Raw genomic sequence first — 252,400 nt, forward strand, 5'->3', positions numbered from 1 at the left:
CCCTGAAGAACTACTGCCTGCCAGTGCACTGCAGACACAGCTAAGTTGGCTCTGGGTAAAACCCAGTGAACCTTCACCAACAAGCTCAGTTCACCATTTGTGACCGAAGTACTGGCCATCTTACTGCTCGTAAAAACTCTATGAGCACCGAACCCTGTATCACTGGAGGAACTAAACAGCAAATGTTACCAGCTTCATCCCCTAAATGTATTTGTTGTGCTTTAAGATCTCATTCCTTCAACCACTAGCCCAATACAGCAGCCCCACATAGTGGCATAGAAGAAGTCATGCTAATGATGATGATGATGATGATGATGATGATGATGATGATGTATTATTTATACCCTACCCATCTGGCTGGGCTTCCCCAGCCACTCTGGGCGGCTTCCAACAAAATATTAAAATACAGTAATGCATCAAACATTAAAAGCTTCCCTAAACAGGGCTGCCTTCAGATGTCTTCTAAAAGTCTGATAGTTGTTGTTCTCTTTGACATTTGGTGGGAGGGTGTTCCACAGGTTTGGTGCCACTACCGAGAAGGCCCTCTGCCTGGTTCCCTGTAGCTTGGTACCGGGATGTTATTCCACTGCAAGAGTTGCGGCTGCTACAATCACGTTCAAGGGATCAACTGTGTTCTCCAACCTAATTGGTTGTCTCTTAACCAGGACTCGTAAGTCTGGCTTCATCCATATGGTTAAAGTATTTCCATACTGCCCACAGCCATGTGAGAGAGCACTATGGAGCTACGTGTGTGTGTAGGGGAAGGAGAGGCTCAAACACTTGTTGTGAGAGCAAATAACTGTTACAGATGTTGCCAGGCTACAACTCTCATCATCTCTAACCATTTATCATACTGGCTGGGGCTGATGGGAGATGGAAGTCTAACAATATCTGGAGGGGCACACATTGCCCAGCTCTGTATTAATATAATATAGTCGTACTTTGGAAGTTGAACAGAATCTGTTCCGGAAGTCCATTCAACTTCAATGTTTGAAAACCAAATTGCGGCTTCTGATTGGCTGCAGGAAGTTCCTGCAGCTAATCAGAAGCTGCGGAAGCCCCGTCAGACATTCGGCTTCCAAAAATAGTTCACAAACCAGAACAGTCATTTCCAGGTTTGCGACGTTCAGGAGCCGATTTGTTTGCAAACCAAGGTACGGCTGTACAGAGTTTGGTCAACGTTGCTGGATGACCTTTGATACCAGTTGGGTTTTTTAAGTTGCCCACCCCTGGGTTAAAAGGAAATCAATAGTTTGCTTAAAAACAAAACAAAAAACCAGTCAATCATGGCTTGGAAGTTCAACTTGTGTTTAAAAGTCACTTGATATTTCATTCCATTACTTACAGGAGAATGGTCTGGTGACCATGCAATAAAGATCCACTCATATCCTTGGGCATTTTGAGAATCTAATCTATAAAGAATATAACATGGCTGCTTTTCTTCAAGGAGTGGGAGAACAAAGGAATCATAATCGGCTTCCCAGGATCCAACAGCTTGTCTTGCTGATCCCACAGTCAGCTGTTCTGTGAAGATAGAGTTGGTACATGGCAGGCAAAAACTGATACTGTACTTTGTTTTGAAATCTGCTGAATGTACACTAAGTCAATGCTTAAGTACAAGAGGGTAAAGAAGTAGTACAAAGAGTAATTCACTCGATTAACAGAATGGTAGGAAGCCAGAAGTTTAATCTTTTCATAAAAAATTACTCTGGAATGTTAGGTGTCTAAAGACAGAAGGCCAAGATTGTATATTTCTCTAATACATATGAATATTCATCATTTTTTTAAAAAGGGATATTTGAAATGCAATTTTGCATTTAGAAATTGAGAACTGATACAAGGGATTGAAGAAGAAATCGAGCATTTATCCTTGGAGATATATTATAAAACTTTTAAAAATAATTACAATAATCATAATCATGGAAGCACTTTAAATTCTGAACCAGGGTTACCCATCAAAGAAACAAACTTCAGATTGACAGCTGAGGAAAACACAGGCCTATAAGGTCTCAATAATATTTTAAATTGCATTTTAACCTGTATTTTAAATTGGTTGTTTTTTTTCCTATTATGTTTTTACTGTAATCTTACTGGTGTTAGCTGCCGTGAGCCCGGCTCTGGCCGGGGAGGGTGGGGTATAAATGAAATTTCTTCTTATTATTATTAATATGGCTATAGATTATTTATTATGTGGTATTGACCTGAGCAGTTCTGCAGAATTTCAGGTAGGGCTCTTTCCCAGCCTTGGACCTAGAGATATTGGGGGGGCAGGCCTGAACCTGAGATCTTATTCATGCAGAGCAGATGACTACCACTAAGCTACAGACCCTCCTCTTTCAGGTAAGAGGAGTAAGTGGTCCTTAATTAAGGTGGTCCTTAATTTCAGTGGATCTACTCTGAGTAGAACTTGCACTGGATACAACCCAAAGCAACCAGTATACCGGGAGATATTGGTCAATGCTGGTTTTCCTTGACTCTGATGGGAAGATCCTACTAGAGAACAATGAATCTTACGTGAACCATTGTAAAAAAGTACTCTAAGCCTGAAGTCCGATGCTCGCTTACTTTGGAGTAAGCCGTACTGAACGCAGGGGGAATTGCTTCCGAGTAGACATGTATTGGTTTACACTGTTAATTATGTTTATGATTTTATTTAACCACAAAATTAATATTAAGGTGGCGAACATTTAAGCAAATCTTATTGACAAGCAGCCCTTGGTTCAAGAAATGGTATATTCAAGATGGGAAGCGATGCTTCTTTGTAAATGAAACTTTGTAAATGAAAACCAAAGGTTAAGAAAGCAACCACTTACCATTTTCAATAACTATTTTCAAAAACCTGTATTGTCCGTTTCTGGCTCTAGCAAAGGTTTCTTGGACTTCGCCGCTAGCTGCAAAAATATAAAAGGAAAGAAGATTGACCCCATTCACTTTGTACAAAATGGTACAATAGAGCACAGCTGAACATTACGAAATGTTAAAGTAAGGGCTTCAGCTATATTACTCTTTTTTTGGCAAACGTTTGAAAGGAAATGCTCTCAGCTGTTCTATGTACCTTTACAGGCATCAGCAGAAGAGTGGGTTATCATAAATATTGACTTTTTTCTCGAGATATGGAGATCTCTTAGATATGGAGATCTCTTAGGAGATCTCTTGAAGTGTAAAGTGGTATACAAGTCAAAGAAATGTGGACTTCATTAGGTGTACATCAAGATAGTGGTTCAGGCAAGGAATTGTGCCACCTAAATTCGCTTTGGTGTTACTAAATTTCTTTTGCTGCCATGCAACAAAGTTACATTGTTTCATATGATGTTACTCTCAGCCTAAAGCTTTAACCACAATATCTGATGTGTTTGGATTTTTTTTTGGCCTATTTTTTGTGTGCGTATTGGCTGTGGACACTGGTAAATCTACAATCCACAGAAGATTGGTGACAGGTGAATGCTTTCTATCAAACAGACAAATCAACAAAGGTCACAAGGGGACCTGCACAAATATGAGCAATTTTTACCGATATCCCCAGGATGGTTTTGTGACAGAGATCCCTGCAAGTAAACTAACTTTCCTGATGAAAAGCTCCATGTAATTAAAAGGTTGCATTTATTTTTAACACCAAGTGGTTTAACCAATAAAATATATTGTTCATTTTTAAAAATAAGCATCCTTTTGATCAACAAACTAAGCGGTATCTGCCTTAAAGTGTTCATCTGAACTTCAAACAATGCAACATTATACTTACAGTACAATCCTTTGCATGCTTACTCAGAAGTAAACCCCACTATCTACTATTCTCTAGTGTGCTGTGGATTGTGTCTAGGTAAGCAAGCACAGAATTGCAGCTGACAAACCCTATCTTAACCATGTCTATTCAGAAGTAAATTCCCAGGTAAATAGGGTTAGGATTACAGTCTCAATTACTGATGCCACAACCCATCACTTCAAATTTCCTAGGGATATATATATATATATATATATATATATATATATAGTGCCTTTAACTGCCCAGCTATGACAATCAATAGATGAGTCATGCATAGCAACGTAAAAACATTTTCCTACAGGAACTAACATACAAAAAGAGTCACGTGAATGTTACTGAGATACAACCACTGTAAATTGATCTTTTGCCTCCTTAGGCTAAGGAAAGCAAAAGCACTGAATTGTGTCAGCTCCACAAAGCCACTTTGAGCATGGATAAGTCCTCCCCTTTTGAATGTTTTGAGGGAAATTCTAAGAAGCGAAGGAATTTTTCAGAAGACCCATTAAAAACCATGCCTAATCCTAATCACGCAGCCCAAATGACACATCTTAATCTGAACACCGATACACAATAGCCTTTCAAAAGATGCAACTAGTCTCTTTTGCACGTTTATACGGCAGTAATTTTCCCTGGCACTACTTAATTTTCCTATCTAAAAAAGGAGCAATTTAACTGGCAAAGCTTCTCTCCACGCTGCAGCAAGACAATACCCAGCAATTAATAACCAGCAGTTGCTGAATTTTTCTGCCTGTGCATCCAAACTCCACCTCACCCAGCTATGCTTTGATCTCACCACACCACCTGGGAACTCCCTGATCCTGTTAGGAATTACGGGATTTCAAGGGGATTTGCAACAGGCTCCTCTTAGGGGGAAGTTAAGTCCCACAGTGGGTTTTCCTTCCAGTTTGACGCATGCATATACTGTACGCTGGACCAGGCTGTGATATATTCCTATACTGTATATGGTATTCTGGAGCGCAAAGCAAGCAGGAGAGAGTTGAAGAACTTTGCAGCACCGTCGCTCCTCGCTTTGCAGCGCAGGCTCTTGCAACGCCAGTCGCCAAGTCTGCGTGCAGGTGCAGGTCGAAGGAGGCCGGCGGCAGCCTGCTCCGCCCCTCGGGCTTTAACGGGAAGAGGACATCTGCTCACGTCGCCCGCGCGCCCTCGCCCCAGCATCGCCCCGGGGGCAACCGAGCACGTTGCACTGGGCAAAAACTCCGCTTTGCAGGATGGCTTGTGTGTGTGTGTGTGTGTTTTGACTTGTGATTTTTTAGCTCAAGAGGCCGCCTTAGATTCGGATCAAACTATCAGACTCAGTCGCCCGGACCTTGGACTTGAGTCCGCAGCAAACAAGCAATTAGAAAAAACTAAGGTGCACCAGGGATGCCAACTTAAATCTGATAAATTGGGTGGGCTGCGTAATACATCACAAGACGCGGCGTATTTGAATGGCAATGCCCATCCACTTATGGGGGAGGGCAGTCCCTTCAAATATTTTATGGGGGCGGGCAAAGCAACACCGGCCCCAGGAGTTGCTCCCATGCGGTATCTTAAAAGAGGGAGCGTGTGCATGCACAAGCCGGGGCTCAAATTTGACCGTCTGAAATCCACACCCACTGACTTGGACCCTCTTCCCCTAGTGGGTGGGTGGAGGGTGAATCACGGCTGTGGCTCAGTCTGTAGTCTAAGGGTCGCGGGTTCGAATCCCACGTTGGGTAGGAATCCCGCAGTGCTGGGGGTTGGGCTAGATGACCCTCGGGACCTCTTGCCGCACTACAATTCTGGAGACGGTGAAAGGCACTCTGCGCGCGCTCAGAGGCTGAGCCGCCGCCGCCCTTCCCCTTTCGGAACCGGCTTTAGGATGCCATGAAGTTGAGGGTGGAAAGGGAGAACCGGCTCCTTCCAAGTTACTTTTGCATTCAGAGGCCGGAAGTTTGGCCCGATCTCCGTGCAGGGCAGAGAGAGGGGGGGGAGGCGGGGAGCCATTCATTGGGAAGGATCCAGCGCCAAGGGAGGGGCGCCGGGGGAAGCCGCGGGTGCTGCTGCCCGAGAAGGGGGTCGGTACCTTGGATGCCGGTCTGGTGGGACATGACGCCGAGCAGCCGCCGCCGGGAACCGCCGCCTCTCGGGCCGGGGGCAAAGGCAGGAGGCGGCGCCGGGGAAAGAGAGCCAGCAGACCGGCCCGGGACGCGCACGTGACGCGCCGCCGCCACTCAGCGCCCAGCTCGCCTGGGCCCCGACGGAGGCTCCTTCCGGCGAGGCGGCAGCGCCGGGACTCGGGCTGGAGGCGCCGGGGAAGCGGTGGAGTCGCCGCCGCCATGTGCTCTTCCTGCGCCCCGGAGCGGCTGGAAAGGAGCCCCATCCATGGAAACCGGCAGCCCCCGGTCCCTGTGCAAGTTGCACCGCCAGCTGACGTATAGAAACCCACGTCGGATGTCTAGATTTTGGCGGATTTCCCTAAAAGTAGCTCGAAAACTTTAGATTTTGCATTAAAAAGCTCCACAACTTTGCCCCCGCCCCATTCACTTTTTGAATTATGGCAACCCTAGCTCCTCCAACTTTTCTCCGATGAAAATAGGCACGTTCTTTTCCATCACCAGTTCTTTTCCATAATAATCATCACCAGTGGGGGTTTTGTTGTTTGAAATAGGTGGAGAAACTCACCACGAAGTTTGTTTGTTGCGGACCAGTCACAGTGCCGCCATCTCCCCCCCCCCAACTAAATGTAAAATGTGATTAATAAACTCAAGCAGACAATCATCACCATCATTTTATTTGTATGCCGCCTTTCCACAGTTAAAAACCATGCTCAAGGCGGCTTACAACATGACAAGATTACAAAAATCATAATAAATAAACCACATCAAAAAAAATACACAACCAAATGGAAAACAATTTCCACATTAAAACTAAGAATACAGCATTAATATCACAGTTTAAAACGACATAGGTAAAAAATAACAGCAATTTGAAAAAACAAAAAAGGAGCCCTCTCTGCCCAGCAGCAAAGGCAGCAGTCCTTTATGGAGCCTGTCAGGCCCCACCCTGGGCCAGGTGGTGAGTGGCAGGACTGCGGCCCTCAGGCGCTGGCAGGGGAGTCCTGGGTTAGGAATGACCACGACTTTAATGATTACAGATATAGGTGATTTTTTGGGCTCAAGCATTGGGTGTATATCCATGCCAGCCCCCCATGACAAAAAACTTATTATTATTTTAAAAAGAGTTCCTGCTACAACAACAACAAACAACAACAACTAATAATAATAAGAATAAATTATAATTTTACTCTGTCCATCTGACTGGGTTGCCTCAGCCACTCTGGGCAGCTTTCAACATATATACAACATAATAAAATATTACACATTCAGAAACTGCCCTACACAGGGCTGCCTTCAGGTGTCTTCTAATAGTTGCATAGTTACTGATCTCCTTGGTTCAGGCATCGCATAACTCCATATCCTCCAACATTTCTCTGATGAAAATGGACGTCCTAAGGAAAAGTGGGACATTCCAGGATCAAATCAGAACTGAGATGCCTTCTGTAAGTCCAGGATTGTCCCTGGAAAATAGGGACACTTGGAGGGTCTGCTTTTGTACAGGAGGCTAGTTTCTCCACAGCAGTGGTACTCAAGCTTTTTTCTCTGGCCCACACTGTAAAAATAACAATTTCCTCGTGCCACACTGAATTTTTTTATTGGTGAGAAATGCATTGGAAAACAAAAAGAAACAACTCCAAGCAGTGCTTGATTTATAACATAGAACAAGATAACTTTATAATATGATCACGGGGCAACCAGAAAGTGTAAAACAATGCAACTACATAAGAACTTGAATGATTCCCAAAATATAATAATAAACAAGCCTCTTACATATGTACCTTAAGTATGTACTGTATATACAAACTCAGTGAGAGTCGTGAGCTTGCTTTTGATGGATCCAGCCAGCAGCCCATCTAGTCTAGCATCCTGCTTTTGCAGTGGCCAGGCAGAAGATTCCAACTAAAGGACTAAACAGAGTACTATAGGACCACACTTGGCTGAGATTCCCCACCGTTGCTCTACAGATTTACCCAGAAGTAAGCCCTGTTGAACTCAATGGGACTTACCCCCTGGTAAGTGTTTGGTATAGGATTGCAGGGGCTTTTTGTTTTTGCCAGTCCACAATCGTTTTAAGTCACTTACTAGGAGTAAGACATATTTATTTCAACGTGATTCAAAATGCTCTTCTACTGGCTTTTCTGTGTTGCTGTTTCTCATGTCAAATTTGTGTTCTTTTATTCATTTGCATGCAGAACGGCCTGTTTGCCTTGTGGCGCATTGTTGGCTGGTTGCATTGGAAATGAGCAGGCAAATGAACTCCTGAGCATGTGGGTGAGGACATTAGGTCCTGCTCAGCCTCCCAGGACACTTTGTAACTGACCTGAAGGTGGCCATCCATTGAACAAAACTTTACAGGAAGATTGCAATGCGAATCCACTGAATTCCAATGCATCACGAGGTTCAGTACTTCCCCTTGTAACTTGAATTGGCAGAATCCAGCTTTATCATACCCCCAGAGCAATCCAATTCTACCTTGTGTTGTGAGTGTGTGGAATTAGATTGAGGTGTCCCTCTGCCCAGCTGTGCTAGCTAAACTGGCTTCTTCCTGGCACAGAGCATCCTCTTCTGACTTCTGAAGGGATGCCCACTGGCAACAGCTGGCAGAAGACCCTGAAACAGGATATTTTGGAGGCAGGGAGTGGCTAAGCTGATCCAGAATCTGATCTGGGTCCAGCCATGGTGCATTGTAAAGCCTCACTGGTCCTACCAGTCAGTGGCCAAGACATTATCTCCTACATGTTCAGCTTACCAGTGTCAGAATGGGTGTGAACAGTCACTGTTAATAAAGCAATAATCTGTGCCTGTACTTCTTTGCATTACCTTTCCTTCTGACCTTATTGTATGCAATCCCCACCCCAAACCATATATATATTCACCTGCAGTTCAGGATCACACCTCAAGCACCGGATGAAGTGCCCACGAAAGCTGTGCTATAAGAAACAGATTTGTCTTTAAGGTACCAGGCTACTCTTTGTTGATTTTGCTGCAAGAGGCTAACACAGCTACCTCTCTGGAAATTAAAGCTCACCATTAAAACATCTCCATTTCTATTTGGTGCCTAGGAGCCATCAAGCTACAAAGTGGATAAAGGTAGTTTCACAGAAAAGATGCCCCACTACTAAGAAAGCTGTTTAGTCACCTGTCTCACCCGTAAAGTTACGGAGAGGTGTGCAGAGGCAGAATAATAATTTAGTAACTAGGCTGGTTGATGTAAGAGCAGGTGGCATTTCACCTCATCAGAGTTTGTTTTGAGGTGATGGTTTGGAAAATCCACTGCACTACCTATTTCCTGATGGAACTCCACAATGCTGCCCTGTTGAAAATGGAAAATCAGGGCCTAAGACATGTTCTGACTTGTCCATTGATTTCAAGAAGTCTATTCTGTGTATGACTTGGATGCCATCCCACAGTCCTTCAGGAGGACTACTCAGCTGTGACAGTGTTTGCTCATCTGTTCAAGTGCCAGCAGAATCAACTTTGTTGCCCGAGGCAAAGGGAAGCAGTAGTATTCCAGCTGTCTTAGGCTTGTAAAGGTTGAGTATCACATCTTTATTAACCTTATTTTCATGATTATAGGGGTCAGCCCAACAGTTTTGCTCTTTCAACTCTGGATCCTGGAAGCACGCACTTAATCCATAAAACCACATATTTATTACAGTGACTGAGATTCCTAGCCAAAACCTCATGTATACAAAGGTTTTGCCCCATAGAAGAGAGCAGCGGCTGACTAAATGTCTCAGAAGGAGTACTATATCCCATGTGGAAGCACATTAAAGGACCGGCCTCTGGTAATCAGCTCCTGCCTAATCTCTAGAAGGATCTACAATGGGGGGGGTGCCCAATGACAACTTCAGGTAATGGTCAGGCTTATGTGGAGATGCCTAGGTTCAGGTGTGCAGGACCTAAGCTGCTTACAGGGTTTTATAGGTCAACACAACCATGAAATTGTATCCAGAAACCAGTGAGGACAGTTAAGCCCCCTTATAAAATGCTCAATATAATTAGTCCTAGCTAATAATAATAATAATAATAATAATAATAATAATAATAATAATAATTTATAACCTGCCCATCTGGCTGGGTTTCCCCAGCCACTCTGGGTGGCTTCCATCAAAAGATTAAAATACAATAATTCATCAAATATTAAAAACTTCCCTGAACAGGCCTGCCTTCAGATGTCTTCTAAAAATCAGATTGTTGTTTATTTATTTGACATCTCATGGGAGGTCATTCCGCAGGGCGGGTGCCACTACTGAGAAGGCCCTCTGCCTGGTTCCCTGTAACTTCACTTCTCACAATGAGGGAACCACCAGAAGGCCCTTGGAGCTGGACCTCAGTGTCTGGGTCGAACAATGGGAGTGGAGATGCTGCTTCAGGTATACTGGGCAAGGAAGTCTTGCTGCTGTATTTTGAACAAGATGAAGACTTTTCAGAGACAGGCTAACGTCACAGTAACAAGGCATGGATCACTGTAGCACCGGCATCTTTTGCCAGGAGAGGACTAACCGGAGTTGGTGAAAGGTGTTTCTGGTCACAGATGCTGTTTTGCCATCACTTTCCAGGCCGTGTCTAACAGCACTCCCAAGTTGTGAAGCTGATCTTTGAGGCAGGGGATGGGGAACCCAATCGGGTTGGCTGGAACCTGGGTTCCCCTGTCTAAAGGGCACCACCCACTTGTCAATCATTATGATGCTCCATTGGGAACTCTGCAGTTCAGCCAATCCCAGTAGGCTTGCTCTTGTTGCTGGTGAGCTGAATGTTGGTGACCACAAGCCTCCCTTGCCCAGGGAGAATTGTGTGAGCACTTTAAGGCTCACAGTTGTTCACGGGCAGCTGCATCCCCACCTGCCCCACACCTGAGATATGATGTCAAGTGGTGAGGCAGGTGGTCATGATTTAGGGGATACAACCTCACAGGCAAATTGGACCATGACAGGACAAATTAAACTTCTGGGTCAGATGCTTAAGGGATGCTTAAGGGGCTACAGCAGCTGAATACCAACTTCTCTGTAAGCTGGCATTGGCGTCTTTATATTGTTTGGCCTGAGTTATTAGCCCAGTCTAGCTCATTACTGACTCAAGACACCTGTCAAGGGCATCGACCTGCAAATTTGGATTAGATGAAAAGGAGAAGGCTGGGTGTCCTCAGCATGCTGATGGTATATTTTCTGGATCTCTTATTAGTTGGGCTTTGGTGAGGATAAATAAAATGTCAAAGGTAACCTGTCATCACTTTTAAGGTGATCTAAATGTGATGTTTTTATTTCCATGTTGTCTTTGTCCAATGGAGTCCATTGGGGTTGGAGGAGACTCTTGAGAGTCCCATGGACTGCAAGAAGATCAAACCTATCCATTCTTAAGGAAATCAGCCCTAAGTGCTCACTGGAAGGACAGATCGTGAAGCTGAGGCTCCAGTACTTTGGCCACCTCATGAGAAGAGAAGACTCCCTGGAAAAGACCCTGATGTTGGGAAGGATGGAGGGCACAAGGAGAAGGGGACGACAGAGGATGAGATGGTTGGACAGTGTTCTCAAAGCTACCAGCATGAGTTTGACCAAACTGCGGGAGGCAGTGGAAGACAGGAGTGCTCTGGTCCATGGGGTCACAACGAGTCGGACATGACTAAACAACAAATGTGATGTTTACCTGTATTTGTCAGGCTTCAGGGAATCCGATCCGTCCACGGTGGCAGCCAAGAAGCAGATAAACAAGAAGAATGCTCACCAAGTAATTTATTCAATATTCACAGAGAGAGAAGAAGGAATGCAGTTGCTCCGAGTAAAGTCCCACCCCCTCCATCTCTTCTAGTCACCCCTGCACCAGCTACTCTGAGCTTTCTGCCTCTGAGCTCTCTGTTCTACTACTCTCAATGCTCGCCTGGTCCTGGGAGGTGGGGGGATGGTGGAGGTGGTCAGGAATGCTTTCCAAAGATACTGAGTCTGTCAGCTCTCTCTCCCCTGGTACTTCTTTCTGCTGTTCCTCTCCCAATATTCCCTAGCTTCTCCTCTCTGCAGCCTCTGAACTATGACCTTCTGCAAACCACTGTTCTAAATCTATACTGTCCTCCTGTTCTAGGGAAGGTTCAGGCGACAGGGGGTGGGGCAGCAGTTCTCACCATTCCTCCTCAGTCCAGCCTCTGACAGTATTTCACATTAAAAAACCCAACACAGATTTTTAATAGATTTTAATGCAAGGAGATATATATATATATATATATATATATATATATATATATATATATATATAACCTTGGCTAGCATTGACTGATAAAGTGGGTTACTTTGCTACTCCAGAAAACTGTGGCTTGTGAAGTGAATACATATCACGGACTTTTCCTTTCTGAATAGAACACGATGTCCTAAAGCTATTGTGCAGCAATTCGCTTTTCTCTTCTCTGTCCTGTAAATGACACCATAGTGGTACAGTTGAATTGACAAATTTAGAAGCTGGCGATAAAGCCAGGATGCAGGAATGAATAGAAGACTCTGCTCATGGTGTTAAATTACAACGTTGTTCAAGGCTGGGCGGAGAGCTGGTGCAGAATTCAGCAGCCAGGTTTCTCACCTGAGTTTGAGCATATAACACCAATCCTGACCCAACTGCACTGACTGCCAATTAGTATCTGGGCCCAATTCAGTGTGGAAAGTCTAAGCTATAGTTTATTCTAGAACTGAAAACAAAATTCTGAGCTCAGTGTACGCCTTTTGCAACAGCCTCTATTCCGTGGAGATCAGAGTTCTAGTAAGAGCCGGCCCTACTGTTGGGACAGATTGAGGCAGCTTTCTCTGATGGCAGATGCTGGAGCTACGGGGAGCAGCAGCAAGGTGAGATGAGGACACACTGTCATGTGCCACACAGTCTGCCTTGCATTCTTTAATAAGCTGTCCTGCTGCCTTTATGTACTGGAAGATGCTGCCTCATCAGCCATGTTAAATTAAGTAGGATATTGATTTGACAGTCCATTCATCTTCTGTACATGGAATGGGAAAGTGTGCCATTTTGTCCTTTACCATAGGCAGCAAAATATCTTCTGCCAGCCCTGTTTCTTGTGAAAATCATCAATCCCGGAAGTCCTGTCATAGCCAAGGTAGTTGATGCCTGCCTATAGTTGTTATACAGTAGTACCTCAGGTTAAGTACTTAATTCATTCTGGAGGTCCGTTCTTAACCTGAAACTGTTCTTAACCTGAAACACCACTTTAGCTAATGGGGCCTCCTGCTGCTGCGCCGCCGCTAAGCGATTTCTGTTCTCATCCTGAAGCAAAGTTCTTAACCCGAGGTACTATTTCTGGGTTAGTGAAGTCTGTAACCTGAAGCGTATGTAACCTGAAGCGTATGTAACCTGAGGTACCACTGTATATGTAAACCTTTTACCAGAGTATTGTCAGATTAGAAGAAACTGTTCTTTCTGGTAGAGATTTGGTATTTTGCTTAGCAAGCAATAACTTGGGTCTCCATTGGAGTCCTCAAAAACTTTCTTTTTTAATAATAAGAAAGAGCATGATTTCAGTGAAGCTTCCTAAAGCCCCAATCCTAACCCTATTTACTCAGAAGTCCTACTGAATTCAATTAGACTTAGTTCTACGAAAGTAGGTAGGGTTGCAGTAAAAGTTGCATAAATAGAAATTGAGATGGTTCGGCTGGCACACATAGCAAGAAGCATAGCCACTGAAAACAAGCAAACATAAAATATGTACCTCAAAGGGCAGATGCATTTTGTAGTGCCAGAGAACTCTTTTCCTTGAAGGCAAAGTCACGAAACCAATTACTGTGTCTTTATGGGACAAGCATAAGGAACCATTTCCATTATACAAACAAGGCAAGCATTGTATTGTATGGTACATCATAAACAAATGTGTGATGCGTGAATTTGTCCTAGTGGTGTGTCTCACAGGCTTGTTGCAAAGGCCATCCATTCCAAGATAAGAAATGCAAATCAGTTTGCATCTTCAAAAGTCAATACAAAGAACCAACAGGAAAAAGAGTTACTAGAGATGTTGCCAAAATTTCAGATTATATGCTTCGCTACATGAACTTATCCACCTTTATTACAAATTAGGAACATAGGAAGCAGTTAGTTGGTACGTATATTTATTTTGGTCAAGAACCAGTAGAGAAGGTAGGAAGAAAACAGAATGCATAAAACACAATATAATAAACACATTAAATATGAAATTTAAAACAATGTAGAACATAAAACAGTAAGAAACATGAAATGATATGCTTAAATGATGAAAAGCGGTGCAAGGTAATATTTTAAATAATTTTTTAAATGATTAATAAAATTTTTAATAATTTTAAAATTAAGGCAAGATCCTGAGCCAACTGCTCGAGGCCGAGGTCCCTTCCCCCCCACAAAAAATATTTTAGGGGGGCAGGCTCACCCAAAGTGTATGTACAGTGGCGCTGCCATTGAAATAGTGTGTGTGTGTGTGTGTTGCATATTGTGATCGATTTTGCCAGGCAGGGCTTATCTGGGCAATATTTTATTCAAGTTGGAACCCTTGTCAACTGAGAGGAGGAGGAAGCTGGTACTGTTGCAGACCCTCAGCTCAGATGCTCACTCTGAGGAGTTCCACTGCTACAGCTGTCCTACCCTGCAGGGTCTATGCTACCAGGAACCTTCCACGTGGGAAGAGCTGGAGGAGATGCCAGACGCATCTCTGGGCTTCTGGGTGACTTACAGCCAGCTCCGGCGTGCGACAAGAGGGAGGCGGGCGACCTTGGGAGGGGAGCAGAGCAGCCTCTCTCCTCCTCCGGCCGGGCCTCTCGTGCGCCCTCGTTCCCTCAGCGCGCCCAGCTCTCCAAATCCGAGATGCCCCCGGCGGATGCGCGCTAGTTTCTTCCAGCGAGGCCTGGAAAGGGAAGGCGAGAAGGAGAGGAGGGAGAGAGGCGAGGGAGCCTGGATTGCAGCCGCAGCCGGCCTTGTCGCAGGGAGCGAGCAGCGAGGGACGGATCCGGCGTCCGCGGGCTCCTCCTGGCCAAGCGATCCCTTGGAGACGTCCTCCGGGAAAGCCCGCTAAGGGCAGCGGCCCGAGGGGCGGCCCCAGGGCGTGGGCTGCCGGCGGGCTGCGCTCCCCCGCGTCCGCCCGCGGGATATTTATAGCCGGCCGAGGAGGCGACTGTCTCTCGTGGCGCCGGAGCCGCGCAGGGAAGGAGAAAGGCCGGTCCTGGAGGGCAGCGTGCCTGCGCAGGACGCGGTGAGTCAAGTGCGCGCTGCCTCCGCGGGCGCCCGCCCTTTCCCCACCCTCCCACTCCGCGATCGCGCGTCTTAAAAGGGAGGGGGGGAGCCGCGGCTCGGCCCTGCCCGGAGCGGCATTGGGCTCAGACGGGAGCCCCACACTTTCCCACGCGAGAGGGGCCGGGGTTTAAGACTGCGAGGGAGCCCGGGGCGAAAACGTTTGGGGTTATGTAGCCGTGGGAAAGGCACTCTGCACGTGCTCGCTCGGAGGGTCCGGCGCTGAAGATCGGACCTCAACCTTAGTGGTGGCTTTTTATTATTCTTTGGGGGGTGGGTTATCGTCAAGAAGGTGATACCACAGAAGGTAATTTTCGCTGGTATATTTTTATCTCATCTCTTGTGTGAAAATGGTGTTTGTGTGTGTGTGGAGTGGGGTGGTGGTGGTGTTGATGCACACTTTCTAAAAATATGCGTTTGGTAGGGGAGCGGACATCCCCCTCAACCCTGTGACTGGAAATAGTATTCCTGGAATAAATTCAAAAGAAACCTACGTTTCGGTGCTTGCGTGTTGATAAGTCCCTCGCCATTGGCTTTGAACCTCCACTTTCCAATGCAGCCCGCCCCCTACATCTGGGGTTGCTTGCTTCCGTGTTCCTATAGCCCCTTAGCAGGTTTGTTTTTACAGCCCCATCGTTGAGAGGCTTCTCTGCCTCGCGCAATGTTTCTTTTCCAAAATGCATCCCTAGCCCTGAAAACACTTACCCCTAATCCCAGATGCCTGTGATTGACGAGTCCTCTGTTATTAGCCTTGCATGACCCAGAACCGAGAACAGGCTTGGGGGCAAGTTCTTGTTGGAATCAAGCTCTCTTTTTCCTTTACCCTTTTAAAGTGAGAATAGGTATATGGTTAATGTAAGGCTCAGACTTGTATCATGTCCATTAGCTTTGCCTCCTCTTCTGTTTAACGTGCCTTTTCTACTGTGTCCTATTGTAAAACCCTGTCGTATAAACCTGGCTTAATGCTGACTAGGAAACACAGTTGGTTTGCATTTGCTTATTTTTGTAGTGTTGTAGGAATAGAGATGATGTCTCATAGTGGCAAACGACATGGCTCCCAGTTCAAATCTAACAATACTTGACATCTGATCTTCCTTTCAGTCCCTCGTTTGAAACATGGGGATATCATTGTCCTACTTTACAGTCCGGCTGTATGTATTGCTAGTATAAGGTATATGAAATCAACTATATGAGGGACAATGTGTGCTATATATCAGGGGCGGCTAATATATGGCCTTCTGGGTATTGCTGGATGGGCATCAGTCAGCATGCCCAATGGTTAGGGATGATGGGAGCAGTAATCCAACATCTGTAGAGATGAAATTCTCCCACTGCTGGGCTGCATAGTTATCTTTCTCCTCACTAGTGCTTTGATATCTAAAACCCCACCAAAGTATATTTTTGTTTAAAAGTTCTTTTAGAGATCAAAATGATGGTTTTAAAATTATGGCTTTCTTGTTTTGATCTTAGTCCCATGAGTCTACTTCCCTTGCTCATATACACACTGAATAAATTCATTTATTGCCCTGACAGTAACTTTTTCACAACATCTAGGTAACTTTCTGAATTATTTAGATAAGATTTGGTTATATAGTTGCCTGAAACATCACCAATTGCTCATGTTAAAAACCACTAGTGTTGTTTAAATGATGGCAAATACTGGATCCAGTGATTTATAAAGAGCTCTGTTTGCTTTCACACTTGTCACCAAACAAATGTTGCAATTATCTCTGGCATTTCTTAAATCTTGCTTTTCTAGTTCCTGTGACTTTGACACAATTGCTTTGTTGCCAGTTACATTCTTTAAGAAAGATCTATGGATCTATTTACTGGAACACCGTTCTGGAAAAACACACAATAGATGCTTTGTTATCTTTATCAATGCAAAATGAAGCTGCAGAATGAACTGGCTGTGTGTTTTTTGATGGAACAAACAATATGCTCAGTTTTAAATTCCTTTACTGAAGTTCAGATTTCGCAGACCTTTATTTTTAAATCAGAATCCTAAAGAACAGTACAGTGGAATGCATGTCTGTGGAATGTATTCTTTGCAGTCAGTTTAGGTTTGGATACAATAAATTGATTAGTACACTTCAGCATTGAAGTGTATGAAAGCCTCCATAGTTTAGCTGCAGAGATTGTCCTCTTGCTAACATTGAGCCACAGTTTCTGTTAAGCAATCTGTCAGACCATTGATTCTGTCAACTGTCTACTACAGAGAGAAGGGCTCTCTGGATATTGTTTGATTCCAGTTCTCATCAGGCAATGGGGGTGAAGGAAGTAGTCGTCCACTAACATCTAATGGGCCGTGACTTTGGCTTTCCAAGCCTGGCAGATGTCTTTTCCAGCCCTGCCACCTAAGATCCATTAACTGGAGATTCCAGGTAATTTACCTGTTCCTTTATTCATGCTTGGAGCCACAGCACTGCTGTTTCCCTTATTCAGTGTTTTGTACTTGAGAGACACTTCTTCTCTGGTAATAGTGCATATAGATCCATACAACTTATGATACTTGTATGTATGTATATATATATATATATATATATATATATATATATATATATATATATTCATCTCACTTGTTTTTTGTATTTTATTTGAATTGTGAATGTAAATTGTAAATGGCCTGTGTGCCCATTTATAACCCAGAGGAGCTATTGTGGGCCCCACAACCACTCAGCTACCGAGCACACACAGAAGAACCTAAAATGAGCCTGCAGGATCAGGCCAATGGCCTATTTAATCCAGCTTCTTGTTCTCACAGTGGCCACCCTGATACCCCGGGGGAAAATTTGCAAGCCGGATTTGAGCCGAAGAGCACTTTTGCCCTCCTGCAGTTTCTAGCAACTGGTTTTCAGACGCATTACTGCCTCTAGCCATGGAGGAAGAGCATAGCACACCAAGACCTTTGATATTGGCAACAGCAGAATGATTCTTTCAAGCCACATTTCAGTGGCTGGGGAGGGACAGAGAGACCCTGGGAATTCCAAGAAAGACCTCTGCAGGCACATGTGTGCTCACTGATGCTGCCCTGGCGGACTCCCCCCCCCCCCCCCAAGCTGTCTGACGTGATGCATGAACAATACTAGACGGGGCGAACAGAAAGTATATGTTGCTGCATGTGTAGCTGTCGTGCATGGTGCTCAGTGTATATCTTTATTATTTAAAAAACCACGCCACTCTAAAGCGGAACTCAAGGCAGCTAACAACCTGATAAGAAATGTAGGGATTGTCAAAGTTAAAGCAATGCACAGCACAGTTCTATACCTGCCCAAGGGGGCAAACTAACAGGGGGTAGGGCTGGATTGGGTAGTGGCATCCCTCCATCCATCCCTGCTGGTCTTTACTTGCAAAGTGAAACCATTGAGCCTCCTGGGCTTGCTGATTGGAAGCTTGGCGGTTCGAGTCCCCCCGATGGGGTGAGCTCCTGTTGCTCTGTCCCAGCTCCTGCCAACCCAGCAGTTTGAAAGCATGCCAATGCAAGTAGATAAATAGGTACCATTGCGGCAGGAAGGTAAATGGCATTTCCGTGCACTCTGGTTTCTGTCACGGTTTTCCGTTGCTCCAGTAGTGGTTTAGTCATGCTGGTCATATGACCCGGAAAGCTGTCTATGCCAGTTTCCTCTGCCTGAAAGTGAGATGAGTGCCGCAACCCCATAGTCGCCTTTGATTGGACTTAACAGTCTAGGGCTCCTTTACCTTTACCTTGCAGACTTCCACAATTCTGGGGTGTTCCAGGGTGTTCTGCTGTTCCAAACAGTTGCCCAGTGGCCCCATAGTTACAAGGAGGTCCCAGCTTCCTCTGTCTTAATGGGCCACTTCTATGTAGACAGTGCTTTCTGAGTGGCAAAAGTCAGACTTCATACACACACACGCATGACACATTCCGTTAAGCTTTCTTGAAAACCGAGCTTGCCCCTATCTTTTAATTTGGGATGGAGCTGCTGCTCTGCCTTTGCATTTTCTTTTATGAGTTGCTTTTTGATGGTTTTATGGTCTGTTATTATTTTATGGTAAGCTGTTATGAGGGCCCTTGTGGCTTAAAAGCCACCTATAAATTTAAATGTGTGCCTTTTCTAAGGAGGAAAAGCCTCCTTGGCATAAGGGATATCCTTTATCCCAATTCAAGCATTATACCCATGAGTAAATAAAAGAAAGGAGAAGGGGGAGCTGGAAGCTTGCGCAGCTCACAGAGGCTGTGTACACACATAACATCTGAAACGCACTGGAGCGGTTTGTACCCAGGGTTTTGCATTGGTACACACCATCATGCGATGACATCATTTAAAACAGCAGCTACGCTTTCAAACTAGTGCACAGCAATGTTCTCTATTCCCTTGTAACTAGTGCTATTTTTCTAGAAAAAGAGGTACCAGAGCACCTCCCTCCTTCTCTTAGAACGGCAGTGGTGCCCACCTAAGATGTGCCGGAAAGTACCTGAGAGGTGCTGGAACTCAGTTCTGATGAGTTCCAGCTGAAAAACAGCCCTACCTGTAAGCCTTGGGTCAGTGTTCAGGGTTGGATTCAGTGCCGTGAATATTCTTCTTATATTACCGGTACTTTCTGGCTCAAACCCCCATCCAGGAAAGCTGAGACTCCAGTTTGGATGTCTGAGGAGCAGCCTTCCCACAACACGCCCCCTACTCCTAAGCTACGTGCAAGCAGTGTTATTTCTTCAGCTAAGAACAATGGATCAAGAAGAGGTTAACAAAAGAGGGAGAAGTACACAAATGGGTGGGAACCTCCATGTACTCAGCTGCAGATTTCGCCCCACCCTGTCAACTTGTGGAGGGCATGTGGGACAGTGATTTGGGGAGTGGAGGAAGAACTAGCACTCTGATTCCCATGATCACCACTCAGATATTTCTTGTAATTTATTCTTAACATCATCTTTTAAAATCTTAACCAACAATTTGGTTTTATTCTTGTTGATTTTGAGATCCACCACTTCTCCAAATTTATTTATTTCATTGAGTCCCCTTGGGATCGATTCTATTGGATCTTCTTCTGATATCATCACATCATCTCAAAATACCTTTAGTTTGCATGCTCTTTGTCCCACTTTTATCCCTTTAATTTGTTGGTTACCGGTAGTTCTTATTCTTTGCGCCAATACTTCTAAAACTAGTATGAACAATAAGAGTGATAGCTGGCAGACTTGTCTTGTTCCCTTGGTTATTTTACAATTTTCCGTCAATAAATTATTCACCATCAGTTTTGTTGATTGATCTGTATATATCACTTTCACTCCCCTTATAAAAGTGTCCCCACATCTCATAGACTCCATTACTTTAAGCATAAAATTCCAGGAGACGTTATCAAATGCTATCTCAGCGTCCAAAAACATCATAAATTCTGTTCATTTGTGAGTATAACCCTTAATAGGGATGTCCAGAATGGTTCTATCTGGAGTATTCTTAATATTGTCCCCTTGGCTCCTTCCATTCATTTAAAGTGAATGTTACTAAGGAATGCAGATGCCAACAGTCTTAAGGTCTACTTCAGTTGAGTCATTCATTTACTGGCATACTGTGCAGCTATTAAGAGAAGTCCAAGGTGATTTGCAGGAAAACCTGTTCTTAGATTATAGTGAGATGCTTGCTTCTAGGTAAGTCTGCAACATGCAATTGAGGATAGTTTTTTAAACCACTCAATTACAGGGATTAGTCAGGAGATATAGACAGACAGACAGATATATAGATAGGTTGGATCTTGTCACCTTCAACTTGCACACCTTTGAATCCAACCTATTATTTTTAATACAAGTAACTATAAATCCTGTTGATGATCAGTGCTCCATCTATGACACATGCATCGATTAAAACATGGGTGGGGACCCTATGGTCACCATTTTACACATTAGTATGGTTGGATGTGTTTCCAAGTTTCCTTCTGTCTGTCTGCACCAGTGGATGGAAAGGGGCCATGGATGACTTCATATATGTCCTATGTTTTTAAATTGAATCAAAGCTGTTTTAGGGGAAACACAGCATTTCTCAAGAAACTACAGGATAGGTGTGGGTTGTGGCTAACACTGTGTGTTAACAGCTTCACAAGCCTGTGGTGGGAGCACACTGGATGCGAAGCACACAGGAGGTTGTGCACGGCTGAGGTGTTGCAGGTCTTCATCAGGCCAAGCAAGTATGGCCAGAGGTTAAGGATGATGAGCGTTGTAGCTTGGGAGGGCCACAGGTTCTTCACCGCTGATCTAAAACCAAAGGAAGTCTGCTGTTTGCTTCAGACCCATTGTTTTTAGCCATATGCAAATTTAATTGACAAATGCATCAGTTAATTAAAATATTCATGATTTATCAGTTCACTGTATTCAATTACGCTCACTTCCAGCCTAAATAAACACCCTGGAGTAAGTTATGTGATCTCAGCAGGACTTAGTTCTGAGTAGACATGCAAGATGTCTTGACTTGGGTGAAAATCCTGCTTCTGTGTGCTTGTTGGAACTATTCTATTAGTTGAATATTGAAGCATTTGCATGCATGAGGCTTACATTGCCTTGGAGCCTCTCCCACCCTATTTATGTAAACATGGGCCCCAAATCCAGAGTAGGCTAGTTGTGTTTAAGTTCCATTGAAATCAATAGAACTGGTTAGTTGTGATTCATTTTACAACCCATTGATTCCAGAGGAACTATAGTCCGGCTGACTTTCTTTGGACTTCCACCGTTAATCTAGAAAAGAAATGAAAGAGCTAGAATAACAGAATTGTGGAGTTGGAAGGTATCTTCAAGTCCAGCCCCCTGCAATGAAATGAGAATGAACATTCTGGCTTTTGTGGGTTTCATATCCATCTTCCCTATCAATTGAAGCAAAAGCTGCTCTTTGCCTAAATCAGTGTTTCCCAAACTTGGGTCTGTTTTTGGACTACAGATCCCATCATCCCTGATCACTGGTCCTGCTAGCTAGGGATGATGGGAAACAGCTGGAGACCCAAGTTTGGGAAGCTGCTGGCCTAAGTGAATGAAAGTGCCTTTCGTTAAGGGTTTCCATTCACTCTTGTCAGCATTCGCCAGCTGCTCAGTGTGCCCCCATTGGAGTTGGTAAACAGGGTCACACAAACAGGCAGCCAGTTCTGGAGCCCGTTTAAAGAGGATAGAAGCTGGGGTGGCAGGGGGAAGTGATGTATAGTGGGAAGGGTCATAGCTTTGTGGTAGAGCATCTGTTTTGCATGTGGAAGATCTCGGGTTCAATCTCTGGTATTTCCAGGTAGGCCTGGAAAAGACTTCCTGTCTGAAACCTTGCATGGTCACTGCCAGCCAGTGTTGAACAAATTGGCCTAGATGGGCCAATAGTCTGACTTCTAATGTTCTGTTATAGCCCTTGTAAGACTATAACATAGTGCAACATCCAGTAACACAATAGAACAAATGCCTTCTTTGCGTTTTGCATACAGGGGCTGAAAGGTCTGAGGATGGCCAAAGACTTCCGCTACTACTTCCAGCATCCGTGGTCCCGCTTGATAGTGGCCTACCTGGTGATCTTCTGTAACTTCTTGATATTTGCCGAGGATCCAGTCTCTCACAGCCAAACAGAAGCAAATGTCATTGTCGTGGGGAACTGCTTTTCTTTTGTAGCAAACAAATACCCCGAGGGAGGAGGCTGGAGGTTTTTAAAAGTGTTCCTGTGGCTGCTTGCCATCCTTATCGGACTGATAGCTGGCAAGTTCTTCTTCCATCAACGCTTGTTTGGTAAGTTCCATGATGTGCTAAAAGCCTTTGTTTTCTCTCTCCCTCTCTGTGAGATGTTCCCGTTTCACACCTTTCAGGTTGAAAAGGCAGCAAGGCAAAGTGAAAGATGATGGCTGAATAGGATGTGTTGCGCAGCAGTGATGAGTCAGTCAGATCATCAATCTTGATGACTATAAGCAAAATAATCTTTCAAAGAGTGAAGGCACATCTGTTTGGTCTAATGAAGAGGGCATTAACTTTTCTCGCCAAAGACATGCTTCAGGACACTTTCCTCACTGTCTTGACGTATTTGTGAAACACAGCCTGGATATTATGATAAGAGCATGGCTTTGTTTAATGTGCTTTTTTGCATTTGTTGTAAGCATGCATTCAGTACCCGGGAGCCTTTGTTGTCCATTCCGTCCAATCCATGGAGTTGTGATCTGAGCTAGATTTTCCAGATAGGACTGACTCTTTGCAGTGAGATCATTCTTATGAGGATGACCTAAGAGTTGGGATAGCTCCACTGGTAGAGCATGAGACTCTTAACCTCAGGGTTGTGGGTTGGAGCCCCACATTGGGCGAAAAGGGGGTTGGACTAGTTGACCCTCATGGTCCCTTCCAACTCTACAATTCTATGATTTTACAATTCTATGACTTGTTCTCAGGAATAAAATCTAAGCCCGTGTTACACAAAAACCATTATGTTATTCCAATAAGCATTAATTAAAACATTAAAAGATGAAGACTCAGGGGAGATGGCTAATGGAACCACGAGTGTGATTAGCAATAATAATAATAATAATAATAATAATAATAATAATAATAATAATAATTTATTTGTACCCCACCCATCTGGCTGGGCTTCCCCAGCCACTCTGGGCGGCTTCCAACAAAATATTAAAATACAGTAATGCACCAAACATTAAAAGCTTCCCTAAACAGGGCTGCCTTCAGATGTCTTCTAAAAGTCTGGTAGTTGACATCTGGTGGGAGGGCGTTCCACAGGGCTGGTGCCACTACCGAGAAAGCCCTCTGCCTGGTTCCTTGTAGGTTTCAACCAGATTGCATTTGCTTCATGTAGATGTCTGGACAAAATGTCCCTGGAAAAAGTTGAAACCACCCCGCTTCCTCTCACCATCAGGAAAGCTCTGCTTTGAGATCAGGAAGCTTGCCTGGCAGTCTGGGAAGGCCCAGGTTCAAATCTCTCACCTTCACTCAAATATAAAGCCCACTGTCTGACTTTGGTCTGGTCACCCTGTCTCAACCTACCTTAAATATTTGAATTGTTGTGAGAATAAAAAGGGGGGATGGCATGGGACTGTATATGGTGCCTTGATCTCCTTGGGGGTATCTGTCAGATGGGCACCCCATCGGATTATTTACTGTGTGGCACCAACACATATGATCACCTTAGCAAGTGGCGATGCATAACATCCTATCTCTTGGTGACAAAGACTTATCACTCACTTCTCCTTTTAATATGTGATTAGGCATTGGTGTGTGGCAAAATTTTGTTCATCACTTGAGAGACTGGCTTATGGCAGACTTTGCCAATCTGGTACCCCCCAAATGTTTTAGATGAGCATTGCTGTGGCTGATGGGAGTTGTAGTCCAAAACATCTGGAGAGTATCAGGTTGTTCAAGGCTGGCTTATGGAGTAGTTAGTTATATGCAGAACATCATAAGGTGCCCTTGACAAGTGATAATCTCTTTCAGTCCACAAATGTGGCTAAGTCAGAGACTGTCAACATCTGACATTCCCGTTGTGTGACACAGGGTGTTTTCAAGTTCATCTGATTCCCCATCACCCCAGATATCCAACACACATGTGTATCCTTTGCGAAATCAGTGGGAGCAGTCCCTGAATTGGCTTCCAGGTTCTCTGTACAGTGGTACCTTGGGTTACATACGCTTCAGGTTACATACGCTTCAGGTTACAGCCTCCGCTAACCCAGAAATAGTACCTCGGGTTAAGAACTTTGCTTCAGGATGAGAACAGAATTCGTGATTTGGCGGCGCAGCGGCAGCAGGAGGCCCCATTAGCTAAAGTGGTGCTTCAGGTTAAGAACAGTTTCAGGTTAAGAACAGACCTCTGGAACGAATTAAGTACTTAACCCGAGGTACCACTGTATATACATTGGTGAAAGAGGGTTTCGGCCATGCTAACTCTCGTAATCTTTACCAAACAAACATGGGTCAGATCCTGTTTTAAATATTTTAAAGGTAAGGAGCACAGAAATACCTCTCAGATTACACGTGTATCTGACCTATTCCTAGGCAAAGCTGAAGTCAGATCTGGTTCAGGTGGTGAATCAGTCTATATTTATATTCTGCTCAGTCTGATTTCCCAGACCCCACGGCTATTCGGTTTCATTGTTGACATCAAGAGGGAGATGTCACCTGATGCAACTGGTGGTTGCACAGAGGGAAGCGCATTCCACAGGGCAGGGGCAACAGCAGAAAATGCCCATTTCTGGGCCAGATTTGGGGTGCTGGTAGGGGAAAGAGAGGGAGGGGAAGTTCAGTTTTGTAAGTGGAAGTTTTGTGCAAATGGGAGAAGGGTGTTGGATAGAACTCCTCATTCTGCCTGTGGGACTTAAGCTGTATTTGCATATATTACTCCCTTGTTACCCTCCCCTTGTCTTACCCATTGTGCAAATTAGATTGGAATTTCCTTGGGGGTGGAGACCTATCTTTCTTTGCTTATATTATTTTGTAAAGTGACACATACCCACTTGAAATATCTAGTAATAGGTTTTTTGATATTTTGTTGGGTGGCATATTGTAATTATAATTATTATGGAATATGGAAAATAAATATTATATTTATTTACTTTTCCATAGCTCTCTTTACAATTGAAACAAAACATCTATAATTTCAGATTTTCTATTGCTCAGTCTTCTGGTTCATGGGGATTCTCTAGTGCCAGAAATTTATGAGAGAGAGAGCCACAGCCTTGCAAATGCTGACTTAACACCATTTTTGCTGAAGCACTATCAAATCCCTGGGAAGATGTAAACATGCGTAAAGGTGGAAAAAAGCTTAAGTAAGCTTTTCCTCACCTTTGCTGACTAATTTGCCTTAATGTACTACTGTGTGTGTATGTGTGTGTGTGTGTGTGTGTGTGTAGAGACACACCTGAGCCAAAAAAGATTTCTGTTGCACTTTTTAATATATTAAAAACTACTAATATCCCATCAGTAAATAGAATGTTTTTAGATTCAGAAGGTGACCAAGCTAACCAGAATCACAATGAAACATAATTTGGCCTCTGGAATGGGGGGCGGGGGAAGCTTTGGGTCAAAGAGGCAGCTAGTGAGCAGCAGACTTTTAAGACTTGAAAGTAAACAGCTTTTGTATAAGGCTTTTAGTAGAAAAGGAACTGGTGGGATTTGACACAGGAACTGGTGGGATTTGCATTCGCTTATTTTCCCACCTGTTTATGAAATTGTGCCATTGTCTGCACTGAGGCAAGGCAGGTCTAAAATGCTGCGCACATTTTTGCAAGCAGTTTCCCCTGATGCAATGCATGTTAGTGTGTTATTTTCACTAAGGTGGAATCTACACGTATATAAAAAAAAGCTGTGAAAATGCTTAATTTTAAAATACATATATATATTGAATTTGTCATTAGCCCACCATCGCCATCTAGTGTCACATTTGTATAATGCACGTAAAACATTTATATTTGCAGCTGTATAAAGGTAAAGGGACCCCTGACCATTAGGTCCAGTCGTGGCCGACTCTGGGGTTGCGGCACTCATCTCGCTTTATTGGCCGAGGGAGCCTGCGTACAGCTTCTGAGTCATGTGGCCAGTATGACTAAGCCGCTTCTGGTGAACCAGAGCAGCGCACGGAAACACCGTTTACCTTTCTGCCAGAGTGCTACCTATTTATTTACTTGCACTTTGATGTGCTTTCAAACTGCTAGGTTGGCAGGAGCAGGGACCGAGCAACCCTGTCGCGGGGATTCGAACCGTCAACCTTCTGATCGGCAAGTCCTAGGCTCTGTGGTTTAACCCACAGTGCCACCCGCTGTGCAGTTGTATAGCTGAGTCCTAATATCTTCCTTTTTATGCACACTTGGCCCTAACATATGCATTTTTGAATGAACTTGGAGAAGTGTATTATGAAACTTGGAGAAGTGTGAATTTCAAAGGAGGGCTGTGTTTTGTTTCTCACGATACTTTGAAAAGTGCAAATTCAGTAAGTTCGCTTTTAACTGTTTACTGAATTGAGCTTCTCCCCCATCGCTATCTGAGGGCACCACATTGGCCAGCCCTGCTCTGGTGTTATAAAGGCTGCCAGTTTGCAATAAAGCCTTGATCACGTTGATCAGATGCTGAAAAAGGAGAAGGAGACACAAACAGTGTATGCAAGATTGCAACCGTATACAAAAAGTATACAAATGCAGAGCTATTACAGATATTCTATCTGAGAGTAGAGGTCAAGGTATTGGAATCAAAATTGGAAGTTGCTCAAGAATCGATTCTAACCATAAACAATCAGGGCCTAGGAAAACTCTCCAGTACGACTTCCATCCAGCAACATCTTAAAAAGAGTCATTGAAAAAGGATGCACATATTTAAGTCTTCTCTTTTTCTTTGCCACATTGCCAGGGGGAGAGTCAGATGTGTTCAGCAGTGCCTTGAAAGCAAAATTAAAAATTAAAAATGTAACTTTGAGGAGAGTGACCCCTTTGTTTTAAGAGAAAATACAGAACATTGGGAGAGATGTCCTTTTCTTCATGAACGCCATGAAGTGAGTTATGTATGAACTCACTTTACATTTGATACTTTTTTTAAAAGAAAAAGCAACAGATGGATACATCAGGTTTTCATGTTCTATAAATCACCTTGAACATAAAATGTATCTGTCAATTTTGGTTTTCTCATTTCCCCCCAGCCTTAAGGTCAGTTCACCACATTTGTGCATTAGTTAAAAAATAAAATAAAATAAGGTTCCCATGAAAATTAATCAACATTTTAGCATGCTTTTCTCCTGAATTTCACTTTTTTCTTATCTGGCTTCCCAATTGCTTTTTTTATTTTATAAATGGGTATTATGCCTGCAACTAAATTGTGTCACCCCCAGGTGAAATGTGGCGTTTATTTGAAAAGCATTATGAGACTGCATAATAAGAGCTTGGGAAATAAATGTCAGAGAATATTGAATGTAATAGATGCCTTGCTAGGTAGGCAGAGGGCAATTAAGCCAAGACAGCAAAGCTCTGGACACTGACAGTACTTTCTTGCAGCTGACCGCAGAGCAGATCGAAGCAGGATGAACTGATGCCCCCAACACTGTTGAAAGCAACCCCTTTTTCTGTTTCCCTCCCCTCCACCCCCAAGAAACAACTAGGCATAAAAAGCAATGGAGCCAATTGATGGGTGTTTTCAAGGCTTGTTTCTGCATGGGGACAAGAAATGCTTTTTTTCAAATCTAATTACTCTCTCTGTGTGAGATATATAGATAGATAGAGAAATAAAGTGTGTGTGTGTGTGTCTGTGTGTGTTAGATGTGAAAATAAATGTGTATGAATTCATGTGTCTGTATATTTATTTGCATGTGTGTGTGTGTGTGTGTGTGTGTGTATGTATAAGAGAGACTGTCTAGGGAAGTTTTTTTTATGTTTAATGCTCTATTATGTTTTTATATGTATTGGAAGCCACCCAGAGTGGTGGGTACAGATTGGCAGGGTACAAATAATAAAATTGTTGTTGTTGCTGCTGCTATCAGCACAATTTTTCTAGAAAAAGAGATGCTGGAACTTACTATGAATGGATCCCTTGTTCTCTTGGCAATGGCGCCCACCTGAGAGGTGCCGGAACTAAGTTCCAGCAAGTTCTGGCTGGAAAAAAAGCCCTGACTGTTGTTGTTGTTGTTGTTGTTGTTGTTGTTGTTGTTGTTGTTATTACACAAGCCCCCCTTTTTTTGCATTTGCCCTGTCTACCACTGAGTCTCAGACTGGAATAAAATCCCCACCTCTGTCTGGAGTAAAACTGGTCCAGAATTTAATGTCAGTGAAAAACTTGTGGTTTTAGCTTGTAGTCCTATACAAACCTACCTACCCAAGAGTAAGCCCATTGAATACAATGGAACTTGGTACCAAGAAACCATGTATAGGATTTCTCTGCTGTTGTGCCTTCAATAGTTCAAAATTAGTAGCCAGTTATATTGTTCCTTTTGGCTCTCAACTGTTTGGAAACTCAACTGTTTCCTAATAATAGCAATCATTTCTGAAGAATGCATGTGACTGAAGGCTTTAAATAGTGGCCTAATCATAAATACCTGAATTGACAATCAGCGGCTGCATGTGGATTCAGGCTCATCAGTTTCCAGCTGTGGTTTATAGCCAGTTTATTGAAAGTTGCCTTGTAAATAAAACTTGGCACCATGGACCACTAATGATGCAAATGTAGGCATCTAAAAATAGAGAAGTAAGCAGCCCTTCCATAAACTCCTTTGATGCTTTCCCATTTTTGTTAACAACAGAATAATGTAGATGTGCTGGTATTTCCTTTCCTGAATCCAGGATTTTTAGGGCAGGTCCATATTGCATATTTTGCCAACTGGGAAAGATTTCTGTGTCTTCCATTCACATGGAGATGGGCAGCTCAGTTAAACATTTTGAACTGTCTTACAAGAGAAAAAGCCCTCCCACAAAATTAAATCTTGACTCCAACCGTCCCATTGATAGCAGTGCGGTAGAAATGACAACTCATAAAATCTGGCTTAGCACTTGCAGACAGCCAGTCAGAATTGCAACCAAAATAGATTCTTAGTACCAAACCTGGAGAAGCCCCCCCCCATTGCACTTCAAGCTTCAGGGCCCCCAAAATGTAGGTCCACCACTGGCTGAAGGGATGGGTTTAGCTGGGTCCGTTCTAGAAAGCTCCTATGGTACCAAATGCTTGAACAGGATTCCTATGAAAACTGAATCCTTGTAGACCTCTTCGATTCCATCAGCTTCCTCTCTTCCAGGTTCACATTTATTATTATTATTATTTATTATCATCATCATTATCATCATTATTTTATTATTTATACCCCACCCATCTGGCTGGGCTCCCAACAGAATTAAAAGCACAAGAAAACATTGAACATTAAAAACTTCCCTAATTCTAAAAGTCAGTTGTCTATTTCCTTGACATCTGATGGGAGGGCGTTCCACAGGGTGGGTGCCACCACCAAGAAGGCCCTCTGCCTGGTAAATAAGGATGTGTGTGTGTGTGTGTGTGGAGGGGGTGTCAAATGTCATGTTACATGGGAAATCCATAATTAGATCACCTGGTGACATTTTCTTCGTCTTCCACAAGCAGCAGAGCTGATTTAAATTAGGGCTGCAATACGGGGGAGGAAGCAGTCTAATAATTTCTCCTCTTTCCAGGGCCCTGATCTAAATCAAGTGGATAGCTTCGTTGGTTAGAGTTTGGACACTTCTGTCCATGACTTGAGTCCAAATTGTCCCTTGCAAGCATTGCTGCTAACACTGCTTCTGTTACTTTGGGAAAAACTCAAGTTGCAGATTGATGGAACTTAATTGGATCCTTAAAGAAGGCAGTAACAGGACTGCCCACCAGAGGTCACTGAATACACAGTGTGAATCCAATGCAGCCCTCACTTGAGGGGTTTTGTTTTTCTAACTCGGAAATAATCTCTGAATGTTGAAATAATAAATGTCTGAAAAACAGTCCCTAGGTGGGCCTTGAGTTTCTTGCATCTCCTAAAGAGTTGGAATTGAATTTCATGGAGAAAAAATAGAGGAAAAGGAGTCTTTTCACCTAAATGTGAAAATGGTCAGGACTTCAATTGTGGATCATATTGTAAAAGGTTGCAGTCATCTGTGGGAGTAAGGCCCATTATTTCTGAGACAATATGTGGCTGGATTGTACTATAAGATTGTTGAGAGCTACAGTTCCCTGAGTCACTTAGATTTATGTTTCTTATACTCTGCTCTTTATCCTGCCTTCTCATGGTGGGTTACATGCAACTTAAAATAGTGAGGAAGTCACATGGTGCATCTCAGCACTAAGCCTGCAGTTAGAGCATCAGACACGGGTGGTGCGGTGGTTTAAACCACTGAGCCTCTTAGGCTTGCCGATTGGAAATTCAATGGTTCGAATCCCCGCAATGGAATGAGCTCCTGTTGCTCTGTCCCAGCTCCTGCCAACCTAGCAGTTTGAAAGCACACCAGTGCATGTAGATAAATAGGTACCACTGCGGTGGGAAGGTAAACGGCGTTTCCGTGCACTCTGGTTTCCGTTACGGTGTTCCGTTGCACCAGAAGCGGTTTAGTCATCCCTGGCCACACGACCCAGAAAGCTGTCTGTGGACAAACGCCGGCTCCCTCAGCCTGAAAGCGAGATGAGTGCTGCAACCCCATAGTCGCCTTTGACTGGACTTAACCGTCCAGGGATCCTTTACCCCCCCCCCCACTTTTAGAGCATCAGACAGCAAGCAAAACCAACAGCAAAACTGTACCGGGAGTGATATTCTGAATTCATTTCCCACCTGTAAATGCCTGTGCAAAAAGATGCACCATGGCCTCCTGGTGAAATGCGTACAGTGATGAGGCCAGACGCACCTTGAAGTGTTCCACAAGCGGGTGGTGGGCACCACAGAAAAGACCATCTCCTGCACTGCAGCCCCTCGAACCTTGCAGAGCAATGGATCTTCCAAAAGGGCCTCCCTTGCAGCTCGTAACAGCCAGCCATAACAGTCAGATATTTAATAATAATAATAATTTATTTATGCCCCACCCATCTGGCTGAGTTTCCCCAGCCACTCTGGGCGGCTTCCAATCAAGTGTTAAAAACAATACAGCATTAAATATTAAAAACTTCCCTAAACAGTGCTGCCTTCAGTTGTCTTTTAAAAGTAAAATAGTTGTTTATTGCCTTGACATCTGCTGGGAGCGTGTTCCACAGGGCAGGCGCCACTACCGAGAAGGCCCTCTGCCTGGTTCCCTGTAACCTCACTTCTTGCAGCAAGGGAACCGCCAGAAGGCCCTCGGCGCTGGACCTCGGTGTCTGGGCTGGATGATGGGAGTGGAGATGCTCCTTCAGGTATACTGGGCTGAGGCCGTTTATGGCTTTAAAGGTCAGCACCAACACTTTGAATTGTGCTCGGAAACGTACTAGGGAGCCAATGAAGATCTTTCAGGACCGGTGTTATATGGTCTTGGCGGCCACTCCCAGTCACCAGTCTAGCTGCCGCATTCTGGATTAATTGCAGTTTCCGGGTCACCTTCAAAGGTAGCCCCACGTAGAGCGCATTGCAGTAGTCCAAGCGGAAGATAACTAGAGCATGCACCACTCTGGGACTCAAGCCATTAAGGGTTCTATGTGTCAGTGTGCATGCCGTATCTACCATGCATAACCTAAATCTTTTTGTTTAAGCTCTTTCTCCTCCACAATACATCGGGACCTTCAGCCTTCCTCTCCTCTGAAATTAAAATGGCATTCCTTGCTAATGGTCAGTCTATGTGCAGTCCTATGACAACATTCTCTGTTTTGCTTCCTGAGATTTGCTGTGGTGCTGCCAGAGATTCCTTTCACTTCCCATATTCCGCCCACCCCGTGTTTCTGTGCCATCCTTTTTTCTTGTGCAGAAAGCCATAAGGATCAGGCATGTGTTAAAACTGCACTACACATCTAGTTTGGGTTGTTGGCAGTTGTCAAATTAAAAGGAAACAGCTTGGCTACCCTTTGATGCAAAAGAGGATTTGTGACATTCTGTTTAGATATTTTGCAAGCTCTCAGCTGTTGCTTAATTTTTTAACAGAATGAGGGGGGCGGGGAACAGAATGTGAAAATATTTTTGTAATACATCTATGAAACAAGGATGCCCCAAATCTGGTTGCGAACCTGTTTTTAAGTGGAGTAGAAATTGCAATGTTTTGGAATAGCATTGGTATTATAACTCCTGTTATGAGTGCTTGGCTGATGACAGATTTGGGTCCCATAAAGACATCTCAGTGCTTCACTTTCATGTTCAGATTGCAGGAGAAGAAAGTGAAGAAATAATGTTCCCTTTGCAAACACTTGGGATTTCCCTCCCCACAAAATCACTTAAGGAGAATGAATCATTTCGGCCTCTTTCCATGAATTCAAAGGAAGGAGAAGCATCAGGATTAGGAAGAAGTCACAGTTTCAGAGGCATAGTTTCTGCTATACCTGCAGAAGGTCCCATGTTCAGTCTATCTGAAATCTACAGGTACATCTGGGAAGAACTTCCTGTCTGAAACCCTGGAGAGTTTCTGCCAGATTTCTCTCCCCAGACACAAGAAATCTTTCTGGACAGATCTGTGCCCACAACATGTAGTTAAAAGTGTCAGACTAGGGCAAGAGTATTGCGTGTCAAGGTCCCCAGGGCCACCCCAAATAACTCACACATCACACAGAAATTTTGTTTAAAGTTTTTGGCATAATTTTGGCCAAAACTTTATTAAAATACAAAATATGTGAGTGGTTGCTTAGGCATTGGTTGCGACTATCTGCCCCCCATTGGGGGACAGACTGACATTCCGCAAGCCTGCGAAAGTCAGAAAAGGGGAATACATCTGGGGGTAGCGACGGAGCAGGGAACCTGCCCTCAGCCCTCCCTGAATGCAACCAGGGGCTCTTGCGTGGCCCTAGCCCCTTGACAGGGTTCGGACGAAAGCAATGGTGAGCCCCTGTATTCCTTTAATGGAATCCCTTGCTGCAGCAGCATTAGAGGGGCAGGCACAGCCAATCCATGACCCTCAACCAACCAAACCATAAACCAATGCCTAACCGCAACCTTACAAGTTGTGACGATTTGCTACACAGTAGGCAAAAAACAAATGGCCCCAGCCAATCAGCCAGATGGACAAAATTCCTAGCAGGCCCCTGCCCCAAAAGCAGATGACCCCATGACAGGCATAGCAAGGTCAAAGCGAACAACCCTAATTAAAGGGAGGTGGGACGGGCAATCCGATGCACGGGGCCAAAAGAGGAAGCTCTATGCCTCATGCAGGGAGTTTTAACATTTCTGGCCGTCAATGAACAAATGGCAGCATTCATTTCTTCCCAACAACAAGGGAAGCCCAATCACAACAGTGGCCAAAGATCAATTAGCCTGCCCCACAACTTTGGAGTGTCCTGTCGGCCCCCACCGCGACACGTGCTCTCCATGAAGGAGAACACGCTTTGTTAGCCCAGAAATGGAAGCAAGAAGAAATTCCGATGAAAGAAGAATGGCAGACGAAATTAATGGACTATGCAGAATTGGACAAAATGACAGGAAGGATTTGAAACCTGCAGGACCAGAGATTTACAGAAGATTGGAAGAAGTATATGAATTATTTGAAGAGCAACTGTAATTAACAAATTACGCTAGTAGACTACAAGAAGTTTTGTAAGGAGAACTATACAAAGTGTTACAAAGTAGAAAAAGATAGAGCTATTGGTTATCAGTTTGAAATGTAATAGGGAAAATAAGAAATGCATACTAAGAGATTAGATTGGAAAATTTTCAGACAGGACGGATGGAAGTCAAAAAAAATTGAATAAAATGTAAAAGTATGTTTAATGACTGTTGAAAATGATATGTTAAAAAACTAATAAAAAATTATATATATATAAATAAAGTGTCAGACTAGAATCTGGAAGAACTGGGTTCAAATTCCCACTCAGTCATAAAGCTCATTGGCTGCCTTTGTGCATGGGGCCTCTCAGCTTCACCAACCTCACAGGGTTGTTGTGGAGATTGAGTGAGGAGGAGCAGATCCTTGGAGAAAAATGTAGGATATAAATAAAACAAATAACATCAACTGAGGGAGAGATACTTGGTTCCGTAGTCATTACAGTGGTACCTCAGGTTACATACGCTTCAGGTTACATACGCTTCAGGTTACAGACTCTGCTAACCCAGAAATAGTACCTCGGGTTAAGAGCTTTGCTTCAGGATGAGAACAAAAATCGTGTTCTGGCAGCGCGTCAGCAGCAGGAGGCCCCATTAGCTAAAGTGGTGCTTCAGGTTAAGAACAGTTTCAGGTTAAGAACAGACCTCCGGAACGAATTAAGTACTTAACCTGAGGTACCTGAGGTATTATTTTAAGGTGACTGTTAGCATAAAGACACCGTATTCCATATAATGTTTAGATTTTTCTTTTCTTTTCTTTAAAAAATGTGGTTGATTACTGGGTTTTGCAAAGTTCAGGCTGTAATAAAAACGTTCTAAAACAAATGCTGGCAAAAAGTTATTGAAATGATTCAGTTGCCTCGCACACCCAAAATGAAGCGCTGTGGAATTAATGTCCACCTCTTTGACTTCCTCTGAAAAATGCTAATAGACTCTGGATTAAAATGGTTGATTTGATTGAAAGGTTTATGTTGCCTATATAAACTATTCCAGTTGCTTTCCCTAAACTAAACTGGCAGCACATTCATTCGGAAGTAAATCCCGTTGGGTTGCATTCAGCGCTTTGCGAGCTGCGTCCCTTCTTCCCATGCAGCAGGAGTTCCCTTTCCTTGCTGCTCCCCATATGTGTAGGATTGCTCTACAAATCAATTTAATGCATGGTATGTGGGTCTCCTTGGGACGCGGGTGGAGCTGTGGGTAAAACCTCAGCGCCTAGGACTTGCTGATCGCATGGTCGGCAGTTCGAATCCCCGCGGCGGGGTGAGCTCCCATCGTTCGGTCCCAGCTCCTGCCCAACTAGCAGTTCGAAAGCACCCCTAAGTGCAAGTAGATAAATAGGTACCGCTTTATAGCGGGAAGGTAAACGGCGTTCCGTGTGCTGCTCTGGTGCCGCTTCGCCAGAGCAGCTTCGTCACGCTGGCCACGTGACCCGGAAGTGTCTCCGGACAGCGCTGGCCCCCGGCATCTAGAGTGAGATGAGCGCACAACCCTAGAGTCTGGCAAGACTGGCCCGTACGGGCAGGGTACCTATGTGGGTCTCCTTGGCATCCCTCCGAAAAAGAACTCGGTATTAGTTAATTAGAGCATTTTAGCTAATAGTGAGATCCAGAAACATTTAACTAATGCCTGCCAACTTTGTAAGACAATCCTGGCGATCTCTACGGTTGCCATATTCTGCAAAGTCATGCGAATAATGGCAGGACCTGTGCAACACATCCCTTATTTGGAGACTGTGTTGACACTGCCTCTCGACTACATCCGCTAATTGTTCTTTTCTTGCAGGGAAAAGGGAACGAGCTCATTTCACACTATTTGGATGTGTCAAATCAAACAGAAATGAGTAATATTATAATGAAGCACTTAAAAGCCCCCTGTTTGCAGATTAAAATATGGCTAGGTAAATATGAACAGATGTCGGGTGCCTTTGGTTTGCAGGGAAACAAGTTAATCAGGGTGACATCAGAAATAGTTGTGTGCCGCTGAGTAAATGTACATTTTTAACTCCTCCAAATATTGTCTGTGGGGTTGCGAGAGAGGCCACAGTTTGCCCGTTATCTTTGGATATCATCCTGTCTGACCATGTAGCTGCTCACTCAAGTGCCACATGTTAGCTGGGAAATCATTAGGCTTTTGTTTGTGGATGAATGAGTCTTCACTATTGTTAGGGTTTTGATCATATATATATATATATATATATATATATATATATATATATATATATATATATATATAAAAATAGAGAGAGAGAGGGGGAGTGTTTTTAACTATTTTATGTATAAATCACTATGAGACAGTGGGTAAGAAGATGATTAATTGTAATATTATTAATAATGAATAATAGTAATTCTTCTGAAACAGGCATGGACATTGTTGATGTAAACGAAGGTAGCCATTTGAGGGCCACATAGCAGTGATCAGGAAGATCTGTTTATATCTATCTATCATCTATCATCTATCATCTATCTATCATCTATCTCTCTATCTCTCTATCTCTCTATCTCTCTATCATCTATCATCTATCTATCTATCTATCTCTATCTATCTATCATCTATCTATCTATCTATCTATCTATCTATCTATCATCTATCTATCTATCTATCTATCTATCTATCTATCTATCATCATCTATCTATCTATCTATCTCTCTATCTCTCTATCTCTCTATCTCTCTATCATCTATCTATCTATCTATCTATCTATCATCTATCTATCCATCTATCTATCATCTATCTATCTCTATCTATCTATCTATCTATCTATCTATCTATCTATCATCTATCTATCTATCATCTATCTATCTATCTATCTATCTATCTATCTATCTATCATCATCTATCTATCTATCTATCATCTATCTATCTATCTATCTATCTATCTATCATCTATCTATCTATCTATCTATCATCTATCTATCTCTATCTATCTATCATCTATCTATCTATCTATCTATCTATCTATCTATCTATCTATCATCTATCTATCTATCTATCTATCATCTATCTATCTATCATCTATCTATCTATCTATCATCTATCTATCTATCTATCTATCTATCTATCTATCTATCTATCTATCATCTATCTATCTATCTATCTATCTATCTATCTAATCTCTATCTATCATCTATCTATCTATATCTATCTATCTATCTATCTATCTATCTATCTATCTATATCATATATCTATCATCTATCTATCATCTATTTGGTGTTTTGTGCCCCCCCCTTTTCTTGGGTACAGAGTGGCTTCACATAACGAATCATTAAAACAAACATCTGAAATAAACATGACCAAGCAAGTTGCTTATTTTTCAAATTTTAATTTATTAAACGAAGGTAGCCATTTGTGGGCCACAAAGCAGTGATCAGGAAGATCTATCTATCTATCTATCTATCTATCTATCTATCATCATGTATTTGGTGTTTTGTGCCCCCCCCTTTCTTGGGTACAGAGTGGCTTCACATAACAAATCATTAAAACAAACATCTGAAATAAACATGACCATAAAACCACTATATTACACACAGACACACAGACACACAGACACACACACACACACACACAGCACAGAAGTTAAAATAGCTAAAGGGGGAAACTGATGAGAACTGATATTTATATATGTCAACTGTGGGGGTGGACCAGAATCCTCTGGGAAGGAGTTCCATACTTGGGGACACCACTGGGAATGCCCTGTCTCATGTCAACCACCATCTTCTGATGGTGATGGGATCAGGGTACCTCCTATTGATGGTAACAAACTGGGTTGGCTGGTAATGGGGAAAAATCTCCACCAGGCAGGTCCCAAGTAGGGATAAGGGAGAAATTTGATTCAGTCAAGGTGAACCTACAGAACCATGCTTTCTGAAACAAAGCATAAACAGAGCCGCCCTTCACTATTTACACTTCTTGCAATTCTTCGGCTGCGTACTGAATACAAAAATGCATATACAAGGGTAAATATGGGCATATAAATACACTCATTAGTGAAAATAACATACAGAAATGCATTATTTTGGGGAAAATTACTTTGCAAAAATGTGCACATTACACAAAAATGCATATACTAAAATACTGACACATTTTCATGAACACTTTTAATAAAATCTTTTGCAAATGGATGCAGAAATATGGAGAACTGAACTTAAGATTAGGACAATGAGAAACCAAAATGGGCATATTTATATGCTAATAGCATGCTGACAGCTGACTTTTTTTTGACTTGGAGAGTCCTAAGTATCTGTGGTGCACAACCATATTGTAATAACACTGACTGCTCACTAGCTCTTAAAGTCTGATGCCTTTTGTAAAGATCTGTGATATCTCTTCTCTTTAAATTATCCATTCTCTTTCATTTAAGATGTCAAAGCCATCTCAAGTCAAAGTCACCAAAGCAAGGTTTTTCTGTAGTTAGCTTGGTCCCCCCCAGAAAATACATGTTAAAAACACCTCTCTTTGCTGAGTAAGTATCTAAAAATAGTCTAAACAACAGTGGCTGTGTTTGCACAGTAGAGTGAATATGGTTCTAGAAAAGCAGTGACCTTTTTGTTATTTCTTTTTTTTTAAAGTGAACCATGGAGTAGCTATGTAAATCCTGTGTTAGCTAAACTGTAAAAATATAAAGCCATTTTATCAACAAGATCACTAGCTATTTATGAAAGTAATTACTGATCTGAAATGTGTGACTCATTAGCAAAGGCTGGGATCTAAAGAGCCACATGGGGGACTTTTGCACATGCAGTGAAGCTCAAGCTTGCTTTCTGAAAATGGTGGCATATACTACCTTTTAAAGGTTGCTTTGAAGCCCAGAAGAACTTTGGTATATTCTCTGATGCTCCTCAAGGAACTGGCTCAAAATGCACAAAAGCACCCACCTAGTTAAATCAACGAAATCAGCTTCAGAGAAATACCGGTCCAGCTTCATAAGTCAAGATATGAACAAGACTTATGCAGTTGCTTCGCTCTTCCCTTCACAAGAGTCAAGGAGTCTCAAGTTAAGCATAGCTCCCTGCTGTGTCAGGTTGATGTCCTCCAGGGAACTGGCTGATGTCCTCCAAACAAGTGAGCATATGAAACCATGGTTGGTTTCATATCCAGGCTTCTTTATAAGTTGCTCGCCATAGTTTCCTGGTTTAGACATAACAAGAAACCATACTAACCGTGATTTTGCTTGCTTACATGAGGGAAACAGCCAAGTGGCTGTGTTGTGGTGGAGATGAGGTTCATTAATCTCTTGGCTTATTTAGCTGAGATACTGTTGTCCAAGCATGGCCAGTGTATCCAAAATAAAGACATTCTGTGTGCATGTGAGAAATCTGAGGAACACTGGAAGTTGAGACAGACCATTGGTCCTTCTAGCTCTCCAGAGTTTCAGGCAGGAGTCTTCCCAGCCCTGCCTGGAGATACCAGGGGTTGAACTTTGGAACTTCTTCATGCCAAGCAAATGTTCTCACACTGAATTGTGGCTGTGAATCATTTGCAAGTGATGACTTCCCTTTCCCAGTTTCCCCATTGACTGAGATACAAAATACTTTGGGCACACAAAGCTACACATGAGCAGGGAAAAGAAAGCAATAACTGCATGAATGAAACAGCTCCTCCCACCAAACATGGAAATAAATAGGGTAGTGGATGGACTTGGTGGGAAGCTCCTGAATACTCATAAAACGCACTGGATTAAGAATATTCTGTCGTCTTTAGTATGAACCTGTCTGCTCACTCTAGAGCTCTAGAACTCTAGAACTCACCAAGCAGAGTTCTGCTTCTGGTTTCTAAGCTATTTAAGCCTAGCTGGCAGTTGGATAGAGCGTAACATCCAGTCTATCCAAATGTTTTCTGAAGAAGAATTATCAGGCTAGCTCCCCACTGGCTTTTATAGGATCTGTAAAGATTTGATGGTTCTATAGGGCATTTGAAGCTGGTTAGGAGATCTTGGGTTTGATCTGTTTCTTCCTGGTGCTTCTAATGAGTTTTTTTAGTTACCTACTTCTAATTTTTTTAATGACATTTTTATTGTGGAGTTGGTAGCGACAGTGTGTTTATATTGCGAACCATCTTAAGAGGCCCTTAAATTGTGGAATTTAAAGTTTTAACATTTAGTGGCAACATACAAAATAATAAATTATTATTTGGCGGCGGATGGGGATATAAACACATTACATATAAGATCCGTATGTATTCCTTAGCAGCCTGTACAATATTCCATTGTACAACATGGAGTCCACTGTGCTGGGGACACCTATGCTAAAATTTACCTTGATGCTACTTGTATTCCTGGAGTGTTGTCATGACCAATGATTTTTAGCAAATAAAGTAGACTGACTAACTGATATCCTAGGAATGGAACAGAATGGACTGATTCGGACTCATTTGGGGTAAAACAAGAATCTTCATCCATTTTTGTATTTTAATTGCCCATTGCTCTTTCTTTGTAGGTGAGCTAAATTCATGGCTGTGCTAAATTCTATCAGGGATTTTATGTTTGCGGCACTGTACCATAAAACAGGAATTTAATTTACCTGCTTACCAGCTGTTGAATATAGGGACAGATGGAGCCCTAGAAACATTGCACTAGCCGCATGGGAGTTGCTTTCATCTGCACGGCTGGGATAACATTTGGCCAGGAGCCAATCATGCAGGTCTTTCCCAAACGGCTCCCAGCAGAGTGCCAGGTCCATGTTTGGAGCCTATGGGATCTGCCCTTGTCTGCGCAATCGGGACATTTAACCATTCATCAAGGCCAGTGAATCCCAAACTTGCCCCCCCCCGGACCACTAGAAAATTGCTGTGGCCCTAACAGACCCCTTAATGATTTCTCTGCTACTTGTTGTAGCAATTGTTTTGCACTGTGCTAAACACTGTATGATTTTTTTTGGTATTTTAATTTCTTATTTTTTATTACCATTTGAATCCCACAGACCTCTATAAAATTCAAAGTGGAAATGTTATTCAAAGACATGCCATGAATGATGCTCAGATCACAGTTTGGTTGCCTAGCCTTCTGGAAGGCAATCAGGGCAGAGGGGATACCACACGACTTAGGTAATGCTTAAGAAGCCCCAATGGAGAAAACTTCCTGCACATAAGCAATGGTTAAATCTGGAAATACCAGGCTGTGGTTTTTAAGACTTGAAGGGCTATCATTCCCTTTCAATATGGAATGGTAAATGTGAACTGATTATATTACTGAGATCTGTTTCATTACTGAACATCTGTCACACATCCTTCTCTGATGATATGGTAGAGTTCGGTGAGATTCCATTGTATGGCCTGGTCCAAGATCAATCCAGTCAAAGTGGTTGGAATGGAACTTTTCTGCAGTGTGTGAGCAGCGTAGAACCCTTAGTCCAGTTCACTTAAGACATAGCCCTTTCCGGACATTAAAATTTGGGAAAAATAAACACACGAGGAGGCAGGGGAGAGGAATCCACTTGCCCCAAGCCTTTCAGGTTGTGAAGGAAGCAGCAATCTCCTTCTGAAGAGTCACACTACGTTCTAGAACCCTGGTTTTCCAGGGTTCCAAAATGTGTGTGTAACCTCCATGAGTACAGAAGGTTCCCAGCTTCAGATATTACCATCTATGAGCTGGAAGGGCAATGGGAATGAAGCTGGAGGAAGCTGGAGCCAGTATGCTCATCCCCACCACCTGTCCTTATGGGTTTACTTTAACGGTAATGCTCAAAGAAAGACTCAATGACCTTGAAAAGCTTGCTGATACGCCAGCAGAGCTTGATTCAACAAAAGGTACCACTTGTCTCAAAACTATTATCAGAGCAGAAGTTGAAAATGACGAACCATCTAACCTATCAAAGTGCAGCTGCAGCATCCTCAATTTTATGTGATCGACAGCAATGACATCTGTGTTTAGGAGAACACTGCATGGTTTTGAACTTATCTTGGAATTTCTTGCTTGCAAGCACGAAAATGATGGGGTTTAGGGAGCTGCTCAAAACACAGATGACTTCGGTGAACTTATAAATGACAACTATCAGGTGTATATTGTCAGAGTTGAGCTGGTAATTCATTCTGTAAATTATCACTGCCGTCATTGTGGCATGATAGGGAATGAAGGCCACCGCAAAAACAACCATTGCAGCTAAAACCAATATCAAGGACTTTCCAATTCGGTGTCTTCCCTGTTGGCGGTTTTTCATTTTCTGTAATGCTTTCACAGTCAACGTGTAGCATGTAAAGATGACTATGACTGGAATAAGGAATCCAAAGAGAACTCTGAAAATGGTAAAAGGCACCGCAAAGTGCAGAGGGTCTCCCACTTTATCCAGGCAAGCTGCAGATTCCCTTTTCCTCTGGACCATGAATGTGTAGTAAAAATCAGGAATGGACTCTATGAAAATGAGGACCCATATGGCGATGGTGCAATACGTAGCTCTGCTTTTATCCCACCACTTTAAGGAACGAATTGGGTGGACGGCACCTAGAAATCGGTCAAAGCTGATCAGTGTGAGAAAATAGATGCTTCCGTAGACGTTAATGTTGAAGAACGTTCGTTTAACCTGGCAGAATATCTGGGTAGAATATGCTGTGTGATTAAGCAGAAGGTAGTAGGCTGAAAAGGGAATCAGGAAAATCCAGGTGAAGTCGCACAGTGCCAAATTGAATAAAAATACAGTACTACTGGTCCACGATTTCACAGTGTATATATAATAGAGCAGCGTGAACGTGTTCCCAAGAAATCCTATTAGCACAACTAAGAAGCAAAGTATAAACACAAAGTAGCAGTACCATTCCAGCCTGCTAAAGCTGCTGCAGAAGGTAATGCAAGTAGTATTTGACATCCTTCCATGGATTTTACCTGAAAGCAAAAGAAAAAGTCAAGGTGTTGCTTCAAAACACTTAAAAGGATCTCGGTGAGCATACGGGACTTTGGTGGTAAATAAATTCTCTGTGGCCCACTCAGTTGGTACTGGCTCAGACCAAATGATAGTATGGTACAATAAAATTGGAAAGTGGGCATTTCTGCACAGCAGAAGATTCATGCACATTTTGTGCAGTGTCTGTGTAGCCAGTGTGGTGTAGTGGTTAAGAGCAGTGGACTCTTAATCTGGTGAATTGGGTTCGCTTCCCCACTCCTCCACATGCAGCTGCTGGGTGACCTTGGGCTAGTCACACTTCTTTGAAGTCTCTCAGCCCCACTTACCTCACAGGGTGTTTGTTGTGGGGGAGGAAGGGAAAGGAGATTGTTAGTCACTTTGAGATTCCTTAGGTAAAGGTAAAGGGACCCCTGACCATTAGGTCCAGTCGTGACCGACTCTGGGGTTGCGGCGCTCATCTCACTTTATTGGCTGAGGGAGCCGGCGTACAGCTTCCAGGTTATGTGGCCAGCATGACTAAGCCGCTTCTGGCGAACCAGAGCAGTGCACGGAAACGCCATTTACCTTCCTACTGGAGCGGTACCTATTTATCTGCTTGCACTTTGATGTGCTTTCGAACTGCTAGGTTGGCAGGAGCAGGGACCGAGCAACGGGAGCTCACCCTGTCACGGGGATTCGAACCGCCAACCTTCTGATCGGCAAGCCCTAGGCTCTGTGGTTTAAGGTAGTGATAAAGCGGGATATCAGATCCAAACTCTTCTGTATGACATTGCCTTCATCCAAATGCCATCCCCATATTGTTATCCTATGTAATTTGGATTTACTGTTTCAGTGGGAAAATATGGCAAATAAGGATGCTTCTTGATGGCCCTTTCCCTTCCCTTATTTGCCATATTTTTTTTGCATGCAGAAGGTCCCAGGTTATCCCTGGCATTGGAGAGACCACAGCCTGAGACAGCTGCTGCCAGCTAGTGGGGTTACTCTGAGATAGATAGACCTTTGGTCTAACTTGATATAAGACAGCTTCCTAGCCTTGCCATGACTTTTGTTTAGCCAAATGGTACCTTGGTTCTCAAACTTAATCCGTTCCGGGAGTCCGTCCGACTCCTGAAACTGCTCAAAAATCAAGACGCGGCTTCTGATTGGCTGCAGGAGCTTCTTGCACTCAAGCGGAAGCCACATTGGATGTTCAGCTTCCGAAAAGCATTCGCAAACCGGAACACTTACTTCTGGGTTTGCAGAATTTAGGAGCCGATTTGTTCAACAACTAAGCCGCTCGAGAACCAAGATACCACTGTATATAAAGCTTTCTTCTCATGGTGAATAGCAAGTCCATTTGGGGATTGTGGGGGTGGATTCTGATCAGGACTGTGGTGGTGGGGTTCCAAAGGGTTAAACCCCCTCATCGTGGTCCCAATCCATCTCCCCTTCCCCTGCTCCATCCTATATATCAACAAAGCAAGGCCCCACGATGAGAATAATGCCACATTTAATTTGTCACTGAGTCTCTCCAGGCAATGTTTGCAAATCGCCTGTTCCATAAAACCCTAGTTTTCTGTACCTAAGACTGCTATTTTATGTGTTCTTAGACTGCTCATTTCCACAATCCTGCTGTTCCTGTTTGGAGGATACCTTGCGTTCCAGCAGGGCAATGCAACTCATTTTGTAGTTATAAGTATCTATTGGTAATTGCTTCTCACTGCTTAATCTCTGGACTGCTATAAAGACTCCCGTAATTACAAGCACAAAATGATAAGGAGACATTATCCAGGCTAAGATGATAATATTTAATTACTTCCTGCTAAACAAAGGTACTATGAAGGCAACAATCCCATAATGTGCGTTAATGCTGCTTTCTGTGTCTAAAATTACCAAATGAAACCAAATGAGGACCAAGTGAAACATGAGAATGTATGGGGCGGGTATATTAGCTTCATTATGTGTTTAAGCATGTGTGAGTGGGTCATGGATCTATGTGCTGTTGACAGATGTGAAGACTGCCCATTATTTATTTTTCTAATCAATTTATATTCCACCATTCCTTTGGCATCAATGACAAAACTCCCCCGCCCCAAGCATCCTACAAACAATTAAATTGTCTCAGTCCAGAGTTGGCACAGCTATTAGGCAGGATGAGGCCATCACCCCCGCTGGGTGCCCCACCACTGTGAGAGAAGCAGTGCTGATTTTGTGTGTTGCTGGAATCACAAGCCTGCAAGAGCTCGTGTGATTTCTTGCACGATCTCACCTGAAATCAGCATTGATGCCAGCACATTGAAAATGCATGCACTACGGTAAAGTGTGTAAACAATGCATATATCAGTGACTATAGCATACACCAGTGTGTTACATTAGGGAAAAGTGCTTTGCAAATGTGTGCATGAACAAAAATTTATTGTGGAATGCTGATGAATTTTCATGTAGACTTAAAAAAAAAATCCACAAATTGATGTGGATGTAGACAGTTGGAAAAATGAGAGACTGAGAGAAACTGAAACTGTCACATTCACCCATTCCTAGTCATGTATATCCTATATTATGGGATACAATGCAAACAATGGTTCATAATTATAGCCTTTCACGCTTTGCAGCATTAGGCGTTACTAAAAACAGAAACAGATATTGGTCTTTAATGGAACAGTAGCTAATATGACATCCAGTACTGAAAATTAATGCTTTACCTTTTGGTTATTAATTGTGAGGCAAATTCCTCTTTTATGCTCAATTAACACTCCAGTAAAGTGTAATGAGCTATGCCAATAGAAATTTAACGTTTCATTTTAATTCTTAATGCAGTCAAGGTAAAATGAATTGTCAAGATCTGTATTTATTAGAATTAAAGGAGAACTGCTTGAAAATCATTTCAGAATAAGAATTCGTGGAAAATATAATATTCAGCTGCAGGCTCTGTATTCCATGGTTATGTATAACTTAAAACTCAGGTTAGTTCCTACATTTCTTTCTTGAGACAGACAGATGCCAAGAACAACACTAAATGCTGTATCCCATTCAAACAAATACTTGAAAATAGGTCTTTTACTATTTTCTTACCTGCTTTAAAAATGGTTGCATTCTCCATTGTGCAGGGCTGGGAGTTCCAAGTCATCTCGGAATTTCCCCATTAATCTCCAGTTTTGTCAGAATCCCATTAACGTCTATGTTCTCATCTGTGTTCGTTAATAATCCACATATTGTGGATAATGAAAATGGAAACATACGGGCCACTTCTTTCAGCCTCTAGACTCCTCCCCTTCGCAGAGAAAGGCTAAGTCACACTTTTCTGCTTGCCCACACTTTTACAATGATACCACATATTATCTCGGGAAAACAATTTGCCGCCTGTGTTTTCACTGCTTATCACAAAAATACGCCGCATAAAATCCAAACGATCAGGTTTTGTTTTGTGTAGATGCTTTTAAGGAATCCTAGGAAACCAATCCAAAGTACACAACAGCAGCTAGCTAGCTAGCTACCTTTGTGGGTCTTTGTGCTCACAGCACTAGCACCTCCGTTTGCCATTGTGGTGCACTGATTAGTGTGTCAGACTGGGGCCTCAGGGAGCAGGGTTCAAATCTCCACTAAGCCATACAACTCACTGGGTGACCTTGAGCCAGTTGCTGTCGGTCAGCCTAACCTACCTCACTGGGTTGTTGTGAGGTTATAATGGGGAGGGGCAGAACCATGCATGCCACTTTGAGGTCCTAAGAAGAAGAAGAAGAAGAAGAAGAAGAAGAAGAAGAAGAAGAGGAGTTTGGATTTGATATCCCGCTTTATCACTACCCGAAGGAGTCTCAAAGTGGCTAACAATCTCCTTTCCCTTCCTCCCCCACAACAAACACTCTGTGAGGTGAGTGGGGCTGAGAGACTTCAAAGAAGTGTGACTGGCCCAAGGTCACCCAGCAGCTGCATGTGGAGGAGCAGAGACGCGAACCCGGTTCACCAGATTACGAGTCTACTGCTCTTATCCACTGGCTCTCTAGAGGAAAAGCCAGAGTTCAGTGTAACAAGGAAGGGAGGATCTTCCCTCTGTTGGAGGCCCATTTTGAGAAGGACGTAGTAGTCTTAGTGAATAGTACCTCTTGGAGATTTTTTTAAAAAATTAGGTGGTATATAAATGATTTAAATAAACAAACAATAGTCTTCCCAAGCTGACAAATGTTTGCCATCAATTCCCATGGCCGTTGCTTGTCCAGGCTCCCCCTCTTTAGCCTGCTGGTGTGGTTATTGGTGTGCAGGTGGCATCACTCGGAGAGTCCTATCTTAAGGAAGAGCTGGTGGTGGTCAGCCTTTATTTTAAGAACATAAAAAGAACCTACTGGACCAGGACAGTGGCCCTTTCAGTCCAGCATCCTGTTCTCACAGTGGCCAACCAGATGTTCCCGCATTCAGCAGGGCTTGTCTTATGTTCTTATGAAGAATTTGTTTCCATCACAAAGCGGCATTGCAAAGGTTTACTCGTTCCAACTTCTCTTGTGGTCGCTTTTAGTATTTAATCTCTGTGGTTTGATATTCACATTTTAAAAAATGGTAAAGGGTACAGGACCCCCGGACGGTTAAGTCAAGTCAAAGGTGACTATGGGATTGTGGCACTCATCCCGCTTTCAGGCCGAGGGAGACGGCTTTTGTCCACAGACAGCTTTCCGGGTCATGTGGCCAGCATGACTAAACCACTTCTGGCACAACAGAACACCGTGACAGAAACCAGAGCACACAGAAGCGCTGTTTACCTTTCCACCACAGTGGTACCTATTTATCTACTTGCACTGGCGTGTTTTCAAACTGCTAGGTTGGCAGGAACTGGGACAGAGCAAGAGGAGCTCACTCCATTGTGGAGATTCGAACCGCTGACCTTCCGATTGGTAAGCCCAAGAGGCTCAGTGGTTTAGACCACAGCACCACCCATGTTCCTGATTGATATTCATATAATTGCCATAGAAATTCTCTTCCTGATGTGTTAGCTTGTTACTTGCAGGGAAGTGTTGCTTCTGTACATGAGAAGGTTTTTCAAAAGGGGTATTTCAACCTGCTGTCTGACGTGGCACAACCCACCTTGCTGTCCCAGGACCCTTCCACCTCATTTGACTGCCATACGTGTCAATCTGGCCTTAGTCCTACTAAAATCAATTAAAATTCAAGCACCACAGGTCATGGTTTGAACCACCTGCTTTTTTGTGTTAACCAATTAGCTTCCTGAAATAGAAGCATTTCAATGAAAGCCATTAGCGTAAGCTGCTTTGTAGTCCTTTTAAGTATTTTTCATTGTGAGAAATGATTCTATTTTAGATGCTCGTTCTCCCAGACTTGCCTCCTGAAGCATCGCTCATGGCACTTAGCCATCACTTACTTATACATTGCCTCATTAGAAAGAAATGGTATGTTAACTTTTCAGTGTTAAATAATGTCAGCACTCAGCCTACTTCCCCCCTTTTTTTGGTTAACGCTGCTCTGTAAGTAGGGTAATCACATTGCAGGAAGAGACTTCTACCATGGCCATATCTGAAACCAAAAGGGCTAGAATTTACCTCAGAACTGGGGGCCACTAGGGGGCGCATCGGAAGATGGCTGACAATAACATCTCTCCGACCCACACGAGGTAATTTGGAGGCTATGATGGGAGTAATTAGCCTCCCTAACCCCCCCAGGATGGTGGGGGGGACGGCCCTTGCCTGCTGTGCCCTATACCACCCCCGAATTTGTGGGGATGGGGGCACTAGGCACAAAGCCCTCCTGTGGGATTTCAGCACTCCTGGACGCCGTCCCTGATTCGCGCCACTAGCTGCAAGAACTTCAAAAGAAACAATTTGGATGAGGCGAATGCACATATTTCAAGGAAGAAGGGGGAGTAAAGACTGCTAACAGAAGAGATCTCTGATAAAACAAGACAAGAATAAAACATGAGAAGATACGCCAAGACACGGTACGGCAAATGACTGATGGGGGAGGGGAAAAAAACTTTCCTTTCTTTTCTTATGTGATTAAACAAGAATCCCCTCCCCTTATGAGTCAGAAATGTCGTTTTAAGGACTTAAGCTGTGGATTTAAGGCTGTGTGTAGATAAACTTTTGAACCAAAGCATGTTTTTAGAAGAGCGTGGAATGTATAAGAGCTTTGGAATGACGTAGTTAAAAATGCCGTCGCCATATTGGGAAGCTCTGTCGGAGGTCTTGAGTCTGGGAGGAGAAAGAGAGAAACAAAGCTGTTTATATATTCTGGATTAAACTCCTCAGTGGGACTTAAGAGCGACAGTTTTGCAAGATTATGATGGAAAGAGCGATGTTATCTATGAAGGAGATGATATATGGAAACCATCTTGATTCGAGGATTGGAAGAACAGAAAATTCACACAGGATTATTATTACTATTGGTGTTTATCGGCTTAAGGAGACTATCAGAAGAGATCATAAAGAAAAAAGAGAAAATATATGAACAAGATGTGATGTGGAAACAGCAAGATAAGATGGGATAGAATTATGAACTCTGTCTGGACTGATTTGGACTGATTTGGACATTAACGCAGCAGCAAGAAGATGATCAGAATTCCCCTTCGGATCTTGAAATATGGGTCCCCCCAACAAAATTCAAAATTTGGCTTTGTAATTCGGAATTTATGTGATATGATTTAATTTGATGTGATTGGCCAGTTAATAAAAATTATTTTTTAAAAAAAGAATTTACCTCAGAACTGGGCCTGGGCTGGGGGAGAAATTGTTAAGATGGGAATACAGTATAACCGTAGCTCTAACTCAGTAAAAGAAGCCTTTAGCTTTTTCACAGAGAATAAAATATGCTGTAGATATCCAGTTAGGATGGAGATTAATGACTTTATTGTTAGCATACCACCAAGCTGAATGCTGCCAGCAGGTCTAATTACTCTTCTGTATGGCTGAGTTGCCACAATAAACATTCTTTTGTTGTGTTTCCCATGAAATACATTCTCCGCTAACAGGACTCTTAAAGCCAGTTCAAACTGTGTTGAAGTAGTTCTCTTGGGTTGCAGTTCTAAACTTGCTCGCACAGGAGTAAGCGCCATATCATTCATTGTGGCTTACCTCTGAATAGGTACGGATGAGATTGCGCTGTTGCAAGTCTGGGAGTGGGGCAAGATGGGCAGCCAATGGCATCTTATCTCTCCCATTTGACCAACTTGAATCAGCCCAGGGCCTACATGCTAGCAAGACTGAATGTGCTACTCTGAGCAACACAACAGAGGAGAGTCCAGGAAATATTACTCGTAGAGAGACTATGCCCTTGTGGACAGAAACAAATAGAATCCATCACACATGTTATTTTGCACTGCCCCTGGTATCAGACAATACAACCCAAGTTTATTAATCAGTTGGTTGTTAGCAGGGAGTGGCATTCAGGCGAATGTAAGGTAGCCTTCCTTACACTTACTCAGGATGGAGATAGCAATCAGGTTTCTGCAACACGCACAGAGGATTCCTGAATGTTATACAACACTAATCTAAGTGTTAAAAAGGTAAAGGTAAAGGGACCCCTGACCATTAGGTCCAGTCGTGACCGACTCTGGGGTTGTGGCGCTCATCTCGCTTTATTGGCCGAGGGAGCCGACGTACAGCTTCCGGATCATGTGGCCAGCATGACTAAGCCGCTTCTGGCAAACCAGAGCAGTGCATGGAAACACCGTTTACCTCCCCGCCAGAGTGGTACCTATTTATCTACTTGCACTTTGATGTGCTTTCGAACTGCTAGGTTGGCAGGAGCAGGGACCGAGCAACGGGAGCTCACCCCGTCGCGGGGATTCGAACCGCCCACCTAGGCTCTGTGGTTTAACCCACAGCACCACCCACGTCCCAAATCTAAGCGTTAGATGCAGGTTTTTGTTTAGCTGGTGATATATAATGATGCTGAGAACCAGATACTGTATTGCCCAGCCCTAGTCATGGGTGGGATGGCAGAATTGAAGGACACACCCCAGCCAAGCGAAAACACACAAAGTAGGGCCAGAAGCAGGTGTGACTAGGGAGGGCTTGTGCCCTGAGGAGAGACGTGGCAGGGCCACTTTCAGCCCCCAACCCCAGGCCATATCCAGTAAACTTGCACATTTACTGAAATACCCATGAGCACTTGTATACTAGCTTGAGGAACTTTGGCTGAGGGAACAGCAGAACCTTGGAATCCAAATTATTCCTTTGGGAGTCAGCAGTCCAGATTATCCAAGCAACCCAGAAGCTGCCTCACCCCCCCCCCACTTGTTCTTCCTAGTATAATACCTCAACAGGCCCAACAAGAAAATACTATGATGTGGGAAGGAGTGTGTGCCAGGCCACAGCAGGAGCTTTGGAGCCAATGTTCTGCGTGTCTCGTTCTGTGGGAGCCACAAGCCAATTCTTTCATTTCACACAGAATCAACAAAAACTGCACCATTCCAAAAACGTTTTGCAGTTAAATGTATGCATGAATGTGACACGAGTTTTCCAAGCCACGTCACAACCGCCGGGAAGGGGTATCTCTGTTTACCGTGTAAACAGATGCCTTACAATGGAGCCGCCGACCATATTATTCGCCAAACCTGCGCATTTGCATGTTTATTGGAGTTTGATTCAATCATTGAACCTCCTAGGCAAATATAGACCTGCCACCTGTGTTTTCTCCCTCTCGTATTAGAGCAGTGGAAAACCTGTTGGGCGAACATTTGTTTTAACCTGTTTCTAACCATCTTCTCATTGCAGGCCAATTACTCCGATTGAAAATGTTCCGAGAGGACCATGGGTCTTGGATGACAATGTTCTTCAGCACCATCCTCTTCCTCTTTATTTTTTCTCACATATACAATCTGTGTCTCCTTATGGCAGGTTATATGAGGTAAGCTGTGTTTCCCTAAACCATATCCCCTTAATTAGTTCTTTTGGGTGCCATAACAGATTGGTCATTGCGTAGCTAACAGAGAGCCTATGGTCCTCCAAATGTTCTGGGACTCCAACTCCCACCAGTCCCAACCAATGGTTAGGGATTATGAGAGCTGCAGTCCAGAAAACATACTGAGTGTGACAGGTCTGCATTGCGGAGTGAATCAGATTCATTTCTATCCTTGAATATGGCACAAATATTTTCATACCTGAAAATTGCAACTTGAGTGGTGAATACAACTTGAGTTCCTGGAGGTGTGTGTGTGGTTGTTGTTGTTGTTTTAATGCTCATCAGTTTCTGGCATATGGCTAGAAAAGAAGTGAAGGACACTGGCCTGCTGATTTCAGGCTATCATGTCTTTTAAATTTTACTAGGGGGTGGCGCCCACCTGCATTCCCCCGCCTCCTGCTCCACATTTTCTCCCTCTTTCTACGTTTCACAAATACACACATAACCTGCATCACAACCCTCCCAGACCCTGCAATTGGGAGACATCAGGGCAGTAAAGGGCTACACAGGCAGCCCCAGAAGACATCTCACTTGGGGTCACCTCAAACACAGCAGTGCTTCTATTCAGGTGACCTATTTTATTCCATGAGCCCACCAGTCAACTATGGCAGCTCATCAGGAACTTGTTACATTCCCTTGTTTTTGCTTACTAGCTGGAATAAAATGGAGAGCGGGGGGGGGGGGGGAGTAAACGGAACATCTCAAGAACCTGGTAGTGAATGGCATGAATTTTGTTGAGGTTACTTCTGGTCAAACATGGTGTCTGCTGCTTTTGGGGAAGCTGCCTTTCCTTTTCCCTTTCCCCCTTTTTAAAGTGCTCTTTTCTGAAGGGGGATTATATTTAAAGCATCCCTGCTGCTGAATGGGAGAGCTTCCCCCCTCAAAAACACACAAACAGGCCAACAAACCAAACCAAACATGGTGTTTTATAAAACAATGAAACACACATTTTTTTGAGGATTCAAAGTACTAGAGAAGCCATTATATGCAGCAGCGCCCAGGAGGGACCAGGGGCTGGGTGTGAAGAATACACAAACCCTGCCACACTAGCCGAAGCTGGGTGGGCATGGGGCACAGAGGGTTCACGGGCCACACTGTGCTGCGTACCTGTGCAGGGGGGAGGCCATCTGGCCTTGGAGAGAGGGCCAGGGTCGTGGTGGCAAGGCCGGGTTCTGGAGCCCAGAGACCCCCAGCAGCAGGCAGGCAGGGTGGGGATCCTGATGGAGTCATGCACCCTCAAAACCATGTGCCTGGGGCTACAGCCCCACTAGCTCTCCCCATGCTATGGCCCTGGTTATATGTTAGCATCTTAACAGACTCTCCCTGAGGACACATCACCCTGGCTGAAACTTAGCAGGTCTTGGCCTTCTCACTGTCTGCCACGATAGGGGGCTGCCTAACTGCCTCTATCCCCATCTTTCAGCACGGACACTGAGGTCCAGCTCCAAGGGCCCTCTGGCAGTTCACTCCCTGCGAGAAGTGAGGTTATAGGGAACCAGGTAGAGGGCCTTCTCGGTGGTGGCGCCCGCCCTGTGGAACGCTCTCCCACCAGATGTCAAGGAAATAAACAACTGTCTGACTTTTAGAAGACATCTGAAGGCAGCCCTGTTTAGGGAAGTTTTTAATGTTTGATGTTTTATCGTGTTTTCAATATTCTGCTGGGAGCCGCCCAGAGTGGCTGGGGAAACCAGCCAGGTGGGCGGGGTATGTATGTATATTATATTGCCTGGGGTTCCCAAGATGGTCCCTATGGACATATACCCTTGATGCTCACCAAGACCCCTTGCCCCTTCTGGATTTTAATTTTAAAAAACCCAGAGTTTTACAAAACTCTTTGCTTCTCTGCTTGGGAAGCATTTCCTGTTTTTTCTTTTCTTTTTCTGTGGTGTGGTGGAGTGTTGTAGCCTGTTGTTTGTTTAGAGCATGGCTAGGCAAACTAAGGCCCAAGGGCTGGATCCGGCCCAATCGATTTCTAAATCTGGCCCACGGACGGTCTAGGAATCAGCATGTTTTTACATGAATAGAATGTGTCCTTTTATTTAAAATGCATCTCTGGGTTATTTGTGGGGCATAGGAATTCGTTCTTTCCCCCAAAAAAATATAGTCCTGCCCCCTAGAAGGTCTGAGGGACAGTGGACTGGCCCCTGCTGAAAAAGTTTGCTGACCCCTGGTTTAGAGGGAGGATGATTCTGAGAATTCCCAATGTTCTGTGAAATGCACATTTTGTAGTGCGCACAACAAGGATCCCCCCCAAATGTGCCATTGGACCCAAAGAGTTTGGGCACCCCGATCTACAGCATCTCAATGTGTATTGAGGAATCAGGGCAAAATGTATTGATATCAGATAATTATATTTCAGGAGACATTGTACACTGCCACATATGTATGTGTTGGCAGTTAAGGCACCATCATCTAAAACAGGGCAAGGAATCCAAAACCTTTCTGCCTTGCAAAACACTGGAATGAAATCCAATCTGCCTTCTAAAATTAGCGCCGTTCCTTTCCTTTCCCACATCATATGGGTGTGTTATCATTCACCAGCATATTTCTGTGAAGAACCACAAGAGGGCAGCAAAAGGCTTTAAAAATCAGAAGAGCGAACGTATATTTTGGGACTTCAAAAGGGTTCAACATTTAGAAAGCTGTGAATGGGGATCAGTGTTGCTTACCATTCAGAGCAGTGCGTACTGTGAAGAGTCAGAAATCCAGTAATACGAGCCTATACAGAACTTCTCCCAAATTATAATGATCTTTGTGGTTTCCTATATTTTTTATCTTTATTTTTTAAAAAAGAATTTAATTAGAATGGAGTTACTCTTGAAGAATTATTCAAGGCAGGCTGGTAATGTGGCTTGTTAGTTCAGTTATGGTTCTGAGTCGTTACTTTTCTTCTTCTTCTTCTAAAAAAGTATCACTAATTCCTCTATGTGGTTGGGCCAGACTTCATCATGTCTACAGAAAAGAAAGGAGATGGTTATAGGTCTAGCTGAAAAGAACTGGGTGGCATCTCACCCCTTAAGCTCACTTTGAGCAATAAGCTGTTAGCCACCCAGAAATCGCAGGGCAGGGGATATATCTATCTCATAGAATGTTTAGGGAAGCTTTTAATGTTTGATGCATTACTGTATTTTAATATTTGGTTGGAAGCTGCCCAGAGTGGCTGAGGAAGCCCAGCCAGATGGGCTAGGTATAAATAATAAATTATTATTATTATTATTATTATTATTATTATTATTATTATTATTATTATTATTATATTTGTTGTTGTTGTTGTTGTTGTTATCATGCTCTGTAGCAGACCTTAGCTAACAATGAAAAGTTTCAAAGAGTAAAGTCATCCAACTGGAACCCATTAGCACATTTAGAACCCATTAACATATTTGCCAGGGGGAAGTTTATTTATACTATTGATCTTGCCACATTGTCGGTTCATTACCAGCGGCTACTGGTTGCCAGCCTGCTTGGATCATATTCGTTGGATAGGATCGGAAATTTGCACTCGGAAATTGTAACATGATGCATCTCTGTTTGCCTCCTGTGCTGCTTCATGTTTTGGGCTCTCTTTATTAAAAGAACACACACCTCAAATATTTCTTCTACTCTTTCTACCCTCCCCACCCTCTCTCTTGTGTGTGTATTTGATAAAAGCCTGCTAAAGCTTATATGCCATGATAAATTTCTTAGGAGGAGTCACTAACCAAGTGCTCCCTCCCCAGAACAAAACCCACTGAAATTAGTAGACCTAAGTTAGGCATGTTTATTGACTTCACTGGGTCTGCTTTAAGTTGGACTAACATTGGGCACATCTTTTAAGATGCCCCAAGGCTCTGTTTTGGTTTCTCCCCCCTTCCTTCTGGGGTTATGCAGAAAGGAGCAAACCATTAAGGAAATTATGACTCTAGAGCAGTAGTACCCAGTTAGCTAAGGATTGCAGGCCCCTTGTTTTTCAAAAGCCAAGCCACGGACCCCTACGTTTGAAAATTTTGATATCTCTGTGGTAGTATTTTTTTATGTGAATGGTGCCATGGACCACCTGGGGTCTTTGGACGGCCAATTGGAAAACATTGCTCTAGAGGAGGAGCAGGGAATCCACACTCACCAATACCAGTAAAAGAAAATGGGGTGTCCAGGCCACTTCATAGGCCTCTGCCTCAGATTTACATCAAGGTGTTGCCTGAGGTTACCATGGCAACACCTCATGTTTCTTTTGTAATGTACTTGGATTGTATGGACAGCATTTTCAAGGTTTTGCTCCTTTTTATGAAAGCAATAATACAACATTCCCCACAGGTGATTTCCCCCCCTTTTCCTGAGGAAATTTACAGTTTCTCAAACTCGAGAGCCTATAGATGATACACTGCAGCTCCCTGAAAGCGTTTACACTCTCATTCAGTCAAGGTTTCCTTTGTGCAGAGAGAGACCAGAGAAACTGATTCTCTCGCATGTCAGAGCCCAGCTGAAGCCAGCAGATGATGCCACCTACTGCTGTTGCTTTAGCCATTGTTCTATGCAGCACTCAGGATAAGAGCAGGCAAATTTAATTGTATATACACATTAAAAAAATCAATAAGATTCTTAATTAACTGCAAAAATCCCTTGCAACCTTGAGGTCCCCCCTCAAAAATAATATGATATTCAAGGTTGCTGAAAGGGAAATAATGTGAAGCTTTCATAATATGACTATGCTCAAATTGGATATTCAAGGTTGAAATTATTGTTCCTATTTTAAAATTGTAGCAGGAGGTTTCAGCCAAGATTAACTGGGTTATTATGAACATTTAAATCTCCCCATTTTTATTGATTTGTTTGTTTTACTTACGACATGTAGACACCCATTAATGATTCGCGTTTCTAAGCAGTGTACATAAAAAAAGGCTGCAGAAAATGAGGCAATAGAACCATCAAAAGTTATCATAAAACTGACCACTTCCTGAAAATGTCTGCTGGAACACGTCTTAGTGCAAGTCTCATGTGCTTGAAGTTCAACAAGAAGATGCCAATCTATTCTCAGCTGGGAGGGAGACCAAGAGGTTACAAACTGTGCATCTGAACCATGGGGAATGACCAACAGATCTCAGTGATTGGGCCTCAGTATACAGTATCTTGGACCCATGTTGGTAAGGCCTTGCAGATTAATGAATGATCTTGAATCTGGCTCAAGAATTTAGGGACAATTTTTAAGCATCAAAGTTATGTGGTGCTGGTAGTCTGTCCCCATCAGCTGTCTGGCCACAGTATTTTGCCCCAGCTAGAGCTTCCAGACCAGACGCAAGGGTAGCCCCATGTGGTGTACATTGCAGTAATCAAGTCCTGAGGTTAGAAATGCATGAATCACCATCGCCAGTCTATCCTTGTCCATGGGGATTTTACTCCATTTTACTTATGTGGATCTGCACATACTAGTTAACTCTGAGTCCAGTGATCTGATTTAACTGGGCTTTGGCATTTATTCATTTATATATATATATATATATATATATATATATATATATATATATATGTCTGTCTGTCTGTCTATCTATCCCACCTCTTCCCCAGAACTGGTAACTCAAGGCAGCTCACATAAATTAAAACAAATGCACATAAAACACACATAGCTTACACACACACACAAGGCTACAGTTAAAAACCAGTTAAACTACCCAAAGGAGCGTCTCCACCCCCACCGTTCTGCCTGGACACTGAGGTCCAGCGCCGAGGGCCTTCTGGCGGTTCCCTCGCTGCAAGAAGCCAAGTTACAGGGAACCAGGCAGAGGGCCTTCTTGGTAGTGGCACCCACCATGTGGGACACCCTGCCACCAGATGTCAAAGAGAAAAACAACTATCAGACTTTTAGAAGACATCTGAAGGCAGCCCTTCAGGGAAAGGGAAGCTTTTAATGTTTAATAGGTTATTGTATTTTAATATTCTGTTGGGAGCGGCCCAGAGTGGCTGGGGAAACCCAGTCAGGTGGGCAGAGTATAAATAAATAATAATAATAATAATAATTATTATTATTATTATTATTATTATTATTATTATTATTATTTTTATTTCCAAAATAAAATCTTATGTAACAAGACATTCTTATCATGAATATAAGGCGGAAGCTCATTTTGCACATTTCCAGGTGATGTTTTATGCTGCTGCATTAACTTATTCAGCAGATTGAACACTGGAGGAATATTAAGGGAAGAAGGACATTCCTGGTATGGTGTGTGCTGCCCTCCTTACACAAGGAGACACTTGGTTTGTTCTGACAGAAATCTTGCATGTGGAAGCCCTGTATAACACACCCTGCTGTCCTCCGTGCCTGCCGCAAGGACAATCACAGAGGGCTTTCCTCCCCTCTCCTTCCAAAAGGTACAGAGGCATTGCCAACTTTCCCTTCTCCTAAGAAAAGCAAGGAAGATGCTTGACACAGGGGCTCAAATACCAAAAAGCAAGACATGCGCTGACTGTCTAGCTCTCTCTCCCTCCTTATGGCAATGCTTAAATGAAACAAGACAACACAGTGGCTCTCCACAGTTTCATTTCTCAGGCGTGATACCCTTTAGATAATAAACCCAGGAAACTCCTGAGCCCAGCCCAGCTGCACGAGGACAAGAGACAACCAGCTTGCTGGTGACAGCGGCTTTGGTGCAACTTGGGTTCCCTTCAAAGGAAACTAGGATGGTAGCTGATTTCTTAGCCTTAATAGTCTCAGTGGCCTTCACAGTGAAGGCAGAATTCTCCACAATGTAGGAGAAAGCCATGGGATGCAGGAAGACATTCTTAAAGGGAATGGCTGTGCTGGTGCCAGCCCTGATCTGAATAGGCCCCTGTGGTTTAGGAGGGATTGATGTGCCACTGAGAGGGATGACATAGTCGCCTCCTATGGTTGAGGAAAGGACAAGTGTTCCCTTGCATTCACCCAACTGGCAAGGCTCAAAGATTACTTCCACGCTGACCTCAGTGCCTCCTAGAGATCCTGCAGGTGCATTGATGACTTTGTCCACGTGGAAGTCAGGGCAGTCAAGCTTGGTGGTGTACTCTGTCTTCTGACGGGTGTAGTTGACAAACTTGGCGAAGACGATCTGGCTGCTGCCCAGCATGGCGCAGAAGGAGAGGGCTTTCTCTGGCCGGGCTGGGGTGGCTTTCAGGATCAAGTCGTACTGGAAGGAGCCCAGCTCATTGCTGTAGAGGGACAGGTGCCCAGTAACTTCTCCAGGCCTCATTGGTTGGAACTCAAACACAAGCACCCCCTCCGACTGAGCCGGGTTATTATTATATCTACAGAATTACAATAATGTGAAAAAAACCATATATGTTAAAATGCAGTGAGTAGTGTTAAGATATGCCATCCTGTGCTCGTTAGAGAAAGGGTGAAATGCAGTCAATAATGCAATGGGTATAGAATATGTCAAAACCCTTGTGAGGAACAAGCTAGTCATGTCCTGAAAGTTGGGAGATTTGTCTCTGGAAAGCTGGGGGGGGGGGAGGGAACAGACTGGGTTTGGATACATTTGATTTTGGTGATGGCTTCTAAATGTCTTGTGCCCTTAGGAGCAACCCATATGCAGAAATCTTCTCTTAATGTACAGTTCTGGGTCCTTGTGATAGAGGCACCTAGAAAACTATTATTTTCCTCCTGCTCCCAGGCCTGGCTGAATGTGACAACAAGCTGGGCCATGCTGCAGATTTCAAAATGGCGCCTAAATGGCAGAGCCACTGGCTGGATAGACAAATGGCTGTCAGATAGATATTCTGAGGTGGCAAATTCACACTATCCAGGTATATTTGTGACAGCCCCCCCCATACACACATACATACATGCACACACATGTCAAATTTTAATACATGTTCCTAATGTTTGATACTCGCTAGGTGTAAAAATGTTGCAGAGATTCTTTGCTAAGGTTGCAGAACAGATGCTTTATCCATGACAAAAAAAGGAGGTTATAGAAATAGATGGGGCAAATGAATAGGAAGCAGGAGCTGCCGTCGAAACTCTTGGGAACTAGCAAATGTCACCTTGACCATTGTTCTAGCTGATTGCTGCTATAGCCTCTGCCCCATTGCCGCAAGTGGAAGCAAAAACGAAAATTACAGTGTTGGAACGTATTAAAATTGAAGTAACCTAGTGGAAGGGGGGGGAAGGAGAATTATGTGGTCCATTTGAAAATATTTTTATCAGACTAGAGGAAGGAAGGGAGAGAGGGAGGGAGGAACAATGGCATTGGGTAAATCATTGTAATGCTGCCTTTACTTCCTTTGTGCTGCTTAAATGGGAATAAATTAGAACAAAATTGGCAGCTGTTGGAAAGTTTTTAGCAGCCTGAATAAGTGCTATATTGATTGATAAGTGGTGGTGGACTCCAGTGAGGGTTTTAGCAGTAAAAATGCTCATGAAGCATTGGTACCTAATTATCCACAGTAATGGAGAAGCTGCTCTTAAATTTGTTGTGAAATAGATGGAGTAGGATTTCGGGTCTGCATCTGCATCGCCCTTTTAGAGATGTCTGGTGATATGGCTAGGCTGCACAACTTGTGGCTTGCCAAGTCAAATTATGTAAGATCTGTTAAGAGGTGGGAAAAGCTCCCTTGTTTTTTCTTGCTGCCTGCCACTGTGGGAAGCTGTCAAGCATCTGATACACCCACAATACCTGACTGGCAGTCAGGAGTTCAGTTTGATGGGTCACATGTCGGTGTCTTGTGAGCATTTGCACCAGGGCTGCTCATGTAGCTGAGCACCCCTGCTCAAATTCGTGTCACCACGATTACAGTGGTACCTCTGGTTGCGAATAGGATCCGTTCCGGAGGCTCGTTCACAACATGAAAGGAATGCAATCCGCAGCGGCGCATCTGCGCGGGTTGCGATTTGCTGCTTCTGTGCATGCGCGTGAAGTCATTTTGTGCTTCTGCGCATGCGCAAGCATCGAAACCCAGAAGTAACCCTTTCTGGTACTTCTGGGTCGCCGCGGGACGCAACCTGAAAAAACGTAACATGAAGCAAACGTAACATGAGGTATGACTGTACTCTCTGGGCCTGATTTTGCCGCCCTTTTCCCTTTCCTTGTGGCAACCCCACCCAGCCTTCCCCCTTGTTGCTAAATGACAGAAGGAGCATAAATGTTCCCTGAAGGGGAAAATACGCACCAGACATAGGAATTGCCCTGCTATATCAAGCCAATGGCCCATTGAGTCTGACATCTTGTTTTCACTCCTGCACACCCAACTCCACCACCCTCTTGGAGTATTTCTAACTAGGAAAGCAATGGGACCATGCACTGGGAAGTGTGGGGTAAGTATTTTAAAACCTCGCCACAACCAAATCAGAATGAAATGTTCAATAAACAAGTTGTCTGGAGCTAGCCACAGTTGCTGCGATCTGAAAGCGGCTTGTGCTGAGGTAACAGGGGTGGCAAAGTCCTGCGATTAGACGTGACACAAGCTTGTCGTATTAAGCTTCCTTTCCATGACAGTCCCTTTATGAAGAGATTTACTGTGTCAGAAATGCATGTCTGATCTGTTTCATTTTTTGTATGTACGGAATTAAGGTATTCCATTTTTGGTCAAGAAGGCGCATTGCACCGAAGCATAGTTTGCACCGCACAGAGCTGGCAGAAAGTGAACCAAACGATGAATACTGGGCTGTGTGTGTGTGTGTGTGTGACATAAGAACTCATTTGTGTAGCCATTTGCTGATTTTCCAGATGCTTCCAAAAGAAACCTCTTCAGCAAAGGGCTCAATTAGAAAGAGAGGGGGACGTTGTTGCAGCTTCCATCTCTCTTTAATTCAGAGATATTAATGGACTAAAGGTAAAGGGACCCCTGCCCATTAGGTCCAGTCGTGGCCGACTCTGGGGTTGCAGCGCTCATCTCGCTTTATTGGCCGAGGGAGCCGGTGTACAGCTTCTGGGTCATGTGGCCAGCATGACTAAGCCACTTCTGGCAAACCAGAGCAGCGCACGGAAACGCCATTTACCTTCCCGCCAGAGCGGTACCTATTTATCTACTTGCACTTTGATGTGCTTTTGAATTGCTAGGTTGGCAGGAGCAGGGACCGAGCAATGGGAGCTCACCCCGTCGCAGGGATTCGAACCGCCGACCTTCTGATCGGCAAGTCCTAGGCTATGTGGTTTAACCCACAGCGCCACCCGCGTCCCTTGCTGTTAATGGACTACAACTCCCATTAACCTTGACCATTGGCCATGTCTGCTGGGCCGAATGGGAGTTGTAGTCTAACAACATCTGGAGGCTACCATGTGGGCAACCCCTACGTCAGGGCTAATGCAGCTGCTGAACCTTCTGCATGTACTGTAACTCAGAAGCACTACCACTGAACAATGGCCCTTCCCCTATGTCAGGGTTTTCCAAACTTGGAACTCCAGCAATTTTTGAACTACAACTCCCATTGTCCCTAGCTAGCAGGACCAGTGGTCAGGGATGATGGGAACTGTAGTCCAAAAACAGCTGGAGAACCCCAGGTTTGGGAAACCCTGCCCTATACCATGCTTAGTGGAAAGGTGTTCTTCCACACAATTTTTCCCAAAACAACAACAACAAACCTGTGGTTATGTGAAACATACTCAATAAACACACAAGACGTAACCGGCTATACTTTTGAATAAATAAGATATACTATTCATTGTATCAAATTGTAGATTTCAATAGAAGTCTCATAAAGTTCAATGAAAAAAAGCAGAAGACCCAGTGGATCAGTTCATGCACAAGGTCCATACATGTATAAGTATCTATTCCACTTGTCCGTTGCAACCACTACTATGCTATAAGATCCAATATCCTGTAATATTACATATGAGCCTGATTTACTGATGAAGCCTAGGATGGCGAAACAAGGCTAATATTCCGGAAATCCTTGTATTAGACTATTTGAAAGGATTCTGTGGAACTGTAACAACCCTTCATGTGGATTATTGGACTCTATGAATAGGCAGGTGGAATAGTTACTTATACATGTATGAACCTTATGCATGAGCTGACTAGAGAATGAACTGATCCACTGGGTCTTCTGCTTTTTTCACTGAGACTTGAAATCTACAATTTGATACAATGAATAGTATACCTTATTTATTCAAAAGTACAGCCGGTTACATCTTGTGTGTTTATACACTTTTTCCCTTCTGAGAATTAGCACCCTAAAGGCAGTCAAGGCACAATGTATGTGGCTTCCTTAAAGTCTTTGTCCTTTCTGCATAGCCAGCTCAGTGTCAACAAGAACTTTATTCAGCACAGTTCCAATGCACAGGGCAAGGGGCGGGGATACGTGGCTGGTGGAGCAGTGGTAGCTGCAACACTGCAACCCTGGCACCACAAAACCTGTGCATGCTAGTGTCGTCCTGGCATAGCCGCCTCTCTATAGCACCCTCAGCCATTTTGCTTGCTGGCCCCATTAATTTGCCACACAGCTGCTCTTAGGATCAGGCCATTAGTTCCACCGACATCAGTGAGTTGAGCTTAATTAGGCACTCGCTTACATTTAATCTTGTAGTCATTAATTCTTATTATCCATGCACTTACTTCCTAAATGCTTTGGCTGGGATCCAAAGAGCTCTTTTAGGTGGGCCCAAGGGTCTGGGCATGCCCAGTGGGATATTTTGGCGTTTGTCGTTGAACAGTTAAATGCCCTTATTTATCTGCATTTGCTTGTATAGTTTTTATCCTGCACCTTCAGCAATCCTATTAGGTTTCTAGAAGGGCTAGCAAATCCAGGAAAGATGGCAAAAATAAATGAGCCCTCTTCAGGTGTCATGAGTCAGGAGAACATAAGAAAAAATTGCTGCATCAGACCTGTCAAGCACAACCCAGTAGCCCCTCTAGAGACCACTGAGATGCCTGTGGGAAACTTGGAAGCAGGATTCAAGCATAGGGGGTATCACATTCACTCAAAAGTGTGTCCCAATGAGATGAGTCTGATTTGCTTCTGATGAGAGCCCAATTCAGTCACTGATCTCCTATGCAATTAGAACGCATTTATTTATTATTTTATTTATTTATTAAACTTCTATACCACCATTCATGCAAGGGTCCCAGGGCAGTTTACAATATAAAAACACAAAAATACACGGCATAGTAACAAACAAAAGCAATACTCCCCAGGCCAAGTTTAAAAAGGCTGTAGATTGTTTAATTTAGGGTTGCCATATTCCCAAAAGTGAAAATCTGGACGGAGTTGTGGGGGTTTTTTTGGTCAAAAACATCTCCCCAAAAAACATTCATTTGGGGGCTTTTCTTGTTGTTGTTGTTTAGTCATTTAGTCGTGTCCGGCTCTTCGCGACCCCATGGACCAGAGCACACCAGGTACTCCTGTCGTCCACTGCCTCCCGCAGTTTGGTCAGACTCATGTTTGTAGCTTCAAGAACACTGTCCAACCATCTCGTCCTCTGTTGTCCCCTTCTCCTTGTGCCCTCCATATTTCCTAACATCAGGGTCTTTTCCAGGGAGTCTTCTCTTCTCATGAGGTGGCCAAAGTATTGGAGTCTCAGCTTCAGGATCTGTCCTTCCAGTGAGCACTCAGGGCTGATTTCCTTCAGAATGGAGAGGTTTGATCTTCTTGTAGTCCATGGGACTCTCAAGAGTCTCCTCCAGCACCATAATTCAAAAGCATCAATTCTTCGGCGATCAGCCTTCTTTATGGTCCAGCTCTCACTTCCATACATCACTACTGGGAAAACCATGGCTTTAACTATACGGACCTTTGTTGGCAAGGTGATGTCTCTGCTTTTCTTAGATTTCCTTTTTGATTTTTTAAAAAATAAAAACAGCCCAACTTGCCATACGTTGGGGTTTTCCTGGACATTTTGCCGATTCAGCACAAATCCGCCCGGATGCCATTTTCCTGAGCGATTCGGGGATGTGTCTGGGAAAACCTGGACATATAGCAGTCCTATTTAATTAGCCAAAGGCCTGGGAGAAGCGGAAGGTTCTTGCTTGGTGCCTAAAGATATGTAATGAAAGCACCCAGAAAGCCAGTTGGGTGTGTATTTCTGTTGCTGATTAGAAAAAGCAAAAGGAAACTAATAATCAAGTGAAAAGTGTGAATTCAAGTTAGATAAATTTGATTCAGTTCACATTTAAAGGCGAATCTACCTAAATTGTACTTTCTGAAACAATCTGAGAACCAAAACACAGCCATCCATCAACATTTGCAGAGCAGTTCTCCAGCCAAATAATGTGGACAACCCCAAAGAGGCATCTGTTTGGGTTAAGGCATAAAGACAAGTATATATATATTGGTGAAAATGACTTACAAAAGTGCAATGTATTCAGGTAAATTACATGCAACTCACACTAAATTGCTGGCGAATTTTTATGAGGACCGTGTGTGTGTGTGTGTGTGTGTGTGCGCGCGGAAACTGTTGTGAAAATGTGAAGAAGCAAGACTGGAAAAATGAAAAACTGAGAGAAGCCAGAATTGACAGGTTCACCCCTCCCTATTGGTCAGGCATCTCCATATAAATCTGCTTATCTTTCTTTTCTTAGATTGCCTGCTGTTGGCTTTGTATTGGGAACTACAAAAAGAAGGAGCTGTTGGGAAGAAATATTGGGTTGACTTTATATGACACATACATGGAGGCTATTGGGAACGTCTGCATTACTATAGGTTAAATAATTCTTTTCTGTGTTCTTTTGGTCGCTTTACAGCTCGATTTCCATAAAAGAATTTACATTAGAACTTGCAATGAATATTCTGAAATCAGGAGGGAGACTGCTAGAGGGCACTGTGGCTAAGCATTTTGGAGTCTCTTATTTAACATTCCCATTCTGGCCAGAATTTTTCAGCTAGTTGGAATCAGCCCTAGTGTGAAACTGTATTTGTTAAGTTAGTACCATCTGATCTTTTGTTACCATGGGGGTGGGGTGGATAAGGATGAGGAAGCCAAAAATTTAACTTGCCTTTTCTCTCTCTCTCTCTCTCTCTATATATATATATATGAAAAGGAGATTCAAAAATCATACATGGAACCCTATTTTTCTACCTACCCAAAGAAGCCTCTGCAACAAATGAATATTTAGTTCTGCCATCTGCAAGTGCTCAATGCTCCCATCCATTAATCATATTTGTCTAATTATTTTTCCATATATAATAAATAATTGATCAGAAACAACGACACCCATATGGTTTGTGCAGGCGTTTTGGAAATGTTAAGTGTGGGAAACAGATGGGATTTCTTGATTGCATCTGCCAAAAAGTTGAAGGCAGTTTCTCAGGACAACCAAAGGGTGTGAAATCTAAACATTTTTCAGATTTCTATCCCAGTGCCTCATGACTTGGAGACATTTATGCATTTTTTAAAGAGATGATTTCTGAAAAATATAGATGAGCTGTCAACAGTTAGGGGTTGGGTGATGGTTCTTCCATGGCTTTTGAGAGTCTCTCTGGTTCCCTTGAAAGTAAACAATGTGTTAAAAGGGTTTTTTAATAATTGTATGTGAACAGTTAAGAATGAAATAATCTCATTGTGGAGTGTCTAAACCTTCCAGCTGATTGGCAGTCCATACTCTTCACTTTTCCAATCTGTCTGAAAGAGGAAGTGTGAGAGAACGTCAAGTTCCTCCTTCAAGTCTTTGCACTTTTCAAGGGAGAAAATGATAACCACATTTGCCACCCCGGGACCAAAGGGAGAATGGGTGGGGGAAGTGAATGAAAGACTTCCTGGGTACCCACAGAAGCCCTCAAGGGTCCTGTTATACCTATGGATATCATGTTGGCAACGCCTGTCATATATTATGCAAACATATGTGAAATATGAGGGACACGGGTGGCGCTGTGGGTTAAACCACAGAGCCTAGGACTTGCCAATCAGAAGGTTGGTGGTTCAAATCCCCATGACGGGGTGAGCTCCCGTTGCTTGGTCCCTGCTCCTGCCCACCTAGCAGTTCAAAAGCACGTCAAAGTAGATAAATAGGTACCGCTCCAGCGGGAAGGTAAACGGCGTTTCTGTGCGCTGCTCTGGTTCGCCAGAAGCGGCTTAGTCATGCTGGCCACATGAACTGGAAGCTGTCTGTGGACAAACGCCGGCTCCCTTGGCCTATAGAGCAAGATGAGCGCCGCAACCCCAGAGTTGGCAATGACTGGACCTAAGGGTCAAGGGTCCCTTTACCTTTACCTATGTGAAATATATGGGGTGAGATCCAACATAGCAAGAGTTGTTTTCTGCTCATGCAGCAGGGCTTCCACTTTCTTCCCTCCTTCCTGCAGCTCCCTGCATGCCCCCCCATCTGTTTTGGAGGCTTGGGGGACAGATTTTAGGGGCACACAGAGAACTGAAGGCAGGAGAGGGGAAACCCCAAGTCCTGTTGTGCAAGTGGGTTTCCACTGCAAAAGGGGGCAGGCATCGCTGAGTGTCACCCCTAGGCCCTAATCAAAATGTCAAAAAAGTTGTTTACAGCAATGCCCCATGCATTCTCCATCATTTTCCTGCTGGTTAGGTGAAAGTTTGTAATCCCGGAGAAGTGTTCGGCTTGATGTATCATGGAAGAAAGCCATGCAAATAGAAATGGGGGGTTGGGGGTTGGGGAGAGGACCTATCTATAATACAGTGGTACCTCGGGTTAAGTACTTAATTCATTCCGGAGCTCCGTTCTTAACCTGAAACTGTTCTTAACCTGAAGCACCACTTTAGCTAATGGGGCCTCCTGCTGCCGCTGCGCCACCGCTGCATGATTTCTGTTCTCATCCTGAGGCAAAGTTCTTAACTCAAGGTACTATTTCTGGGTTAGCGGAGTCTGTAACCTGAAGCGTCTCTGTAAACATAAAACGTGCCTCTTTTAATGGCAAGATTTACATCAGATGTGTCTAAATGCTTTTATCTGCCTAAATCGTGTGCTAATTACTAATTAGTCACTCTTATTTAATTAGGCCATCTATTTGGTGAATCCTTCATTAATCACACTCAATTTGGTGGTTGCCGGCTGTTGGTGAAGATTGTGCAGCTCAGCTGGGAACATCGGCCCGCTGCGTTCTGCAGCTGTACCCTGGGTCCAACAGCTCTGCCTGCCATTTGTCTCTACGCAGGATGGTAGCAATCTCATTAATGGTTATCAATTTGGTGATGGACCAAACTCCCGAGCAGGAGGGAGATAAAATGCTTTCTGTGTTAAGCAGGTGGGGATTTGCCTGCCCAGCATACTCAAGGGACGTTGCTTTGATGTACTTATTTTCTAACCTAATTGAAGAAACGCGCACAGGCTTTTCGAATCACCGTGAAAGCATTTGCTGAAAAGCGACGGTGTGTGCAAGGTTTGCACACGGTCATTGTTGGATTCTCATTGCCTGCCACTTTCGGGCCTTTTTTCCAGTTAGCAATCTGTAAGGTACATTTTTAAAGACCGTTAATTGGAAACCCGTCGCAGGGCTTTAAAACGAATTGCCATTTTCAAAGCTTTTTCAGCTTCCTGGTTTTTTTTTTAGAGATTTGTTACCTGCTCAACCTCCAGTGCTTTTAATTAAAGCAGTCGATTTTATCAGTTAAGTTCTCCTTAGCTCTCAAGGAGACTTAACAGTACAATAAGTATATTAAACAAGGCGTTACAAAACTTTAGTGAATAGCAGAGCCCTGTTCATTGATCCTTGATTCAGCTCACCTAATTGCACACCCCTTTGATGTGATGTGAGTAGGGACGCGGGTGGCGCTGTGGGTAAAACCTCAGCGCCTAGGACTTGCCGATCGCATGGTCAGCGGTTCGAATCCCCGTGGCGGGGTGCGCTCCCGTCGTTCAGTCCCAGCGCCTGACAACCTAGCAGTTCGAAAGCACCTCCGGGTGCAAGTAGATAAATAGGGACCGCTTACCAGTGGGAAGGTAAACGGCATTTCCGTGTGCTGCGCTGGCTCGCCAGATGCAGCTTGTCACGCTGGCCATGTGACCCGGAAGTGTCTGCGGACAGCGCTGGCTCCCGGCCAATAGAGTGAGATGAGCGCACAACCCTAGAGTCTGGCAAGACTGGCCCGTACGGGCAGGGGTACCTTTACCTTTACCTTGATGTGAGTACAGGCTTATTCCCTTTGTCCATTTATGCTCCTTTGCACTATACAGTTCTAGACATCTGAGTCAGCCTAACATACAACTGGCTCTAATTTTATCTCTTTTTTTGTAATCCTGCCTTCTTTCATTCTAGGGATGGACAAGTCAGTTTTCTTCTGGTCAGAGCAACTTCTGAATGTGCTCACCACAAAGTCTGTTCTGTTCTCTTTCTGCATTAATCTGTGATTATAACCCTCCCATCAAAAATCAGATTAAATTTGTGGTTGTTTAAAATTTTTTTTTTAAACGCATTGCCTCTTAAAAACAAACTTTCCAAATCTTTTTTTTCTTTCAAAATGCACATTTCTGAATGCAATCCATTTTTTCCATTTAGATTTTTATTGCATTTCAAAAGCTTTTACATATTAACTTTAACTTTGATGTTAATTCCCGGTGACATTTTGGCTCCCCCCCCTTACCTCCATGGTGTTTTTGTTCCCACCCTTATTCCTGCTGCATTATACATTTATCCAATGTGCATTTATTATGCATTTATTATCTATGCATTTATTATCTATGCATTTTTTATCATTTTGTCTCCGCTGCTCATACTTCGAATTCTGCTTGCGATTCCATTTGACCGTGATGTTGTCTCAAATGGTCCAAAATGGGTCTCCACTCTTCAATAAAAAGTTCATCACTTTGGGCTTCCGGTCAGCGCCAGCAACTGTAATGGCGGATTTCCTCCGATCTCCGGAGGAAATCTGCTTCGTGGAGCCAGGGTTCTACCGCTACGGCGAAGCGGGGACCCGAAAAAAATCACAGGCGGGGAAGCCTGTGAACTGAAGGCTCGGCGGGCTCCATTTGCGTCCCCCCCCCCCGCTGCAAAGGAGCCTTTTTAAAGGCTCCGGAACATACCGGGGGTGAGCGGCGCGGAGCTGAGAGCTGTCTACCCGTCTCCGCGAAGCGAAGCCGCATGCCATGGTTGGAGAGCGCTGACTCCTTCCTTTGAAATTTGGATTAAAAGTAACAACCCGTGAGTATTACGGAAATTGGATATTAAAAATCCCTTTTTTTGATTCGGCACGAGCGGGAAAGGCGCAAAGAGGAAGTCCGTCTCCCCCTCATGTAAACATTTTAAAGCAAGGACTAGATAACTAAGGTTGAAAAGAACATCTTCTTCGTGAGAAGTCAAAAGTAACTAATTTCACGTTTTGGCAGTTTAAGTGAATGTGCTGGAGGATAAGAGTTAATTTTGAAAGTGGATTGTTACCCCTCCCCCAGGACCCGGGAGCGATCCGCGAGGGAGCCTGTTGGAGAGATTTAAAAGACTTTGACAGCTGTCAAACTAGCTGTCAAAGCTGAGAGGGAAAAAAAAGAGAAAGAACTTTGTTTCTATTGCCTCGGCTGGTCATATCTGTTACATTTAGGTAACAAATTGTCGAAAATCAAGGAAAATAAAGGACTTTTGGATTTACAACTGGAAGGAATACTAAGTAACCAGTACTCCCCTAGAGGGGGCTCTGGGACATTACAGAATGGCTGTAAGTGGAAAAATACAGACGGCACTTGAGAAGATCTTTCGTAGCCTGGGAAAACTTCACGAACAAAGCATTGTTTTGGCTAAAAATGTTACAATATTGAATGAAAAAGCAAACAAACCTGCGGAAATTGGAAGGGACTTGACTCAGGTCTTTGTACCAGAACAAAAAGACTGTGCCCTTGAACTAAAAACTCTTGCAGCTGAACAAGAAAAGGAATTTGAGAAATTTGAAGAAGCTACACATGACAATTTAGAGGGAAAGGAAGGAGGAGCTATAACGCAGCAGAGGATTAAAGAAAGAAGTAAAAAACAAGATTTGGATGACAATCATAACTATGGAGACCTGGCAGGCCAAAGGTCTGTAAAGATGGATTTAAAGGAAAAGACAAATCAAATCAAAGTGGAAGCAGGAGTTTCTGGGACATTTGGACTTAAAAGAAGTAAAAAACAAGATTTGGATTACAATTTTAAATATGGAGGCCTGGCAGGAAGAAGTATGGACCTTATGGGGACAGAGCTTCTCCGAGATTTGGCGTTTAACATAAAGGACTATCACAAAAACCGGCAGAGAGGAAAGGAGAGAGACTTAAGGGCCTCGGATGTGAGATCACCAGGCTGATACCAGATGGATTGATGGACATTGGTTGGAGATTGAAACCGGGAAAAGTGGGGAGTGGGGTTTTGGGTATCCAAAGGCGGTACAAATATATATATAATTTTTTTTTTCTTTTTTGTAAATAATCTGTTTTGCTATTCTAGATTAAAATGGGGAAATCGTGAAATGGAATTGGGGTCGACTTTAGAAAAAGGTATTAAGAATAAGATTTGATGTATCAAGATTGAGATTTATGTTAAAATTGGTTAAACAAAAAGGACTTAAATATAATAAGGTAAAATTTGGGGATAGGAACTTGTTGAATTAAAAATTGAATTGGAATACAAGAAGGGGAGATGTGGGGAAGTCAAGGAAAAATGTTATTGAAAGGTATATGTTTGTTTTTGGTTTTGTTTTTTTGTGTGTGTGTGTGTTTTGTTTTTCTTTAAATATTTTGAAAACTTCAATAAATATTTTATAAAAAAAAAAAAAAGTTCATCACTTTGATCTCTTATTGTTGCTGTCAGATTTACCATTTCTGCATACTCCATTAATTTTAATATCCATTCTTCCTTGGTTGCAATTCCTCTTTCTTTCCATTTCTGCACATATAGAATTCTAGCCCAAAACTGTTCCGGAAGCTTTTTGCGAATAAATGCAAAAATGGCTATGTTCTGACCTGTATGTTGGTTAGGCCAGATCTCCACTATACATTTAAAGCAGTATCATATCATTTTAAACAGTCATGGCTTCCCCCAAAGAATCATGGGAACTGTAGTTTGTTATGGGTACTAAGAGTTGTTAGGGGCCCCCAGTCCCCTCATGGAGCTACAACGTCCCTCTTCTTGTGGAACTCTGGGAAGCTCTGTGAGGGGAATTACTTCCCCCCTAAACCTCCCCCCTAAATTCACACTTGACTCAAATTTTTGGTTTGGTTTTTGGCAGAATTTAGGCCGCAACTTTATTGATTACAGAAAGTGACTGGTTGCATAGGCTCTGGTTCGACTAGCTCCCTGCCTTGCAGGTAGCACTGACCCAGGGCACCAGCATAGGCCAGCCAAGGGTGAACACCTGGATAAGCGGAAAGCCAGGAACGGGCTAACTCTGCCACCCAAATGTTCCCCTGGACACAGGCACAGGCACAACCCCCTCTCAGGCGTTGACTGAACCATCGAGTCCCTGGATTCCTTTAACGGAATACCCTTCACATAGGGATGGCGAGAGCGTTCTCCCATCCCTATCACCTGAACCAGAGCCTATCCACAACCTTACAAGTTGTGACAATTTGCTATGCAGCAGGCGAAACCCAAATGGCAACAGCCGGTCAGCCAAGTGGGGAAAATTCCTGCCGTGCCCCTGTACCAACGACAGACGACACTCGATGGCATAGCATGGTCAAGCGCAAAATGCCTAAAAGTAGGGAGAGGTAGGCGGGTGTTCCGAATGCATGCGCCGAAAGAGGAAGCTCTGGGTCACGTGCATGGACATAAATAGGTCCCTCGAACCGTTTGGACTATGTTCCATTGGCCAGATTGTACCTAGCTTCAAGGGACCTACCAATTGGGTGTTGTGGCTGACCAAATGTACCCACCCACAACACAGGGTGTCGGTTGTCCAGGTCTCACCGCAATACGTGCCCTATTTAAGGGATCTAGCAACAATGGCTGTACTTTGGCTGCATGGTGAGAAGGAGCAATTCTTCTGAATACCAGTTGTTAGAAGCCACAAGAGGGGAGAGTGCTCTTCAATTTGGTTCCTGCTTGCAGGTTTCCCTCAGGCATCTGGTTGGTCCCTGTGAGAACAGGATTCTGGACTAAATGGGCCATTGGGCTGATCCAGCAGGCCCTTCTTATGCATTAGTCTTTAGTCTGAGAGGTGTAAATCAGATCAGTTCATACCGGAATTCTCAAAGATTGAATTCCTCAGACCTACCAACTTCATTCTCTTGGGAGAGTTGTTTGAGTACTTTTTTAGTCATTGTGTTATACATCAAATTTGTGCTATACCTGCTTGGCAGCCAAGGAATCTACGGAGTGTACTGAACATTAAACATTTTAAACAGAAAATGGTGTATTAATAGGGGTAAATGCAATTTTCTATAATCTCGGAGGTCTGTGGAGAATAGAGTTTCATTTATTATTCAGGGAAGACTGATGTAACGCTGTAGAAGTTCTGCTCTGCACCAGTCTTTTGTAGCATGCTGAAGCTAAGTGCATCATGTACATTTCTAATGGAACCTGACAGCTACTTCTATTTTCATCAGTTGATAATCCCTTATGTACAAAAGTCAAACTTGATTCCCATAATAATATTGACACTCTACTGCAGATTTGGCTGTTTATTAACAACAGGGATGCAGAAGTAACTCTCTATTCCATTTGTTCATATGCTTTCAACAACCACAACAACAAGAGGTACTGATGCTGATGGACTCTAATGAGACGCATTATAACTGAGAATAGTATTGGACCCCAATCTGCCCCCTCATCTGCTGTAAACTATGCTAGCAATAGTAAACCAACCACCTGGGAATAAATCAGTAGCAAACCTGATCTGCAAATAAATGTTTTAGTCTGGAGCGCTCCTTGTTCAGGATTTCAGCCATTCTGTCCCCTCCCCAGTTTCCCAGTTCTCCACCCTCTAAAGGTCAGCATTCTGTGACCATTCACCATTCTCGGTTGTCAATGGGGGAGGGAGGTTTCATCCCCCCAAACAACAAAAAAGTGATCTTCTGCAATCTTGTGATCTTCTGCAATCTGAGCCAGTGTGGTGTAGTGGTTAAGAGCGGTAGTCTCGTAATCTGGTGAACCGGGTTCACGTCTCCGCTCCTCCACATGCAGCTGCTGGGTGACCTTGGGCTAGTCACACTTCTCTGACGTCTCTCAGCCTCACTCACCCCACAGAGTGTTTGTTGTGGGGGAGGAGGGGAAAGGAGATTGTTAGCTGCTTTGAGACTCCTTAGGGTAGTGATAAAGCAGGATACCAAATCCAAACTCCTCCTCCTCCCCCCTCCTCCTCCTCTTCTTCTTCTTCTTTTCCCCAACCCTACTGAGACATTTGTGATTGGGGATGGTGTTGTTTTGCCTACACAAAGACCAACGCTTGGTGAGATGTGGTCGCTGTTCCTAGGCATGATGTGCCTTATTGGTATTGCTTGTATGAACATTACGTATATTAAATTGGCCTAAGGCCATTGAAAGGGCTATTCAGCTTCCATTGGAAAGCTGCTAAGAATTTAAAGATGAATAAGAAAAAAAGGGGTTAGAAGGTTTTGCTAAGGGTTGGATATTGAAGAGGAAGAACAGGTTGAGGTATACTCAATAGAATCATAGAAGTGTAGAATTGGAAGGGACCCCAAGTGTCAACAAGTCTATCCTCCTGAAATGTAGGAATCCCAATCCATCCATCCATCCAGCTTGAAACCATATGGGACCCTGCTTAACTTTGAAATGTGCTAGCACGTGAACCCATCATAGCCCAGTGAATATTCTGCAGCAGGTTTATAGTAAATGCTATAGGAATCTCATTATTTTGTTCATGGCAAATAAATTTATTTGGGGTGTGTGTGTTATATTTTTGTATGTCTTAATTTGTGTACTTTCAAATTATATTATTGCGTTTTGAAATGGTGTGAGCTGCTCTGGGATTTCTAAGGGCTGGGCATAAATCCCTCAAACAAATGTTACCATCATAAATGCAACGAGGACTGTAGGTTTCCTCCCGGAAGCTACTTAGTGTAATTAAGCACCCTGCTGGCTAAGTCCCAAGGCCCATCTAGTCCAACATCCTATTTTCACAGCAGCCAAACAAACTGACATCTGTCAAAGTTCCTTGTTGCAGTTGGCTGTTGGGCACTAGAGAACTGCTCCTCTCCAGAAGCGCCAAGCACAGGGCCAGCACATTGCTTTCTAGTCACCTGACAACCAACTGGCTGCTGGCCATTTGGGAAATGCTGCTCAATGTGCTTTGCAAGCCCCTGTGTTCAGTACCTCCTAAGCATCGATTATTGTGCAGCAGCTCCAAATCACCCAACAGCCAAGCTGGTTTGTCAGGTGCTTGGGAACTTCTGCACAAGGGTCAAAGGCAGAATACAGTTTAACTACTGTGAATTTTCTCGCACATGCCACTTTTGCATGTAGTTTTCCTCCCCAAACTGAATGTGTTAGTCTCCTCTATATATAGCTTGTTTGGAATGTCGCACCATGTCATTGTGTTCCATTGTGTGGGTGCATGGTTCCTTCCTTTTTTTTTTGCCGGCATGATGGTAGATGACAGGAACCTACAGCATGTGTGAAGCAATACCTTGTAACAGGCTGCAGATCCATTTCAGAACTGGCAGTGCACTCATTAAAATTACAGATGACAAATAGCTAGAATAAATTGCTGCCAAGCATTTATCTATGGCACTTATATGTGTTTTGTCTCGAGGCACCCATAGGCAAGCCACTGTAAATTGTCCATAACTATCAAAGTGATGCTGTTTTATGGGCATCCATTAGATGACTGGTTTGCTACCATTGTCTATCTACTCAGCATAATGGTGGCATTACAGGGTCATGAATAGAATGAGGATGTGAGTACCTTGCTTTTCTTCAAGTGACTTTGTAGATTCCCAGTCACGGGACTCTGAACCATGAGAACATTTCAAAACCCTTCTCAGCAATCGGTATACCCTGTGCCCTTTCAAATTTCCATGATGTTTGTATTACCCATATACATCAATTGTGCCACTATATGAATAAGGCAACAGAGATCCGTCCACCACCCCAATTTTTGAGAATGGGGAAAGTCTTAGTGTATATGGAAGTGTCTATACATGCAAGAAGTCTCTGGATGGAGCTTACACCTCTGTATTATGCCCAGTTAGAAGTAAAATACTGGGAACTTAAGGTTTAATAGAGGAGCTGGGCTACCCCTGAGCTTCTCTGACCAACCTTGGCTGATCTTACCAAGCTAGTTAAAAAAATGATCTGTTAACCCAGGCTTTTTATTAAATTGGATGGAGAGCTTGTAGCCTGCCCATGCTGTCCTTATTTATAACTGTGTATAATGTGTAGTTTAAGGTTATTTGGTTTTGTTGATATTGACTTCATTGTGTGTTGCCAACTGTATCCAACTAAGTTCTGCTCTGAGTAGACCCATTCATGTTAATGGACATGACTAACTTCAGACCATTGCCATCGGTGGATCTACTCTGTTTTCTCCCGCTTTGGAGGGTAGGACTCGAACCAATGACTTCAAGTTGCAAGAAAGGAGATTCTGACTAAACATTTGGAAAAAACTTTCTGACAGTAAGAGGTGTTCAGCAGTGGAACAGACTCCCACGAGATGTGGTGGACTCTCCTTCCTTAAGCAGAGGTTGGATGGCCATCTGTCATGGATGCTTTAGCGAGATTCCTGCATCGCAGGGGTTGGACTGGATGGTCCTTGGTGTCCCCTCCAACTCTAAGATTCTATGATTCCATGAATGGAGTTGGAGACACCCCTATATGCTTTGTACAGGAGGGCTGTATAGTCTTGAAAGGTAGTATCCAAATAAATTAAACCAGAAGGGCCATAATTCAGTGGCAAAGCATCTGCTTTTCATATACAAAGTCCCAGATTCAACTCCCAGCATCTCCAGCTAGGACTGGGACATGCAGATGCTTCAGGTTGTGTTTTTTCAGGTTACGGACCACCAAAACCCGAAAGTACCAGAACGGGTTCCTTCGGGTTTCGGCGGTCACACATGCACAGAAGCGCTAAATCGTGCTTTGCACATGCACAGAAGCGCCAAATCACAACCCACGCGTGTGTAGATGTGCAGCTGCAGGTTGCGAACGCTGCGGGTTGCGAACATGCATCCTGCACGGATCACGTTCGCAACCCGAACATCCACTGTACTTCAGCATGAAACCCTGAAAAGCCATTGCCAAGTCAGTAGAGGCAATACTGAACTGGATGGACCTGATTTAACATGAGGCAATGTTCTTATGTAGCCAGATTTCCTTTTATATAACCCTTCCTCCTGTCCTGTTCCTGCCTCCCAGCCCTGCTGCAGTCACATGCAGAGGGAGGGGGCTTACACCAAAAAGACACTGCCCAAATATTAGCTCCATTTGGGGGGGGGATTTGCACAGCTTCATTTCTCCCAGGACCCAAGAGATGCTCTGAGCTGTGTCCTGTTGGTTTAGCTCAATACCCCCAGTGCCTGAAAACCAAGCCTCTGGGGACTTTTTTTCCACAGCTTGGTCTGAACTGTGATTAGCATCTGACTTGAATGAAAAACAAAGGGAAAGTTTGGGATTTTCACGTGATTTCCTTAGCAGTTTGACGAATGGTTCTTTCTGCCACCAACATGTACATTTCAACATGGTAATGGAAACTCATGGAAACTTGTCCCGGCTCTAGTAAAGCAAATAATTTTTAAAAACCAAGCAGGCTTTAGTTAATCAAAGTCCATTATGCTGTTTATATGTAGTTTCCTCTTCACAAAGAGGCATGATGAGAATTTAATTTGTAATCCTCGGATAATGTAGTAGGTGGTTGCTGTCAGTTAATTGAGAGCAATTAGCTCGTTTCATAGCGTGCAGGCACAAAGAGGTGAGAGCAGGAATTTTAAGTGTTACCCAACTGGGGTCTTTTATTGTTGATTGATTCAGTCAGGCTATGAATATTTCAGGACCATCCGCCTCCCAGGAGTTAGGGCTCATGCCTCCAGCACAAGGCATAATGGGAAGGCAAACTCATAGCTGTCAACGTTTCCCTTTTTTCAAGGGAAATTCCCTTATTCTGAATAGGATTCCTCGCAAGAAAAGAGAAAAGTTGACAGCTATGCAAACTTAAGGAATCTCAGGTCCAAAAATCCTCTGGTGCAAGATTGCTGCCTTTATCTTAAAGGCCTGTTCCACGAGAGCTTGTTGTTCCACAACTGGATGCAAATTGTGCAGAGGAATTCGAAAGCACTGTTAGGTGCTATTGGGTTGTCAGGGATATGATGGGGTAAAGCAGCCCTATTTTGGAGAAGGGGGCCAGGGGCAGAGGAAGGGGGGTGCGGTGGGTGTGGGTCGCCCTGGCTGTCACCTCTGAGGGGGTGACAATGTGCTGGGCGGCACTCACCGTGGGGCCTGCAGCACGCCCAAGCCACACGTCTCTCCTGGGAGAGATGTGGTGGCTTGGGCACACGCAGGCTCTGCACTGCCCAAACGGTCCGCCTGCTGCCCCCTCCCCAGCTGTAGGTGTGCCCTGCCCCTATCGGTGGCTCGCCCCCCTTCGCCCCACCCCATGGACGGCTTGCCCTGAGCCTGGGCGTGCCGCCCGAGGCACCTGAGCGGCTTCCTCTGCCACTGAAGGGGGCATGTTTTGTGATTAAATCCAGATCTTCTGTATGCTGCTGCCAGGTCTTACTTTCTTTGTGGATTATTGCTCAGCCAGTGTGGTGCAGTGGTTAAGAGCAGTAGACTCGTAATCTAGTGAACCGGGTTCACGTCTCTGCTCCTCCACATGCAGCTGCTGGGTGACCTTGGGCTATCAAATCCAAACTCCTCCTCCTCTTCTTCTTCTCAGCGACTCTGGGGCAAATCCAAGTTACCAACTCTTCTGACAGCATGGAAGTGTAATCTGCAGTCATGGATGGAGTTGTGGGATAGGGGCATTTGCAATCCATCAACCTCGCCCTTCCTAATAAGCCCTTCCCACCATGCCGTCCTCTACTGGTAACCTGGATCACAAGAACCTAGATTCTGCAAACTGAACAAATATCAACTGAACACACACACATAAGCAAAGCCCACTAGCCGGCCCCCTTGCGTCACAGTTTTAGTTTGCCTAGCCTGCTATTTCCCATACTCAACATTTTATGAATCCCAGACTTTTCTTTGTCAATCTCATTTTTAATTATCTCCCCTTCATCATTTTTTAAAGGTATCTGTTTTGCAGTAAGTGAAAAAATGGAGTTTATCTCACCGATAAGTCAGTGAAGCTCTGTAAATCTGCCTGAAGGAAGAGGATCCCTGGTGAATTCCAGCAGTTTTGGAGATGCTGTTCTTTTCAGTGAAGGATTGTCTAGAAACATTTGATGGACGGAAATGAAAGTTCCATTCCGTTCTTGTATCTTGAAGTCAAAGACAATGAAGAATGCATTACTTCAGAGGCACTGGGCTAACTGTAATTGCCCTTGTTGTGTGCAAAGGATACCTCTAGCTAACAAATTTTAATAAAATCTTTGGTAGGGTATTTTGTTTTCTTATGTGGCTATTTCAGTGCCTTAAGCTGTGATTCATTGGGCACCCATTTTTGCGTTGTGCATATGGAGAGAATTGGGAGAAACCGCTGCTCTTAAATAGGACTCTATCTAAGGCTGACTGTTGCTGAAGCAACACCACAGTTCGGGTGTCCCATAATATTCAGCCTGTGCCTTGCAGATGACAGTTTAGTCTTGCCTTGCCATAGGACGAGCTCAATGAATTAGAAAGTCACTTCTGCCTTCTGTTTTGGCTGTTGGAAGTGTTTTGGAGTAGTCGGCAAACCTTTAATTCTGTGTATCAGAGTTGTGTTTTTAAACAGTAGACATCAATTGGAAGTCCAAGGAATCCCCTTTCCCGCATGCCCATAAGAATAATTCTAAAGCTGCATTTCAGGGGTGTGGGATAGAAACAATTGCATTCTGTCTAACTACCTGTGGGCACAAAATCCTGATCCTCTCCTATTTCCAGACAACAGGTGGAAGAGCTTTGCATGCACAAAAGCTAGGTTTAAGAGAGCCGTGTTATCGTTTCCATCTGTCCTAGCTGCATCCCAAGTTTTCTAGGTAAGATTCATGCCACAATTTCTGAATCAAGGATGGTGAAGTTTCTCAGGCTGAGGCCCACTTTCCCTCCTGGGCAGTTTTCTGAGCACCACATGTCAGTTGTGTGTGGGACCAGTGTCAAAAATGGGAGCAGAAATGAATGTAAATTTTACCATTGTATAGTAGGCTAAACCAGACGAGGGTCTAGAAACCTCGGTAAGCTAGGGACTTTCCCCGCATGTGAAGAGAGGCTCTGGCGGATTGAGCAGACAAGACCAATAGTGAGTCCAACGATGAAGAAGGCAGTTATTGCACAAGCTGAAGAAGAAAGTGAGGAGGAGATGGGGTTCATCAGCCTGGGAAAGTAGCCCATCTAGAAGAAGGAAAACTCTGATCCTAAACCTTCGCTGCCCCGTGGGATGTCTTCAGGAGAAGAAGAAAAGGATAAGGAGTAAACCCGACACAAATCCAGAGTAGAGTCCCTAAGACGGAGTGGATGGCTCCTTGAACATCTCCTTCTGGCAACTCCTGCCGCCAACATGGTGGCAAACATATTGCTTTCCTTTCCTTTGGACCACATCAGCGAGTCTTGCCATGTGGGCAGCCTGGGACCTCCATACACTCTGCCCAGGCTTGCACCCTAGTGACATCACTTCGGTGCTGGTAAAGCAGCAGTTTGACTTCACCCCTGGAGGCACACTACATTTTCTCTTGAGACAACAACAAAAATAGGCTATTTTCTACACACACTCACACCTCCTGCTTCATCCTCCATCTGGACAAGCAAGAGGTATTGCCAGAGTTCAAAGGCACGTTCAAACCAAGTGGGAATGCTTGGGACAGGAGGCAGAGCCAATGAGGAGTCTGGTGAGAGTTCAGAGGGCCAAGCAGAGAGGCCCAGGAGGCCATATTCAGTCTCTGGGCGCAAAGGTTCCCCACGCCTGATCTGAATCCTCATATCAGACCAGTATAAAACTGACGGTGTTAGCTGGCTTTCTTTATGACTGTCTGTTAAATGTGACAACTGCCATGGGAGGCTTCAAAAAGTAGTGATCATGATCACTTACCAATGTCAACATGGGGGACCCATCTAGCTTAAATTGGCTCCAGGGCTATCCTTTATTTCTAGCCTAGCTTATGGAGCCGTTTAGCAGGATCCAGTATTAGCAAAGCATCTGACAAATCCATCCTTCCATTCTTCTTTTAGTTGGTGAAACAGATGGAATGTTGAGTTTGTATTTGGGGGATCCAGACTCAACGCAAAGCCGAGTGATGGTTCTCATGGGAGTTGCCTTGGGCAAACCACTCTCAGGCTGCCTAACAGATCTCTCTGGGTTGCTGTGAGGATAAATGAGCTAAAACATTACACAGCACAACAAAGTGCTGGAGAAATAATAGTAATATTTTCCAGACAGATCGTCATTTGCTCCTTTATCACCTTGAGCTTAGAGGAAGGGATTGTAAATGCAACTCTTCGCTGAGTTTGTCGCTCGATCTATTTCTTATAAGAGCATTTATTATTCCAGCTAGGTAAGAAGCAAGGAAATATTACACTGCCTGGCCATTTCTTTTTAACAACAAGGGGGGGAAAGAGATTTTGTCCATCTGTATCTGTCATCACTTAAAAGGATGCTTTGGAAGCCAACAGGCCAACATGTGAACTAGAGACTGTGTTATTGTGGAGTCATGAACTAAAAAAACTTCCCCCTTCTCTGCTTGTCTCTTTGCATGATAGTCTAGTAGAAATTCAGTCTGGCTACCTGCTGTTTGAGACAGCTGGAGAGGGGCAGAGCTGACCTTGATGGGTGAGTGACCTGTATAGCAATGCTGCAAATTCATTGGGCCTCTGCAAAACTCAAGGGCATAATTTCCACAGCCATTGTTATGCTGCTCCAGCTGCTGTGACCTTGCTGAACAAGGAAATGCTTCAAAGCGGTGTTGAGTCAAGGCCCAGTGCGTTCCTGCTCTTGCAGATGATTGGCTCAGGCATTTGAGATGACCAATTTGCTGAAAAATCCATGGCCTTGGTGAGGATTTTCAACAACATTTGTACTCCACACAATGTAGCATCATGAATTAAGAGAAGGGAAGGAAATACATAGGGGCTGGAAACGAAGGACACATATTCACCCACAACACTTCAGATTCCTTAGTGCTACTCTTTACTTCTATAGAACAGAGGCTTTTCTTTCAGGCGTGAGGGGTGGGTTGGAAATCAATGTTCCTTTTGCTACCGTAGATTTTATATGTGCACTTCAGACTAAGAAAAACAATAAACACTTTTGGGGTAAAGGTAAAGGACCCCTGGACGGCTGAGTCCAGTCAAAGGCGACTATGGGGTTCTGGCACTCATCTCACTTCAGGCCAAGGGAGCCGGTGTTTGTCCACAGACAGCTTTCCGGGTCATGTGGCCAGCATGACTAAACTGCTTCTGGTGCAACGGAACACCATGACAGAAACCAGAGTGCACAGAAACGCCGTTTACCTTCCCGCCGCAGTGGTATCTATTTATCTAATCTCACTGGTGTGCTCTTGAACCGCTAGGTTGGCAGAAGCTGGGACAGAGCAACGGGAGCTCACCCCGTCGCGCAGATTCGAACTGCCAACCTTCCGATCGGCAACCCCAAGAGGCTCAGTGGTTTAGACAAAAGCACCACCTGCTGCAGCGCTATCCTATGCACTCTTTCCTGGAAGTAAGACCCAGAGAACAGAATGGAATTTACTGCTGAGTAAGCATGCACTGTGGGTTAAACCACAGAGCCTAGAACTTTCCGATCAGAAGGTCGGCAGTTCGAATCCCCGCGACGGGGTGAGCTCCCGTTGCTCGGTCCCTGCTCCTGCCAGCCTAGCAGTTTGAAAGCACGAAGTGCAAGTAGATAAATAGGTACCACTCCGGCGGGAAGGTAAACGGTGCTTCTGTGCACTGCTCTGGTTCACCAGAAGTGGCTTAGTCATGCTGGCCACATGACCCGGAAGCTGTACACTGGCTCCCTCGGCCAATAAAGCAAGATGAGCGCCGCAACCCCAGAGTCGGTCACAACTGGACCTAATGGTCAGGGGTCCCTTTACCTTTACCTTTAAGCATGAACTGTAACACACCATGTTTATCCTCCAGATAGTTAATTAGCTGAAGAACAACTTTTAATAATTTGCTTTGGAAAATTAATCAGTCTTTGCCCTAAAGGGCAAGGAGCATGGTAAAAATAAAAGAAAACACCCCTAAGTATTAGAAACATATGTTTAAGGATGAACACTTGATTAAATGTAATCTGTGATCAACCACTAAAGTCCATCTTGTGTTTAAGCACTAGGCTTTGGCCTTAGTTGACTAGGAATTGCATATATGGTGAGTGAGCAGCCTTGGGATTTATTTGCTTTGTTTCCCCTCTGCACCCAGCAAAGAAATGCCACAGATTTCTGAAAGAGGGGCGGAGCTCTCCATGCCTTCTCCGTCAGCCACCAGCAGTAAACATTTTACAGGCTAGTGACTTATATGGGCTTATTTGCAAGGCTGCACTAAGATTTTCAAACAGCATTCCACGAATCATACTAGACCGTACCATTCCATTGGTGTCCCAGAATTTCAGTCTTGAGGCTCTACCTAGGTGATTCCACCTTTTCCTTTCTGGACTGAGTGCACTTTGAATGCTAGAAGGGAAGCAGTATGCCACACTACCACCCAGACAGCAGGGTGTCACAACATGGGGAGGCAGAAATCACAGTCCCTTTGCTACTTCAAATGTTTCATCTTCACATCCCGTGTAAGGCAAACCGCAGAAAGTCCAGTTGAGTAAAACTGGAGATATGTGAGTGACTCACTCTCAGTAGCATTTGCAGTTCTCAAATGCAAAAAACCCAGAAACAAAGGAAATGTAATCTCAAGTTGCCGATATTATTTTCATAATGTTTCAAGGCCTTCTTCAGTGGCTGTAAAAACAAAGGTACTCTGATTAAAGACACTTCAGGTTACATATGCTTTAGGTTACAGACTCTGCTAACCCAGAAATAGTACCTCGGGTTAAGAACTTTGCTTCAGGATGAGAACAGAAATTGTGTGGCAGCGGCATGGTGGCAGCAGGAGGCCCCATTAGCTAAAGTGGTACCTCAGGTTAAGAACAGTTTCAGGTTAAGAACGGACCTCCGGAACGAATGAAGTACTTAACCCGAGGTACCACTGTATTAATTTCCACTAGTTTTCAGCCATCTTGGATACTGTTGTCAGGCAGGATATAAATATAAATATTAGTGTATTTGTTTGGTATAGAAATCTCCCATCTGTTCAGAGCTTATCTCTTGCTGGACACAGCCAATTCGCTCGCCTTGCAAGAAAGTCCACTAACGTTACAAGACTTCAAGATTGCACTAACCTTCCTGCCCACATGTACTTGTAAGTTCTTAACCTGAGGTATCACTGTAATACATTACATGAATATTCAACTTTTAAAAAATAATAATAACAAGAATAATGTTATATAAACAAGCATACCAAGTTTTCTCGTGTCATTTGTATATCACAAAAATAGCATAATAAATGTGGGAAAATATCTACAACATGTTTCATTAGTAGTGGTCAATGTATAAGTTATTGGTTTAAGAACTTGTTTAAACAATTAGGAAAAAGAAAAAAAGAAAAGAAAGGGGAAAAGGGGGGGAGTGCAGAGGTGGAGCTAGCTGATCTGGCACCCGGAGCGGGGCCATGGGGGTGGAGCGAGCCCCCCATGGTGGGCTGCTTCCTGGGCGGGCTGTGGGGAGGTGCACCGCTTTGTCAGCAGCCTTCCTCCCTTCCCTCTTCCTTTTGACAGCTCGGGGGAAGCAGCCCGGGAGCGGGGGGCAATGGCGCACCACCCACCTGTGACTCCCAAGCCTCCCCTGAGCTGTCAAAATGAAGGGGGAAGGGGGGCGGCAAAGCTCTGCCCCTTCCCCTGAAGGCTCGGGGTAGGCTTGGGAGCTGTGGAATGGCGGCGCGCTGAATGTCACCCCCCCTCAGTGATGACACCCAAACTGGACCGCCCCAGGGAAGTAGTGAGTGGGGTGGGTTTGGGAAATATTCAACTTTTAAAAACAAACTAACTTGATTATATACAAATTACCTATGTATACAGTGGTACTTTGGGTTAAGTACTTAATTCGTTCCAGAGGTCCGTTCTTAACCTGAAACTGTTCTTAACCTGAAGCACCACTTTAGCTAATGGGGCCTCCCGCTGCCACCGCTGCGTGATTTCTGTTCTCTTCCTGAAGCAAAGTTCTTAACCCAAGGTACTATTTATGGGTTAGTGGAGTCTGTAACCCGAAGCGTATGTATCCTGAAGCGTATGTAAACCAAGAGAGGGCTTCATATATAAAATTCTCATTTTTTAAAACAGATTACATCTCTTTTGTTTTGGGGTTCTCAAATAGAAACACTGTCCAGGATGAGGGGTTTGACCCATGGAAGAGCCAGGTGGCTGAGAAGGAAGTGCAGCTGGAAGGTTGTGTATGGTCCCTAGGACTGAGGTTTCTTACCCATCCTTTATTAGAATGATAAAGGACAAGATACAACTGGTCCTTATTCGTTATTAGGGGACGGAGATCTATCTAACTATTTATAATATAATTTTGACATGGTTATTTTTAATTTTTACTTTATCATTTTCTCAAAAGAGCTTTTTTTTTTAAATAGAAGGAAATGATCAAGAAGGGAAAACTCTGCATATAAGTTGCAGAGCAACACCCTGGGTCTGTTAGTGAGTGCAGGTGTATCTGGAAGTCCTGCTCTGAGCATGGAAAGCCTCTCTAAGAACTGCTCATCTGAAGCGGCCTCATTTCTTGAAGCAAAGATAATACTGGAGTCTCTTTTCAAAGCTGTCAGGGGCAGCAGATAGAGATGAGATATATAATCTGCTGGGGACCTCACTCAGGTGTTTTCCCTCTTACCAGCTGGTTGGTTTGGAACACGGCGGCGTCTTACTGTCATTGGGAGACAGTGTTGGAAATTCCACGGGAGGCAAAAAATAGTAGCTTTTCTCCAGGCTCAGCAGGAGCCCAGGCTTAATATTCTAAACCTGCTGAAAGCAGTGGGAGCTGTTCATCGAAACAGCTACTTCACATCTGTATTGTGTTCCTTGTGCTGAGCCCCTTTGGTTTTCTGAAAAGTGGCCTAGTATTTATGCAAGTGAAGCTACATAAAATCTTATCTTTTCCAGATGTTTGTTGCTGGAAATCGCAGGAAGGTAGAGTGCTCTTGGGCTTGGGTCTGTCTTGAGGGTTTCTCAGGTGGCTTCTGTGAGGACATTGACTAGATGGCCTGATCCTGCAGCCCCTTCTTATGTTCCTACCTTGTCCTGTTCCATGTTGAATGATCTCACTTGGTCTAGAATGGTAATGGTTTTAATGGCTTTTGCCATTGTGTGTTTTATTGTTGTAACCTGCTCTGGGAGCTTATGGTCAGGGGCTTGGAATAACTCTAATCAATCAATCAATCAATCAATCAATCAAATAAATAAGGATTGGCACCTATCCCTGAACATCAGAGGTAAAAGGAATAACGAATTTCTTTTACATGGCAGTTAGACAAAGAAGGGTACTACCAAGAAGCAAACAGCCAATATTTGAAAAGTTTCCCTCAGGATTCTTGATGGCTATGTAGGAAGCCAAGGGACCACATTTGGGTAGACTGTAGGTTTTGACGAGCACACAGCCCCTTTTTGTTAATCTGAAGGGATTTGTATATTTTTGCAGCTCTAACTCTGATTTAAAGTGCCATCTGTTAAATTGCTTGACTATGCACTCTATTTTGTGCAATGGATGTTTCCTGTCTACTAGGAATTATTTTATAGTCATAAAGTTAATTTGATTTAAGAGCCTAACCTTGAACTATATGTTGAAATGTCAGTATCTGTGATTTTCAGAAAGCCAGGGTTGGATTTAGCCTCACTTCACAAGTGATTCTATGAACTTTTTTGTTTTGTTTTACTATGATTGGATAAAGATGCTTTCAATATCTTTCTTTCTTTTTCTTTCTTTCTTCAGTTTCTCTTTCAACTTGTAATTATCGCTCATGTGGCTATGTAATGTGGCAAACTGCTATTTTAATTCTATTGATAGTTTCCAGATCTCTAGATTTCGTGGCCTTTGGTTTTTCATTTTCTCTGAATGAAGGACGGGGAAGGAATTGGTTTGCTCCACAGTTTGGAGTGAGCTGTCCTTAGTCATGCCTCCTAGGTCACTGTGAGAATTGGGACATATTTTCCTGAAACGCACAGTAGTCTGTGAAGCACAACTTACTTTACAAGGGGGTTAGAGGCCTCCCTTGTAATTCCCCCTCCTTCCTTTTGAAAGCTGGTTCTAACCCCCCAGATGCTGCAGCAATATACAGAGAAATTAGTGCCAATCCCTATGCTGGTGTGTATAGTATTTGTGGCTACTAACTCTTATGTTTATGTTTTATTCCCACTTTATCTTCCATGTTATCTCATCCTCTTGACCAAGTTTTCTTTTGCAGTATTTGTAGTCTTACAAAGAGTCAGGCTGTGTACATGCCATGTATTTAAAGCACTTTAAAAGCCCATGGCCTCCCCAAAATAAACCCAGGAACTATAGTTTACCCGTCACAGAGCTAAAGTTCCCATCACCCTTGAGGGAAAGCTACATGCTTTAAATGTGTGTTGTGAAGCCTCACATTACATTACCGTTCCATCAGTCCACTGCACGCCTCCCTGGCTATTATCACCACGGCTGGATGGAAGATATGATCAGAATCTTCACTGCTCACACGACATCTTTCCTATTGTGTCTGAAGCAGCCTTAGCAATCACACTAAAACCTTGGCATTTGCTTATGCATTTTGCTGGCCAAAAGACTGAGTGTGAAGAAATCTCATCTCCTTCTCCAATATAGAACGCCTTTGGCACCAGGTTCTCTGGCACTGCTGAGCATGATCTGTGGCAATTTTGCTTGTTTAGTGTAAGCTTCACTAAATGCCGTAGATATTTATGTTTGATTTGGGGAGGATAGATTTAAATAAATAGCCTAAGATGAAAGCACATGACAATTAATCTGCATAGAAATTGGAAATGGTCTTTTTTTCTTACCTAAAAAGTCACTATCAATTTCATTCATGCATTCAGAAAGCCAGGGATTGGCATCCTGTAAGATTACATGAGACATATTTTGCTGTTTACCATATGGTCACCAGAACCTAGACACAGAAGAATAAATTAATAATATGAAGGCCTCTCTTCATCTGGTATACATTAATGTACCTTTGTTGCTTGCAAACCTGTCAGTATGTACAAGCAGAGGGGCTGGCATATTCACGCTCATTACTGGGGGGGAAAGCTGCTTGCTTTTAATTGGATTAAATCAGCCCCCTAATGCTGTCTTGGAGTCATATATTTTAATCGGCACAAGCAAACCTGTATTCTTCTAATCCTGAATGAAGTCAAACTCTACACCAAAGAAGGGCAAATCCATGAAGATGTGCAGTTATCCCTCCCCCCCCTCTATTAAATTATTTATTGGGCATCTGGTTTTCTATGGTGAAAAGATCGAAGGCCTGTCGTAATTATTACACCTTGACTTTTCCCTCCCCTCCCCCCAGTTCTTTGGAATATTTATTTCCGAGAAGGCACCCAACCAGATGTTCATGATGTCAAAGCATGGTGGATTCTTAATACTATGTGTATAGACGACAGAGCAGATTATCAAAAGGCTGTTTGAAGCGGCAGCCAGTGTGTGCCATGGGAAGTTGTCATTCAGCGCTGTGTGGTGTTTAGTTTCTCTTTTATATCAAAACCTGTGATGCTTATGGAAGTTGTCTTGCCAAACATGGCATGCCCTGATGTAACATCTGTGAACACCTTGGAACCCACCACAGATGCCCACCAAGGTGTATTGCCCCTCCCAGTTTGCAATTCCTTTTAAAATAAAATTATTGTTTGAGGTGGTTTGTTTGGGCGGGGTGGTGTTTTTGAAGGGGAGGGAACTTATTGCTTTTTTGCCTGTATTCTGTTTTGGGTAGAGTGTTGGAACGAAACAGAACATATGGCACTGCCTATTTCTCCTCTAAAAGCAGGAGATTTTCCCATTACTTACTGTATTCTAGAATAAGTTCAGTACTTTAGGGGCAAACAACACAATCCTAACCATGCCTTCTCAGTATTTTTCAGTGTATAAGACGCCCCCGTGTATAATACTTTTGGGGACTCCAATTTAAGAAAATGGGGGGAGATGGCCCAGAGTTGTTGAGCGTTTTTTGGAGGTGAATGCTGAAAATCACTCACCCAACTCAAAAAAGCTGCCAATCGCACGCATCACAGAACAAGCATCTGCCCACTTCGCTACCACCAGCAGCCAATCACAAGCACAACTGCCACAGCGACAGCCAATCCATAGACAAAAATCGCGCACCCAATCGCCACTGAAAAGCTCCTGCTCGCTGCTGCAACCAATCGCCCGTCTCGCATATGAACTATCTGTGTATAAGATTCCCCCCCCCCAATTTCTAAGCTTATTTTAAAGTAAAAAACCTCATCTTATACACGGAAAAGTACATTAAAGTCTTATTGAATTTCACCAGGCAAGTGGGGTTATGGTCGCAGCCTAAAGCATCAAGAACATAAAACGTATGAAGAAAATGTGTACATGTCCATGTTGTAGTATGCTCAGGCCTCCAAAGTCCAATACTGTTTCAGGCAGGCATTCTGTTTCTCCTCTTCCCTGTGAGCATTCTTCCTGGAAGTTAGGCTAAGAATCTTAAAGAAGTACATCCAAAAATTCAGCAAGCTTTGGGCATTAATCCCTTTTTCATGTTGGAAGCTGTAAATCTCAGTGAAGAAACGATTATGCCCTGCCAGTATTCAGGGCTGCAGATGAAGCCGAGCTAAGGGTGGAAGTCAGAATCTTTCTCAGTGTGTACATTTTGCAGACTAATAGAATTGGAAGGGATCCTGAGGATCATCTAGTCCAACCCCCTGCAATGCAGGAATATGCAGCTGCCCTGTATGGGGATCAAACCTGCAACCTTGGCATTATTAGAACCACACTCTAACCGACTGAGATCTCCATTCAATTAAGATATGTAGGGTGCATATAAAATTGAGAGAATGGATAACTTCGTTGATTGTGTTTTGTTTCTCCGAACAACCACAACTCACAAGAAGTGCTTAATTTCTAAAACGAGCGATGCCTTCAAGTCTTCTGACACCCTTTGACCTAAAATCCTAATTTCTGCTTTGGGATTGGCTAGCCAGCGTTACTCAGCATTACTCAAAGGTCAGTCTCTGAGGAGGGTCTTTTCAGTGGCTGCACCTCACTTCTTGAGCAAGTTCAGCAGGCCCTAACAGTTGGAGGAGCGTCTTATTTTTCCAGGCTACAAAGCTGCTTTTCAAAAGTGGGGTAGGAAGGAAGGAAGGAAGGAAGGAAGGAAGGAAGGAAGGAAGGAAGGAAATGTTAACCAAAATGAAAAGTGTTATGTACTGAAGTTCCCACCCTGGGCCAGCAGGGGGATACTGTAGATAGTTTTCACTCAGGTCCACATATGCAAATAAGGAATTGAAAGTCACGTTCAGTGATTGGGTAGTTACAGAAAGTTGTTACTGTTGCCTTGTAGTTGAGCTGTATATAAGCAGGTTGGCTAAACCCTTCAGCTCAGTTCTGTTCTGGCCTGTGAATAAACAAGAGCTGTTTGAAGAATCGCTGTGTCGTCTGATAGGTTCACCCACAACTTAACAAAAAGCTTTTAAATGGATGATTGATGGTTGCTGCATTTAGTTTTATTTGATTGCTTCTCACTGGTGCTGCTGTGCAAATTTGTTCTCTTGTGTTTTTATTAGGAGATAAAAAAAATTAGACTTGTTTTGAATATTTTAATGGAAAAACAGTACATGCTGTTTTTGAAATAAAAAGGAATACAGTTCCATGAGTTCAAATATTGTGCACATGGAAGTTCCCTCATATGTAGTTTGGGGGATGGCATCTGCTTTCGCACTTCTGCTCTCCCCATATATATATATACCCTGATCCTGGATATGTCAGCTGAACAGTATTTATATATTGTAGAAGATATATTAAAGGATGTGAAGTTTGAAACCTGCATAAGTGTTTTTAAAATACAGGATCTCTGGTTTGGACAGTCCTGTGACTATGGCCCCCTTTAGTTAGCTCCATTGCCTCAGCTGCTTTTTCTGCAAAGAAAACTGACAAAGGAAAATCACAGGTTCAAATATGGAATACGGAATATTCTGCAGCTGAGCCTGTAAGAAATCTCATGTGAAGCACAAAACGGGCATGTTTGGCTGGCTGTTTAATTACTGTAGCAAAGTACACATCGTTAGTAGTCATTTAGACATGCAAAGTTTCCTTGTAAAAGCCTTGAGAAATTAGAACTTGGCATGTGGTTTATATCCGAATCCCGCAACACAACGTTTTCTGTATTTAAAAATGTCTCTTGGCGCTTGACCCATCTGTTAGATTAAGTTGGCCTGAAGCAGCACAACAGGGGGGTAGTGAAATTATTGATTATAATTAGTATGAAAGTAAATAACTCCCCCCTGAGACCTCTCTCAGGATGCCATAGCAAGTCCAAGATAAAGTTTGCCGACGGTGAGTGCGTACGTAAATCCCTAATCTCATCAAATAGGTTATTTTAGGGAAACGGACCAGATTAGTAATGTGATGCCTCACAATTCCATTAATGAAATCCTGCTGGAATGAATTAATGAACCACAGTGGATGCTTTATGGCTTTTAGAGACCAAACACACAAAAATGTAGATGTTTACCAGCTTGTTGTCTAAATCTGTGCAAGTTTTTCTCATGATTAAAATTATTCAGTATGCTTCGTTACTTTCTAACACACATTCCATTTGAACTACATTGTGATGCAGCCCAATTTGGGCTGCATGTTTTATAGGACATTAACTGGGCAGAAAGACTAAAGTATATTTATTTGGGTAGTAGGTCTCACTGATTTCAGTGGATCCTAGTAATATAATAAATAATACTTTAGCACTGAAACTGAAAATAAAAAGATGAATTTGTTCTGATGGAAAGAGAGGCTTCAGGTTTGTTTCTCAAAAATCCATTCTCGTTATCCCAAAGGAACAGCCAACTTATAATAGTAAGAGAAGGCATCATAATTAATTAATTAATTAATTAATTAATTAATTAATATTTACTATTTATATCCCACCCATCTGACTGGGTTGTCCCAGCCACTCTAGGTAGCTTCCAGCATATATAAAACCATAGTAAAATATTTAGCATTCAAAATCTTCCCTATACAAGGCTGCCTTCAGACGGCTCGAGGCTCGGTAACTCCATACCCTCCAACAGTTCTCTGATGAAAATAGGGGCGTCCTAAGAAAAAGCAGGACATTCCAGAATCAAATCAGAAACCAGGACAGCTTCTGTAAATCCAGGACTGTCCCTGGAAAATAGGGACACTTGGAAGGACTCACCTACATTAGTAAAGAAACAGCGAACTGAATGCGCTATAAACATGCAACACCACATGGCAGGAAATTTTAAAATGCAGTTTCCATAGAATTTGTTGTTGTTGTTGTTGTTGTTGTTGTTGTTGTTGTTGTTAAAACTGTAATAAATAAATAATTTCTGACTTATTTATAGCGGGTCCCCTCCCCCCGTGTTTAGATCTACCCTGGGTGTCGACTATCAGCTATTTTACACAGACAGGAAATGTTTAAGGGGAGATCACATATTCCTCTTTCAGCCATTTGAGCGGTAAACACACAGTGATGAAAACAGCATTCGAGACCAGGACGCTATGGTGTGATGTTGTGTGACCTGACCTGAGGTTGGTTCTTAACCTTTGTAAAACAGCACCATTCTTATTCAACTCACTGCAAGGCCCATGAGAAGAACACCAGCAGATGCTCATCATGTCTGATGTGGATTTCAGGAATCAAACACACCAAAGGATCACACCTTTATACCCACCATCAAATTCTCGTCTCCCACTGATACCAGCCATTGCGCAAACCAAACAACAATCACAGGGCTTTGACTGTGTGTCTATGTGTTTAAAGCCTCCGGATATTTAACAGAATGGAAAGAAGGCAAATGTAATTATATTAATTAGGGTTAAGCTATGCAATTAGATTAATTAGACATGGGGGTTAGCCACTTTACTGAGTAACAGCCAATTAGATGCACACACTGAGTTAAGCAACTCTTTTTGCCTGGCAAAAACCCGAAAGCAAAACCGTGGGTTAAAGAGACCGACAAGATTTACAAAGCACCACTGTAGTGAACACTTCCACACCATGACATAACTGTATGCCCTGATGCAATGGGATCTCTGCCTTATTCTATATAACAACAATGAACATATTATCTCGGTACTGATACTCATGTATGCCACATGGGGCATCCCACAGGGAGATAGCAGCAGGATCTGCATAGTCCTAGGGTTCAAAAAGCAGACCTTCCAAGTGTCCCTATTTTCCAGGGACAGTTCCAGATTTACAGAAACTGTCCTGTTTTCTGATTTGATCCCCAAATGTCCTGCTTTTCCCTGGATGCTCCTATTTTCATTGGAGAAATGTTGGAGGGTCTGGAGTTACTGAGCCTCGAGCCATCTGAAGGCAGCCTTGTATAGGGAAGATTTTAAATGCTAAATATTTTACTATGGTTTTATAGATGTTGGAAGCTACCTAGAGTGGCTGGGACAACCCAGTCAGATGGGTGGGATATAAATAGTAAATAATAATAATAATAATAATAATAATAATAATAATAATAATACAGTGGAGGCTCGGGTTGCGAACGTGATCCGTGCGGGAGGCACGTTTGCAACCTGCAGCGCCGTGTTATGACTCAGTGCTTCTGCACATGAACAAAGCGCAATTTAGCGCTTCTGTGTATGCGCGAGCGCCAAAACCCGGAAGTCACCCGTTCTGGTACTTCCGGGTTCAGCGCAGTGTGCAACCCAAAAATGCACAACCTGAAGTGTCTGTAACCCGAGGTATGACTGTAATAATAATAATAATAATAATAATAATAATAATAATAATAATAGAATAGGACATCCCTATTTTCATCTGAGAAATGTTGGAGGGCATGGATACCCAGTATAAGCTACTACAAAGATACAACAACAGGTTTGGTTTCTGCCTGGAGGTGGGATAACCTACATAGCTGAGGCAGCCATCCCAGCTTGAATAATGCCTCCAGCCAGTATTAATGTAGAACGTTAGAGAAGGATTTTAGCTCAGTGGTCCCATGCAGAAGGTCCCAAGTCAAGTGGCTGAGAATGTCCCCTGCCCCGAAAACCAGGCAGCTGCTGCCACTCAGTACGGACAATGATGAGTGACATAGACCAATGATCTAAGAGGAAGAGCCTGTTGGGTCAGGCCAATGTCCCATCTAGTCCAGCCTTCTGTTTGCACAGTGGCCAACCAGGTGCTTGCAGGAAACCCGCAAGCAGAATTCAAACACAAGAGCCCTCTCGCCTCCTGAAGCTCCTTATGTTCCTAACATTTATTGGGAATTATATTGACATATGAGGGACGCGGGTGGCGCTGTGGGTTAAACCACAGAACCTAGGACTTGCCGATCAGAAGGTTGGCAGTTCAAATCCCCACGCCGGGGTGAGCTCCCGTTGCTCAGTCTCTGCTCCTGCCAACCTAGCAGTTCAAAAGCACGTCAAAGTGGAAGTAGATAAATAGGTACCGCTCCGGCGGGAAGGTAAACGGCGTTTCTGTGCACTGCTCTGGTTCGCCAGAAGCGGCTTAGTCATGCTGGCCACATGACCCGGAAGCTGTACGCCTGCTCCCTCAGCCAATAAAACAAGATGAGCCCTGCAACCCCAGAGTCAGTCACAACTGGACCTAATGGTCAGGGGTCCCTTTACCTTTACCTTTACCTTTATATTGACTTATTTCTGGAGGGGGAGGAAATGAGGTGAGAAAACCTCTGCAGTTTCATGGGCTGAAGACATTTCTCAAAAAACCAGGGGTGAAGCACTTGTATTTAATGCCCAGTAGCAAAAGCTTCATTGCCATATATGCATGTATGCTGCACGACAAGTTATCTATAGGGCTCCTTGTTGCTCTGGGGTCATTTCTCACCCATAGTGCTCCTTTTCAGTGAAGTTATGTCATGATGTAGAATCCTTTCGGGGGCACTGGTTTGGAGAAAACATGGCTGCCCTCCCACTGCTCCAAACTAATAATAATAATAATAATAATAATAATAATAATAATAATAATAGTAATTTATTATTTATACCCCACCCATCTGGCTGGGTTTCCCCAGCCACTCTGGGTGGCTTCCAACAGAATATTAATATACAATAGTCTATTCATAGCTGTCAACTGTCCCTTATTCGGCAGGAAACTCCCTTATCCCAGCGTCGTTTCCCGCTGCTGTCCCGGATTGATGATATCATGTAAATTTCCCGGGTTTCAAAGGAAGCAGCTCCTCTCCTTCCCTCCCTGCCAGTCAGGGAGGAGGGAGGCTCCAACTGGGTTGCTTGGCTGTGTTGCTCACCCAATAAGGAGTCTAAGAACGACTGGGGGGTGGAGCTTGCATGCCTTGTGCCGATCAAATCGGCCTCGTTGCCTGGGGGACTCGCCTTTGCTCAGCGCTTCCCAGCGGAGAGGTGACGGTGGTCTTCCTTGCTGCATTCCCCTTTACCGGGTTGCTGCGCTGTGGGAACCACCGCTTGAGGCTTCGTTTGGCTGCTGGCTGGGCTTTCTGCCTTTGGCTCGGAGGGGCTCAGAAGTTGAACATACCTGTGCTCAGAATCGGATGGATATGTCATCGACGGCCCACTCACCCTTGCCGGGGAAAAGGTCTGTCTGGAGCAGGGGCACATGGTAGGGGAAAAGGAAAGGAGCTGGTTGAGTACAATGGTGGGCGGCGATCTTGAGGGAGCGGGGGCTTGTTGACTAAAATCCCTTATTTTGGCTGCTGGTCCCTTATTTTCAAATCTGTAAGTTGACAGCTATGAGTCTATTAAACATTAAAAGCTTCTATAAACAGGGCTGCCTTCAGATGTCTTCTAAAAGTCTGGTAGTTGTTTTTCTCTTTGACATCTGGTGGGAGGGTGTTCCACAGGGCTGGTGCCACTACCAAGAAGGCCCTCTGCCTGGTTCCCTGTAACTTGGCTTGCTGCAGCGAGGGAACCACCAGAAGGCCCTTGGCACTGGACCTCAGTGTCTGGGCAGAACGATGGGGGTGGAGATGCTCCTTCAGGTATACGGGACCAAGGCCGTATACCTGCAGAGTGTCTCTGAACCCCCCAGAGCTGATTTTGAGAGGAAGTGGGTCTGGAGTGGAAAGGGGAGGAAACAAAAATTTCTATGCCCTTGCAGTAGCAGAGCCCCGAGCCAGACTATAATGAATGTGAGTGTGTGAATTGTCCCATAAGTGGAAAGGAATGATTTCCTTTTTTTTTGGTAGTGCCACAGGTTTACCATTAATAAGCGCCAATGAACTCAGTAGGACTTATTTCTGCGTAGTACCAGCTGTTAGTTAACTTTCTTGGGTTAGCATCATTTTGCAGCTATCCCTTAGTGCTGCACAGTCCTGGTGACTTTGCATATGGGCTGATGGTTAGGAATGCTCTTGTGCCTACCTTCCTTCTTCATTATTCACAGTCTTGCACAATGGCGTTGTCTTCTTGTAAAGTGTGAAATTACAATGCACTCAATTAGGTAGCCTGACAAAATGGCAGTCCTGAAGCGTTTCAACAATGCATCTTGAGATACTAAGCAGAGTTAGCATTCCCTTTGTCTAGCCCACCCTGCAGTTTCCCCCGCAGTTGCAGTTAATACAGGAAAGAAATTGACAGGGCATTTTTCCAAATGCTGAAATGACCTAATGTTGGCTATTTGACTGTGTTAAAAAGAGGTGCTGCTGTGCTCGAATCATAGCATTTACAGAGTGATCAGCCTCCCATATCCTGGATCTTTTGGTTAGAAAGAGACTTTGCCTCTCCCCAAACACCTTGTTTAGCAGCTCCTTGTTTAAAGAGTAGGCTTAAGCAAAAAAAATTAAACTTTTTGTACAGCATGTTAAAGTTAAAGATCTAAGCAAAAACTAAACAACAGTTTGCTTCCACTGCCTCAGGAGACTGGGATTTAGAATATCCTTTGGTGCTCTTTGAAATTCCTGCGTCTGAACTGGTTCACAGGATTGTTTTTGGGTTGTTTTGTGTACTTAGATGGAGAAATGTATCTGGCTAATTAACACCTTGGGGACTTAATGTGGACAGCAAACACAATTCTAAGCCTATATAACCAAAGGGGGGAAAATGCACCCTAGCTGTGATTTCACACATCAAACAAACAAGGAAACTTTGTCTGTTTTGTATTTATTTTAAATACATATAATTTTAAGCCTGTCCTGAAGGCTTTTTAAAAGCTGCTCTTATAGACCTGGCAGCAAGCTAATCCATGGAATTATGAGTTCTGTGCCACTGATGTTTCCTCTTGTAAATCACTTCATCTGTTCTGTAGTTAAGGGTATTCCTTTAATAAAAGCACATTGTATGTGTCATAACTGGATATACCATGTAAGAGAGAATGGTGCAGGATGTGAACTGTCACATATACTGGAATGGAAGCAACATTCAGTAACCCATTCCTCGTGAGGCTTTACCTTTTTGTTTTGTTTTGTTTATTTATAAAGAGCTACAGGAGTTAGACTCTAAACTGAATCAAAGTAGACTGAACTGCTGAAATGATTTAAATTGTTCACGTCTGTTGTTCATTCATTTAATCTTGTGATCTCTCAAATAGAAAATGTCTCTGATTTGATAACTCTGTGGTTCTGATACAATATCTCTTTATTTTGTTCTCTCCAGTCCACAGTTGTATCCTTTCTCAAATTGTCTTGCATTTGCTGCCACAGCTGCCATATGCGTATCGCAAGCTAAACGAAGATCAGGTTAAAATGATCCAATTGTGGGTCAGAGTGGGTGGCAGACAGCTTGTTGAATGTGGATGTAGGAGAGACTGGTCCATAGTTTCTGTTTAGTAGGAGCTATTTTAGATGTGGCCTCATGCAAAAGCCTTGTTACTATAGAAAGGTGGAGGGAAACTGACAGTTGTTCTGGGCTGCAGCAAATGTGTCATTTGTGTGTGTGTGAACTGGTCCCTCCATTTTGGTGGTTTATACACAGTGCTCTGATGGCAGTAGCAGTACTTTCTCGAACCATGCTATCCCGGGAATTAATGAGTCTAACATGGAGAAGCCAAGCAGCACATCAAAATGAGTTTATACGGGGGCAGTTTTCTGAGGTGAGCCTGGAGCCTGAAACTAGAAACTATGGGACAAACTATGGGATGTATCAATACACCATCCGAAATCGGTTTGAAGGCCACATCATGGCAATAGTTTCATAATATTCAACATGGCAATATATCACGAATTGTGATGTGTGTGTGTGTGTGTGTGTGTGCGCGCGTGCTAAGGAAAAAATCATGATGTGGGAAAAACTGTGGGGTTGGACATCATTTCTCTTATGATTCCTGCTGCCCCTGTTGCTCTGAACTATAAAGTAATAGTTGTAACAATATGTTAAAGGTAAGTAAAAATGTATCCGTTTTAGACCCCTAAGAAGTAGCAGTTGCCAGGACATTACCTGTTATATCCTTATTACTTGAGAATAATGAAATGGGGGGAGAGATTTCCAAAGCAGCAGCAAAGGAAGGCATGTCTATAAGTAGCCATGCAAAAAGATGAGCTTAAGGACTTTTTCAGATAGGAGGTGTGAACTCCCGTCCACCACCCAACTCTTCTTCTGATCCAAAAAGTCTGGAGAACATTGAGTTCAGCTGTAGTGTTATGTCTTAAATGTAGTGTTAGTAAGGGGGTGGGGAGCATTTTCTATCCAACCAAAATACACTGAATTTAGCAGCAAGTAAACCTGTTAATAGCATGTCTTATAACAGAGGTTCCTTATGCTCTGTAAGTGGCGAGGGCATATAAATAGAGTAGCATCTATGCCCATTATATTTCCAGAAAAGAAACAAACCTTACTTGGGGTGCCTTTTTTGTTCAAAAGCAGCTGGTGTGAAAGAACTTGTAGCTAAAAAATGAATGCTATTAAAGTTTAGATAAAAATGTGAAAAAGTTGCATGTTTTCCAAAGCAGCGTTTCAAGTTAATTTGGCAACCTATATATTGCCAAGGCAGCTTAATAATCCCCTCTTTTATATTTTTTATTTTGGAATGGATCAAAATGAAAGCTTTGCAGTCAACTTTTTCCCCTCCCACACACCCAGTGACTTGACTAGGCAAAATATGCTGTTAAATAATGAGTATAGCAGCTAGATATACTGGGAAGGTGGAAGATGACCTAAGGTATGGTTAGGGCAAATTAAAAAGAAAAAAAGAAAACAAATTGTAAATGTGTTAGCATTATGAATAAATTAGTTAGTTAAAATGAGAATCTTTGTAATGCAATCTTGCCCTAAGGCTACGGTATTTCTATGTCTACAGTTGACTTTACATTAGCCAAAGATAGGAGTAATTTGTCTCAGAGGTAAGAAACTGAATCTAGAGAACAAGCTGGATCCTTATCTCTCTTACACAGATATAATTACCGGAATGGTTTAACCACCAATCCCTCTTCATGGAGAACTTCAATGTAACTCTGTTGGGAGAATAGGGGTCTCTTAACAACTTTCAGCATCCTCACCACACTACATCTCCCAGAATTCTTTGGGGAAGCCACGGCTGTCTAAAGTGGTGTCATAGAACTTTCAGTGACTGACTCTGGCCCAAGCACAGCAGTGTTTCATGGGTTTTCCATAAACAGTTTCCAGTGACCCAGCTGTGGGGAATGTCTGTCTTGTGGGCTGAAGCCTGCTAGCCTCACTTTTTTACCAGCAAGACATATTTTGCCAGTCTGTACCCACAAAGCCCTATGTCTTTCAAACCACTTTGAAAAAGGAAAATGGGTCACCTAACATCATTGTCCTTGTGGCATCAGGTGATTGACAGCTGGGTGGCCCTAGCAGCTTGTCAAATGTGGCCCATGGGGAACGGGGTTGCTTGTCCACCAGTCCGATTTTGTTACCTGCCCCCTGCATTGCCCATTCATATTCTGACTCTAAAAGAGACTTGCTAAAAGAATGATGGCTGGACAATTCATAGACTTTGAAGAACTACGAACTCCAGTCCAAATTGTGCAATACAAAATATGATAGGTAATTCAGTCACTTTGATCCCATTTTGGCTTTTAGCTGCAAAAGTAGCCTTCAAAATTTGCAAAAGAAATCCTGCAAAATTTGGTTCACAAGTTAAAAGCAGTTTATACAGATTTGGGAAACTCATATGTTCCCAGGGTGACTCTCATTTCATTTGTTGGAAACTGTAGAAACATAGTTGGAAAGGACCTTGAAAAGGACCTCCAGGTATTGTCAGGCTACAGTTTCCATCATTTCTGTTATAGGCCATGCATGCGGGGGGAACAGTAGTTGGAAGGGCCATAGGTTTTCCATCCCGATCTAATTCAAACCCCTGCTCAATGCAGGAATCTTTCAGGTACAGCTCTTCTTTGGCAAAATACCTCTAACACAGTTTTGCATCTTTTTCCATTAAGAAGCTCCTTACTGTTAGGAAGAACCAAGTGGGTTGGGAAATAAATGTGATTTCTTCTCCTGCTAGGTTTTGGGACAATTCTAATGCAAGAATAAATCATGCCATTCATTCACCTAGGTTACCAGAACGATTTGGGACACAGCTCAAATGTGACTCCACCCTCAGCTGGTTAACACTTTTCACCTCACATGCGGTTTAACATTATATCACATTTTTAACTGAATCTGCTCAGGTGCGGATATAACCAACCCTTTGTTAATAGTTTACAAAGCTCGTGAAATCAGGATACCTAAGAAACCCCCTTCTGACCTGTATGATTATTGAGTTCTTCAGATGGGAACCTCTGCATGTTCCACATATTCAGTGGTTCCTTGGAGTAGAGCTTAGTGTTTTTGGTACCTGCTCTGCCTCTTGAAGGATGCGGGTGGCACTGTGGGTTAAACCACAGAGCCTAGGACTTGCCAATCAGAAGGTCGGCAGTTCGAATCCCCGCAACGGGGTGAGCTCCCGTTGCTCAGTCCCTCCTCCTGCCAACCTAGCAGTTTGAAAGCATGTCAAAGTGCAAGTAGATAAATAGGTACCGCTCTGGCGGGAAGGTAAACGGCGTTTCCATGCGCTGCTCTGGTTCGCCAGAAGTGGCTTAGTTATGCTGGCCACATGACCTGGAAGCTGTACACCGGCTCCCTCGGCCAATAAAGCGAGATGAGCAGTGCAACCCCAGAGTCGGCCACGACTGGACCTAATGGTCAGGGGTCCCTTTACCTTTACCTGCCTCTTGAAATTAGACAAGTGCTAGCTGTTCTGTGTTTTTGATGCCAGCTCAAAACTTTTCTGTTACATAGGCAATTCCAGAATATTGATGATGGGTAACGTTGCTACTGACCTTTGTTTAGATTCATTCTATTGTGTTTTATATAGTACAGTATATAGTATATGTGTTTATATATATATATTCATTTTGTGAATACCACTTCTAGTTTTTTTCTGAATATGAACACCTGCTTTTCAACATTCAAAACTGTGTTCCATTGACTTCAATGGGACTTGAAGGTAGGTGCACATGGAACCGCTTGTATGCTAGCATGAAGTAAGAAAGGATATGAAGGCAAATGAGCAAACAAATATCTAGACTGCAAAACAAAGCACTTTTTGATAGACAAATTATTTTCCTTTCTTCTCTGTGCCAGCAAAGCCAAATCATTCATAACTCTGCTGTGCCTGAATGTTTGTAATGTAACAGTATATGTGCTTGCATTTACAGGCCATACATGGTAACAGACTTCATGGGCATCAGGAACGAAAGTTTTATGAAGGTAGCAGCCGTGGGGACCTGGATGGGAGACTTTGTCACAGCTTGGATGGTAAGCGGGGGAAAGGGAAAGTTGAACCAGAAAAGTGTAATTGGTGATTGAAATCCAGAATAGTCAGAAGGCCTTTAAAAGCACAATTCGAACCAAATAAGCCCCAAGGTCACAGTGGCATGATGAATAACAGCTGGGTGTTTTTGTGCATTGGAAATACAAAGACGCTACAGTCAGGATGACTTAGGTGCTGAATTGTTCCCTTGATGTCAATATGAGTCCTGGCTAGGAATGCAGAAGCCGATTTCATTGTTGTTGTGAAATGGAATAATGGAATAAATATTAACTGTTGTCAGTGACTGGGTATTTTTTATATTTATTTGATGGGTGAAAGGGAGGTAATGCAATCTTCCACCTGAAAATAAAAAGTCTCATTTCCTTACTTGCCTCTAGAAAGTGTTGATATTTTTACTTGGCTTAACTTTTGAGTGGCAAGCTAGGTACTGAGACTGGTATCCAGTGCAGTGCAAAGGAGCTTTTAGTCAGTGCAAGGGTAATGGGGCTTTCACCACTCTCCTCCTCCTGTGCACTCCCTACAACTGTTCTGGGTTTGCCCCCAACCCTCCAAAACAGATTTGGGAAGGGCACAGGGCATGTTTTGGCAGGGGGTGGGTGGGTAAAGTCCTGTTGTACAAGTAGAAATCCTTGTACTGATTGGACAGCTACTCACTGCTGCATTGGATAGAAACCTAGATTGTTCGGATTCAATAGGTAATTCAGTGCTGCCATTTTAGTTCTGTTTCTTTTATTTATTTTCATGATTTTTTTAAAGTAATATATCTTTTTGGCTTTTATAATATACTTATTTTGCTGTAGAAATGCATCACAATAATATGATGACTAAAGACCCCAACTCCTATCAGACACATATAGCATGGCCAGCTGTCAAGAATGATGGTCCTAAAATATCTGCAGGTTTCCCAGCCCTGATCCAAACTTTTAGAAAACGATTCTCTGAACAGGCCAAACATGCACATCAACCACTTAGCTTGCAAGCCATATGATTGCAAAAGATGATCAAGGAGGAAAAACCAATGCTGGAATGTTGATCTAGCAATCCTTGGGCTTTGTGATAGACATTATTCACATAAATGGACGCGGGTGGCACTGTGGTCTAAACCACTGAGCCCCTTGGGTTTGCCAATCAGAAGGTTGGCGGTTCAAATCCCTGTGACAGGATGAGCTCCCGTTGCTCTGTCCCAGCTCCTGCCAACCAAGCAGTTCGAAAGCACACCAGTGCATATAGATAAATAGGTACCACTGCGGCGGGAAGGTAAACGGTGTTTCCGTGCGCTCTGGTTTCTGTTGTGCCTGAAGTGGTTTAGTCATGCTGGCCACATGACCCGGAAAGCTGTCTGTGGACAAACACCATTTCCCTTGGCCTGGAAGCGAGATGAACGGCGCAACCCCATAGTCGCCTTTGACTGGACTTAACCATCCAGGGGTCCTTTACCTTTATGGTTACCTAAATGCTGGTCTTTTTTTGGGGGGGGGTAAATGAATTGTCAGGTACTGGCCAGACGCTGATGAGAGGAAGTGGAGCTGGAGTCTGATTTGGGAGGGGGGCAGGGGTCTGTGGCAAACTGCACCAGCCAGCAGGCTAGAATCAAAGAGGGGGAATCTTCAGAGCTGGAGAAAGAGGCAGGCCAGGCAAGGGAAGAGAAGGGCTTGGTGCTTTCCCACCCTCTCCTGGACCACTGTCTCCCAGAACCAAGAGAGAACTGAACTGGATAGAGCGGAAGCTTCCATGCAGGTGTAGTCTCTGACTACATGCACACAGCCCATCAGGCTAAGGTGGATTAACTGGTGGAGGGGGAGTGGTTCCCAGGTGCTGCAACTGCTCCATAGAATGTGGACCTTTGAATAGCTGCCTGTACATTAGATTGCTGTGCATAAGACTCCAGAGCTGCAGATGCCACTTTGTTATCTTTCAGAATAAAGAGTTCTCTCCTGTGTGCATTTCTTTGACCAGGAAGCACCCTTGACAGGAATGATGTAAGAATTAAAAGCAAGCAGTACCAGATTTGTTGTTTTCCATGTCTGCAGGGAAATCATCTAAATTTTCCTCATTTATCTTCTATCTATCTGGAGCAAATCAAAACTGTGGAGGGGGGGGGACAGGATCAAGGATACATTTGCTTTCAGATGCTGTGGTCTAAAGCAGAGTGTCCAAAACAAATTACAGTATTTTGATTTGGTGACCATGAAAAACAAGCACACAACAAATCATCGCCTGGGACTGATTTAGAAGAAGAGGAACAGAGTTGCTGCAGGGATGGATGTTGGCACCTCAGAGTTTCCAGAAAACCATTTATCATTCAGCTGACTATGAGCGTGGTCTTTTCCTATCTTGTCCTCTCTGTGCTAATTTTTTTTTTTTTTGGAAGAAAGATATTGCATGATTTAGTGGTTAACAGACATTGTTTGATCATGGTTGTCTTTCAGGAAGCTCAGTTTTCAACCAAAGTGCAACAGGCAGTGTACCCACGCTGGTGATTAGGAAACAGCTAATAAAAAGTCTGCGACAAACAGCACTACATAATCATTATAGCTAATTAACCTAATCCAGAACCCAGTTTCTGTTGGCACCTGTCAACAGACAATGGAGTGCACCTCTGAGAGTGAAGTCGAACTGCTGTGTTAACAAGTGTTGAAGTGACCTCCATGGGGCACAAGTCTGGACAGTGTGTATGGAGGTCCCAGACTGTCCTCAAACTGAGCCTCTGTCTTTTTTCTAACCCATCTGCACATGCACGGGTTGCGATTCGGCGCTTCTGCGCATGCGCGACCACCGAACCCGGAAGTAACCCATTCCGGTACTTCTGGGTTTCGGCGGTCCGCAACCCACAAAAAACGCAACCTGAAGCGGCTGTAACCCAAGGTATGACTGCATTCTTATGAAATAGTAATTTCCTGGATGTTTGGCTTCACTTTTACAAATGATGCATTTCTCATTTCTTATTTACACATTTCTTTTAAAGAAATTTGTCTCTGGGGAGTATTTACTGGATCTGTGCTGATATAGGCTCAGAGACCAAGATAATTGAACAGAAGAATGATTTGGGACAATGTACCTGTCCTTTAGAAGTCCCATGACACTACCCCCTGTTCAAGAGGGCCCCAACCCCCTTGGAGAGGTTTTTCAGAGGGCACATGGGGAAAAGAAGGAGTGGAACACTTTCCTTTCACTTCCTTCCATTCACTTAGTTTGGAATCCAAACCTTTGTGCTTTTATTTACCTTCAGTAATAGGGCAAATCTCTATGTGGAGAAAGAAGGTGTCTGTAAGTTGCATAGTCAGGTAGTAAAATGGAGTTAAATCTGATCGAAGGATTGTATGTGTTTTTGAATGAAGGTTACCATGAGTGCATAGATGTCTTTGAAGAAAGGTGTTCATGAAACTTTGGCTCATTAATCTCCGCAACCTTATCTGTCTGGCCTCTTAGCCCTCCAACCTCCTGTCGCTCTCTAGCAAACCATTTTAGCAGTTTACTGGTGCCAGGCCTCACTTTCCAGTGGCTTGTCAACAATTTTGTGGGTGGTAACCGCAGTAATGAAGATCTATTGAGGTGGTGCTTTATATTCTGTGATGTCCTCCAATCAAGGTGACGCTACACAGGAGACAATTAAGAACCTTTGTTGCTGCAATAGGTTTCGTTTATTGCAGGGCATTTTGTCAAAGTTTCTGAAGCAAGTTAACTCTTCAGATGTCTGTGGTATAAAATGAAGCAAAGCCATGATAATGGCATTCTTGAATTGCACTTTTTTTTTGGAATAACACATGAAATATAAACAGAAATTTCCCAGGCAGATGTTCAAAGCACATCTGTATTTACACGAAAGAGCCAAGGCTCACATTGTGTGTTTAACAGCTGAATGCACGTTGATTTGTGTTTATCCTTTTTGTTTTGTTCATTTATTGCTAGAAAGAAATTGATTGGGGAATCTATAGTAAAGGAATCAGGTGGCTTATTTGGCATTATTCTAGGGCCATGTCTAAATGAAGTCACTGGCTAGGGATAATGAGAAGACATCTGGAAGACAACAGGCTTCTCAACCCTGTTTTCATTTGTAAGTTTCTGTTTGTTTGTAATGTGGTCTCTCCCTCAAAGACAGATATATCAGGACCAAAGCTGGTGTGCATATTCAGTGAATCCTCCTGGAAAAGAAATATGGATGGAGAAGGGGTTTGAACATGAAATGAACAATGATGTTCTGAATGTGCACATTGATTTTGTTTTCAGTACCTCTGTCTTCAAGTCAGGTACCATATTGTAATAGATTTTGCATTTGATTCTTCATTTGAAAGCAGACCTGAGGCCTGAGTTGATATTTGAACTTGAAATGTATAATTTTTAATGCATTTGTTTACCGTACCCCCTTCTTGTATCCATTGGAGTTTCTGCAGTACAAAGAAACAAACCTGCAAACTAATGGAATGCCAAATAATCACATTAAACCAACTATAACAGATTCTTTGTATGTTTCAAGGTGCAATCACGGGCCGTATATCACTGAAACCTAAAATTTTTCACTTTTCTCTGTCATTTCCTTTTTCTTCTTATAATTGTGTTATACAGCCTGCATCCAAGGGCATCAAAGTAGCATCACATATGGGTTGATCTCCTAACTAGTATATACAAGATGGGTTAAGCTGAAATATGTTGACTGGCTCAAGGTCACTGAGAGAGCTTCATGGCAGAGCAGAAATTTGGACCCGACTTCTTAACTGCAGACCCATTGTATTTTATCTAATTGTGTTCTTCTGTGCTATGTGATCCACCAGAGGCTACTGTTAGTAGAAAAAGAAGGGCCTGTCCCTCCCGATGCTCCCTGCCTTCTGCTTAATCTGTTTAATGGTTATGGGTCCTTTAGGGACAGAGTGGGAGGTGGTTAGGGGGACTACAGGAAAGTGGGGGGATTTGCAATAATCACCCCTCTCTGTCAATTGCAGAAGCTTCTGCCGGATCAAACAGAGGCACAACTGGATACAAACCATTGCCCGAACCACTATATCACACTACGTCTTTAACAACAACTTCATCCAATAATTGCCAGTACCTTCCCTGGCTCTTCTGTCCATTCCAGATTTTCTTTACTCATTAATCTGTTCTGTTAATTTGAGGATGCATGATTAGAATGTGCTTTGAGTTTGGCCTCCATAGTGGGTGAGGTGGGGAACAGAAAACATTTTTCAGCCCCAAGGGTATATTTCTTCATTGGGAACCTTCCAGGAGCCAGACAGTGGATGTCAGTCTTTTGTGCAGATAGGCAATATTCCAGCCAGTCAGATGTTTCTAAACTCACACATCACTCCATCCAGGCAAGCAAGAGGCATGATTGCAATGCAAAAACAATTTTTTTTAAAGCACTCAAAGAATGTGCAGTGCAGGGCCACTGAGCTGTGCGGCCCAGGGAAAGAGAGCAGGATCTGGGTTTGAGGGGTGGCCTGAAAGAGTCCCGAGAGACAGAGGCCTAGAGTTCCTAATGGTAGGACCCAATGGATCATGAGCAGAAGGACAATAGCTACTATGAAGAAGAAGAAGAGTTTGGATTTGATATACCGCTTTATCACTACCCGAAGGACTCTCAAAGCGGCTAACATTCTCCTTTCCCTTCCTCCCCCACAACAAACACTCTGTGAGGTGAGTGGGGCTGAGAGACTTCAAAGAAGTGTGACTAGCCCATGGTCACCCAGCAGCTGCATGTGGAGGAGCGGGGAAGCAAACCCGGTTCACCAGATTACGAGTCTACCGCTCTTAACCACTACACCACGCTGGCTCTCATGATACTACTATGATAATAGTATCATGCCAAGTCATGTCAAAAATGGAGGAAGATCTCCTCTTATACAGCATGCCATTCCTTTCTTACCATTTAGTAAAGGACAAGTGGAACAATTTATTTTACAACCAGCTTCAAGTTGCCATGTTCATAGGGCAGCACGCGCACACACACACACACACACACACACACCTACCTATCTACCTATCTATCTATCTATCTATCTATCTATCTATCTATCATCTATCTATCATCTATCTATCATCTATCTATCTATCTATCTATCTATCTATCTATCTATCTATCTATCTAGCTATCTATCTATCTATCATCTATCTATCTATGAAATTGCTATCCATTTCCTGAGAATTCCATGCAGGCTCAGGACTGCAGTTGGGGAAGCCCCAAACTCTCCGACTGACGTCGTCACTGAGTCACTGTTGTGTCAAGAAATTGGGCATGACAATTCCGGTTACGATCAAAGTCCATCTTTCTGATTGTTTTTCTTCCTCTGAGATATAATTGAATTTGCAGCAGCATCTGAAGTACAGTGCAGCTAACAACTCTGTACTTCAGAGGTGGAAATGAAATTAAACTGTGAAGCGTGAAATGGAAAAAATGAAACGGATAAGATATATAACTAAAGTTGCCTGGTGCAAGCATCGCTGTGCAGGGATGTAACGAATGACCTCATTAGGGGTAGTGAGGTGCTATTCATAGCAGCAAACACCTGTTCTTGGGGGTGGGGATTTCTTATACAGTTTCTCTCTCTCTCTCTCTCTCTCTCTCTCTCTCTCTCTCTCTCTCTCTCCTTTCTCCATCTCCAGAGGGATTTCTGCTTAGCCAACTGTTCAATATACTGACACAGTGTTTCCCAAACTCTGTGGAAATTACAAACTAAACATCACTGGATCGTAAGAACATAAGAAGCGCCTGTTGGATCAGGCCAATGGCCCATGTAGTCTAGCATCTCTTCTCATCCAGGACAGACTGAATTCCTGTTCCATTGTTGGCATTTCTTCTTACAGGGAGCTCCTCTGGGTAGCCAGTGTCCTAGCTGCCTTGTTAGTGCATATCTGGAAACGGAAAGGACCCATGGTTACAACCAGGAAGCCACTTGTGCCAACTAGTCAACCTGTGTGAATCATTCAGCGGTTGTAGTCAAACAAGTGAACAGGTTTCAGCATCAACTGAAACTGAAGTGGCCAGCACATCTGAGTCAAAGAACACAAGTTCTGTATATCTGTAAATAACTCCCTACATTAGTGGTCTGTCAAGGTGCACGTTATTCTTAATTCGGGTGCAGAACATCTTGCTGTAGCTCCTGGAAGATGGCAGGGGGTTGTGAAGTATGTATAGGCCAATGAAGAAAAGCAATATACAAATTTAATGAAGGGTGGGATACAAATTTAAGGAATAATATAATAGTTTTCAGCGTGGAGGATTTGAGAACAGATGTATAATTTGCTTTTTACAATTTCTCTCGGAAGCTAGGGCCATTTCACAACTGATGTTTCAACTGACATTTGCTTTTTCTGTGTCTGCAAATCACATCACCAGGAGGCTACACTGACTACTTCGACCGTTCCATTTCCAAATGCTTTTCTTCTGCCTCATATTGTTCCCAGAATTTATTGTGCCTCACGTTAGTTCATCGGTGATCTGCTTTAGACGCAAACATGATCCTGAGGCCACGTACGACGATGCATTATTAATATACTCCTTGATATCAATATCTCCCAGTGACTTACATTTCAAAATTATAAAGACATTATTCTATTAAAATGCATACAACACATTATCTCACACAAACAGCAACAATTCATATGTTATATATCTATATGCACATATGCAAAAAGCACCCACCCACCCCATAATAGCCACAGGAAGCTGTGGCTGCATGCTGAAACAGTGGAGGACAGCTTGTGGGGTCTCCAAATCCTGTGGACTCCAGCTCCCTCACCGCTGGCCACACTAAGTTGAACTGATGGGAGTTAATGGCTTCCAACAATGTCTGGAAGGTTTCGCCTATCCCTGCTTTATAACATGGAGTCGTTTTATAAAGAACAGGGTAGGCAGATGTGGGGATTTCCCCTGTTTCCTAAAATATTACTTGAAAGAAGTATAACCCTTCAATTCTACCTGGAAAGTATTTTTATATTCTTGCTCACCAGCCTCCTCAACAAATGTGACAAATGGGGCGTATGGAAGGGGCCTGTGCCCAACATTAGACTAGTAAGGCTGATGTTATCATCAGAGAAGGATTCAATTGACCATGCAAATTGAGCAGAAGAACTTGAATGGCTTAAATAGATGATCAAACAAAACCCCCTGCATCCCCCAGAGGGAAGGATTAGCAGCAGATGGCAGGGACACACAGCAAAAGGCTCGCGTAATCCTTAAATTATGCCTCGGCTCGGTGAGACCTGGGAAAGAGAAAGAATATATGGAGATGTCAAATGGTAAAATTTAATTGTTACAGGGAGAGGAGGAGAGAATATTTCTGGAAATAGAAAGTGTGAAAATGGTGCTTGTAGCTAAGTGCACCATCCTGTTTCGTTTCGGTTTTTAATTTCGATGCTGAGATAAGAGTGACTGTATTTCATTATGATACCACCCTCTTGCAACTTAGCCTATGGCAGGAAGCAGCACTGAATTTGGTCCCTTGGTTGCTTAGACAAAATTACCTGCTTTTCCTGGAAATGGGGGAGGGGAGGGATATGTCTAAATGTGCAGGCTTAAGATGGCTGCTTTTATTTGCAGAAAAAACAGCCATGGTGCCCTGGTTCAAAATGTGATGCCAGTCCTAACTGGGACAGCACACCATAATCTTTCTCTCCTGGTTGCCTTTTGTCTCCAAATACACAGCATTGGGTGCAGGTAGGAGTTGAGTTTCAGCAAAAATATGGCAGAAGCAGCAATCCATATTGGCACTCAGCAACTGCTTTTTCTCCAAAATAAAAGCAGTCAGGGTTTTCCCCCTCCCCCAATCTGTTCTTACAGAGGTACCAAGGGGGAAAACCCTCCATAAATTACTTAATATGACTGAGATGGATGTTGGCAAGTGTAAATGGATTCATACTGAAATTCATTTGAATATTGCATTTGGTAAAACGGTCTGGAAACAGAGCAATCTAATCTTGTCTTTGCTGAGTTTTCTTTATTATTGTTTTACACGGCTTAGAATGGGGATTTCAAACACTTAAACTGATAGAAAGGCTGCCGAGTTCCCTTGCAAGTTTCCCCGAGTACCTTCTGAAATCTCCATTAAAAAGCTATTTGTGCATTTGCTTTACAGCAATCCACCTCTGCAAATCATGAAATGTATTGCTACCCTCCTACACTTGTGCAAATAAAAATGGGTTTGCATTTCATCAGGGATGATATAGAATTGAACTGTGCAACAAGGCTTTGAAACTGGCACAGCACTTCTTTGAACATTCAGATGGAGAAAACCGAGTCCTGTAACTAGGAGGCATCTGTGGGCTTATAGGTTATTGTTGGTGCAGTCCAATTTTCTTCTTCCCAAACATTCTTAGCTGTTTAGCTTTCCCCTAATTATTATACCTACACACATGCTTGGTAGAAAAGCTCATTGGGTGAGATGGAGCTGCTGTGCCGGCTTTCTGGCAGGTGGGTCAGTGTTGCTTACCAGTGTGGTGTGTGTGCTTTCATGCTTCAATGTGCCAAGGATAAATGTACCAGTGCTGTAAGCATCTTGCCTGTTACGTTTTGCGTTTTGTCATTCACAGACAGGCCCCTCCTGAGGTTAGAATCCTCATAGGCCCCAGGTGCCTGTGAGTGTCGCTATCTCATCAGCCCTTCTGGAGCCGCCTTGCGGTCTGCTGGTCTCCTAGTCTAGGCGGCCCAGAGAGATCTGTGTGTCAAAACTGTCAATAAAATTTAAATGGTTGACTAAATTGTATTGAGCTTTACCTCAGAGCCACCCCAAAGAACATAGTGGAGCCTAGCAGAGGCTGAAAGATTGACAGGAAGCACAGCAGGGACATGACCACACTTGCCGCCTAGTCAGTCATGAAGACTATAATTTCGCCAGGCTATTAGAGCAACTTACAAAGTGCATAGTGGGCCAAATCGCTGGCTGCTGTAAGTCCATTAACTTTGACTGAAATTCCCCGGGGGGGTGGGGGAACCACTAGCCTGATATTGTGCTTTTGTACATGCTAAATACACATCCAGACATTTTTGTCAAATGAAATGTGAACACTTCCAGCTGTCAAAAATGTGCTTATAGTGTGTTCCAGCATTTTTTAATATAGCATTTTGACCAGGATCCCAACTACGTAAAGCTCAGGGTGTTGTTGTCATTTTAAATGAACAATTGTCTCATAATTATTAAGGTATAATTGGCATGAGAGACTTACCAAACTCAGTGTTGAGATACCCTTTCCAATAGGTATCAGTGGTTTTAAGAAAGGTTGCTCGTTTCTCTCTCCATTTTGAGAGCACAGTTGTTCTCGAATTACATCATGGTATAATAATATATGTCTGCAAGATGCAATGGATGAACAGCCAGTATTGGAGCATGCCGTGGCAGTGGCATGGCTGACATTGAAAAGCTTTGAATGGGGACTGAGGAGATAAATGGAATTGGCTTGGTGGTTGTCACAAATATACTGTGAAACCTGGCAGAAGTTGGAGGCAGGGGACTAGTTGAAAGAAGATGATGGTAGACAAACCTCTGCCCAGAAGCAAGATGAAAATGGTAGTAAGAAGTAAGGGAGAAGAAGATTTCAAGGTTGAAGTGTCAGAGAACATCAGAAGCAGGAGTTTGAAAATGCCTGTGTACAGAGGCAAAGCAGCAGAGTGATGAGAGAGAAAATATGAGTTTACCCAGGGCTATTTTGACTCAACAATCGCAGTACGAAAAGCCAGTGAAAAGGAGGCTCGATGGGACATGAGCGGTGCTTGGAGAAGTGCTTTTATGGAGAGGATACTTCTAAAGATAAAAACGGAAAACACGGGAACAGCTTGCGTGTAGGAAGAGAAGCAAAGTGAGGCATGAAACATGACCCCTATCGCTGTAAGTTTCCCAGATGTTGAAAGATAACCCTATCCCAGGCAGTGACCAAAACAGTGGGAGGCAGGAGGATCTGAGTGGAAAACATGTTCCTTTTGAGGGACTAATGGGTCACCTAAGATGAAATACCAGTGAGTCAGAGAGAAGGAATAAGACAGATGGTGTGGAGAAGTCAGGATAATATGGATACCATTGTCATATTTTCCTCTCTTTCCCTGCAGAATCTAGATACATGGGTTAATCAAGGATGCTAGTTCTGAGATTATGTGGGCATAGGGATGGCGAGATGGCTGTGGAAAAGCTATTCAAGTGATTCTGCCCTGACATTAAAAAGCCCACCCCCTCCCTGTGCAGCAAGAATTTCCCTTTGCGCTTGAGCCACTTCACTATTGATCTGACGACAACATCCCTTCGTCAAGCCTGCTGAAGGAAAGCGGCAAGCCATTTATTTATTGCATATTTAAAAGTTTCAGATATTGCATTGCTCATAAATGACCCATTTAGAAGATTAATAGTTCAGGGGGCGGAATTCTTTCATTTTTCCATTTGCATTCTGCTGCTGCTCATTCAAAAGCTAACCATTTTGTGTATAGTTTATTTTCATTTACTCCTGGACGCCCATTATAGTACAATTTGAACAGTAACTGATGTTTTGGTTTGAAAGCCCTTTGTCCTAAAATGTTCCATCACAGCCTACAGAAGTGTCTTGGGCTTTTAATTTTTGATGGTATAAAGAATGATGAGAGAAGTATTAAGGCTCCAATCCCCTCCATCGATTTCAGACTCATAAAGATAAAACTCTGCCGCACCAAGTTCAGATACCTAGGAGTACAACCTCAACAAACCATACCACCACAATTACAAACCCCTATGGTGACAAATTAACAAAGACCTGAGTAATACTAACTTCACTCTCTCCGAAAAAATAGCCACGATCAAAATGATCACCCTTGCAAAATTAACCTACCTATTCCAAACCCTTCCAATCTGGATTCCACCAACCCAACTCCACAAATGGCAGGAAAAGAATACACTTATCTTCACACACAAAAAACCAAGAATAAACCCCAAATACCTACACCTCCCCTCCCCTCCTCAGTAGAAGGAATCCCCAACACAGAACTATACTATATTGCCTACCAAATGCGCAGCATAATCCCACACGGTCTAGAAGATGAGACAAAACAGTGGGTACACTTGGACATGGCCTACCATGTCATAGCCTTGTCATTCTCTGGAGCCAGGCCTCAGGTGAGCTCACAAGAAATGAGCTCCTGTGTGGCTGTGACTGTATCAGAAATGCACCTGTGTGGCGATATGAAAAAGGGCAACAGAACTACCATTCGGCTGTGCTGCATAACTATGAAGACCAGGGTGGGCATGCAGCGTCGGGATCTCTGCTTGGCCAAGCTGATGAAGCTCATTTTCTTCTCCCGAGTCTTTGGAATCGCCTCCCGACGACTAACGACCTGAGCCTTTGATAAGGCTCTAAGGCACGTTCCATTCAGCAGAGTTTCCAGCACAGGAAAGAGATGAGAGGTTTGGGCTACATTGCAAAGAGTTTTATTTCTAAACTACGCAGACAAAAAAGACATCCTCTCTCTATGAAAGCAGAGAGCAACTGAACAAAGGAACAAAGGAAACAGGAAACCACTAACGTCACATCCCGTCTCCCCTCCCGTGAGACTTCCCACAGTCTGGAAGGTCTCTGGAATGTAAACAGAGTCCTGTGACTCCAAGCAGCTGCACAGTGATAAGAACAGAAACTAACATGCAGCACATCAGAAGAAGGTTTCAGAAGGATAGGGGGTGAAATGTCCACCTTCCTCCCTTCACCCCCTTTTTGAGTCCTGAATAACAGTACAAGTTTTCTTTTCCTGCCTGTGTGAAGCATTCCTATTACATGCCAGGGATGACCTGCAACATTTTGTTGTAGGATCACACTTGTCATTTTATAATACATACTGGCCCATTGAGGAATATCAAATGCAGCAACTGGGTAGTTTAAATTAAATGTTAGCATAAGACAGCACTGGGGTGATATATTCCAGCTGACCTGCATTGCTAAGCAAAGCTAACCTCTGCGATTTTGTCACTTCCCTTTCCCTAAATATCAGGTTTTGCTTCATAATCTGCCTGCCCCACGCAGACACACACCATCTAGCAGCATGCCACAAATGTATCCGATCACCATGGGTAACCTGCTAAGAACTTGCAGCATATGGAAGTGGGTGTCTTGGCTGGGCAGTTCTCTGTGATTAAGCTTTACAGCTTGGCAGAGTCCCGAGTTATGAGGCAGGCAGAATGCTCGTTTTCCATATTGCCTTGCAGATGGAGTGTGTGTTGTTTTCTTCCCCAAAGTGAAAAGGAAATGGATGGACCAAGATAAGAACTTGTTGTGTCCAGCTCCCATGAGTGTTTGAAAGTTGTGGTTGGATCTGAGCTCTCTTCAAGAATGTTTTGATAGAAAACAGTTGATATGGGCATAATTGAGTAATGTGATGGGCCAGGGAATTTTGCCACATTTGCCTTTCGAGGAAATCGGATGAGATAGTTCAATGCTACAATATAAAATGGATGTTTTATTTATTTATTTATTTATTTATTTATTTATTTATTTATTTATTTACCTACCTGCCTATAGGTAAAGGTAAAGGGACCCCTGACCATTAGGTCCAGTTGTGACTGACTCTGGGGTTGCAGTGCTCATCTTGCTTTATAGGCCAAGGGAGCCGGCGTACAACTTCTGGGTCATGTGGCCAGCATGACTAAGCCGCTTCTGGCAAACCAGAGCAGCACACGGAAATGCCATTTACCTTCCCGCCGGAGCGGTACCTATTTATCTACTTGCACTTTGATGTGCTTTCAAACTGCTAGGTTGACAGGAGCAGGGACCGAGCAATGGGAGCTCACCCCGTCACGTGGATTTGAACCGCTGACCTTCTGATCGGCAAATCCTAGTCTCTGTGGTTTAACCCACAGCGCCACCCGTGTCCCTTTTTATTTGCTTATAGACTTAGTCTATTTACATATCACATTTTCCTCCCAGAAGCTCAAGGCGGTGTAAATCATTTTTCCCTCCCTGTGACGTACATTAGGCTGAGAGACAGTGACTGGCTCAAGGTCACCCAGTGAGCTTCATGGCCAAGTGGGGACTCTAACCCTGGTCTCCCAGATTGTATTTCATTACACCACACTGGCCATATTTTGTTCCATTGGCCATGCTAGCTGGGGCTGAGGGGAGTCCAACAACATCTGGATTGTACAAGGTTGGCTGCCCCTGTTGTAACACATCATACACCTCAGTGCATGTCCCAACATTCCTTGAGATAAATCTGACTGGGACCAGTGAGGAGAGGCCTTCGTGGTTGTGTGCCCTTCCTCAATGACTTTCTACCATATATATTTAAGGCCTTTTTTCCTAGGAAGACTTAGGGCTTAATGCTTTCATTTTGTTTGTTGGACATCTCGAGCTCTGCTGATGAAAGGCAGAACATCCATGTTTACAATAAGTAAGGCTGAAGACCTTATCCTCACTTACCTGGGAGTAAGCCCTATGGAATTCAATCGGACTTATGTCAGAGTAGACATATTTAGGATTGCATCCTGAATAAACCTTCAGTCCTAACTAGAGATGGGAAGGCCTGGAAAACCCCGGGAAAACCCCAGGTTCCCCCCCCAAAGCACTTTGGAAAAAAATGGAGGGAAATGGATCCCCCCCCCCATTTTTTCCGGTTTTTTCCAGGCCTTCCCATCTCTAGTCCTAACCTCACTTAGTGGGGAGCAGGGATCAAGAAGAAAGTCAATTCAGTTCACCTTTTAAGGCGAACCCACCTAATTTTCACTGTTTGAATCAAACATGCAAGCTGAAACACAGCCATCCCAAGAAATTCGCACATCTCTGAATTTTGCAATGCAACCCTCCAGTACAAAAATACAGAAAATAGGATCAAGTGTGCATACAATGCATGTATTGGTGAAAATATTTGCAGCAGATTTATTCTCACACATTTCCCCTCAAACTGTTTTCTGAACCCAGGAATATTTTAAAGTGGTTTGGTGATTTCCTCAGAGCAAGCACATCCTTGGTTTCTGTATAATCTTCTGTGGTTCCATAGGTATGAATGTGGTTTTGAATCCTGCAATGGGTTTTGCTTTAGCATTCTTTGGGAATGTAATTATGTGTGCCTAACTGTGTGTGTGTGTGTGTGTGTGTGTGTGTGTGTGTGTAGTGTAAGTATATGTCAAAGTCCTACATTTCCTCTCAGAGAGGGTTGGCACTGTCCATCCCCACATAATGCACAGTGTTTCCAGAAGGGCATTTGTCTTTCTGCCCCTCCTCCTAGACAGAGCTGAGATGGAAAGCCCACAATTTACCTCCTATTGTTCAGCTTTGTAAAATCCAGAGTAATGACCCTATGGTAACATGGTTGTTATGCATTCTGTTCTAGCTAATGGGCACGTTGCTGCCAGGTCAGACAATAGATTATTCTCTCTATTTTTTTTACTTAGTATAAAATGTAAAATTACTTAAAAGCAGAAGGTGTCATCTTGGCAAGACCCTTTCTTCAAACAAAATCAAATAATCCATGCTTTAAAAAGAGAGAGAGAAAGGGAACGGAAAAGGGAGAGGTTGACTTCCCTCCTTCCCTCCTTCCACATGCTAAATAGCAAGTATTTTTGTACTCATTAGAATGACTGACGTTTTGTCTGAAAACTCATATTTCCAATTGTATGCTTCCCCCGTAAAACATTTTCTGCAACTTGGGTAACAAAATCTTTATTCTTTATTATTATCTTTATATAGTAAAAAATAAAATAAAAAATGAAATGAAATATCCCATTGCTATATAAATGCTTGCCTTGTGAAGGAAAGCTGGAGTTTCCTTTAAAAACACACACACACAACTGGTTTTAATATATACTGAGCATTCACAATTGCACTTAATTTCCCAACATCTACAAAAAAAGCTAATAATAATAATAATGGTTAAGAATAGTTTCAGTTGTTACATTTCAGTTTGTTTTTGCAAGAGCAACATAGCTCCGGATCCCCTATCTAGGAATGCTTCAATCTCTTTACTGTACAGCTGCAAAAGGTTCAGGAAAGGGCAGACAAAATGATCAAGGGAATCGAGCAGAATTTACAGAATCTGGGGTGTTTTAGTTTAGCGGAAAAGCCAGTAAGAGGTGATATGACAGAAGTTGATAAAAATTATGCACGGCATGCAAAAATAAAATAAAATAAAAAAGCAGATAGAGAAAAGTTTCTTGCTCACCCATAACACTAGAAGTTGCAGATTTCTGGTGAAGGTGAATGTTGGAAGATTCAGAACAGATAAAAGAAATGACTCATTCATGCAACATATAGATAGCTAAACTACGGAACTCATTTCTACAGGAGGCAGTGATGGATAAATTAAGGGAGGACAAGGTTTTTTCAGTGGCTACTCTTCATGATGGCTGTTGTTGTTGTTTAGTCGTTTAGTCGTGTCCGACTCTTCTTGACCCCATGGACCAGAGCACACCAGGCACTTATGTCTTCCACTTCCTCCCGCAGTTTGGTCAAACTCATGCTGGTAGCCTCAAGAACACTATCCAACCATCTCGTCCTCTGCCATCCCCTTCTCCTTGTGCCCTCAGTCTTTCCCAACATCAGGGTCTTTTCCAGGGAGTCTTCTCTTCTCATGAGGTGGCCAAACTATTGGAGCCTCAGCTTCACGATCTGTCCTTCCAGTGAGCACTCAGGGCTGATTTCCTTAAGAATGGATAGGTTTGATCTTCTTGCAGTCCATGGGACTCTCAAGAGTCTCCTCCAGCACCATCATTCAAAGGCATCAATTCTTTGGCGATCAGCCTTCTTTATGGTCCAGCTCTCACTTCCATACATCACTACTGGGAAAACCATAGCTCTAGCCTCTGCCTTTGCAGCTGGAGGCGGTAATAAGAGGTATGTGTCACCACTCCTCCTCACCAGTCACTTCTGTACAAGACTCTGGTAGGGTTAAGATGGTTTGGCATTATGTACATAAGCAAGTGAACTGGTGCAGTTCTCTCCTGTCCTCCCCTTGGGTATGCAAGTCAGGGCTGGCTCCAGGTTTGAGGGGCCCTCACCTATGATTGATGCTTGCCTCTGACAGCTGGCCCTAGCAGGCTTACCTGGCTGTGGTGGCAGTGCTTTAGTAGGTCTAGGCACCCATTAATTTCCCCACAATGCCTCAGTGTTGTTAAGTATGTGAGAGAGACAGAGGGATAGCTTTTGTTAAAAAAAAAATGAAATGGGGGAAGAGGTGGAATCTTAATTAGGAGTCAACAAGGGGAGGGGCTTTGTTAAAAATAATTACTTGACCCTCAGGTGTCTCATACCGCTCCTTATTTTATGAGTAGGCACTGTTTTTTCCCTTTTGCTTTTAAAGCGACCAGGTCACGGACCTTATAAAGGTGTAATTCGCAAGGCCAAAAGCGATCTCCAGCCCACGAAGAATTCTGTGAACTAACCATCTGATTGATTTAGCAGCAGGGGGAAGCAATTTCTAGCGATTGACAGGGATCCATCTATTCCCCCCCCAGTTCACTTTAGTGCACATATGAAAATGGGCCTGCAATAAAGGAGTAATCGGATGATGCCTTCATTGTACTGCCAGATGTAGCTTCCTTTGAATTTTCTCTAAAGGCTGATCTTTAGTCCTTTGAATTAGCAGAATTGGTTGCTTTTAAGCGTAGTGACTGCCATATGCTGGAAAGGAAAGCATAGCCGTAAATTGAAGGGACTGCATGAGCTTTTCTCCCACAATTCAACCAGTAACTATATCAGGAAGGCAAATGGCAGAATTAACTTTGACTAGTGCATCACAATTAAACCAGTTGAAAGGCTGATGACCTATCAATTGAAGAGTTTGAATCAGTTGCCAGGTATATAGTATAAACTTACACACTCCATGTAAGTCATAAACGGTTATAAAAGTATTTTAGAGAATAGCAGAAAGCAGTCAAGTGTGCAAGTACATTTGTGGCAATACATCTGTGTTCAGCCTTCCGCTTTCCAACTATGCAATGAGCAGATCTGTAGGTAGTTTGTTTAGCATATAATAAAAGTCTTCAAAAATGGAAATTCTGAGGGGGGTTATTTTGAGGCAATTTTAACTCAAAATTGAGAGATTACGAAAGGCTTTAAAACAATTTTTTTAAAAAAGCTCTAAATAACTGGGAATGTCTGCAATTGAATTTAATAGCACACGATGTATAATCCTGATTTGTTCTGCACTATTTTTGGTTTGAGGGGGGAAATAATAGAGATGGAAGACCGTTTGCATTCTGTGTGATGAAAACAGTGCCACCAAAATCCACAGTGAGTTAAATTTAGCATTACAACCTATTAAGGTGGTATTTACAATTCTGCTGCTAATGTAGGTACTATAGTTTGAAGAATTTTATTGTTTGTTGTTGTGGATGCTGAACTAAGATGAATTAATGGGAAGTAGGCACAACCTTTGTTGACCAAGGGGTGGTTATGAGTGAGCCATCCTGGAGCCCCAGTGTTACCTGTACTAAGATAAATGTGGCTTCCTAACCCATAGTACGTGCATTTAGAACAGGGATGTTGAATCTGGTGGGCTCTACATGTTGTTGGACTTCATCTGCCCCAGTCAGTGGTCAGGGATGATGGGAGTTGTAGTTCAACCATAACTAGAAGGCCACCCTTCCAAAATTAACCTATTCCAAACCCTGCCAATCTGGATTCCACCAATCCAACTCTGCAAATGGCAGAAAAAACAACATTTGTTTATTCTCTCACACGAAAAGCCAAGAATAAGCCCCCAAGCCCTACCCCCACCTCAGTCGGAGGATGGGGAACCCCCAACATAGAACTATACTACATTGCCACCAAGTGCGCCACATAATCCCATACGGCCTAGAATCTACAAATGTGTAAAATCCAATTGCTACATGGAAACAAATGCACTAACTTTGTATACATTTTGTAATGCATGGGATAAACCCTCAGTCTAGATTCCTGAGCGGGCCCAAGGCTCCTGCCCATTCCGTTACTGTTTACCAGTAAATACTGTATTTTTCTGTGTATAAGACTAGGATTGATTTTTTTACCAAAAAATAAAGTTTAAAATTGGGGCTCATCTTATACATGGGTGTTTTCTTAATACCCAAAATAGGGGGCGTCTTATACATGGGGGCGTCTTATACACAGAAAAATACAGTAGGTTGTTTCACTTCTTATTATGGCAAGTATTTTGCAGCCTGCTTTCATTGGGATTATTTAGTTCACCTACAGTCAAACTCCTGCTCTTGTTTCCGAACTGGAATGATTGCTGTGGGCAGAAGCAGATTTAGGGCAGTATGACTGGTTCTGCTGCACTGGGTGCTGAGCCTAGGGGGTGCTGCCGGGCATTGCAATATGGTGTAGTGAATTGAGCAGAGTGCAAGGCAAGAGGCAGGAGGGCACCAAATTTTGGCTTTGCAGAAAGCACTGCTGAAATTTGAAAGACCAAAGGCTGCTCCTGCTGTAGGGTTAAAGAGTCAACCTCTTGTTTGGGATGCAGAATCCTCTGCAAGTTTATTTGGTTGTTTCTTCCTTCCTACTAATTTGGGCTGAAATTTAGGTTCCGGAAGAGCTATCTGCTGGACAAGAAAATAAATACTCTTGTGACGCCTTAACTAGTGCATTTCCTGTGCTATAAGTGTTCAGAGGCCAGAGTCCACTGGGGTTCTGACCTGTGATAGCTTGTGTGACAAGCAATTGGATTGTCCTTAATTGGTGCTAGAAGAGTCAAACTTAACTGTAAGACTCAGACATATCTTAGATAGTTTTAAAGGGGGAGTCGATAAATGCATATCAGTGGCTATTAGTAACTATAGTTACATTCTACTTGCAGTTACTGAGTGTCAACAGTGAAAGAGGGCTATTATCTTCATGTTCATCTTGTGAGCTTCCTGAAAGCATCTAGTTGGCCACTTTGGGATGCAGGATTAGATCGGCCTTTGGTCTCTATCAAAAACGATAGTTCTTCTGTTCTCAACTATCTCTGCTCTAGTCTTTAAATTGCATTTCCACAATATTCGATGGCTTGTTTATAAGAGTAAAACCTGAGACAATTAAGGTTCAGCTACTGCGGGATCAATATAAACCCAGTAGAATAAACATTAAAAAAACCCAAAACCTCACGATAGAAGGAACAGCTGTGTAGGAACAGAGGCTTTGAAGCACTGTGAGAGAAGCTCAGCTCCCCGAGATTTCTTCTCTTTCATTTGCTAACATAAATAAAAAGCAAAGTGGTGCGGGCTTTAGCAGATTCCATGGCTAAAAATATAGTTTAGACACTGTGTGTGTGTGTGTGTGCATTTGACAACACAAATAATATATTTGTGTGTTTTTTAATCAGCTATTAAAAATATTTGTAAGAGAGAGTTTGAATCTAATCTGTGCTGCAGTAGTACCTTCAAAAAAATATTTAATTAGGTGTTAGTTCCTCTGTTGTTGGGTTTTTGTTGTTGTTGGGCTTTTTGATTCTTTGTAGGCACAGATGGCAACAGGAAATCTGCTGATGAATATTACTGATACAGAGAAAAGTAACTCACGACAAGTTTCCCCCCTTAATATTTGATTGTTTCCTAGCCATTATAAAACAAACTTTCTGTTGTCAGTTAATACCAAATTAAAGTGTGACGGTCTTGTTATATACCAGTAGTGCTTTTTAATATTTCAAGCTGGCACTGAAATATGAAACATTTCTACTTTGAAGTAAATTCCATGGAAAATAAGTAAACAGTTTCAGGCAATTTATTGTTATGAATTGGTTTTTTAAGAATATAGAAGATGCTGCAACCAGTATATGGGCACCTGTGGTCTGAAACAGCTTTGATTTTTGCTTATAGACACAGTCTTTGATGATTTACTGTTGGATTGTGTGAATGCCAACTGTAGATGTAGTCAAGCAAAGCAATCCCAGACCCTCCAAGTGTCCCTATTTGCCAGGGACAGTCCCGGATTGACAGAAGCCATCCCAGTTTCTGATTTGATCCTGGAATGTCCCGCTTTTCCGTAGGATGTCCCTATTCATCAGAGAAATGTTGGAGGGTTTGGTAGGATGCCCCTATTTTCACTGGAGAAATGTTGGAGGGTATGGAGTTATGCAACCCCCGAGCCAACCTTTAGAGGACATCCGAAAGCAGCCTGTAATAGGGAAGTTTTTCAGTGTTTTATTATGTTTTTATATATGCTGAAAGCTGCCCAGAGTGGCTGAGGCAACCCAGACAGATGAGTAGGGTATAAATAAAATAATAGTGATAGTGATAGTAGTAATAGTAATAGTAATAATAATAATGGAATTTTTCATTAGAGAAACGTTGGCGGGTATGCAATCCTAAACCAGGGCCTGGAAAGATTGGTGGTTGGAGCCACTGTAATTTTACCTGCTTAGTTGTTTATGCATGTTTGTTATTTTATAGTCAAATTGCAAAAGCTAGTGGCTGATGCAAATATCTATTTATCTATGAAGTTCTATCCGCTCATGCTGGCCAGGACAATAATGGGGAGAAGGCAGAGGGTTAATTATTTATGTATTTATTTTATTAAATATGATATAAAAATCTCCAAGATGTTTACATAAAAATAAAAATACATCAGCAACATTCAGGAAAACGTCCTGAAAAACTAGATAAAAACAAGATAAAACCCTAAAGCAGCTATATAGCACAAATAAAACCGTGCAGTGTACAAAACAAAAACATTAAAAATTAAGACCCAAAGCCCAGGAAAGCTTGGGTATACATAAAAGTTTCAAGGGGCCATTTAAAGGTCATACTATCTCTGCCTCATGAATTTCCTGAAGGAAGGCAGTGGCTGCAAGGGAACCTGAGAACGCACTTAAATGCCAGTGTTTATTCTTGAAAAAAAGGAAGCGGCTCAAAAGCTTAATGTCTCTGACCCTACAGATAGGAGTGACCGTGACAGAACAGAGTGTCGCACCAGTGAGGGGAATCTATGCCCCCAAAATGCCCAATGGCTATGGTTTCATTTTAAAACTTTTGTGATGCATATTAGACATGTAGGACTGCATAGATGTAATTGGCTGTGCTGTTTACGGAATCCTTATCTGATAGATAGGTTGTCCCCCATTCCTTCCCTCTTATCTTCTAATTCTCACAGCAGCCACTTTTGCTGAATCAGGTGTTGGGATCCAATTTGCTTTGGCCTTGAATTCCAGGTGTGTTGTGATCCCCCCGCTCTCAAACCTTTGTTGGTTTTAAATCTAGGTTGGTTTGGGCACACTACTGTTTGTGGTTTTATATGAAATGTAGTTCCCCATCGAGCCCCTTCCAAGACTTTTTAAAAAATTGCATAGATACATTTATGGATTGCTTCTATAACTCTCCCACCATGGTGCCACTGGGTTTTTTGTGACTCATGAAGCTTTGCTGATGAGATTTGGTGATTCCAAAAAGATTTTGTGCCCCCAAGAGCCCTCAATTATCCTTTGGGAGGCAGGAATAACATTTTGGCCGCATCCACCTTTGTACTCTGGCCATGAGTAGGGCTGGGTGATATCAGGTTTTCAACACTGTGATTCATCATCAGCTAAACATTGCAATATAGTGATTCATTATTATTATTATTATTATTATTATTATTATTATTAATAGACTGCCCTATTCTCGGAGGTCTCAGGGCAGTTTACAGAACAAAATCAAAATCTAAAACCACTATATATATATATATATATAATCAAAATAAAAACAACAACCCAATAACATCTGAACCAAAAGCCTGGCTAAAATGGAATGTTTTTGCCTGCCGCCTAAAGGTGTTGAACAGGAAGGAGCACTGTCTCTGGCCCCAGTGAAGCCACCCCTGCAGCCACCAGTGCCTGGTGCAGGGAGGAAGGAAGCAGCCGGCCGCTAAGGTGCGGCTGGCCAGCAGGCCCCACCTATGATATACTGCTGGGTCAAAATGCCATTTCAATCTGACCCTCAAACTGGTTCTGGACGATGTCATTGCTGTCAGGGACTGGGCAGAGGAGGAATGGTGGATTCCTCAGCCTGACCCTTCCAGAGAAGAAGGAGACAGTTCAGAATTACAACAGGGGGTTGAGGGAGGTCACAGCTCAAAGGCAGATGAGGAGAAAAGCTGGGAAATAATGGGAGAGGAGGAGGAGGAAGAAGAAGAAGAACCAGAACCAGAACCAGAACCAGGGGAAAGACAGCTGACAGACTCAGTGTCTTTAGAAAGCATTCCAGACCCCCCTCCCAGAACATGGCAGGCATTGAAAATAGGAGAGCAGAGATCTCAAAGGCAAAAGGCACTTTTCAGTACCCGTAGTGATGACTCATGAGGAAGTAGGAGAGAGATAGAGGGTGGGGGGTTTCACTTGGAGCAACACCATTTCTACAAGAGGCTGCATTTCTAAGCTGCTGTACATCGCTTTGATTTTTTAATTAAAATTATAAAGCAGTAGAGAAATTTTAATTAATTAATTAATTTCTAAGTCTCTCTCTGTTAATATTGAATAAAAAGCATTGGTAAGAATTTTCCTTGTCTTATCCATTCCTGGCAACCTGCCCTGGGAGGTTGGATCCTCTGACGCCTGACAATTGCCCAGTCCTAGCCATAAGCACTTTTATATTTCCACCACAAACACTTTGATGTGTGAAGCTCGGAGGTTGCTGTGGGACAATGTGTCCACAAAAGGTTATCCACTCCTGTGCTACATTGTATGTGATTTTAATGTTGTTACACACCACCCTGCAATTATAAATTAAAGGCACTTTGAAAATATCTACAGTAATATTTTCCCTCTAGGTAACAGTGTTGTGTGCTACCACACACTCAACATAAGAGCACCATTGCATAGTGCTGTGCCATCATAATGTCCCAAATTAGATGTGGCAACAATATAATGGCAATGCAGTGCCACACGTGACTTTGCCTTGCATCGCAGGCAATGTTCTACCCGAACCTAAATATCCCTGCGCTCATTGAATCAGGCTGAAAGACAAGTTTTTAAAAAGGCAGTCAAATCCTGCAATTCTCTAAGGCATTAAGCTAAATGCTAGATGTAAACAGCTTAATGGCATCATCAGGAGCTGCTTACCAACATCATTATGGAAAGATTTAAAAATGACTGTCAGGTCTATATTATAGCACAGTAAATAAGGAAAAGTCAGTGTTAAAGACTGTTGATTCTAAGAGGTAGGATCAGGAAAGGGCATGCCTAGATAAAACATCAGTCAATTGCTTTTACTAAATACCAGCCAAGCATGATTTCCAACAGAAGGTGCACAATCCTATGCAAAACACTGATTAAAAAAGCTTAATCAAGTAAGCTGAGATGACAAACAAGAGCAGCTGTAAAGCAAAGATTGTACATATCTGCTATGAACACAGGAATAGTAATAACTGTCTAGAAATTACAAGCAGCAAATCTAATAAAAATCTGACTGTGTGGCAGTGTGGGGGGCAAAAAACCCTGTTTCTTTTTCTGAGAAGCTGGACTTCTTTAAATACATAGCTTAATTGTAGGTCATTCTGTGCTGTAAAGCAAAGGTACATTTTAATGAGTAGCCAGCAACTTAATTCATGTAAGCAGGCAACAAAAAGGCATTGTGCCTAACATTGTAGGCAAGAACTTTGTAGGAGTATTTATAACACAACTCAGATGAAGTGGATTTTAATCCAGTGTTTCCCATGTTGAAATCTAACATTCTTCTCATCAGACCAGATTGGTTCTCAACCTGAACAGATTGGGCTGATATCATAACAGGGGGGTGCTCAATAAAGAGTGACCTTTGGATGGCCAATATAAGTTGACTTTGGGAATATATAGAGGTACCTCGGGTTACATACGCTTCAGGTTACATACGCTTCAGGTTACAGACTCCACTAACCCAGAAATATTAGGTTAAGAACTTTGCTTCAGGATGAGAACAGAAATCATGCAGCGGCGGCGCAGCGGCAGCAGCAGCAGCAGCAGAAGGCCCCATTAGCTAAAGTGGTGCTTCAGGTTAAGAACAGTTTCAGGTTAAGAACAGACCTCCAGAACGAATTAAGTTCTTAACCAGAGCTACCACTGTAGTTCTTTACCATCTGACATCCAGTTTGCTGTGTGATTACAGAATTCCCACTTCCAGAAATCCATCACAAGTGGTAATTCAGGGAATCGTATATGGTACAGTGATACATAGAACATGGTGGCTCTCTGCTGTTAAAAACCTATTTATTCCCATGGAGGGTTCCACCACTAGAATAGTAAGAGAGACCAGTTTCCTTATCGATAGCAGATCCTGTGAACTTCCCATACTGTTCTGAAGGGCTTCCTAACCCTCTATTTGGGGAGTGCACACAGAGAAGGGGGGATTTCTGGAATTTTCTCCCTCACTGTTCCACTGACAGAAGCTGGGTCAAAGAGACTTGTGTCAACTCAGTGTATGACTTTTGTCATACAACCTATGATCAACCACTGCAAAAACAGCTTCATAATATTACTGTGTCATCCTATGATATCTCTTATATTCCTACATAGCTCTAGCATTCAGTAATACATACTCCATCATAAACACAGAGAGAATAGACTCTATAATGTATAGTAGAATCCATTTCCTAGAAAATACTTGATTTTGTGGGATCTCCTACTAAACCTGTACTGATAACAAATTACTGTATTTTAAGCTTTCCCTAATGAGAAAGAGCAATGATCTGCTGAAGAATTTTAGATTGCCTTTGTAGAGTGTGTTTTGAAAAATAGATGTTGTGGTCCTTCGTGGAAGTGCATGAAATGCTAATTTTCTATTTTCACTGAGTACAGATTTGACTGTGCCCTTTGTGCCTTTCAAGAACAACAAACATGAATCAATGTGCGCTGTGTAATTTTGAAGTACTCTGTTTCCTCTGATAGATCATAGTTATGCACAAAAGGAGCTTAAGATTATTATTTTTTTTGCATTCAGCCATTACAGTGGTACCTCGGGTTACAGTTGCTTCAGGTTACACACGCTACAGGTTACAGACTGCGCTAACCCAGAAATAGTACCTCAGGTTAAGAACTTTGCTTCAGGATGAGAACAGAAATCATGTTGCGGCAGCCCCATTAGCTAAAGTGGTACCTCAGGTTAAGAACAATATCTGACCTCCTCTAGTCTCTCTCTTCATCATGCCATATATGTAATGATTATTCCTGCCAGTCGCAAGTATTATCTTGTACATCAGATTGCACACCCCCTGCATTATAGGCTCCACCGTTTCCTAGTCCGATCAAACACAGAAGACTGTTTACTAAACAGATCACTGGATTTCTGAGATATATGACTGGGGTACATCTGAACCAGCAATCTTGTCCCAGTTCATTCACCCTGTGCTGTGTCTCTCACTAATTTGGAGCTAATTTCCACATTTCCTGCATTATATATCTGCTTTTTACCTTTCCCTGCCACCAAGGATTTTTTAATGTTATTTTTAAAAATCATCAAGTACTGATCTTGGACAATCACACCTACTGTACTATAAAAAAATAGGTTCATTGTGCTGCAAAAGTGGGTAAGGGATTTGATGATGAAATTGATCCTGGTACAGTGAGGTTGTTTTACATTTGTCTTCTAAAATAAATTAGCGTGTGTGTGTGTGTGTGCGCACGCACACACACACACACACGTGTGTCTCTAGATTAATGGGCGCAATTGAACAAATTCACATTAAGAAACAAAACAGAATCTGTTTACTTTTTTGATGATGAAAGCCGAGCAGGACAAAGGCCAAGAAGAGGTCCAATGAAATTCTAGCTTTTGGCTTGTATTCAAGGTAGTGTTAAGTACAGTGGTACCTCGGGTTAAGTACTTAATTCGTTCCGGAGCTCCGTTCTTAACCTGAAACTGTTCTTAACCTGAAGCACCACTTTAGTTAATGGGGCCTCCTGCTGCTGCCGTGCCGCCACAGCCCGATTTCTGTTCTTATCCTGAAGCAAAGTTCTTAACCTGAAGCACTATTTATGGGTTAGCGGAGTCTGTAACCTGAAGCGTATGTAACCTGAAGCATATGTAACCTGAGGTACCACTGTAATGGTCCCATCTGTACAAGAATTTGCTCTTGTTGAATAAAACTCCCCCCTTCCTCTGTGCACCTCCTAAATCTGTTCTGGTGATATTGGGAGTGCATGGGGAGAGAAGATGGGGGGAAGTCCCATTGCACAAGCAGAAATCCTTGTGCTGACAGGACAAGAGTTGGATACTGTCCAATGCACTGCAGGGGAACCTGAACAAGCGGAATGAGAAGAGTAAAGGATAATATATTAACTTAGGAAGGAATATCATGATGAAGAATATCATGTGAACAGCAGTTGTAGGTTGAACAAAAAGTTGCTGTTATAGGTGCCTACTTATTGCTAATTAACTAAATTACCGCGTTAAAAAGTGTGTTTTCACCCACCCCCCCAACACACACACACAGTGGTAGAAGCCAGAACAAATTGTTGGAATGACAATGATCACATCCTTTTTGTCCAAACAAGATCACCATGTTATTGTTTGGTATGTTGTGACAATGTCAAGTACTTTCTTTGATGTACCAGCATCCGCAAATGACTGTCCTTCATGAGCATCAGAAAATGAATTTGATTCCTCTAATGCAAAAGGTAATTGGATTTTTTTCTTTATTGAATGCATCTCTTTAATGACTACCACTGTGTCGGCCAATTTAACTGCAAGTGACCTGACATTGATCTGATGATAGGACTTAAAATAAATGCTTGAGCTACGAGATGAAAAAGATCAGCTGTTTGATAGTTTGGGTGTGTGGGCAGAATATTTCCTATCTTTTTTCTACTCTTGAATAATATCCCCTACTTGAATATCATTCTTTTAAAGCATACAATTGAAATAATTGATCATTCAGTAGCAGATTGCATCCTTCTAGCATGTATAATAAGTAATTTCCAGAAAGTGCCTTGGAGACAACACTTTGAAAATTGAATAAAATTCAACCAGCAATAAACTTGCTTCTTGCAAGTGCTTATTACGATTCAGTGTATTCCTGGAACTGAAGGCACAATCCACCAAGCCCTGCTGCTTTTGTAGTCTGTAATTATAGCAGCGGAGCTTGCATGGGGATCAATAATATTAAGTGGAATGAGTTAATTTTTTAAAGGCTACACCTCTGTTGTTAAATGTTGTCCCCCACCTCCAGATATATGTTAACAATAGACCCAGTGCCAAACAACTTGAGAACAACCTTAAATATTTCAGTATATAATGTCATCTGTCCTACTAAGGCTATGGGTCAGATTTTATTTTTTTAAAAAAATATTTTTCAGGACCTGCCTGCTTATATAAACTTTTCATCCAGAAATGGAATGCCTTTAGCATCCCTTCATAGTCTTGTTTTTATGAGAGTACAATCACCAGTGACTTGTGTCTAAAAATGTCTCATGGTGAGATTTGCTCATTTGTAAGAGTATTACACTTATGCCAGTGTACCATAGACTTATGTCAGTATACCATAGACTGAGCTGGGCAGTGCCAATGGAAAATATCAATGTCTTCATTGCTATACCACAGGATTATGTTCAAGGCAATTCACTACTGTCATCTTTTGGGACATCAGTGAGGAATTTATGGCTCTCCAGGTGTTATTGGACTCCAGTTCTTATTAGCCTCAGCCACCATGATCAAGGACCAAGGACAATAGCCATTGTACAGTGGTACCTCGGGTTAAGTACTTAATTCGTTCCGGAGGTCCGTACTTAACCTGAAACTGTTCTTAACCTGAAGCACCACTTTAGCTAATGGGGCCTCCTGCTGCTGCCGTGCTGCCGGAGCCTGATTTCTTTTCTGAACCTGAAGTTCTTAACCTGAAGCACTATTTCTGGGTTAGCGGAGTATGTAACCTGAAGCGTATGTAACCTGAAGTGTATGTAACCTGAGGTACCACTGTGCTACAACTGTTAAGATTCCTCCTCCATGTTTGCAGTCATTAGATTGTTGTCTATCACATGACGGTGTGTGTTTTCGTTCCACAGTGTGGGAAGTGATGGAGACAGGATGTTTGTATTACTGTGTTCCGTGAAGTGGGACTATTGTCCTTTGTTCTTTTTCTCTTTGCTGTCTGATGAGAAAGAGGAAGGAGCTAAGTCAGAATGCTCCGAGTGTATTATATGTAAATAAACGTAGGTTAGCCAAAATGCTGAGTTGCTGAGGTCTGTCACGCATGATGCGCAAACTCTGCAGATCCCTAAGTGTGCCGGTGTCAGTTGGCATTGGTCGCTGTGATGTTCGGGCTGAAGAAAGCTTTTGAAGCTCCCAAACGATCGACCAGGAGGGAGAGAACATGCCAGCCAGGCATGTGTCTCTGCTAAGGTCCCACACGAGAGTAGGATGCTCCTAACAACAACAACCTTTGGAGGACCACAGGTGTTTTGGATAGCTAAGGCATCTAATCCACCTTGTTCCATGAACCTCAAAGCAGTTTACAAGGGTTCTAGATTAGGAGCACCCTGCGTGTGGGACCATCTCAGAACTACATCTATGCAACCTTGGGTTCCTTGATCTAGGTGGGATCTAAATATAAATTGGTAAGTAAGTTTTAATCTGTAAGCTGCCTTGAGTCCTATCAGGGGAAAAGGCTGGGTATAATTAAATATATAACAATAACAACGAAAAACGTAAGTAAATTCTTGAGAATTCAGGTTTACTTCTGGGTGGTTGTTCCATCGTGCAAGTTCTCTTCGACTACCTTCAGTTACCACATTCTATATAGTACCAATGCACAATGAATGTTTGTAGACCTCACGTTCTCTAGGGCAGTAATTGGGGAAACTCCTGGCCATATGGAGTGGACCATTCCCACCAGTCCCATGCCTGACATTATAAGACATCAGCTCTGGGAAAGTTCAGGATGCTTGCAAAGGAAAAATCAGGAACGCACTGATTCTTTCTTTGCAGCCAAAATTTAACATTTTTTAAAAACTGGGTACCTTTTTCTGTTGCTCTGCATGGCGACAGTAAGATGCATTAAATTTAGAAAGCACCAGCTGCAAGGGGGAAAATGTTTCCCTTGCAGCTGCGGCTTGGATTCAATCAATTCAGGCTGGGGCTGCAAAGGAAGAATGACTTGAATTCAAGCTGTGGATGCAAAGGAAGCCTTTTTCTATTTGAACTCTAAACCACGTCAGGAGATTGAGGGGCAGGTGAGCCCACAAAGGGTTAGGCACTTCTGGATCCAGCCCTCTGGTCAGATCCAGCCTGCCACCCCAGATCCAGGTTGTAGTCCTCAGCTTGCCAGCTGTAGCTGGTTTTATAATGCTACACTCATTGAATCAAAGCATTAATTTATTTCTTCCCAAAGAGATAAACATCAAATGTCCAGGCAATTTCAAAGCAAAACATTTCTGACCTCTAGTTCATCATTGATGGAAGTAGGCCGAAGCTGTTCTAAAAATTAAAAAGCACTTTGGAATACCATCACTTGCCACGTTTTACACGCACGTGGGTTTCTTCTCCACAGGTCACGACATCAGCACCATAGACAGCACTTCCCTTCACTTTGAATCCCTAATAGTGCAAGGGAGTGCAATTTTGAGAAAGAATCTGGTGGCTGAAGAGGGAAAGAGGGTGTTAGGTTAGGAAGTCTTGGACAGTCACGTGTCTCTATCCGAGAGAGCAACATTGCTTTATTGGATTTTAAACATTGGCTATTCCTGGTAAACCACTGAGCCTAGGGCTTGCCGATCAGAAGGTTGGCGGTTTAGTCATGCTGGCCAAATGACCCTGAAGCTGTACGCCGGCTCCCTCGGCCAGGAAAGCAAGATGAGTGCCACAATCCCAGAGTAGTCCATGACTGGGCCTAACGGTCGGGGGTCCTTTTACCTTTATTCCTGGGATTTTCAGTTGCTAAATGCAAATGCAGTGGTACCTCAGTTTTCGAACGTCTCCATTGATGAACATTTCGGAACTCAAACGTTGTAAACCCGGAAGTAAATGAATCCATTTTTGAATGCACCTCAGAAGTTGAACGGCTTCCGCTGAGTGTATATGTTATTTTTCTCAATTGTCTCTATTAAATTTGCAGACCACTCTTTGTGCCTTGGTTTTCGAACGTTTCAGAACTCTACCAGTCTTCCGGAACTGATTACGTTTGAAAACCAAGGTACCACTGTAGAAGTAGAAATTACATACTGCTGATTTTTGGAGGGGCATTTTCTGTGGCCTGGCTGTTTTATTATCTGAATCTATCTGTAGCCTTCTCTCTCTCTCTCTCTCTCTCTCTCTCTCTCTCTCTCTCTCTCTCTTTCTCTTCATCTCTCTCTGTCCCAGAGTGAACTATATCATTAACTGCCTGGGCCCAGAGGACTTTGCAAAAGGGTCTGCAGATCAAGGGATGTTTCTGTGTGACTGTCAACTAGAGCTGTGTTCTCAAGTGCCAGGAGCTATTTAATGCTATAAATACTTCTTCCTAGGCCAGAAATATTTACTTTCAATGCATGGTATGGATGAATAAGAAATTTGGCTAACCGATTGCTGTTGAATAGTCTAGCCATCCAGCTGATACTAAGTGTTCTTAGAGCAAAGGGAAAGTATAGAGACATTCCTACTTCTGGATTCTTTGTTCTCAGTACACACAGTTCTATATTTGACAGTGGCATTTATTAGTCATGCCTTCACTGTAGAAATAAGTCATGCTCTCAAGGACTCCTTCAGGTCTGTGCAAGGACTTGCCAGCATGCACCAGAACTTGGGCTTTGTTTTCTGATAGCTATTGCTCATGCCGCAGCACTGGTTGGTGCTTCTGAAGTTGCTCCAAGTTGTGGAGGTATCTCCTCAGGCAGCACAATGGGGTGCTTTTGGAAAGGGGGAGCTTAATAATCTTGCGGTCTACCAAAAGTTTGCTGCGTGGACTTCCCATGTAGCCACCCGGTCATAAGCGCTAAAGGCTTCAGTTAACTATGCAGGCTTTGTGCAAGCAGATATTCCTCATTAATTTCAACAGGGCAAATTAGTGTAGTTTTCTGAGAGTACATGTGGATGGGAATACATCATAGCCTAATGGAGAACACATGTTTTACATGCAAAAAGTCCTAGGTTCAATCTCTCCCATTCCCTCGTAGGGCTGGGAAGGATCCAGTCTGGAGAGGCACTGCCAGTCAGTGTTGACAGCACTGGGGTAGATGGACTAATGGTCCCTAAGGCAGCATCCTATGTTCATACGCTCCTGTGGATGGAGGGGATATTCAATTAGGTTTGTACTTGATGCCAAAGCTCCCTAATTTGCACTTTCCAAAACACTATGTGAACCAAAACAGCCATTCTTAGAAATTTCCACTTCTTCCATTTTTGCAGGGCAGTTTGCCAGCCATGTGTACAAGAATGCATATATTAGGGGGAAGGGTGCATAGCAAATGCATGCATTGACATACAAAAATGCATCGCATTAGAGATAAGCACTTTGCAAAAAGGCGTATAGTTGAAAAATGGTGCGTGCACACGCACGTATACACACAAAAGTGCATATTCGAAATTTGCTGGTGATTTTTTTGAAATACATTTTTAAAATTGCAATGTGATGTGGAAGTGTGAAGAGCAGAAATTGAGACTGGGGGGGGGGGGAGATGAGAAGCCCAGAGAAACCAAAACTGACAGATTGACCATCCCTGTATGCCACTGAACATTTCTGGGAGATGGTGAGCTAGATGATTTATCATAGGTACCAAATACATGCAACCATGGTTTGCTTCAACTTTCAGGCATGGTAATAGCCTTACTCTTCAGCTACATGGTTTTCCCACCTTTATTAACCCAGTTTTCTTCCTCTGCCATGTTTTATAATTAATTTCAGTCATCAATGATAGTGGCATTGTGCTTGCCTGTCAGCATTGTTCTTAGTGGGGAAGATTCAAGTGGGCATTGCTTTGGGTAGCAGACAGTTATGGTGGAAACCTATCCCCAAACTGTTCTTTAAGCTTAAGGGCAGCGGGAGACTACAGGAGAATCAAGGCAGTGTAAATTGTTTAAGGTTCACTGTCAGCTGAAGTTAGACTCAGATAGTCTGAGATAAAAGCAGACGTGCTCTTTAGATCTCATAACACAGCGAGTGCTTTATGAGCTACAGATGCCTGATTCATTACATTATTAATATATGCTTAAACGCTACAGATACTTGAACACGTTTTCCCCGCGTCCAACAGAACATGGAGTCCTTATAATCATCCAGCAGCTAGAATTTCAAAACTGAAAAGGTGCACGCATCTATCTGCAGGTTAACTCCACTTTTTTTCTTTTTGCAAAAAGAGTTGCTTTCATCATTTTACACGTAAGAATGCAATCCTATGCGTGTCAACTCAGAAACAAGTCTCACTGAGTTCAATAGGATTTACTCCCAAGAAGTATGTAGCAGATTGCAGCCAGAGTCTCATGTTTATAACCCTGAACTCTGGCCCAGGAGAGTGGGCTATTTCATGCTCATTAATTTACAAAGTCAAAACAAGTTGTCTCTCATCTTATGGCATTCTAAGGATGAGGCAATCAAATAGGATTGGCTAATATTGATTCCTGTTTCTAATTCCTCTCCCCCTTTTTCTTAAATAACCATAAATTGGGAGCTGATTAACAGATGGTCTGTTTAAATATACAGATTAAAAATTAATACTAGCTTTTTCATCCCCCACATTTTTTTTAAAGAAGAAAACATTGTGTGGGTTTCTTTCTTTTTTGCTCTGCTTAATTTTCACTGGCATTAATAATGGAAAGTAGATCACAGGTGGCATATGGTCTTCTTTATGGAGGACTCTCAGGCTTCACTTGCTTGGACCGCAGTGTTGCCTACCAAGCCAGGATTTCTCTAGATGCCACTTCCGAGTTAGATTGGAACAGAATTGTGTGTGTCTTCATGGTCATATGTGGCAAATCAGTCATCTTGAATTTAGATGGCCTTCCAAAAGTCTGAAGCAATGCAGACTCCAATTGTGGCATTTCTGCTGCAGTCTGTGGTTGGGAATCAAAGCCCACTTTGACGTTTTGAGTTACTAGAACGTTGCATGTACATAGCACATTGATTGTAGGAGGGCTATTCTCTTCCTAAATGATGGATCCAGAATCTGGATTTCTTAGGCTTCTTTTCCATAGTAGCTGCCTAGAATTGTCATATCATAGATCTTGATATTTTTAGATGGGTTTTTATGAATATTTTAGATCACTTGAATCAATCTTTAACACCCTTCTCTGCCTTCTTTGTTCATGCAATTAAGGAGAAGAACAATAGAACTATAGTCACCATGACATCCAAAGAATTTTGCCATTCCTTAGGGCCTGTTGCAGCAAACCTTTTAAGTCACATATCATTGTGCATTCACCATAGAACTGTAGAGTTGGAAGTCCGGCCCCCTGCATTCCAGGAAACTAAACTATGGCACAGCATTTTTAAAAAGCATTCAAAACTCCATTTTCTTGCTATGCAGAAACATGTCCGCAAACAGCTCCATAATTTCCTGCGTGTCAAAGGCACTTTAAAACGCTTTTTGAAAACCTGTCCTTGGAGACAGAGATGTGGTTCATACAGTAGGAGCAATGGCATATAACCTCCATGGCAAGACTTAGTGGGCCCTGAAATATTTTGGTGGAACCAAATAACACAGCTGCAGAAATGTCGAGGCAGCGGCAGTTGCTTATTCTCTAAGCTGGATGGCAGGCGTTATAGTTTCTCTGCGAAAGCAAATGTAGCCAAAGTTTTCTTGTGAAAGAGGCACAGGGATTATTCTCTCAGTGGTAGGAAAATTCAAAGGACTGCAGAACAGGGAACTTAAAAGGTCCTCTCTCCACAGAGAAGCATTCACAGAGAATTACAACAGTGGACCCATGTTGATCTCTACAGAGATCAAAAGCAAGGGAATCGATAGGTGTGCCATGAAAGGAAACCCCACACTTTCAATGAATTCCATTTTTCAGCCATTGCTTCTATTCTTTTTGATCTCGGTTGATTAGGTGCTACCCCTCTGTTGTGCCGCTGTGCTTGGTGACACAGTTAGTCAAATGGTAATCAAGCCTTCTCACTCTGCAAGGTCATTGGTTGGGGGCCAGTAACCCTTTCTCTAGTGATCATCCATTCAAAATTGGACAACAGCACCAGGTCACAGCAAGCGCAGGTTTCATTACTGCTTCTGCCCATCTTCTAGGAACCACTTCACATGCTGCTTACTTCCATTTCACATGCTAAATGGGATTATCATTTGTTCACTTATAGTGCCAGCAGCAATATCAACACCGAAGAACAAATCGTGGCCAAGTTTTGCTTCATCCAAATCCAAATGGATCCTGGTTAAACAACCATGGAATTGCAGAGTTGGAAGGGATCCTGAGGATCATCTAGTCCTGGCATCAGCAAACTTGGCCCTCCAGATGTTTTGGGACTACATCTCCCATCATCCCTAGCTAACAGGACCAGTGGTCAGGGATGATGGGAGTTGTAGTCCCAAAACATCTGGAGGGCCAAGTTTGCCTATGCCTGATCTAGTCCAACCCCCTGCAATGCAGGAATATGCAGCTGTCCCACACAGGGATCAAGCCTGCAACCTGGGCATTATCAGCACCATGCTCTAGCCCACTGAGCTATCCAGACGGTTGTGACCTATAGAAGCATGTAGGTAAAGATAAATAATAATCAGTGTAGCTCTCCTATTCAGATTTTCAAAGAACAGGGAATCTCCAGTTTTAAGGAGCAGAAAGTATGGGATGGTTGGAGACAGAGAGAAAGCCGGGGGGGGGGAGTTAACCCTTTGAAAGGACAACAACAACAACAATTTATTGCTTATACCCCGCCCATCTGGCTGGGTTTCCCCAGCCACTCTGGGAGGCTTCCAACAGGAGATTAAAACTACATTAAAATATCAGTCATTAAAAAAACACTTCCCTAAACAGGGCTGACTTCAGATGTATTCTAAACATCAGTTGTTTATTCCTTTGACATCCCATGGGAGGGCGTTCCACAGGTCAGGAGCCACTACCAAGAAGGCCCTCTGCCTCGTTCCCTGTAACTTCACTTCTCGTAATGAGGGAACCACCAGAAGGTCCTCAGAATTGGACCTCAGTGTCTGGGCTGAACGATGGGGGTGGAGATGCTCCTTCAGGTATACTGGGTCAAGGCCGTTTAGGGCTTTAAAAGTCAGCACCAACACTTTGAATTGTGCTCGGAAACGTACTGGGAGCCAATGTAGGTCTTTTAAGACTGGTGTTATGTGGTCTTGGTGGCCGCTCCCAGTCACCAAGCTAGCTGCCGCATTCTGGATTAATTGAAGTTTCCGGGTCACCTTCAAAGGTAGCCTCACACAGAGCACATTGCAGTAGTCTAAGTGGGAGATAACCAGAGCATGCACCACTCTGGTGAGGCAGTCTGCGGGCAGGTAGGGTTTCAGCCTGCGTACCAGATGGAGCTGGTAGACAGCTGCCCTAGACACAGAATTAACCTGTACCTCCATGGACAGCTGTGAGTCCAAAATGACTCCCACCCTCACAGTTGCCCCATTCAGGACCAGAGAGTCCCCCCACACCCACCCGCCCCCTGTCCCCCCCAAAAACAGTACTTCTGTCTTGCAGGAGTCAACCTCAATCTGTCAGCTGCCACCCATCCTCCAATCGCCTCCAGGCACTCACATAGGACCTTCACCACCTTCACTGGTTCTAATTTGAAAGAGAGGTAGAGCTGGGTATCATCTGCATACTGATGAACATCCAGCCCAAACCCCCTGATTATCTCTCCCAGCGGCTTCATATAGATTTTGGAATATAGAACAAAACCACCCCCACTCTCCGTTATTTTCAAAGGAATGTGAAGGAGACTGAGACAATTTGGAATGTAATCTAACTGGAAAGATAACTGATTATAAATTTTCAGCTGAAAGGAGGAAAAGTATCTGCCAGCTGCAAGGTCAGAGGTTTTCCTATTAATCATTGGCAGTTTGGAATCAGACCGTTCTTCCTAGGTTGGGAAAAAATGGTGAGGACAGTTTATTTGTTGGAACAGAGGGGTCTCTAGCAAGCTCTTCAATCATGGAATGAAGTGACGCAGAGGTTTTTGGAAAACTGTGACACAACCACTTCCCCCGAGTCATGATGGGAAATATCAACAGTTGGAAGAATGAAAGACACAACAGCATATATGGTTGGGACAACATCATGGAGAAAAAATTATCACGCACAGGAAAGAACAATGATTACAGACTAAGTGCCTTACTTGAAACTTTGTAAATTACTTAATACATTAACATGAATTGAAACCATAAGATTGTAGCCATTGTACAAAGTCTTATAATCTCGAAGGGAATGTAATTGAAATTATTAAGATTTTGGAACGCAGAAAATAAAAAGGAAAACAAAGAGGGAGCCATCAAATCTAGCATGTGAGGAGGCCACTTTAGCTAAATTGTTTTATTTGGTATATTAATAATTGGTTTTAATAATTGTGTTAATTGGATAAAATTAACTGGAATTGTTATAATGAGGCTGTCATTGGAACGATATTGAAAATCAATAAAAATATTTTTTTTTTAAGGGAAGTGTGGGATGGCAGCAGTTTGAGGAGAATGGTGCGTAGACAAGGAGGGATTAAAGGAGGCACAAGGGGTTCACAGCACACATTAAGCTGAGATATGGGCAGGCCCTCCTTCATGAGTAAGCCCCATTTACCTCTCTGGGACTTATCTATTAGTGAACACACATAGCATTGGACTGCATAATTGCATGTGCAACTTTGTCCCCTGTCTTGGGGCATTTTTGATGTATTGTTTCAAATCACTGGAATACATTACAGTGGTACTTCAGGTTAAGTACTTAATTCATTCCAGAGGTCTGTACTTAACCTAGTGGGCATGAGCCAGAACAGCAGACAAGTCAAACAACAGACTCCAGGCCAGAGTTACCCAAACTGTGTGTCGCGACACATTACAGTGGTACCTCGGGTTAAGTACTTAATTCGTTCCGGAGGTCCGTACTTAACCTGAAACTGTTCTTAACCTGAAGCACCACTTTAGCTATTGGGGCCTCCTGCTGCTGCTGCGCCGCTGGAGCACGATTTCTGTTCTCATCCTGAAGCAAAGTTCTTAACCTGAAGCACTATTTTTGAGTTAGCGGAGTCTTTAACCTGAAGCGTATGTAACCTGAAGCATATGTAACCTGAGGTACTGTACAAACTCTCTCCCTCTCCCTCGCCCTCTCTCTCTCTGTGTATGACTGTAACAGAACTACCTCAGCTTGAACTAGTCTCTTTGTCACTTTCTTCACTCCAGGTCACAGATATGATGCTTCAGGACAAGCCCTATCCAGACTGGGGAAAGTCTGCCAGAGCTTTCTGGAAAAGGGGGAACATCAGGATCATTTTATTCTGGTAGGAAATAACCACAGTTCGATTATTGCAAATGGTTGTCTGTGTGCTTATACAGAATATACCATGTAAATATATAATTCTGAACCACTTCCAAGGGTTGAAGCGCAAAACATCTGGAGGGTATCAGGTTGAGGAAAGCTGAGATAGATCCTTGGTCTGATCCAGCGTGTCTTTTCTTATCAGAATCAAATCAATAAATGCTCTGCTGTGTTTTACCATGATATAAAGTTTTCTTAACCTATTTTTACCTTGAAATAATTTGCCACAAATGTCTTGAATGTTAAATTGGATTAAGTGTAAGCAAGGCATCATTTCATCTTCAAAAATAAGCTGATCTAATGGGGATTTTTAAAATATAAAGGGTGACATAAGTGCCTTCATTTCTTGCTGTGGGCAATGAAATAAAATTGCCTTAGGCAACACCACTCATTAAATAAAGACATTATTTATGGGATACATGCCAGGCATTCAATAACAGCCTTCTTAATAAGCAGAGTGAAAAAGAAAGATGGGCAAATAAGTAATGTTAAAAATTATAACCAAGTATTGTGACCCCTTAAAGACACATGGTTGTAGAGGGGGAAATATAAGCAGGAAATGCAAACAAAGACAGACTGTGACAATTATATTACAGTTTAACCATATATAAAATAGCTACAGTGACCATTCACAAAGCCGTGTTGCTGAGAACACAAACATCTTGGTAAGCTATTTAGCTCTTATACTGGGATAAAAACTCATTGGGTGATGCCTAATGTTAGATATACTTGGCATAGACTCACTAAAATGACTAAATGACTGAACAGAAGTACAGTGGTACCTCAGGTTACATACGCTTCAGGTTACAGACTCCGCTAACCCAGAAATAGTGCTTCAGGTTAAGAACTTTGCTTCAGGATGAGAACAGAAATCGTGCTCCGGTGGCGCGACAGCAGCAGGAGGCCCCATTAGCTAAAGTGATGCTTCAGGTTAAGAACAGTTTCAGGTTAAGTACGGACCTCCGGAACGAGTTAAGTACTTAACCTGAGGTACCACTGTAACGTTATTTATTAGTTATTATGTTCATGTCTCAACGTTCCTCCAAGAAGCTCTGGGTGGTATGCTCACTTCTCCATCCCATTTTACCCTCACAACAACACTGAGAGATGACAATTGGCCCAAGGTCACCCAGAGAGTTTTACAACTAAGCAGGGATAATAATAATAATAATAATAATAATAATAATAATAATAATAATAAATTTATTTCTACCCCGCCCATCTGGCTGGGTTTCCTCAGCTGCTCTGGGCGGCTTCCAACAAAATATTAAAATACAATAGTTCTTCAGATATTAAAAGCTTCCCTAAACAGGGCTGCCTTCAGATGTCTTTTTAAAGTTTGGTAGTTGTTTTTTCCTTTGATATCTCGTGGGAGGGTGTTCCACAGGGCAGGCGCCATTACCGAAAAGGCCCTCTGCCTGGTTCCCTGTAACTTCGCTTCTCATGGGGAGGGAGCCACCAGAAGACCCTCAGGACTGAACCTCAGTGTCTGGGCAGAACAATGGGGGTGGAGACGCTCCTTCAGTTATGCTGGACTGAAGACTTGAACTTTAGATTCCCGGGTCCTATTCTAGCACCCCAACCATTATACCACCCTGGCTTTCTTAAGCCCATTGATTTCAATGGGTCTGCAGTAATGGGAAATATGGGAATTAACCATAACTTAGACAGAACCATCCCTCCCATTGGTGAAGATTAAACCCACTGGCTATGACCACATATTCAAATGGCTTTGGGAAATTTATTGAAGTTTTCACAATGCAATAAACGAAACAAACTAATCTACAGGAAATGAAGAAAGGAATGACAAGATCTTCTTTCATCACTATATCTTAACTTCCATCCTCAACAGAGGAAGTTGTGTCCTTCCATTTCTGAGCTGGGCTCATCCCTCTCTTCTCACAGCCTCTCACCCTGTGATATCTCCCAGGGCCACCTCTCAATTGATGGGTGCAAATGAAATATTTCCCACCCCCATCTTAGAATGGCCCAAGCTGCTTGACTAAAGCATTAATTTGAAAAAAGCAAGTTGTGAAGAATCATTAAGGTAGCGATTCTTTAAGGTGCAAATTTGCAGAACACGTTGTTCCAAATTTACATCTTCCATATGCTTTTAGCAGCAATTTGCTTCCAACCTCCCTTTTGGCAAATTTAGTGTACTTCAGCTAGTGTTGCATATTGCTCCAAGAAGAAGGGGAAATGAATATGGCTTATTCCAAACCATTGATCAACGTTAGCTTAGAAGATCACATAGTTTACATATTTTCTATTTATGCAACTTTTGTTCAACATGCCTCACTGTGTTACCTCTTGTTTAAAAGCACCGTTTTGCACACACGGTAAAGGAGAAGATTTCTGTTGAGATAGCTTTAGCTCTAAAAAATGGAAATCAAACTTTGGAATCTAAAGCATTTTAAAAAGTATGCTTAATTAAGCAACTCCATATGTTGAATGGGAAGGGATATAAAATGAAATTATATGAATTGCACACATGTGCCACCCCACCAGCAAGATCCCAGATTGATGACGGACAATTTGCTATAACATTTGGGATTATCCTGGCAGAATGATTGTCATAGGCAATATCTTGCTTCAACACTTAGCATCTCAAATGACCATATCTCTCCTCTGAACTGAGCTTGCAAACTGTCTGTGGTTGCCTTTATAACTTGTATAATGCCTATTCTAAAACAGCTGCATTGGCTGCCAGTTGATTTCTAGGCTCAGTTGAAGGTGCTCATGCAAGTGTTTAAAGCCCTAAACAACTTGGCCCCAAATATCTGAAAGAATATCTCCTTTCTTACAGTCCCCACTGGGTGTTAAAATCAGCAAAGTGTTCCTTCTTTGTAGCGCCACCTTGAGTAGTTCAGAATGCTGGTGGGGATGGCCCAGGAGAAGGCCTTACCTGTGGCAGCCACTGGCGGAGGAAGAGGGGGCGGGGGGAGCACACAGGCCTCAGCACCATGATCCCGGTAGGGTGCCATCGTGGCTGCCCTCCCGCACTGGGCGCCCCCAGGACACCCCCAGGACACCACCACCAGCCACACCCCCACCTGCTCTCCACCTCCCAGTGCTGGAGCATGAAGCTCTGCCACTGGTGGTAGCCCCTAAGCTTTGGAATGCCCTCTTCACACAGGTGCATCAGTTGTACCTTGGTTGCTGAACGCCTTAGAACTCGTATGTTTCGGCTCCTGAACAATCGAAAACTGGAAGTGAGTGTTCTGGTTTTCGAACAATTTTTGGCAGCCAGAATGGTTTTAGAAGTTGAATAGACTCTCAGAACACATTCTGTTTGAGAACTAAGGTACGACTGTACAGCTTTCAGCGATTGCTAAAGGTGTACCTCTTTTACCTGACCTTTGGCACCCTAGATGTGTGTGTTCAAGTCCCACCCCATTCCTGTGACTGAAATATAGTTAAACTGTTTTTAATTCTGGATTTCTACATTGCTGTAACCAACCTTGGGGCCTGCTGGTGAAAGGCAGTTAATAAAATTAATACTAATAAAATTAAGAATAAGAATAAGAAGCATACCCATGTAAGAATTTTGCAAAATCCTTAGTAGTAGAGGACACACACTTTGCGTCTATGTCTACTTTAACTGACTCATTTCTGCTCAGGTAACCCATATCATGCTACAAGAGATAACCTAAGATGTTTTATTGGAAAAAATCAATATAGCTTTCTTTTGCCGTAGAAGAATGAGCTGATAGCTGAGCAATATTGAGTCATCCAGTTTTACTTTGTACATGAGATGAAATAATAAGAACAAGGTGCTCAGATTTTGGCGTTCCATAATTACATGTTGTCTACCTCCAACAGGAAAAGAAATAGGTAGAACTTCAGATAGATTAAAATATCAAAATCACAAAATGTTAACAGCAGCTGCTGCATAGGTCTCCTTGTTGTCTAATGCACCTCCTTTTTATTCTCTTTGTCCTCTCCCGCCCCCATTTTGCTTTAAAACCCCATCACACAAAGACATCTTTGAATGGATGCCCAAAAATTATTAGAACAACAAATATGATGCAAACCTTTCACATCCATGGATTTGAGCTACCTTGCTCATACCGCGTCTTTATGCTGAAGATTATACAATCTATTTATTGTACCGACGAATGCACTCAAAGGCCTAGCTTAAAGAGCCTTTAAAATAATGGTGTTGTCAGTAGCCTGGTAAGTGCCTCTCATCCTTTTGTGCTATGGCGCATTCACAGCCCTCTCCTCTGGAATTGGATTAGCTTGCCTTGTGATGAACCTTGACTCTAATTTACGGCAGTGCTTCCCGCGACACAAGTGTAAGCCTTTCTCATTGCTAATGGGCAAATCCCCATGTGTTTCCACAGAGTGACACCTGACTTTTAGAAGGGAGCGAGGGAAAGATGGAAGGGGGGGGCGCTTTCAAAAGACAAACCCCACATCTGAAGACAGAAAAATATTTTTGAGTATTCCTACTTCCCATCAGCATCCACTTTCCCCTGCCACAACGTAACATAAATTTGATTGCATTAACGACAAAGGCAGTCAGGGAAGAGGGGTTGCCCGAAGACTGCATTAAAATGGATCTGGCGTACATTTAAATTGCATTAGTTGCTCAAGCCGCATAAGCTTAGCCGAATACATGTGGCTGAGGTGGAGAATATTACTAAAGCTTTCCCCTCCTTCCTTTTGATTAAACTTTCTCCTTGAAATAATTCTAATTGGTTGACCTCCAGAGTCCGCCTCTTTTCCTGGCTTTTAAGAAACAAGGTTTTTTGATGTGTGTTTGTTTTTCTGTTGCTTGGTAGGATTGCTTTGCCCTTAGGTGGATTGAACTGAGCTACTCATTTGAATTCTCAGCGCATCTGAAGTAAATAGAATGAGAGATGCCTTTGATAAACGGCACTTTTTTTACTGAGACGTTTTTGATACTAGGTTAATGGATTAGCCTGGAGGGAGCTTCTGTGGGTGCCAAGGGCCTCTTGAATGCGAGTGGCTATACTGACCATCACCTCCAGATCTCAAGAGATTTTCATAAGCGGTTTGATGACTGGCAGTTAGTACAGGATAGATGTCAAGGCCTGGTTGGAGGAGGAGAAGAGCTGGGAGCCACCAGCCCAAGAGTTCTCCAGTGAGGGCTCAAACTGGCTGGGTGGCAGCCTGCCTCCCAAGAGTCCCTCAGGGAACGCTCCGAAGATAACACCTTTGAGCCTGGGACACTGAGGAGCGGTCAACAGAAGGTAGATGATAGAAGCAGGAGACTTGAGCAATCAGTGTGTGTGTGTGTGTGTGTGTGTGTGTGTGTGTGTGTGTCAGGAGAAGGAGGGAGAAGCTCCTGGTGGCTCTTCTCCACTTCTGACACCCTGCGCAAGGAGAGTACTGCACATTGCTGAGCAATGTGTCATACATGCCCAGAGGAGGAGCTCCCCCTCTCAATCTGCCTGATAGGGATTCAGAGTGAGAGACCAGAGGAGAAAGGCTGTGCCCACAGCTTAGTTTCAGCAACACTTCCGTTGGGATGCCTTGGACCTTCAGGGCTGCACGGCTGCAGGAAACAACCCCCCTCTTGAGTTGGCCATGCTGTAAGATCTGGACTCCCTCCATCCAAAGTCAGGTGTAAATATGTGAATGAAGCACATTTCTTAAAGCTATGTCATTCGGCGGGTCTTGATTCTCAAAGGAATACAGACCCTGAGTGAGTGGCGGGAACCCTCCCGGAATCTTGCCACAGCTCAGCAAAGACTGGGGTGGTGCCCAACTTTTGTAACAATGCTAACATCTCTTTGCATGGATGCTACATGTGTGATTGGGATGGATTGGCCAGCAGGCTTGCTAGCATGGAAGGAACAAGGCCTGCTGTTGTGTCCCTTGACATAGTGATGGTGTTTCCCCAACACGGCATCCTGTGTGAGGCAAAGAATGCCTCATGACCTGGGTGTTATGTACTGAAGTTCTCACCCTGGGCCAGCAGGGGGATACTGTAGATAGTTATGCAAATAAGGGATCGAAAGTGATGTTCAGTGATTGGATAGTTTTAGAAAATTGTTACAGTTATGTTGGACTGGAGCTCTATATAAGCAGGCTGACTGAACCCTTCAGTTCAGTTCAGTTCTGTTCTGGCCTGTGAATAAACAAGAGCTGTTTGAAGAATCGTTGTGTCGTCTGATATGTTCACCCACAACTTAACACTGGGGAAAAGGGGTTTGAGTTCCATGTTAATCTGAAGCATTTTATTTATTTAAAGCATGGTGAAGGGCAGCTAAGAAATCCTCCTCATGCTACTATTACTGCCATGATTATCATCAGAGGTACCGACTTGGGCCCCAGACTATGGGTGCACAACGTCCCTCATCATGACATCATCTTACATTGTGGGGGCCACAGTGGTGCTTGGGTGGCCTCCAATGCACTTCTGAGGCCTCATAGGGCCTCAGAGGTTGCATCCGAGGCCTCATGAGGCCCTCAACGCGACTTCTGGTTTCTTGTGGGAGCTGGCACCAGTGATCACTGTCATTGTGTCATTGTTGTGCCTACTAAGGAGAAATTTCAATCTCTTGACACTGCACAAGACCTTGATGACACAATTTCTTCCTTGTTTTACAGACTTCTGGATGGCGAAATCTGATCTGATTTAAAGTAGCACATACTGCAATACCTTTATTGCACCTATTAATTAATTCTTGCACCTAGTAATTTTGCCCTGTTCTTGTTCCGTTGGACTAGCATGGCTGCTAAATTCTGGTCTACAAAGTTATCAGAGTAGTCAGTGGTTGGAACAGGTGGAATTGCAAAGAATCTCTGCCTTACTACTCTCTCAGTGACCCATGAATGCTGTACTGTCACCGGAGCTCAATACAAGCATATATAGCTTTCCAGATTGTCTTTAAACTATGCAGGCGTGATATCATCAGAAGCCAATTCCCGTCTTGTGTCCTTGAGTCAAAACAAATGCTATACGTCCAGTGGCGTAGCGTGGGTTGTCAGCACCCGGGGCAAGGCAAGTAATTTGCGCCCCCTAACCCATGGATTTGCGCCCCCTAACCCAGATGTTGCGCCAGGTGCCCCCCAGATGTTGCGCCAGGTGCGGCCGACCCCCCTGCACCCCCCACGCTACGCCACTGCTCCCATCCTCTCATAGCTGGAGGTGCCGGCGACTCAACCTGGGGGCCTTTTGCAAGGAAAGCAGTGCTCTCCCATGCAGCCACGAACTGTAGTAGACCGGCTCTTTTGAGAAGCAAGGCGGCCTCGGCTGAGGGACGTGGCTGGTCTCTGCAGGGGAAGGAAAGGAAGAGACCCCGGGGTCTTTTTCTTCCAGGCATCCGTCCAAGAAGGAGCGCCTGCCTCTGGTTTAAACCTCGCTCACCAGAAGAGTTGCAGATCCAGCGGGAAAGCAAATGCGGGGGGAAGTCTCCTGAGAGGCGCCCTCCCTGCTCTCAGAATGGCGGGATGATGAGAGGCGCCCTCTAAGGGACAAGAGACCCGGGAAATCCACCTCCCACTGAACTGAGCTGGGGGGGGGGGACTTAATTGGAAAGAGGATCGCAGCTTCCTCGAAGGGAGCCTTTGAGCTTGAAGCTTGCTGCTGGCAGAGTGGCTTTTTGCGGTCGCCCCAATTTGGGGCGCAAATACCCGGCGGCTTCGCCCCCAACCCCCACGAAGATGCGGCTTGGGGGGCGCGCGCGCGTTTCCACCTGACTCTCTCCCTCGCCCCCTCCCCGGAGCGTTGCAGTGAGAAAGGGAGAGTCTTCCGCTCGGCTGTCGCTGTTTCTCTCCACGTGTCCGCCGCCAGAGGCAGCAACGTCGGCGTCGGGCGGCCGTGCCTGTGCGAGCAAGTCTGGCGGCGGAATGGTGGCGAGGTGCTGCGGCTGCCGCCGGGCCCTGGCATTGGTGCCTCCCGGCGCGCTCTGCCTGGGCGCGGCGCTCAGCGGGCTCTTCAGCTTCGGCTTCTTGGCCTGCGCCCGAGGCTCTTCGGAGACTCCGGAGGCGGCGAGCGCGCCCCCCCAGATGTTGCGGCCGGTGCGGCCGGCCCCCCCTGCACCCCCCACGCTACGCCACTGTATACGTCACAAGTGATTCCTTTCTTTCCTTAAGACAACTGTGTGTGAAACAAACATCTTTCTCTGATTCAGGAAAGAAAGAAACTCTTGGAACTGCTACAATATAATCTCTGGCTTAATAAATCCTTGCAATATTTCATGGGTTGGTTTTGGGTTTGTGTTTTCTTGGAGATTTATTTTTCATAGTTCTAAAAGGACACTGCTCCTCTGACCTGGCTCTGGAGGAATTCTTGTTCCAGGCAAGCCATCTGACTGTTGGCAGATATCTACAGCTTCTTCCTCTATCAGCCTAATCCCTTTGCTCCAGACGATGGTATTCCTACACCAAGGCAGATGGTGCTGCTGCAGCCAGCATTCCTTAGCGGGCAAGAATTGGTAGGAAGCAGCTGTACACACAGGTCATCTCCAGACTATCAGTGTTTTGAGGGTGGGGGATCCAGAGCACACCAGAAATCTAGGTTTGCACATTTAAAGTGGATTAAAAGTGCTCTGTTGCTCTGGCAGAATAAATCCAGTGTTTTTAAAAAGCTGGCTTTCTGAGGTTAGGAAAGTGACAGGGAAATGCATAGAAAAGTGTGGGGAGAGTGAATGATTAACTGGAATATGTCTAACCACTGCACAAGCAAATCAGCATGAATGCTCACTGCTGTATAACCTCACTGCAAACTAATCATAATGAATGCTCATTGCAAACTGGACATAGTCTAATCTCCTCTTAAACTTTGTGCAAGCAAATCAGAATCAATGTGCAATAAGCAGGGCACCTGGAGGAGCCCAGAGACAGGGGAGATTCAATCAGTCAAGGTAACATAGCAAAATCACAACCAAAAATAACATCTAAAGGGAGACAAAATATAGAGGTGCTCATACGTAGTTCTAGAAATCTCAAAGCCAAGGAAAATGAGCTGAAATAGTGCCTGATATTGGAAGAGAATATTTATAACAGGAAAATCTGGTAGAACGATGACAAGCAGTAGAATATATTTCTGTCTAAAGACGACATACAGAAGAAGACAGAATGACCGCTCCCCACATTAAATGGGGGGTGCCCTTTGCATGGTCGCGCACAGCCCCTGGACCCTATGCGGCAACATTAGCACAGGCTTGGCTTCGCCTTCCCCCAGGTGGGATACCTGGAGGTCTCTGCCTACCTCAGTCAGTTGCCCAATCCCGCCTGGGGAAGCGTTGCCAAGGTGATTAGGCCAGGTAGGGGGAGGGACTACTTGCCCACACAATAGAGGGAGGATCTTACCTGGGAATTGTCAGTTGGCTCCAGAGCTTCTCCCACCCTACCCACCCTCAGTTAAGACTTCTTTTGCAGATTAACCTTTTCTCCACAGGTACGCAGGCGCTGCTACGTCAGGGTCGCTGTTGAAGGGCCGGAAAGGAATTCCCCTGCATTGGCAGGTTTGCCTTTCCCGTAGCAAAACGTCACAACTTTGGCGGTATCAGGCCTTGGGCGGAATCCTTTAGTCTATCTTGCCTAAATGGGGGGGTGCAGCGGTGACCCACGCCCCCTCCTCTTTGGGGCGGCGATACTAGGGTTCCCCGTTAAAGGGGTTGTTTGAAGGGAGGCGTTGGCCGTACGCCTAGAGGTCATCATTGCTCTCCCCTGCGACGGCGGCGTAACGGGGGCAGGCTTTCTCTGCTTGAACATATGTTCGCTAGAGCCAGCCCTTACCCCCCCCCCACTGGATAACCCTGATGTTCCCCAGATCCCCGGCGGGGGACTGGGAGGGATAAATGCCCAATGCCTCAGCCAAGGTCTACCCACATCTGAAACATAATAAAGTTGTGGCCAATTTTCATCCCATAGCACATTGTCTTGAGTCGTTATTCCACACGGGGGCTGCCCAGGGTTTGGGGGACTCCGCCTGTCCACGCAAGGATGGGATACACTGGCGTTTATTCATTCATCATTGAGCAGAATTCATTAGAAATCATGGGAAGAACAAATCCAGCCACATAATAATTATAGGTAGAGAGATCGGGCCAACGAAAAGGGGAATATACATGGCAGCTTTATAATCACTTTTGTGGAAAAATGAAGCATGGTTATAATGTATTGGTGCAATAAAGTGCAGAAAAAATATGATCCTATATATACTCCTAGGGACATTGTAAGCTAGATGTCTGAGGCTTAGAACAGTTGATCATAAAGCTGGCAAGAGGAGACAACCCTTGATTATTTGATAGGAATTCTACTTTGTCCATGGTGAAGCCTGAGGGCAAGGGAAGGTTGCTGGAGGCATGGAGAGAAGCAGCTGCTTCCTTCCAAAGAAGAGGCTGTGGGGTTATGCCAAAGGTCCTTCTGATACACCACCTTGTACCGTACCCTGCAGTAGCCAAGCCTCTGGAAAGCCCACAAGCAGAATGTGAGGAGAATGCCTGTCTTCTGTTGTTGCCCTCCAGCAACTGACACTCAAAGGTGGTTGCCTCTGATCCTGGAGGTAATACATCGCCCTCATGATGAGCAGCTATTGAAAGCCACATTCGCCTTTTAAGTCACTAGTGGCCATCACAGCCTTAAGGTAGCAAATGCTGTACTTTAATTAGAAAAGAAAAAGAGCTTCTTGTTGTCTGATCTGAACCTCATCCCAACTGGATTCAGGATTGGCACGTGTAAGAGGGAGAAAACCTCTCTCCTTTCCATCCATTTTGTCTGCAGTTGTCAGCGCTGCCCAAGGTCCCAGCTCACACAAGACCAACGCTGCCTCTTCCTCAAGTAAAAAAGTCTTTATTGAAGTTCAGTTTCATTTCCAGACGCGCAGCGCGCAACGCTACGTCTATGCCTTAGACCGTAGAAGTCCCATCTGAATCTCCTCCCCCCTGACACCAGCTTAAGACTCTAGCCTTACTCCACCTCTTCCTCTGTTCCTTCTTTCTCTGGGTCCTCCTGCTAGTCGGAGTCTCAGCCCTCCTAGATTCCTCTGACGCTGAGTCCCCTGACTCTTCTCCCCCCCTCCTTCGGGCTTTAGGACCTGGCTCCCAATCCGGGTTTTCTGCTGTCCCGCGCTCCTCCACATTTGAACTTGGCGCGCGCGCGCAGCCTCCCACTTTCCTTCTGACCGTTACACTTGTGTCACTGCTCCCTCTTTCGGGGAGGCTAGCTGGACCTGGCCTTCCCTCCGTTTCCCCACTTCCCGATGGGGGCGTGGTTACCCCTGACTCATCTTCTCTCCCTGCTGGAGGAGAAGCTGGTCCTGACTCATGTGACTCTTCCCCCCCACTGTGCTCTGGTGGGGGAACTGGTCCTGATCCTCCGCTACTCCCTTGGGAGTCCCCTCTGGTCCCTTGTTTATGGAGCGTCCCCCCTGGGACCTCCCTCGCCCTTACCATAGGCGCCCCCTCCTGGGAATCTTCTGATTCGCTGGAGAAGCTCATGGAATCTCTCGGGTCACTGTCATATTCCCCTACGCTCCCCTCTGATTCCTCTCCTCCGCTCTCTATTTGCTCTCTCCCCTGCTCTTCTGCTCCTGAGCCTCTGACAGCAGTTTACATGGTGTAACAAACCTCAACAATGACCCTCATTATGGGACGCAGGTGGGATTGTGGTCTAAACCACCGAGCCTCTTGGGCTTGCTGATTGGAAGGTTGGCGGTTTGAATCCCCGTGACAGAAGGAGCTCCCATTGTTCTGTCCCAGCTCCTGCCAACCTAGCAGTTCGAAAGCACGCCAGTGCAAGTACATAAATAGGTACCACTGTGGTAGGAAGGTAAATGGTGTTTCCATGCGCTCTGGTATTCCATGGCACCAGAAGCGGTTTAGTCATGCTGGCCACATGACCCAGAAAGCTGTCTGTGGACAAACGCCGGCTCCCTCGGCCTAAAGCAAGATGAGCGCCACAACCCCATAGTCGCCTTTGACTGGACTTAACCAGTCCAGGAGTCCTTTACCATTACATTTAACAGTGGTACCTCAGGTTAAGTACTTAATTCATTCCAGAGGTCCGTTCTTAACCTGAAACTGTTCTTAACCTGAAGCACCACTTTTGCTAATGGGGCCTTTTGCTGCCACTGTGCCGCCGCTGCACAATTTCTGTTCTCATCCTGAAGCAAAGTTCTTAACCCGAGGTACTATTTCTGGGTTAGCGGAGTCTGTAACCTGAAGCATCTATAACCCAAGGTACCATTGTACTTATGACCTCCATTAGTTGCTTTTTTAAAAAAATAATGAAAAGCCCCAATCATTGTAGCCTTTCCTAAGTGAAGGTGCTTCAACCACTTGAGAAGGGTTGCTCCCTCTTCAGCTCTGCACATCCTTCTTGGGACATGCTGCCCAGCACCGTACAAAATATTCCAAGTGTGGATGCGCCTTGGTATAACAGTATTACAATACCACAGGTTTTACATACTCTTATTTTCATACTGATCTATGGCATTGAATACGATTCCTCCCCCCCCCCCCGCTTTCTCACCCTGGGTAGGCATTTCCTCTGAGCCACATCCACAACAATCTCTTTCCTGGCTAGCCACCACAAGTTCAACTGCCGTGAGCAAATATGTGAAGTTAATATTCTTTGCCATGTATGCAACCCTGTACCCTTCTTACACCCCCTTTCTCTCCCATCAGCAGTGGATGCTTAGGACCGCACAGGGGTGCCAATTTGAATAAAATATTGAGGGACCCCAGGTAATCCCTGCCCTGCCCATCAACTTGGGGGGTGGGGCTCAGCCCCTAGAAGTTGGCTCCTATGGCACAGCATGAGTTTGAAGGGAGAAAAATGCTTTCCCTTCTCTTCCAGCCTGCTGTGCAAACTACACCTAGCATCTTTTTTTTTCTAGGAAGCATAATATATACCATATTTTTCACTCTATAAGACGCACCAGACCACAAGACGCACCTAGTTTTTGGAGGAGGAAAACAAGAAAAAAAATATTCTGAATCTCAGAAGTCAGAACAGCAAGAGGGATCACTGCGCAGTGAAAGCAGCAATCCCTCTTGCTGTTCTGGCTTCTGGGATAGCTGCGCAGCCTGCATTCGCTCCATAACATGCACACACATTTCCCCTTACTTTTTAGGAGAGAAAAAGTGAGTCTTATAGAGCAAAAAATACGGTATATTGTATTTTAATGGAATTTTGAAGTTTCCTTTAAAAACAACAACCAACCAACCAACCAACCAACAATACTAGCCTATTCAGGAATCCTTGAATTCTATTGTGGAGATGATGTGGGCTGTCCATTCTGCCTCTGTCACTTCCCATGTGTTGAATATTCTGAAGTGAGGTTCAATCATGTCTGAACACACAGTTCTCCCCATGATTGGAACTGGGTTCCTAATCACAGGGGTGCCTGTAAAAATGCTCAACTGCGTGCATTTACAACCCTCTCTCCTTCGAATCTTCCTACTCATCACAGGAAAGGTCAAGGGTGGAGGAAGTGGGGCTGACATGTGACCCTATGAGGCACCGTCCACGGACTGAATTTAAGAATGGATGTTTTGAAGTCCTGATCTCTGACTGGAATTCTTCTAGAAGAGAATCAAAGGAATGATAGAACCTCAAAACAGTTACGAAATGAAGGGAATCCATTCATCCCTAAAAATAACCAGCAGCATGACTCAGATTTTTATAGGGCACCTGAAATCCTCTAAAAAGAGAAGTTGGCAGCAGAAAGTAACTTTACAGACTGTAGTCAGGGCATGCTGAAAGCTGAATCTGAATCACCTTGCCAGCTTCTCACAACCAGATCTCTGTAGGGTTTTTAGACATTTGTCATCTGACTGCCAAATGCCCATTGATCAGCTGCTGCAGATTGACATACAGTCGTATCAAATAGATATTATAGAAAGAAGTAACCTTGTGTAAGTCAGCTTAGCTGCAGAAGCTGTTAAAGGAATCTAAAGTGTGTGCTTTTTTATTTATCATTTCTGTTTATAGTCAAATGGTTCTTCACCAAATGGTCCATAGGTGGGTTGCAAAAATGTCACCATGCCAACAAGGGTAATTTACGTTGATATAATAACATAAAACCACCATGTATTTTAGTTTAGCAATATCTTCAGCATATATTTATTTTTCTGTGTGAGATTGGGTGTAATTTGTTAATAGTGGATCAGGACCTTGCCAGTGGTGGTGCCCACATTGAGGAACAGCTTCCCCCAAAATCTCTTCCAAGTTACAGCTTTGTATACATTTTTCCGGGAAGCAAAATCCTCTGTGCTGATGGTGGTTTTATTAGTAGTGTACAGCATGTTGTGGCAGCAATGCTTACATGACCTCCTGACAGCTGAGTCTTGCTGCTTACTAGGAGGTAGAGGGATAAGGTGGTAGGGACAAATGCATTGGCTGGATTGTACTTTGCTGGTATGTTTGTACTCCATTGATCTTCCCACTTCCTCACCCTTCCCATTCTCCCCGCCAGTGTAAGCAGCAGTCACAGCTGCCAGGAGATCTGCACCACCACCCCACAGTGCTGTGCGGTTTTGGCTTGTGTGTTGTTTTGTTCGCATTTTCTGTTATTCTTCTACTGCATTCATTTTAGTTAGTCAAGTGAAGTCAGTTTGTGAGACCGGAGTCCAACCAAGGTTGAAACGGAGTTGGCATCACTCTCGTTCTTCTCAGAATTCTTTTTCTAAGGGATTTCTTTTAGCTTAGTGCTAAAATAATTTATACGTTTCGTGCACTCTCTGTTTAAACAGAAGCTTAGTAAATAGTGTTTTGCATGTTTGTTTGAATGAACCCTAGACGATAAACTTATCTTCAATTATTTAGTTTCATTTTGAGGTGAAGAATGCATAGCATTTCCCAAAACAAAGTAATTGAGAAGATCCAAGTGCAGATGAAAGAATATGTAACGTGATATTAATGTTTCAAAGAAGGGTGAGCTATGCCTTTCTCTTTCAACTTCTGATTATGAAAGGGATGTGAGTGGGTTATTCCTTTGCAACCCATCATTTTAGTTTGAGCAGTTATTTCTTGAAAAGCTTTCTTCATAGACAGGAAGCATGTGTGTGTGTGTTTGAGACACTATAGAAATTCCACTTTTGTCATCTGCCACACAGCATTCCAGAGATTACAACATATTTTGGCTGGCTTCAGAAAAAACAAAACCATACACTTTGTTTTAATCTATACACAACTTCAATTAGTGTTCAGGTCAGTAAGTGGTAAGACGTTTATGGAATCAATCATTTTGGGTTAAGGAGTATGCAGGCTGCAGGCTCACTAATGGAATGGAAATAATGCCTGGAACTTCTCCAGAACCGTCAAAGTCTCAATGGAACAATTAAATATGTATGAATAATGTTTGCAGTGAAGTTCAAACACATCAGCCTGAGGCTTTTATTTTGGGTTTTAATTTATTCACCATTCCCGCCTCCGCCCCCTTGCAACTACTGGATGATCCAAAAACATTTTGGAGATCTCTGCCAGCTACATCACATACAGTATATATGTACAAATTCTGACTGACTCACAAAGCTGCAGTTATTTTTTCTACATCATTATTTCAGGAAACAGAAATAGATCCTGAAATTGGTAAAGCTTCTCTGCAAGATCCTTATCTTCCTTTCGCACACCATTGACTCTCTTGTCATCCAAGGGTTCTGCTACTAATGTCTTGAATATTTCATTGTTGTTGGCCTTCATGTTTTTGTCAATGTTTTTAGCAATTATTGCACCAATGAGTTGTTGCTGAATACACTTGAATACAGCTGCAAGAAGGAGGAAGACTTACGGTACATTTCAAATAAAGGAAGTACAGTGGTACCTTGGGTTACATACGCTTCAGGTTACATATACTTCAGGTTACAGACTCTGCTAACCCAGAAATAGTACCTCGGCTTAAGAACTTTGCTTCAGGATGAGAACAGAAATTGTGCTCCGGCGTGTGGCAGCAGCAGGAGTCCCCATTAGCTAAAGTGGTGCTTCAGGTTAAGTACAGTTTCAGGTTAAGAACGGACCTCCGGAACGAATTAAGTACTTAACCCGAGGTACCACTGTAAAGTAAAGGAGGCCATTCATCTATTGATGAAACATTTAAACTCAGAGTTGGTTAATCCCCCCTTCCCTTTCTCAAACACCCCCATACCATACTCTTATCTCTCATCTGTAAAGAGAGCAGTGCAAGTGTTGTACATATACAGGCATTGACTGGATCATGTCCTATGCTGTTGTTTTTTTAGCCCTTGTGCTTATGTAACATGGATCAGAAATTTATTTATATGGTTAGCTATCCATTGATTTATTTAAAATTTATTAAAATATTTGCATTTTGCCCTTTTGGTGAAAAAATCACAATGCCACAAAACAAGAACGCAACACAATCAGCATCAACAAGCAAAGTAATAATAATATACCAGTTTACAGATACTTTTTTGATGGTTTTGGCTCATGGAATAGAACCACTCAAGTGATAGCTTTCAGGTGTATGGAATGATAGAGAAGAAACATATCCCAAGCTGGTCATATCCCATCCGCCCCCTTTCAAGTAAGAAGTGAATTAAGCAGAGTCAAAATAATACCTGCCTGGAGTTGAAGAGCTGCTTGAATGAATGCCATCAGTTTGTTTGTCTCACATTAGTTTATGCAACTGATGTGTTAGATAACGGAGTCAAACTGAAGGAGAAGGAGGGGAAATCCCTAGAATAATTGGGGCCTTCTGATTTGGCTTTGTTTTGGAATGACTGCAAAAAGCAACAGCTTGGACAGCTGGTACACAAAATTTGATGAATTTCATAAATCAGTTCAGGCATAAGAATACGAGAAGAACCCTGCTGGATCAGAAAAAGGGCTCATCTAGTTCCCCGTCCTACTCCTAATAGTGGCAAACCCCATACCCATCAACTGCCCTGTGAAAAAAGGGACATCCTGTTTTTTCTTGCGAGAGGACAGCAGCCCAAATGGCTACCATGATCTCACGTGATTTCAGGCCGCACTTTTTAAGGGCATGGCACCCAAAACCACACTTTTTGGGGAGCCATATCTCATGTGGGTCATATGTCTTATCCTTCCAGGAGACTGTGAGCTCATCCAGCAAGGCAATGCCACAGTCCCAAATTAGGATTGGTCCTAAAAACTCAGTAGTGTAGAGCACATTTGTTACATGAACAAGGTCCCTTGTTTGATCCCCATCATCTTCAGGTAGGTCTGGAAAGGACTTTTTGCCTGATGCCCTGGAGAATCACTGCCGATCAATATAGACAATGCAGGACTCGATGGTGTAATGTACTGATTCAGTATAAGGCAGCTTCCTATGGTAACCAGTGATAGCAAAAACCTTTGCATGAGAGCCTGAAGATGATACAGTTGAGGTGATCAAATAGTCCATCTATCTGGTCGAAGGCAGCACCCTCTCTCATTTCTGGGTGACCTACCATCAATGTGTCTTTGCTGGGTTAAGCTTCTTTGGATTAATTGATCTGCATGCATCTCATAAACATGCTCAGACACACTGTGGATTCTCCACCAGAAGATTCAGAAATAACCTTTGGTACTGCTGTCAGTGGTAAGGCAAACAAGCCTTCATTCTGCTTGATGTCCTGGGCCATCAGCATAGAACTGCATATGATTTCCAGAGCGCTGCATTTATGGTTCACAAAGTAGCATTTGTACCAGCATCCAGTTCAGAGGCTCCAATAGAAAAAGACCTCGGAAATGAAACGAGTTCTTCAGAACTTTAGTGATAATATTTCCAGATAATTGCCATTCTTTGCAGAGCAATATAATAGGGTCAGCTATTATTCTGAAGGTCAGCAGTTCCTTTTCTGCACCTTTCATTTCAGATGTTAAAGATACTTGAAATAGATTTTTGGTTTAGAACACTGTGGCTCCAGCACGTCACCGATATCAGATAATAGTTCCAAATGTTACTAAGGGAACTCGCCCACAGACTTTTTCCTTTATTAGAAATCACTTATTGTTCTCCCTACCTTACAACCCTTTCCTGTCCATGGCTCAAACCCACAAGACTCCCAACCATTAGGAATCTTCGCCACTTGGAAATAACACTTTCAGTCAGCCCTGTTAGTTCAGATGGTTCCTTTGTTGTTGATTCATACACCTCGAGTAATGGGATTTTCCAATAATTAGACTTAGTACTACTGGCAAAGCATCTGAGCAAAACCAATAGTTTAAGAGGATTGCTGGTAATGTAATTACTTGTGGGAGATGTATGGATATCCCCCATATGAAAACAATATCATCCTAATGTGTTATTTTAGTGATACCATTAGCAGAATGACAGTTTCTGCTCCAGTAATGACATGCACCACTGACTGATAGTGGCACGGGGAAGCAAAGGCAATTTATCTAAAGTAAACAGTAAAGCAAAGCCAAGTGTGGTTGAAAACTCAGTTTCAGGCTCCTATTAAAGCAAAACCCAAACACTAGCAATCCTGGAGTAGATTTAACGTTCTGTTATTGTCAGTGGTTTCATTCATTTCTTTCTTGTAAATGGCTTCAAACGATTCCTTCTCTTGTGTCTGCTATAGGTAAAATCATTTATGCTCTGCTTGCACCGAGGTCCTAAACACACCCTATGTACAAAATAATGATCCTTGTGTTGTTATATTAAAACCTGTACCTTGCATGTCATGATAAAGGGCTGAGAGTCCAACTCTGAAGGGTCTGTCCCTGAGAAAAAAGATGTGGGAGGAAGCTCACCAACATGATTTAAACTCCAGGGTCCAATTTTGTAAAGGCTGTTTTGCCTTCATAGCTCTGTCCCAATGATGATTGATGATGGTTAGGTCCCCTGCAGCAAAAGCTGAAACTCAAAATTTGCTGGCGCAGCAGGTCTCTGTGTTCTGCAGTCCTTGGCCAGTTGGAGAGGGAGACAATACACTTGACCCTTTGCATCTAGAGAGGGTTTCCTCACTGCATTCGGTTGTTTCACTGAAACAACCCACCTTTCTCAGGTGTGGTCAAACTCTTAAAAAAAAAATAATAATAATTTTTATTAACCGACCAATCAAATCAAATCAAATCACATCACATAAATTCCGAATTACAAAGCCGAATTTTAAATTTTTGTTGGGGTGACCCATATTTCAAGTTCCGAAGGGGGATTCCGATCATCTTCTTGCTGCTGCGTTAATATCCACAAATCTGTCCAAATAATGTTCATAATTCTATCCAGTCTTATCTTGCTGTTTCCACATCTCATCTTATTCGTATATTTTTCTTTTTTTCTTTATGATCTCTTCTAATAATCTCCTTAAGCAGGTAAGCACCAATTATAATCCTGTGTGAATTTTTTCTTTCGTCCAGTCATTATATCAAGATGGTTTCCATATATCATCACTTTCATAAATAACAGCACTCTTTCCATCATTAATCTCGCAGATCTGTCGCACTTTATTCCCTCTGAGGAGGTTCACTCACAATATGAAAACAGAACTTTCCTCCTCCCAGACATAAATCTTTTGACAGAACTTGCCAAGATGGCGACAATATTTTTTGCTGCGTCATTCCAAAGCTCTTATGCTTTCCACGTTCTTCTTAAAACATGCTTTGGTTAGAAAGTTATCTCCACACAGTCTTAAATCCACAGCTTAAGTCATTTAAACGGCATTTCTGACTTGTGACTTGTGTGTGTGGGGGGGGGGGATTCTTGGTTAATCACATAGAGAAAATAAAGGAAAGTTTTTCCCCCTCCCCCATCCAGTCCCGTTGCCGAACATACCGAGCCTTAGTGTGGCTTCTCATGATTTATTCTTGTTCCTCCGACCCGTCTTGTTTATCAGAGATCTCTTCAGTTAGCAGTCTTTACTCCCCCTTCTTCCTTGAAATATGTGCATTAGCTTCCTCCTAATTGTTTCTTTTGAAGTTGTTGCAGCTAGAGGTGTGAATCAGAGACAGCGTCCAGGAGCGCCGGTCCGTACAAGGGCTTTCTGCCTAGGGCCCGCACCCCCTCAAATTCAGGGGTGGTATAGGGCACAGCAGGCAAGGGCAGTCCCCCCCACACCCTTGGGGGGGGAGGCTGTTTACTCACATCACAGCCTCTTAATTACCTTGTGTGGGTCGGAGAGATGTTATTGTCAGCCATCTTCCGATGCGCCCTTAGTGGCCACCCCAGGTGTGGTCAAACTCTTGATAACCTAGACTTTTGTTTCTTGCAAGGAACATTCTGTTGTCATAAGATCACCATTCGGTGCTTAGAGTGGCTCCAACATGAAAAAATACATAAATGTACATTATAAAATATAACAAAATAACCAATAAGTTAATGAAAGCATATCATTAAGGAATATTCAATAAAATGTAACACTCCTCTTACAATTCACAATAAATTCCAGCAACGATATATACAAAAACATAACCACAAAAGCAGCAAAAATATTGCTTCACCAATACCAAATCTTGGCCCCAACAGAAGCCCATAAACACCCCCCACAACACACCCTGATCTTTTCTGAAAAGGGTGCTTTGAATTTAATATTGTAAGCATTATATCCCTTGACGAGCCTTCTGGTAGTGTATGGACCTTCCCACCCATGATGATGCTGATGCTGATGCTGATGATAGCAACAATATTCCAGCAATTCTATTTTCTCCAAAGTTCAGAAAAGACAAAAAAGATCTCAAAACTAATCACACAAATTCTAAATCCAGTCTCTAGTTTCTTAATGTTTCTGTTCGTTGTTATTGAGAATACAACGAATCCCATCCATTTTGTGACTGATATGCCCAATATGACAAAGAAACTCTAATATCTTTTAAAAAATATTTATTATTTTCAGTTATATACATTTCAATAGATTTACAGCCATTTTGACATTTCAAAACTCGACTTCCTTCCTCTTCTTTCTGCGGTCCCTTAAATTTATTTTTATCGTTTTCCTGCATATTCTAAATTAACTTAACTTATTCTTTTATTCATCTACATTAACTATATACTCTTATGAAACTGCAGGTTATTTCAATAATCCTGCTAATGTCCTTATCTGTTTACAATTTGTTTGTAAATATTCAATAAACCATTTCTTTTCTTTTATAAAAAAAAGTTTGTTATCTTGATTTCTTATTTTTCCAGTAAGTTTCACCATTTCTGCATAGTCCATAGGTTTTTGTTTTATAAAATTTATTTAATTTTTAGATTTTGAAATTTACAAACAGTTATCTAACAACCAAAACAAAAACAATCATTCCCACACTTCCATATCTATATTATAACCAATATCTATTGCCCAATGTATCATTGAAGATTTTACTTGCTCATCCTTTGTTCTCCAGTCCAGAAATATCTTATACATTTTAGACAGCACTTTACATTCCAACACATCTCTCTCCCATTGGAGAAGAAACTCTAATATCTTGTCTGTAGCCAACAGGTTTACACTATACTGGCTGTAGAAAAGAGGCCATAATCCAGAGTTTAAATTAAACTAGTTTTGGAAGCACATTAAGCATAATGGGACATCTGTGCAATCAGTTCATTAGAGATGGTTATTGGCAAGTGGGAGTGGAACTTTTACAAGGCATTCCTATCGGAGCTCATTGGACTAAGATCTTTCTTGCAGGCTGTGACCCAGAAGGCAATGTCAGCTGCTGCCATTAATATATCATGAAATATATTTGAATGTGAAAAGCTCTTTAATTAACTGTGTTTTATTAAAACTTTCAGAAAATTAGCAATAAAAAGTTTTTAGGCAGGTTTTGGAGTATTGCAAAGGAAAGGATTTCCACTGTTTCATTTGACTATACAGTGGTACCTTGGGTTAAGAACTTAATTTGTTCCGGAGGTCCGTTCTTAACCTGAAACTGTTCTTAACCTGAAGCACCACGTTAGCTAATGGGGCCTCCCACTGCTGCCACACTGCCGGAGCACAATTTCTGTTCTCATCCTGAAGCAATGTTCTTAACCTGAGGTACTATTTCTGGGTTAGCAGTGTCTGTAACTTGAAGCGTATGTAATCCAAGGTACCACTGTAGTATTTTTTAAAACAGTCCACAAAAGGCCTCTATTCTCCTATAAAAAGTTCATTTTGATCTCTTAATTTCGCTGCCATCTTTGCCATTTCTGTGTAGCCCATTACTTTCCAAAAGCCACTCTTCCTTCGTTGTGATCTGCGCTTTCCATTTCTGTATATATAATATTCTAGCTTGTTTGGAGGTTCTAGCTTGTTTGGAGGTTCTAGAGACATCACCTTGCCAACAAAGGTCCGTATAGTAAAAGCTATGGTTTTCCCAGTAGTGATGTATGGAAGTGAGAGCTGGACCATCAAGAAGGCTGATCGCCGAAGAATTGATGCTTTTGAATTATGGTGCTGGAGGAGACTCTTGAGAGTCCCATGGACTGCAAGAAGATCAAACCTATCCATTCTTAAGGAAATCAGCCCTGAGTGCTCACTGGAAGGACAGATCCTGAAGCTGAGGCTTTGGGCACCTCGTGAGAAGAGAAGACTCCCTGGAAAAGACCCTGATGTTGGGAAAGATGGAAGGCACAAGGAGAAGGGGACGACAGAGGACGAGATGGTTGGACAGTGTTTTCGAAGCTACAAACATGAATCTGACCAAACTGCGGGAGGCAGTGGAAGACAGAAGTGCCTGGCGTGCTCTGGTCCATGGGGTCACAAAGAGTCGGACACGACTAAACGACTAAACAACAACAACAATATTCTAGCTGCTATTGTCAAGTGCATAAATAGTTTAGTCATCTTCTTTGGAACCTCTGTCCCTATTCTGCCTGCAAGGGAGAGATTTTCAACCTTTCTGAGTCCATGGGTCCCTTGACCAACTACTTTCTTTCTGCAGCAGCCTTGTGGGAATCAGGAATCCAGTTATGTCACCCCTTGCCTGCAGAGCTGGTAGCCTCTCGCCCTTTTTCAAACACCCTTCCTTGTGGAGTGTTCCCTCAGCCTCCTCTCCTCTTCCCTCTCCTTGGGAGTCCTCCGTGCAGCCACTGCTGCTGCCCCTGGTCTCTGAGCTGCCCCCTGCCCCAAATAAAGGTGCTCCCTCACACTGCCCCACAGGGCCAGCCCCAGATGCTTGGGGAGCTTGTAGGCAGGGCTGCTGCAACAAACAGCTGTGCAAGCCTTTGGGAGGCAGAGGCACAAGAGGGCATCAGAGGAGGGAGGGTAGGAAGGAAGAGGGACAGAGGCCATGTTGCCCACAGCTCCCATGACCACCATTCAGGGTGCCATGACACACTGGTTAAAAACCACTGTTGTAAGGAAAGCTTCTGATATTTGGGGAATAGTCCATTTGAACATTTTCTTCATCAAATAAAGCCATTTCTGGAGGTGAGGCTATAAGCAAGAAACAGAACGGGGCTAAAAGATGTGGGTCCCAGTTGCGCCCAAATACATGCTGAAGTTGACCCCACCCACAACAGATTGCTTGGTCATTTGAGCAGGATAGTGACTTACTTTTGACACAACCTGGAATCCTGATTTTCAACTTTGTGGCCTCTGAGTAGAGTTCCTCCTGAGAACATACGACCTAACCTTAGAGATGTTACCTTTTGTCCTAGTGAGATGGTCTGGATCAAGGAAACAATCATTCCAGCCTCTCCAGGTATAATTCAGAAAACATAGCAAAACAAATTTGGACAGTTTGCTTGGTGATGTTCGTTCTTTTCGTTAAAGGGGAAGAGAAAGAAAAACAAACTGTTTTTAAGAACTTAGAGGGCCACTCTTTTGAGGCAAATGGCTGTAAAAATTAAAAATCAGCTCCACCATTTCCTGCAGTTGATGCTGAACAAAGTGGTAGAACTCACGTCTTATTGTATTACACTGATTAGAAAGAAACAGTATTTTCTGCAAAAGATAGACAGTGTAGGATGGGTCAAATTATCCCACAGTTCCTCAGTGTAATGTTCACCACGCCTTCCTAGGGTGAACTGCTCCACACTTTCAAGTCATCGTTCATCTAGGCTACTAAAATATAATCTGAATATTTCTCTCCGTGAATCATTTTTCAAATTGCTTTCTGCTGGAGTTTAGTCATTAAGTTTCATTTTGGCAGCTGAACAGGGGAAAGAGTTCTAGAAAGCCTATAATTCACAGAAAGCTCAGGTTATCATTCCACACATGCTAGGGTAAGGACAGAGAATATTTTTCACAAGGAGAACCATGAACTTTTCATAGGCTGTTTCTCTATGTCACAGATAGGAAATGCTGGTATTTGCAAGTTAAAGCTTAAGGCTGAGGAGTTTAATTTAAATCAGCTGGTGTTTGAAATAGATAAACACTTTTCATTTGGGCAAATGATGGCCAATGCAAGTTCAAAGACACTTAAAAAAATATGGTGCTCTCTAAAATCTAATGTTTCACTGTGTAATGTATTTACCTAATCTGATTCCCCCCCCTGCATAAACCTATGTTTTATGCATACTCTAAGTGTTTTTCTAGTGAATTAACATAAATATCATTTTTAGAATTTAATATGAATATTAATGAAAATAAGATCAAGTGACATTTGGCATTTTGAGTAATAACTAACAGCACCAAAAACCCAGTGCTCTAGTTCGGTTGCTTATAATTTTAATCTCAAGTGACATGCAACTTAGTACTTCATAGTACCTGATGATATAAAATGTGTTACTTTATGCCTCATTACCTACTCATTTCATTTTTTTGTAAGCTTTGAAGGCCTTTTGAAATCCGCAGCAAAACTTTTAATTTCAGTAACTATGCAGCAGACCTCAAAGATTCACTGGAATGTCATTTAGTGCCAAAGTGATTTTCAAGTTCAATTAACAAATAAAAATGAAAATGAAATGAATTCACAAATATTAGGATTCATAAAAGGGTAGAAGACCACAAGTAAAGATCTAATCTTTCTACCAGTGTGTTCGACTATTGACTCTGAATTAATGGACTCTGTCCATCTTAAAGGTATGAACCTTAGGAAATGAAATCTGTCACACAGAACATGGGTCATTAGTTGGGCTACAGCGTTTGATTTCTTCCCTGAAAGCAGATGGAAGAGGGGAGAAAATGCAATAAATGTATATCAGGTGCAAATACATGTACAGTGGTACCTTGGTTCTCAAACTTAATCCATTTTGGGAGTCCATTCGACTCCCAGGACGGTTTGGAAACCAAGGCACGGCTTCCAATTGGCTGCAGGACCTTCCTGCACTCAATTGGGAGCTGTGGAAGCATGTCAGAAGTTTGGCTTCCGAAAAACGTTAGCAAACTGGAACAGTCACTTCTGGGTTTGCGACGATCGGGAGCCTATTTGTTTGGGAGCCAAGCTGTTTGAGAACCTAGGTACCACTGTATATGAAATATACTGCTTCTCAGCCTAACCTACTTCACAGGGGATTAAATGAGGAGGGGAAGAACAATGAAAGGTGAGAAATAAGTGCAATAATTAAAATAAATAACTAAATGTATGGTTTTTGAGACGCAGGTGGTGCTGTGGTCTAAACCACTGAGCCTAGGGCTTGCCGATTGGAAGGTCGGCGGTTCAAATCCCTGCGACGGAGTGAGCTCCCGTTGCTTGGTCCCAGCTCCTGCCCACCTAGCAGTTTGAAAGCATGTCAGAGTGCAAGTAGATAAATAGGTACCACTCCAGCGGGAAGGGAAGGTAAATGGCGTTTCCGTGCACTGCTGTCTGCGGACAAACGCCAACTCCCTCAGCCTATAGAGCGAGATGAGCGCCACAACCCCAGAGTTGTCTGTGACTGGACCTAACAGTCAGGGGTACCTAGAATCATAGAATCATAGAATCATAGAGTTGGAAGAGACCACAAGGGCCATTGAGTCCAACCCCCTGCCAAGCAGGAAACACCATCAGAGCACTCCTGACATATGGTTGTCAAGCCTCTGCTTAAAGACCTCCAAAGAAGGAGACTCCTTTACCTTTACCTGTGGTTTTAAAATTAAAACATAATGCATCAGTCTGCAGTAGCCTCTGCTTTTTTAATTTTTATTTACATTTTATTCAGCGGTTCTTGTGAGAGACTTCTTCCACCATAACACCATCATTTACAAAAACTGCACCAAATTATATTGTGTTTTCAGGATTTAAGATGTAAGGACAGTCCTCAAAGTGGCTGACAACATTTACGAACTTAAAACAGAGCCCCTAAAAACTACACACTTGAAACAAAAGCAACCAGCTTTGCTGAAGCAGAAGTTTCTGATGTTCTGATGTTCTTCCCCACAGGACAGAGGCTGTAGCCCTGAGTTGGGGGCTGTCCAACTTGAACAGTCTTCACCTGCACCGCTTTACGTGACCTGAAGGTGTTGCTGTGTAATGCCAGGTCAATGATGAATAAAACCACTGCCATCCACGACCTGATTGTGGATGGAGGATTTGACCTGGCATGTGTGACAGAGACCTGGTTGGATGAAGCAGATGGGTCTGTCCTTGCCGCTGCTTGCCCACCAGGTTTCTCTTACGCACAGCAACCCAGGTCATGCGGGCGGGGAGGGGGGGGTTGCAGTGATTTTTAGGAAGTCACTAGCTTGCACCAGGCGTCCTACTGGGAAGATCCAGTTTTCTGAGTGCATGTTCTGGAAGTTGGGCAATAGGGGCAGTACAGGATTCCTTTTGGTGTACCAACCTCCCCGCTGCACCAAGGATTCCCTGTCCGAGCTGCTTCAGGTCGTGGCGGATTTTCTCCTGGAGACACCTAGTTTGGTTGTCCTAGGGGATTTTAACATCCATGCCGACACGACCTTACAAGGGGCTGCTCGGGACTTCGTGGAAAGCATGGCCTCCATGGGGCTGTCCCTGAATAAGTTTGGCCCAACTCATAGTCATGGACATGCCTTAGACCTGGTGTTCACCTCTAGTGACGTGGGTGATCTGACACTAAGTAAAAGTGAAACAAAAGAAGTGCCATGGTCAGATCACTTCCTGGTGCAACTGGACTTCTCTGCGACCCATCCCCTCTGCAGGGAGGTGGGACCAATTCAGATGGTCCGCCCCCGCCACTTAATGGATCCAAATGGTTTCCAGAGAGTGGTAGGGGATGCTTTATCCTATGTTGATGGCCTTTCAGCTGATTCCCTGGTGGCCCGCTGGAATGCGGAGTTAGCCAGGGCTATCAACTGTCTGGCTCCGAAGCGCCCTCTCCGATTGCATGGAGCCCGGACAGCCCCGTGGTTTTCTTCGGAGCTGAGGGTAATGAAACAATCGCTGAGACGGCTAGAGCGTCAGTGACAGAAAACTCACTCCGAATCTGACCGGACACAGGTTAGAGCTCAACGTCGAGCCTACCAAGTGGCGATAGCGACGCCGAAGAAGACTTTCTTCACCGCCTCTATTGCATCTGCAGAAAATAGTAGCAGGAGACTCTTTCAGGTGGTTCGCAATTTAACGGAACCACCTTTACCACCGGGGCCTTGTAAAGACCCCAAGATCTCCTGCAACGATTTTGCAAAGTTTTTTGCAGATAAAATCACTCATATTCGGAAGGAGCTAGACACCACCGTGGGAGCAGGGCTGGGGCGGGAGAGTGCTAGAGCTCTGTCTGGTCAAGTTGCATGGAATCAATTTCAATCCGTTACCCCCCGAGGATGTGGACAGGCTGCTTGGACGCGTGAAACCAACCACCTGTCTCCTTGATCCTTGCCCATCCTGGCTAATAAAAGCAAGCCAGGAAGGGCTGGGCAATGGGCTCTGCGGGGTGGTGAATGCTTCCCTCTGTGAGGGAACATTCCCAGATCCGCTGAAAGAGGCGGTCATTAAACCGCTTCTTAAAAAACCATCTTTAGACCCAGCCAGTATGGCCAACTATTGCCCAGTCTCAAATCTTCCATTCTTGGGCAAGGTGATTGAGCGAGTGGTTGCTGAACAACTCCAGGCACGCCTGGAGGATGCGGACCATTTGGATCCCTTCCAATCGGGATTCAGGCCTCATCATGGGACTGAAACTGCCTTGGTCGCGCTGGTTGATGATCTCCGGCGAGCTAGGGACAAAGGTGAGAGTTGTTTCCTAGTTCTGCTGGATCTCTCAGCGGCCTTTGATACAATCGACCATAACATCCTTCTGGACCGTCTAGAGGGGCTGGGAGCTGGGGGCACTGTTATACAGTGGTTTCGCTCCTTCCTCCTGGGCCGTGTTCAGAAAGTGGTGGTGGGGATGAGTGTTCAGACCCCTGGGCCCTCACTTGTGGGGTGCCTCAGGGTTCCGTCCTCTCCCCCATGCTTTTTAACATCTATATGAAGCCGCTGGGAGAGATCATCAGGGGGTTTGGACTGGGTGTCCATCAATATGCAGATGATACCCAGCTCTACATCTCTTTCAAATCAGAACCAGTGAAGGCGGTGAAGGTCCTGTGTGAGTGCCTGGAGGCGGTTGGAGGATGGATGGCGGCTAATGGATTGAAGTTGAATCCTGACAAGACAGAAGTACTGTTTTTGGGGGACAGGGGGTGGGCTGGTGTGGAGGACTCCCTGGTCCTGAATAGGGTAACTGTGCCCCTGAAGGACCAGGTGCGCAGCATGGGAGTCATTTTGGACTCACAGCTGTCCATGGAGGGGCAGGTCAGTTCTGTATCCAGGGCAGCTGTCTACCAACTCCACCTGGTACGCAGGCTGAGACCCTACCTGCCCGCGGACTGTCTCGGCAGAGTGGTGCATGCTCTAGTTATCTCCCGCTTGGACTACTGCAATGCGCTCTACGTGGGGCTACCTTTGAAGGTGACTCGGAAACTACAACTAATCCAGAATGCGGCAGCTAGACTGGTGACTGGGGGCAGCCGCCGAGACCATATAACACCGGTCTTGAAAGACCTACATTGGCTCCCAGTACGTTTCCTTTTTTTTTTTTAAGATATTTATTAGAGTTTTACAAAATGAAAAAAGAAAAAAGAAAAAATACAAATAAAAAACAATTCCATCTTTCCATCACATTCTTTCATTTGCTTGATTCCTGAACCTCCTCAAACCTCCCTTTTTGTATTCCAATTTAATTTGTTAGTTCAGCAAATCCTTCCCCTCTTTACTTATCCTAATCTTTAATCTTAAAATAATGTAACATTAAATTTTTGTCTATTAATAATCCAATATTTTCATACTCCTTATAGCATTGTAGCTAAAAACCAATAACTTTTCACCCAACATCCTTCTAACATTCATTAATTTTACAATATTTCCGTAAGTAGTCTTTAAATTTCTTCCAATCTTCTTCCACCGACCCTTCTCCCTGGTCTCGGATTCTGCTGGTCATTTCTGCCAATTCCATGTAGTCCATCACCTTCATCTGCCATTCTTCCAGAGTGGGTAGATCTTGAGTCTTCCTGGCTCCCAGTACATTTCCGAGCACAATTCAAAGTGCTGGTGTTGACCTTTAAAGCCCTAAACAGCCTCGGCCCAGTATACCTGAAGGAGCTTCTCCACCCCCATCGTTCTGCCCGGACGCTGAGGTCCAGCACCGAGGGCCTTCTGGTGGTTCCCTCATTGCAAGAAGCAAAGCTACAGGGAACCAGGCAGAGGGCCTTCTCGGTAGTGGCACCCGCCCTGTGGAATGCCCTCCCATCAGATGTCAAAGCGATAAATAACTACCTGATGTTCAGAAGAAATCTTAAGGCAGTCCTGTTTAGGGAAGTTTTTAATGTGTGATATTTTAGTGTATTTTTGGTTTCTATTGAAGCCGCCCAGAGTGGCTGGGGAAACACAGCCAGATGGGCGGGGTACAAATAATAAATTATGATTATTATATTATTATTATTTACAGAGCGCAAAGTGACAGGTCCCTGTCCTCCTGAGGGTCTTACAATCTGAAAGTCAACCTCAGGGAAAGAACATAGGGAAGGAAATGGAAACAAGAATAAACAGAAAAAGTACGTTGCACATGCTTAGTTACAGGCATTGGTGTTTGCTCTTGAAGAAATAATATTTTTGTTTGTTTTTCTAATTTGCTGTACATCGCGTAGAGGTGATTTATATATTGAGCATGAAGGAACGGGGTGAAAAGTAAAGTAAGGACAAAAAACACTCTGCATCACCTCAAGAAGCCATTGTCAGGGAGCCGACAAGGAGGGCAGGTCATTGGCAGATCAGAGAAAGAGAGTCAACTGCTTGCGTCTTGAGGCCCCAAGCCAGCCCCCCATGAAATAACTACACACGGACCCAGAATTAAGGTTGATGGGTAACATTAAGGCCACAACTTTACTGATTGCAAATTAAATGTGAGTGGTATTGGCACAGGCATTGACTGAAGACTATAATGGACTACTGCCCCAGTTGACAGAGTCTATGTAGGTAAACCCATCGGGGCAGCAACATCGGGGTTTTGCCCGACAGACGCTTACAGTGAGGTTCTACGAGGGAGCCGGTGTAGTGTAGTGGTTAAGAGTGGTAGTCTCGTAATCTGGTGAACTGGGTTCGCGTCTCCGCTCCTCCACATGCAGCTGCTGGGTGACCTTGGGCTAGTCACACTTCTTTGAAGTCTCTCAGCCCCACTCACCTCACAGAGTGTTTGTTGTGGAGGAAGAAGGGAAAAGGAGATTATTAGTCGCTTTGAGACTCCTTTAGGTAGTGATAAAGCAGGATATAAAATCCAAACTCCTCCTCCTCTTTTTCTTCTTCCTCTTCTTCTTCCTGTGATCCCGGCATGGCCCTAGCCCATCAAGTGGATTTGGACAAGATCCGGGACCCCCAGATTCCTTTAACGGAATACCTTTTGATCATTGAGGAGCATGTAATTGCCACACCTCCTCTCCACACACAAAATTAAGCCAACCCCTAACCGCCAAACCTGGAAAGTTGTGATGATTGCTAAGGGGGTAGGCAAAAAAACCAAGTGGCCAGTGCCAATTTGCCAAATAGATAAACATTCCTACTTGGCCCCTGTTCCAAGACTCACACATTGTCCAAAGCAAGGCCGAGAACCTACACTAAGGGTGGGAGGGTGGGTGTTCAGCAGCGCCAATCAGGTGCCTAGGGCACTCTTGCGCTGATGCTTATATAATTCCTTAACCACCCCCACCCCTTTCCTGATTGGCTGTGACCCATGATGCCTATTTAGAGAAATGAAACTTAGACCTAGAAACGAAACCTACTTAGTCAGGGGTGTGTCCAGGGGCCCAGTCGCAAGAAGGACTGCCTTCTGAGAACGATCCCATTTGGCTAACATAAAATTGGTTTATTAAGGAAGCATAACAGAGAACACACAGAGACTTCTAAGGGTTGCTCCTGTCTAGATGAAGCAGTTGTCTGGACTGGCTTGTAACTCTCTCTTCAATCCCTAGCCCTCTATATCAGGCCCCTCCCTCTGTCTACAGCAAGCCTCAAGGGACCCTCTCTGTGTCTGCCTGGCTCTCTGCTCAGCAATTTACAATAGATGCCTCGTTCTGGGAGTGGGTCGGCAGGCTGTCTTGCAGGCTGTTGACAGAGAAGTTGTCAGGGTAGCTCTGTGGTAGAACTCCCAAGTCTGATTCCCTGTGTTGGGGCACCTGCCAGTTTCCTCCTCTTCATCATCCTTCAAGCTCCCAGCCTCCAGTACTTCCCAGCTCTTCCCCTCCTCTGTGGCCGGTTTCCCACCACCAGGAGCCAGGATTGAAATCCTCTGGGCTTACCTGGGAGGCTTTTGGTTCAGCAGCTTCCAGCACTTCTCATCCAGCCAGTCCCTGAAAGCCATTCAATATTACCCTGTTCCACCATCCCTCTCTGCTTTTAGACTAGCTATCTGGTTAGAGATCTCTACAGAGCATGTGTGTCTTAGATGACCACGAGTATGAGAATAAATGAAAATAATAAATAATTTTTGAAAACTGGCACCACTACACTGGCCTCTGTATTCCCCACCCGCTTCCGATTTAAGGTTACATTCTTGACAATGTCTTTCCTCATTCTGCACCACATTATTAGAATACTTGGAGAATTTCTTTAATTATTGTAGTAAAGGCTCTGTTCTAGGAGCAATGAATTAGATTACATTTCCAAATAATTAAAATTGAAGTATTTATTGTGAGCTCATTTGATGCAAAGTTCCTTCAATTATTGGGTTACATAAAGAGGTAAGAATAAAGGATAATTATTTTTTACGGGTAATTTATAATAAGGATAGTAAATGGGTATATGTGATTAAGATGAATAGATTGTAATTGAATGGTTGTGCGTTGGATGGGGTATTTATATATGCAATTTATACAAGTCTGAAATTAATTCATTAATTGATTAATTAATTAATTAAAATGCATTCCCCTCAATCTAGCAGAAGAGAAAGGAATGAGTTGTTGCTGCCATGGATACAGAATGCTTGCGAAAAGTTAATGGAGAAACTATTCATTGGAATGGGCAACACTAATCATTGTCTTTCTTTAAGACCATCTAATCTAAGATGGCAATTAAAACCTGCTGCCTTATAGCAGAATGCCTGTGGCTAAGGGAGCCCCAGATAGACTTTTTAAAGGGTTTTTTTCCTTTTTCATTCTGTTTTTTATTTTCATTGCTTCTGAGCAGAGGGGGAGAGTGGGGGGAAAGAGATGTGCCTTTGTGACCATCATAAGGACCAACCCATTTCTCACTCTGCAATGCCAATTTCAACAGGGAACAGGAAGAAGTGGTTGTTACTGAGCCTAGTCCTCTGTACATCTAACAGAGCCTTCTCTGTCCTGATGCCATCCAGATGTTTAGGTCTACAACTCCCATCATCCCCTGGCATTGGCCATGCAGGCAAGCTAAAGCGGACAGGTCCTGTAGCAACATTTAAGAGCATAAGAACAGAAGAAGAGCCTACCAGATCAGGCCAATGGCCATCTAGCCTAGCATCCTGCACTCACATCCTGTACCAATGGTCCATCTACTCCAGCATCCAATACCAACCAGATGTTTGTGAGAAGCATCCAATATGTAGGGCACCAGGTGGAGGAAGAATGAACTCTGACCAAAGACTACGAGTGGAGATCCGCTATAAGGCTTTCTGCTCAAAATATTGTATCTGTTCACAGTCCCCAATCCACGTTGTAATTTGATATATGTGTGTACTCAGGTGTGAGTCCCATTGGATGCAGGTAAGTGGACATAGGATTGCAGTCTCCTAAACACGTTTAACCAAGTCATACTGAACTCAGTGGGACTTGCGTTCTGAGCAAATATGCTCAGGCTTCCTCTGTACAGTCAGTAGTTTTGCTACCAAGCAAACAGTGTAATCCAGAAATCAATGTGCACTCGGATGCGCCTGCAGGGGTCCCCTTTCATTCCAATGAAGGGAGCCAACCCACGCATGCAGATAAATGTGCGCACCTTGGCTCTTTTAATTGAAAAGAAGCCACTCAGATGAGGAGAGCTCTGTATGCATCTGAGTTTTCACCAAGAGAACAGATCGTCAAATGAAGGTGAAAAATGTGTCAAAGGAACGAGGGATAAAACGGACAAAAGAAAAGACGGTGGCATTTGGACACGACACGTTATAGCACATTGTGCTCAGTGGTTATTGTTTGCTGCAAAATTGTTCATCGGAGTCAGTTCTAGTTCTGGAATGAAAACATGAAGGGCAAAAGTTCTTTTCTCCGGCTTGCAAAACGTTTTCTAAGTATCGAGAACAGCAACATCAAACCTGGCCTTACGCAAGCTTTTATTTCCACAGTGCACTATTTAAAGCTTCCAACGTGGTTATGAAGGACTGTGCATGATAAATTGCTAGCATGCAGATATTGTATTCAACATGAATGTATAATATATATTTTTTCCAGTGAGACAGAAGTGTGTGATATATTAATTTGGGGGCTGTTGACTTTAATGGATTTAATTGGTTGGTGAATTGACTTTGATTAATTGATGGGGATGAGCTTGAAGGGCACATTTGTTTATCTTCAAAAGCTATTTGGGCTGTGGTGTGTTAGTGTCATAGGGAATGAAACAGAAATTATTTTTAAAATGGATTTGCTTTGTGGGCTAAGCAGCCCTAAGAGGGTCTAGGGAGGCATGAAGGGAGGCATGAAGTACGAGATTCTCCACCACATCAGCAGTCCTGCTGGCTCTTTCTAGCCTCTCGCCAGGGCCAAAGGTGAGAAGAAGAAGAGTTTGGATTTGATATCCCACCTTATCACTACCCGAAGCAGTCTCAAAGCGGCTAACATTCTCCTTTCCCTTCCTCCCTCACAACAAACACTCTGTGAGGTGAGTGGGGCTGAGAGACTTCAAAGAAGTGTGACTGGCCCAAGGTCACCCAGCAGCTGCATGTGGAGGAGCGGAGACACGAACCCAGTTCCCCAGATTACGAGTCTATCACTCTTAACCACTCCACCACACTGGTGTAGGGCAATCCTTCCCTCCCCCCTTTTTTTTGCTGCAGCAGCTCAACAGACCTGAATTAGGCTCCTTTCCTGGGGATAGAGTGCCCTTGTAGCCAGTAGTACCATAGCCAACTCTGCTCCTCTATTGCTCCATTGTAATGGTTGGACATTTCCATTACATTCCTCCTCCCACACTTCCCCTGTTGGAAGCATAGGCCTCTGCAGTGACAGAACCCCTTGCCAATGGAGATAAGCAGTGGCTGGTGGGTGGGGATGCCTGCTTAATCCTAAACCCTCCAGCAGTATGAATTGGGGATTAGGATTGCAGCCTGATTAAATGAATTCTTTTTATCCTTACTTCAATGTTATCCAGAAAAGGCACCTATATTGCTGAGCATGGCTCTAAATTCAAGTACAGTGGTACCTCCGGTTATGAACTTAATTCATTCCGGCACTGGTGGAGGAAGAGGAGTGCAGGGGGGAGCGCACTGCCCCAGGCAGCGTGATCCCAGTGGGGTGCCATTGCCTGCCTGCCTGCACTGGGCACCATGCCCCCAGGACGCGTGACAGCCCCACCCCCACCTGCTCTCCACCACTGCGTTCCGGAGGTCCGTTTTTAACCTGAAACTGTTCTTAACCTTTTGCTAATGGGGCCTCCCACTGCCACCGCACGACTTCCGCTCGCATCCTGGGACAAAGTTTGCTACCAGAGACCTACTTCCGGGTTAGTGGAGCTCGTTACCTGAAGTGTTCATAAGGAGGACTGTACATAACCCAAGGTTCCACTGTAGTCCACACTCTGGGCATACCTAGCTGTTCTTCTGGCGCTTGGTCCTTTGATAGCATCCTTCAGCTGTTTCAGAAACATGGGGGAAACGAAACTGAAGTCCCTTCTTCCTTTGCTCCTCCCAAGAGAGAAGAAGTAAGGCTGGATAAGCTTCTCAGTTCCCCAGCAGGTATTTGATGTCAGAGGAGATGACAGAAGGAGCTAACAGTTGAACTCTGTGTACCCCTTTCCTAAGCCAGGGCCTGGGAAATGGTTCCATGAAGGATAAGCAAAGATCCCCAATAGGAATGAGGTGTACAGCAACCCACTGTGTGCTTGGGTTCTGGTTTAGAAAAAGGAAGTATGTGACAAAGTTTGCTTCACTGAACATCACCTTTCCTTGATAGTTAATCCAATGAAAAATATTTAATCAAGTGCACAGCCCTACACTAATTCTATAGTTTTCATATTAAAATTCTGAGTGGCATTGTACACTTATTTGCCTATGTTTCCCTCTTAATCCATAAACAGGTTATTCTTTGGAGCTTGTTTTCACGTATTGCTAAGTCAAGCCATAGTTTAGTGTGAACACACAAATTCTCCTGGGTCTTTGTAGCTGTGATGTGGCAGCTAAACTAAAGTTAGTCTTAGTTTGTAATCCTAACCCAGTCTCATGGTTAAACTGTCTCCTCCTTAACCATGAACCAAGCCAAGGTTTGCTCTTGGTTAGAACTTGTGCTTAAGGAGAAGAGAACTTAACCATGAGTCCAGATTCAGACAGCACACTAAGACATACATTGGCTTAGCTGCCATGCGTCACTGAATTAAAGGGAGGAGCAAAGTGGGAGTGAACTATTATCATCTTCATATCATTTAATTCTATTAAACTTTGTATATTAATAAACTGAGTGCTTCATTTTTGGTTAAAATTGGGAGTCTTTGTTTTTTTATTGTGTAAGCTTTACTCCCTAGTCCACTGGGAAGCTACTGAGCAAAATTAGAACCAGAATTGGGAATCAATGGGTGTTAGTGCATTGGCCAGGGTTTTGCATGGTGATCGCTGATGTTGATTGGACCACAAGACTAACATCCAGGAGACAGCTTTTTTGCACAATCCTGGTAGTTTGGCTTACCATGCCACAGAACCAAACATCTGTGTGCATGCATCTATGTCCATGCACATATATTAAGATGGAAAGTTGAATAAGTTTAGGACCATACTTCTGGAATTTGCTTGACATATCCAGGATTCATCCATCAGAAATAGCATCTGGTCGGAAATTCCAAAAATTGGGGAAAGTATTGTTGATAGTGTTGTTGAATAGTGTTGATTTTTTGGGTGATTTTTTTTAAAAAAAACATTTTTAGGGGGATTCTTTTTGCAAAAAAAACCCCACACCTCTTTCTCAAAAAAACTCAACAACTTTTGTGCCCAGATTTTCACTTTTTGTAATAACCCTAATTATGTTTCTCTGTTTTAAATGTGATATATGTGTGGTTAGCAGAGCAATTACTTTGATTTTCTTATATAAATAAGTATACATAGCTCAATAAGGTCAAATACATGTGGGCATTGTGCAGACAACAACAAGAAAACCTGTGTATAGACACATCTATTTTTGGATTAGATGGCCATTTCTGCTCCTGCAATTTTTTCGAATAATAAAGTTTAGCCACCATACTACGAGGGGGAAACGTACATTTCCAAGTTTTGGGGGATATGAAAAACATAATACAGCATACACTCAGTTCCTATGGCTAAAAACAAAACTGAGACGTCATACTTAAAATGAGGAAACTAGTCAAACTGGGGCTTTCATCTTGTCTCTTGATTTGAACAGATCATCAAAGCTCTAGTACGAAGATTTTGGCAGAGACAGGAGGGTTGCATTAGGCTTTGGAGAAAATGCTAAATTTAGCTGCAAATGCTGGATAAAAATTCTTGTAAGCAGGAGCTAGGATGATATCTGCCTTCTTCAAAGGTCTTTCAATGACATCTGTGCTGTTTGCTAGCTCCTCCAGATGGCAACAAGAATGATAAAAGGATATTGCACCAATTATGTTCTATTTACATGGGCTGCCAATTTGTTGTTGAGCCCAGTTTAAAGTGCTGGACTTCACCTTTAAATCTCTTAAGTGGTTTGGGACCATGTTACCTGGAGGCCCTCCTGTACCTGTCTGAGCCTAAGGGAGCTTTATAATCAGCCTGGGAGACCCAGCTCTCTGGCCCATCAATAAGACTCCTGTCACTAGGAATCAAAGGAGAACATACTAGTGATAGCCTCCGCTGCCATTTATGCCAAAGCTGAAATGTGGAGAGCATAAATGGATTATGGTTGTTTTTTTGGGTTTTTTAAAGAAAAGAAGTAGGTGTATCTTCAAATGGTAAGGACCACAGGGTTCTTATTCAACATTAGATGCTCTATTTTAATTGAGTACTTTCTAGCTTCCCAGATAATATTGCATAATTGGCAAGGCTGAAATGCAATGTCAATATTTGGGAGTCTCCAGCCTCCTTTATCCAGTTTTCTAGACAAAATTCTCAGAGCCAATCTCAATCTCTTTGAAAAACAGAGAAATTGCCTTCCAACAATACAGTGACATTTTTATATATTCAATGAAATATCTACATGGTGGCATTATTTGCATAAGCGCTATATTGTTTGTCTCCTGTTGCAACCCTTCCCTGTACATTTTTGCTGGATAATTTCTATTTCTATTTTAAATTTCAAAAGACAGTTCAAGCAACAACATTACTGACTCTGCTTATATCATGCATTCATATCAGGACAGTAACTGGAGAATCTCCAAAGATTTAAGTGAGATGCACATAAAAGAATGAATAGTTTTGCATGGATGATTTGCCAGCAACCTTCCTTGAAACATGGCATATATGTTTTGCATGAAAAGTAACAAAGTGGTCAGAGTGACCCCAGCTGATTAGAGCTTCCAGGTGTTACTAGAAAACATGCATATCATAACTCAAGCATAGAGAGTGGAATCCAACCAAGTACTTCTGTTGGTGCAAGGAGTTTTGGCTCCACAGTGGAAATTCCCCACCTATTCCTCTCCTTGTGTGTCAGAATCAAATTTGGGGAGGACATGGAGGTGCACCAGAAGGAGAAAGGAAGAGGTTCCGTTGCACAAGTGCAAATCCTGCACTAGCAGAAGTACTTCATCAGATATCAGATACTGCCCATAGCAATTTGCCTTAGACCAAGTGAGGCCTTTAGTCCATGAGCTTAGCTTTGTGTACATTAACTGTCCTCTCCAAGTTTTCAATTTCCATTCCTACCTCAAGCTGCCAGGAATTGAACCTGGGTGACTTTTCTCAGGCAAGCAGACCCTCCAAGTTTGCCTATTCTCCAATGACAGTCCCAGATTTACAGAAGCTGTCCTGGTTTCCGATTTGATCCTAGGATGTTCCGCTTTTCCTTAGGACGTACCTATTTTCACTGGAGAAATGTTAGAGGATATGACACATGCTGTAGCGGTGCTTTATATTATTCTGCTTCGTTTTGTATTTGATTCCTGTGCACAGTCAAAAAGTAGTCTCTAGGCATACATGACCATATTGCTGTTTGCTTTGTTTAGCCTCTGTCAGCAACTGCACTTGCGTGGGTTCTTTGGCACATTGATTTTCAGGAGCACTGAGCACTGGTCATCTGTGCAAACATCGAAGAAAACATGCTCAGTGTTTTCTCCTTTTCCTCTCTCAGAGAAAGAAATTAATGAGGGGGGAAACGCCTTAGAACAATTGTGAGAGGGCCAATTGGAGGCAGAAGCAAATATTGACTTGCTGACATTCTATTTATGCATATGCCCAGGCATTTATCTGCTCTGTAATACCACATGTGCATTGACATCCAGAATTATTGTTTTCTCTTCCACTGTCTCAAACATTCTAAAGTGCATTGTGAAGAGGGATTCACAGCTATTATGCAGAGACAGCCCAAAGCAAGCCATTGTGTGGCAAAATGATGCGAACTGCATAAATAATGTTGTTTCCCCCCCAATAACCCTGGGTTTCATTTGTTAAATCAAGTATCTCTGTAATTTGATTTTTTGAAATGAATATGTTTACAACTGATTAATAGTGTGGAGGAAGTAGTAGCGCAGTGGTTTTAGCCTTTAATGCCTATAACTCTGTAAGTTTTTTTTGGTCTTCCTAAATAGTTGAAGCTCCAAAGGGTTGTGGCATACTTTCCAGCTTTTGTTCAAGGAAAGTTGGTGATCTTCACATGCACACAGTACTTTGAAAGTGCATGTCAGTACAGTGGTACCTCAGGTTAAGTACTTAATTCATTCCAGAGGTCCGTTCTTAACCTGAAACTGTTCTTAACCTGAAGCACCACTTTAGCTAATGGGGCCTCCCACTGCCACTGCGCCGCTGGAGCACGATTTCTGTTCTCATCCTGAAGCAAAGTAGTAGTATTTCTGGGTTAGCGGAGTCTGTAACCTGAAGCGTATGTAACCCGAGGTACCACTGTATGCTTTTCATTCTGTTTTTCATTCTGTTTTATCATTGACATTCTGTAATGTGTTTTTAATGCTGTACACCACCCAGGAATCTTTTGAGAAAGGGTGGGGATATAAATTGAAACAACAACAACCTTCCCCCAAAGAATCATGGAAACTGTAGTTAGTTGAGGGTGCTGAGAATTGTAGCTCTGTGGGGGTAAACTACAGCTCCCAAGATTCCCAGGATAGTGGATGTGAAGGGTTGATAGTATGAGGTTGATTGAGGGAGTGTGGCTTGGACACAGTTCCAAGGGCCAGACAGAGTTGCCTGGAGGGCCACACTTGGCCCACAGACTTGAGATTCCCCACCCTTTTCTTTCATATGTGGTGGACCTGTAAATGGGTAAAAGGGTATTGGGAAATAATCCATAATGAATTGGGGAAAAAAAGTTTCAAAGCACTTTAAAGAAAACCAGAGTCCTTTTTGTTGGGGATAATTCAGACGGAAATTCCCAGGTGTCAAAAAGGTTATTTATGTATGCCACCACTTCAGCCCATGTTTTGTTAGTCCAAAAATGGGAAACAAGTGAAATCCCAATTAAAAAAGAATGGCTACTTAAACTGATAGAATATGTGCAGCTTGCAGACCTAACATATAGATTAAGAGCACAAGAATAACACACGTTTAAAGAAGATTGGAAAATGTTTATTGAATATATGGGGGGAAATAGCATACACTTGAAAACATTGGCAGCATTAAGATAAATTCAACACTGTAAAAAAGTTTTGATGGATGTAACAATGGAATAGCGAATGGTTTAGTTTATGTAAAATATGCAGGGATTTATATTATGCAAAATGAACCATGGAAAGAGAAGAAGGGAAGTCACAGACATTTTAAGGATGTTTAAATGAACATTCTAAATTGTAAAACAGAAAATTTAATTTAAAAAATGTGTGTGTGTGTGTGTGTGTGTGTGTGTAGATATGAGAGATTCCCTGCCCCTGTTTTAAAAGAAGGTCAACCAGCAATTTCAAGTGGATAAAAACATCATCCTTTAAAAGCATTTGCAAGATAAATAAAAGCAACCTTGTAATTCCACCCATCCTCTGCAGGCACACACACACTCTGTGATTTGATGACCTCTTTTCTGCTTTCCCCATTCAGGACAGTTCTGTTTACTTTGACCTCAGTGGTTGTGCTCATCATCACAACTGACTGGATCAGCTGGGACAAGCTGAACCGTGGATTCCTGCCAAGCGACGAGGTTTCGCGGGCCTTCTTGGCTTCCTTCATCTTAGTGTTTGACCTTCTGATTGTCATGCAGGTACATTGTCTCAATATTTCTTTCACGGAGTGCTGAAGTTGCTTTCTTGCTAGAGTCTCCCCACTCCAGCCTCTGCTGTTCTGCCAAGGCTTTATAAAGTCAAATAAATGTTTGTTTCACAGCCGCTATTAATAGATTTGCATTACATCAGTGTTCTTGGGTGGGGAGGGGGGGAAGGTTTTAAAAGCTACTTGTTTTTTTTTTAATAAAAAAAAATCTGATTATTGCCAGCTTTGTTTTGCCAGGGTTTTGTGACTGTAGAAATGGGCAGTTGCCGTTTGCCAAAATGGAATGGAAGAAAAGGAGGAAATAAAAGGAAAGTTGTTTTGTGATAAAAGGCCTCCATTGTGAGGATGCAATAACATACCGAGGCAAGGTTTACAAAACTATCAATGTACAATCTGTGGTTATGTGGAATTAACAACCGTTCTCAACAGGCAGTCTTTCCCCCCTTTGTGCCAGCAAATTCTCACCCAGTCTAGCGGCAGCTTGTTGTGTCAGATTTCTTCCTACCAACCAGTGTTTCTAAGGAGATAGTTTTTTGTAGACCATCCAGGCTTGCTCTTTCAAATTTCACTGCTACATTGGGAGTCCTGCACAAGAGAAGAGCAAAAATGTCTTCATGTGGCCTTTCAACTCTGCCACCATTTGAATATTCACACACAGACACACATACACACATAGGGCTCTGGCAGACAAAGTAAGAATTTTCTTTGGTTTCAATTGACTTTTTTTGTCACTGACTATTTAGAGTAGAGTTTGCCAATGTAGAGGGACACGGGTGGTGCTGTGGGTTAAACCACAGAGCCTAGGACTTGCCGATCAGAAGGTCAGCGGTTTGAATCCCCACAACGGGGTGAGCTCCCGTTGCTCGGTCCCCGCTCCTGCCAACCTAGCAGTTTGAAAGCACGTCAAAGTGCAAGTAGATAAATAGGTACCGCTCCGGCGGGAAGGTAAATGGCATTTCCGTGTGCTGCTCTGGTTCGCCAGAAGCGGCTTAGTCATGCTGGCCACATGACCCGGAAGCTGTACGCCGGCTCCCTCGGCCAATAAAGCGAGATGAGCACCGCAACCTGTCGTCTGCGACTGGACCTAATGGTCAGGGGTCCCTTTACCTTTACCTTTGCCAATGTAGTGCCCTCAAGATGTTGTTGGACAACATCTCCCACCATCTCTGATCATTGGCTATTCTGACTGGTGTTTGTGGGGGATGGAGTCAACCACATGAGGAGGCCCATGGTATATCTACCACTTAGCTTCTAACCATGGTGGCCTTAGAGTCAATGTAGTTGGCGGAGATTGGTGGGTTGGTGAAGGCAGGGTTGTGTTGCTCACTTGGCTTCCTGATGGTGAGCATTGCTGCCAAGGGGAGAAGGGGCAAGGCATAGGGAGCTTAGCACAGTGTGGATGTGGCAGCTGCTGCTGGCAGTGTATCAGAACAAGTGTCAGCCATAAGATCTTCTCTCATTAACCTCGGGATCTTGTAGCCAGGAAAACTGGTGGGGAAACTGTTTCTTCCTTGTGTTTCTTCATAGTGGAATATGTCTAAGCCATCTCCAATCTCGTTCTACTCACCATTTGTGGTCTGGATTGAGTAGGTTGTTCTGTAGGTGGCAGCTGTGTGGATGGTTCAGAGGGTTAGACCCAGTGGCATAGCGTGTGTTGCCAGTGCCCAGGGCGGAAGTGGAGGAAGTTGAGAGGGAGGGCGATGGATAGAGTACTCATGCACATTCAACTGCCCAGCAGTCTCCACATCACCCAAGAGATCGCAGCTGCAGAGATAAGAAAAGAGTTGTTTGGTTGTATGGAGATGTCACTTCCTAGTTCACATGGAGAAGCCATGTTCAATGGAGCCCAGCTCTGTGCCCCCGGTACACCACTGGTTAGATCAGCCCTTGCCAATGTGGTTTCCCTTCAAATGTTTTGAACTACAACTCCCAGCACCTGCTGGCTGGTCCAAGACACCTGGAGGGCAAAGACTGAGTTGGCCTTTTTTCTCCCAACCATCCTGTGCTTCTATCCTTCAGTGCAGTTCTACTGAGAATGCCAAAGCAATATGTGATGTAATGACTGGTTCCAGTAGGCAGAAACCTGGCTTAATAGTATGCCTCTGAACTTTGGTTTAATGGGGGAAACTATGAAAGTGTGACCGTCTCTTTTACAACGTGATGCAGTTTTCCTTCCACTTTTGTTTTGCTTCCCCAACCCACTCTTCACATTGTGTTTAATAAGATGCAAGAGAGCCTCTAACAAATGGATCCACTTTGTGTGGCCGCAATGAGAAACATGAATACGAATAGCCCCTACATTATCCTATGCAACACTGAATATCATTATACTGAAGGCACAGGATGCTGCCACCATTATTACTAAATCATTCCTTTGACTATGAAAAATGAAGTCACCACAATATGACCTTGAGGGTATCGAGCTAAGAGGGAAACTTCATTTGAAAATCCTTGGCTTCAGTGCTCCCTCATATATATATATATTACTGTGCAGAGTAAGTCTTAAGTTTAATTGCATTTTTGAATGATGTTTGCACAGCAGAGTTGTTATTTATTTAAAGATATTTATCCAGGATGCACACAACGGAGGTGACTCATCTTATTTACAAGGTGGCTCCGGCACCCGCAAATTGCCATTGCAATAAAGTTAGGCCGACTCAGGCTGGTATTAAATTACAGGTTGAAATAATAATAATTGCAGTAAAGGCCTTCTAACCAAACTAGGGACCAACCAGAAGTGCCCTAAATGCTCATATAAATTTGGTTCAGTTGTACTGAGAACATTACTTTCCACTTGTGGATTATTTAATCTTATATAACAGGAGAAGCCAATGTGGTGGCTATCTTATGGACTACAACTCCCATCATCCCTGAATAATCATCATTCTGCCAGGGCTGATGGGAGTTGTAGTCCAACATCTGGAGAGCACCGTATTGGCTACTCTTGCTGCACACCATTTCCTGTGATTTCCTCCAAATTGTTACTACTTTATCTGCAACTAACTTTAGTAATAGAAACAGAACAGGACTGAGCCACAGTTTCTCAGTAAATAATTTCCAAACAGATTTTTTTTGAAAAGCAATATTTTTGAACTCCTGAATGAGGCTGTGGATCCAGTCTTAATATTGCTCAATATTAGTTTAATATTACTAACGGACGCCATGAGCTTGGTCCCTAGTCCTCTCAGTCCTCTGCTTCCTTAATCCACCAACATGAACTAATAATCATAGAGGATGATATCCAGAATTAGCCACCCTCAGAATACAGTCACTTAAAGCAATTAAGTAACAGAATCAAATTATTTAAGTCAATTGATTTCAGTGGGTCTCCTTGGCAATAAGTGTTGGCTGTCACCCAGAGTTTAATTCAACATTAAAGTGAGCCATATCCTCTCAAAAAAAAAACAAAAAACCATTATTGAAAATTTCCTTTGTTAAGCTGTTCCTAAACTATTGGACAATTTCAGTTCTCCCCTGGATAATGTTTGGCGAATTGTCCTCAACCCAATTTCACTGCCCAAAATAGCATGGGGGATTATGGGAGGCCATTTTCACTCAGCTGTAAGTACCTATCATCTAGAATTGGATCCAGATTTAAGTCAGTGGGTCTACTCTAAGGATGACTAAGTTTGAATCCAACCCCTAGTGTGCAAAAGTCATTCTCAGCATTGGGGGGGGGGGTTGTTATATTGAATCCCTGCTGAAATGGTTAGGATTTGGTGTTTATTTCAGCCCAATATTCATCTCGCTTTTCAACTCAGTACAATGCAACTATGACTGGCGCCATCGCAGCAACATTTTTGAAATGCATCATATCCCATCATGCAAGGCAATGGACCAAAAGTTGGGGGTGAGGTTTTGGAGGCCAGGATGATACCGAGCCCCCAGCATATACACACGTATAGGACCTGTTTTGCACTCGTGCAAGATCACTTCACTAGGCAGTGTATGTGAATATTGCATCCACATGAGGGTTCAACTGTATGAATCTTTCCAAATTTCTCAGCACCCTCCTGTATAGTTCTGATATCCTCATACTTTCCCCTATGCCATGGGGCCACACCAGGCAGTGAAATACTTCTCATGATGCTAAACAAGTGTATGTGCAGTTTCTGAAGAAGAAGGCGTAACAGATTTTTGTAGCTGCGCTTATATTTTTAACTGCTGTTTGCTCATCTCACTTTACAAGAATTATTGGCCTCAAGCTGATGGAGCCAATTTAAGTGCAAATATACTGTGTTCCAAATGTGCCACTATACACTCTGAGTGAGGGTGGGAGAGAAAACAGCTTTACCAATATGTAGGCAATACTGCATCAATTCTGCTTGATGCAAATTGATGTAGCGGCAAATAAACTTCTGGAATTTGTGTGTGGGCAGAAGCCATAGAGAGTCAGAAGTGGAACAACTGGGACAACAGAGCTAAGGAATCTAAATGAACAGCCAATAGAAATTTCAGCTGTGGTCTCAGGCACATATTTACTTGAAACAGATGGATTGTTCATTGTTTTTGTTGTTGTTGATGATGATGAGAAATTGTCCTTTGCAGTTTGGATGCAAAAGAGGGTGAAAGTGGTCACAACCATGGATTTTTTTCCAGCCAGAACTCACCAGAAATCAGCTTTGGCACCTCCCATGTGAGGTATACCTGTATACCTGAAGGAGCGTCTCCACCCCCATCGTTCTGCCCGGACACTGAGGTTCAGTCCTGAGGGCCTTCTGGTGGCTCCCTCCCCGTGAGAAGCGAAGTTACAGGGAGCCAGGCAGAGGGCCTTCTCGGTAGTGGCGCCCGCCCTGTGGAATGCCTTCCCATCAGATGTCAAAGAAATAAACAACTATCTGACTTTTAGAAGACATCTGAAGGCAGCCCTGTTTAGGGAAGTTTTTAATGTTTGAATATTTATTCTGTTTTTAATGCTCTGTTGAAAGCCACCCAGAGTGGCTGGGGAAACCCAGCCAGATGGGCAGGGTATAAATTATTATTATTATTAAACAGGGAAGGTGTTCATGGTGAGTGAGTTCTGGCACCTCTTTTTCTAGAAAAATAGCATTGGTCACCACTGTCAACAGAAAACAGGAGACAGACAAGGCAGCTGTGCAGTATGGTCCCAATAGAACTCCTCTCTGCTCTTGTGCCTTTTATTCAATAAAAACACCCCTTTCACAGGGTTGCATCCAATGCTATTTATCCCATGTTAGTTATATTCAGAGTAGACCCACTGAAATTAATGAGCAGGGCTAACTTTGGCATGGCAATTTCAACACTAACATTGCATACAGCCCATAGTTTTTAATGATGCATCTAGTGCCATGTGTAGTTTGACCCTGAGGCTTTGGCAAGCCCAGGTGCTTGATAACCATTTTTAATGTAAGATGGCATTCTGTGTAACTTCTTCAGAAAACAGGGCACAGATATGGATGCCCAGTAATAATGAGCACAACAACAAATCAATGAAACCCTCAGCGCCTTCTTTATGAGATACCCTTATGGGCTGATACACTCAGCCTTCCATTCACTGCTTCAAAATTTATTTCTTTGACTATCTCCAAGGATGACATTCTCTTTGACCTATCCTGACACGCATTAGTCTATCTGACCCACCTCATCAAATTTATCAGACTTTTCCCATCTGGATTTAATTAATTTGGTACAGGGAATCAAGGTTAATTGTTGACCTCATATCAATCAGATTTGTGTTTCCTAGGTCTTTTCACTTCCCCACTTGCTTTCATATGTACCTTGACCTTCCTATCAAGGTTTCACATGATTGATGGCTCCTATCAAGTCCATGTGCACCTTACACTTCCATCCTTGCTTCCTTCACCATTCTGAGAATACAACAAAGAATTGATGTGTAGCTCTCTTTCCAGTAACACTGAAGTTTACTTGTAACTTAAGTGTAGCAAAATTGGGCTAAAGTATCTTGAAAACAGTTTTCTTCAAATTGGGATGTGTCCATCAGATCACACTTTCCTGCTAAGTGTGTATTGATGGTTTATTGGTAAAGGTAGCAATATCGGTAATGAAAGTAACTGTAATGCCATGGGGGAAAGTCTTAGATTCTGTTCCATTTCTAACATCTGCATCAACATTTCTGTGAAACAGAGAACAATCTAAAGTTAGATCATTTCAAGTACACATTAGAAGTGGGATTCTGGACTGAGAGAAATACAGGGATTTATGACCTGTATTGTAATTGGGATCTTAACTCTGAACAGTTTCAGTAAGTCCATTCCATTAATCAGGCACTGTGACATGTCTGACCTTACTGTAATAGCAGATCAGTTAGAGGTATAACTGAAGTTATCTTGTAGAGAAATAATTCATTATTGCTTAAGCCCTCGGAACATTTGCGCCAGAAGAAGCACATTAAATTCAAGGGCTCGGAATATTTTCAAGTTTGGACATTGCCAGACCTGCAACAAAAAGTGAAAGTGATGCCCTTCTGCTTTAGATTGGAGCTCATTTTACAAAGGGGGCACACAGAGGAGACAAAAAACAATGCCATCTCTTGAATCTGCTATCCAAAGCATCTGTTTCATGCTGGGGGGGGGGGGAATAAGCAGGTATGCCCTGGTCATAGCCCAAGCATCTCCCAAGTGTCAGTCTCAACATTCTCCAAACTCAACTCACAACTTCTGAAACAGATCTGAACATGCCCCCCGGAACTGCTGCCTCTGTTGGCAGTTTTGGCTGTCTGCACCATCAGTATGAAGCACGTGGTTTCTAAGGTTACACCCCAAAACTCCTAGGGGTGGCTACCCTGTGGACCTCCAGCTGGACTCCAACTCCCATCAGCCCCTGCTAGTATGGTAGTATGGCCAATGGTCAGGGAGAAGTTGTAGTTCAATAACATCTGGAGGCCTACAGCTTTGCCACTCTTGTTATACCCACATACCCGCGTGCACTTAAATAGCAAACAAGAGAATGCATTGAAATGGCAGCTACTTACATTTTCGTTGGGATCCAGTATCACTGTAATGAAGGTTAACAGCCATGTTGTTTTCAGAACATAGCTGAATCAGTGGCTCACAGTACAGCTTTATGAAGAGTGATGGGGACTTAACAGCTAGTGAAGCATAATATCTTTGAAAGATGAGATAACAAGCATCTGGGCAAACATCAAATGGTCATGTGAACTGGCCCCGGTCGTTATAGGAACTGACCCAGACCCTGGAATCATCATCTGAAGATGTTCTTGGTGTGCCTCCTCCATGAGATGTCAGGAGGGGGGAGGAACATGAGAACGAGCCTTTTCAGCAATGGCTCCTCATTTGTGGAGTGCTCTCCCCAAGGAGGGGAGAGGGGGTTCTCTCCTTCTGGCCACTGGTCAGCAGTCATGGCTATTTAATGCTTTTCATTAAAGCATTAATGAATGCTTTAATGAAGCATTCCCACCAGTCATTGCTGTTATTTGCCGCTCGGGAGGGGATGGATATTTCAAGGTTGAAAATGCCACTGTGTTGAAATAATAGAAAGCTTGAAATGGCAAAAATTGCTTGCTTTCTGTCTTCCCCTCCCTGTTTTCTCGCAGCTATTCTGGTACAGTGATTGGCCTCTGCAGAGAATATCCATCTGCTGTAATTTTTCTCTGATTGACTCCATTGTTCTAAGATGTGCCTTTCGTGCTTCGTGCTTCCTCATTGTTGCCTGTATTACAATGACAGTAGGTGGATTGGTTGTCAAGAGTTTCATTCTCAAGAACCAATGCTCAGAAATGTCTTAATTTGCCCATGAATATATACTAGAATTTGTTATGCTTTAACAGCTATAAAGTCTAATGTTACCTTTTTAGGAAGCAAACCGCAGGTACTAAGATTTCTGCACCTCCCCTTTGTTATTTAATTCAGGGGTGGGGAACATTTCTCAGTTTGAAGGCTGCAGTTCCAGCGGCCACAGACCAACGGGGGAGGGGGGGCAGAGCCAAAAACAGGCAGAGAAATGGATGTTACTCCTAGCTTTGTGCAGAAGGTTACATTCCAGCCAAGCAAAATACACATCCCTCTCCATCCTCCATCCACCCAAACCTCTTGAATCTGGACCACTACAGAATGCATATCAAATCAGTCATGTTTATTGGTTTGAATGCTCTCCTTCCTATCAAAATTTCCCTACAGAAAAGTGCATGTCACTGAAAGGGTTTTAGCTTCCCTATCTTCCTGATATGCTCGTTTTCTGGCACGATGAAATTTCAACATTCAAATATGTAATTCGTCGCCCGCAGTCTGAAAGAGCATAATTTTGCAGGAGGCCTGAATGACGTACGTTGGGGTTCAAAAAGTGGATTGTAAGCATTCGCTTCTCTTTGTCTAGCTCAAGTCACACTGTTACATTCATCTTCCAAACTGCCCTGTTACTCCATTGATTCCCATTCTCTGAACGCTACCTTAAAATAATTACATGCTAAGCTCTTGTTTGAAATGCACCTTTCAGGCTTGTCTCAGGGACCATGGGATCTCACAGACATAATCCTCCTTGGGCACACTGATGCATATTAGCAACTGCATGCACAGTGCACACCAGAGTAAAGAAATTGTTTGCTGTTAGCGCTAGCATATACAGAAACAGCAGGATAAAATATGAGTAATGTTGTGTGTCTGATTGCTTCTTTTCTGCATAGCCGATTAAATGGCAGTTGTTTGTGCTTCCTCAGGAAGTTTGATGGCTACTGGAGAGTACCTTAGTTGAAAGGCACACTTATTTTTATTGCCTTTGAGCGCCTGCAATGTACCATAAAGCTGTTGCCATTTTTGCATAACAAAAGGGATATGCATGCTTAATCACTAGGTGCCTTGCAATAATGACTACGTTAGGTATATTAGCATCTGTTATAATAATACTTTATTGTGGCCATTAATGGGTAATTTTGCTTCTCTTCACCATACAGAGGTAGGGATTTTTTAAATTTATTTTTTTGCCCGCTTTGTTTACATAGCAATTGAATGTTACAGTTCCTTCCCAAGAATGCTTAAACTCTTCCAAAACTGTACATTTGAATTTTTTAAAAAATAGAATACATTTTCAACTTGTTTAAAAATAATAAACATGAACAATAACAGTTTTAACGCAAGCCAGGCTTCTGGCATCCCACTGGTCAGAATCAAAACATGTTTGTAAAGTTTCCACCTTAGCTATTACTGCGTTCTCACTGGATTGTGTTACAATTGTATTATGGAATTTGGCTTGCGTGGTAATGGATTAATCTTAGCTAAGTAAGCATGCCAAACAACATTTGTCTTATAAAGTCACAGGAGCTGTGGCAGTATTTTATCTTCTGCTAGCACATTTGCAAAGCTAAGCAGGGTCCGGTATGGTTTCAAACTGGATGGGAGACCGCATGTTGAGATTACCTGCATTGCAGGGGGTTGAACTAGAGAATGCCTGGAGTTCCTTCCAACTCTACAATTCTATGATTCTAAGATGCAAATGGACAAGAGATGTCTCCTTGTGGTAATGTCAACACACACAATCACTTATTGTTGAAGATACAGTGGTACCTCGGGTTAAGTACTTAATTTGTTCCGGAGGTCTGTTCTTAACCTGAAGCTGTTCTTAATCTGAAGCACCACTTTAGCTAATGGGGCCTCCCGCTGCTGCCGCGCCACCATGATTTCCGTTCTCATCCTGAAGCAAAGTTCTTAACCCAAGGTACTATTTCTGGATTAGGGGAGTCTGTAACCTAAAGCATATGTAACCTGAGGTACCACTGTACTACAGAATTGATCCAGCCTCTATGGCTTCTGAAAGGCATGATCACGTTTTAAGTTTGCATAGTATTAGAACAAAAACACCTTGAAATGATCTGTAATGACACTAGAGAGAGAAAACAGACTTTGCCTTCCTCGTTCTGTACATAAATTTATCGTCGCAAAATTAATCTGTTCTCAAAGTTCTATTTGCTTGTGCTGCTTATATCTTATTTATGGGTTTGTGCACAGCATTTTACATCTCTTCTGCTGCTACGCTGCTCTTCTGCTGAACAGACTGGAATAAAGGTCTCAATAATGAGTCAGTCTCTGCCCTTGGATTTGACACGGCACAAAAGGAAAGGGGATTGGGAAGAAGAAGGAAAAAGGCAAACTCGGGCATTCGTTGTTAGCTGCAGAGTTCTTGTTATGACCAGCTGGAGCAAAAATAGTCCAAAGAGAGAAGTCAAAAGTTCCTGGTCTCTCTGCATGCCCCCCCTACACCCCAAAATTGGCCCATGTGGTCAGGAAAGCCCCCAGAGCAGCATATGGGGAATGGATAGGGTAGATCATTCCATCAGGCAAGCAGATATGTGTGCAGAATGTTTCTAGCAGTGCAGTTCCTCCCTTAGTCTATATACAAGTAATACCACAAATACCTTTTCTGATTAGAAGAGTAAAATTCAATTAAATGTATTTTTGGAGCAGATTTCTATCTGTCACATCCGTTGGAAGACTTTGACCTCAGGTGCTGTCAAGTATGAGGCAGATTTAATTTTACAGGTGTGTGTGTGTGTGTGTGTGTGGTGTGGGTGTAACAGTGTCTTGAGAAATGTAGACTGAAAACTGTATATAATTACAGTTGGAGACTGAACTCCACTGAAGCCTAATTAGATAAAAAGGGGAGGCATAAAGAATAGCTAATGTATCGCTCCCACCAAATTAACTTCTGTTCTGATGGCTGATATTGGTCGCTTTAAGCAGGAGGAGTTTTAGCGTTGCCTTCTGTGGGAGTAGCAACCAAGACCTTGTTGCTTATTTGAGGAAGCAGAAACCCTGACTGCTTTTATATTAGAGGAAAGACAAGGTAGGGAACCTAAGACACCAAGGATGTGGCTGGATTCCAACGCCATCAGTCCCAGCCAGCATGAGCAGTGGCCAGGGATGAAGAGACGTGCAGCCTAACAACACTGGGTTTCGGCACTCGCGCATGCGCAGAAGCACAAAATGACGTCACGCGCAGAAGCGCCGAATCGCGTCACGCGTGTGTGCAGACGCGGTGCTTCGGGTTGCGAACGTGCCTCCCACAGGGATCACGTTCACAACCCGAGGTATGACTGTATAGGAGACTGTGCTTCATGTTTTTGCCTTGCCTCACCTTTCTCTGCAGTGATAAAGCTGCTGCCCTTCACCTGCAGAGCCCCCAATTGTGGATAGGTAAAGGTAAAGGGACCCCGAACCGTTAAGTTCAGTCGTGGCCGACTCTGGGGTTGTGGCGCTCATCTTGCTTTATTGGCCGAGGGAGCTGGCATACAGCTTCCAGGTCATGTGGCCAGCATGACTAAGCCGCTTCTGGCAAACCGGAACAGTGCACGGAAACGCTGTTTACCTTCCCGCCGGAGTGGTACCTATTTATCTACTTGCACTTTGAGGTGCTTTCGAACTGCTAGGTTGGCAGGAGCAGGGACCGAGCAACGGGAGCTCACCCCGTCGCGGGGATTCGAACCCCCGACCTTCTGATTGGCAAGTCCTAGGCTCTGTGGTTTAACCCACAGCGCCACTCTTGTGGACTAATTGTGAATAGTGGAGGACAAATAAAAAGGTGGTTAAATGCACTAGCAAGAGCTTCAGCAAGAGCTGCATTCCTACCCCCAGCAGAGGCAGCAGGCCAGGTTTAGAGATGTGGAGAGAAATTTGACTCAGTGCACCTTTAAAGGTGGATACTTTTATCCTCTTAAATTTAACTTGTATCACTGATGTGTGTTGGCTGTGTCATGCATATTTAAATGCAGGGTGTTTTGTGTTCTTAGAAGCACATTTTCTTAACAGACCCTCCAAGTGTCTATTTTCCAGGGGCAGTCCTGGATTTACAGAAACTGTCCCTGTTGCTGATTTTCCTTAGGACATCCCTATTTTCATCAGATAAATGTTGACGGGCATGGGGTTATGCAAGCCCTGAGCCAATGAGATAACTAACTATACAACCTTCAAAAAAAATATGAAGGCAGGCCTATATAGGGATGTTTTCTAAATGTTTTATTATGTTTATATACCGTATTTTTCGCTCTATAGAACACACTTTTTTCCCTCCAAAAATGAAGGTGAAATATGTCTGCGTCCTATGGAGCAAATGCAGGCTTTCGCTGAAGCCTGGAGAGCGAGAGGGGTCGGTGCGCACCGACCCCTCTTGCTCTCCAGGCTTCAGGCAGCTATCCGCAAGCCTTCTGAACGCAGAGGGAGTTCCCGCCGGGCTCTGAAGGCTTGCGGATAGCAGCCTATTCTGGGGGCTGGGGTCGGGAGAAGCTCGGGCTTCCCCCGCCCCCAGCCCTGCAAGCTCCGGGAGCAGCGGCGAGGTTGCGTGCAATCTTGCCGCTGCTCCTGGACCTGTTCTGGGGGCTGGGGTCGGGGGAAGCTCGGGCTTCCCCCGCCCCAGCCCCGCGGCTAAAAACGAAGCCAAGACAGCGAGCGGGATCCATCCTGCTCGCTGTCTTGGCTTCTGCCAAAGCCGCGCGCAGCCTCTCCTGGCTGGAGAGGTTGCGCATGGCTAAAGAGGAAGCTCGCTGTCTTGGCTTCTTTGCTCTCTGGGCCTGGGGGGGGGGAAATAATTCCCCCCCCTTTATTTCCCCCCCTATGGTCCGGTGCGCCCTATGGAGCGAAAAATACAGTATATGTGTTGGAAGCCGCTCAGAGCAGCTGAGGCAACCTAGTTAGATGGGTGGGGTATGAATAATAAAATTGTTGTTGATGGTGGTGTTATAGAATAGGACATCACTATTTTCATTGGAGAATGTTGGAGGCTATGTCTTCCATCTTCTAGTGTGTGAGAGCTGATGGCCCATAGAATGCCCTATATGCATAATGTTTGCATACTTGAGTTGATACCCAGTGACTAAACAAATAAAAATAAAAAGAATCATTACAGCTATGCCTATCCACAGAAGCAGGGAAGTTCCAGATCATCTCGTTGTTTATTCAGTTGTAAAAGCTGCCCACTATGACTGGAATTAGACGTGTTTGTTTTATTTGCTACATTTTTTTATCAATCCATTTCCGAGTTCAAAAAAGAAAGTTAAGAGGTTAAAAAGTCATGTTTTATTGTCAGTTTTTGAAAGTGGCAATTTCTGAGCTTTATTCCCCATGGTGTTTGCTAATACAAATGGCATAATGCAGGGAACACAACAACTTCAGTTAGCAACGTTCATTCTGCAGACATGACAGAAAGGTTATAGCTCAGACCTTTGTGTCAAAGAATAAAAAATAGGTGGATGTCAAAATAAACTGTGTAAAATATATGATCCGCACTGTGATTGACTTTTTATAAATGGTTCAGATGGAGTAATCATATCATTTGGCATAATGTCTCCACTAGGAACACAATGATACAAGGGCTCATTCATTATTCTGACTTGGTGAATTGCTCCTCCAATGAGACAATTGATTTATCATTTGTGCCGAGCTTTGAAGCAGATGATCCCTTCTTTCTCAAAGATGTTTTGCTAACTAGAGTACCCATTTTAAATGGCTTAGTTTTGGTAAAATGAGTTTAACTGTAACACACACACACAAACAAACAAATGAACAAACAAACATAAACACCCTTGCATGGGAAGAGGAATAAATGAACAGGTATCAGTTGGTAGGTTTTAATAGACCACAAGTTTATTAAAAGATATCAGAATAGCACACTCCTTGCAGGAGTGGCTTGCCAGGTTCCTATCCCATTGTGATCCCAGGGAGATTGACATAGCCAGCTGTGCCCCAGCAGATCAACATGAATTGACCTCCTATTGAAGCTTCACTTGATGTTTTCCATTTGCCCCTTGCTGGGAGAGATGTGGGTGTGGTGGTTCTCCACTTGTCCAAGCCTACTGATAAAAAGGTAAAGGAGCGCTAGACGGTTAAGTCCAGTCAAAAGCAACTGTGGGGTTGCGGCGCTCATCTTGCTTTAGGCCGAGGGAGCCAGTGTTTGTCCACAGACAGCTTTACGGGTCATGTGGCCAGCAGGACTAAACCGCTTCTGGCGCAATGGGACACCGTGATGAGAAATGCCGTTTCCCTTCCAGTGGTACCTATTTATCTACTTGCACTGCTTTCAAACTGCTAGGTTGGCAGGAGCTGGGACGCAGCAACGGGAGCTCACTCTGTTGTGGGAATTTGAACTGCCAACCTTCTGATCGGCAAACTCAAGAAGCTCAGTAGTTTAGACCACAGCCATGCCTTCACTGCTGCTAGACAACAGATATGTAGCCCATATTTGTGGGCTACTTGACCTAGAGAATGCTCTATCGCCCGCCATCTCAGCTTTGATGGCTCTACACCCTCTTAAATTCCTCTTGCTGATCATGTTATTTCTGTGTCCATATAAATGTTTTTATGTCCATAGAGAAGACATGTCTATTATGTTTTCTCCCATAGGAAGTGGGCTATCTCTCCTTGGCTCCCACCCCTTTTTGCCAACGCTTTGTACCAGCCTTGGGGGACCTTTTTCAGCCTACGAAAGGTCTTTTGGTGATCACATCACAATGGTGGGCAGGGCCAGAGGGGAAAGTAGGAAGGCCAATGAAAGTGACACTTAATTTCTACAGCCAGTTTTCATTTCAACTACACAAGAGTGAGAGGTCTCTACGAGAGCCAGTAGTGGTTAAGAGCGGTAGACTCGTAATCTAGTGAACCGGGTTCGGGTCTCTGCTCCTCCACATGCAGCTGCTGGGTGACCTTGGGCTAGTCACACTTCTCTGAAGTCTCTCAGCCCCACTCACCTCACAGAGTGTTTGTTGTGGGGGAGGAAGGGAAAGGAGAATGTTAGTCGCTTTGAGACTCCTTCGGGTAGTGATAAAGCGGGATATCAAATCCAAACTACTACTACTCTTCTTCTTCTTCTTCTTCTTCTTCTTCTTCTTCTTCTTCTTCTTCTTCTTCTTCGTGCAGACACACACACCGCTTTCTCTATCATCGATCCAGACACACAATAGGGGTTTTCATAGTTTGACAGCATATTCCAAACAACAGCCCATCTAGCCCAGCCTCCTGTTCTTATGGTAGCCAGTCAGATGCCTATGGGAAGCTCACAAGCAGGGCCTGAGTGCAACAGCACTCTATATATTTGTGGCTCCTGGCAACTGGTATTCTGGAGCATATTGCCTTTGACAGTGGAGGTAGAACATAGCCATTGTGATTGGTAGCTGTTGATGACACTCTTCTCCACAAATTTTAAAGCCATCCAAGGTGGTGCTGATCACTACTTCTTGGGGGAGGGGAAATTCCATAGTTTAACTATGTGCTGAGTGAACTCTTTTTGTGATGTTTTATGTTCTGTTTGGGAACGCGGGTGGCACTGTGGGTTAAACCACAGAGCCTAGGACTTGCTGATCAGAAGGTCGGCAGTTCGAATCCCCGCGATGGGGTGAGCGCCCATTGCTCGGTCCGTGCTCCTGCCAACCTAGCAGTTTGAAAGCATGTCAAAGTGCAAGTAGATAAATAGGTACCGCTCCGGCAGGAAGGTAAACAGCGTTTTCATGCGCTGCTCTGGTTCACCAGAAGCGGCTTAGTCATGCTGGCCACATGACCCGGAAGCTGTACGCCGGCTCCCTCGGCCAATAAAGTGAGATGAGCACCGCAAACCCAGAGTCGGTCATGACTGGACCTAATGGTCAGGGGTCCCTTTACCTTTATGTTCTATTTGCATACGTTGGTGTATGCACCCCCTCAGTATTTTATATGAGTCAGCTGTTATATCTATCTATCTATCTATCTATCTATCTATCTATCTATCTATCTATCTATCTATCATCTATCTATCTATCTATCATCTATCTATCTATCTATCTATCTATCTATCATCTATCTATCTATCTATCTATCTATCTATCTCTGTCTATCTATCATCATCTATCATCTCTCTATCTAAATGTATGTATGTATGTATGTATGTATGTCATGGTATTCGCCCTTTTCTAAAAAGAAGTCAGCTTTAGATCTAGTGTATACAGGAGAGAAGCTGTGGAATATGCTGGAAAAAGACTCTACAATTCTATGATTCTATAAGAGGGAGAGGGAGAGAGATCTCAGACATAGAAGACTGTCAATGGGAGTTTCCCCAAGAATCCTTTTAATAAGGTGCTGCATCAGCAATCAAGCAGGACAGGTATCTAGACGATGAGGAAGGAGGGGTCACAAGAAGTCATCCATCAAAAGCTTGGCTGTACTTCAGGAATGCATTTAAAGGATGAATCCTTATCTAAACCAAATTACTGAACCCTCTGAAGGTTTGCCCATCATCCCTCTCACGTCATTTTCTAAAATTATACCAGAGTCGTTGCTTTTGAGAGCTATAAATAGGCTTTCATCTGACTGGCAGGAGGCCTTTAATTCATTCGAGGCTCGCAACCGGATTCCAATGCCATCTCTCAGATGTGTACTCCCCACCAGCCTGCCAAAGGAGTAGCTAATTTGTGCTTTTCCTTATGACTGGAACATTCTGAGAAGAAAAGTTTTGATATTCAAACTACATTGCTTTGTTTGTCAAAACCAGCTTGAGTTACTGCAATTAGAACCAGGATGGCTATGTGTTCTTGTTGGGGTTTGTGTGTGATTTTTAAACACAGAAAGCCTTTTAGGATGAAATCTATGTTTTCTGCATGGATTTGGCAGAGGCAGATATATTGCGCTGGTATCAGAACAGCTGAAATTGCATTTCTCTGCTCTCCTGTTCAGCAAGGAAGCTTCAGCGCTGGGGTCAGAGGGAATAATGTTGAACAGATTTATTTTCCCCTCCCTTTTGGATTTTTAAACTCCCATTTGAAGCCCTATATTTGCTTTTATGATCCCGTTCATTGGTTAAGGAGGTTGATTTATGTGTGCAGTATAAATCCCGGCTACGCCTGAAACATTTTGCTTCGGAATAAAAGGGGGAGAAGAATGACCTGTTTGTTTTTATTTGGAAAATAAGCTTCCCAGGCTTTCAGTAAAAGGAGCTTATTTCATTTCCTTGAATTGCCATGAATGAGCAATGTAATAGTTGTGCGGAAGGTACAGTGTAATAATCCAGGCAGTGCTGGTTTTATGAAGCTGCGTGTTATTGCTAGAAACAATAAAACTGGTAGACCCTGCATTAATGGTGGGAGGCTACTGTGTCCTTATTGCTCTCACGACAAAACTTTGAGTAAATGACGCACAATAAATTGAAAAGTGTTCCTTATCGCAGATGTCGAAGGATGCCCCTGTGGTGGAGATACAAGAACTATGGTTGTGTTGGGCATTGAAATCTGTTTTATTTGAATCAGCTAAGCCATGGACAGCTTGGCTGGACGTATCCAAATTGCCAGCTCCGCTTGGCATTAATGAGGTCCAGAGGTTGCAGGCTGCTGATCTAAGATGTATGTTCACATAAACACCCATTGCTTCCCTTCTCTTTGATCGGCAGATTCGGCCAACCCAACAGCTAAGCAGAATGTCCTTGGGTGGGTTGATTCAAATGCCCTAATTGTTCCCAAGTTGTTGGTGTGCAGGTGGTTAACTAGGATGCCCAAAAAAGCATCCCCGCCTGAAATTCTAAAATCATTCTGGATTTCAGCATCTCAGTGTAATGAAAGATCGTGGTACCAGTAGAACTGGCAAGTTACCCAGACCTCTTGTAAAGGATCAATGATCAGAAGAAGAGGCTATGGTGAAATTGAGGGTGGTACAGAGAAAGGGTTGTAGCCTGTGCTAGTTCTACTCTGAGTAAACTCATTGAAATGGAGATGACCAACTTGGATCCATTATTTTCAGGGGGTCTACTCTGAATAGAATGTAGAGTCAGCTTAACCTGTTGGCCTTCTTCTGCCAGGAGCTGGAGACAGGCATAGGCCAACAATAAAATAATAAAGCACTCAATGTTCTAGTGGTAACAGCAACTCTCCTCGGTAGCTCTTGCCCCAGTGAGGCAGTTGCAACAGCTGAAGGTCTCTGCCTGCCCACCGCTCTCTAAGGCTCCATTGTCTTGTCATTCCACCTTCTTCATTTTTCTGTGTTCTTGGAGACCAGAAGGGAGGGAAGCTGGTTGCAGCAGGAGGGGGAGACTCACTTGATTCTCCCCCCACTCCTCTCCAGCCTCGCTTCAGCCTCTGATTCTGGGCTGCCCTCTGCCATGGCCTCTTCCTGCCCAATAAACCCTGTTGCCTCTTCAGCTTCCGACACCTCCTCCCCCCAAACGTCTTCCTCTGACCATTCATCATCATTACACGCCAATCCCCTGGCTCTGAATCTTCTTTCCTTGGGGGTTCCCCCAGCTGATGCCTCTCATCACCCTTCTGCATCCAGCTAGTCCATGACATCTTCCTACCCAAAATATGGATTAATTTATTAAATCTGTATTTATTAAAACCAATTTAACCTGCCCTACACAATCTGTACCAGCGATGGCACCACCTACAGAAAATGCCCTTTCCTTTCTTGCCAGTAGCAGCCAGCAAGGTTGCTTACCTGGCTTCCCAATGCAGAGCTTTCTACCAGCTAACCAACAGGGAGAGGGGCAAGGCAGCAGGGAGGTCAGCACAGTGTGGGCACAGTGACGGTCACATCGGCTTGGCCCCTGGGTTTCAGGTAACTGTACCCCCAAGCTACATATTTCTTTTGTAGGGAGACGGCAACCCCACCTCAAGCAGTTTGCAGATCCAGTTCCCGAACATAGGAACCACAATCTTTATATGGTTCCACAAAATCCCTATGTTGAACCACAAAAGGAGGGAGCTGTGGACCCCTTTCCTTTACCACACGGGTAGAAAAATAGCTTTGGATCCATGACAATCCTAGGGATTGCGGATTTCAAACTAAATACCCCCTACCTTTATCCAGAACATAATGATTGAAGGCTCAAGAAAAGTGATTGCTAGCTATATGTCATTCTCTTTCTTAGGGCCTAATTATGTTACATTAACAACATAATTAGCAATCAAGTTGTTGTTGTTTAAAAATACCAGGTGTATGTGTGGATGATTGGCATTTGGCATGGATGGCAACATCTGGGGAGGATTAAGCCTTCCTTTCTGAGATGTGATCTTAATTTTAAAACAACCTACCCCAACGCCAATGAGTGGTGGAGATGGGACTGATCATTGGTGCCAATGGGAGGGCTTTTCTCAATGGCCCACTGGAAGAAGAGGAAGAAGCTGCCTTGTACCATGGCAGGCACCAGTGCTGTCTGCACTGACTTGCAGTGATTCATCCAGGTTTCAGACAAGAGATTTCCCCAGTCGTAAAGGTAAAGGGACCCCTGACCATTAGGTCCAGTCGCACTCATCTCGCTTTATTGGTTGAAGGAGCCGGCGTACAGCTTCCAGGTCATGTGGCCATCATGACTAAGCCGCTTCTGGCAAACCAGAGCAGCGCACGGAAATGCCGTTTACCTTCCTGCCGGAGCCGTACCTATTTATCTACTTGCACTTTGACGTGCTTTCAAACTGCTAGGTTGGCAGGAGCAGGGACCGAGTATCGGGAGCTCACCCCGTCACAGGGATTCGAACCACTGACCTTCTGATCGGCAAGCCCTAGACTCTGTGGTTTAGACCACAGCGCCACCCGTGTCCCACAGCGCCACCCATGTCCTACTTGGGACTTAATTTGGGAGCAAGCTCCACTGAAAGCAATGGGACTTACTTCTGGGTAAATCTGCACTGCATTGTGCTGTCTAGGGGGAACATTTAGGAGATAACTCTTGCTTGTTTTTTGAGTGAAATGATGCAGGATAAATATAATCCTAAAAATGAATTAGGCAGCGAGCCTTGTTGTAATTAATAAAATGACGCTAGTGCATTGCAGTGCTCTGAAAACTGACACAACTACACATTCTTTGCCTTGATCTTCTAATATTCTGTAGTGAACTTTGATTGCCATATCTTTTAACTCACATAGAGGGGCCTATGGAGGAAAAACCTATAACCTTTAGTTGAGTGTAAAACCTGGGCCAGAGGCTAATTGCTGCCAAATGATTAAAGAGTGTTCATCAGTAAGCCCATAACATTTATGGCACCAATCAATGGCCTGCCAATGTATTCAGTCTTTGATATGAACAAAGAAAATATTTTGCTTGTGGGGAAGAGTTTATGAAAGGAATTTTCCCACTGAGATATTGTGGGGAAGATCTTTCTCATGGTTGTTATGAACTACAAAAGCTGTGCCTTAAAGCTAGACCGACTGTAATTCCAGTTACTGAAAAATTCTATGCATTTGGCTGTTAAAAGAGACCTTTGTGGAATACCGCCCCCCTTTGCATAGCACTGAGTAAATAATAAGGCTGATTAGTAACTATATTGAATTTGGCAATCTCTGATCACCATTCTGATGTTCTAGCAAAGTGTCCATATTTGTGGGCCTCCAGAAGAGGTCCAGAGGGTGGCAACACAAGAAAGGGCTGCTGTTAATGGGCTGCTGAAGCTTCCTGCTGATGTAATGGGCATGGCAATTTTTCTGAGTCATGCAAAGTGATGCCCTTGCGATGAAGCAGACTCCACACACGACTTTTAAAATGACTCTTGCAGGATGGCAACTATTACAAGCAGTATTATTTATGCATATCAAGTCAAATGCAGTGTGTTTCACTCTCTTGAGCCCAAGAGAGGGTCTTCATGCTTCTAAAATTCCTTTGAAGCAGTCCATAAATTACAGCTTGTCTGTCCTCACCAACTCCTTTGGACAGCATCTGCTTGAAGTTTCCATGCTCAGCAAAACAACAGTGAAGCAGCCAGCCAATCTCCAACCACCACACACACATACTCACTTTTAAAGGAAGTTATCAAATTGGCAAGGCAATGGTTCAGCATTTTTGTGACCTTAATTGGAGTCACAAGATTTTGCGGCTGTTACATTACATTACAATGGTACCTCCGGTTGTGGACGGGATCCGTTCCGGAGGTCCGGTCGGATCCTGAGGTTTCCGCAACCTGAGGACCGCTGAGGGAGCCAGTGTGATGTAGTGGTTAATAGTGGTAGTCTCGTAATCTGCTGAACCGGGTTTGGGTCTCCGCTCCTCCACATGCAACTGCTGGGTGACCTTGGGCTAGTCACACTTCTCTGAAGTCTCTCAGCCTCACGCACCTCACAGAGCGTTTGTTGTGGGGGAGGAAGGGAAAGGAGATTGTTAGCCGCTTTGAGACTCCGTAGATAAAGCAGGATATCAAATCCAAACTCTTCTCTTCTTTTCTTCTGCGCATGTGCGCACGGCAAAACCCAGTAAAATACTTACAGGTTTGCCGCACGGGCATCCCGAAGTTTACAATCTATTTTTTGTAATTTATATTTTCTAACAAATACAGTACAATGGTACCTCGGGTTAAGAACTTAATTCATTCTGGAGGTCCATTCTTAATCTGAAACTTTTTCTTAACCTGGGATACCACTTTAGCTAATGGGGCCTCCTGCTGCCGCCGCACTGCCACCATGCAATTTCTGTTCTCATCCTGAAGCAAAGTTCTTAACCTGAGGTACTATTTCTGGGTTAGCAGAGTCTGTAACCTGAAGCATTTGTAACCTGAGATACCACTGTACAAATACAAACAGGTGGGGCTGGCTTTGTGGGGGTTTTCATGAATTTCAGATGGGATTTTTGTGGATATGGGTTGGTTTGTTTTTGGTAATATTATTATGCATTTCTGCTTAGGCTTTTAAATAAGTTATAAGTTGCTTGGAGACCTTTCTGTGTAACAAGTGACTAATTTATTAGTAGTAGTTGTAGTAGTAGTAGTAACAATTCACAGGGGCCCTCTAAATATCCTCTTTTGTAACTTATTTCTTTTGCAAGAGCCTTTAGTTTAAGAGAATTGGCAACTGCACATAACAGCATGGGGATGTCCATGAAAAGTTCCCAAGCTCCATAATAACACAATCTGCTAAAGTAATTAATTCCCCCCACAAAATAGCAAAGGAAAAACAAAATGTGTGTTACAGTTGGCGGTGACTTATGGGAAAGCCTAACGGACATGACAGGACTGAGTTATTTCCCGAGTGCAAAATAATATAGCATTACATCTCATTGGTTTCTCTAACTCCAGAATTAACTGCAAAAAAAAACTGTCCGTAAACTGAAGAAAGAACCTGCCGAGTGCTCAGCTCAGTTGAGGCTGGAGGTAAAAAAATAGGAAGCCAAAATTAGTCCCAAGAAACAACTGGGTGATCCTGTTCTGTTTTATATTAAAATATGTTAAAGGAACACAACAAAATAAAGAGGGGTTTATCTGAGGTTTTTTGAACAGCAGCAGATTTTCAACAGATTTGGAAGGAAGCGGGAATAAAACTCTTATTCAGGTGTTCAGACCTCATACAATGACAATCATGTGATGGTAAGTAGGAATCTGTCTTATACTAAGTCAGACCATTGATTTACCTAGCTAAGTATAGCCTTCACTGACTGACACCAGCACACCAACGTTTCAGACTGGGGCCGTTTCCAGTCCTACTTGGAAATGCTGCGAATTGAACCTGGGAACTTTTTCATGGCAAGCAGAAGCTCTACACTGAGCTATGGTGGCACTTGCTAGTCCTGCCCCCATCACCATCATCCTTCCACGGCATACTTTTCTTTACCGGTCCCCCATACCGCCAACCACCATCCCAGATCACATCTGTCTCCAGTGACCAAACTATAAAACCATGAACAAAGTGGTTTCCCGCATTGGAATTTGAGGCAGAGATCCTTATGGGTCATCACAGTTTTTACAAGGGGTACCCTCAAAGCCTCCAGCAGATCTTGTGAACTCTGTGTTCCCAGATGTGCTCTGTGATTTGTAGGTTATTATTGTTATCCTGTGTAAAAAATGATGAAGATCCTTGAGGATCCGAACCTTGTATCACTGTGTTTGTGGTGCTGTAGTTATTATTATTTTATTACAGTCAAACCTTGGCTCCTGAACGCCTCTGTTATTGTATGTTTCAGCTCCCGAATGCTGAAAACCCAGAAGTAACTGCTCTGGTTTTCAAACGATTTTTGGAAGCCAAACTGCTTCCCGGGAGTTTTTTATTTTTTTCTTCGTTGACTTTACCAACCACCCTTTGATCCTTGGTTTTTGTTTTGGAAGTCGAATGGTCTTCCGGAACGGATTTCGTTCGACAACCAAGGTTTGACTGTATAGATGCAATCTATCACCACAAACTTTAATTTGATGGTGCTTTTGGGAGGTTACGACTCCATATAAACTCATGTAAACTGAAGATTTGCTTTTATCCAACTGGATCTGACTTTTACCCTTGGAAATCCAATGTCTGTGTGTCTTCATGTGCAAGTCCAAACATGTGCTTTCTCTCTGTTTGTTTGGTGGAATGGGATGGGGAAGCTTGTAGAGGAGGTGGTGGCTGTGGTACTCGTTTAACATTCCAGAGGTCCCTATGGGCCAAAAGGAGTTTATAATCTTGGAGTTGGTTTATTCCACGATGATCCTAGTCAAATCAATCCCCACCATGCTCTCAGTGATAGGTTTGACTCCTTCCCAGCTGCTCCAGCCCTATGCCCTTCTTCCTCTTTGCAAGCTCTTTCTTACATGTTCCTCCTTCAACCCTCTCCATACTGCAACACTGAGTGGAGCTTCTGATGGGAGGGAGCTTCTGATGAGGGTAGGAAGGATAAACTGAGTTCTTCTCTGCTCTTGTTTGAAATCTGAGACAGAGAAGAACTTCGTCTTGGGGTCATAAGGATTCCCTCCCATCTGAGACAAAAATTATAAGTTACAAGGTTCATATGCTAAGCCAAAGAATATGAACTGCAGCTGACATTTCTATAACTTATAATTTTTGGATCCCTTCCAGTCGGGATTCAGGCCTCAACATGGGACTGAAACTGCCTTGGTCGCACTGGTTGATGATCTCCGCCGGGCTAGGGACAAAGGTGAGAGCTGTTTCCTAGTTCTGCTGGATCTCTCAGTGGCCTTTGATACCATCAACCATAACATCCTTCTGGACCGTCTTGAGGGGCTGGGAGCTGGGGGCACTGTCATACAGTGGTTCCGCTCCTTCCTCCTGGGCCATGTTCAGAAAGTGGTGGGGGGGATGAGTGTTCAGACCCCTGGGCTCTCACTTGTGGGGTGCCTCAGGGTTCTGTCCTCTCCCCCATGCTTTTCAACATTTACATGCAGCCGCTGGGAGAGATCATCAGGAGGTTTGGACTGGGTGTCCATCAATATGCAGATGATACCCAGCTCTACCTCTCTTTCAAATCAGAACCAGTGAAGGCGGTGAAGGTCCTGTGTGAGTGCCTGGAGGCGGTTGGAGGATGGATGGCGGCTAATGGATAGAAGTTGAATCCTGACAAGACAGAAGTACTGTTTTTGGGGGACAGGGGGTGGGCTGGTGTGGAGGACTCCCTGGTCCTGAATAGGGTAACTGTGCCCCTGAAGGACCAGGTGCACAGCATGGGAGTCATTTTGGACTCACAGCTGTCCATGGAGGGGCAGGTCAGTTCTGTATCCAGGGCAGCTGTCTACCAACTCCACCTGGTACACAGGCTGAGACCCTACCTGCCCGCGGACTGTCTCGGCAGAGTGGTGCATGCTCTAGCTATCTCCCGCTTGGACTACTGCAATGCGCTCTACGTGGGGCTACCTTTGAAGGTGACTCGGAAACTACAACTAATCCAGAATGCGGCAGCTAGACTGGTGACTGGGGGCAGCCGCCGAGACCATATAACACCGGTCTTGAAAGACCTACATTGGCTCCCAGTACGTTTCCGAGCACAATTCAAAGTGTTGGTGCTGACCTTTAAAGCCCTAAACGGCCTCGGTCCAGTATACCTGAAGGAGCGTCTCCACCCCCATCGTTCTGCCCGGACGCTGAGGTCCAGCGCCGAGGGCCTTCTGGCAGTTCCCTCATTGCGAGAAGCAAAGCTACAGGGAACCAGGCAGAGGGCCTTCTCGGTAGTGGCGCCCACCCTGTGGAACGCCCTTCCGGCAGATGTCAAAGTGAAAACAACTACCTGACATTCAGAAGACATCTTAAGGCAGCCCTGTTCAGGGAAGTTTTTAACGTGTGATATTTACTGTATTTTTGGTTTCTATGGAAGCCGCCCAGAGTGGCTGGGGAGGCCCAGCCAGATGGGCGGGGTATAAATAATAAATAATAAATTATTGTTATTGTTGTTGTTGTTGTTGTTGTTGTTGTTGTTATTAACAGATTTTTTTGAGGGGCGGGGGCACATTTGGAAGTGAAAATTGGTTTGGGGACAAAACAGCTCCCTGGGAACATCTAGTTCTTCTATAATCAGGTACTCATACTGGTTTTGTTATTTGTACCCTTTCAAAATTTCTTTATCGGTTTGTTTAATTTAGTTGTGTCAAGGTTGAGAATATTTATATATCTATAACTTGAAAATTTCCCCCAAAGGGACCCAAAACATCTCAAAATGAAAAATACATAACTTTTGAACGTGTCCTCTTATTATTTATATAGAAGTTATGAATGTATTATTCCTCTAAGTCTTAATTGGGATCTGTTGCTACAAGGCACAATCAGACGGAATCAAATTTTGACTATTAGTGAATTCAAATGAATGGTTCGTGTGCGCGTTTTCAGAGGGACAAATGTGACCCATTGGTGTGGCTGTGCACATTTATTTGTACAATTACAGAACCTTATGTGCAATCTAGCTTAGGAATTCAGTGCCCAGTAGCTAATGTGAAGCTAGGCATTGCACAGCATGCTCTCTAACCTAGAGAATGGCCATGCAGCTCAACAAAAGTCTACATAATTACACACTGGAGTATTCAAGAATACAGGAACGTCACATATCATATTTAACCTTTGCTGTCTGAATAGTAATCACGTAGTGTAAACTGAAGGGTGTGAGTTACAATGTACTGGGTATAAAATGATGACTATCAGACAACAACCCTGGTCTTTAATTGGACTTGTAAGGAACCTACATTTATAAGAGTTGCCCTTTGAAACTTAGTGAATCTCAGAGTGATAATGAGAATAATTTCAGACATGGATATAAGTTTTTTTAAAAAGTTGTGCTTGTTTTTTTAATCTCAATAATTGAACACTCTTCTAAAAGAAACGACACATTTCTTTCTCATTTATGTTTTGTGTGGTGCATTTTTGTATTAGATTAGGGTTGTTTTTTGATGCTTCTATGCATGATGTATCTTCATTACCCTGCATCTTTTGATTTGTGTCCTGGCTTGTTAATGATTGTTGTGTGACAGGGGGCTTGCTGGTGCTAGAATTGTGCATCTCGATTAATGATTCCTTGGAGTTTCCCCCCTTTATCGTTCAGAATAGGATGGTGCCTTTTCATATTGAGGAACTTGTCAAAAATGGTGTTGGTTTTAATCAGATTTTATAAATTCTTCCCCTCTTTTTTCAAAATAGGGATAAAATGTTGTTAGTCTGCAATCCTACGGACACTTTTCAGGGAGTAAAATTTCCATTGAACTCGATGGACCTTCTGAGTCGATGCTCCTTGGATGCCACACTTGAATTCTCTTCCTCCTTTGATCAAAGCAGTTTAAACTTCAGTTCTAAAATGGATTCCCCCAAATAATGGACTTTGCTAATCTCTCGGCACACTTTAAAATATGGGAAGGAAAAAACTAGAGGTGCATCCAATACATGTAATTTTATCCCAACAACATCTTTTAAAAAAACAACAACACCTGGGTTGGGGAAAAACCTCTCTGTCCTTCTGTGATACCCTCCATGACAGGATTTGTGGTAGATATAAATATATATCTGTGTCCATTGTCATTTATTCTATACCACTTTCTGCTTCATTTTGCATTTACAAAAAATCCTCATCATACACACATTTTGTATGCAATTTCCCCAAAGTGAAGGACATTTTCGCAAAGCAGTTTCCTCTATTATTATAGACACTTTGCTGTTCTATATGCATTTTGGGTTTTCAATGCCATAATGAAAACTCTTTAGCATTTAAGTGCAATTTCTCCTAATATACTCATTCCAGTATAAACATTTTTGCAAAGCCATCCCAACAATATAATGCGTGGTTTTTGTGTTATTTTTTACTAATATATGGAATTTTATGCACATTACTTCACTTGAAAATGGCATTGCAAAATTCAGAGAAAGGTGAATTTTGAAGGATAGCTGTGTTTTGTTTCATTGATTGCTTTGGAAAGTGCAAATTAGGTTTGCCTTTAAATGTGAACTGAAACAAATTTCTCCCCCATCCTTGCTCCAGGCCGTAAAGATCAATACATAGAGAAGGCGGGGCATGCACACCGACACACCCACCCAGACCCCAATGTAAAATGTAATCATGCTTGGCAGTTTACAGGGTTGCTGATTGTGTTGCTAGTGAAGATTCCCTGTTAAATGTATCCACAGAGAGTAGAAGCAGTGAAGGAGTGGAAGGAGGGGGCAGCTGGAATTGTGTGGGGTGAGGTGAAGTGAGGTGAAGAGCTGGCAGGGGGCAGGGGGTATGGAGGGTTGGCCAGAGGCGGAAATAGCTGCTCTGACACCCGGAGTGGCTCACATGCTGTGCACCCAGGGGCAGGGGCATGAGGGTGGGGCGAGCTTTTCAGGGGGACGCCCCCCGCGGTGAGTGTCCCAGAGCGTGAGCTGCCCATGGCGGGCTGCTTCCTGGGCCGGAGCCACACCACTTTGCCCCATTGTGTATCGGGGGGGGGGCTGTGTGGAGAGAGTCTCTTCCTTTAAATTCCTGGGAGTTTACCTTAATGAAGACCTCACTTGGAAAATCAACACAACCCAGGTGGTTAGGAAGGCCCAACAGAGACTCCATTTCCTCAGCGTCTTGCGAAAGAACAATGTCAAACAAAAACTGATGATCTCCTTCTACCGGTCCACAATAGAAAGTGTCCTTTCATACTGTATTGCAGTGTGGTACGCTGGTTTGACAGACACGGACAGGAAGTCCCTACAGAGGGTGGTGAATACAGCACATGATATTATGGGCTGTCCCCTGAGTTCACTGGATGACATCGCAGGAGACTGCTGCCTCAGGAGAGCGAGGAAAATTCTTAGGCACAACTTACACCCCGGCCAGCACCTCTTTAATCTCTTACCTTCCGGGCAGCTGCACCCACAGGTTAAAGAACAGTTTTTATCCGTGGGCTGTTGGGCTGCTGAATGGGGGAAAAAATAGTGGTGCAATTGACTTCCGACAAGCACACAGAGTGCGAACAAGACTGAGTGGGGGGGGGGCTCATTTAATTTCACTGCACACAGGTGGTGTAGTGACAATAAAGGATTATTATTATTATTATTATTATTATTTGCCCTTTGACAGCTTGGGGGAGGCTTCCCCCTCCAGGAAGCCTCCCCTGAGCTGTCAAAACTAAGGGGGAAGGGGGGAAGGCTGCCGGCAAGGTGGCACAGCTCCACCCTTTCCCCCGATGGCTCGGGGTAGGCTTGGGAGTCAAGGGTGGGTGGCGCACCGAATGTCACCCCCCCCCAGTGATGACACCCGGGGTGGGGCAGACTGCCCCCACTGCCCCCCTTCCTCCGCCTCTGGAGTTGGCAAGTGGAGTGTGCAGGAGCTGAGCCAGATGGATGGATGCATGGATAGATAAACAGAGAGACAGATGAGAGAGAGAATGTTCTCCCCTGTTATTGGCCTAGCAACGGTTTGGCTGCAGAAAAGATAGTGTACAGCATTTTGCTCCATGTTGCTTTTGTGATCCAAAAAATGTGTGCACAAAGGGTGGCAAAACTGACAAGACTCTCACCTCTGCAGGGAGTGAGAAGCCACTTCCCTTGACGAGAGGTTGTCAATTTTATTTCTGTTGAAAAATGCCTTTGGACCTTCTGCAGAGCTAAGGGTTGAAAGTCTTGTCAGTTTCATTTCCCTGCTGTTGGAAAACAATTCTCGGGAGTTTAACTAAGATGCTCGTTTCATTTTATTCCTTTTAAAAGCTTACAACCCAAATGAACTCAAAATGACTCACAATGTAAACACCTTTTTTATTTAAAGAAAAAAGTGAACAAAAGGGGGGGAGTTCAAATAACCATATAAAATAAGGATGTAGCAAGGCCAACCAAAACAGTGAGCTCCAGATATTTTGAACTACAGCTCCCATCACCCCTGGCTATGCAGAATGGGACCGATGGACACTGTATTTCACAACATCTGAGGTCGCCAAGTTGGCAACACCTTACAAATAAAAACATATATAAAAAAACCAGTTACAGCCAACTCCCCATTTATGTGCGTTCAATATGCATGTGACCATGTATATGTGCATTGTGCCAAACCCAGAAGTGACCCGAAAATGGGGTGTTTGCTAGATTTTTCAGTGGTGTTTCAAATATACACAATTTTACTGGCACGCGTGGTGCTTTGGAACATAACCCCCATGTAAATGGGGGGTTGTCTGTATAAGAAAGTCATAGAAGAGAAAAGTATTAATGTGCAATGCCTCAGCCCGGTATACCTGAAGGAACGTCTCCACCCCCATCGTTCAGCCCAGACACAGAGGTCCAGTGCCAAGGGCCTTCTGGCTGTTCCCTCCCTGCGAGAAGTGAGGTTACAGGGAGCCAGGCAGAGGGCCTTCTTGGTAATGGTGCCCGCCCTGTGGAACGGCCTCCCATCAGATGTCAAGGAAATGAACAACTATCTGACCTTTAAAAGACATCTGAAGGCAGCCCTGTATCGGGAAGTTTTTAATGTTTGGTGTTTTATCACTTTATTATTATTACTATTATTAATATTCTTTTGGGAGCCACCCAGACTGGCTGGGGAAACCCAGCCAGATGGGCGGGGTATAAATAACAAATTATTATTATTATCATTGTTATTAGGCAAATTTATTTGTGAAGAGGTGTGTGTGTGTTTGTGTGAAACAGCAGAGTCTCGTGGAGAATCGTCTTCACTGTAGGCAGTGTGTATGAGAAAATCTTGGCCAGTTTCACCTCTGCATCGCAGGGCTCCATTATACAGCCTGTTGCAGAGTTGCGGGCAGCATCTTGTCAATTTCATCCCACTCCTGTTTGAAGCTTTTGTGCATCTTTCTTGAGGTTCAAGATGTCAGGCCCAATTGCCTTCAGGATCTGGCCCACGGACTGTCTGTGGATCGGCTTGGGGATTCTGTTTGTTCGGGCTGCGCCATTTCCCCCCCTGCACTATTCCATTTCCCCCCCTCCCTCACACACACCATGGTGGCGCCTCCTCCCTCCCTCCTCCTGGCTTCTCCCCACCCTGCCTAGAGGAGGAAGGGGGCTGGGCTGAGCTGGCTGAGTGCCATTTTAAGCAGCCCCTCTCTGGAGCCAGCCCTTTCGTGCTGCTCATCTTCTCTCCGCCACCGCCACCACTGCCCTGGTGCTCCTGTGTGCCAGAGAACGGAGAGGATGAGCTCGCTCTGCCTACCAACAAGAAGCAGCAGTGGTGGTGGTGGTGGCAGCCCCTGGGAAGGTAAGCACAGCAGATGGGGCTGGGGCTGGGGCTGGGGCTGGGGGTGGGCAGGAGGACTACTTGACCCCCTCACCTCTTCTTCCAGATACCCCTGTCCTACCCCGGCCCGCCACAAGGTCTGAGGGACAGTGGACCGGCCTGCAGCTAAAAAATTTTGCCGATCCCTGACCTAGACCCTGCTCATCCCCACCTTACCCACCAACCTTTATGTGTAAGAATGTGAACATGCTGTGCACCTATTTATTTATAAATAAATAAATGAAGTATTTTAAAATGGGGTGAAATACTGAGTTTAAAAAAAAGATTGGCGTAGCAGAAACATTAAAGCGACTTTCCATAAAACTATCGCAACATGATAGGGTGGCTGCAGGATTTCAGGAGCTGATGCCGTCATGCTACTGGCAGAAACTTCAGCAGGATATTAGGGAAGCAGTCTGTCTTAAGGGACATTGGGATGTGCTGACCAGCAGGAAGTAGGAACAGACAAAAGCCCGTTGCAATTTACTGGAAACAAGGTGGGGATAGTATGACCCTTTGAGGAAGCAAATGGAAAACACATTATTATAACTGCATCAGAAGGATTGGCATGGAATACGTATGTAAGATTCACTGGCCATGACATGGGAGAATATTTGTTATGCATCCCAGCATCTAGGCAACTACGACACACACAGAGGTTCTGTTGATGTCATTCTGTGGAAGTTAGGCTTATCGATGCTTCTTAGCCAAATCAGGATGAAATGGAGGGGTGGGCTGCAGGAAGTGCTGGGTTGAATCCCTGGCGTCTCCCAGGTAGAGCTGGGAAATGCTTTCTTGTCTAAACCCCTTAAGAGCTGCTTCCAATCAGTATATAAACCTACTGAACTAGATGGGTTGTTGGTTCAACTCAGCAGAAGACAGCTTCCCTGTTCAAATCTAAGACTGATATTATGTGGCATACTGAAATACTGTGGCCACACCCCCATGACTTCCTAGCAACCCTGCCAGGTTCAAAAGGCACCCAGCCACCCCGGCAAAATAAATGGAATCCTTGTAGAAGGCATTATATGAATGTGACTAGGAAGAGACCAATCCGATGTCTAGGGGTGTATCTTAGACTCACAGCCTCTCTGTATTGACTATGAATCTGTATTGCCTTTAGCAGCAGCTACACTTGTCTGTGAATTCTGCTGTCAGGTGCTTGCTTGCTAAATTATCTATCCATGATCTGACAGCTTAATTATGGCAGCAAGACCTATTACTGGAAATGAAAAGAATCAATTTCTGATTATGGTTTGTAATGAAGCTCAGCAGGGGCCCAATTTTGCTCCTTTCTTTCTTTTCTTTTTTTCTCTCATAACAATTGAAGAAATCTGCCTGTATTAATTCTGTACCGCCAGCTGCTGCTCAAGGTTTGAAAGTTAATGGACTGCAAGGCACTCAAAGGTACTCTCAGGTCACTGACCAAAGACTATTCCTGTTTGGCATGAAGAGATAAACAAGGTGTACTGGGTGAATTTAAAGCGAATGAATTCTCTCACAAAAATTGAATTGGGACCTATTAGATTTCCCTTTGATGATACTGGTGGTTGAATCTTCAATAGAATGCATACATGATTGTGATTCCCTGCCATCAGGTTCTTAGACCAGATGGTACATACCCCAGCCAAAGAGTCTGTTCAGCAGCCCCAGCTTTTGTAGCTGGAGTCAGTCCGGGCCCTGCCTTCCCACACCAGGTGGGAGAAGGCAAAGAGCTCTTCCAGGACTCACAGCCAAGATGGTACAAACAGTAAAGTACATATAATTTAAAGGAATATTTCAGAGGATAAATAATTGGGTGATTTCTTTTCTTTTCTGTTCTTTGTCACCAGGACTGGGAGTTTCCACATTTTATGGGTGATGTTGATGTCAATCTACCTGGCTTGCCTGCTGCGCACTTTCAGTTTAGATTGCCTTATTTCAAGAAGATTTTAAAGGAGGAGTATCATATACATATAACAGGTATGTGACATTCTTTGCCATCCCCTTCTTGGTATTTAGCTAGGCTGGGAATGCAGCGCCCCCCCCCCCCGTGATTCTGAAGTGGTGTAGTCCAGAATCCAACCTTATTCTGCTTTGTTTGAGCTTAATCTCTGTCAACAGTCATGGAAAAGCTCCTCCAGGACTGTACCACTTCAGAGTTGAAGTCTTGCATGTCTAGTTTGATGTGGATGATGGAACAAGCTTGTTTTCTCCTGCTCATGAGGGTAGGACTCAAACCAATGGATTCAAGTTTCAAAAAAGGAGATTTCAACTAAACATCAGGAAGAACTTTCTGAGAGTAAGGGCTGTTTGACAGTGGATCAGTCTCCCTTGGGAGGTGGTGGACCTTCCTTCCTTGGAGGTTTTTAAGCAGAGGTGGGATGGCCATCTGTCATGCTTTAGTTGAGATTCCTGCATTGCAGGAGGTTGGACTAGATGAGCCTTAGGTTCCCTTCCAACATGACAGTCCTATGATTCTACGTAGATGGCATTTCTGGGGATTGTGGGAAAGGACTCAGCCACGCGGCCCCACACCTGTAGCCTGAAATAGTGCAGGCCTGAAACAGTTTCACTAAAACCACCTGCTGTTTCGTGCAGTCCAGGCCTTTCAAAACAGCTCTAGGATGTGTGTCTTTAGGAATCACAGGTTGCACCATGTCACTGCAGATTAGTTCAGCTTTCATCTGTTGTCTGCTTGTATCTTTTTCTGGCCTCTCTTTTGTTCTCATTTTGGAAAGGCTTCCTGAAACGTACAGCGATGCTTTAACTAGAAGTGGAATGACAGCTGTAGATCAGGGTTTCCCAAAATTGGGTCTCTAGCAGTTTTTGGACCACAATTCCCATCATCCCTGACCACTGTTCCTGCTAGCTAGGGATGATGGGAGTTGTAGTCCAAAAGCAGTTGGAGATCTGAGTTTGGGAAACCCTGCTGTAGGTGTTCCTGGCACTCAAAGGGAAGGAGGGAGAGAGGATTTTCTGATAGCAGAAACAGTCTCTAACGTTAAGAGGAATCTGAATTTCCAAATGGTTCTGCTTTAGGATGGGAAAATGGCACTTGGATGACATGATATTCATCAATGAATGTGCACATTCTTTGTTATGGATTAGCAACCATCATGAGGAAGCCTGATCAGTGTTGCTGCTTTTAGAATTTATACACCCCCTCTCATTTTGAGAAAAATACTGAGGTGGTTCACAAATGAGTAAAAGCCAAGTATAAATCAGATTATAAAACTATGGCTACCCATTATTAAAAGACCTAATAAATCCAATCGTATTAATGTAAAAACCTCAGTGGTAACTCCATATTAAAAACTAATCTTTCCTGGTTATAAACAAGTGGTCACAAAGTTGGCACCAGGGAGATTTCAGGACAGCTGAAATGTACATCAGTGCATAGCTAGACAGGAGAAGGAAATATGCCCAAAGGCCTGGGGTAAAGAAGCAGGTCTTGACCAATCATTGAAAAGCATACAGGGATGGTGCAAGTCATTTCATGACATAGAATGCCCTCTCAAATGCCACTGCCCCTGAAACCACAGTCGGCAGTGTCACTGCCATCAGGGCCACCCCCGCTGATCTTACCCAAGGCAGACCAATGTAGGAGCAGGTGTTCCTTCAGATATTTGGGAACCAAGTTGTATGTGAGTTTTACATGTCAATGTTAACAACTTAATCTGAGCTTGGTAGCAAATTGGCAACCAGTGCAGATCTTTTAAGAGCAGAGTAATATGCATCAGATTTCAGGGAGGTGTGTTTTTGGTAGGGCTTGTCATAATTCTGTAAGAAAGGAATGAAAACATAGATATCCGTGTCAAGTAACTGACAGCCATCTTGGACTCCATTCTCTTTAAGTATTTCTGACCATGGGACCATTTCTGGCCATTTCTGACCCTTAAGCTTTTGAAATCAGCTTTCTTAAAGTACATGTTTGACTTCACTCAGTTTTCCCTTGCCTGTGTCTAATGAAACCCAAGAGGACATAATGACTTCCTCCCAAGGTTATCCTGTACATTCGCTTCATCGATCAGTTTCTCCCTGTTGGTGAGTCCCAGGTCCAAGAGAGATTACTCCCTTGTTGCTTCTTCCACCTTCTGGGAAATGAAATTGTCAGCTGAGGAAATTGAGGAATTTGTTGGACCTACTACTGCTGCTACTCCTCCCTTTCTGTTTGATCTGTTCCATTTGAGCAGGTTGTACCCCTCAGTTTCTACATTCCAGCCATCCCATCAGGTTTCAGTAATGCCTATTAGGCCATATTTACCATCCTGTATTTAGAGCTCAAGTTCTTCTTGCTTGTTTCACATACTCTGTGTATTCTTGTAGAGACAACTGAAACCATGAGTCATTCCTCCACACACTACTGCCTCTGTACCCCTCCATAGGGAGTCACCTGCCAGTATGTTTAGCGGGAGAAGGTGTAGCAGATCCAAACCATAACTAAAAAAATTATAGTGCAGGCTGTGGCATTTAAAGATCTACTGTTGGTCGAAAGAGCAAAGATAATTAAACATTTTCTGGTGAATGCAGCAATCAAGAGGAAACAGGAGGTGCTGTTGGGATATTGATTATTTGGGAATTAAGGAAATGCCACTGACAATGAGATACCTTAATATGGCAGTTGGAATTTGATGTTCTTTGTTTTCATTCTAGTGCTCTTTAAAAGTAGGCTGTTTGTGGTTAGCCAGTGTCTCTTCCCTCTCCCAGCCTCTATAAACTAATGGGGATTTTTTTTTGTGAAGGGCATAATTTAATTGGAGAATGAGCACATGAATAGGGATTGTAGAATGGGTTTTTTCCTTCCAGCTCAGAATTAATAAGTTCTATTTATTAGATTTCCTAGACAAATCAGACTATTTGAATTCATGTCACATCGTTTGAGTTGCAAGAGCCTGCTTTATCTCAGCTCTGTGCCATTTTTTAGGAGAATCATAAAGCACATCAACTCGGCATGAGAAAATCCCTTTGGGTGGGCTTTGCTAGGCCCATCTGTTGTTAAATCAATGCTGGGTTTTGAGCTCAGTTCTCAAACTTTGGAACTTTCTAAGCTTTCTGTGTTGCTTGCAGACACGCTGTGATTTCCCTGTCCAAATCTAGATGAATATATACAACACCTGAAAATATTTCAGGTGATGTGAATTACTGATCAAACAGGTTCTTTGGAAATGATGCACTCTGTATATGAAGTGGCTATGTTTGTTATTCAGCCCATTTGGTGCAAAATGAATGCTGTAGCTATGAAATCTGCTGAGGCCATGCATAGATCACAGAAGCTGGCAACAAGAAATGGGTATTTTTTCAGTGGATTAAAATAAAAACAGGAACAAAACATGACAGCAACAAAATTTACCCATGATTCTTCCATCCCCCCTCCCTTTCTCCAAGGGAGATGTTCACGACATACATGGACCAGCCAATAGGCTTTACATCATGCCTTCTCTGAAGTATTTTGTTGTCATAGAAGAACAGCCAAATGGAAATGGCCTCGCTCTCTCTCTTTAAAAAAACTTTGAAAAAAAGCATTTGGGAGGACATCCCTGCCTGTTACCCAGTATTCTGGCACTGCCAGGAATGTGTCCTCCAATTGTGCAGCAATAACTCACTGGAGGAATTGGAAATGGTTCTGTGCTTGTAGCTGGCAGGACATCTAAATAATTGGTGGCACTTGGAAGATGAAGTGGCCTGGAACTGGCTGGTTAAAGGTCTCCAGCAGTGATTCAGCAGAGGTCTATGAAAAGCCAGAAGTTGCTTGTGATGTATTTTTCAGATCATTGGCATAAGATTAGCATGCACAACACAAAGAAAGCAGTTCTAATAGATCTAGGGAGCTAACATGGTCCCCTTCAGATGATGCTCAGTTGCAGCTTCCATCATCCCTGTCCATGGTGGCTGGAAATGGATGGTGGTTGGAGTCCTACAACACCTGAAGGGCATCACATGGACTTTCTCCTGCATTAGAACATTCCTGCCCAGGATAAATACAGAATTCCCAGCAAGCTCAGATTTTAAGTCACATTTCAGAAGCTATTTTAGAGTTTGTTTTGGTCCAGACTTTGGATTTTCTGGAATCCTGACTGAGAGCCAGTGTGGTGTAGTGGTTAAGAGCAGTATATTCGTAATCTGGTAAACCAGGTTCGCTTCCCCGCTCCTCCACATGCAGCTGCTGGGTGACCTTGGGCTAGTCACACTTCTCTGAAGTCTCTCAGCCTCACTCACCTCACAGAGTGTTTGTTGTGGGGGAGGGAGGGAAAGGAGAATGTTAACCACTTTGAGACTCCTTCGGGTAGTGATAAAGCGGGATATCAAATCCAAACTCTTCTTCTTCTTCTGCATTTGAAATGGCTCCTGACCCTGGTGTGAGGCAATGATATTAGGCCATCACACCAGATACTCAAAGACATGATTTGGCCCCAAATCCAGATCAACAATGTCAAAGGACATTCATCTCTCAACTTCATTTTCTGAATATTGTTTAGAAATGTGTCTTTTTAGTATTTACACTCCCCTCCCCCCACCAAACATCCTTTGTTGCTTGAAATTTTACCTTTAGACACCCTTTCCTGTTGTACTTCAGAATCTCTAAGAATTGTCTTGGTTTCAGCAGCTTTCTTTCGATCCTTCCAGACCATATGAGATCTACCCATTTCTTATGGGTTTGGTTTTGGTTTTATGGGACGAGGGTTATTTTGCTTTTGTTTTACCTTTAGCACACAGGCTGAGTATAATTAGTTTGTGAAAGGAATGCCAAATTTGCATTTTCAGCTACCAGGCATTCTGTAAAAATCAGGTTGATAAATGTGATACCTGATTGGCTGTGAGTGTGTGACCAGATAAATGTGAATTGCCTGTAATGTGCTGGTGGGGGGTGGGGATGGTGTCTGAAGCCTGTTTCATTCTATTCAAGTTGTCGTTCTTGTTAGATTGGCTCCATTAATGGACATCAAATCAATGTGTTCAGAACAAAATCTATCACCTCAACCATGTCGTCTATAAACAAGAAAAAATATCTTGAAATCCCTGAGCATGACATATGTTAATTGTGCATGGTGGAGCCAGTGTGTCACGGAATGGAACACCTCTTTTAACTAAGTGTCCCCTTAATCCTCAAATTGAACTCTGAAGTGAGGGAGCCACAAGACTGGAGAAGGTCAGTGCCAATTACTCTCCAACATTGCTCATCAGGTCTCTGTCAAGACCAGCACGATGGAAACATCAACAATACCGATATCTGAGCCCTAATGTGCACCATTATTATTTTATGCTCCAGTAACACCCCCCACGTTATGACTTCTCCTTAAATCCCTTTGTAGCGAGGAGTTCCAAATGTGTGTTTTAGTCCATGTTAAATATCTTTGGTCTTGCTTCCATTCTTTCTTCTTTCTGTGTGCATAGAGAGATCTTGCGTTTTTGCATCTGCTTAACTCATCTGGATTTCCCTTGACAGATGGCTCATTGCAAACGCATGTGCTTTCTTTCCTAGGCAGCAGTTTATGTAAATACACAGCATAGCCTAGTTTCCATGGTATCCTGGGAGATTTGTAGGACTTAGAAGTGAGTTTGGTTATCCACTCTCCTTGTTAAAATAGATTCAGGGGCTAGACTAGTTCCTTTATTTAAAAAAAGGCTATTTATTATCCAGCCACACTGGATGCGTAGTTTGGATCTATAAAGGTCCACGTAATTCAGATTCAAATATATAAATACTTGCAATATTGAGCAAGGGGATGTTATTTCAGTCTCTTTAATGAGCATCTCCATGATTTTGGCCAAGATCTCACCAAAACCATACAAGAACTTGCAGAGTGCACAAGATCTTGCATGATTTCAGCTGAGAGCTCACCGAGAGCCGAGAGCAGGAGGACGGTATAGATTTGGAACAGTGGTTTGCAGAGGGACATAGTTCAGAAGGCAGAAACTGGGAAATACTGGATGGGGAACAGCTAGGAGATGAAACACTGGGAGAAAGAGGGTTAACAAATTCACTGTCTCTGGAAAGCATTCCTCCACTCTCCCCAAGGTCAAGAAGAGCTGAGAAAGTGGCAGAACAGAAAGCACACAAAGCACAGAGGGTACATACTCAGATCACAAGACGTAGAAGTGATGTAGATTAATAGGGATGTAAGGGGGCAGGATCCTTAAGTGGAAGCACTGCCATTCCTAGGAGATGAGTCCTTTGTTCTCTTGCTGTGATTATTAAAATTTCTAACTGGTAAGAAGACTCCTTTTCCTTTATTCTGCTTATCTACTGCCATGAAGAAGGAAGCCAATTTCCCTGAAGCCTGACAGGCATGTACAGTTAAGAAAGAATCTTGTAGCAGTCGATGGGAAAGGTATTTGCTCCCTGAGACCATGGGCTGCAGATCCAAGTCCAAGATAGTCAAAACCACACCCTCCAGAAGTTGTTGGATTCCAGTTTCCAGCAGCCCCAGCCAGCAGGGCCAATCATCAGGAATGATGGAGACATTAGCTACCCCTGAAAGAGAAAACAGGGGGCTTGGTGGATGAGTAATCTGAGCTGGTATAAGACAGCTTCTGAGTTTCCCTTATGGTATAAAGATTGACAATACGCTTACAGTCATTCCAACTGAAATAGATATGCTGGAGATCAATATGTACCATGCTAGAAAATGCCCGCAGATTTAGAAATAAAGGTCAGCGAAGGAAACCCAGTGTTTTAAGCAACCAAGTTGTCTCCGCCAGACTCTGAAAGAATCTCGCTGCTGGTTGTCATCAGAATAGGGAGGCTGGTGGTTACAGCGAAGGCGGAGGATGCGTGTCTGGACTGACTGCAGGCACTCCAGACACAGAGATGCCTCGGGGACCCTGTGGGCAAAAATAGAAAGGTCAGAGGTCAAAGCGAAGCAATCCAAGCAGAGCGGTTGTTCCAGAAGGTCTCTGAGGGATTCCTGTTTTGTTCATCTGTGTACAGTATGTGTGTCTGCAAACACGCTCACAAGGCACTCAATAGCAGCAAAGTGCTTTCTGGAGATACAGACAGAAGCATTTGATGCTCCTCGCGATGGCTGTAAGTGAGATGAGAGAGCTCAACAAACAGCAGCATTTTGAAACGTTAGCTACTGGAAATCCACATAAAGAGCTGATCCTTAATTTGCTCTTTTTGCTCCATTCTGGGAATGGGAAATAGAAGGCCTGAATAACCATGACATCTGGAAAAAATTCCTCCTGAATGCAGCCACACAGGGTTTATGCTGACCAGGTGGGAGGAGAGAACCCTCATAAGATAGAAGCGATAGATCCTTGGAAGCTGGCTATTATTAGGAGAGATGGATGGCTCGTTGTAGGACAGAGGGATAAAGGCAGAGCAATTGGTGTGTTCACATGTTCCGGCAATTCCCAGGACATCTGACCAGTGAGCATCCAGACAGCAGTTCACATAGATTCAGCAGTTTGGAGCACCTGAGGGGCAGCTAATTGAACACATTTATGATGAGGTCGTTTCCTTCGTAGCAGGAGATCAGGTACTGTGATTGTGTGGTTGCCACCTTTGGGGAGTAAAGAGGGAGTTTTTGTGGTGACATAGTAAGCAACAAAGAAGCTCTTTGCTTCATCTGCAAAGGCTGCCTTGCTGAAGAACACAATAATTTTAAGGAGGGCAAGAGCAGTCAGAGCAGATTTGATCAGGAAACTGTAACACTAAGCTTTGGCAATACTGTCCAATTTGTAAGTTCAGAGAAGACAAATACAGGATTCTTAAAATTTCTCCTCTAACCTTTTCCCCTGCTCCTTAAAGATATGTCTCATGTTCCTGTCAGGGCTCTTCTCACCTGGTGGAATGATGAGATGAGCAGAGCCATGGACACAATTGTTCCTTCTTCCCCTTCATGGTTGCTACGCAGTATGTAGGTCACATTGGTAGTCTAATGACCTATATGCAATGCAGTGGCGTAGCGTGGGTTGTCAGCACCCGGGGCAAGGCAAGTAATTTGCGCCCCCTAACCCGTGGATTTTAGCACTCGAGTGCGAGCGCGCCCCCCCAGATGTTGCGGCCGGTGCGGCCGGCCCTCCCTGCACCCCCCCACGCTACGCCACTGGGGCTGGGGGCGAGCGAAGGAGCCAAGGACCCCCCCCAAAGGCTCAGCAGGAATTTATTAAATTTATTATTTGCGGAGCCCCCGCGGGCCGAGGCAGCCGAAGCCCCCTCCCCTCGGGCGCCTCCCCGCCCCCTCCTCTCCTTGGGCTGTAGGTGGAGCCCGCGCTCCGAGGCGCTCCAGATCCGGGCTTGGCGAGCGCCTCTCCTCCTCCCGGCCGGGTCCGGGGGCTTCCAGCCGAGCTCCGTCCTCGCCCCCCCCCCCCCCGCGGCTGAGACTTGCGCTGAGAGCCGGAGCCAGCGGCGCCCCCTTCCGCCGGGAGACCCTCGCCCGCCCGCCGGCTTCCTCTCGGAGGGTTTTGGGGAGCGCAGGGCGCGTCGAGGCCCCTCGGAGCTCTCCTCCCTCCCAGTCGGCAGAAGCAGCCGCCACCTGTGGCTGGGCCGAGGGGATGGCGTCGGCGTCGGCGGCGGGGTGCGGAGGCTGCCGGTGCCCGGCCAGGCGTCGGTGGCGGCGTCGGCGCTGCTGCAGCGGCTGCTCCTCCTGCGAGCAGTGAGTGGAGCGCAGCCGCAGCGGCGGCGGCGGGGGGTGGGGGTGGGCGCGCGCTAGGGCGCAAGGCTGGCGGTGGCGGCGGGGAGCCCGGCGGAGGAAGGAACTTGTCCCTTCCCTCTGGACTCGCGCCCCCCCAGATGTTGCGCCCGGTGCGGCCGGCACCCCTGGCACCCCCCACGCTACGCCACTGATGCAATGTAATGGGAGTGTCAGTGACTAGTGCTGGTGGGGCAAATCTCAGTCTGAACCTGACCAAACGTGGTGAAGCCACATTATCACCAAGGGCGTAGGAAGGGGGCAGGGGGGCAGGCTGCCCCGAGTGTCATCCCTGAGGGGAAGTGACAAAATCCCCCCGGACACAATCGCCGCCGCACCAGATGGCACCCCTGGTGCAAGCATGGTCGCGCCGGATGGCACCTCCTGGCACGATCACCGCTGCGCCAGATCGCACCCCCCCAGCACAAACGCCGTCACGCCGGATTGCGCCCCCCAGTGCGACCACCGCCACACCGGATGGCAACCCCGGCACGATTGTGGCCACGCTGGATGGCACAATTGTTGGCACACCAGATCGCCCTCCCAGCATGAACACCACCGTGCCGGATCACACACCCCAGGCACAATTGCCCCGTCCCCTGGGCAGATCACCCTGCCCCGGGTGCGCGGCATGTGCAACACTCTAGGAGCTGGAGCAGCTAGCTCGGCCGCTGATTATCTCACCTACCATGTAGCACTGGTGGCGAGGAATCTTTCCCCACAGTCCTTCTTGGTAGTTCCACCATGCTCAGAACTTGAGGGTGGTGGCCCAGGAGAAAGCATTTCTGTGCCAGCTCTTAAATTGTGGCACTCCTTCCACAAACAGGTGCGCTTGGCACCTTTATTATAGCGTTTCTGCTGTATATTGAAGATGCACCTCTTTGCAATAAGCCATTGATATATATTGTAGGACCCATCCCCCCTCTCTCTGTCCCTCTCTCTTACATAATTTCATTAATCTAGATTTTTAAAATAGATTTTCAAGACCCATCCTCTTCTCTTGATCATAATATCTTGTAAACAATTTTTAATATTGTATTTTTACAAGCCTTCCCAGGACCTGATCATTAAGGGCAGGAAAGAGTTGTTGTTGTTGTTGTTGTTGTTGTTGTTGTTGTTGTTGTTGTTGTTGTTGTTGTTGTCTAATAAGGAAGCATCAGATACAACAGTAGTGTTAGGCAAGCATGACATAGACCAGTTGCTACAAATCTCCAGCCTTGAATGCTTGACTACTGGAATTTTCTGCTGCATAAATGCCTGAGGCCTCTGCCTTCTGCCCTCCTTGAAGTGAGTTACCGTACATAGAATCTAGCATTCACCACTGTAGCAGCAGCACTAATTCTGAACAAATGAGTGATCACTCCTAATGACACTTTAGTAACCTGCAAGAAGGTCCTTTAGATGTGGACTTTATTTTTCTGGAAGGATTTTTGTGTCCCAAAACAGCTGCTCTTTAGGTTTATTGATCTACACTGCATCTCCTAGTATTTTAAACCCACAGGTCACCTACAGATGAATTCAATTTGTTGTACTTTTGGGTTTCCGTTCCCAAATGATTTATTATAAAGCAAGGCATTATTCTGAAACAGTAAAACTTTTTCAGTCACTAATCTGACTCTACTGCGTGTTTAATTCAAACCTCATTGTACAAATTAACTGAAAATGCTCTCTTCATATTCTTCTGAGTGACTTTGCCTGTACCTTTTGCTGTCCAGGTAAAGATGGACTCATCATATGCTTTCCTTATTTTTCTTTCTGCTACAGGCAAGTGGTTTAACTATGGAATCATATTCCTTGTTTTGATCTTGGATCTGAACATGTGGAAGAATCAGATATTTTACAAGCCCCATGAATATGGTCAATATATTGGTCCTGGGCAGAAGATTTACACAGTAGAAGACTCAGAAAGCTTGAAGGACCTCAACAGAACCAAACTGTCTTGGGAATGGAGGTCAAACAACACTAACCCTTTGACCAACAGGACCTACGCCGAAGGTGACATGTTTCTGCATAGCCGGTACATTGGTGCGAGCCTAGATGTCAAATGTCTGGCCTTCATTCCATGTCTACTGGCTTTCGCACTGTTTGGCTTCTTCATCTGGTTCTTTGGCCGATTTCAGAAAACCGACCAAGGCATGGAAAATCTTGACAAATCGTACACACGCATGAAAAGGAAATCGCCGTCCGATGTGGCAATGACGCGAGAGAACACCCAGGTTTTAGGAGAGGAGCCCTTAAGCTGCGAAGATCCACATTTTATATCCATCAAGTCAGACTTGAGCGAAATCGTCTTTAATTCTTCCCTTCTGACGTCAGAAAACCTTAGCGCACATTTAAATGAACAGCCAAGCCCCCTGCAACCGATAAGAGAGCCTCCCGTACCTAAGAATAACTCTTTAACCTAATAACGTCTCTTTTGGAAAGAGCGAAACAAGCAATTGTGGTCAGATTTCATTGTTAACTTTTTTGTAAAGTGACAGTTTACGTAGTCTAAAGAACAAGAGATACAACCTATACCCCAACGGTGCTCAACATGCTTTTTTTCTATGGCTTTGTTTTCTACTTGTATTATAATGACTTGTGCCTATTGTATTATATCAAACATTCCTTTATAGATTGCTTCTTTCAAAAGTGCAATAGTGTACTAGATGACAACCTGCAGGTTTAAAATGCTGCTTTGGTGGTGCCTTGAAACTTTAAATGGTCCTTCTGACTCCAGCATGGGGAAGAGAGCTGAAGCTGTCCTTTGCAACTATTTTGAAAGGGCACTTTGGTTTATAGAACTTGGCCAGAGAATGTGTCGTCCACTAGCTGAACATGGTAAGTCTCACTCCAGAACATCCTCCTCCGCCCCTTCTAAGACTTGGATGATAGTAGACTCTGTGGGGCAGCAAAGGAATCCCTCTGTTTGCAGACTGGTGTGGGAAACCGTTGAGAATCTGCTACATCCTACAGAACGTCCAATGCGGTTAGCCAATGCGGTGCACTCTAGATAATATGAACTACAATTCTATTCCTCCCTTGCCACTGGCATGCTGACTACGGGTGATGGGAATTGGAGTCCACGACATCTGGAGGGTAGTGTATTATACATGGTCTACCCACAATTTGGAACCTTACTTGATGAGTGTTGTCAACAACACAGGCCTGATGTCAATGGTCAATGTATTTCTGAAAGGGTTCCTCATAAGCAATGGCAATGAAAGGCCGGCTTTTATTTACGGATGCATAGAGCCAATGACTTCGACAGCTGGACTTCAAAGAAGCATGTTGATTCCCTTTTAATTTTGCTGGCTAGCTTCCAGAGACAAATGCCGATTCATAACATCAGACTGATAATGTAGCATGGGTCACTGCTTAGGGACATGTGACTTTCTCCACAAGTAATTGCAGTTAGGTGATAATACCTAATTACCTTTTCCATAATTAGAGATGAATTGCCACTCGATTAAAAATCCTGCCCTTCTCCTTTAGGAGCAAAAAGGTTAAAATGCAGTGTTGGTGGGACAAGTCAGGATCTTTGCCAAAACCAAAGCGATGCCAAAGAACCAATATTGGGAATGCGCTTAAAGCTAGCAGGGTGCAGCATTTGCAGTGCTGATGAACTCTGATGTAAACATGCACTGGGGCAGGCATGGGCAGAAAGTAACTCAGCATCTGCTGGTAGATCACGGTGATTTGCAGTAGATCGGCAAGAGTTCATCTTTCTCAAAAAGACTTCCCACCTCCTAAAATCAGGTTGCTGAAACATAAAAAGCTTGGGGAGGTGGGGAACCAGGGATTGACTGATGTTTGAAAGGACTGTGAATGCGATTCCGGTCCTGAACACAAATCCTTGGGCTGAACAGGTGCTTAATATTAAGTCTACAGAAGCCCAACCCTCATCCCCTGGTGCCATCGTTTTGCATCCAGCTGTGGTTGGTGGATCTCAAAGTCCAAGCAGAAAACAAAATAGATCCATCAAGCCTGATATCTGGCTGCCCCTGCATTTGGGTCTACCAGCAGGCAACTTGGGCAATGCCACCAAGGAAATGGACTTTGTTGGCTGGTTGTGGTACGAGGACTGAATGCATGAAATAGAATAGCAAATTCTGTGTTGTTTTGTTACTCTGAGGAATTAACACTGTGTCCGCTAATAAAAAAGAAAACTGAGAAACAAAATCAAGGTGTAATTGTGTTTATTTTCTCTTTTGCCTTGTTAGATAATAAATAAACAAATTCCTAGTTATTTAATGCTTTTTTTCCCTCCAAGGAGCTCAAGGGAGTTCGACTTGGCTCTCCCCCTCCACATTTAATCACTCACAACAACCCTGTGAAGTAGGCTAGACTGAGAGACAGTGACTGACTCAAGATCCCCTAGTGAGCTTCCTGGCCAAATGGGAATTTGAACCTGGGTCCTATTCCAACACACTTCTTCTTTTTTGGCGATCACTCGTAGTCGAGTAAGATTGTCTTCCATAAACACAGTTTTAACAATGAGTCCCTAAGTGACTGTGGAGGCCAATTCTGGATCCACACGTCCTTCCACAGTGGGGACATTGGTTTCCGGGCAGGAGCTGATCACGGTGTGGATTTGCCAAGCGTGCCTTCCTCTCAGCACATTTCTCCCTTGTGTCCTGAGTTCGAGTGTCTTCAAAGCCCATGACACCTTTGGTAAAGGCTGTTCTCCAGTTGGAGTGCTCGCAGGCCAGTGTTTCCCAATTGTTGGTATTTATACTACATTTTTTTTTATTTATACTACAAAATTGCCTTGAGACAGTCTTTAAAACTCTTTTGTTGACCTCCAGCATAACACTTTCCATTTTTAAGTTTGGAATAGAGTAGTTGCTTTGGAAGACGATAATGAGGCATCCGCACAACATGTCAGTCCAACGAAGTTGATGATGAAGAATCATCTCTTCGACACTGGTGATCTTTGCTTCTTCCAGTACACTAGCATTAGTTTGACTGTCTTCCAAGTGATGTGTAAAATTTTTCGGAGACACCGTTGATGGACTCTTTTGAGGAGCTGGAGATGGTGTTTATAAGTGGTCCATGTTTCACAAGCATACAGTAAGGTTGGTAGTACAATAGCTTTGTAAACAAGCATTTTGGTTTCCCTGCGAATGTCCCGGTCCTCAAACACTCTGCACTTCAATCGGGAGAAAGCTGCACTCACAGAGCTCAGGCAATGCTGGATTCCAGCACACTAACCGCTACACAACACTGGCTCTCATTAGGTTGATCCGGTTGGTCAGTTGCCTTTTTCCCAAGCACTTAAACTTCCTCAGATGTAGACCCAAATCCTGCTGTAACAATCCTTGTTTCTCAGCTGTCTCCCGATGCTTGTGCATTTTGTTTTGATCTGCCTGCTTTTCAAATTGGCTGCCTGCTAAAATTAGCATGCATAATTGAACTATGCATTTATTACCCATCTTTTGAGAGCTAAGTTTAATAAACACTCAGGAAAGGTCTGAGAAGGGAAGATCTGATCTTGGTGTGCCCTCCCTACCACTGCTGTCAAGGAGTATGCTAGGAGTGGATCAACAGTAAACAGTGATCTAAAGGATCCATAGTCTTCCCATTCATCTGACACCCCCCTGAGACATGGAGAAAGTTAGTGTATTTCATTTCCCTCCCCATGGAAGCAAATGAAAGGGGAAACATGTAAAAAAAAAACCTGGAACAAATTTGGGGAGGACACACAGGGGAGAAGTTGAGGATGGAGAAATTGTATTGTGCAAGTAGAAGTCCTTGCAGGAAGAAGACAACTTCATAGTCTACAACCCTATAAAATTCATGTAGGTTCCTGCAATCTGCTCCATTCAGCATGTTGGGGGACAAGTTGAGCAGGCCTTATATGGACAAAGGACTATTCTGGTATGACAATTCATATGGATCCAACTTCACACACACACACACACACAGAGAGAGAGAGAGAGAGAGAGAGAGAGACGTTTTTGGAACTGAAATGGCCCCATATGCATATTGTATGGATGTCAAGCACATCCGGTGAGGCACTAATGGGAAGGACCGCAGAGGAAGACATGAAGGCCCCATAAATCAATTTGGGTCACGCATTTCATCGGACAGTTAGCAACACAGCATAGACACATTTCTTTCTGTATCATTGCTCCTGCTTTAGATTCAGAATAGCATCCTTATAAGCCTTACATAGGGACTTTGATCCACCATTAAAAAACAACAACCTCAATGTCCAAACTGGAAGTTAGAGAAAGTGTGCTTATAAATCTCTGCCCGGCCTCTATGTTTCGCAGTTGCCCATTCATGAGTTGATTTTGCAGTTCCATGGAAAAACACATAGAATGACCTATTAATGGGCTGTGTGGTTCAGGTCTCATCCTTAAGATCATCTCCAGGTTTGAGGGGCCTCTTGCCATGGGGCCCTCTGGAAAACCCTCTCACATTGGTAGGATCCTTCTTCTTCCTCTTTTTACTTTCTCCTGGTTGTAGCATTTGGGTGGGATCAGTGGTAATTTTTAGAGGTCCCTCCCACCAAGACACACTAACCATGACAACACACTGGCTGTGCAAATGTGTTATGTAACTTTTTAAAAGAAAAACATAACAGATACAATTGAAAACTTGCTATCATACCCGTTTTTCCCAGTAAGGACTACAAATGACTTCACAGCTTGCATACTGCTAGGCTGATGCAGTAGGAGATACCACTTCTCCTTTTTATGGGGAAATCCCTGGGATCCACAGAACAACAACCTGTTCTGTTCATATTCCAAGATAACCCTCCTCTGTTGCTAGCTTTGTGCTGGAGAACCATATAGGAAAGACATCCCTTTTCAGAAAGCTTCTAAACACTCACAGACTCAGGGGGCCTGTTCTGTTCATCTGAACAGAGAAGGGGGCAGCAAATGAAAGGTCACTTATCAGATTCCTGCAGGCAGCCTCCTCACTTGGCTCTGCTTCATGAGGAGGTTTCTTGGCATCTGAATAGCTTCTCTGCTGCCGACATTCAACCTCCATTTCTTCCCACTTGTCCTTTTAATTTTTACCCCTCTTGAGATCTCGTTGGAACCTGACTTGTCTCCCTGTAATTGTTTGATTTCAGTGTCGTCTATGACAAAACAGCTACTGCTTAAAACATACTGGAATTGCTCTAATGAGTAAATTGGCACTCTTCAACCCAACTGATGCAGATGATCTTTCTCTTTTTTCCCAATGCCGTTCTGGCCTAAAATTTTACAGAGGCTCTTTTGAAAGCTGAGAGCCGGCACTGGGGGATTCCGCAGCCTTCCAGATATCATTGGAGTCCAGTGGGTTTGTTGGTGTATGTTCTTAACTCCCATCCTTCCCAGCCAGCCTGGCCAATGTCCCAGTCCAATCTAGACTAGCAGAGGGGAAGATGAAAAAAGGGGGCTTAAATAAATGTCCACCCTCACTGCAGGATTTCCCAGATTTTTCAAAGGGGCTTGTACAGGTCCAAAGGCTAAAGAACTACAGTGGTACCTTGGTTCTCAAACGCCTTGGTTCTCGATGCTTTTGTTCTCAAACTCCGAAAACCCGGAAGTAAGTGTTCTGGTTTTCAAACATTTTTCAGAAGCCAAACATCCGATGCGGCTGTCGGCTATTGTTTCTGGAGCACCTGCACCAATCAAAAGCTGTGCCTTGGTTTTCGAACATTTCGGAACTCAAATGGACTTCCGGAACGGATTAAGTTTGGCGCTTTTGTTTTTGCTATTTATTTTTTGTTTTTGTTTTTGAGGCTTTTCGATTAATTTGCTTTTGCGACTGTGTGGAACTCAGTTCAGCTACTGATTGATTGATTGATTGATTGATTGTGTGACTGTGGAAGTGGATAAAAGCCCCCCATCCAACCAATGACTATCATCAGTGCAGGTAAGAAAAAAAATTAATTTTTATTTTTATCATCTACAATACTGTCTTATTTATTTTATAGTACAGTACATTGATTATGGCTTTCATTTTATGGATCAATGGTCTTGTTAGATAGTAAAATTCATGTTAAATTGCTGTTTTAGGGGTTGTTTTTAAAAGTCTGGAAAGGATTAATCCCTTTTGCATGAATTTCTATGGGAAAGTGCACCTTGGTTTTGGAACGGTTTGGTTTTGGAACAGACTTCTGGAACAGATTAAGTTTGAGAACCAAGGTACCACTGTAACTTTGATTTTGTGATACACAGGAAAGGGCTGCCTTGATTGCTAGTAGCAGCTACCCATGACTGGGGCAGCAGCACGTCTGAAAAGCAAAACAAAAAGATTCTATCTATTCTCAATAAAGCTTTGTTGTCATCTAATCTCACCCCAAACTATATATCAAACAAATCAGGGTCATTCATCCCCGAACGAATCACCTGGAAATGACCATAGTCAACCTTTTGGCTTAGCAAGAATGCCTGATAATTCCAGGCCCCTGATCTGAGGATTTGTACATTTTATTTGACAAATGGGCCCATGACTCTTGTCAATCAGATCCAGCCCTTTCCCTTGTTAGAGTGAGAACTGCTCTGGGGGAAAAGGTGTAGATGCAAATTTGGATTTGAATCTACATAGTAATGAGCATGCCACCAACAAGAGCGGGAGGTATTATATGCAATCCCCATTCAGGCTCCCGCGTATGTCCCATCCATCTTACATGGCAATCTGCATCTCCATCAACTCTCTCCTTGGGCCGTACATCACTCACCGCAACTTTGTTGTGCTCAAGCCCAGCTGGACTGGGGCTCTTTGTGTTAGGGCTGTATGGCAGGGTTAAATTCAGCAGCATACCTGACTGTGGCATTTCCGCAGAAATGTATATCAGGTAGATTGTCTGTGACACTGGAGTTAATTGCAATTATTGTTTTGCACTGATATGCACCAGTGTGTGTTTATTGCCTTGTATTGTATTTGCATACTGAAGAAGTCATTTATCTCTCCAATTCATAACCCCTGCAATCAATCACCTGGAGTCACTGTTTGGAATTATTCATGAAAGAGTTATCTTTGTTGTTGGAACTAGGCATGCTAGTAACATCCATTAACTTGATGAGTTTGTGGTTGTTGGAGTGGGGGTGGCTGGAATCAATATGAAGGTGGATCCCTAGGGCATAATTTCAGAAATCACTAATCCATATTCAGTCCATGCATAAATTCTTCTTAATCAAAAAGGAATTCTTAAGTTATTGCAACAGTTCTCATTTATGACTGCACACCGTGTAATAACTTGAATCAACAAACCTATATGCATTAATTATTTTAAAGGGGATATGTTTAAACCACAATCCATCACAGATTTTGGCCTGCGTAAATCAATGGAAGCCTAGCTACGTTGAATTAGATCTACCATACAATCTTCTCAGACATAAGCCCCATTAAGCTCAATGGGACTTATTCTCAGGTGCATCCATAATTGTCTCATTTATCTCAACCAGGATAAAACGCAGAGATAGAGATATGGGCTGCAATTCATGATGACTGATGGAGGTGGGGCTTTATTTATCCTTTGCGCTTGGCTGCGATGTGCATATTTATGAATATGTAGCCTTTGTAAATCATATGGGAAATGTAATTTTTTTAAAAAATGTTTTGGTGGAGCCATTTCTGAAACACCTTAGCAAAACCTATTCATTTGAGCCACATTGCCTATTACATTAGGGCAGTTGGGGCGCACGACATTCATGTGTGCGCGCACTGAGATTTTGTTGAATGTTGACATATGCTGACATCTGAAGAGAATAAAAGTGAATTTTAAGCTTTGTCAAACTGCACCAACCTGGTACACATTGTGGAAAAACTCATCTGTGCAATTACCACACAAGAGAGGCAGTTCAGCTGAGCATTTACCTAAAAAAGAAGGAACAACCATTGTGACTTGCTTGTCTGTTTGGTACCTAATTCAGGCTGCAATCCTATGGCCACTATCCTGCAAACAAGTCCCACTGAACTCAATGGGCTTTTTGTGAAGACAAGTTCAGGAGTGTGCTACTAAGTCTAACATCTTCCTCAATCCGTGTTAAGACTGGAATGGACCAAACTGTATGTTAAATGAAACACGTAGTTTGGTGGTGTGTGTATTTAGCCGTTGTAGGTAGGTGGGCTGATAACTATTGGGTCCATTGCACATGTGGACACTCTTGAGCTGCCATCCTGGTGAACACTCTCCCCAAAGCTGCGGTTTTCTTCCGGAGGAAGTTGCCATTGACACCATCTAGCATGGAAAGGAGAATTGGTGCCAATGACTGGTTTCCAAGTGAATTAAGACTTGGGTAGCAGGAGCAATTTTTATCAGGACCATGGAACAGAGAGATCGACCCCTTTCTGCACACCTAGGGAGGGGGGAGAAATTAGATGGAGTTTTCATTCAAAGACAGACCTACCTAATTGAAGCAGTATGTGCATCAAAACACAGCTATCCTTTGAAATGCACATCTCTGAATTTTGCCACACAGTTCTCCAGCCAAGCGATGTGTGCAAAAAGACACATACTGGAACAATGAAGGATGAGGGTGATTCTACATACATGATGACCTTATATATAAGGATGCATGCTGTTTCCTGTGTCAAGTGTTTCGGCATAGAGTTGCCAAGTGCTTTGGGCATTTTTGTAAATTGCTTAGTGGTATATTCAAGTGGTATATAAATGTTGTGAAATAAATAGTGTGTGTGTACATGTATGCACAAAGTGGCCCTTTTGATTGACTGACTGATTGATTGATTCTTCTTTTTAATTTAATTGGGATAATAGAGAGTATCCTAACCTGAATCCACAGAGTGGCAACAATATGTTAAATAAATTTTGTTCAGTACTGATGCTCCTTGGAGACTAGGAGCCAAACTTCCCCCCTTCAAAAGCAGTAAGACATAAAGCTGTTCTAGACGATAAAAGATGCCAGTGACTGTCATTACTGCTTGATCACATCCACTTTGCCAGATAGTGCAGCTCAGAACTCAAGGGCTCTTTATCTTCTCTGCCATCTAGAATAGTTCCTGTAATTGCAAATCACTTCCAATAATTGCAAATCACTTCCAATAATCTTTGATTCTGTGTTCCCATACTTACCATAAAGGGCCAACTATTTTAAATGTATTTTCTTATTTATGTGACATTTTATGAAAATTGAAACATGGCCAAGTATTGTAAAATATTCTATTATTTTGTTTTATTTTGTCCCTGTTTCATGAAAAGGGATTTCTTAGTGTGTTGCAATCAACCAGAAGCTTATATTCTGCACATGTCACTGAAATAAATCAGAGTTGGTGTGAAATTTACCATAGCATACCAGTATATCGGTGAAAAGGCCACAGTTACGTAACACAACAATTGGCCTCTGCTTCAGTGAGAGAGGTAGTGTTCAATATACTGCAAAAATGTCATCTTATGAATACGGTTAGCCCATATTAGTGCCCAGTGCTATTTTCTAGAAAAAAAGGTGCCAGAACTCACCATGAACACTTCCCTCATTCTCTTAGAATGTCAATGGCACCAGAAATTGAGTTTTGGCAAGTTCTGGCTTTAAAAAAGTTCTGTTAGTGCCCCCTATTCATCAAACTGTTGGACAGGATGCTAAATGTTAGGCTTTTATTGACACATGTGGTGGACATGTGGGAAAGTGGCTCAGTTCCGGGAGGAAGTATTTGTCCAAATAAAAGCAACTACTGGACAAAATGTATCTCCATGTCCAGAGCTGGTGCTCCTTAATCTTTTTGTGGGAGAGAATATTAACTTTCAGCTCAGACTTCTAGTATGTCCTCTGCTACTAGCAACCAAGGTCAAACTAATGAGCGACCAGAAGAACTTAGCAGAAGCGGGATTAGGGAAGCACAACCGGTTTGGCTGCACTGGGCATGGAGACTTGGGAATGAGACAACTATTGTTTCAAATGGAGAGTGAGAAGTGGGTGGTGCCAAATGTTGGCACTGCATGGTGTAATGAGCACTGTGAGGGTTTGCAAGAGTCAGGAGGCCCTGGCTGTGCTGACCTTAAATGAATGAGAAGCAGGCCAGCAAGCACGGTCAGGTGACGAGATGCACTATGGCTGGGAGCAAGTCCAGGAGGACTACAAAAGGCTAGCATTTCGCCCTTGGACTTTGCCACAGCCATGAGGTCTTCTGCTGAGCTGCAGCCTGTTCCTCTGATCATGCATCGTGACCTCAGCCAGCTGGATTTTTCAACTGCCTTGACTCTGGTACGTTTCTGGATCTCCTCTCATCTCTGACCCTGGTTGGACTTGTTGCTGCTTCCCAACTGTGAACCTGCCAGTTGGACTGCCTCTTCTACCCCACCCCTTTCCCATGTTGGATCTTGCATCGGCTGCTCGGACTGCCTCTGCTCCCAGTGCCACTGCCTGTACCCTGGCCCCAGCGTTCCTGCCCATGCCCCTTGCCAATCATGCCCCGGATCGTGACACATGGCATGCCGCTGAAATTTGAGAGGCCAAAGTCTGCCGCTGAACTTAGTGGATGTGTCTCTGACAAATTGGGTACCACAAAGTGTAGCAAAGAGCACCTGTGGGAAAATTAAATAATGAAACAAAATTGCCACTGGGTTTAAAGCACAAAGATTCTTTTGTAATTGATTGGCAGAGTTTTATTATGTAAAGGTAAAGGGACCCCTGACCATTAGGTCTAGTCGTGACCGACTCTGGGGTTGTGGCGCTCATCTCGCTTTACTGGCTGAGGGAGCCGGCATTTGTCCGCAGACAGCTTCCGGGTCATGTGGCCAGCATGACTAAGCTGCTTCTGGCAAACCAGAGCAGTGTACGGAAACACCGTTTACCTTCCCGCTGGAGCGGTACCTATTTATCTACTTGCACTTTGACATGCTTTTGAACTGCTAGGTTGGCAGGAACTGCGACCGAGCAACGGGAGCTCACCCCGTCACAGGGATTCGAACCACCGGCCTTCTGATCGGCAAGTCCTAGGCTCTGTGGTTTAACCCACAGCGCCACCTGCGCATCTGGCTAAAAATTACGTATCTGGCTAAAAATGAAAATAGAGGGCTCCCCTCACATTAGAAGTCTGCTTGCAAATCTCAATGTAAATGGAAGGACCCAAGGCCAGCAATTGATGCGAGGGTAGGGACAGGGGCAAGGCCTGTGGTACAGCCCCACTCGTCTTTATGTTCATGGCTGCCCTCCAGGTGAGTAGCACATGAGAGAGATGGCTGGAAGTAAAAACCAACAAGGCTGGTTATGAGGCTGCAAGCACCGAACATCCTTCTGCGCTTGTCTCTAATCCTGGCTGCACCGGCTCACTATTGATTTATTCTGTCATTATTCCGTTTGTTTATGCAATTTACATGCTGCCCTATAACAGAATTTCCCTGGGTAGCTTAGAAGATAAACAGGAGGGGGATCACCATAACACACACACACACACAAATGCAGCAAGTACCAGCAACCATGAAAAGAATATTCCCTTTAAATCAGAGAGCAAGAGAATATCTTGAAGGGTAGTTTACTTTAGCAACAGCACACATACATCACATTTAGGGGTATGTTGGTATATAGGTTGACTGACTATATAAAGACGTAACCTGCCAGGGAATGTTAAGCAGGAAATCAAGTTGCTGGTGGCAAAACCTCCTTTCACACAGCCATGACGCTTCAGCCAGATCCACACCACACATTGAGAGCACATTCAACACACATTTAAAGCACATGGCTCTCCCCAAAGGATCCTGGAAACGAGTCTGCTAATTGTAGTTCTGTGAGGGAGAAACTACTGTTCTTGGGATTCTTGAGTGGGGCGAGTCTTGTATTTTAAATGTATGGTGTGGAATTGACCTTCAGATCCAGTCACTCTCACCTTCATGGTTTTGATACAACAACTTAAAAGTATTTCTCCTTTTCTTGACCACTCACTTAGTCCCACAATATAAAATATTATTCATTTTATTTTACACTTAGATCCTCTACATTCCAAGTATACCCAAGAAGTGTGGAGAAGTCTACTACAGTGGTACCTCAGGTTACAGATGCTTCAGGGTACAGACACGTCAGGATACAGACTCCGCTAACCCAGAAATAGTACCTCAGGTTAAGAACTTTACCTCAGGATGAGAACAGAAATCACGCACCAGCAGTGTGGCGGCAGAGGGAGGCCCCATTAGCTAAAGTGGTACCTCAGGTTAAGAACAGTTTCAGGTTAAGAACAGACCTCCAGAACGAATTAAGTTCTTAACCCAAGGTACCACTGTACACTATTTTTGGTTCCAGAGATGGAGTGGCAGTCTTTGTTGATGTTTATATGCCAGGCACCATTTTGAATCCAGATGGTGGACCAGAACATGGCTTTGAATTGACTTCACCTGATTTTAAGTTTGATGTTTCTAAAAAAAATCCCACGTAGTGCCAAGCACTCACCAGTAACAAACTACAAAGCATAAAACCAATAATAAAACAGCATGAAAGCAAGAAAGCCAGTAAGAGTTAAAACTGTAGCGGCGAAGTAGACTAATTTGGGAAGGCTTGGGGGGGGGGGGGAAGAAAACATGATAATGTTGGGATTTACTTCACTTGGACTGGATCTACATTGATCTGTAAAAACATTATTAAATATAACATTATGTAACTCTCAATGCAGTTTCCCATTCTCAAAGGCTCGCTGCTCTACACAGCCCTCTGGTATCACATTTTAATAACGCATTTTTAACATTACAGTGGTACCTTGGTTCTCGAACTTAATCAATTCCGGGAGTCTGTTCGATTCCTGAAACTGTTTGAAAACCAAAGCACAACTTCCAATTGGCTGCAGGAGCTTCCTGCACTCAAGCGGAAGCCGCAGAAGACGCATCGGACGTTTGGCTTCCAAAAAACGTTCTCAATCTGGAACACTCACTTCTGGGTTTGCAGTGTTCAGGAGCCAATTTGTTTGACAACTAAGCCATTTGAGAACCAAGGAACCACTGCATAAATGACAAGTTTAGATTGGTCTGTAATGGAAGAGCACAGGAGGCACCCAATTTTTATTGGAACTTATTACTCATCTAAAACCACTCAATGTTTAGAAGCCCACTGGTGATAGTGCATTAAACACAACTTTTAGTTTCTTAGGCCCAGAGCTCTAGGAACATGACTCAACCTGGGAAGAATCTATGCCTTGAGGTAGGCCCCCCCATATACTCTTTTCCTCTTGTGGGGGAAGAAGAGATGCAACCTGACAAAATGGCAGCTGATCTTGGGCTGTTATCTATTCAGTGCCTACTACTGAAATGTATTGGGTCCAAGGGAAATAAAACTCTGGATTTTAAAGCATTTCTTACACCCAGTCCTTGGGCAGTTTATTAAAATTCACTTTTATTCTCTTCAGATGTAAAGACCCCCATCACACTCTGTCACTGAATAATCCTGAAACCCAAATTACTTCTGAGAAATGATGGTGTCATTTCTAAAGCTTTATATATGACCCCTTCCAGAGGTTATTTATTATAGCATCAAGAAAAATCTTATATTCTGGCATCACAAGATAAGAAAATAAAAACCGATGAGCAAATAACCTTTCGAGTTGTTCATTATTTCTTTGTGACTAGATAAAAAAAAATGTACCCCTTAGCAGAACAGAAAATCTGGTATTCACATAAATCAAAGCTGGCCATATCAAAGCACTCTTAACTCATCCGCAAATGGCCAGATATTATTAACTGAAAGTCTGCAATGTATATGCTGAAATCCTGCTTTGTATTTGTTGAATTCCAGCAATTCAGTGTGCTTTCTCTAGAGTTGTGCCTCAGGAATCCTCTGCCTATTCCATTTACCGTATATTTGGCAGCAATTTTAAGCTTGCCAAAAGGCACTCCATGCTTTCCAGTGGTGAATAAATAGAGTTTTTATGGACTTTCAAGAAGGCAGTAAGCTACTTTGAAGCAGGTAGTTGATTTCCATGCTAACCCTATTTAAAGGGATGAACAGACTTCAATCCTACAGGATTTGCATTATTTTCTATTACTACCTCGAGATCCACCAACTGGAATCACATACAAAGAAGAGTGTTCCTGGAACATGGAGCACCAAAATTGAGCTCAGTCTTTTTCACTCAAAAAAATCCACTCCTTATTCACTCACCAAGATTTCTGCAGTTCAACACCCAACTATTAAAGTGGAGGGCAGCCTTTTTGTTGTTTCTGTTTGAGTTTTCTCCTAAGTCATGGAATTCACTGGGTCCTCAACTGTTAATACGCATGGAAAGAAGAAGAATTGTTCTAGCTGTTATAATTAAGAACTACCTTAAAGTTAGCTGGAAACTGCGGCATTTGAGAGAAAAAGGTTGAAAATGACCCCTCTTCGTTGACAGGGTTATGATATCACAGTTTATCTTCTGTAGCTACTGTTGATCAGTTTGAAGATTTAAGGGCATCTTGAAAATAATGAGAGCAACATTCATGACTCCCATTTATCTGTTGAGTATTAAGTTAATGTAAATACAGGACTGAAACGGACGTCTGAGAGTTAGGAAAAATCCCCAATGGGAGTCAGAAAGTCTTGCTAATCATTCAAAGACCCACCATATATACTGAACTACCTTCAGCCTGCCCTGATCAAGGGGACCAAATGTGATGATAGAATCATGTGCCAAGAAATGTCTGAGCAAGGAGCATCTCATCGCTTCTCCTAGCCACATGTCATGCCCTTGGTACCTATATCCCACTTTCTCCCCTAAGTGTAGCACTGAGCCCCTCTGATTTCACATCTTATTTGTTCATCTCATTCATTTTTATACTGTAGGGTATGTTGCATGTGCTGTATGCCATTTGCTTGTTTCCCTGTTAGAGTGTGTGCTAAGAACAGCAACTTTATTATTTATATGCCTCTCATCTGACCGGGTTGCTCCAGCCACCTTGGATGGCTCCTGACAAAATATTCAAAGCACAGTTGCAAAATCTTCCCTGAACAGAGCTGCCTTCAGGTGTCTTCTAAAAGTCAAATAGTTGTTTATTTCCTTGACATCTGATGGGAGGGTGTTCCACAGGGCGGGCACCACTACCAAGAAGGCCCTCTGCCTAGTTCCCTGTAACCTCACTTCTCGCAGTGAGGGAACCACCAGAAGGCCCTCGGACATAGATCTCAGTGTAATGGAATACAAAGTATTGATCTTCTTATCACAATGTTTGCCAATGATTCTCTCCCTTGGCAAAGGCAACTACAAGGCAGCTGAGAAACATCACTGAAATGTTGCAGAAATCCACCAGACAATGGTTTTCTTGGGTTCATCCCATCTAGCAGGAAGAAAACAGTGTCTCAAGTTTACACCTTTTAAGTTTATTCCATCAGCAAAGCAATGTGTTAAGTGTCACCAACCTTTTTGTGTGCTAAAACTGAAAAACGAATAATCCCATTTGATTGGGCGCTAGGTTCCCGCCATGACGGCTCTCTCCTCAGCATAAAAGTGACTAGTTTTTACCATGCTGCTGTCTTCATTTGGCCTGGGAAAGCTCTCTCTTTTCCAGAATGTTTCAGATTTACATGTTAAAAAGGTAAAGGACCCCTGACAGTTAAGTCTAGTCGTGAACGACTCTGGGGTTGCGGCGCTCATCTCGCTTTACTGGCCGAGGGAGCTGACGTTTGTCCGCAGACAGCTTCTGGGTCATGTGGCCAGCATGACTAAGCCACTTCTGGCAAAACCAGAGCAGCACACAGAAAGGCCGTTTACCTTCCTGCCGCAGCAGTACCTATTTATCTACTTGCACTTTGATGTGCTTTCGAACTGCTAGGTTGGCAGGAGCTGGGACAGAGCAACGGAAGCTCACCCGGTCACGGGAATTCGAACCACCAACCTTCCGATCAGCAATCCCAAGGTTCAGTGGTTTACACCATAGTGCCACCCACGCTTCAGATTTACATGTTAGTGAAACTTATTTTAGGATGTGTATCAAGCTTATTGGTTGGTTAGATAACAGTGGTCATTTTATTTTATTTTTTAATATCGCACAGCATTTCAACCATTCACTTTGAATCTTTAGTAAACATTTAAAATTAGAACATGAAATAAATAAATAAATAAGAAGCCCTGCCCAATGCCACTTAATTACTAGGAGGAAAGGTAAAGATGCTGACCTGTCTTTTTCTTCTTCTTCTTCCTCACTGAATTTATATACTGCCCTATACCCAGAGTTCTCAGAGTGGTTCACAGAATAAAATCGAAATATAAAACCACAAAATACATAATCAAAATACAAAATACAAACAAATACACCCCCAAACCCCACATTTTAAAAGGGCATAGAATGTACTGTGAGTTTGAATTTCCACATGTTTAGATGGGTGGTTGTGGCAATACTCATGTATGCCATTTTGTTCCACTTAGAACAGTTTTACTTGTTTTATCATTGTAATCGTTTTATCTGTTTTTATAGTGATATGTTATATTGCTTAAAACCATCCTGGGAACTCACTGTGAAGGGGGCAGGGAGGAGACAGTAAACATAAGGACTAAATAAAACCACACAGATTGCTCAGCGGTCCTTACCTTGGAAGGAAGGCAGAACCTGGTTGCTGCAAACCCTGTGATTCAAAACGCTATGTTATCAAGAAATCGGGGTAATTCCCAGGGCAAGCCCTCTCAGACGTTCCCTTCAGCCTGTTCCTATCCTGTACAGCCTGGCTGCCAGTAATACAGAAATACAGTGGTACCTTGGTTCTCAAACTTAATCCGTTCCGGAAGTCTGTTCCAAAGCCAAAGCATTCCAAAACCAAGGTGCGCTTTCCCATTGAAATGCAAATGCAAATGGATTAATCTGATCCAGACTTTTAAAAACAACCCCTAAAACAGCAATTTAACATGAATTTTACTAGTCTTGTAAAGACAGTATTGTAGATGATAAAAATAAATTATTTTTTCTTACCTGCACTGATGATAGTCATTATTTGGATGGGGGGGGTGCTTTTATCGATTTCCACAGTCACACGATAAATCAGTCAGTAGCTGAACTGGGTTCCACACAGTCACAAAAACAAATTAACTGAAAAAACCTCAAAAACAAAAACGCAAAGTAAATAGCAAAAACAAAAGCGCCAAACTTAATCCATTCCAGAAGTCTGTTTGACTTCCGAAATGTTCAAAAACCAAGGCAAAGCTTCTGATTGGCTGCAGGAGCTTCCTGCACTCAAGCGGAAGTTGTGTCGGACATTCGGCTTCCAAAAAACGTTCGCAAACCGGAACACTTCCAGGTTTTTGGTGTTTGAGAACCAAGGTACTACTGTAAATCTAAGATGACGCCACATAGGCAAAAAGATTCTGTGTGGATGTTCCGGATTCTTCTTTTTCTTTTGGTAGGTGTGCAGAGCCTGTTTCTATGTCAGCCTAGTAAATCCTATTTTTAGCGACACTACAAGCCCGCTAGGGATAGGAGTCAGCAGTAGAATGGCGGCAAGAGCTTCACTGTTCCTCTGATTGCTTGCAGGTGGGATGCTGAGATGTGTCAATCAAACCCCGTGTGCATAATAAATTGGGAGACACAGTGTGTGACATGAGAGGAGTATTGAAGCCTGTCACTAAGCCCCGCTGATTCGGGGGTGGGGGCGGGGGCTGAGAAATAATGGTATGCCCACATGCTGAGAGTGTGAATGGGTGAGGGAGAAATTGCTACTTTTTGCATTAAACCCTTCCTGTTTCATTTCGCAGGATTTATATACCACTTCATCATCAAAAACCACCAAGCAATTTACTTAAAATATACATTCCAGTTACCAATAAAAATACGATGTAGAAAACAAAACTAAATTTCAAAACGTAAATAAAATCAAGAGTTTTAATAAAATATTCATTATAGAATAAAATTACATATTTAAGTACCTGTCGAGTTTCTGGGTAGGCTAGCTTCAACAGGTGCTAAAAACAATGAAGCTATTATATTTATTTAACATGGCTCTATTCTTACCTCCAAAGAGCCTAGATTTTCAGTGGTGGGAATAACTACAAGCACGTGGAACCAGCACATGACATATATATATATATATATATATATATATATATATATATATATATATATATATATATATATATATATCAACACTTCCAATATGGGCTGCCATATGCCTGTGTTTTCCTGGACATTTTAAATGGCTCCTGAAAACTCTGCCAGCACACCATTTTTGACAGATGAATCCCGGCTTTGTCTGGGAAATTCTGGACGTATGGCAGCCCTATGTTAGCTCATTTGCTGGAAAACAAAGGTGGTGGCTGAATCAGTGGCAGAGGAAGGGGGTGCGGTCTAACCCAGGTGTCATCACTGGGGGGGGAGGTGACAAAATGAGTTTTTTTTAAAAAAATGAGCTCACAAAACGTTTTAGGAGTGACGTGGTGGCTTAGTCACCTGCAGGTTTCACGATGCCTTAAACGGCAGTGTGGGACTTGCGTCTGCCCTCCACCTCTCTCTCTGCCACCCTACAGCTGAGGGAGAGGCAGCAGAGAGGCTCCAAGTGGCGGAGAAGCTCGCCCCGCCTCCATGGGCGGATCACCACGCCCCCGACTGCAGGGCACACCCCCGCACCAGGTACCCAAGCGGCTAGCTACACCGCTGGGCTGAATACTTTCTGTTCATTTAATGGTTACCCAAGCTATCTGGAGTGACAAATGAATGACTTCTAATTTGTTATGCTGAAAGGTGTTTCCCCTCCAACAACAACCACAAAGATACCCTGTAAAGTTGGACAACGGAAAAGGTAAAATATCTCACTTTTGGAAGTGGGTGTTTTAAAATAGCACACCTGACCTGTTCTTTTGTGAGAAGAATGAAAAGATCAGCTTGTCCTCAGAGAGGCCAAAGGTCTCAGAATCAATGTTTACGCAATTCATTTTCAGCCAGCCTCACTCCAAGCCATAATCAGGCCGGAGAGACATGTATTTTGGTTCTTGGAAGAAAGACTTTTACATAATGGTAGCTTGTAGAATGGAACTGCGTATAAAGGGCTCAGAGGAATGGGCAGAGGGAGAGAAGATTGCCTCACAAAAGTGATCACTTGAAGAGTAGAGTTTAATTTTTTTTCAGCAAGCCTTGCTTGACATTGAAAAGACCAGCTCCTTTACTTAATAATGTGTAGACTTGTCAACAAGATACTCTACCTTCTAGGCAAAAAAGGAGAGCCATGACTAGAGCATGGATTGCTGTGGCTCGGTCAGACCTGTGACTAGGAGTAACACTGGTGTTTTGCTTTTATTTACTACATTTTAAGACTGTTTTCTACTCCAAAAAAATGCCACCCTTTCTCCTTTTTGGCAATAATGCAGTTTACAACACATAACCGTATGTGTTGTAACACCTAACATTTCCAGTTCTATCCAAAATGCCCAAACCAAACAAATCAGAAATGTGATGAGCTGTGTATGCCTAAGAATTCCTCATGTAACTTGAGCAAATTGACCTGATCAGTCTCTTGCTGGCTTAAATCAGCAAATAAAATGGAAATGTGAAGTGAAGAGATTCCATCTTAGTACTCAGAAAGAAAAAGAGTGCAACTGAAAAATAAAATTACTTGGAATTTATAATGCTGGAATTGTAGAGGTGGAAAGATAGCGATGGGCCCAAGGTCACTTATCCAATAGTGCACACAGTATACAATCCCATGAAGAAAGGTGAATATGACCCTAATTTAAATTTGAAGATCACAGGTTTTACCACACAGAGCTGATAATTATGGTGGTCATCCAGAAAAACATTAGAGCTCTTCCTAACCCTGTGGAAATAACGCACAATGTTCAGTCACACCCTTAACTACACAGTGGTACCTTGGGTTACGAACAGCCTAGCCAACGAACTTTTTGGATTATGAACACTTCAAAACCGGAAATGAGTGTTCTGGCTTGCGTTTTTAAAAATAATAATTATTATTATTATTATTATTATTATTATTATTATTATTATTATTATTGCGAACATAGTCCGTTTGGGGATGGACTTCCATTTTGTTGGCACGGCCTTCCCTAGCTCAGTGCTGGCCATGGCAGTGTCACCCAGAAATGGAAAAGGGGGTCTTTGATGCTGCTTATGTGTGTTTGACAGAGTACACCCATATTGCTCGAGTGGTAATAAGTGCTGGGCTGTGTGAAAACGCATCTGGTTTCTGGGGACTTCTCTGTGTGCAAGGGGAAAACAGAGACACACTTCTATTGTTGTGCTTCCCCTGCAGAGTTAGAGACAGCCGTCTTTGTGCTTGTGTAACTGTGGCAACTGGGCAAATGGCAGCGGGGCTAGCTACCCAGCACCTTTGCAATGGGTTGTTGGTGGCACAATTCATATCGGTCAGCCAGGAAGGCACCTCGCCACCTGCTCCCATTTTTCTTCAGTTCTCTGCAACTCCGCCAAACTCCAGCCCTGGTGTGCCCTCCCCATGGAAGGAGAGCCGCGAGGTATCCCTGAGTCTAGCCTGTTCTTCCCCATTCTCTCCCAGTGTGGTGTAGTGGTTAAGAGCGGTAGTCTCCTAATCTGGTGAACTGGGTGTGGCAATCACACAGGATCCCTGGACGTTTCACCGTCTATTGATCCCTGTGCCACCACTTTATTTCTCGCTGCCACCACCCAGGCCCTACCTGGTACAATACTGAGTCCAGTCAGGGTTAAGTTGGAACATAAACTTTTGTTTATTTATTGCAGTTTAACAAGCGTGTGGTTTCATAAACGGTATCGGTCAATTACAATCATGGGCTGCCTACTCAGACCTATAACTTCCGCTATCTGCTCTCACTCACTAAAGCACTTCTCAGATATTTACTTGTGTTCCTATCCCCTAACTGTTCCTGACTCAGCTTATTTCACTACACTAACTCAACCTACCCACAGACTCTATCCCAATTCACTTGCACTCCAACCAACCACCCAACTCCCTACGAGCTCCTCCCTTCACCCATCCCAGAGCTGGTTTTATAGTCCCTCTGACTCCACCCCCCTGGGTTCTGATTGGGTAACCTGTTTAACTATTTCACCTCCAGCACTCTCATATGTTAACGTCACACCAGGTTCGGGTCTCTGCTCCTCCACATGCAGCTGCTGGGTGACCTTGGGCTAGTCACACTTCTTTGAAGTCTCTCAGCCCCACTCACCTCACAGAGTGTTTGTTGTGGGGGAGGAAGGGAAAGGAGAATGTTAGCCGCTTTGAGACTCCTTAAGGTAGTGATAAAGCGGGATATCAAATCCAAACTCCTCCTCCTCCTCTTCTACTACTTCTTCTTCTTCTTCTTCTTCTTCTTCTTCTTCTTCTTCTTCTTCTTCTTCTTCTTCTTCTTCTTCCCAACCTTGCGCCATCACTCTCTTCTCCTTTGCTCTCCCGAGGATCAGGAGTCAGGGGGCGGCCCTGGGAGCTGCAGGAGATCTGTGTGCTCTCTCCTGCATGCTCTCCCCTGTAGGCCCTCTGCATTTCTGTTACCAAGTAATTTGAAGTAATGTTCTGTAAGTAGTTTAAATGGCTATATGAAAAAGATGTACAGTGGTACCTCGGGTTAAGTACTTAATTTGTTCTGGAGGTCCGTTCTTAACCTGAAACTGTTCTTAACCTGAAGCACCACTTTCGCTTATGGGGCCTCCTGCTGCCGCTGCGCCACCGCTGCACGATTTCTGTTCTCATCCTGAAGCAAAGTTCTTAACCCGAGGTAATATTTCTGGGTTAGCGGAGTCTGTAACCTGAAGTGTATGTAACCTGAAGCGTATGTAACCAGAGGTACCACGGTATGTGAAGATTCCTTTTCTCATGCACAAATATAGCATTGGCTAATTTTTATCCTAACAACAATACAATCTTATACATGTCTACCCAGAAGTAAACCACTCGGCATTCAATGGGAAGTACTCTCAGGAAAGGTTGTATAAAATTGCAGCCTAAACCCACATTTCTGTAAGGATCAATAGAGTCATGCTGGCTATACCTTATAAGCTGCCACAGAAGAGTTTTGTTTCCTCTAGCTTAAGGTTACCAGATTTTTTTCAGTGAATCTGGTGACACTTTTCAACTTCAATTGATTTTGTATGGGGAGCGATTTGCAAATCCGGGGACTGTCCCTGGGAAACGGGGATGTCTGGTAACCTTACTCTAGCTGGGATCTTAGGAAATAGTGTTTGGAAATATAATTGTGGGCTACACCTCTCGAGGTGATTCAGGGTATCTCAACAGATTCCTGGCAAGGCTTTGCAGTTTATTGAATCACATCTAAGGGTAGGAACCACTTAGTGAATTTATAATTGCATTTGGCAGGTCACGCTGGGAAACACACTTTTACCACACATGCAGAAAAGCTTCTTGCTCCGCCATGATGGATCAGACCTGGAAGAAAGTACTTCAAAGCTGTCAATAGCTGCTTGTAAAGTGTAGAGTTTGAAACAGGGAAAACATGTCCCCCCCCCTCCCTGCGTCTGAATGCACAAGGCTTCGTTCGAAAGCTTTGCCTGGTTTACCCATCTGGCTGATGTGAGAAATGAGATATTGATTTCTCCGACAGCCTGCAATCAGGAGAGCAGAGAAGCCTCCATGCACGCAAGGAAACAACACAGGCCGCTCTACCTGCCCTGACATCCTGAAAATTTTGTTTAATAATACACATGTCAGCAGGAAATGCATCTTAATTTGCAGGAGATGCATATATACTCAGCTGAAATAAAACGCCTGTGTTTGCCATACCCTGTGATTGTAACTGTCCTGTATGTGCAGTACATATTTTCTCCCTGTGTACATCGTTACCTGTGCATAAGGAATTTATAAATGTTTGGGACTTCCCTTGAAAATGGTTTGGAGATTGCAGCAAGTGAAAAACACAGCTGTCACTGCCCCGAAGGTCCTGATGGCTCATGTGATTCAACCTTGAAAAACCTGCACTGATTGTATATTTCCTACTAAGCCCACTGAAAGGTGATGTTTTGATGTACAAAGTCCTAAATGCTTAGCGGCCATTTACCTGCCCTGCTCTTGCTTGAAGGCACCTCGATTATGGAACACCTTGCCCTCTAGCTTTGGCTGGTGCCAATGTTGTCTAGTTTTTGGCACCAACTAAGATTTCCCATCTTCTTTCAGTGGTTTGCTCAGTATTCTTGGATATGCTGGCCCGTCATGTAATGGCAACAAATGGAATGTAGTTGCATTAGGTATTGTTTTAAACTTCTGACTGTTTTAATTAGCTGTTGTACTGTTGTAGCCAACCCTGCAATTTTTGACAATGGGTGAGATAGAAAGATTAACAAATATATTATGGAATAAGCTTTCTTGACTTAGAGTTATTATATTTATATTTATATTTATATTTATATTTATATTTATATTTATATTTTTATAATATCAGAGCAGTTCACAACATAAAATCACACTATTATAAACACAAAATACATAATAAAAATAAGGACAAAACAAACCAATAATCTCCCCCTCCCACGACAAATTTAAAGGGCATTGGATGCCAATAAGCCAAAGGCCTTGTTGAATGTTTTTGCTTGGTGCCTAAAGGTGTATAATGAAGGCGGCAGGCAAACCTCCCTGGGGAGAGCATTCCACAAACGGGGAGACACTGCAGAGAAGGACCCTTCTTGTGTTGCCACCCTCTGGACTCTCATTTGGTATGTCAGACAACACCAGTTATCTTGATTCATACTGAAGCCTATCATCCCTTGCAGTTCAGCAGTTTCCTGCTGGAGTACCCATTTGAAGTTACTTTGTTCAAGACTGAGTACCTTAAGAACAGCAACAGTGTCATGGAAGGTTGAAATGTTCTCTTACTGGCTTCTGAATGTCCCCTGCTGATGTCCAATCTGTGTCCTATTTTTTGTTTATTTTTTTACTTTAAAAAGATGCAAACTGGACACCAGAAATCTGAAGATAGCATAGCTCCAAGTGACAAATGAAGACTATCAAAGCAGCCGCTGCCGCAAAAACTAGCAGCAATAAAACACTACAAAATCAAATGGCGCGTGAATGATAAGAGCATTGATGTCAAATGGGTCTCTATGGCAAGGGCTTTTCATTTACGTGGGGAACCACATAAATAGCCTTGTATCCAAGGTCTACTCCTCTGACCTCTGAAGCTGGGCTTCTGATGCAGGTGACCATAGTGAACAGAGCTGCCTTCAAATGGCTTGGAGATTGCATGACGAAAGCCAGGTCAAGCACTCTAATATGTTTGGTGTCATCCAGAGAAGGGTTCAGCTAGTGTGCCAAATGCTATCAGTGAAAGGCACCTTGAATTTTTCTGAGCATATGCTTATTGTGCACTTAGCATCCATGGAAGAGTGCAGTCCCTAGATCATTACTTCTGGGGGTGTTTCAGGGGTGTGTGTTTATACTCAAAATTCTCTACAGGAGTAAAAAACAAAAACAACTTGCAGCTATTTCATCTGTTCTTCTTTCCATCCCTTCCCCTTTCACTTATTGTAGTTTCTTTACTAATTGGAGATGTTGAGATTGAAAAATGTAGCCGTTTTCCAGTGGCTAATTTCATGCTTGCAAATCCCCATAGATCTCAGCAAGAGAGTGTGTAGTCTCTTGCAAACAAGAAACCACATGCTAGGATTACAGTGGCACAAATTCATATCCTGCAATGGCTATATTTAACAACAACAAAAACCATCCATTGTTCTTTGTTGCCATTATACTTTTTGGGAGGATTTTCTCTCTCCAGATATGAGATAGGCAACTGCATAACCACATCTCTCTCACTCTGTAATCTGATTTATATTAGATCAATGGAGACAGCCACCACTCAGTACATCTTAGCATGAAATACTTTGTAATTTTTCTTTTGCATGCTGTGCCCTTCACCCAACACTCAGAACTGTATCAAAAAGATTGCATTGTTAATGCAACTGGGAGTTCATTGTGGAAAGTATTCTATAATTGCTAAATAAAACCATGACCGTAGAATAAATGTGTGGCCCTCAGAGCTCCAGGGTCTTGGCTCAGTGATAACAGCAGATGTCTTGCTTGCTGAAAAGTTCCAAGTTCAATTCCTGGCATCTCCAAGATGAAGGAATTAGAAAATCAGGACTAGGAAAGGCCTTTGATTGAGACCTTAGGGAGATGCGGCCAGATAGAATAAACAATGTTGATCTACACGGTAAAAATAAAAAATGACCTACACATCCACTATGTCAGAAGTATGAAGCCTCCTGTGGTCCTTCAGATGTTGCTGGACTCCAGCTGCTGCATGGAGAATTGTGGGAGTTGTAGTCCCAACAATATTTGGAAAACCTCAGGTCTCCACTCCTGCCATATATAGAAAAAGCATGTGCTCAACCCAAGCACACGTTAACCTTCATTTCAGTGGCCCATAACAATGGGACTTCTCATTTTTGGACATATCTTTCTGAAAGAAGCTCCTCAGCCCTTATAGAAAATGTCAACAAAACTGAAGAACCCCATCACAGGGCTTCTCAGAGATTGTGACAATGAAATGTTTTTCCATTGTGCTTGAAGCCATGGCAAATGGAGTCAGCTGATACATTGAACTGCCATTCATCAAATGGAGAGCAGTTAAGATTACAGAACTATATGCTGTAACATACATGTAAAAAGGATGAACTTATTGTTTCCCTCAAATATACTTTGATTCAAGGATCACTTTGGTTTCAGTGAATACTTTCCAAATATTATTAAATTTGCCCATACACAATCTTTTTCTGAAAGCAATCCATTCATGGTTGTAAGAGTTGTCATGCCATCTATCCACTGATCAAAAGAGGCCATGTTTTTGTCCTTCCAATATATCAATATCAATGTTTTTGCAGATGTAATGGCATAGAGAATCCATTTACGTTGACTGTCTGCAATCCTAAATATGTCTACTCTAGAATTAGTCCTAATGAGTTCAATGGGGGTAATTCTCAGGTGAGGTTTGTATTGTAGGCTGTGATTACATTCAATTTTTTGAATGAATCACACTGTAGCACAATTCTATTTTTTGTTATTGTCCTACTGTTTTATACTGTTATGGGGCTATATCCTAGCTTCACTGATGCAGATCAGTTTATTTTGACCTTGAATGACTCCAGATAGATAAGTTGAAGGACTCGTGGAATTTTTATGATATTCATGATTTCACATAGTCAGTCTGATGCATGAGAAGACATCAAAAGAGTTATCGCTTAAAGTAGGAACAAATGGTAAAAAGATACCAGCGAGGGGGAAATGTTTCAGAACATGGTAATTGTACATGGCTACTGTTAATGGACAGAGTATAATATGATAGATTGTTCTGCTACACAATAATTAAAATTTTATGTTGCTGAAATTAATCTTTAAAGTTGTCTAGAAGAATATGGTGAACGCTGTCTGCAGAAGTATGGAGGTTTTATACTTGTATTTTATAGAGTAAGAAAAATTCTAATAATGGGGAAATGTACTAATTAACAGTAATTTTACATTGGGCTTCTAGATTTTTGGCATTTATATGCTTAAAAACAATAATGGCATTTTTACAACCAGGGTTTTTGAAGTCCCTTTTTTCACTTCCCCATTTTAATGTCTCATTACACGTATGCATCCCATTCCTGCACAGATTTACATGTCCAAGTCCATTGATTTCAGTGACAGACCTAACTCAGCACAGGATAAGGCAATCATGTCAGATGATCATACACTTAATTCTTAGCATGGCACATTCACTGTAGAAGTAGCAGCAGGAGGGTGTTCCCCAGTCCCAGAGGTATGAGGTAGCTTTGATTTGGCAGTAACCAAATCCATGAGAGTGAGATCTGAGATTAAATCTTCAAATATGACTGGTGCAGAATCAAAGTACTGTATTTTTCTGTGTATAACATGCCCCCATGTATAAGACGCCCCCTATTTTTCAAAATTCAGAAAATGGGGGGAGATTGCCCAGAGTTGTTAGGCTTTTTTGGGAGAGAGGTGGCATTGCCGTTCTAAGAGAACAAGGGAGGCATTCATGACAAGTTTAGGCACTCATTTTTCCACAAAAATAGCACTGATTGTGGTACACTTAAAGTCATGTGTGAAGGGAATGTTATGCCTCACCTCAGCCACTTACCTGACCAGTGAAAGCCTTTGTACAGAGGAGGAATGGCCATGATCCCTCACACACATAACGTCGTCTGATGTGACATGAAGCCCTAATAGTGTGGATGCTTCTTTCTGCAATCTTCCCCCTTGAACGAGCCACAAGCTCCATACTTCATTGAGTTCATTTTCCATAATGCCAGAGCCATAGTTATTTCCCCATAGTACCAGAAAGGAACCATTTTGCCCTTGCATTCATCAATTTGCCAGCACGTTGACACGTCTAGCACAGTTCTCTTCCATGACATCTAATCACATTATCATCTCATGTTCTGTAGGCTTCCACATGATGCAGCTGTGCACCTGAGTGACAATATGGATTTCCGTCCACATAGTCAATGCTCAGCCATGTTCTGTTGAATATTTAAGAGCCTTGAGCATGGATAGCCTGAATGGTATTTCTGCAGTGCAGTCTCATTTGCCATTTATATTCTCATCTTGAGGCCCAGAGATCTATGCAAGCTGTGGATTTATTGACTAAGATTTTGCCCTTCTTCTTTTAGCACAATTCTACTCCTATTTAGGTGATCCTGGGTGTTAGATACAGATATGCTCCTGGTCCTTCCTAGTGTGGGTTCCATTGGGATCTATATCCTTCAACAGCTTTTCTTTCCATGAACCAGAATATCAGCTTTTCTTTTACCTCCCATTACTACCTAAACACATCCTGTAATAAAATCACAGCAGCATCCCTAAACAGTATTTTCTTCCATCACATTAGACGGTTGTGTTTCCCACACACAACTGTCATTGCAGACAACTGTCATTGCATCTGAAGGGCAAAACACGATCCCCTGATAGTTATTAGCAAACAGGAAAATGCTACATTAAAACAACCCCATTTCCAAGGAGCTTGCATTACTGCTTGAAAAAACACTGATTGCTGCTTGACAGAATCTGTGGATAAAACAGCAAATCCCTCGAGTATCTGTTATTTATAGACATTGTCTTTAAAAGTGTGTGTGCGCTTATTTCCATGTATCTGTATATCAATAGATATCATCTGCAAAACTCCATAGGTTTCATGATTTTCAGCAGAATGTTACATTATTTTCCACAAAACATTTAAGATCTTTATTATTATTTTTTTGAAGTTAACTGCTAGCCTGACATTTTCCAACCATATTTTAACACCCTTTACCTTTACCTATATGCAGATGACACAACCTTGATGGCAGAAAGTGAGGAGGAATTAAAGAACCTTTTAATGAGGGTGAAAGAGGAGAGCGCAAAATATGGTCTGAAGCTCAACATCAAAAAAACGAAGATCATGGCCACTGGGCCCATCACCTCCTGGCAAATAGAAGGGGAAGAAATGGAGGCAGTGAGAGATTTTACTTTCTTGGGCTCCATGATCACGGCAGATGGTGACAGCAGTCACGAAATTAAAAGACGCCTGCTCCTTGGGAGAAAAGCGATGACAAACCTAGACAGCATCCTAAAAAGCAGAGACATCACCTTGCCAACAAAGGTCCGTATAGTTAAAGCCATGGTTTTTCCAGTAGTGATGTATGGAAGTGAGAGCTGGACCATAAAGAAGGCTGATCGCAGAAGAATTGATACTTTTGAATTATGGTGCTGGAGGAGACTCTTGAGAGTCCCATGGACTGCAAGAAGATCAAACCTATCCATTCTTAAGGAAATCAGCCCTGAGTGCTCACTGGAAGGACAGATCCTGAAGCTGAGGCTCCAATACTTTGGCCACCTCATGAGAAGAGAAGACTCCCTGGAAAAGACCCTGATGTTGGGAAAGATTGAGGGCACAAGGAGAAGGGGATGACAGAGGATGAGATGGTTGGACAGTGTTCTTGAAGCTACCAGCATGAGTTTGACCAAACTGCGGGAGGCAGTGGAAGACAGGAGTGCCTGGCGTGCTCTGGTCCATGGGGTCACGAAGAGTCAGACATGACTAAACGACTAAACAACAAAACAACAACAACACCTTTACCTATATCTGATGATCACTCCTGCATCCCAGTCAAAGAATCCATTGTTGTGAAGTTCTACCTACATTCAGAAGAA

At 43.5% G+C, this 252,400-nt stretch overlaps 2 protein-coding genes across 5 annotated transcripts in view; one reads left to right on the forward strand and one right to left on the reverse strand.

The window, feature by feature from the left end:
- The window catches only part of TWF1 (twinfilin actin binding protein 1), a 12,991-nt gene extending 7,034 nt beyond the window's left edge, over window positions 1-5,957 (reverse strand). Inside the window, exons 1-3 of one of the 2 annotated variants that reach the window (XM_053405274.1) lie at window positions 5,826-5,957; window positions 2,814-2,891; window positions 1,346-1,524 (exon numbers count right to left, since the gene is read on the reverse strand). In XM_053405274.1, coding sequence (XP_053261249.1) covers window positions 1,346-1,524; window positions 2,814-2,891; window positions 5,826-5,850 — 282 coding nt within the window. In that variant the 5' untranslated portion in view covers window positions 5,851-5,957. Of the gene's footprint in view, window positions 1-1,345; window positions 1,525-2,813; window positions 2,892-5,825 lie in introns of those variants that run through there. The other variant, XM_053405275.1, reaches the window with a different exon arrangement.
- An 8,593-nt stretch (window positions 5,958-14,550) lies between these two features.
- TMEM117 (transmembrane protein 117) lies at window positions 14,551-229,164 on the forward strand. 3 transcript variants are annotated; one of them, XM_053405031.1, is made up of 8 exons: window positions 14,551-15,058; window positions 22,504-22,798; window positions 51,692-51,824; window positions 101,543-101,642; window positions 139,733-139,830; window positions 180,385-180,544; window positions 212,661-212,790; window positions 229,000-229,164. In XM_053405031.1, exons 2-8 carry the CDS (start codon window positions 22,522-22,524, stop codon window positions 229,161-229,163), a joined length of 1,062 nt encoding a protein of 353 aa, XP_053261006.1. In that variant the 5' UTR covers window positions 14,551-15,058; window positions 22,504-22,521; the 3' UTR covers window position 229,164. The 3 variants fall into 3 exon arrangements, with proteins under 3 accessions (XP_053261006.1, XP_053261004.1, XP_053261005.1); XM_053405029.1 differs by lacking the exon at window positions 229,000-229,164 and adding an exon at window positions 223,209-225,605 and having other exon boundaries at window positions 14,552-15,058; XM_053405030.1 differs by lacking the exons at window positions 14,551-15,058; window positions 229,000-229,164 and adding exons at window positions 15,202-15,403; window positions 223,209-225,605.
- Window positions 229,165-252,400: the final 23,236 nt, after the last annotated feature.

Source organism: Podarcis raffonei, chromosome 10 (assembly GCF_027172205.1).
Source record: "Podarcis raffonei isolate rPodRaf1 chromosome 10, rPodRaf1.pri, whole genome shotgun sequence".
Taxonomy (NCBI): Eukaryota; Metazoa; Chordata; class Lepidosauria; order Squamata; family Lacertidae; genus Podarcis; species Podarcis raffonei.

What these genes read in the sequence shown, in the direction of transcription:
- TMEM117 (XM_053405029.1), top strand. Translation starts at nt 22,522, where the DNA reads ATGGCCAAAGACTTCCGCTACTACTTCCAGCATCCGTGGTCCCGCTTG. An exon ending in CTTCCATCAACGCTTGTTTG is followed by an intron (nt 22,799 to 51,691) that starts GTAAGTTCCATG and finishes TTCTCATTGCAG; the next exon opens with GCCAATTACTCCGATTGAAA. An exon ending in CTTATGGCAGGTTATATGAG is followed by an intron (nt 51,825 to 101,542) that starts GTAAGCTGTGTT and finishes TTGCATTTACAG; the next exon opens with GCCATACATGGTAACAGACT.